The sequence below is a fragment of the Ochotona curzoniae genome, unplaced genomic scaffold (assembly GCF_017591425.1).
Source record: "Ochotona curzoniae isolate NIBS_2020 unplaced genomic scaffold, NIBS_Ocur_1.0 scaffold_3223, whole genome shotgun sequence".
Lineage (NCBI taxonomy): Eukaryota > Metazoa > Chordata > Mammalia > Lagomorpha > Ochotonidae > Ochotona > Ochotona curzoniae.
Window position 1 is genome coordinate 6,233,835 of NW_024467108.1, and position 238,738 is coordinate 6,472,572.

At 49.1% G+C, this 238,738-nt stretch overlaps 4 protein-coding genes across 7 annotated transcripts; 3 read left to right on the forward strand and 1 right to left on the reverse strand.

Annotated features, from left to right (window-relative positions):
• The first annotated feature begins 5,912 nt into the window (after positions 1 to 5,912).
• CAPN5 (calpain 5) lies at positions 5,913 to 60,659 on the forward strand. The gene is made up of 13 exons (XM_040964205.1): positions 5,913 to 5,997; positions 30,557 to 30,756; positions 37,170 to 37,301; positions 50,491 to 50,699; positions 52,691 to 52,883; positions 53,486 to 53,679; positions 54,104 to 54,181; positions 54,327 to 54,522; positions 55,048 to 55,170; positions 55,545 to 55,741; positions 57,068 to 57,183; positions 57,659 to 57,795; positions 58,952 to 60,659. Exons 2-13 carry the CDS (start codon positions 30,592 to 30,594, stop codon positions 59,132 to 59,134), a joined length of 1,923 nt encoding a protein of 640 aa, XP_040820139.1. The 5' UTR covers positions 5,913 to 5,997; positions 30,557 to 30,591; the 3' UTR covers positions 59,135 to 60,659.
• LOC121145399 (olfactory marker protein) lies at positions 40,755 to 41,258 on the forward strand. Its single transcript, XM_040964206.1, has one exon. The coding sequence runs from the start codon at positions 40,767 to 40,769 to the stop codon at positions 41,256 to 41,258; it is 492 nt and encodes a 163-aa protein (XP_040820140.1). The 5' UTR covers positions 40,755 to 40,766.
• A 4,971-nt stretch (positions 60,660 to 65,630) lies between the features above and the next one.
• On the forward strand, positions 65,631 to 125,549 carry MYO7A (myosin VIIA). 4 transcript variants are annotated; one of them, XM_040963973.1, is made up of 48 exons: positions 65,631 to 65,648; positions 74,864 to 74,977; positions 78,856 to 79,008; positions 84,389 to 84,573; positions 84,960 to 85,081; positions 85,162 to 85,304; positions 85,578 to 85,691; positions 86,632 to 86,785; positions 87,647 to 87,723; positions 88,177 to 88,296; positions 88,654 to 88,796; positions 90,129 to 90,339; positions 90,992 to 91,127; positions 94,073 to 94,179; positions 99,205 to 99,342; positions 100,723 to 100,881; positions 101,221 to 101,313; positions 102,666 to 102,760; positions 103,673 to 103,757; positions 104,279 to 104,497; positions 104,669 to 104,776; positions 105,811 to 106,020; positions 106,319 to 106,522; positions 106,798 to 106,974; positions 107,403 to 107,492; positions 108,046 to 108,173; positions 109,881 to 110,007; positions 110,362 to 110,481; positions 111,007 to 111,180; positions 111,971 to 112,198; positions 113,333 to 113,503; positions 113,660 to 113,777; positions 114,401 to 114,527; positions 115,359 to 115,642; positions 116,337 to 116,527; positions 117,011 to 117,135; positions 117,613 to 117,782; positions 118,436 to 118,589; positions 119,168 to 119,323; positions 119,696 to 119,801; positions 120,739 to 120,852; positions 121,510 to 121,597; positions 121,716 to 121,822; positions 121,958 to 122,143; positions 122,518 to 122,634; positions 123,979 to 124,062; positions 124,889 to 125,008; positions 125,460 to 125,549. In XM_040963973.1, the coding sequence occupies exons 1-48, from the start codon at positions 65,631 to 65,633 to the stop codon at positions 125,547 to 125,549; spliced, it is 6,660 nt and encodes a 2,219-aa protein (XP_040819907.1). The 4 variants fall into 4 exon arrangements, with proteins under 4 accessions (XP_040819907.1, XP_040819908.1, XP_040819909.1 ...); XM_040963974.1 differs by having other exon boundaries at positions 115,473 to 115,642; XM_040963975.1 differs by having other exon boundaries at positions 115,473 to 115,642; positions 122,518 to 122,628.
• Positions 125,550 to 141,669: 16,120 nt separating this feature from the next.
• Positions 141,670 to 203,779, reverse strand: GDPD4 (glycerophosphodiester phosphodiesterase domain containing 4). The gene is made up of 16 exons (XM_040964042.1): positions 203,597 to 203,779; positions 201,527 to 201,630; positions 197,711 to 197,804; positions 195,180 to 195,239; positions 190,044 to 190,142; positions 189,877 to 189,970; positions 188,961 to 189,038; positions 188,066 to 188,211; positions 187,614 to 187,696; positions 169,284 to 169,440; positions 165,264 to 165,485; positions 164,323 to 164,477; positions 151,851 to 151,998; positions 150,110 to 150,192; positions 149,322 to 149,374; positions 141,670 to 142,367 (listed from the first exon to the last, which is right to left on the reverse strand). The coding sequence occupies exons 1-16, from the start codon at positions 203,777 to 203,779 to the stop codon at positions 142,330 to 142,332; spliced, it is 1,797 nt and encodes a 598-aa protein (XP_040819976.1). The 3' UTR covers positions 141,670 to 142,329.
• Between the last annotated feature and the right edge of the window lie 34,959 nt (positions 203,780 to 238,738).

Below are 238,738 nucleotides of genomic sequence, written 5' to 3' on the forward strand. Positions count from 1 at the left end.
CTCTTCCTTTCTGCCCTGCTGAGAAACATCGTCTCTATGTTGTACTTTGCCTTGTTTCAATTTCTTGAACTTTCCTCCATGCATTTGATGTGTTCTGTTCTTTCACCTCATGTTATTATTGGATTTTTGGGTTTGTCCCTCAGTTTTTCTTTTTTAAAATGTACTTATTTATTTGAAACACAGAATTATTAGAGAGAGAGAGAGATCTTCCATTTGCTAGTTCATTCCTCAAATGGCTGCAATGGCCGGAACTAAGTCAGTCTGAAACCAAGAGTCAAAAGCTTCTTCTGAGTCTCCCATGTGGGTACAGGGTCCCAGGGCCTTGGCCCAGCCTCTGCTGCCTTCCCAGGCCACAAACAGGGAGCTGGATGGGAAGGGGGGCAGTTGGGACACGAAGCAGCACCCACGTGGGTTGCTAGTGCTGTACCCACTACAGCACCAGTCCTGTCCTTCAATATTTTAAGATTCACTTATAGGTTAGGCATTGTTGGACAGGAGGTTTCCTGGCCCCTCAACTTCATGCTTTGAAATCTAATCCCAAATGTGCTGGTGTTTGCAAATGGGGCTCTGGTGGCTGGCCCCGAGTAATTGCCCCCTTAGCAGCGAGGCCACAGAGCCCCCTTGCCCTCATCCAGCAGATGAGTATAGGGTTAGAAGTCGCCATCTGCAACCTGGAAGGGAACCCTCACCTGAACCCCAACTCGACCCAGGACTTCCAGCCCCTAGAACTGGGAGAAGTGAGGCCTCCTGCTTACGGTACTGTGTCACAGTAGCCTGAACTAAGATACCTGGTCTTAGGTTTTACACTTGGACCCCTAATGCATGCAGTTTGTTTTCTGGGCTGCAACCTGGAGGTCTAGTTTTTTCTTTATCCCAAACAGCTAACCAGTCAGTCGTCCCAGCACCACTGCTGAAAACATCTGTCTTCAGTGGTTAGCAAAGGTGGCGTCTCGAGTCTCTGGGGTAGGGTGGAATGGGGGCCTGATTCTGAGTCTTCTGGGTTATTCCAATTTGTCCTGTCCTGCACCAGTGCTTCCCCCTTTTGAGTTCTACCTTTCTCTGCCGAATTGCCTGCTCAGCCAGCTCCCTCTCCTTGCTTTTCTTACCTATTTTTCCACATAAACCTTAGTATCAACATACATAGTTTCAGAAAACAGCTTGCGGGTTTTTTTTTTTAACTCAGGTTATCTATAATTTAGAAATGAACACACGGAGAACTGACCTATTTATTGGGTTGACATAACCCACCCAGGCACAGGGAGGGGTGGGGCTGTTTCCCATTTGTCTTTCTCTCCTGTCTCTGAAGAATTCTTTTTTTAAGATTTTATTTATTTTTATTGGAAAGTCAGATATACAGAGAGGAGGAGAGACAGAGAGAAAGATCTTCTATCCTATGATTCACTCCCCAAATGACCGCAATGGCTGGTGCTGTGCCGATCCGAAGCGAGGAGCCAGGAACTTCCTCCAGGTCTCCCACACGGGTACAGGATCCCAAGGCTTTGAATTGTCCTCGATTGCTTTCCCAGGCCACAAGCAGGGAGCTGGATGGGGAGTAGAGCTGCTGAGATTAGAACTGGTGCCCATATGGGATCCTGGCGCATTCAAGGCGAGGACTTTAGCCGCTAGGCCACGCCACCGGACCTCTGAAGAATTCTTTTTTAACTGCCTTTTATTGGACTTACATACCTCTCACTACTATTTAATCTTTTTTTGTTCTTGCTGTAAATGGGATTGTCTCTTCCTTTATGACCTGTGGTTATTGCTTATAGATGTAAATGCTATTTAATTTTATCCTGCTGTACCACCGAACTTCTTATCTGAATTAATTCTGGGATTTTTCAGATATAATAGCATTTCCATCTGAAAGTAGTTCTGTATCTCCTGTACCATTCTTTTAATTTTTGTTTAGTTGAAAGAGGTAGTTTCCGTCCGCTGGCCCACCCCCTAAATGCCTGCTATAATTGTCAGGACTTTCCGTGGGGCATAGCAACCTAAGTACTTGCGCCATCACCTGGTGCCCAGCAGGGGGCACACTAACAGGAAGCTGTAGCTGCAAGCAGAACCAGTCTTGGACCCAGGCACTGTGACAGGGGTGGGGGGTCTCAGCCAGCAGTTTACTGGACCTCCAGTTGAATGCCCTTGTCTGATGGCAGTGGCCAAGCCCTCAGCACGCGGTGGAGCAGCAGGGGGAGGGAGTGGCATGCTGCCTTGTCCTTGACCTTGGTGGAAATGCCCCCAGAGCTTCTTGATTGCGTAAGACACTGGCCTTAGCTTGGGCCTTTGTCCTGTTGAGAAAGTTCTGCCAGTCCCTGTTTGGGTTGAAAGTATTGGGATGGTTAGAACTGGACGTGGCTCCCCAAACCCGGGCAAACATCCAAGCCTCCAGGTCTTAGGTTAATGCTTAACAGATTAACAGGCGAAAGGTATAGCGTTGATGTGATCCCGGCAGCAGACAGGGCAGCCCAATGGGAGGTCTTTAGGCCCATGGGAGCCAGCCCCCAGAGGGCAGCCCCAGACGGAGGCTGGTTCTGGAGGCAGAAGTGCTTTCTGCCTAGTTCTCGGATTCTGAGCCTCCACCCTACAAGCCAGAATAGACTTCATTCCTGAATGGCTTCTCGTGGGAGTTTCAGCTAAAGGAATAAAAGGTTGTCTAATACGGTACTGGATTTCTGTAAAGGCGTTACAGGGAGCATTAACTGAAGATGACAGCATCAGTGTGGGCTTTAATTCAGTGTGACTGATACTAAGTGGAGCGGTGGGGGCCCAGTACGGTAGCCTAGTGGCCTTGCATGTGCCAGGATACTATATGGATACCAGTTCATGTCCCGGCTGCTCCACTTTCCTTCCAGCTCCCTGCTTGTGGCATGGGAAAGCAGTCCAGGACGATCCAAAGCTTTGGGACCCTGACCCCACATGGGAGATCCAGAAGAAGCTCCTGGCTCCTGGCTTCCGAGCAGCTCACTTGGGGAGTGAACTAGCGGATGGAAGATCTTTCTCTTTCTCTTTCCTCTCTGTAAATTTGACATTCCAATAAAAATAAATAAATCTTTATATGAAAAAATAAAAAGTGGACTGAGAGACACAGGGACATGGCACGTGAAGAGGAAGGCAGGGACTGGGTGATGCCTTTGTCACCCAGGGGCCCACGGAGGACCGGGAGTCCCCAGAAGCTGGTGGCCAGACACAGATCAGAGGCTGCTGATGCCTGAAGGCCAGGAAGCCTGGGGGGACCTGGTCACGGCAGCGTGGAAGCCAGCAGGGCTGTATTCACGGGCTGCTGAGCCTACGCCAAGCTTGCATGCCTGGAACAAGCCCCACACCACTCCAGCTGGCCTTCCACGCAGTGTGATAACAAACACAAGCAGTGCTGCAGGACAGGGTCGGGCTGAGGGCCACTCCAAGGCCATTTTGTGTCCAAGGCCTCTACCTGGTGCCCAGCGTGATGGCCTTCCCATTGCCCTGCCACTCAAGGCCATGCTCCTGTGTCTGAGGACTCCTCGCCTGCCCCTCCTGTCCCTGCACCGCAGTCTTGACCCCATCTGTGCAGACTGGCAGGGAGGAAGGTGGACGAAGGACCTGGGACAAGGAGATAGATTCTTTAATTATTCCGCCTCCAGGCCTCCAGCTGCCACTCACGGTCACTCCCCATGCCAAGGCACAGCTTCCTGGAGGTTCTCAAACAACAGCTCGCCAGTTAGCTCTGTTGGGGTCTGGGAAGGTACTATTTATTATGAGTGTCCCCTGGGAATCCTGTTAGCCTCAGGAGCAAGGGAATAGGGGGTTTCCGGTGGGAGCCGAGGAAATTCTATCTCCAGGTTCTGGGAGGTATGTGGGGCAGGGGGCAGGTGCAGAGTCCTCCAGCGTCAGAAAGAGAAGGGTGACAAGACTCCCACAAGTGGAGGAGAAAGAGCGTCCAGGGAGCCCAGCCAAGGGCACCAGCAGGGGAGGACCAGGGCAGAGAGGGCGCTGGGGAGGGCACAGAGTGTGGTCAGGGTTGGTCCGGTCTCAGTTCTGTCCTTTGCTGTGTCGCCCGGGGGCATGTCATCTGCAAAATTGGGCTCCCGTGGGCGGGAGGCTAGGAGACCTCCACCACGTCCTGCCCCCTCGTGGCTCCATTAGATGACTCAGCTTGTGAAAGCCAGGCACAAGGTCCTGAGGCCACAATGCTGTCAGGGCCCGTCCCTCCTGCTCCCGCTGGTCTCCCCTGGCCTTTCCGGGCCTCTCAGTGCTCTGCTCCTCCTCTAGGCTGGCTGCTCTAGACTGCTCACTCGTCTCTCCAGGCCTCCTCCTTCTCCTCCATGGAAGAGGCAGAGGAAGCCGCCACAGTCCTACCGTTCTGGAGGGTGGGTGCTGGGCCTCCAGGGAGCCTGGTTCTGTTTCCCAGAATTCACAAGGAAGAGCTCAATGAGAGATGGCAGCTGCTGACACACGCTGAGTACCTGTTCCCAGCTAAGGGGCCCTGCCAGGGCTCCCCCGGGAGGGACCCACCCACAGGAGCTCCGTGCTGGTTGCAGGGGTGAGGGTGCAAGGGCTCAGCGAGGTTGAGTCACTGGCTCAAGGTCACACAAGCCTAGGCAGAAGGCATGCTTGCTGCCACAACACAGGACACCTATCTTGGGGCGGCAGCACTGGGACACAGAAGGGGACCTGAGCATCCTCTACACCCCACCGTTCTGTGGGCTCCACCCCAAGACATGTTGGACTCTCCCAATCCAGCCTGATGGGGCCTTTATGGAGCCCTATCACATACTTCCACTACAAAGCCCATTTTACAGATAGGCAAAACGAGGCTCTGAAAGGCTAGACTTGTCTGGGTCACAGGGCAGCTTCAGGACTTGAGCCCAAATCTTGGCTCTTCAAGTGCTGCCGTCTGCTGCCTCGCTGACCAGGAAGGGGTCAGCATGGAGGGCAGCCTGGAGGAGGGTGGATGCTGAGGATGGGGCCTGCCTGCTGTTGTGCTTTGGGGAGCAGGTGGTGTTCCAGCTGAGGCCAAGCCCTGCCAAGGGGAAGGGAAGAGCCTTACAGGCTGCCAGTGAGCAGTGGAACCCTGCCTGGGAGGGGTGCAGAGCAGCTGGCTGGGATCCTGGCTGGGATCCGGGGTGGGGTAAGGGTACAGTCTTGCTGGGCGGAGTCACTGAGCCTTCCTGGGCCGAGGCCTGCAGCTGCACTGGGTGGACACTTGGGCGGCCTGAGGGAGAGGCTGGACAAGGCAGGGTGACTGAGAGGTCCATGAGCTCACTCTTGGAGACTGGGAGGAGGGGAGGCGTGGGCCCACACGAGCCCTGGATGACACAGGTGCATCTGATGCCTGAGGCCCTACTGTGTGCGAGCATGGCTCATCCCTGAAGCTCCACCCTCCAGAACGCAGGGAGACACAGCCCCCCCGCTGCACAGGATGCCTCAGTGCCTTTCCAGGACGTTCTAGGAGTTGGTCACACAATCCTACAGGAGCCCTCCGTCCAGGTCCCATCACAGCCCAGGGTCACCCACGGTGATAGGAGCCAGCCTTCCCCCCAAGAGTCAGGACCCTGCACCTTGAGGATGGGCGGGCAGGTGGGAGACAGCCTTCCCCCAGCCAACCGCTGCCTGGAGAGCTCAAGGGAGGCTCTCCCAGGACAGAGCTGGAGCTGGGAAGCATGGAGAGCTGGCCGCCACCGGGTGGGGAAGGGACCGCGGCCCCGCGCGGGGCCCTCAGCTGCAACCCCTCCGCCCCAGACCCCATCGGCCGCGCCACGCTGCGGCGCCAATCCGCATGCGCGCCGCCCGGGCCGGCCCGCCCCAGCGAGGCCACGCCCCTGGCCCCAAATGGGCGGAGGCCCCGGGGCGGGGCGGGGCGAGGCGGCGGAACCCGGGGAGTCCGAGCCGGAGCCCCCGCCCCGGGCCGGCCCCGGCGGCATCTCGGCCGGAGCCACGGGCGGCTGCGCGGCCGGTCCAGCCTCCGCTCCCGCGCGCCGTGCACGGCACCCGGGGTCCAGCTCGCCCGCCGCGGCGCGGCAGGTAGGAGGCGCGGCGCGCAGGGAGGCGTGTGCGGGCGCGCGTGCGGCGCGCCTTCCAGGGGTGTGTGCGGGGCGCGCGGCCACGCGGAGCGCGGAGCCGAGAGGGGGCTGCACGTCCCGCGCGCCGGGGGCCAGGGAGGTGAGCGCCGGCCTGGGGTCGCGGGGGTTGGACGCCTGTCGTCCTCACCCCGCCCCCCGCGGCCAGGGTCTCTTCCCACGTGCCCCTGGGGGTTCCGGAGTCGTTTCCCCAGTGTAGACGCCGGGGTAAGCTTGACACCTAGGGCTGGCCTGCTTTCTCCCTCCTTCCCGCAAGCCCCCCTTCCAGTACCCCTGTCCCCTGCATCTGTTCAGTTTCCCAGGCGCGTCTGGAGACCCTCCGGGCAGCAAGGCTTGGGGAAGAGGGTGCAGGCCCAGGCCCCTGCTGTCAGGGCTGGTTCACCTTGTTGGCATTCATTGCAGGCTGCCTAGGGGAAGAGGGGCATTCTCCTCGCAGGGCCTGGGGCCGCACCCCTGTGTGAGGATGAATCTTGGCTGAACCCCTCAAGGGTCCACCTGCGCACCTCAGAGCCAGGGGTCCAAGGCTGCGCCACCAGGGCCCAGAGGTGAAGCGGGTCTGATGGAGGATGGTTAACACTTGCCAGTTCTCTCTTGGCTTGCTTCCCTAGGGTGGGATTCTCCCAGAGAGGGCCCAGGAGCTACCCTCTCAGGGCTCATGCTGAGGCAGACTCTGGAACGAGGCACACCTGGCTGCAGCCAGAGCATACTTCCTGCCGTGGCTGCAGGAGGCAGTGCAGAGGGCATCCCATACCCAGAGAGGTGTGCCAGAGGGACCCCAGGGTGCCCCAGCTTCTGCCCAGAGCAAGGCCAGGGGTGTGGGTGCGAGTGCCTGGCTGCCCAGAGGAATGGGTAGAACAGGGTTGGCCCCTGCCCTCCAGGCTAGCTGTGTGGCCTAAGAAGGGCTTAGGGGGGCTCTGCTTTCCGAGGAGTGAGCCACTCTTCCTGCCACAGACATGCGCACAGGGCCATGGCCGTGACACCTGCAGACACCTCAGTGCAGGGGCTCCACAGGAAGTTCCCCAAGCGGCAAAGCAAGGGTGGCTCCTTGGAATCCAGGGCACAGCCCAGGTGGGCGGCTGAGGCTTGGAGGGGTGACCATTGAGTGTGGGTCCTGCAGTGGGGGATTGCATGGATCAGGAGCAGCTCTGAGAAGGGGGGCGATTGTTGTTGGAGTCGGGGAGCCGTTCTCCAGGCAGTGGCAGAGGAGGCCGCTGTGGGGAGAGATCTCCTTGCCACCCCTCTCCAGTTCCCCACTTGGGGTTTGGCTTAGCAGGAGAGGTGGCATGGGGTTGATGGTGAAGGCTGCCAGGGGCTGCCATGGCTCCTGAGCTGGGCAAGGGTAGCTGGGAATGCCTCTGTGAGATGGGACTGGAGCAGGCCTTGAAGGAAGTTGGACACAGCCTGCAGGCTTTGGGGTGGGTGGGGGGCATCTGGAACCTTGCTCCAGGCTGGGAACTGTTCCAGACTATGCCCCTTCTTTCCCTGTGGGCCCTCAGGATGGCCTGGAAGTCCTGGTCCCCGAAATGAAGGCTCCCTAGGGCACAGTCAGGCCCCTCTCCACCACCCTGCCTCCCTGCAGGACCCAACTTTTTCCTTAGCACTGGCTCCATCCCTCCCTGTACCCTATCACCCTCTATTCCAGACCCCAAGGCGGGGGGACTTCCCTGTTGTCCGAGTTTCCTGGCGTGTGGAATGGAGGATCTGTCTCCAGGCTTTGAGGGACGATGTGGCTAAGTGAGATCTGATGACATCAGATCTTGTCAGCATTTGGCAGTCATTATTAGTGTAATTATTATTGGTGTATGGTGAACCCTGAATACCACCCAGTTCCTGTCCCAGGAATCAGCCAAAGTAGCTAGTTCTGGGAGAAGGACGAATGGAAACGGGCCCTTTCCCCTTGACACGGAAGCCCTGTTGGCTTTGGTGGGTGAATGAACTGCTGACACCGCTGGCCTGGGGGGGTCACCTGGGCAGAGGCAGGACCTCAGCAGAGCTTATGGTCAGCAGCATGCCCTGGCTCCTTCAGCTAGAGGGCAGGCTCTGCAACCCCCTTGTCCTGCTGTCCCGCCCTGTGCCCCTCTGCAACCTCCAGCCTGTGGTGGGCGACTGTCTGCAGCCAGCCTTCTGTCCTCGCTCCCGGCCTGTCTCTGCCCGGGCAGGGCCTCTTCCAGCGTACTTGGCTTGTGGGCCCCGTGGCCTTGGCCGTCAAGGCCCTCAGCCCTGCAGCCTCCTTGCTGGGCTGCCGGTGCTGCCTGCCTGGGGATTGCCTCACCCAATGCCAGCTGAGCTGCTGCCTTACCTTTAGCCTCAGGCTCTGCCTTTTGCTGCTCACTGAAGGCAAAATGGACCAGGTCCCTTTGGGCTCCTACTTCAAGATGCTTTACAAAGCCACCTTGGCTTGCCTGTGAAAGCTGGGGCCACTCCTTGCCCAGCCAGTGTTTCTGAGGCCCCTCACTGGAATGTGGGGTTCCCCGTGGCTGAAGCTTGGCTGGCCTGTGTGGCTTGAGGTTTTCTGCCTTGGGGCATGTGATCAGGGTGGCCCCTAGCCCAGGAATTGGGACCTAGCCACACATCTGCCTGGAAACAGTAGACAAAAGGCTGGGAGTCCCCTGGCCCAATCTGTTTGCATACCTGTGCCTGGCCACTGTGTGCCAGTCTGGGTGTGGTGAAAGCCAGTGGTTGTTGCTGATGACATGGGCTGACATGGGGGTGACCGGCAGAGTGGGGCAGCTCACTGTTGGGGCTTCGTGTCCCTTTCCCAGCACCACTGCCATCCACTTTGCCTACAAGGGTGGTGGTCGCTTCCTGTCACCTCGGTAACAAGCCACGGCATACTCAGTGTTCTGAAACAGCTTGGTGCTTTCTCCGTTCAGCCCTGGAGGTCAGAAGTGCAGCCTGAGTCCCAGGGGCCCGAGCCTGGGCTGCTCCCTTCTGGAGGCTCCAGGGGACAATCGGTTCCTTGTCTGTCCCAGCTCCTGAGCCTGTGCCATCATCCCCTTCCTTCCTCTGCAGCCCATCGCGTACCCCCCTACTCCCTGTCCCCTCTGTCAAGGACTCATGGGATTCCCTTTTGGCCCCTTAGGTCCTCAGCATGATCCCCCATCTCCAGACCCCTACTCCCACCTGCAGAGCTCCCCTGCACAGGACAAGGGACTGTCCACAGCTTCTGAGGGCTTGGCCATGGATCTCTGTGTGGACCATTATTCTGTGCATCACAGGAGCTAGTTGTGAGGACAGTGTGGGCTGCAGGCCAGCCCCTGCCGCTCCCTACGTGCCTGCAGCTGCTGGCTTCCCCATGAGGTCACTCTCAGTGTCGCCCACACCCTCCTCCCCCAGCCGGGGAACCTAGTGGTCAGGGCCTAAGCCTGCTGCCCGCCAGCCCCAGTACACAGCTGGTGCTGCTGGTGGCCAGAGCAGGGCATGTCCCCTGACCCCCCGTGACTATACCTGTCCTGCACGTGACAGTGGACTGGGCCCTCAGAGTGGATCCTAGTTGACCCAGCACCGGGCAGGGTCCCTAAAGCCTCTCTGTTGGGAGGGAGGGTAAGATTGGGCACGGGAGACACTTTGCCCTGTGAGCATACCACAGTCTGTGGAGGCAGGTCCTGTCTGCATGGGGGAACTGGGGAAAGGGGCAGCTTGCACCAGTGGGGGACAAGCTGGGGCTCTGATCAACCCCCTGTTGGGTGTGGGGGGCATTGGAACTCAGGGCCACCATGGCAGGGTCAGGACTGAGAACAGGGCCTGAGAGGGCTGCCAGCATGCCAGCCATTGAGGTGTGATCCATTAGTAGTTGTGGCCTGTGTGTTGTAGGCCTGGCCTGGCCAGGGTCTGCCTGTGTCTCTGTACCAGGGCCCTGCATCCCTGCAGCCTGGCCTCCATGCCTGTCTCTGTACCAGGGCCCTGCGTCCCTGCAGCCTGGCCTCCATGCCTGTCTCTGTACCAGGGCCCTGCGTCCCTGCAGCCTGGCCTCCATGCCTGTCTCTGTATCAGGGTCCTGCGTCCCTGCAGCCTGGCCTCCCCTCCTGTCTCTGTATCAGGGTCCTGCGTCCCTGCAGCCTGGCCTCCCCTCCTGTCTCTGTATCAGGGTCCTGCATCCCTGCAGCCTGGCCTCCCTGCCTGTGTCACCATCTCCATTGCCCTGTGACCTGGACACTCATCACGTCTCCCTGCCCTCAGCATTCATCGCAGGTTCCCAGGCCTGCTAGGCCACGGTGCCCTTCCTGAGCCAGCCCCACTTCCTGCTCCATCTCCCTGGACCCTGACCTTCAGCCTACCCTGAGTGACTCAGTCTCCCCTCGTGTCTTTTCCACCTCTAAACCTTGTACCTCATTCTTACAACCTGGGTCCACCCTCAGATCCTGCCTCAGTGCCATCTACGCCATGCACCCTTCCCAGCCTGGTCCAAAGGTGTCACTCCCTCCTTTTCAGGGCAGATCTCGGCCTGGTGTTGGGGTTCCTGTGTCTCTGGGGCAGAGCCTCACCTCACCTCCTTGCTGCCCCCTTGGCTAGGCATACAGCAATGCAGGTGAGGGGTTGGGGGTGCACTGGGCAGCCTCTTTGGGCCCTTGTGCGAAGGAAGGGCTGGTGGGCCAGGCAGAGCCACTCTTGCCTCTTCCTGTCTGAGTTCCTGTCCCTATGTGTGCAATGACAGCAGCGCAGCTCGTCGCTGAGGCTGTGCAGAAGTGCCAGCCAGAGAATGGAACCTCAGTTTGCCCCTCTGGGAAACAGGTACTATCTCGCCAGGTTTCAAACCTGGAGGTGCCAAGGGTGTGGACTGCAAGTGGGTGTCCCTGGTGAGAGACCACAGGTGCCACTGGCCTCTCCCCATAGCGGGGACTGGAACTGGGCCAGGAGCCCCGCGAGGGTCTCTGCTTCCTCCTGTCCCGGCCCTTGGCCCTCAGGAACCCCCAGCCGGAAAACCCTGCCGAGGCTCCGGTCCTGCTGCCCAGCCTGCTCCGCAGCAGACACCTGGGCCCGATCCAGCTCCCAAATGAGGAGCAGCTGTGGGTCGGGCCCTGTGACTCAGGGCCACCCAGAGGCAGGCCTGGGGGCGGGTCTGTCTTCACACTTGGGCCAACACCAGAGCTCCCCAACCACCATCCCTGCAGACCAGCAGGCAGTCCTGAGTCCCTTGGCCCTGCCCTCAGCCTTCCCTGTCCTCTGTCAAGGCAGCCACCGGATTGGATTGATGTGTTAGTAAGATCTGTCTGGGGCTGGGCGGAGGGCAGACTGGACACCGAAAAGATAAGGGAGGGAAGGGAGAAGAAAGACAGGATTTCCCAGCCCCGGTGCCAGCCTGCCCGGCGTGGGCTCCCGTGACTCACCGGGCTTGGCTGCCTCTGCCCTGGAGTCGGAGCCCAGGAGGCCTGGTGGCCCAGGAGCTGGAGTCAGAGGTGGGACCGAGTCCAACTGTGTCCCAACCTGCCATTCGTCCTCAGCACAGGAATGTGGGGGGTTCAGAGTTCACCCACAGTGGAACCACAGGCTAAGAATGTTAAAGTGGAAGAGAATGGAGCAGGTGCAGTGTGCCTGTGGGGTATGGGATAAAGAAGATAAATAGCGTGACCCTGTGCCCCCAGCAGGGGGGCAGACCCCTGGTACTCCCACCCTGGGCCCTGCCCCTTTCCCTGCCAACCCCAGCCCTTCCCCAGTGTCCTTTGCTTCCCCTGCTCCCTCCCTCCACCTGCCCTGCAGGTGACCTTCTTGCCCTTTGCTGATTAGGAAAGTTGGAGAGCCTAGCTCATGGCTGCATGGCTCAGTGGGTTTTCACAGTGGCCATGCCCCACTTGAGAGCCTCTCTCCTATGCCCCTCTGAACCTGGGACTGCCTGGAGGGTCTGGTGCCCGCCTTGCCAGCTGACTCAGAGCCAATCCACTGTGGTGTCATTGCAGATGTGGGGCTGGCCTGGGCAGGGTCCTCTGAGTGAAGGCATGGCTATCCAGCCCTTACCTCCCCATAGCAAAGGATGACATAGCAGTAGGTGGTTGGTGGAGAACACAGGACAGAGTAGGGGAGGTTGGGGGGGCAGGGCTTTGGTCGCTGAGCTATGAGCCCCTGTAGCTGGTGCTGGGTGATGACCACTCTGCCAGCTCAGGCTGTGTTGGTTGGATCCTGGGGTAGTGGGGCGGGGGGGAGGGGAATGCATTTTCCCTTCTGTCTCCCCTGCCACCATGTGGCGCTGAGCTTTCCTCCCTCAAGGCTCCAGAGCCCACCCCTCTACAGCCACACAAGAGTCTCAAGTTCTGTGGTTGTCCCTGTCACGTCAGTTCTCCATGGCGTGACAGCCAAAGGACGCTTTCCAAGACAGCCAAGACACAGTTCCCCGACCTGCCCTGTGCAGCTGCTGCACCCTGAGGTGCAGGCCCATCTCTGTGCTCTGCTCCCATGGCCTCTTCCTCCATCCTGGCTCCATTCTGGGTCAGCTCCGTGGCTCCTGAGAAGGGGTTCCTGCTCTCTGCACCCTCGGCTGTGTGTTTGTATGCATGTGCATGCTTGCTTGGCATGGGGACACCGCACTTGGGACGGCTCTGGACTTAAGTGCCCCAGGTGTCCCGAGTTAGGGGAGCTGAGAATCTGAGAGACACTCAAGGACTTCACAGGCTGTCCCAAGGCCGGGCCGGGATTGCTGCACCAACCCAGCCTGCAGCCCTTCCCTGCTCAGTGCCTGCCTGTCCTGGGGTGGGGGGCTGGGTCCTGAGCCACAGGCAGCCTCCTCCACAGGGCTCCAGGCTGACTTTTATTGTTTACATTCTTACTGAAGCAAAACTGGTTTGAAAAAAAGCCTAACTCATGCGTGCCCGGTTCAGTGGGTTTTTACGCTGGCCATGCCCAGATTGAAAAAAATGTTGCCAGGGCAGGCCCTGTGGCCCAGCTGTTGCCTGCAACACTGCATCCTATTTGGGCACTAGTTCATGTCCCAGCTGCTCCACTTCTGATCTGGCTCCCTGCTAATACACCTGGAAAAGCAGCAGAGGATGGCCCAAGTGCTTGGGTCCCTGCTGTCCATGTGGGAGATGTAGCAGAAGCTCCTGGCTTCAGCCTGGCCCAGCCCTGGCCGGTGTGGGCATTTGGAGAGTGAACCAGCAAAAGTCCCCTTGTGCCCTCTATTCGCCATGGATGTCTTAGCCCTGCTTCTCTTTCTAAAAACTGCTTTTAATTTACAAATTGTGTTTGTTTGGGCATAGCAGGAAGTTTGGGAATATGTGTACATTGTGGAGTGGCTAAGTTTAGCTACTTAACATGCATTCCCTTGCATGCTTCCCACTTCCTATGGCAAGAACATGCCAAGTCACCAGCCGGCTTCAGGATCACGCTGCGTCACTCTGAACCACAGTCACCATGATGTCTGACAGAGCCCCACCAGCATCTCCCCAGTCAGCCCCCCTTTGCTTCTTAAGTCACATTCTCTTAGGGACCACCTGTGCTGTTGTGCAGTGCTTATCTTTCTGGCCCTGGCTCATCTCACTTAGTGTAATGTCCCTGGGGCTCATCCGTGTTCTCCCGGAGGACAGAAGTCGAGTGGTGTTGCATGGAGTGTGCGCCTCACGTTCCTGGTTCATTCACCCATGGGCACTTGGATGATTCTGCATCTTGGCTGCAGGGACTGCGGGGGTTCTTGCATTTCTCACCGTGCTACTTGCATTCTTTGGGCGTGTCCCCCCGCAGTGGGCTTGCTGGATCACGTGCCAGCTCTGGTGCATCCTGCAGGCAGCGTTGCACAAAACCTGCACTCATTTAGATTCTCATTAGCAGTGTGTGTAGGTTTCCTTCCCCCAACCCCCTTCCAGCCAACACTACCTTGGTAGCAGCCTTGCTAGCAGGTGTAAGATAACCTGTCATTGTGGTTTTCTTTCTTTTTTTTTTAAGACTTATTTTATCTTAAAAAAAGATTTATTTTATTTTCATTACAAAGTAAGATATACAGAGAGGAGGAGAGATATAGAGGAAGCTCTTCCGTCCGATGATTCACTCCCCAAGTGACCATAACGGCTAGTGCTATGCCGATCTGAAGCCAGGAGCCAGGAACTTCTTCCAGGTCTCCCACACAGGTGCAGGGTCTCAAGGCTTTGGGACGTCCTTTACTGCTTTCCCAGGCCACAGGCAGGGAGCTTAATGGGAAGTGGGGCTGCAAGGACATGAACCGGCGCCCATATGGGATCCTAGCACATTTAAGGTGAGGACTTCACCCGCTAGGCTACCGTGCCAGGCCCCATTGTGGTTTTTGTTAGCATTTATCTGATGGTTGCTAATGTCTAGCATCTTTTTTTTTTCAAGTCTATTTTGACCATTTGCATGTCTCCTGAGAAATGTCTGTTGAGTCCCCTTTATTTAAAAAATATATTTTTTTTGGGCCCAGCGCAGTGGCGCAAGTGGTTAGAGGTCCTCGCCTTGCACGCCCGGGATCCCATGTGGGCGCCGGTTCTAGTCCCGGCAGCCCCGCTTCCTCTCTGTCTCTCCTCTCTGTCTCTCCTCTCTGTATATCCGCCTTTCCAATAAAAAAATAATAAAAATAAATCTTTAAAAAATATATATATATATTTTAATTTGAAAAACAGTTACAGAGAGAACTGGGAAGGAGAGAAAGAACATGGAGAATTCTGTCTTCTGGTTCAAGCCATTCCACCCTCTGCCCCACCCTTCCCACAATGGTATCAACAGCCAGGGCGGGGCCAGGCTGAAGCCAGGAGCCTGGAATTTCATCCTAGTCTCTCATTTGAGTGACAAGGACCCAAGCACTTGCTTCATCTTCTCCAAAATCCCCAGGACATGAGCAGGAAACTGGATTGGAAGTAGGGCAGCCAAGAGTTAATGGTGCCCTGTGGAATGCTGGGATTGCAGGTAGTGGCTTTACCCGCTGCACCACAAAGCCACTTCCCCATTCCTGTTCTCTAATTTAATTTGGTTGCTTCGTCGCTGTTGAGTTGTCCTCGTTTGTTTGGATATTAACATCCCTTATCAGATGTATGTTTTGTAAATATTTTCTCCTGTTTGGTCAGTTGTCTCTTTACTGATTAGTCATTGCTTTGGTTGTGCCAAGCTTCTTAGTTTGTCAGAATCCTATTGGGCATTTTTCCCTCTGTTGCCTGCACTCTCACAGAGAGCATAAACAGTGCTGGCCTGGAGCTTTCCCTGTGTTCTCTGCTGCTAGTTGCATAGCTTTGAGTCTCTCTCCTTCCATTTTTGATTAAAATATTTTTTAAAGCATTATTTGAAACTAGAGTGGTATGCATATTGTGTTTCTCTCGCTCACTTGCTCAGACAGATCTGAGAGTGATCTTGTGTTCTTTGATTCACTTCTCAAATGCCTGCCAGCAATCGGGGCCAGGCCAGGCCAAAGCCAGCAGCCAGGAACTCCATCCTGATGTCCCATGTGGGTAGCAGGGGCCCAAGAGGCTGGACCATCTTATGTTGTTTTCGTGGGTGCATTATTGAGAAGCTGGACTGGAAGCCAAGGTAGGTTTCAGTATCAGTCACTTTGAATGGGGTGTAGACATCCCAAGTGGCCATGTAACCTGCCCACTGCACCCCCTTTTGGGCCTTACCTTTGGATCTTTAACTCATTTAGAGTCCATTTTTTAAAAATTATTTTTGGTCCCAGTGCGATAGCCTAATGGCTAAAGTCCTTGCCTTGCATGTGCTGGGATCCCATATGGGTACCGGTTTGTGTCCTGCCTGCTCCACTTCCCTTCCAGCTCCCTGCGTGTGACCTGGGAAAGCAGTCAAGGCCGGCCCAAAGCCTTATGGGACCCTGCACCTGCATGCAAGACCCGGAAGAAGCTCCTGACTTCAGACTGGCTCAGCTCTGGCTGCTGTGGCCACTTCAGGAGTGAACCAGTGGGTGAAAGATCTTTCTCTCCGTTTCTCCTGTAAATATAACTTTCCGATTAAAAAAATAAATAAATTGTAAAAGTAAAGTTTCCATTTATTTGTTTGTCTGTTTGGGTGCTGCGACAGCTCAGCGAGCCCTTTCCCCAGACCCAGACCTCACGTGTGCTGACAGGTTCTGCGGCACTGTCAGGACTGGCCTACCCGCTGCCCTGCTTCTTGTGCTCATCAGCAGTAGGTACAGCCTAGAAAGGGAAGGCCTACAATTCCCCTACCAGACGTGCCACCAGCCCCGGATCTTGTGCCTGCCAGGGGTACTGTGGTCTAACCTGATGTGACTTGCACCTAGTCCTGATCCACCCCCAGTCCTGGATCTCGTGTCCACCAGTGCAAAGAGCGGCCCCACCAGGGGAGTCTCAGAGGCTCACCCACTAGGCCTGCTTCCAGTTCTGGGTCTTGCATGTGCCAGCAGGTGCTGTGCCCTAGTCAGATGCCTCGTCCCTAATCTCAGCATTCAGCAGCAGGTGCCGCAGCCTGGTCCAGCTCCAGATGCCTCCACACCCCCACCTGCCCCCAGTCCAGCTCTCAGCAGCAGTACAGCAGCCTAGCCCAGCCTGGACTCTGAGTCCCTTTTTGAATGTTGCCTGAGATAAGAGCCTTGGTTCGTTCTGCGTGTCGCTGTCCAGTCGTCCGGACATGACTGATGAGAATGTCTTTCTCCATTGCCTGTTCTTGGCAGAAGCTGGCTTTGCATGCATGGATTTCTGGGCTCCCTGTTCTGTTCCACTGCTCTGTATATCTGTTTTTATGCCAATACCATGCTGGTCTTTTGAGAGCAGGAATAAGAAAGAAAAGAAGCTCTAGACAGTATAATTGGCAGGGCTGGTCAGAGGCAAGACCAAGCCCCTGAGGTCTTGTGTCTCAAGTGGTTTTTTTTTTTTTTTAAGATTTATTTATTTTTTTTAATTGGAAAGTCAGATATACAGAGAGGAAGATCTTTTGTCTGCTGATTCACTCCCCAAGTGACTGTAATGGCCAGAGCTGAGCTGATCCAAAGCCAGGAACCAGGAGCTTCCTCCAGGTCTCCCATGTGGGTGCAGGGTTCCAAGGCTTTGGGCCATCCTTGACTGCTTTCCCAGGCCACAAGCAGCGAGCTGGATGGGAAGCGGGGCTGCCAGGACATGAACCAGCGCCCATATGGGATCCCAGTGCATTCAGGGTAAGAACTTTAGCCATGAAGCTACCGTGCCAGGCCCTCAAGTAATTTATGTTTTAACACGATATCACAAAGGGGCAAGGGAAGTGGTTATAAAATAGTTAGGATGTATGTACTGACCAGGAGCTGTGGGAGAGCATTAGTGTGACCCATTTAGAGTCCTGGGCTCACTCAGTCCCCCCTCTGCCTGTGGAAGTCCTGGCTGCTGGCAATGGTAGGGCAATGACTGCTTGGTTTTTTCAGACTGAGTGGAAGTGAAGTAGGGGCAGCGCTCCAGAAGGAGATGGCCTGTCCAGGGGGCCTGGGTACCGACGTACAGGTGCTGTCTGCATCCAAGGTTCCCTCTCCATGACCCTCTAGATTTTTATTACTTGAGTCTGGGAGAGACACATCTAACAATGAATAGATGGTCTGTTTCATGTCTCAAGCCTTAAAGGATTTTGCCTGGTGGGCCAAAGTAGATTGGTCACCTGGCCTACAAATGATACTTACAGATGTTCTTTTGACAGAGAAGAGGAATAGCACCCACCAAAACCAAAGGCAAATGTGGAGAGCATCCCAGTAAAATGACAACAGAAGACTAAATCAAACAATGTACAACCCATTGTCAAAATGACAGGACTAAATTACCTCCTTTCCCTATTAAACGTGAATGTGAATGGCTTAAAGTCATCAATCAAACATCATAGATCAGTGAACTGGATCAAAAAGCAAAACCCATCTATGTATTGCCTGTTGGAGACACATCTTACCAACAAAGATCAGCAGAAACTATCTCTTCGATTTCAATGTTTTTGTTTTTACTTTCATTTCTCCAGAGCAGTTTTTTTTTTTTCTCATATTAAATTCTTCACTGACTCATAGGTCATATGGTTAGTAACATTTTCTTTAAGGAAGTTCTTGATTTTCTTTTTCATTTCTTTAACAACACATTAGTCATTCAGTAGCATGTTATTTAACCTCATGGCATTGTAAATTTCTGTTTTTCTTCCTGTTGTTGATTTTGTTTTGTGGCTTTTCATTTGGGGGATGTATAGTAACTGTGTAACGAGGACTATCATATTTAGATGTGAGGATACAATGCGGTCTGCATCTCTATTCCCAAAAATGGACTCCAATGAAACTGTAACATATATCTGGACACTAGGATGCTGGACTCTGCCATTGTCTATGCCTGCAATATCAAGATACACTTAAATAGCAGAACGATGGGCTTATCACTGTTTATGAAGAACTATAATATTGTTATAATATTGGGGAAATCAGTGGGGGGTGGGAGAGGATTTGGAGAGAGGATAAGGGAAATCCCAGGGCCTATGAATTGTATCATAAAATAATAAAATGAAAAAAGAAAAAGGAAGATAGTTTTGTGGTTTTTTTTTTTTTTGGGAAAGTTAGATATACAGAGAAGAGGAGAGACAGGAAGATCTTCTGTTGGATGGTTCATTCCCCAAGCAGCTGCAACAACCAAAGATGCTCCTATCTGAAGCCAGGAGCCAGGAGCTTCTTCCAGGTCTCCCATGCAGGTAGACAATCCCGAGGCTTTGGGCCGTCCTGCTTTCCCAGGCCATAAGCAGGGAGCTGGATGGGAAGTGGGGCCGCTGGGATTAAGCCCACGCCCATATGGGATCCTGGTGTGTACAAGGCGAGGGTTTTAGCTGCTAGGCCACCGTGCTGGGCCGAGAAGAGAGGTCTATAAGACAAACATGGGCAGGCTGAGCAGTGACAGTCCGACCCACTCTTCCATGGATGCTCCAGACTTCAAATTGATGTCTGTCTCCATTAGGGGGAGTCATGAAGTCTCCCTGCGTGCTGTAAGAACTGTGGTCCTCATTGGACCCAGTGCAGGGATCTCTGATATGATCAAAAAACATTGAGTAAATATTAGATCGTTCCAGACACAGCTTAAAGGTTAGGAGAAATATGTAGCCTAGGTGGCCCCAGAGACAGCCTTTACAGGTTGTTGTATGAGAGGAGGGGGGCCAAGGTTAGAGCCAAGAATAAGGAAGTTGCTCTCCTGTGGGAGGAAGAGCCACTGAAAATGCCTGACCCTGGAGTTCTTGGCCTTTGGGGACAGCAATAGGACGTGGCTGTGGTGTCCTCTCCCACAGTGCCTGGTGATGTGTCCACTGCCTTTGCAAAGAAAGCACTTGGGAGGAGTCTGGCTGGGACTGAGCCGTCACCAGGAGCACAACCCTGCTCTCATGTCCCACAGCAAGTCTATGGAACTTTCTCCTAGTGCCCTGGGGCAGACTAGGTTAAGAATCCAACTTCTTAAATCATGGGCCCTGCTACAGAGTCAGAATCCAATGATGTGCATTTTTAAAAAAATTTTATTTTTATTGCAAAGTCAGATATACAGAGAGGAAGAGAGAGAAAAGATCTTCCATGTTCTGGTTCACTCCTCAAGTGGCCACAACAGCCAGTGCTGTGCCGATCTGCAGCTGGGAGCCAGGAGCTCTTCCAGGTCTCCCACACTTGTACAGGGTCCCAAGGCTTTGGGCCATCCTTGACTGCTTGCCCAGGCCACAAGCAGGGAGCTGGATGGGAAGTGGAGCAGGCCAGGATTAGAACCTGCGGCCATATGGGACCCCGGCGTTTTTAAGGTGAGGACTTTAGCTGTTAGGCCACTGTGCTGGGCCCAAGGTGGCCAGCTTTATTGTCACCGACAAGCACGCAACCCACCCTCCCGCCCAGGCAGGCCGGGGCTCAGCCCTCACTCCACTCTGTAGCTGTCACGTCCTGCCGCGGCTTCCGGCCTGCGGGGAGACTCGGGGAAGTGGTCAGGGCGGCCGTGGCTGCTGCTGTTCCGGCCTGGGTTTCCCGCCCCCGCACCAGGCAGCAGGGCGGCAGAGGGGAGGTTGAGCTGAAGCCCTCGTGGCTGTAGGTGCCAGTCTCACCCGCGGCCGCGGCCAGGGTGGTTTTCAGGCGGCGCAATGATGTGAATTTCTTCAGTCTCCCTTAAATGTCTTAGGAAGACAGAGGGTTTGTTCATTGCCCCCGTCTGTCAGGGATGCTTCACACAGAGAAAGTCAATGTAAGGAACCTCAACGCACTCGGGCCATGTGGGGGTGCAGAACAAGATGAGGCATTTTTCTTTCATCTTGGGGTTCAAAGGAACCCAGAGTCTGTGCTTGTCAGACCAGTAAGCACAGGGAGGGATCTGTTCCTTTTACCAGCAGTGTGCTGGAATTGGGTCTGTGCCTGGTCAGATAAATACTGTAAGTCTGCTCCCTTACACGGAGAAATTATCCCTGGGCACATGGACTACGTGGGAAGGGCCCGACTGAGGTGGACCTGAAAGAGAGGGAGAGTCTAAAAAAAAAAGGAAGAGGACGCCAGTTCTAATCCTGGCAGCTCCACTTCCTATCCGGCTCCCTGCCTGTGGCCTGGGGAAGCAGTCAAGGACAGCCCAAAGCTTTGGGATCCTGCACCTGCATGGGAGACCCGGAAGAGCTCCTGGCTCCTGGCTTCAGATTGGCTCAGCTCCAGTCATTGCAGTCACTTGAGGAGTGAACCAGCACATGAAAGGTCTTTCTCTGACTTTCCTTCTCTCTTTAAAGATGACTTTCCAGTAAAAAAAAAAAAAAAATTTAATGAATAAATTTTTTTTTAAATGGAAGGGGACACTAGAGAACATGCTAGAAGGAGCCTACTGGAAAAGCCACCTGTCAATTAAAATTACCTTTTTCTGATTTTCAATAACCAAAGAGTGTGAGTGTAACTCATTAGGCCCACAAGCGCAGGCACTGACAGATGTTAACAACTCTGATAATATCTTTATTCCTTGAAAAAGCAAGCTTAAAGCAAATCATTGAAGATCCACATAATGCTGGGCATTTGGGTGAATACAGTGTTTCTGGACCAATCCACTGTATCATTCTGCTGTAACAACGCAAAAGCTTATATATACAAAATTGGGTTTGTTTTCAAGGGACAGCTCCAGCTGCAAACAGTGACATATGTGTTTGACACAAAGCATGAAACAGTGACCATCTTAAATCCCAAAGCGAGAAATCACAACAACCTAATATCCAATCGCAGCTGAACAGAGTTGGCCCCACCGGTGCCACTGGGACATTGTCGTGTGTGAGATCCTTACACATCCCAGTTTTAGAGAGGGGGAGATAACACCCTAAACCAACTTGAAAGTAGAGGAAAAAGTTTAGACAGCCACCCTTTCTGAAGGCCGCAGCTGAGGAGGACTCGGGAAGAGGGGTTCAACCTTTTAGGCCCTCATGCTCGCACAGCAGTTCATCTGTGTAGCCGGAGAATAGGCAAAGTATTGGCAGGGCATCTTCCACCATCCACCGCATCCACCAGGACCTCTCCTGGTTCCAGTCCCCTATACCGATGTGGCCCTATTCCTCCCTCCCTGTAGGTACCTGGGGCTTCATGTTTACGGAGTGGCCATACGCCCTTGTGTTTGGAGCATTTTGAAATACATGCCCACCCGCTGCTTCATGGCCGCAGGGGCTGGGCAGCATCTGGACACCGAGGGAGAGTGGCCGCACAGTGCTGCTCTCCGGCCTGTGCAGGGCTCACTCAGTCCCAAGAAGGCCTAAGGCATAAGGTCAGAGACCTGCTGGGCAAAGGCACGGGGAATCTTGCAGGAGCAGGGTGGTAGGAGGCCATGTAGTTCTCAGCAACTCCAGGGAGCCTGGACATTTCACCCTCCCTCCACGGAGGAGGGGTGGCTTGTTTGAAATGGCAGTAAGGGAGGCTGGTCAGCACTCCACCCTGTGGACCAGTTGGTGCCTGAGACCCAGGGGCAAAATTACACAACAGGAGGGGCAATGGTCACCTGATAAAATTCCCTTCCCCCTGGAATTAAAGGCCAGTTAATCAAATACCAGCCACACAGGGACCCTGGTGGCTTGTGAACGAAGAGATAGAGACCCAGGACTTCTGAAAAGAAATGAATGCCTGTCGGAGTGGATGCAGGGAAATGGAGGTGAGAGGCTGTCTGAGACACAGTCCCGAGCCAGCTTTCTCCGGGAGTATAGAGAGGGTCTCCCAAAGATCCATGTGCAAGTCACTTCACAGCAGAAGCCACAAGGATCCTTGAGGGGCCCTGCAATTCAAGCTTCTCCTTCACTGGGGAGAGTAGTTCACTCAGAAATGCAAGGATAGGGAAGTCAGAACTTCAACACCTATGCAGGTGATCAGTGTTAGGAATTTGCCTGGGGAGTTCGGATCACACACAGGAGTAGCCTCAGTCAGAGACCCTTGGTCCTCTACCAGGTGACCTCCGGCCACGCACATCCACGGTGACATTCTGGAAAGGAAAGTGGAGGTGATGGACAAGAATGAGCAGGAACAGCAGGCTATTGGTGGTCTCAGGAAACCCCAGGCAAGCTCCCCATAATGTGGCAGGAAAACTGGTGAGTCTGGCTTGTGTCAAGGTACAAGCCCAGACATGATGGTGTGAGTAGACTGAAGTTGTGGTTAAGTAAGAGAAAGAGAAGCTCCGTACAATATGACAGATTGGAGGGGCTGGTAGGCAGAGACCAAGCCTGTGCCATGCTGTTTTCATAATTGTACCTTTGTAGAATATTTTGCAGTCAGGGAGTAGAATGCTTCCAACCTTTGTTCTTTTGGCTCAAGACTGCTTTGGCTATTTGGGGGTCTTTCCATATGATTTTTTTTCTATTTCTGTAAAAAATGTTATTGGAATTTTGATAGTGACCGAATTAAATTTGTGTATTAGGGATATTTTGTTTTTTAAGAGTTGCTTGAAAACTAGAGAGAAAGAGAGAGAGGGACGGAGAAATATCTTGTGTCTGGTAGATTACTCCCCAAATGGCTACAGTGACTGATACTAGGTCAAACCAAAACCAGGAACTCCATCTTGGTCTCCCACATGGGTGACAGGGGCCCAAGTGCTTGGTTCATCTTTCATTACTTTCCCAGGTGCAACAGCAGGGACTTGAACCCGTCTCCAGTAGAGGATGCTAGCATTGTAAGTGGTAACTTAATGCACTGCGGCACAACCATAGCCTATGGATATCTTAATGTTAATTCTTCTGATGTGTGTGCATGTGGGATAGCTTTTCTTTTTAAAAATTTCTTCCGTCAGTGTTTAATGTTTTCAATGCATAACTCTTTCACCTTCTTGTTCAGATATATTTTTAAATATTTTATTTTATGGTAGCTATTTCAAATAGGGTTGCTTTCTTGTTTTCTCTTTTAGATGGCTGTTAGAGTGTAGAAGTGCTATGATTTGTGCATCTTGAGTTTTGTATCAGATTTGTTAAGAGTATCTTGAAAAGATGCTGAATATCGTCAAAGGCTTTTTCTGCCTCTACTGTGGCGATCGTCTGGTGCTGATATGGCGTGCCACACTGACTGGCATGTGCTGAGCCATCCTTGCGCTTCAGGGTAAATCCATACCCGAGTAGGACAAATGACCCCGTCAGCTTGCTGGTATTCGGTGAAGGATTTCTGTTTCTGTATTCATCAGGGAGACTGACCTGTGGTTTTCTTACGTCTTTGGTACCAAAATAATGCTGACTGTGCTTTTCAGTTCTGTATCAGTGGAATCATAATGTTGTACATTCTTTCTTCTGATTCTCTCATGGGGTTGCATGCAGCAGTAGTAGATTCATTTTCATAATTGTTTGGCATCCCATTATATGCAAACACAGCAGCTTGTTTATAACCTCTGATGCCGGTAGACAGTTGGGTTGTCTTTGATTTTTACCTATAACAAATTCTCCTGTAGCAAACATTCGTGTCTACGTTTTTGGTGATTCTGTGCAAGCATTTCTGTTGAACATAGCCTCAGCAATGAGCTTACTGGGTAGAGTATGTATGTGTTCAGCTTTAGTAGTTGTATCAAAGAATTTTACAAAGTAATTGTACCAGGACTGGCCCTGTGGCACAGCGGGTAATGCTGCCTCCTGCAGTCCACATCCCATAACGGTGCCAGTTTGAGTCCCAGCTATTTCACTTTGCATCCAGCTCCCTGCTAATGTGCCTGAGAAGGCAGCAGAGGATGGCTCATGTTCTCGGGCCCCCACACGCACATGGGAGACCTGGAAGAACTCTTGGCTCCTGGCTTTAGCTCAGCTCAGCTCCAGCTGTTGCAGTCAGTTAGGGAGCAAACTAGCAGATGGGAGATATATCTCTCTCTCTCTAATTTTGCCTTTCAAATAAAAAAAATGAATCCTTTCAGAAGGTGATTGTACCAATGAATGTCCTCAGCGCCTACGCATAGGCGCCCTCTGGGCTGTGTGGTGTGCCTTTGTGTGTTTTCACTGTGGCTGCATCAGCGGGGCATAGTGGCATCTCACTGTGGTTTTGTTTTGTGTTTTGGTTTGTCGCCCATTTGGACCTGCTCCTTTTCTTATTCTAAAGGCCTCATGTGCTTCCTTTGAGTCAGATGTGTGTCTGTCTGGAGTCAGTTGTGTACAGTGGGAGGTAGGGATCGGGACTGGTATTTCCCTGGGAAGAGCCTGGGCCAGCACTGGTTATTGAAAAAGCCACTCCTTTCCCAGGGCTCAGTCATGGCTCAGCTGCCCCTACTCTGGACCTTGTATTTTTAACATTTTTTTTTTTAAAGTTTATTCATTTTACGTTAAAGTCAGTTACAGTGAGAAGGAGAGACACAGAGAGAGGTCTTCCATTTGCTGGCTTACTCCCCCAAATGGCTGCAACAACCAGCCAGAGGTGGGTCAGTCTGAAGCTGAGAGCTGGGAACCAGGCGCTTCTTTTGGGTCAGCCACATAGGTGTAGGGGCCCAAAGGTTTGGGCCATCTTCTGGTGTTTTCCCAGGCCGCAAGTAGGGAGCTGAATGGGAAGTGGAGCAGCCAGGACAGGCAGAGATCTCCCATATGCTGGTTTACTCTCCAGATGCTCACAGTAGCCAGGGCTAGGCCAGGTTGAAGCCAAGAGCCTGGAGCTCAATTTGAATCTCACAAATGGGTGGCAGGGCTCCAGGTACTCGAGCCTGTGCCTGCTGCTTCCCAGGGTGCACGTTAGCAGGGAGTTAGATTGAAAGTGGAAGACCTAGGTCTTGAACCAGGCACTCTGATATGCAATTTAGGGTATCCCATGTGCAATCTTAACTGCTGTGCTGCACACCTGGCCATGGGCTTGGTGTTCTGTCCCGCCGTGCTGTTTGTCTCACTGCACTGCTCACTCCCAGTGACCCATCCTCTGTGCTGGGCCTTGCTTGCTGGCAGCTGTGACCTCTAGCTAGTTCTTTCAGTTGGCCCCAGCAGTCACAGTGTCCTGGCCCTGAGGCCCTGCTGCTGCTCACAGCCTCCAGTCCCTGTGATGCCCCTGGGGTTGGTGCTGAGTCCATTACACCAGCAACCTGATGCTTGGGGAGGCCGAGACCATCCCTGGCCAGGACTGCAGGCTTGGTCCCTGCCTGCTGTGAGGCCATGTCCCCCTCCAACACCACTAGGAACTCAGTATTGTTCTTAAATATGTAGTTATTTGAAATATATAGTTATTAGAGAGAGGGTGAGACATGGATCTTTCGTCCTCTGATTTACTCCCCAAATGGCTACAGGAGCCAGGTCTGGGCCATACAGAAGCCATAAGCCAGGAGTTTTTACCGTGTGTGTCCCACATGGTGCAGGGATCCAGGCACTTGAAATATCCTCTGCTGCGTTCCCAGGCACATTAGCAGGGAGCTGGATCGGAAGTGGACCAGCTGGAGTAGGAACTGGTGCCCATGTGGAATGCGAGTGCCACAGATGGTGGGTATATGTGTGACCTATGTCACAGTACCAGCCCTGACTCAATATTTTTTAAAATCCCTAATACTTCTTGGGTTAAATATTTTACATACTGTAAGTGGGATGTCATTTTGACTTTCCATAAGTGTAAGGTTGAAAAATATCAAGAAAAAGTATTGGGGGGGGTGGTGGAAATACTGTTGCTTAAGAGAACTCTCAGGGCCTGGCACGATGGCCTAGTGGCTAAAGTCCTCACCTTGAATGCACTGGGATCCCATATGGGTGCCAGTTCTAATCCCGGCGGTCCCACTTCCCATCCAGCTCACTGCTTGTGGCCTGGGAAAGCAGTCAAAGATGGCCCAATGCCTTGGGACCCTGCACCTGTTTGGGAGACCTGGAAGAGGCTCTGGGCTCCTGGCTTTGGATTGGATCAGCACTGGCCATTGTGGTCACTTGGGGAGTGAATCACTGGACAGAAGATCTTCCTCTCAGTCTCTCCTTCTCTCTATATATCTGATTTTTCAATAAATAAATAAATCTTTAAAAAGAGAGAGAGAGAGAGAGAGAGCTCTCAGCCTACACCTGCTTGTTTCTTATTAAGTTGGAGGCAGGTAAGGGTTACAAGGGGTCAAAGGCATGGTGGACCTAACTGTGTTCTCCCTGAAAGAGAACAGGATGGAGGAGATGCTTGTACTTACCAACATTTTGCTGGCCGTGTACAGTGCCCCTAACATCAGCACAGATAACCCAGGCCCTGCCTTACCAAGCCCGGGTGGAACATGGGGTCTGGAGGTATGGGGTCCACCTAACAGGCCATGGTGTTTGGATCATTTTCCTTGATGCTCTCATCTACAAAATGGGATGGAAATCCTCCTGGCTTGGTGGCTCTGGCACCTTGGGAAGCTCATGGGTGCCAGCTCCGTCCTCTGCAGCTGCACTGTGTACTCCACTGGCTGGAAGCTGAGGGCTTACAGCGCCCTGGGCTCAGCCAGGCTGCCTCCCCCAACTTGGCCTAACCTCCTTCCCAAGGTCAGAACAGACTGTGTTCCATTAAGGCAACCCCAAGGGCAGAGGCCACAGCAGGGGACACTTGCTAATTGAAAGCTTCCTCTTCAACTTCAAGGCACAACTTCCAGTCAGCCTGATTTGCAAGCTTTCCCAGCCCCCTCACTCTGACTTTGCTTAGCACCTTCACTCTCAGACTACTGGGATCTCCACTGTCAGGCCCCTGGGCCTTTGATCACCTGTCCCTTGGCTTGGAAAGACCTTTCTCATCTAAAGAACAATCGGCCAGCCTTCTGTGGCCAGATTTCTCCTGGTGGGACCCTTCTGCCTCAGAGGGTATGGGGGTGGTGTTTCTGGGGCACAGGAGCCCAGAGCATGGGAACCTGTGTACCTGGTGGGATCTGGAAGCATCATAGCAACCTCCAGGTTGCTGCCTGCCTGGTGGTGTGGGCCCTGGATCACAGAACCAAGATTTTGCAATTCCTGGATTCACAGGTTTCCTGAGCACGCAGAGAGGGGGCGTGAGCTGGTTGAGGTCACACCAACCAGCTTCCTCCAGGCTCTGGTTGCTGCCATGATGGTAGAGATGGAGGATTCTGGTGCTCCCTAGGGTTGGGAGGGCGGTCTGCTGCCCTGTGCCCTCTGTGCAGCTGGTATATTTCCTGGGTCCTGACTGAGGCTCTTCTTCCCAACTCAGAATGGAGCTGCTCAGGTTCTTACCTGTGGAGCAGAAGCTGAGGCCCAGACAGAGGCAGAACAGGACCGGGCTGTCCCCTAGTGCCCAGAGTTTGCAGTGCCCAGATTTTGTGATTCCCAGAAAATCATTAGGAGTCAGAAGTCGATGTAAACAGGAGTCGGAAGTCGAGGTAAAAGGGCGGTTTATTCAAACTAGGCTCCCAGCTGCAGCAGAAGGGGCAGAGAAGCGAGCAAGGTTCAACAGCACAGGCTTTTTATACATTTCAGGCCAATTCCGTATTATTATACTGTCAGTTTATTTGTTACCTTTTAAAAAGAGCAAGTTGGCAGGCTTCTGTTGGTGGGTTTGAAGCAAGCAACTTTCAAATAGTACAAACTGGTGGGCTCTAGGGCAGTAAGCGACTTACCTAACAAGCACACCAGGGGTCTCCTCCCTGAGGACCGCTCTGCCTCAGTGACCTGCCAGGTGTCACATACAGACTGTCAGGCCTGGAGCTCACACAGCCCCCAGCCCAGCAAGCAAGGCAGAAAACACCTAGGTTCTTCACTGGCCCTCTCGGTGGGATGTGGGTGGCAGCTGGCATCCGGGTGTCAGGAGCAGGGAGGGAGCCTGAGGTCTAGCCTCATGGGAGGAAGCGGGCCTGCCTGCAACCGACAGGGTGCTGTGTTGTGGAAAGCTGATCCAGCCCCAGAGGCCCTGACCGGCTTGGCAGGACTTGCTCCTGCACGCACCCTCATTGATGCACTAGGCACCTCTGCCCTCCACTCAGACCCTGGGGTTCCAGAGGGGAGCTGCACAGGGAACCTGCCCTGCAGGGGCGTGGGCTGGGCCAGTGAGGACTGGAGAGTACAGACCGGGCACTGTGTGATGGCCAAGGCAGTGGTACCTTGTAGGAGGATGTTTGTGCAAAGGCCCTGGAGTATGCAGCTTTAGGGAAACTGCCAGGCACTTATAGCCACAGGACCCTGGGCCCAGAGTGGAGGAAGCCAGCTGAGGTTGGCAGGACGGTAGGGAGCTCCATGTCCTGGACACCTCCCAGGGTTTACGCTCAGCCTAAACTTAATAGAGAGGGCCACCGATGGACTGTGCCGGGCCCTGTACTTGCTAGCACATACAAGAATCTGGTTTAAGAACACTTCAGACAAAGTTTCTTTGGAGATCTCCCCAATAGAAATGCCGGACTCAGAACCCTAACCAAGAAAAGAGAGAAGCAGAACAGGTCAACCAGCCATCTCAGCTATGTGTTGGCAGCGAAATACAGGGCAAACAGAGACTCTGTGATGGACTATGTCAATCAGTGGATTCTTCAAAGACCTCATAGTGTTTGGAGTGGCAAAATTGGCAGTGATTCATAACTACTGAAATATCAAAACCACTTGAGCAAGAACCTCAGAGCATGCCCTACATCCGGGACCTGAGGAGGGTGGGAAATTGGGTGGGCCTTCTCCCTTAATATCCCCCTTTAAACATGAAGGAAACAATATGGAAAAAATAATAGTCTTACCCACTTTCCTGTAGCCCTTGAACCTTTTTACCCTAATTAACTATGTAAAGATTGTCAAAATTAAAAAAAAAAAAAATAGAGAGGGCCACACCCAAAACCCCAGCCCACAGAAAGGGGACTCGGTGCTTCTAGAGCAGGCTTGGCTTGCTGTTTCCTGGCCTGTCTGGGGTGCCAGCCTCATGAGCCAGAAGGTGTAGCGGGCTGTGCCTGGGCCAGGGCTGGCCAGTGGCCAGGTGAGGCTTGAGGGATGGCTGGACTGTGTTAGACCTTCCAGCCTCCCTCCCAGCCCCCACACCTCCCCCTTGGATCAGACCCCCCAGGCCATGTTGATCCATGGCAGCAACCAGAGCCTTCCATCTCCTCTAGTCTGGCTGTGTGGTCTCAGCCAGCTTGCTCCCCCTCTCTGGGCCCCGGGGGCTCCGAAATCCTGGAATTGCCAACACTGGCTCCTGCTCTCAGCTTCTCTGATCTAATTCTCACAGCTTAAATTGCTTCCTGAGCTGACCCAGCCAGGACCCAGGCTGCTAATGACTTTTCAGTAAATGTGTACCAGGAACTGGCTCTGCAGCCTTCACCACTTTCTTAGGCCTCCCAGGCTGGGGGTGGGGCGCAGGACTGTTGGCCTCCCTGAGCAGAGGGGCAGCCAGAGAGGTCAAGTGGTCAGCCTGGGGTCATATAGTGGGACACTGGGACTGGGACAGATGATCAGGCCCTGGTGGGTATGGGGGTGGGAGATACAGCGACAGCAGGGGCAGTAGGGACCCAGCCGTGTGGCTGCCCCACCCTGCTACCTGTCCAGATCCAGAGAGGAGGCTCGGCTGAGTGACTGGCCTGGGTCACACAGTGGATAAGAATATAGCTGGGAGTGGCACCTGCATCAGACTTACTCTCAGCTCGCTCTGGAAGTCAGTTTGCTAGGCTCCACTTTTCCTCAGATCCGTACCTGGATGGAACTAGAGTGCCATCCTGGGCAGACCCCTGGGGAGCAGATCTGGGGGTGCTGAACTCCACAGCGGCTCAGGTGGGTGGAATCTGAGGGACTGGGGCGTGGCCAGGGTGTGGTTTGCTCACCAGAGCCATTCCCCGTCTGGGTTGCCTGGTGTGTATGGGCACAGAGTTCAGGGAGCCTGGCTGGGATCCTGTGGATCCCCAGGGAGGAAAGGGAGGCCCAGGAGCTGGGAGCTGCTCCCTTGAACCTGAGGTGTTGGTTGCAGAGGTGTGTGAAGGATGGTAGGGGCCATAAGCTGTGCCCATGCTGGGCCGCCAGGTGGTGCTTGGCCTGGCGCTGCTTTCCTGCCGCCTGGCGCCAGCTGGGAGCAGCAGGAATCGGTCTTTCATCTGATTCAGCCAGGGCTGTCACAGGGGAGCAGGTTGCACAAGGCAGAGAGGCAGATGAGGGGGCTCAGAACCAGGTGATGGGCCGCTCCCTTCCCCACTCTGCCCCAGGGGCAGCTGTGTGACTGAGACACACCATGCCTGCTGGGTGGCAGGGTGGGAGCACACGGGGCTGGTTGTGCCGGGGACCACAGTATGTGATGTCCCCTCCTGCCTCCCTTCCCACAGGTGTCCCTGGGGCCCGGCCCGAGGCAGCAGCCACCATGTTCTCTTGCGTGAAGGCCTACGAGGAGCAGGACTACGCGGCCCTGAAGCGGAGCTGCCAGCGCAAGAAGGTGCTCTTTGAGGACCCCCACTTTCCTGCCACGGATGACTCACTCTACTACAAGGCCACCCCAGGGCCTGCCGTCCGGTGGAAGAGGCCCAAGGTCAGTGCTGGGTTTGGGACTTGGAGGGCGGAGGAGAGACGGGGACACCCAAGGACCATGGGGAAGGACCTCCTCCTCCACGTCCCTGCCACAATCTCTCCTGCCCCGGTTGCTGGCTAAATTGGGCAAGGAGCACCGTGGCCCACACCACCCAGCCAGGCCCACATGCCCGCCACTTTCCCTTGGGTCATTTCTGGGATCAGAATGCGCTGATATGGGTGTGACTTTTTTTTTCTGAGTAAGAAATAGAGTGAAGTTCAAGTGTGTGGGAGCTACTTCCTGATTATTACTGTAATGATTTTGGAGTAGTCACTGGCTGTGTGAATAAGGAGCATTTACGATGCTGATTGGTCAATAATAATTGTAGTAAAAAATAATAATGCCTGCCCTCAAAAGGTTGTTGTGAGGATTAAAAGAGAGGAAGTGCCGAGGAGCTTGGCCTGAGGCCCAGAACCCATCCAAAAGCCATTAGGAGGAATATTGGTGAGGCTGAGCGAGGCGGCCCTGGCCTCGGGCATTGGCCTGGAGTGTGTTGCCTTGCCAGATGAGTTTCTCTTCTCTCTTCCTCGGTAAGTCTGAGAGGCAGACAGAAGCAGAGAGAAATTCCATCAGCTGGTTCACTCCCCAGATCCCATACCTGCTGGCTGGGGCTGGGCTTTAACCGACCTAAAGCCAGCAACTCAATTAAGGTCTTCTATGTGGCTGGCAGGGACTGGGTTTTTTTTTTTTTTAAGATTTATTCATTTTTATTGCAAAGTCAGATATACAGAGAGGAGGAGAGACAGAGAAAGATCTTCCGTCTGATGATTCACTCCCCAAGTGACCACAATGGCCGGTACTGCGCCGATCTGATCCAGGAGCTCAGACCTCTTCCAGGTCTCCCACGGGGGTGCAGGGCCCCAAGGCTTTGGGCCGTCCTGGTCTGCTTTCCCAGGCCACAAGCAGGGAGCTGGATGGGAAGTGGAGCTGCCGGGATTAGAACCAACGACCATATGGGATCCCAGTGTGTGCAAGGCAAGGACCTTAGCTGCTAGGCCAACACACCGGGCCTGGTTGGTTTGTTTTTAACAATTTCTTATTTTTTTTTTTAAAGATTTATTTTATTTTTATTACAAAGTCAGATATACATAGAGGAGGAGAGACAGAGAGAAAGATCTTCCGTCTGATGATTCACTCTCCAAGTGACCACAACAGCCGGTTCTGTGCCGATCCGAAGCTGGGAACCAGGAACCTCTTCCAGGTCTCCCATGCGGGTGCAAGGTCCCAAAGCTTTGGGCCATCCTCGACTGCTTTCCCAGGCCACAAGCAGGGAGCTGGATGGGAAGTGGAGCTGCCGGGATTAGGACTGGCGTCCATATGGGATCCCGGTGAGTTCAAGGCAAGGACTTTAGCTGCTAAGCCACAGCGCCGGGCCCTTAACAATTTATTTTTATATCAAAAAATGACAGAGAAGGGAGACAGACACACACACACACACACACAGAAGAAAGAATTTTTGCTAGTTCATCCCCAAACAGCTTCAACAGCCAGAGTAGGGCCAGGTTAAAGTCAGAAGCCTGGAACTTCATCTCAGTGTCCCACATGGGTGCAGGGGTCCAAGTACTGGGGCCATCTTGCACTGCCTTCCCAGGCTGTTAGCCGGACCGGAAGTAGAGCAGCCAGGACACGAACCAGCACTCCGTCAGGGAATGTTGATGTTGCAGGTGGTAGCTGAAGCTGTTATCCCACAGTGCTGCCCCTTAGGAACCTAATTACTTAAGCTATCCCTCCTGCCTGCCAGCGTCTGCACTGGCAGGAAGCTTAGAGTCAGTGAAGACCCCCAGGCCCAGGCCCCCCTGCGCTCTCAGCAGCAATGCAGCTGGGACCTGGGGCACTCAGCTCCTGTCTGAGGGTAGTGGGGACATTGAAAGACAGGCTGTTAGCCTGTGTGACAGCTTTGGCTTTGCATGGGCCAAAGCTCCCAGCCCCAGGCTTCCTGGAAAAGGCAGTGAGTAGGGACTCGGTAGGGATTCAGCAGGGAGATGCATGCCTGGGATCACTCCATGGACATGCCTGGGATCACCCCACAGGTGACCAGTAGAGACTGGTCCTAGCTGCTTGTACTGACTCCAGGACAGGGGCCTGGATGCCTGTGACCTCAGCCAGCTGAGCCGCAGCCATAGAATCTTTGACCCTAGTGTCACATGTCCGGATCCCCCAGGGAACCTCCAGCCCGACTCCCACGCCTTCCTCCCCCTCCTTTGTCAAGTGGGTGGGGAAGGCAGCCAGCCTCAAAGGGCCCTTTGTGAGGCTGTAGACCTTCAGCTCTAGGCCCCTAGCTAGAACTCAACCTAGCCCTAGCTGCCCTGTCCCACCCTCCTGCCATGCAGCTGTCACCTGGATGTTTCAGATCTGTGGCTCAGGAAGATGGCTAGTGAGGCGGGCCTATTGTTTGTTCCTCCCAGGACAGTAAACATCTTTTGGCTTCCCTCCCAGCCCTGGCAAGGAAGTAAGAGAAGAAAAGGGACAGTCAGCGAGGCCTGGGGGTTCCCAGGGCTTTGGACAGGAGCCACCTGCCTCCTCCCCCTGATCCAGGGGCCCCTTGTCATCCTGTAGGGCCTCACCCCCGTACCTGGACATTGGCCCAAGGAGCTCATGGGGGAACACTGGTTGGGGTCCTGGAGTGGCATCAGTCCTGAGCTGTCCCGAGGCAGTCTGGCGGCTGGCAGCTCTGCCCCAGGGCCTTGTCCTGGTGAAGGTTCTGCTCCTCACCAGGTGCTTGTTACTATGCAGCAGGTGATTGGCTCTGGGGCCTGGCAGCTAGGGGCACACTCAGCCCGTCTGAGCCTCTGTCCTACCTGGGAATGTGCCATGGGGTGAGGGAAGGCCTTGTGGAGGTGGGCTAGCCAGGGGAAGGAGTGTTGCAGGGGACGAGTGTTGCTACCAGTGCAGCAGGGCCCCACTTCCGTTATCTGAGAGTCTAGCAGGAAGGTATGGGGGTAAAGGTGGGCGTCCAGGACAGTGCGGGGCAGGGCCAGCGGACCTCTGCAGGTGGAGCACAGGTGGCTGGCTGCATGCTGCATTCCTGTTTCTACACAGGGGCCGGCACCGGTTTCCTTTTGTGCACAGAGGGTGTGGGTTAGCCTGTGGCCTGCCATCTGGCGGAGCTGGTCTGACGGGCTGGGAGGGTGGGGCCGGGAGAGGAGCTGACTGCAGTTGCAGAAGGCTGTGTCCTAGAGGCGTGTTGACCAGGAGGCTCACCTTCTGAGACCCATTCCTGTGGCCAGTGTGCAGACGGTGGCCCAGGGCAGTAGAATGACGCATGTTGGCCCTGAGCCCAACTCACTGGTCCTGTGCTTGGTAGCAGTGAAGGAGTGTACTTCTCCCGCCCCTTCCTTCAGCTTGCAAGGCAACACGCCCTGGGCTGTTGCTGGGGACAGGTGGAGGAAGGAGGAAGGCTGGTGACATAGAGGGCCTGGAGTGAGGCTGGCCGAGCTTGCGTCTTGGTCGCCTCTTTCTGCATAGCTTGGGCAGGTGACGCGACCTCTCTGTACCTGGATTGTCTCACCTGTGAGGAGGAGATGCTGGCGGCAGTTGTCTTTCAGGGTGATTTTACATGGTGCCCAGTTTGCCACAGGTGCCTGGTCCTCATGAGCCTTTAGAGATGTCCTTCAGGACCTCGGGACTCTGGGGAGGTCCCAGCTGGCACCAAGATGGAGCTGGTGAGCCCCAGCCTCTGTGTGGTGGGAGCCCCAGGCCATACCTCCTCAGCAGCCTGGCATCCCGGCTCCCGGCCCTGCCACAGTGAGTCCACAGTGGACTCTACTAACCTGATTCCCAGGCACGGTCCCTCTTCCCAGGGATAGAGAAGCACCCAGGGCTACAGCTCTGTGCTGGGCACAGGGCCTCACCATGATAGTGGGCTCTGGCCCTGGCTGGGCTGTTCAGTGAGGTATTCTGCTGCCTCGTCTGTCCGGCCACTGCCTTGCCTCTTGACCTTGAATGTCATCACTCCTCCTTCGTAGAGTGGGGCCATTGTGTCTGCATCCCAGGGCAATGGCAATGACTGAAAGGTGAGGGTTCTCTGAAGACAGCTTCCCCCATGTCTACAGAGCTGGGGCTGCCAAGCAGGGGCCTTCTCTTCCATGGCACGGGGTGTCTAGGGTTCTCCACATAGAGGCACGGAAGGCCCCCTGCCACCCCACCTGGCCTGCCTCCCTGGCGTCGCAGGCATATGCTTAGTCCCAGCTGCCGGGGCCCAGAGGCTGGGCTGGGTGTGGCCAGGCCTGGGAGACAAGATAGGCAGCAGACTTGGCCTTGGGACAAGATGTTTCCTGTGATGTCTCCATATCAACGTGCATACCCGTGCCCTGGGGAAGCCACCCTGCAGCCTGGCCCTGGCTCACTCTGCCATCAAAACTGGCAGGAGTGGTCACTTATGCCCTCCACTTGGGCACAGGGATCCCAAACATCTGAGTGGGTACGCAGGGCCCTTCTTCCCATTTCCACTGCTGCATGTCCCATGTCTGTGGTCTATGGAGGAATATTTGCTCAACCCTGAAGGGATAGCAGTCCTGCTGGGGCCATGGAAGCACAGGAGAGGTGGAGCCACAGGTCCGGAGTTACATAGCTTGCAGGTGGGGAGCAGCACTCTGCTGCCCTCTGCTGGCCTCTGCTGACTGCCTGAAATAGGACGTCGCTCTGTCTTGCACTTGAATTGGTCCAGGAGCACCTGCTGAGGTGGAGACAGGCAGAGGCCTGCCTCATCCTTTCCCAGCTGCGTGGCAAGGCGTGTGATGCAACCTCTCACCTGTAGAATTGTGTTACTGCCCCCTCCCGGGCCATAGGGAACCTTTGTAGTGCCTGGCACATGGAAGGCCATACCAAGGAGAGCTCCGTGCAGGGAGGATGCTGAGAGAAGTGGGCCTGTGTGGCCCTGCATGCCCAAGAAGAGCCCTGCTTGCCCAGGGAAAGGGGGAAAATTCTGTTCATCCATGGTTCTACAGAGCCTGGCTGTTGGTCCCACATCAGACAAGTAGAGGCTCAGGGGTCTGTGTTGGTCACCTAGGGCCAGGCTGGGAACCAAGCTGGGTGCTCCTGCAGGGATCTGCCAGCTGCTCAGCTTGGCTTGTGGTGGGATGCTAAGGACCATGAAGGTCACCAGTCCAGATGAAGTCATGGCTTCCAGCATCTGAAAGTGTAAACAGAGGCCCACTGGCTAGGCACTAGGCTAGGTACTTTTCTCCAGGGGGATTGGTCAGTGTGGATGGTGCATGACTCCAGCTGAGGAAGCCAGGCCCAGAGGGGCTGCTGGGCTTCCTCCTCCCCCCGACTGGAGCTGGGGTTTGGTTCCTGGGGGGTGTAAAGGAAGAGCCCCCCCCCCAGCCCCCCCCCCAGCACAAAGAGATGGGAAGCCCAGGCCCCAGCACTGTGGGTGGGATCAGGTCCAGAAAACGGTCAATTCCAGAGCCCGCCATGGCAGGCAGAGCCAAGGCTTTGGGAACTAGGAAGGGCTGGCCTGAGGCCTGTTGGTTGGCATGACTCATTGCCCTGCCCTGACTTCCAGACCATGTCCTGGGCTCGGTGCCTTGGGCCACACCAGTTGATCTCTGTAGAAAACCACAAGAAGGAGTTTGTGGCAGCAGGTCTTGCTGCAGGGGTTAAAGCTTCCTTCGGGGTGCCTGCATCCCTTATCTGAGTCCTCGGCACCAAGTCCTGGCTCCACTGCCAATTCCAGCTAACTGCTCATGCTCAGCCCTGAAGGCAGACGGAGATGGCCTGAGCACTTGGGTCCCTGCTACCCATGTGGGAGGCTCAGACTGAGTTCCCGGCTTCCAGCTCAGCCTAGGGCAGCCCGATCATTGTGAACACTTGGAGAGTGAACCAACAAATGGACAATATCTCTGTCTTTTTCTCTTCTTGGATTTCTTTGCCTGCTGTCAAGCGACTAAATGGAACAATGTTTTTAAATGACTTTCTGCTGCATTTGGGTGTTTACGTACTGCATGGCTTTGTCAATCCTTGTACTCCCTGTGGACAATGGCAGCCCCTCTTCCTGGGATGGCCTGAGACTAGGGGAGACTGCAGGGCAGGGAGTGCCACCCAGGGTCCCAACTCCCAGCTTCCAACTTCCTTCCCTTTATGGTTATCACCTGTCCTCCCGGTACCCCACCCTGCTTTTTCCTGACAGGCTCTGCTGGCTGGCCAGTGGGGAGGGCAGTCTGGCCCCAGATCCAGCATCCTGGCACCCTCCTGCAGTTCCCAGTCACTGGCAGTTCCTCAGCTGCAGAACGTTCTCTGGTTAGCACAGACTCTGCAGTTGGACCAGGGAAAAGTGGGTTTGGGGGAGCGGGTGGGTCACACTGAACACAAGCCTCCTTTCTACCGGGGGTGGCCGGTGTCCCTGACCTCATGGTCTCCCCTCACCACTGTAGGACATCTGTGAGGACCCTCGCCTCTTTGTGGATGGCATCAGCTCCCATGACCTGCACCAGGGCCAGGTGGGCAACTGCTGGTTCGTAGCGGCCTGCTCGTCTCTCGCCTCCCGCGAGTCCCTGTGGCAGAAGGTGAGTCAAGGAGTAGGGGAGGGGAATGCAGGCCAGTGCTGTACAGGTGAGCCTGTCTGAGCATGGCAGGTGTGCAGGAGATGGCTAGGGAAGGACCCCTGGGTCTCCAGTACCAGACAGGTGTCACCGTCTTCCCTTACCCATCAGCCGGACCCAGGTGTAGGTTCCAGGAGTCTGTGTGACCCCTTTTCCCCAACAAGTTGGTTCTATCATGTCCCCCCCACAGGTGAGTAGCCCCAGAGCCCCTTGGCAGGAGACATACCTGTGCAATAGGGATGTTGGCAGTGGGACCCAAGAGCCTCACAGGCTGGGGTTTGAGCCTCAGCTTCCCCCACTTGGTGGCTCTGTTGCTGGCTTCTACTTGCTCAGTCTGCAAAACTCAGGCCTCACAGGCAGGTGCAAGGGAACAATGGATTCCTGTCCATCAGGCACCTTGCACGGCATAAGGCCTAGTGCCCGAGGCTGCCCTGGTTGGTGCTCAGGTCCTAGCACCTATACGCCAGGGACTCTCTGCAAAGCAGGTGTGAGGTTCTGAAGGAGCTTCTCCTGGGTCTCTGAGGTGTCCCTCAGCCATCAGAGGGTGCTGTGCCCTTGGCCCAGGCTGCCTCTAGGTGGTGCCCTGTTCTCTCATCCTGTGCACAGCAGGTGGTACTGCCTCTCAAAGTCCCAGGGAGGAGAGAACATCCACAGAGTTAGGCCCCTGCTGTCCCTGTGCAGGTTGGGCAGCTGCCAGCTTTGGGTCCCAGGCACCTCAGCAGAGACCATGGCTGTGCCTTGGTCGCTGAGCTGGGGGTAAGGAGGATCCTTGGACACATCTGGGATCCTTTCACTTGAGGAGTGCAAGGGCCTGCAGCTGTCTCTGTTGGGGGCTGCCTCCACTCCCCAGCCTTTAGACTCCTCTTGCATGTGGGGCTTGGTCTGGTCCTGAGGGGGGAGGGATTCTATTGGGCCAGCCTGCACTACCCAGCCTAGCTTGTAATCACCTGTTTTCCTGCCTTCTTTCCCCTCGGGGTAAGCTCCCTGCAGGCCAGCCTGGCCCAGCTTGCTCTGTGTGCTGAACCCAGCAGGGCACCAGCATGAGAAGGTTAACCCATGCGGTCAGGGCCAGCAAGAGCAGCAACCCCATAGTGGGCCTGTTAGAGGCCTGCCCCTTGGAGCCCCAACGTGCTGTGGACCCTGCCCTGGCCTGGAGGGAGGCAGTGCAGGCCCAGGGGCAGCCAGAGGCTGATGCTGGGTGACCTTTAGCCAGACTGCTGGTTCCTCCTGCGCGTTGCTGGGGCCCCCAGCCTGGGCCTTCCCCCAGGCGCTGGGGCAGGGCTGGGTGCGGTTAGCTAATTACACTCTACCTCTGGGTGCTGTTGTGGTGAGGGGCCCTGGGGACTGGAGGGAGGCCCTGGGGTGCTCATTACGGAGCCTTTTGCCTCCCGCTGCCCCTGATGACCCACCCTGTTTGTTGTCACCCCTCCCTTCTTGGGCCTGTTGCTCTGCAGGGCCTCCCCTGCCTGGCCTGGTTTCTTCCTGGAGAGGGCGGGGATTGCTCAGCCTGCCCTGCAGCCCTGCTCCCTCACATGGACACACATGTCCCCTTCTCCAGGAAGGTAGAGAGAGGAAGAGAAAGGAAGTTGATCTTCCAGCTACAGTTCACTCCCCAAATGACTGCAACAGCCAGAACTAGGCTAGTCTGAAGTCAGGAACCTAGAGCCTCTTCTGGGTCTCCCACATGGGGGTGGAAGGTTGAGCCATGCTCTGCTGCTTTCCCAGGCCATAAATAGGGAGCTGGATTAGAAGCAGAGCAGCTGGGACTCCAACTAGTGCTCATATGGGATGGTGGTGCCGCAGGTGGCATCTTAGCCCACTGTGCTGCAACACTGCTGCCCCCTTTCTCTGTTATGTGACAGGGGTCTCCCCCTTCTCTGGGCTCCTTGGTGGGGGCCTTCTGTGCTCCCCGAGTCAGAGCAGTGGACTTATGCTGAGCCAGGATGTGAGTGGTTGGTTGAGCATCTGCCATGGGGCCTGGCCTGCCCTGGCTGGCCTGAGCCAGACTGAAGGGCCCTGGGGGCATGCTTGCCCTGGACACACCCAGGACAGGCTCCTGGGTGGAGGGGACTGTCCCTGTCCTTCCATGGCTTCTGGACTCACTGTGAGGCTGAAACACAAAACCGGCGCTCAGATCCGAGGCGAACCTGAACGTAGGCAAGAGTGGGAATAGTTCCCAGGTGAGATCCTTGGCCTGCCCCTCCAGCCCAAGAGCAGATGGTTTGGAGGGTCATGTGGTGCCACATCTCGCTGGGAGTGGGCCCCTCCACCTGGCAGAGGGGCCACATCGGCCCCAGGAGTGCCCCTGGGGCTGCAGGTGTTTTTATGGGCCACAGGCTCTGTCTTGCGAGATCCTGGCAGTCACTTCAACCACATCTAGCCATGCATGGTCTGTGTTTGTGGTCCACTAGAGCCTTCAGATCATTCTCTATTGCTCCACCTGGGCCTGTCTTCAGTTTGTTTGCTGTGTGTGTCTGCCTGGCGTTCCTACGTAGCCAGCCACTCTCACATGTCCTTGCACTGCCTTGCACCTTCACGGAATAGCTGAGCTCCTGACACCGCCTCAGGCTCTGGCAAGATGGCCGTTTTATGGATCTTCGTGGGCCTCCATCCCTAGGGGGTGGGGGCACAGGGTCTCTGCACAGGTGGAGCAAACTGAGGGGTCCAGTCTCGACAGAGCCCACTTGTGTGGCAGCCAGGGGGCAGAACTGAGGCAGGGCCAGCAGCCGAGGTCCTCTGGAAAGGTTGTAAGGAATGAGCGTTCCCAGGCTTGGTCAGAGACCTGTCCATCTGCAGGCTGAGTTTGCAGTTCCGCAGGTGCCTCTGAATGCTCAGGAAAGCCTGAGAGCCACAACCTCCTGGTGGACCGAGGCCTGGCAGAGGGCATGGGAGAGGGTAGTGATAAGCTCAGGGACTGTGTGTGGGGGAGTGACTCCTGGGTGTGGTGTGGCCACCTCAGATCTCAAGTCAGGTGTATCCTCTGGACCCCATCCTGGGGGAAGGGTGTATGTGGCCTGTTTCTCTCTCCCATGCCCTCTGCCCCCACACACTGCCCAGAAGCAAGTTCTCACTTCTGCACAAACAAGCCAGCTCCCAGCCCATCGCGGTAGTCAGGGCTGTTGCCACAGCAGTTGCCAACAGCGGCCTGGTCCCTAAGGAACTGTGGCCCCGCCGCCTGCCTGCAGTGCCTGCTTTGCCACTGCTGGGGCGAGGAGAGCAGGGGCAGATCGGAGGACACCCGCTCTGCGCACGCTGCATTTGTGAGACCTGGAGGTGTGCTGGTCGGGCCAGTGGCAAAGAGGAGTGGGTGGAAGGGGAGGCGGGGCTTCTGGGGCAGGCTGTTCTCCAGGTGGCCCTGGGTGCCCCAGCCCCACTTGGCTGCTTGGTGTTGGCGAGTGAGGGAGCAACAGCAGCAGCCGCGCCTGGGCCATGGCGGAGGACGCGCCACAGCGGCCGCAGCTGGACATGCCGCTGGTCCTGGACAAGGACCTGACCAGGCAGATGCGTCTGCGCGTGGAGAGCCTGAAGCAACGCGGGGAGAAGCGCCAGGACGGCGAGAAGCTGCTGCGGCCTGCCGAGTCCGTGTACCGCCTGGACTTCGTCCAGCAGCACAAGCTGCAGTTCGAGCGCTGGAATGTGGAGCTGGACAAGCCTGGCAAGGTCACCATCACGGGCACCTCGCAGAACTGGACGCCCGACCTCACCAACCTCATGACGCGCCAGCTGCTCGACCCCGCCGCCATCTTCTGGCGCAAGGAGGACTCAGACGCCATGGATTGGAACGAGGCCGATGCCCTGGAGTTCGGCGAGCGCCTGTCGGACCTGGCGAAGATCCGTAAGGTCATGTACTTCCTCATCACGTTCGGCGAGGGGCTCGAGCCCGCCAACCTCAAGGCCTCCGTGGTCTTTAACCAGCTCTGACACCGGCTCCTCACTGCCACCCACCCCTCCTCCTGCCTGCCCGGCTGCCCTCACCCCTGCCGCTGTCTCCTTCCCCCTGGGGTATTTGGGGGTGATGCTCTTCCAGCAGTTGTGCTCATCAGCTGAGCTGAGTTCCCCATCCCCGATGCTCTCTCCTTCATGCAGCTCCCAGGAAGGAGAGTGTGAGGCTGTTAGCTTAGAAGCTGCTGCTATAGCCGGTGGAGGCCTGGGCGGCTTGTGTGGTCAGGGCAGTGGTGACGGCCCCTACTCGATCATGGAGAAGAATGAGAGAGAAAAAGTGGGGGAGATCCATCAGAAGATCTGGAACACCAGCCAGGACCAACGGGACAGGGAAGTGGCTCCGAGGACTCCAGCAAGCAGGGGGTCACCGCTCCCCCCATCCCACATCTGGAGGCCCAAGGACCCAGGAAGGCACTGCTCCTGTCACAGTCTGGTGTGACCCCATGCGGCCCTGGGGATCCTCAGCATGTGCCCAGAAGTGGTGGTGCTTGGTCAGTGGGTGTGGCTAGGCCAGTAGGCCCAGCACTGGTTGTGTGATGGAGTGGGGAGGGCAGCAGGATGGAGCTGTAGATTCAGGCGGACACGTGGGAAGTCATGTGCAGAACTCCTCGTCTTTGCATGCAGCAGCCACGTGGACAGGATCTGGGGGGCTGTGCCCACCGTGCAGGTTTGGCATCAGGGGTCTTCAGAGGGGCTTCTGGAACTGGAGACTTAGTTTCACCTGGTAGGTCAAGGTTCAGAACAAGGTTCATCACCCTCTGGCTGGGTGATGCTGGAGTAGGGCCCAAGACCTCAAATGTCTCCCTTGCTGAGCGAGGCTTTGGTCACTCACTGCTTGGCGCCACTCCGGGTTTCATCCGGCTATCACCTGTGTTGATATTTCTGGAATTTATTGACTGGTGTGGGGGAGAGGAGGTGAAAGGTGTTGGGTGGAGCAGGATGTGTGCAGTAACAGTGACTGGCTGTGGGCAACAGCAGTGCTGGACTCAGACTGCACAGCCCCAAACAGCTGGGGAAACTGAGGCTTGGGGATCGGCAGATTCTGCTCTGGGCCCTGTTTCTGTTCATGTTACATAGGCCCAGAGTGGGAGGCCTGACCTGCTCCCTGGTGGGTGGCAGCCAAGGGCACCCCAGCAAGAACCCCAGTGCCCCGTCCCAAGGGCAGCCCTGTGTGGGTCCCTGACCAGCCAGACACTTGCTGATGCGGCAACTGAGGATCTTGGGAACAGGCACCAAGCACTCTCCCCGTCGGTAGAGCTGCCAGGGGGGCAAGCCCCACCCTCCGCCATCAGAGGGGACACACATTGATTGGGGTCAGGGTCCTATGGGGGAGCTTGCCAAGGTTCCCATTGCTGCCTCTCCTCTGCCACCCTCTGGCTACTGATTGATCCCTCTTTATAGCCACCGGGAGCCTGTTGTCCTGGGCTGTCCGTCCCCTGCCCTGTGCCACCTCCTCTAGTGCCACTGCCATGTCTGCTGCTGCTTGTCCCCAATAAAGCCTGTGTCCTTGTCCTAGAGCTTTGCAGTCTTTAACCGTGAGTGTCCTGTCCTTCAGCAGCAACACCCCCCCGTGCCCAGGGCTCCTCCCTGCTCCCCTCCCTGCTCCCACCATCCCTGCCAACTGGGCTTGGAGGGATACCTGCTACCCTGCGTGGGTGGGGGGAGCAGCCCAAGGCTTCTGCCTCCCCCAGGACAGGTGGGGGAAGGTCTCTGAGCCAGGCTGGCCAGAGTCTCCCTCCCTTGCAGGGTGGGGCTGGCAGAGACAGACGAACAGGGGAGTGACCTAGGGGTAGGGTGGGTGCTTTGGCTGGAGTTGAGTGTCTACTGTTTGCTGTGTGTCCTCACACAGCCCCTGGTCCTTTTCCAGTCTCAGAATTGCCAGAGGTTCTGTCATCTTCTGGATCCCCGCAGCCCTGCCTTATGGGATTATTAAACTCTTGATCCCGTGAAGGACTTGGGGCACTGATGTGGCCACACCTGCCCCACCAGGCCACTTATCATGTCTGTGAGTTGGGACAAAGAGAACTGGGACACAGAGGCCTGGGCTAAGTCTGGGTGTGGATAGACCAGATTTTGGGCTTATGGACCTTGGACCCATTACACTGACTGTCTGGGGTGGGCTGGTGCCAGGGTCCGGGCTCAGGTTTCTAGCTGGGCTTCCTTCCTCCCGTAGATGGAGCTCTGTGCTTATGGATTTGTCTGGGAAGGACCCCACTTCTGCCTGACTGCTGACAGGCTTCACAGGCCCTTGCCTGTTCCACAGCACACCCTTGCTGGGCAGCTCCGACCACTTCCTGTCCTCCCTGCCACAACCAGGGTATCCCAACTGCTCACTCACATAGCGCCCAAGGAGCTGTTCCCTCCCCCATCCTGTATCTCTCTCATCTGCTCAGCTCTCAGGAGTCTCTGACTCCCCTGACCTTGGCCTGCAGGTGCCTCTAGGGGTAGAAGAGACCAGGACGGAGGTGCCTACCTGGCCCTCACAACAGCTGAGGCTCAGGAAGGGTGCTCTGGGGCCACTTTGCAGGACACCTGCTGTGCCCTGAGTGGAGTAGTGAGGGTTCTGTCCCACCTGCCCTGGCATGGGTGAATGACTCTAAGTGGCCACTCGGAGGAGTGATGACCATCCTGTGTTCCTTTGTCTCCATTGCCCCAGGCAGGGTAAGGACCTGGTGTTACTCACTTCATTTACTCTGTAAGGAAGGCAATAGGAAAACCTATTTACTGAGGAGAGTCACAGAGATGTCACAAGGGTCAGATCGTGACACAGGGTGACACCGCAGGATGGCGTGGGGTGGAGTGGAGGGATGGCAGATGCCTGCCTGGGCTGCCCCTGAGGTCTGAGTCAGTCGTCCCTGGCCGAGGGACCCTGTGGCCTGCTCACTATAGCTGGGGCTGTATCTATCCCCTGGGGCTGGGGATTTTGCTCAAGCCTCTTCACCCTCGACCCAATCTCTGGGTGATGGATGCACTCCCTCCACCCCACCCTAGTGCTGCTGCTTCCATTCCCCAGGGAAGCAGGGGGTGGCTATCCGCCTTCCCAGGCCCTGCCTATCATGACATCTACTACAGGGATCAGAAGCTAGAAACCAAGGAATCTCATGTTCAGCTCAGGGATCCATAACGTTTTGAGGACCTAGAAGTGCCCGTACCCACCTCCCCCAAAGCTTGTGCAACAGGAAAGTCTACTGTATCCTTGGCCAGTGGCCCTGGCTGCATCCTCTTCTGGGTCCCAGGCAGACGTGCGCACCTGTATGCCAGGATCTCACACGTATACATACACACACACAGACACATGGTTCCAGCCCCCACCCCCTACCTGCCAGCTCCTGATGGCACCACAGCCAGCTGTGTCGCTTGTGAGGAGCCGGGCCAGGGTCTGCTGCAGAGGCTGGATCTGTTGCTGCCCCAGAAGAAGTTGACCCCAGCCATATGGTTCTAGGAGGGCATCCTCAGGGAAAAACCCAGGGCATTTGTGGGCACTGCCATGCAATGGGTGGCTGAAGAGCTCCCCTCCCCATCATCCTGCATCGTCCTCACTGCACTGCAGGGTCAGACCATGGAGGAGCCGCCCCACACCCCAGTTTCCCATCTACACAGAAAACACGTGTTGAAGTTTGTTTCTTCTTTTGGGGAAGCTTTTGTCCCACTTGCAAGGTCTCCAGGTGGTTGTGTGGATGCACACACATGTAAGTCACCCATGCACCCCAGGAGTGACTCCTGCTGCTTGCCCAGCTGTGCGGTTTAAGAGATACCCCCAGGCTGGCAGCTGTCCTTCTCCCAGTAGTCCTGGAGGTGGCATGGAGGGACAGGGATGCAAAGGTCGCTGCCACCCTCAACGGCTGGTCATTCCATGTGTTGCTCAGGGCCACACTATGACCAGCCCTGGGGCCTGGGAACAGGGCCTGGCCTGGCCCTGCATACCTCCCTCCAGCCAGTTGGGGCACCAGAGGGAGGAGCTGCCTGTGCTGGATGCCCAGCACTCACGGCAAAGCCTTGCAGGGAGCCACAGCTGCAGGGTGAGGCCATGAGGCTCAGCAGAGCGGACCCGCAGGGCGTCTGCTGCCAGGACACGGTGACAATGACCCGCAGGGTATCTGCTGCCAGGACACGGCGACAACGAACGGCAGCTGCACACATCACGAGAGCTGCAGTAAGCATGGCCTGGTGCCTCCTGGCGCCCAACTCTCCTACTCTGGTCTGAAAGCTGATGGCTCATTGCCCAGACTGATAACCTAACCATGTGCAGGCATTAGGCCTAGGCGTGAAGTTGTCTGCATCCCATATTGGACTGTCTGGGTTGGGTTCCTGCCAGTGCAGACACAGGGCAGTGGCAGTGCTAGCCCCATAAAAGGGTTCTGGCCACCCACAGGGAGTCCGGGCTGACTGGGCATCGGTGGAGGGAACCAGTACGTGGGAGTGTTCTCTGCCTTCTCTCTCTGCTTTTCTCTCTTTAATTTTCTCTCTGCCTCTCACAAATAAGTAAATAAATAACCACAATAGCAATATGCAATAAATATTTTCATTTTTTTTAAGATTTGTTTTATTGTTATTGGAAATTCAGATATACAGAGAGGAGGAGAGACAGAGAGGAAGATCTTCCATCTGCTGATTTCCCCCGCAAGCGGCATCAATGGCTAGAGCTGAGCCAATCCAGAGCCAGGAGCCAGGAACTTCTCCCGGGTCTCCCACGCAGGTACCAAAACCCAAGACTTTGAGCTGTCCTCGACTGCCTTCCCAGGCCACAAGCAGGGAGCTGGATGGGCCACCAGGATTAGAACTGGCACCCATATGGGATCCCGGGTGTTCAAGGCGAGGACTTTAGCTGCTAGGCTACCACGCTGGGCCCACAATAAATATTTTTAAAGGAATTCTCTGATATTGTCAAGTCCCCATTTTTTTTAAATTTGTGCCATAGATATGTATTTTTAAAGAATTTTTTGGGCCCAGTATGATGGCCTAGTGGCTAAATCCTTGCCTTGCGTGTGTCAGGATCCCATATGAGCACCCGTTCATGTTCCAGCTGCTCCACTTTCCATCCAGCTCCCTGCCTGTGGCCTGGGAAAGCAGTAGGGAATGGCCCAAAGCCTTGGGAGCCTGCACCTGCATGGGAGACCTGGAAGAAGCTCCTGGCTTTGGATCAACTCAGCTCTGGCCATTGTGGCACCTTGCAGAATAAACCAGTGGATGGAAAATGTTTCTCTCTGTCTCTCCTTCTCTCTGTAAATCTGCCTTTCAATAAAACTAAATAAGTCTTTAAAAAAGAAAGGTATAAAAAGTAAAAAATTAAGAATGAGTCCTTCAAAAAGAAAGATTTATTTTTATTCTGAAGGGTAGAGTTACTTACGGAGAGAAGGGAGAGAGAGAGCTCTTCTATACACTGATTCACCCTCTCGATGGCCTCAGCGGCCGCAGCTGAGCCAGTCCGAAGCCAGGCGCTTCTTCAGGGTCGCTTCTGTGGATGCAGGGGCCTGAGAACTTGAGCCATCTTCCGCTGCTTTCCCAAGCCACAAGCAGGGAGCTGGGTTGGAAGTGGAATAGCCAGGACTTGAACCAAAACCACAGGCACTGTAGGCAGAAGCTTAGCCTGTTAGGTCACAGCTCTATTCCCGACACGCGTGTTACATAGTCTGTTTAATTGAATGGAATCTAAGCAAAAGCCTAGATTTTCAGTTGGTTAATTACTCTTCCACTTTTTTTCCAAGTTGTTTTACAGGAAATGTCATGCATGAGCATGTATCAGAAAAGTTCATGGAACAGGAAATTAAGGAGTTTATTCCATTTTAAAGTTTTATTTATTTGAGAGAGAGAGTTACAGAGAGAGGAGAGAGATTGGGAAAGATCTCTGTCCGTCTCTCCCTCCAACTTTTACTCTGCCTTTCAAATAAATGATTCTTTTAAAACCATGCTTTTTGAACGTGTAGTATGGTGGCTGAGATGCCACTCGGGCTGACTGCATCCCATATCGGAGTCTGATCCAGCGTCCTGCAGATGGACACGCTGGGAGGCGGCAGGACGGCTCCTTGCCACCCAGGTGGGACACCCCTGGGAGTTTCAACACCTGGCATACACACGCTGGGTGTGATCCAGTGATGGAAGAATCTCTGTCCCCCGCTGCCATCATGCAAGTCAAATGGAAATTAATAGCAGAAAAAAACAGCAGCTTTTAAAAATTCCGTGATTATATAGAGATTTTTCAAATACTTCATGGAGGTTTGTGTTATGAAAGACTGCACAGATGTTAAGATTATTTTTTAGACTAAAAGAAACTCATCTCTTTCTTTTTCAAAGATTTACTTATTTTTGTCTGAAAGGCAGATTTGCAGAAAGAAGGAAAAATGGAAAGATCTTTCATCCACTGGTTCACTTCCCAAGTGGCCACAACAGCTGGAGCTGAGCCTATCTAAAGCCAGGAGCTTCTTCTGGGTCTCCTACATGGGTGAAGTGTCCCAAGGCTTTGGGCCATCTTTCCCTGTTTTCCCAACCACAAGCAGAGAGCTAGATGGGAAGTCGAAAAGCTGGGATATGAACCAGCGCCCATATGGGATCTCAGCACTTGCAAGGCAAGGATTTAGCCATTGATCCATCGTGTTGGTCCCAAAGCTCATCTCTTCATTCCATTTTCCATATATTCTCTGAAGCCTGCTTGTCCAACTGGTGGTCTTCTGGTGATGGTAGGAGCTATTGGTCCCCGTCTCGGGCTCCGTTTCCACTTAGTGACCACTGAACAGTGGCAGGCTCTTGCCACTGTCTCTTCTTCTGGTGTCTGCTGCAGCTCTGTGCCCGATGGGGCCATCCCTTCACCAAGTTAGGCTGCCCTGGGGTGAGCCCAGGCTGGTCTCTCTCTTCATGAAAAGCCTGGGCTAGTCCTCTATTCCTCCTCCTGTAGCTGTTATTGTCAGCATCTGGGATCCCTGTGTGTGTGTGTGTGTGTGTGTGTGTGTGTGTGTGTGTGTGTGTGTGTGATGCCCTGTTGTCCCTGTCCATCCCCTGGGATTGGCCCACCCATGACCATCAGAGGTCTTAGTTACTGGATTCTGTGCTGTGGCCCAAGGGACTTGGGTGACTTCTTTTGTCCCCAGTGTGGCTGGATGTGTGTGGAGCAGCGTTCAACGTGCATTCCTGGGATCCCTGCCCCTGCCCAGACCCTCTTCTCTCACCTGCACGGTCCCAGCTGACAGTAGAGGGACTGAGAGACCATCTCGTGCTAGGTCCAGGGGCAGGGAATCCGAGAGGGCAGTGAAGGTCCCGTGGGAATCCCTTGCCCTGGATCTCCAGGTCCTGGGGCATCATTAGCACTGCCTGAGCCACAGAGGGTTCGGGAACAAGCCCTGAGTCAGGCTAATTATCCTCACGGGTGACAGCAGTGCCTGCCAGCAGCCCCCAGGGGTCCTCCTGCTGCTGCCCGTGCAGTCCAGTACACCCACGGCAGGGCCAGAGGGGAGGCAGGCATGGCAGGAGCCATAGGCTGGGCCTGAGTTCTTGGTTTAGTCTCCCCATTTTGCTGTGCCTTTGGGTAGCTCCCTGCTTCTCTAGGGACATCAGTCTTCCCATCTGTGAAAAGGGCGTGGTTACTCACTGCTCAAGAGAACCTTGACAAAGCCAGAGCACGGAGGGCAGAGGCTGGATGGGAGTTTTTATTAGAAAGGACCTGGGGTTGACTGACAAGGGGAACAAGGAACTGGGGAGGGGATGAGGACTGAGCTTCTGCCAGCTTGGAAGCCCCAGGTGGGTGCTGTCTGCCTCACTTGTCCATCTTCAGGGGCAGCCTTCCTCTGGCAACTCCCTGTTGCCCTCAGAGCCTGCAGGTAGGGGTGGCAGCGAGCAGCCTGGCACTCTAGGAGGCGATGTTCATGACAGGGCCACCTCTCGCTGCACTTGGCATATTCCTGTGCTTCCTGCCAGGGAATGCCTCTGTTTGCCACCTCCTGCTGCTGGTGCAGACAGGCAGGGAAGCTCCTGTGGCCTTGGAGTGGGAATGTGGTGACTTGGCACAGACCCTGGCCCATCTTCCCATACTAGGCCTCCTAGGTCAGCTGCTGCTATCCTGCCTGGGAGCTGCTCACCCTGATTTGGCAGAGGGAGGGGTTCTCACTTCCCTGCATCACTTCCCGTGCCCACATTGCCTGTGTCCTCAGCTGCCAGGAGGTGCCCCCTGCCAGGGTGGGGCCTGCTGCTCCCTGCTCCTGCCAATACAGCTAGCCTGGCAGCCTTCTGTGGGCATCTTTGGTGCCTGTCCTGGGGCTGTGCAGAGCTCTTTCTCCTGTGTGAGTAGACTCCTGGGCCAGCCAAAGAACAATGTGTTTCCCAGCTGTGTGATCCTGGAGACTCCCCAAGCCTGGGTTTTCTCATCTGCAAGTGGGGATGGATAGCAGTTTGTCTCCGCTTGGGGCTCTTTGCTTACCAGTTAGCACAGGGCTTGACCTTCCTAAGATAGTATATGGATGGCAGGGAGTTGATTCCTCACCAAGCCTGTGGGTCATTCACTCAGCCAACATCTTCACCAGGCCCACTCTCTGGGCCAGGGGCTGGGTGTGCTGTAGTTGCTTCAGAGAACTGACATTCCAGTGAGAAGGTGAGATGCCATGCCATGACTCAATTATAGAGGTCAGTGTCTCAGAGAAGAAGTACCTGGAACTGTGGAACCTATTGAGGCAGGGAGGGCTTCCTGGAGGAGGCGGATGGAAGTCAGCTGGGCTAGAGGAGGAGGAGAGGAAGAGCAGATGTGGTGCTCCTGAGCAGAGGAAGAGCTGAGCACGAGCTGGGGTGTCGGCGCCCTGGGGTGTGCAGTGTGGCTGCAAAGTGGCGCAGAGTGCAGTATGGGTGTGGGCCCTATTTTCTGGGGGACTAGTCACTGCTGTGTGGGGCGTGGGCAGGTGTAGCTGCGAGGGCTGGTATGGTGTCCCTGGGTGATGCCAGCGTGGTGGCTGCAGGAGCTAAATCCCAGAGGAACGCTGGGGGTTGGGGTGGGCCTGACCCAGTAGAGAAAGGGAGAGGAGGCTTCTGACTTGGGTGGGCCTGGGTGGCTGTTGGGGACAGGGTGCAAGGAGAGGCATGGGGAGGGGGGGGGCAGATGCTGGGAGGAGCTTCAAAGAGGTTCCGCCTCGGTACACAGCTACCCTGGACTGGCTGGGCCAGCATGGCTGCTCCTCCCTGCTGAGACTAGCATGCCTTCCCTCCCTACCCCATCCTGGTCTCTCTCTCCATCCAGGTCATCCCAGACTGGAAGGAGCAGGAATGGGATCCTGAGAAGCCTGAGGCCTACGCGGGAATCTTCCACTTCCACTTCTGGCGCTTCGGCGAGTGGGTGGATGTGGTCATCGATGACCGGCTGCCCACCGTCAACAACCAGCTCATCTACTGCCACTCCAACTCCCGCCGTGAGTTCTGGTGTGCGCTGGTGGAGAAGGCCTATGCCAAGTAAGTGCTGCTGGCGGGGTTGGGGGCGGAAATGGAGGGGTGCTCCAGGCATAGAGTGGGCAGGAGCTGGGGTGAGTCCCAGGGCACAGCCAGCTGGTCCTGCGCTGGGGGGGCGGGTGCTCAGGCCCTGTGACGGGGAGGAATAGCCTCTCCTCTCACAGCAGGTGGCCAGGTGGCCAGGGCAGGCACACTCAGCACCCACACTCAGCTCTTTTGCAAAGGCCCATGCGTGTTGCAAGTGTGAGGCCCCTTGTGAACGTGGCAGGAAGGCCAGCGCCGGCCTTCCCTGCTCTCTGCCCTGTCTCCATCTCTAACCACCACCCCGCCTCTTCTGGCCCAGCATCAGCCTTCCCCATTTAACTTTCTGAGGAACTGCTGCTCTTCCAATGACTGAATCATCTTTTGCTTGCTGGTTTTATTACATTAATTTAAGGTTTTTTTTTTAAATCATGTATTTTCATGCAAAAATTGGAGCTCTTCCTTACTTTGGTTTACTCCTCAAACGCTCGTACCAGCCAGGGCTGGGCCTGGCCCAAACCAGGAGCCCAGGGCTTCATCTGGGACTCCCTCATGTGTGGCAGAGACCCACATGCAGGAGCCATCACCTACTACTGGCTGCCAGGGTTCACATTCATAGGATGGTGAACTTGAAGGGGTGGTGGATTGAACCGGGCCTTCCCATGTGTGATGCAGACATCCCAAGCAGTGTTTTAACTGCTGCATCAAAATACCCACCCCCTCACCGAGAATGCATACCCGTGTGTAGCAAATCCAGCAAGGGAACCTATGATGAAGGCCCAAGTCTCCTGTGCCCCTGGATGTCCTTCCAGCTGCTGCATCCCCATCCCCTGTTGGATGTCCCTGCATCCGCTGCTTCTGGCTCCTCTTTGCTCATACATAACATCCCAGGGGCACCACCATCAGTGCTAGGTCCTTCCCAGCTGCATCTGCACTCACCCTCCTCCGCCGGCCCTGGGTGCTCAGCACTCCCACCCCACCCCCACCGGGAGCTCTGGATGCAAGGGGTGTGTTTGTAGCTGACTTTGGGGAACCTCTGGCTTTTGTGGCACAGATCATCCGTGTTGCCCGCTTGCACTTAGCATGGCAATGTCCTCAGCATCTGTTATGTTGCAGGTAGCAGTATATTCACCATGTACTTTAAAAAGCTTTGTAGGAAGTGGAATGCAACAGTGTTGCTTTTTCCAGCATAACAGGAAACTCCAGCTGGGTCCCTGTGGCAGGAATTCTTTCAGGGCTTTTCTGTCTGTTCCAGGGGTGTGGGTGCAGTGTTAGCATTCAAAGCCAGTTTCCTGTCTGATTAGGTTGTTTCTCTTCATCCATCATGATAAATCACGTTTCCTGTCCAAACCATACAGTGAGCTTCTCCTCCTTGGAAAAGAGTCGCTACATTTTTGCACAAAAAAAAATTTTTAAAGACTTATTTGAAAGGCAAAGTTACCAAGGAAGAGGGAGCGACAACACAGAGCTTCCATTCCCACATGGCCGCAATGGCCATAGCTAGGCCAGTCTGAAGCCAGGAGCCAGGAGCTGATTTTGAGTCTCCCAAGTGGGTACAAGGACCCCAGCACTTGGGCCAGTCTCCTCTGCTTTCCCAGGTACATTAGCAGGGAGCTGGAGCAGGAGTGGAGCAGCTAGGACATGAACTGGCTCCCAGAGGGAATGTTGGCCCTGCAGGTGACAGCTCCACCTGCTATACTGCATTGCTGGGACCCCTGCCCCTCCCTGGCTGACTTTTAAAAGACAGAGTTTGGTGCTGTGGGACAAAGACCTGCCTGGGACAACTCTGGCCTCTAGCCCTGTCCCTGCTATGGCCTCCTGTGTGACCTTTGTAGCTCACATGACCTCTCTGAATTTCAAAACACTCCCCCCTCTCGACCCCCCAAAAAACAACCCTCCCCTCACATGATGAGGGAGTTAGACTGGCCAAGGAGCTTGAGTGGTGGGGGAATTCTTTGCATGTTTTGTCCCAGGCTAGCAGGCTGCTACCAGGCACTGGATGGAGGCAACACGGCCGATGCGCTGGTGGACTTCACCGGCGGCGTCTCCGAGCCCATCGACCTGACGGAGGGTGACTTCGCCAATGACGAGGCCAAGAGGAACCAGCTGTTCGACCGCATGTTGAAGGTGCACTCCCGCGGCGGCCTCATCAGCACCTCCATCAAGGTGAGAGCCCGGCACAGGCTGCAAGGTGCTGGCTGGCCGCTGAGTGCTCCACAGCCTCCGCTTCCCGTGCCGGCGCCAGCACCCCCGTCTGGCCTTCTTGGACATCCTGGTGTCAGGCTGGCTCTCTCAGTTGCTTATGGTGTGGGAGCCCAGGCCGCTGCCCCAGGAAGATCACCTAGTTTCATCCATGGCTTGTGATATGTCTGAGAAAGTGGGGGCGCAGCAGAGGGGAGATTTGAATGCAGGTTTAGCTAGCCTTAAACAGGTTCCAGAAAGGTCACAAGCCCCAGTCGACAGCATCCACTGATGTCCACACTCTGAATTCTCTCCTGTGGTTGGTTTCCAGCTGCCAGTGATTTTAGAAACCCATTCTCCAAAGTCCTAACTGTTTGCTGATCGGCTGAGCCAGTCCTAGCTGGCCCCCACATACCCCAGGCTGACCGCTTGGGATCTAGAAGGCTCTAAGTGGGTGGTTGGGGTGTGTGTGTGTGTGTGTGTGTGTGTGTGTGTGTGTGTGTGTGTTGCAGTTCCCATCCCATTTCAGCTCCAGTGCTGGAGTCTCATCCAGATTCGACCCCTCTGAGTAACCTGTCCTCCCACAGGCCGTTACGGCAGCAGACATGGAAGCACGCCTGGCATGCGGCCTGGTGAAGGGCCATGCATACGCTGTCACTGATGTGCGCAAGGTGCGCCTGGGCCATGGCCTGCTGGCCTTCTTCAAGTCGGAGAAGTTGGACATGATTCGCCTACGCAACCCTTGGGGCGAGCGCGAGTGGAACGGGCCATGGAGCGACACGTGAGGCCTGGGGCAGGGATGGGAAAGGGTTCAAGGATCAGGCTCCTCTGGAGCCATGTGGGGTGACCTATTCCGTGTGGGCAGAGGCCGAATGAGCTGGTCTGCATGGATGCAGAGGCCAGACTGGCAGGTGGGTAGGGAGGAGGACAGGGAGCGGGTGCATAGGGGTGAGAATGTGGCCCGTGGGTCTAGGAGCTGTGCTTGACCACCTGCAGCTGTTCTTGAATGGTCCCTGCCAAAGCATGGTGACAGTACACCATGGGACCTCTGGGAGAGTGGGCAGCAGGGCCCAGCAGGGACCTCAACTGTGGCTCCCCAAGGGAGGCGCGACACTGAGCTGTGGGCACATTGCACCAGCAGGGAGGGTGGTTCAGTGCGACCCCTCCTCTCACACTGCTCCCCTCTCCGCACTGTGTCATCTCAGCTCCGAGGAGTGGCAGAAAGTGAGCAAGAGCGAGCGGGAGAAGATGGGCGTGACCGTGCAGGATGACGGCGAGTTCTGGTCAGTGCCAAGTTCCTGCAGTCCGCTGGCAGGGAACATGGCAGGTGGGAGGCTATGGCTGGGGACCCAGGCCTCCCGAGGAAAGTGTGTCGGATAGGAAGGGGCCCTCCCGTGCCCACGGTCCTATGGCCTGCCCCATGCCCAGGATGACCTTCGAGGACGTGTGCCGCTACTTCACGGACATCATCAAGTGCCGTGTACTCAACACGTCCTACCTGAGCATCCATAAGACGTGGGAGGAGGCCCGGCTGCGAGGCGCCTGGACCCGGCATGAGGACCCGAGGCTGAACCGCAGTGGGGGCTGCATCAACCACAAGGACACCTTCTTTCAGAACCCACAGGTGGGCCCTGGCACCCATCCCTGCCTGTGCCGGCAGCCCCCTCCCCCCGGAACACCTGTGTGACCCCAGGCACATGCCATGCTCCCCCTGGGGCTGCAGCATCGGCTCTCTGGGCAGCCGGGATGAGAGGCCCCTGGGTCCTGCTCAGGCTTGTATAGCCCAGCCTCACCCTCCAACCTGCCAGGGCAAATGTGAGAAAACTGCAGCCCTGAGCAACTATCGGCGAGGCTCACAGGGACATTCAGGACCAGGCTGGAACCTCCCACCACCCCTGTAGCACAGTTCTGCCCCTTCCTGGGGAATTGGGGCCCAGCCTGACTCCTCCACAGGGAGCTCAGTGAGGCAGCTTGATGAGACTTCATTGGGCACCAGCTATGTACATCTGTTTCCTGCAGGGGAGGGATCAGGGCCCATAGTGGTGATGGGGATAGGAGTTCTGGGCCCCACGTGAGCTAGGCGCGGCTGGAGTCCAGCCTCCTACGGACCTCATGGCAGTGTCTTTTCTCTCCTTGGCCACATGTGCAGTACCTTTTTGATGTCAAGAAGCCAGAAGACGAGGTACTCATCTGTATCCAGCAGCGACCCAAGCGGTCCACCCGCCGGGAGGGCAAGGGCGAGAACCTGGCCATCGGCTTCGACATCTACAAGGTGAGGCCTGCTGCTGGGACACCCTTGCTGCCATTGGCTGAGGTCACCAGGCGGGGGACATCCCTAGAGGGATGGCCTCACAGGGGGAGTACTTGGCCTGAGCTCTTGCTGCCTTTGGCTGCGTGGTGGATGAAGAAAGGAAAGGCTGGTAGGCAGCGGGCTGGCCTTGGAGGCCCTGGGTAGCAGTTGGGCCCCAGCTATGTGCCTTGGGCAACTGCTGGGTCTTGCTAGGGCAGAGCCTGGCTGGGTACAGCAGGATTCACCCCTGGCCTGGAAATTGATGCCTTCCCCGAATTAGGATGCCCAGTGTGTGGTGCCCAGCCTTCTGCTGGCACAGGTGCAGTCCACCCCTCCCCCCGCCTGTCTGCCCGCAGGTGGAAGAGAACCGCGAGTACCGCATGCACAGCCTACAGCAAAAGGCCGCCAGCTCCATCTACATCAACTCGCGCAGTGTCTTCTTGCGCACTGAGCAGCCTGAGGGCCGCTACGTCATCATCCCCACCACGTTTGAGCCGGGCCACACCGGCGAGTTCTTGCTCCGTGTCTTCACAGATGTGCCCGCCAACTGCAGGTGTGCAGGGGCTGGCTGGGGCTGGTGGGGTGCAGAGGCTGGGGCTGTGGGATGCAGGGGCTGGCAGGGCTGGGGGCTGTGCCCACTTTGGGCTGACTGGGAGCCTGTGGCCCAAGGTGCTTGGTTTTTGCATGCCCAGGCTTTCTGGCTGCCTGGGATTGCCACCAGGGCCATCTCCTTCCTCTCTAACACCCTGCTCCTCTGGGCCAGCTCTCATGATCACTATTGGGAAGGGCCCCTCCTCAGGCCCCACACTTCCTCCCTTGCAAAAGGGTTTTTGCTCATCTCCTTGGAGCCCCCTCAGTACCCCATTTCATAGAGAACAGGGAGGCAAGGGTAGAGAGCTGTGCAAGGCCAAGTGGGTGATGAGTCAGGTGTAGCAGCTCAGCTTGACTCCAGAGTTGGGGTCCAGTTCCCTGAGGGCTCCCTGTGGACCCAGTGGATGCCTGCAAACCATTTCCATTCCAAAAGGGCCCAGCCCTGTTTGTCCCACACTGCCCTCCCTCTTAGGGTACAGCCCAAACTCAGTGTCCCCAGAAGGGGAGGTGGGCGCTGCCTAAGGCCGGGCTCCGGGAAGCAGTCTGTGGAGAGACAGATGGCCATGGGTCCCACAAGCCCAGCATCTGCCACATCCTGCTGCGTGGGCCAGGCCCCTCCCCCAGGGGTGGGCCCAGAGCTGCCTCCTCTGAGCAGTCACCAGTCTTTCAGGGTTTTATGAGGATCGCCCCAGCAGAGGGCTTGGCACACAGCAGGTGCACAGGCGCTCAGGTCCCAGCTTTTGCCTTGGAAGGAGGCTGGAGCCCCCTTTGGGTAGGACAGCCTCTGGGGGTCACAGATAGGGACTGCCCCATGGCTTTGTCCAGGACTAAAGGAACTAATGGAGCGCCGCCCCCCTCTGCCCACTGTGTTTTGTTTTGTTTGTTTTTAAAGAGAGTTGGCTAGAGGTTTTATTTGCTTGTTTTTATATGAAAGGCAGAGAGAACATACCCAGACATCTCTTCCATCTGCTGGCCTACTCCCCAGATGTCTGCGAGAGACAGCTGGGGCTGGGCCAGGCCAGAGCCGGGAACCAGGATTTCCATCTGGCTCTCCCACATGGGAGGTGTCTGGGACCCCAGTATTCGAGCTGTCACCTGTTGCCTCTCGCGTTAGCCGGAAGCTGGAAGCGAGGGAAGAACCAGGACCCTGATGTGGGATGCAGGCATTGCAGGCAGGATCACCACGGCACACAATGCCCGCCCCGCCTTCCCCACTTCCTGCACCCCCTCTTTTCCTTCTGTCCTCCTGGCTGCTTCCCTTATCCCCTCTTTCCCCGCCCTATATTAGGGAGCTGCGCCTGGATGAGCCTCCCCGCACCTGCTGGAGCTCCCTGTGTGGCTACCCTCAGCAGGTGACCCAGGTGCATGTCCTAGGGGCTACGGACCTCAAGGACTCCCCAACAGGTGAGCTCCCTCAGGGCCAAGCCCCCTGCCCCTCCTGCCCACTACCCCACCAGTGGAGACCCTACCCATCCCCAGGGCTGTCTTGCTGTCACTCAGTAAATCAGTGGCAAACCTTTCCCAGTGCCCCCCTGGGGTTCCGCCATGCCTGGGTGATGCCTGGCAGGAAGAAGGGAATGGGTCTGCCTCGTGCTATCAGGAGCTTCTCGTGTGTGGGAGCGAGGCTCAAGGAAGCCTCCCTAGAGGAGGTGGCCTTGTGTTGGGCCACAGAGCTACTAAAGTGGAAAGCCTGGGAAAAGGGGTAGGGGAGCAGCAAGGGTGAAGGCCTGGAGGCAGGCGTGGGCCTGTCAGCCTGCCCATCTGGAAGCTCTGCAATCGGCCAGGCTCCAGTCTCAACCTTTGCTCAGATTGGAGCACAGGCCGGGCTGTGGCCCTCCCACCGCAGCAGCCTCAGTCCCTGGTCACTCCCTCTCCCCAGGGGCTAACTCCTACGTGATCATCAAGTGCGAGGGGAACGCCGTGCGCTCGGCCGTGCAGAAGAGCACCTCGGCTCCGCAGTATGACGTGAAGGGCATCTTCTATCGCAAGAAACCAGGCCAGCCTGTCACTGTCCAGGTGAGCCTGCCCCCGCAAGGGCCCTGCCTGCAGCTGGAGCCTTTGCCTGGGTCCCAGATGTGCTAGCCCCAGCCCTCGCTGTGGCCTCAGTGCCCCTCTGCAGGTGGACCACTGGACTAGCTGGTGTGACTCTGGTTGGGCACAGAGGGCATCCCCCCACAGCCTCACCCCATGCCTCAGTGGCTGTCCTTCGGTTCCCACCCAGACGGAAGTGGGGACAGCGTTCCTGTGGCACGGGGCAGGGGCTGTTGCCTAGGAGTCTCGGGCAGGGGTGACCTTGGACACGGGCATCTTTTACTTTCATCCAGGGTGGCCAGGGTGCAAGGATGCTGAGCTCATTATTAGCAGGAAGCTGTGTGTCCCCTGGGCCCTGGGCCAGCATTTCCCTGGGTGAGAAGCCAGCTGTAAACAAACAGCCAGCACCCCTGGGAACCGCTGCAGATTTTCCACTTCCTTTTAGCCCTGAGTCCCACTGGATCAAAGCACAGACCCACAGATATCAGGGTTGCAGGGGGCGCTGGCACACTGAAGCTAGGGAAGGGGCTGACATTGGGGCACAGCGGGTTCAGCCACCACTTATGTCTCTACCTTCCATATTGGAATTCGGTTTGAGTCCTGGGTGCTCTGTTCCCTGCTGATGTGGCTGTGAAGGTGACAGAGGAGGACCCAAGTGCTTGGGCCCCTGCCACCTATGTGGCAGAGCCAAGCGGCATTCCTGACTCCTGGCTTTAGCTCGGCCCATCCATCAGGGACTTGTAGGCATCTAGGAAGATCTTGCTCTGTCCCTCTCTCCTTTGAATAAATACATTAAAAAATAATAATGATGAAGATGGAAAACTACAGGGTGGGCTGTGGTATAGCAGGTTAAGTTGCTGCAGGAACTGGACAAGGAAGCACAGTGGCCAGGGACTCAAACCCTTGCTCCAATTTAGGATGCCAGCATCATAGGCTGTGGCTTAACCATGCTCCCTGGCCCCTGGAAGGGATCTAACTGTGGAACCAGAGGCCTCGTGGGGTTCATGGTGAAGCAGACCATCCGGGGGTCTTGCCCGTCAGCCGGGCTCAGGGCCTCACTGATTGTGCCAGCACACCCACCCTCCTGTGATCCCTGTCTTGGCGGAGGCCCCTTCGACACAGTCTCCTGTCTCTTTCCTAGATCTGGAACCACCGAGTCCTGAAGGATGAGTTCCTGGGCCAGGTGCAGCTGAAGACCGAACCGGACAATCTGCAGGCCCTACACACCCTGCACCTCCGAGACCGCAGCAGCCGGCAGCCCAGCGACCTGCCGGGCACCGTGGCTGTGCGTATCCTCAGCAGCACCTCCCTCACTGCTGTCTGATGCCAGCCCACCTGCCTAGCCCCAGCAGCTCTCCCCATCACCTGCACGTCTTTTTTCCAGCCTGGGACCAGCCTGGGGGCCAGACACAAGGAGCCCACTGACTTGCTGTGTGCCCCTGGGACATCTGTGGTCCTCTCTGAGCCTCCTGTCCTCAGGGCCCCTAGCACTCTCCTTTCAGGTGGGAATATTCTTGCCTGAGGTTCCAAGCAGCCCTTCACAGCCCACCTGTTAGCACTACTCAGGCACACCTGTTAGCCTGGCTTCCCCAGGGCCCTGCTGTCTGCCGAGGAATGCTGGGACGACCTCACTTGTTTACACACCAGCTGCCGCATCCTCAAGGCACGAACTTGCCCCACCGGCCCCTTGGCCGCTGCCGGGGTCCTGCTCGGACTAGACTTGAGGAAATGTGCAGGTGGCCCTTGTTACTTCTCTGCTCCCATCCTGCTGCCCATCCACCCACTTGCTTATGCTGGGATTTGCCTGATGGAGGCAGGCTGAGGCCGGGCAGATGGATCACGCCATCATCACCGTCAACAAGATGGGCTGAAAGCTTGGAGCTCCCGTTTCCTTCTGTGACTCCATTCTGGCTCATTCTGGTTTTGCTCGGGCCCCACCCGGCCAGGGCTGGAGGAGCCGTAGCGGAGGGTGAGGAAGAAGAGGTTTTGTGACAGGCATTCCGGGAGCCCTGGCTGAGCTGCAGCACCAGAGCGATCTGAGCTGGCCTGCTTTGGACCTCTGAGTCAAATATAGCTGCCCTACACCCAACCCCTCAACATGGAAAAGCCTTTGAGAAACCTGAACGTCCTGCTCCAGCTCCCAGGGCATCTGGCTAGAGGGGCCCCGCACCAGCCACCTAACTCTGTGGCTGCCTGGCCCCCGGTTCCCTCAGCCACAGCAAAGGCCGGAGATAGAAACGTGGGGGACAAGAGGAGTCTCTCTCGGAAGCCCGGTGTCCCTGTCCCCAAGGAGCCTGGTCCTGGACCTAGGACACAGCAGCAAGCCCCCTTCTGCACACTGAGGCCCATGCTTGCTGCTGCCCAAATGTTCCACTCGTGTCCCAGACACACACACACACACACACACACACTCCCACCCTCTTCCCAGTGTCTGAAATGAGGGGCAGGGAGACAAGCACTGGGCCTGGGCCCCTGTGGCCAGTACCTGCTACTTGCTTGGCCACGCCCCCTGGCATATGTCAGCAGGGGGACGGGGGGATGCCAGATCTGGGTGAGTTTCCACCTGGGGGCTGGCCACTGCCTCCCACCCACTCTTGCTTCCTGCCCCTCCAGGTGGGCCAGGCTGGCTCCTGGCTGTGCAGAGGTCTGTCCCAAGGAGGCCCCAGGGACTGGGTAGGCAAGGATAGAGAGTGGGACAGGGGAGCAGTTGTTTTATGTCCTTGGCGTCCCCATGTGTGGTGGCCATCGCCTGTGGCCTCTGCCACATAGGCCTCAAGCTCCACCACAGGGTGAAGGGACAGGGGAGGAGGCCTGATCGAATCTCACAATAAATGTTAACCACAGTTCCACAAAGGCTTCCTGTGTCTGTCTGTCTGCCGGCCTAGAGGAGGGGACAGGGCAGCTGGCCTCTGGTCACTCCGGTAGGCCCTGTGCCAAACCCTGTGCTTCAGACCAGTGGTCCCAGCCCTGGGCCGCCTGCCCGCTGGTGGGGAGAATCAGTCACACCTGCTCTCCGGGACACACGTGGGGCTCATCCAGGGCCTGTTAGCCTGTCAGAGTCTGGAAGGCTTTCGTCTTAAAGGACCAGAAAAGCAGATGGGCTTGGAGACTGCAAGAGGGTAGGGGGCAACCAGAACAGAGTCGTCAGGGCAAGGCAACCAGGGGTTGTGGTGTGGAGGAATGGGGTCAGACTGAGGGAAAAAAATGATGCTACAGAGAGAAGGGAGAAAGATCTTTCATCCACTGGTCCACTCCCCAAATGAGTCAAGAGCTAGAAGCTTCCTCTGGGTCTCCCAAGTGGATGTAGGGGTGCAAGAACGTGAACCATCCTCTGCTGTCTTCCCAGGTGCGTTAACGGGGAGCTGGATCCGAAGTGGAGCAGCTGGGTCTTGAATAGACACCTATATTGGATACAGGCTTAGCAGGCAAAGGCTTAACTTGTTATGCCCCCAAGTGACCCCAAGTTTCTTTGTTTTAAAAAATTGTGTTTGTTGGAAAGGCAGATTTATAGAGAGGAGAGAGATCTTCATCCACTGATTCACTCCGCTAGTGGCCGCAACAGCCAGAGCTGAGCTGAGCTGAAGCCAGGAGCCAGGAGCTTCTTCCAGGTTTCTCACAGGGGTTTAGGGTCCTAAAGCTTTGGGCCGTGCTCCACTGCTTTCCCAGGTCAGAAGCAAGAAGCTGGATGGGAAGTAGAGCAGCCATGACACAGTCTGCACTGGTCCCTTAAATTTGGTTTCCTTCTGGAGAGGGAAGGGTGAGTACGGTGTGAGTCAAAGTGAACCAGGACTAACTGCTATGACATGGTCATTGTATGTCCCCTTAAGTTTCATGTTCTAGAAGCTCTGTCTCAGTGCAGCAGGATTAAGGGGGTGATAGCCCTTTAAGAGGTGGGATCTGGTGGGCTCGTTGAGGTCACGGGATAAAAGCCTGGGCGAGCAGGCCACTTGGCCTCCAGTGCACAGCATACAGGGCGTCTGCTACTTCTGCCAGCTCTCCGTGTGACACCCGTTACTGTGCCACAACACAGCAGGAGGCTCTCGCTAGATGTGGCTGCCCGAGCTTGTATTTTTCAGCCTCCAGAATTGTAAGCAAAAGATATCTTTTTTTTTTTTTTCCTATAAAGTACTCAACCCTCAGGTGTTTCACTACAGAGCACACAGAGACGCATGTCGTGTCATTTGCTTAGCAAAGCGCCTGGTTGCAGTGGGTGGTGGGGGAAGGGTCGTTGGGGACGTGCCATGCCATCCCTGTCCTTAGCAGTTCCCACCTGTGTCTGCTTTAGCCGTCAGCAAAGGGCCCACGTGCTCCCACCTGGGGCTCATCTCCCCACCTGGGCAGGCTGGGCCTATTGGTCTGGTCGGATCTGGGAGGCCGGAGAGCGGCCGGCCGTTTGAGGAGTGAAGGTGTTGAGAATTGGAAGCAGGAGAGAGCAAGCCCTTTCAAAAATTTAGCAGGGCTGGCACTGCACCACCGTGGGTTAAGCTGTTGCTTGCGATGCCAGCATCCTATATGAGCACTGGTTCAAGTCCTGGCCGCTCCACTTCCAATCCAGCTCCTTGCTAATGCAGTAGGGGGAGCAGAAGATGGACTTGGTCTCCTGCCCTCATGTGGGAAATGCCTTTGAAATTTGAGGCTCCTGTTCAGTCCGCCCAGCCCTGCCTATTGCAACCATTTGGGTAAATAGCAGATGGAGTCACCAGCACCCTCTTTTTGTGTCTACTTTTCAAAAATATATTTATTTTTATATTTAAGTTAGAATGCAACGCTTGCATTTCAAAGAGAGAAAGAAATCACATCCTCTTGTTTGTGCCCCAAATGGCTGCAACAGCTGTGGCTGGGCTAGAGCAGGGAATGTTCCCACGTGGCTGGCAGAAACACAAGAACTTGAACCACCGCCAGCTGCTTCTCAAGGTGTGTATTAGGAAGCAGTAAAGAAGAGCAGAGCGGAACTTGCCCCCAGAAACTCTTGTCAGAGCTGCAGCATAGTTCCCTCCCACCCCCCAGGAACCCCTGAAGTGGCTGCAGCATTCAGGGATGTTTGCCGGGTGGAGAGGGCAAAAAATGGGAGGCTCCGGCTTTCACAGGCTGTGGAGCCTGTGTCCAGCAGGCGGCGCTGCGGAGCCGTGCGTCCTCGTCCACGCTTCCTTTACCCCCTCACCACCCCTACGGGCGGGATTGCTGCAGGCACACCCTAGTTCCAGCGCTGAGGAATTCCAAAGTGCCCCTCCTGCTGTGGGGCCCAGCACTGACCCTGGAGAGGTGCCCCAAGGAGGCAGCTGCCAGGTGTGGCTACAGGCAAAGGGCCAATGGGAGCAAGCACCAGGACTGGGGGAGGATCCCCAGTTGCAGCCAATGCTGACAACATAGGTTTTGTGAGGCATTTGTCCCTGTCTCTTGCAGGATTCCTGGTGATTCTAGAATAATACAAGCTCTAGGGGACGTCTGTGTGTGTGTGATGGCAGGAACCTCTGGAAGTACGCCTGTGTGTGGCAATGGGGAAGCTGTGAGAACATGGTCAGCACCTCCTGCCACGTCCCCTCCTCTCCCTTCCTGGGACCTTTCCAGTCCTGGTCCACAGTGGCTGTGGGTGACAGGTAGGGGCTGGAACTGCAGCCAATCTGGGATCAAACCCAATTTTCCTGGTCAGATGCTAACACTTCAGTTAGCGGTATTGCCAATGGCAGAGCCACTTAAGGCCAGGAAGGGGTGACCCAGACCCTGCCCCAGCGCTGGCCAGCAGCACAGCCAAAGAGAGAGACCAGCCCAGGGAAGTGTCTGGACATCAGCCCGCCTCCTGGCTGATGTCACCACACCGGACCTTGGAGGCCCCCTGTGGCTCCGCCTCCTGGGAGAAGACTGTGGAGTGGGGAGGGCAGGGTGACAGTGCCGGCTGGACAGTTGTCCTAGCTAGGAGAGGACACAGAGACAGCCAGGGTGAGCCACGGAGCAGGAGACACGGGAAGGGGGCGGGCAGCAGCTCTGCAGCCACGGCCGGACCTGTGACCTCAGCTTCCAGAGGCTTCTGTGCAGGGGGAGCTGCAGCCAAGCTGGTGGGTTATGGGGGACCCAGTGGGGATGGGGAGGATGGGCCCCTGGATGCCCTGGGCAGGGGAGAGTTTGCTGGCCTGAGAGAAGCCATGGACGTGGCCCACGTCTGGGACCTCTGTCCCCACAGCTCCCTGCTGTTGGGCTTGGGCTTTCCTGTCACCTGTGGGTGCTCAGCCACGGCAGCCCTTGAGTGACATCGTCCTGAGCCTCGGACGGCGGAGAGAGGAGCCAGTGGCATGGTGCCCTTGGAGCTGTCTCTGAGCTGAGGCTGGATATCCTGAGGCCAGGCAGCAGTCATGTGAGGGCAGACAGAGCAGTCTTTGTTCCTTGGCCTCTTCTGTACTCTCTCCTGAGATAAGTGACTTCCTTCCTCTGTGCCTCCAACTTGCCATCTGTGAAATGGGAGCATGAAGCCTCAACAGCAGGGTTGTGGTAAACATAAGGTGAAATCGGGCATGGGGTTAATGATACAGGTAAAGCATCGGTGTTCTTTGTTGCTGGCTTGAACCGCACGCGCCTGCACAGAGTCTAGCTTTAGTTTCAGGAGTGCAATGTGTATCTCTCAAGTTTTCCTGCTGTTTGGTCCTCGTTGCCTCCCAGCTCCAAAGCCCCAAATCTGCCACAAAGTCCTGGTCTGTCACCAGCTCCTGCAGCTCACGTTGGCATGTGGGATGGCAGCACAGCAACCGGGCATCCACAGTTCCCCAGGGCAGCTGCCTCCTGGCCTGGCTTTATCAAGTCTGCTTCCCCACCAGACAGCCAGGTCCCTGGAGGCGCTGCATGCCTGCCTGTCCACTGTATCCCAGAGTTTGGGGGCAGGGGTCAGGGCTCGGGTATCCAGCAGTGTCATGGGAAGAGGATCAAATGCCCCAGTGCCTCTGAATGAGCCTTATGAAAAATTGATGCTCACACTGGGGGCAGATCTGGGGCCAGAGTGGCCCTGTGCCAGGCCTTATGGCTTGGGTATCCCTTCCATAGCCACACTCAGCAGCACTGGGCCTTCCTGGGTTGTGATTAGGCCTGGCTCCAGGCAGAACTTCAGGCGCAAGTCAGCATATGCACAGGTCCGAGGGTGTTCACAGAGCTGGGGGATTGCAGTAGTGAGCTACTCCCCCACCAATGCTTAGATGGTGCAAATGCAGGGATGAGCAGAGAACAGGCTGACATGGGTGTCACCATCCCCCTGACACACTGCAGGAATTGGGGGTGGGCTGGCAGTGGGGATAAGGGCTTGGTGGTGCAGCAGCCAAGGAGTGCCCAGATCAGGATGTGCTCAGCCCCTGCTTTGCTGTGTAGTCTGGGCTGCCCATTGCCGACTCTCCTGGGCAGCCCTGAGGTAGAAGGCTGGACACACATTCCTAGACCCACCTTTGCTCTGCCATGCTGTGTGATGCTGGGCAAGCCTTGGTCCCTCTCTGGGCCCCTCTGCCTGCATGTTCAGCCTGGGGCTGGACACACGACTCTAGCAACCCTTGGGGAATTTCTAAATGATAGGGGCTGGGAGAAGTGCTCAGCCACTCTGGGCAGCCCAACTGGTGACCATGGCCGAGGCTCAGGTCATGCGGGTTGGGGTTGGGCTGCGGCCAGAGGGAGAAGAGCCAGGGAGGGTTCCCTCCAGGGAGGAGGGGCTTGGGGCCTGGGGAGGAGCCCGGCTGACCCCAGGCAGGAGGCTGCCTGCTAGCACTGTCTGCTGCCAGGCCTGATATGGTCTCTCTCTGCAGAGGTGCACCTGTCTGGGCAGTAACAACAGGAGCGGCTGACGCGGGACCATGGTGATCCTTCAGCAGGTGGGTGTCCCTGTCTCCCGTGAGTCCTCTGCCGCTGCCCTCAGATCCAGGGTGAGCTACTTAGGGGGGTCTGTGCTGTAACCTCTCCTGAGGCTGCCAGCAAGGGCGGGACTCATCCTCCACATCTCTGCCGGGGCTTCCTTCTCCAACTGATCCATCCGCCTGGACAGAAGCACCTGCTTTTCCATATGTCTCTGAATCTGGGTATTCAAGATTGCAAGTGCAAAGGCTCAGGTGTGGGAGGGCCTTGGGGAAAGTGGGGGGGAAGGTGAGACAGAACGAGAGCGTGAGTGGGGGTCCCATGGCCTGAACACAGCTCCTGAGGCTTCATGGGAAGGCACAGAGCTGTGCCCCCTCCCTAGCTGAGTCTTCCACCACCAACCCCCGCTTCCTGGCCAGGGCCACAGTGGCCTCTGATCCTCAGTCCTTCCCCGTGACCAGCTTGAACCCTAATGAGCTCTTCAGAAGAGGAAACAAGGAATGTGGGCACTGGGCCAGGTGGGCCTGGCACGAGGCCCGAGGACCTGCAGGGGTGGGCACTAGGAGAGCTCAGCGAGCAGCTGCCTATCCTCCAGGGTCACTGGAGCCTGGAGCCAAAGGAGCAACCTTGTCCTGCAGCCTGCAGGCCACCTGGAGGGGTGTGTGTGTGTGTGTGTGTGTGTGTGTGTGAGAGAGAGAGAGAGAGAGAGAGAGAGAGAGAGAGAGAGAGAGAGAGAGAGAGAGAAATAATAATCAGGCTTTGGGGCAGCACGGGAACCACCTCTAATGTTAAGGACTGGCATGGGATCTATTCAGACTCTTCGGGGATCTTAAAGGCACAACCTCTGAGTATTTGCTTGGGCCCAGGGCCTGGTGTAGCCCTCAAGGCTGTTATCAGGAAACCCATGGGGCAGCCCTTTCTTCCAGAAAGCCTTCCCTGCTTGACTCACACATGGTCTGCCTCTTGCCTTGGCCCCCCCCCCCCCCAGGCCTCCCACTCAGTTCTACAAGTGATGGGTAGCCTCTGTTCACTCCCCACTGTGTACTTGGCTGCAGGTCCCACCCCTAAGAGATGGAGCTTGGGGTTGAAGGACTGAATTGCTGTCATTTGGTCGAAGGGGTGGAATAGAAGCACTCACTCTGCCAGTAAGTGTCTGTAGGTAAATTGTTGAACTCATTTTTCTCATCTGTAAAGGCTGGCTGTGGTGCCCACCACACAGGGTTGTCTGAGACTCAACAGCAAATGCATATAAAATGCTTTCACCTTGTACTCGACACAGATACAGATGACGGCTGCCAGGGCTGTTGGCAATAAAGGGTTACCCAGTGTGTTCCTGAGGGTGAGATTCCCTGTGCTTTACTGCTGTCCACTTTTTAGAGCTCCCAAAGGATCAGATGATTTTTCTTTATGTGGCGAGGTTCCCCCATGTGGGACATGTCAGTGGGACAGAGATTCCTCCGTCTGTCCTCTCTCCCTCCATCTGTCTATTCTCAATCATCCATCCGTCCAGTCATCGTCCATCTATCCATTCAACCATCATCCGTCTACCCATTAACCATTGTTTATGCAACCATCTGTCCCTCCATCATTCATTTGCTCAAACATCATCCCTCCCATCCATCCCTCATCCCTCCCATCCATCCCTCATCCCTCCCATCCATCCCTCATCCCTCCCATCCATCCCTCATCCCTCCCATTTATCCACCCACCCACCCATCTATCTGCTCTCCCATCTACCCACCCACCCATCCATCCATCTACTCATCCACCTACCTATCCACCCATATACCCACACACACCAATCTACTTATCCACCCACTCCCACCTACCCAACTACCCACTCATCCACCCACCCACCCATCTACCCACTCATCCACCCACCTACCCATCTATCCACCCATTCATCCACCTACCTACCCACCATCCATCCATCCAGTCAGCCATCACCCATACATTTACCCACACACACATTCATCTGTCCATCCAGCATACATCCATCTTTCCAGCTCTTCGGGGCCCCCACAAAATACCAGACACGTGAGGTAGCTTCAGAAGACTGGCCTAAGAACCCATCCCTCTTCATTTATGAAACCAACTTATTCTTGAAGGTTCCAGTTCCCTCATGGTGACCCTCCTCAATGCTAGACACTCGCTGCATGAACTCATCTCATCCCCAAGGCCTAGGAAGCAGGACAGGGGTTAGGTAGGCTGATGGGCTGGGGGTGCCCAGGATACCTTGTGTGTCCTCCAGCCACATGCTCACCCAGAAGAGGGCCACTGGGCTCCCTTCTTTGGCAGGTGGAATACACAGGATGCACAGAGAAAGTGACTGCTCCCTGCCCTGCAGGGGCTCCCCCAGGAGACCTCTGGAAATCTGGCAAGGGTGCTACCAATAGAACTGTGACAGCCAGAGTCCCTCGACAAGATGGAGAAAGGGGGAGGCTTCTGCCCTGGTTGGCAGTGGGATCCCACAAAGGCTGTGAGCTTGGTAAGGGGCCCAATGTCCCTGGGATGCTAGGCCAGTGTTGCCAGGTGGGAACAGGAGTCTGGGAGCTCCATGGCATCATGACTCCATGACCCTCTGAGGCAGGGTCAGCCTTGGGACTGCCTGTACTTGACCCAGATTTGTGGGCACAGGAGGTCAATAGATAACTCTGAGCTGCTGAAGATGCTGGGATAGGCACTTTCAGATAGAATGTTCTTTGTTGTCCCTTGTAACAGTTTCTGACTTAGTCTGTTTTGTCTGACATGAGTACAGACAGCCTGGCTCTCCTTTGCTTGCCATTTGCATGGAATCCTTCTGCTCTGAACCCGTTTGTGTCTTCGGATCCAAAATGGATCTCTTGTAGACAACATACGGTTTTCTTCATTTTAAATGTTTTAAAAGAGTTTTTAATTTGAAAGGCATATTTTACAGAGAGAAGGAGAGAGAGAGAAGGTCTTCCATCCATTGATTCATTCTCCAAATGGTCGCAATGGTTAGAGGTCAACCAATCTGAAGTCAGGAGCCAGAAGCATTTTCTGGGTCTCCCACATGGATGCAGGTGCCCAAGGACTTGGGTCATCTTCCACTGCCTTCCCAGGCCGTAAGCAGGGTGCTGGATTGGAAGTGGAACAGCCAAGGACACAAACTGGCATCCCTGTGGGTGGCGGCTCCACCTACTGCATCACACAGTGCTGCTGGGCCCTCAATCGTTTTTTTTTTTAAATACTGATAAGAAAAAATCCTGTTTTCCTATTGTTTTTCATATGTTTCCCCTTCAATTCCTCTATAACTGTCATCTTTGGGGTGTGTGTATTTTCTGATGTACTGGTTTAATTTCCTCTTCTGTATGCATTTTTCCCTTAATAGGCACTTTGCTTATAATTATTTTAATATTACAATATTATAATTTAAGACAGTTAACTTCAATAGTATTTGAAGATGATGCCACCTGTCCCACTCCTCTCCTTTTATATTATTGTCACAAATTACATCTTTATACATAAAGTAATGAATTATTTTGTGTGTTTGTCTTTCAAATCATTTAGGAAAGAAAAATGAAAACACACAGACATGAACACACTAGCCTTCCTATTCACCTTAGGCTATTTACCTTCATCAGTGTTGCTTTTCTTCTTTGAGTAGTTCAACTACCTTTTTTTTTTTTTTCTTCGTGTTTTTGCTACAAGATGCATATCACAAAATGTCACAGGCCAGGGGCATAGCCTCCATTCTGTTTTGTCTCTCTCTTTTCACCTTGGCAATTCAAAACCCAACCCACTAATCACTCACTGCCCCTGTCCCGGGGCCTTGGCACCCTCCATCCTGCCTGCTGCCCGGGTAACTTGACCCCCTTTGGGTCCCTCCTGGAGTGCAGTCTCAGGGACTTTGTGGTCCTCTGCACAACTCACTATGGCAGCTGATGACAGGATGCACCTCCATTCCATGCAAGCACCTGTTCTTGGTCATGTGATTAGTTTGTGGGCACTTGGGGGCTGAAGGGGATGAACTCGGGCCTCTGAAAGCCCACTTTCCATTCTGTTGGACATTTCCCCAGCATTGGGATTGGCAGATCACATGCCGATGCAGGGTTAGCTTCTCCATGTCGTCCCCAAGGCTTATCTCCTGCAGCCACTGGCTGCTGTGGGTGGGATCACCTTTGCTCTACAGAGCCTGGTATCAGCTCTCAGGACAACATCCTGACAGCCCATCAAGTGAAGGAGCTGGGCAGGAACCTGCTGTGTGAAGGCTGAGCTGGGATTGAACCTAAGCCCTCTGAAGCTGTGTGGCTCCTTCAGGCTCTCAGTACCAGGGCTGGGCTGGTGCTTATCTGGGGCTTCCGCCCTTATCTGCATCTGGGTCTGCCAGCCCCGTGAGCTAGGACTGGGAGGAGGGGGGAGGTTCTGAGGAAGAATGCCCGGAAATCCACTTCAGCAGGTGCTTCCTGGGTGCCAGGCTCTGGACTCCAGGGGATTCCACTGAGCAGTGAAAAGTGAGTTGACTGGGGGGAAGGATCTCTCCTGAGAAGAGGGTCCTCAAGAGTGTGGCAGAGGAAACAGGTGGGAAACACTGCAGCCAGCTCACCCACCCCTGGGGGTCAGGATGAGCAGCTCTGGGGTCTCCTTCCTCCCCCACTCCTCTTTCCTACCCCACTGTTTATTTGCTGGGGGAGGGGGGTTGAGAGGAGACAGCTTCCAGGATCCCAGGACAATGCTGAGGGTCAAGAATGGAGTCCCGAGGCCCTGAAGAGATAAGAAGGGAGGAGGACTCAGATAGCACAGAGAGGCAAACACAGGGGGTGGGAGGAGAGTGGCAGGCCTCGACCTGCCCAGTAGCCTCAGGCTCCCAGACCAGCAGGGACTGGAACCTGGTGCCTGGGCCTCAGCAGGCCTGTGCTGCAGGGTGCTGCCCTGGGGGATCCTCGAGCCTTCTGGCCTCCCCTGCCCGCCAGCCACACATCCCGTGCAGGGGTGGCCGCCTGCCGGCTGTGCAGGCTTTTCCCCCAAAGCAGGGTATCACTGCCCAGCCCGCCCAGCCCATGCTTCCGGCAGCCAGCCAGCAAGATCTCTGGTCCACTTTCCCTTTTGTCTTAAAATTATTTTTTCCCGGTGTGTATTTTCCTCCCATGAAGTATGCTGGCTTTCTTTCAAGCTGCAGGCAAAAGCAGGACCCTGTAATCCTGCGACTTCCATCAGGGTGCCCGTTGTCGGGGGTCCCGCCGGTCGTGCCCCCTCCCCGTCTGCCTGCCCAGCGTCATCTAAGCCGCCGTTGCCATGGGCCCGCAGCAGATGGCCCGGTTTAGGGTTGCCCTGCGGGCGGTGCGCGCACGGATTAGGTGAATTAGGGAGTCCAAGCCTAGAGCCACCGCCAGACCCTTCGAGCGCCATGGAGACCCCCGCCGCATCCGCGGACGCCACCGACCCCAGTGCTACCCCTGCAGCCACAGAGGAGCACGCCCCACAGCCCGGCAAGTGGGCGCTCGTGCGCAGCCTCAACCAGGCCTTCAAGAGCTTTGCAGTGCTGCCGGTGAGGCCTGGATCCCAAGGGGGGCGGGGGTACTGTGGACTTGTCCCTTGCCTCAGTTTTCCTGTTCGTTAGGAGCCACAGAGGGTCCCTCCACCCTGTATGCAGGCCAAACAGGCCCTAAAATGCTGCCTGTGGTCTCTGACCCTGTGCGTGAACTTGGCTTCATGGATGGGAGGGAGGCTTTGCATCCAGGCACTCTGCACTTGGAGGGACCTGCCTGCTTCCAGGAGCTGTCTTTGCATCTGATGCTGAGGTCCTGAGCAAAGAGCCACTGCAGGTGCACAGACAGGGCTGGGCGCTGGGAGGAGGAGAAGGGGGCCAGGACCCCTCCACCATCCACAGGCCAGCAATTACCCACTGCCTCTGGATCAAACGCTTGTCTGGCGGCCACCTGGTCTACCTTCCCCTCCTGGGAAAATAAAGACTAGTGTCCCACAGTGATGAACAGAAGGAAGGTGCCATCCTGCACCTGGCTCCTTTTTGTTCCACCAACAAGGGGTCCCAGGCTAGGTCCCAGAGCAGGCTGGCTGCTGGGAGAAGGGGGCAGACAGCAAGGTGGGCACATGCCCTCACTCCTTTTATAGAGCTATTGAGAACTGCAGTCCAGAGAGACTGAATGACTTGATTGAAGTCACACTGGGACCAGAACCCAGATCACCTTTGCTTTTATTTTTAAGATTTTATTTATTTGAAAATCAGAGATAAAGATTTTTCATTTGTTGATTTGTTCCCCAGGTGGCTACAATGGTCAGGGCTGGACTAGGTTGAAGCCGAGAGCTTCATCCGAGTCTCCCATGTGGGTGACCAGGGTCCCAAGGACTTAGGCTAGGCTTTGTTACTTTCCTAGGTGATTAGCAGGGAGCTGGGTCAAATGTGCAGTGAGGCCGGACTTGAACCAGTGCTCATGTGGGATGGCAGTTACCGCAGTGGTTTAACCTGCCACTGGCCCCAAGAACCCAGGTCTCTGTGTGTGTTTACTGTGTGTGGAGGGCTGGGAGATGGTATCCTCTGGCCACCCACTGGGCAGCCAAGAAACTCACTGTGGCCCTTGCCAGGTGGCTGAAGGGGTGTGCTAGGATACAGGCAGGGCATCATCCCCCAGGGTGTATATGGTACTGTTGCCGAGTCCTCCTGGGTCTTGGTGATTGAAGTACGGCCTGAGGCAGTTGTGGCAGCCTGGGGACTCACCTTGGAGAGTGGGAAGGGAGGGTTTGGAGGATTAAAGCTGGACCCCAGTGCTCCACCCCTCTCCTTGTAGCCCCCAGTGCAGCTGCGGTGTTCACACCTTCTTTCCTCTCTCCCTTCCCTCATCCACCAGTGACTCCTGGACCACCACTCACTTTTGGATTCCAACTTCACCCTCCAGATGCTTGCAGTCGACTTAACCACTGCCTAGGCCAGTGACTGCGGCAAGCACCTTTCTGGCTTTGGGCCTCAGTGTCTTATCTGTGCCAGAAGGACCCTTTACTCCTGGCCTGCACTCTACTCTGCAAGGCCTGGCCCTGGACATTCGCTCAGGGCTTCCCAGGCCCCTGAACGATCCCTGGATCACTCAGCTGCCTGGTGGAATACTCAAAGTGCAACCTGAGGGTGGGGGTAGGTGCTAGGCCCACACCCCTGAGTGACGGCCACTGCTGTTCGCTGGACGTCCCTGCCTCCCAGCCCAGTGTCTAAGCCCGCACACCTGCTCACCAGGACATCTTGATGAGTTGTTATTTGTTCTCCCAGAGACTGCTTGCCTTGCAGGCCTGTGAGCCACGCAGGCCTAGGAACCTCACCGTGCTGCTTGTTTTGCATATTGCACTGTCTTGGGGGCTGAGCCCAGGGCCTCTCAAGAAAGAGACCTGGGCCTGGAGGGTGCAGACCTGGGTGTCAGCCCACGTTTCCCCAAAGCCCTGGCCTCTGGAGTGTGTGTCTGTGTGTGTAAGGGCGTTTCTTTCCTCCCTGCTAAGTTCTGTTCCTGTTCGAGTTAGTCCATCCCCTGTGAAATGACCACAGCCTGGGCCTACTGGCCTGCCTTTGGTTCTCTGCCTTCTAGTATGTTCCACCTTCAGTCAGAGTGGCAGGGCTGTTGCTGGTGCAACACACACAGGGCCAAAGGAAGGAATACATTTTGAGGGGGCGAGGAAGGGGGAGGTTGATGTGTGCTCCAGGTCTGTACTTGGGGCGTTGTCATGATGGAGAGATGGGAGAGAGCAGGTGGTCAGCTGTGCAGGGTGGCCAAGGCATGCTGGACCTGGCCCAGGCTATGGAAGCAGCCCACGAAGCCCAAGGCCACAGGGAAAGTTCAGGAAGCCCCAGTTCTCCCCCTACCCCCCATCAGACCTGCCCAGTGTGTTAGTCACTGGAAGAAGGCATGGGTAGAGCCTGGCTTGTATCTGACAGGCTGACGTGCTGTTTCTGTGAGGTAAGGGCCCAGGGAGGCTGCCAGGGCTCTGCAGGGTTGGGTCTGATGGGAGCCAGAGGCCAGAATAGTGCTGAGTGGGCCTGGGTCTCACTAAGTGCACTGCTCGCCTTGCTGAGGCATGAGGAGACGAGAGTCCAAGAGGTCAGCAAGTCACCGCTGCACACAGGGCCTGGGCCCTGGGCCGCCCCGCAGCTGTACTGCTTGGTGACTCCTTTTTGTCAGCAATTGAGTTTCTCATTATTCCTTGATATGAAATATTAGTATTAGAAAATCTGTGATCTCGCATCCTCCAGGGGAGCTTAGAAAACATCCCAAGGGAAGATTTTTGTAAGACTCAAGGAAGCTTCAGTTGTTTGCCTTAAGGCTGCCAAGGGGTCCGTGTTGGGACCCTGCTCTTCTCTCTGTCGGTTCAGCATGCTGCCCAGCTGACCTGCCCTGCGTTGCTCCTGCCAGACTGGCTGCCCTTACCATTCCAGAGATGTCTTCCAGAGAGCGGCTTTGTTGCCTGCCGAGCCCAAGGTTGGCTGCCTCTGGCTTAGGGTGCCTATTCCCCGTCCCCAGCACTCACTCATGACCTTGAGCATCAGCTGGGGCTGATCTGTCTTCTCCTGCTGGGGTGTAGACTCTGGTCCCACCTCGACTCCCCACAGGAGCTTGCTCTGCCTTGGACCTAGTTGCTGCCCAGTGCCCACTCACAGAGTGTGATCATGCAGAATGGGATTGTTCTGGGGGCCATGTCCTAGATACCAGTGCTGGGAGTCTTGGGTGTGTCATAAAAACCATGCCCTAGGCCTGATGCTGCATGGGCCACATAGGTGATGCTCTGTCCATCGAGGTAGGGGCTCTTGCCACATGCCAGGGGACAGTATGATTCAGCATAGAGTGTGTCACCACGAGGAGCCTATCACTTTGATGATGACACTTGACCCTGGGTGTCCTCTGGTACCGCTGTCTTGAGGGCAGAGAAAACATGGTTTGGGTGGTTCAGGGTTTCTGCCCAAATCCCAGAGTGTTGGAGACATACAGGGTGCAGAGCCAGGCCTTGCATGGGCCTGAGTTTGAGGCTGCCCTGCTCTATGAGCCTCTACTTCCTCATCTGTCAAATAAGGATACAAGTGGCTGCTACAGTGGAGAGATTAGAGATCTATGGAAGTGGCAGGGCTGGCCCTGGGCCTGGCACCAGAAGATTTCCCACAGCTGGGGGTTTGGCACCAGGTTGCTGGAGGGTGTGGGGTGGGCAGAGGCAGACCGAGGGCTGCCTGAGAAGAGAACCGGCTCCCCCTTGCCTCTCACCTGGTCTGGGACTCTCTTGCCCACAGGGGGACTATGTGTGGATGGACCTGAGATCCGGACAGGAGTTTGACGTTCCCATCGGGGCCGTGGTGAAGCTCTGTGACTCGGGGCAGATTCAGGTGGTGGATGACGAAGGCAATGTGAGTAGGCCCCTCCCATGCCCTGTCCCCCCTCCCCCTTGCCACTCCTACCGTGGGGAGAGCCCAAGCTGACAGGTGTTCCAGGCCAGGGCATCCTGTCCCAGTGCCTGTGCCCCCTTCTGCCTCTCAGGCAAATCCCTGCCCTGAAGCTTTCCCCTGTTCCCCACCAAGGCAGAGTCTCCCCTTGTGGCCCAGGCCCTGTGCTCCATTTCTCAGCGCACACACCCCGGCTGGGGGCTGCTCATGCACAGGGGTGCCATGTGGTTACACAGACTGCAGCCTGGTCCCATCCTGCCCTTTTACTGGCTATGCCACCTTGGCCAGATCTCTGTCCCTTCCAAGCCTCAGTTTCCTGTGCTGTAGAATGAAGCCGTTTGTGGCTGTGTTACGGAGCTCTGATCTTCGAGTGACATCACACACATAGAGTACCTCATCAGGGCGGTGGTCTACAGGCTTAAGTTAGTCTTGCTCTATGGGGTTATGATGTCACCTGCGTTCACTGGCCATTGAGACATGGCCCTAGTAGCCGGTCTCAACCCCTACTCTCTCGTGGCCTAGAAGGGAAGGAAGTGCAGATTTGATGGATAGTGATGAGGAAGGGAAGGGAAGAGGGGAGATGGGGAAGGACGGGGAGGAGGGTTCAGAGGAGAAGGCCCAGGGCCTCTGAGCATGCATGCGTGTGGAAGGCTTGGGAGTGAGCATGGATGTGAAGGCACAGTGCAGGCCAATGGGGACACTAAGGTCCCAGCAAGATTTGTGCTCCATCGTGACTTGGCTTGTGCCACTGTTGTGTCGGGGACTAGGGAGCTGGAGATAAAAGGGAGCCCTGTTTTTTCCTCTGAGTGGACAGTGACTTGGAACCACAGGCCCTGCTGGGCCTCAGGGGAGGGCTCAGGACTCCAGAGGCCCGGATGTAGTTGGGGCGTGGCAGGCACATGGAGGGTAGCTCAGTAGCCCTGAGGGCTTGCAAACCTTTTGATCCAGGTTCTGTCTTTGGATCTTCATGGCATCTGTGAGAGGCAGGGAGGATAGTAATTGTTACCCTAAAGGGAAACTGAGGCACACTGGAGTGATCACATGACCTGCCCACAGCTGTTAAATGGAGGAGCTGGAATTGGAACCTCTAGCCTCTTTGCTTGCGTTTCCTTGAATCCCTCTGAGTGGTGACTGTGGGGCCCGGGGTATGCTCAGCCTGCTCTTGTGCCCCAGTGTCTCCTGTGCTTGAAGCTCCAGGGAAGGCCCCTTGGGGCAGCCACCTTGTGGTTACAGTCACAGATGGGGTTGGGCACCCAGAGATACGCATGCACTGGTCCTGGCATCCCCTCCTCCTCCATACGGAAGAGAGCTGGGACTATGCCTGCAGCTTGAGTTTCTCCTGGGTCATGTTGCAGTCAGATGGCGAATTGTAACTCCATGTCACCTGATCCTGAGAGGGCCCTCCCCAGCAACCCCGTCCCAGGCCCTGGGAGTAGGGGCTGCCTGAGCCGAACGGGCCTGGCTGCTGGCGGCTCAGGGCTCCTCTGCTCCACAAGCCATCACCCTTGGCCCCTGCATCCTCCCACAGGCACCTGGCTGCCTGAAAGCAGGCACCATGCCAGTCCTGTTTGGCTGTCCAGAGCTCCATGAGGGGACGTGCTAGCAGAGGCTCTTGAGAAAGGTGTGTGGCATGAATCATAAACGAGGGGCCGTGGCTCTGACCTCCAAGGGCTGCTCAGGCTTTGACTGTACAAGCCGTGACCATCCACAGCCCTCTCCCTTTCTGGACACAATGAGTTGTCCCTGTTCTTCCCAGCTCAGCCCTTTTCCCAACATGTCCCAGGCCCTGGCATAGGCTGTTTGCCCAGGTGACCCCTGGCTGCTTCTCTTTCCCACCATCGCTTCAACTCCACACTTCACCCGTGACCCTGGTTACACCAGGGCCAGTGCCACCTTAACTGAGGGTATGACCTTAGGGAAGTCACTGTGTGCAAGACAGGGTGGCAGTGGCACAGCCCTGCCCCGGGGGCAGACCTCCTCACCCCTCTGGTGTGACCAGCCCCTGTAAATGCATCAGAAATTCTGTTAAACAAAGGAGAACATCTGTCTTCTTTTATTTAAAAAAAATTGTTTAGTTTTTGACAAAGTGATGGGGGTGAGAGATCAATTTTTTTAAAAGTATTTATGTATTTTTATTTGAAAGGCAGATTGACAGAGAGCTGGGGAGAGAGCTCTTCCATTCACTGATTTATTTCCCAAATGGTCACAATAGCTGGAGCTGGGCTGGTCTAAAGCCAGGAGCCAGGAGCTTTCTCCAGGTCTCCCCCATGGGTGCAGGGTCCCAAGAGCTTAGACCATCCTCCACTGCTTTCCCAGGCCACAGGCAGGGAGCTGGATGGGAAGTGGAGCAGCCAGGACATGAACCAGTACCCATATATGATGCTGGCACCACAAGCAGAAGCATAACTTATATACTACAGCACTGACCCCGAATCAATCTTCTTCCTCCTGACTTGGTCCCCGAAAGGCCACAACAGCCAGTACAGGACCAGGCTCACGCCAAGAACTGGAACTGCATCTGGGTCTCCTGCGTGGGTGCCAGGAGCCCAAGTACTTGGGCCATCTTTCACTGCTTTTTCAGATACACTAGCAGGGAATAGAATTGGAAATAAAGTAGACATGATCTGTGGCTTCGTGTGCTGTGCCACAGCACCAGCCCCATATCCATATTTGTGAAACAGAACACAGCAGGATACCAGCCCCAATGTTGGCTGAGCATCTGCTAGTGCAGTGTAGGCCTGGCAGCAGAGAGCTGTAGGCCAAGCTCGACCATTGCATGTGTCAGTACCCGCCAGATTCACTCTCTTATAGACTAGGGCTTGGCGGCTCAGGAAGGGACAGCGACATGCCCTGGGGGTCCAGGGCCCTGTGGTTGCTGGGCTGCAAGAGGAGACACTGGGAAGCAGATGTTAATTTCTGGTAGGGAAGGTAGACAGGCTGCCCAGTGGCCATGGCCTCTCTGACCCACAGGTGGAAGTGCTGGTGGTAAGGGGAGGCTAAGCCTGAGTCAAGGAGGGAATTTTCCAATGGGATCTTTTATCAAGAAGCAGGTAGCCGGGAGGAAGGAATGTTCCATATTTGACTGGAAAGGCCAGGCGGGTTCTCTGACCTTACCACTTAGCACCTTCATGTGTGTGAGGGCCTGACCTGCATGGAAATGCACCCGGGCCAGGAGGTGCTGGAAACTGCCAGGGCCACTGAGTGAAGGGCCTTGGGCCTCAGGCAGCCTGCGCCCCCCACTGCATATCTGTCCTCTCCTGTGAAGTGCAGCCAGAGCCAAGGGTTTGGGACTGTGCTGCTGGCTCAGCCACATGGCTATCTCATCAGTGCTTCCTGGCATGCCAGTGGGGTCTGGCCTTGGAAGAAAAACCTGCTGAAGGAGGTGGGGATAGCCAGGTGGACATGGGTGGGTGGCCTTCATCCCTGGGCGATGTCAGAGCTCAGCCTCTACAACCGAGTAGAGGTAGAGGACAGTGCTTGCAGTCACAGCAGCGTCTGCAGGATGGAGGGTCTTCTCTGACCTGACACTGGGGTCCAGAGGGCCAAGGGGCTGCACGTGGCTTTGGCACTTGGGCTGTGGTGGGGAGGGGCAGCTCCCAGTGTGGGAGAAAACCAAGGTTCTATAAGCTTGTTGAGCCAGTGGCCTTCCCATGTGCTTTCCTGGCTGCAGCCACAACCACAGGCCATGATGCTGGAGGCAGTTGGAGGAGCTGGAAAGGTTGGCAGTCCTGGACTTCCTTTCTGCCTCAGCCTTTGACCACTCCTGCTGTCTCCCATCCTGAGGCCCTGGCAGCCTGGGCCCCAGAGAGAACAAGCTAACTCGAACACCTGACACTTTGCAGGAGCACTGGATCTCCCCGCAGAGTGCCACGCACATTAAGCCCATGCACCCCACATCTGTGCATGGCGTGGAGGACATGATCCGCCTGGGCGACCTCAATGAGGCGGGAATCCTGCGCAACCTGCTCATCCGCTACCGGGACCACCTCATCTATGTGAGTGCAGACCTGGTCCCACCCGCTGATGCAGCCCCGTCCATGACCTCGACATTGACCATGGCTGCAGGCACTACTTCCTGAGGCCTGGTTCTGCCTCCTGAAGCCTGGCCTTTCCTGCAGCTGGCACTAGGGTTTTGGGGTCTCTGTGATGCAGCCACCAGGCCCTGGGGATCATTCCCCATGGTTTTGGGGGTTTGTGCAGAAGAGGGGTGGTCCATGGGATGGGGTTGTGTGCCTTTGTTGGCCCTGAAACCTCCGGGAGACCACAGTGAGAAGCTTAGTGCTTAGGCCAGGAGTGGAGCCACTGTCTCGTGGGTGTTTGCTGGGGTTGAGGCCTGTCAATGGTCCTGAGGGCTCAGGGAGGGCAAATAAGGGCCCAGAGCAGGGAGATGCTCTTGTACAACTCAAGCCACTCACACTGCCCCCTGTGCCTTCCATCCCATCGCACTGAGCTGGGGCAGTGACCCCAGGAGGGTGACTTGGAGAACATCAGAGCCCATGGAGATTACTGACCCTGCAGGTGGTCAAGCCTCAGGTCACAGCAACCCTTTATACTCCTCAGAATTGTTGAGCATCCTAAAGGAGTTTGTGTGGGCTTAATCTACTGATACCCATCATATTAAAAATTAAAACTGAGACCTTTAAAAATGTGCAGATTATGTAAATAACATTTTATGAAAAGCAACCATATTTGCCACAATAAGGAATAGTCAGAGGATGAGCCTTATCTGGCAGGTTCCCATGTCTGCCATGTTGTGTTTCATAGCAGGCAGCCGGCTCGTGGTATCTGCTTCCTGGGCAATGTTGGGTAGAGCGGAGTGAGGAACCCCAGCTCCAGACGTCCCAAGAGGCTCTAGGGCTCCCTCAGGGGTCTCTGGTCCCTATCTGAGAACTGCTGCGGTAGTCCACTAGCTGCATGGTTCTGACCCGGCCCTACCCCTCAGCAGCCCAGAGTGGGGAGGAAGGCAAGGACATGCAAGGAGTTGGGAACAGGAAGGCAGGAAGGAGCTCCGTATGGCAGCCAGGGCTGGGCTGTCTGACCAAAGCAGGCCTGTGTGGGGCCATTCCGAGGGAGGTGAGGAAGGTGTGGGATGTGTCAGTGAGAGACATGCAGAGTGGGCTCCGGGACTTGGGAGTTTGAAGAGGCATGGGATGAGTGGGAGGCAGGTCTCTGGAGCTGGGAGAGGCAGGGTGACTGAGATGGTATTCGAGTGGGCAAGAGGCCAGACCTGGCCAGGGCGGTGAGCCTCACGGTGTCACTCGGGTTGTCAGAGCCTCGAAGCAGCACTTGACACGTGGGGCTGGAAGAGCCAGGAGCTCTTGTGTCCCTGAGACATGGTGGGGTGTCCCTGCCCATGTTACGGTTGTGGCTACAAGTCACTGGCTGGAGGTGCCACCTGTGCCCCACCTCCTCTCAACAAGGAGTAGGGAATAAGGTAGTGCAGAGGGGGTGTGCTGATGGGCCCCCTGGAGAACCCCTTGTTGTGCTTACACTGTGGACAGCATGGGCCGGGCACACCTCTCCTTGGGAGCCCCACGCTACAGGGTGGGGAGCGTGGCAGATGACCCCTCCAGGAGGCAGTGGGGTCCTGGCTCCAGGGCTCTGGGGAAGACTGACTCTCAGTGTTCCTGGCTGTGATTGCTTAGGGGCACACAGCACCGGAATGGACACTTTAAACTTTATTCGTTTAGCTATTTATTTAGAAGGCAGAGAGAAAGAGAGGTCTCCCCTGAACTGGTTCACTCCCCAAATGCCCACAATGACCATGTCTGGGCCAAACCGAGCTGGGAGCTGGGATCTCAATCAAGGTCTCTTGTAGGAATGACAGGAACCTGAGTGCTTGGGCTGTCACTGCTCCCTGGGGTCTACATTAGCAAGAAGCTGGCATCAGGTTCTTCCATATATGACATGGCCATTTCTTTTTATTTGTTTATTTTCCATGATACGGTTTTATAAATGGGGGCTCTCCTCTCTTCCTCCCCATTTTCCTCTCCCATTATTTGTCCCTATTTCATTGTGACTGTATAGTAACTCAGTTCATGGTTACAAGCCTAGCTTTCTGATATTTAAATGCATCAGAGGTAGAGAAAAAGGTAAAAGACATAGCATCATAGTATAAAGTCCTATTTATAAGTATCAATCGGAGCCCTACTATTATTCGAGAGTAGACACACATGCTGTATAATACCTTTACTTGCAAGTATGGTAATCTCCATAATTTGCATATTAGCTGTCTTAGGATATATGGTATTTATCCTTCTGGAACTGTTGATTCCAGCTGTGATCATTTTGTTGTAAACAGTAAGATTTTATTTTTTATGGCTAAGTAGTGTTCTTTGTAGTAAATGTATCACCGTTTATTCCTCTGTTGTTGGGCATCTGGGTTGTTTTAACTGAGTTGTGCTTTGCTCTAGTAACCTAATGGCCCTGGGTGCAGATTTAGGTCCTTGGCCCATTTAAAGCTGATTTTTGTATAAGATGAAGGTGGTGGTCTTGTGTTTTTTTTCTGCAAGCATATATCCTTTTTTTTTTTCCAGCACCATTTGTTAAAGAGATTATCCTTTCACCCGAGGTTGATCTCCATTTGCTTGTCAAAAATTAGCTGGCTGTAGATGTGTGGGTTCACTTCTGGGATTTCTATTCTGTTTCATTGATTCTCTGGCTTTGTGACAATATCAGAACATCTTAATTGCCACTGCCCTGTAGTGCGTCTTGAAGTCTGGCGCTGTGATGCCTCCGGCTTCAGGGTTTCTTGTCTTTCCGTATGAGCTTTGGAGGGACATGGCCATTGCACATCTGCTAAGCTGGATGCCTATCTTTATGCTTATTTTTTAATTTCATTTTTCCACACACTCTTTGAAGTTCCTTCACAGGTGAGCATGGAGGCTGTCATCCATGCTGATGCCCTGTCATTGTCCCTGTGCCTGAACTCAAAGCCCACTCTTTTGTTGGAAGAGCTGAGGGTCCCCTTCACAGGGAAGACACTGGAGTTGGGAGTTCCTGCACTGGGGACCTTGCAGCTGTTGTCTGCGAGCCCGCAGGAGGTGGGGGCGGGGCTCAGCAGTTCTGCAGGCAGTGGTTCCTTGTCTGGAGTGTTTCTGGGCTTATCAAGACTCAGAGACACATGCAGATTGAAAGGGGGAGGGAAATGATTTTCATAAGGCGATAAGGCTGTGTAGTGCTGGTCAGCTGTGGTGAGCTGGGATCGCCCTTTCTTTGGAGTTGGGGACCAAAGACCCAGAGCTTTGGGGGACCAAACCCAGAACCTTCTGGGTTCTCTGAAAGCCATCAAATCTGCACTGTGGTGTGCCTTGCCTGCTCACCTGGAGCCCTTCTTGTGGGGATAGAGTGTGGGGTGAGCCCATGTGAGCTGTTGGCTTCTCAGGGCTTCTTGCTGGGAACCATGCCAACGGCACAGATGCACAATCCACCCTCACAGGCTCAAAGAGGTGCCCGGGGCCTGCTGAGCCCAGGATGCTGTCACTTGCTGATGGTGGATGAGGTAGGATGAGAGCAAGGCTTTGAAGGAGTCCCAGGCTGCTGTCAGCCCCACCCCAAGAAACCAGCCCATCCCTCACCATGGCAGCCCTTGTCACTCCATGGGTCAGGTTTCCTTGGGCACAGCCTCAAGTGCCCACGATGTCTTCACGTTACCAGGGCTGCCCGCAGCCAGAGACAGTGTCCACCTAGAAGGTTTCTCCCGGCACCTCTCAGGAATAGCTCCGCCTCACTCTGACCCCTCCTGTGGGCTGACACAGTGCCCTGCCTCCAGCCTCTGGGACACTGCCCTTTCTCCTCCCCACACTGTCGGGTGACCTTTCCCTGGCAGACCTCCCAAATGCCGTGCCCTTTCATGTCTCCGTGCTCTCTGCTGCCACCCCCAGCTCGAGCTGAACTCTCAGCCCCCTGTATTGAGGCAGGGTCACAGGTGCCTCTGTGGTCTCAACCACTTGCAAATGCTCCTTACAGGCTGCATGGCTAAGCCTTGCCCTCTGGGTGGAGGGTGCTACTGCTGCCCCTCCATAGGGGCATAGGCTAGGTGTGTGTCCTTTAATTCTGCAACAGCCATGGGTGGTGAAAGTCAATCATCCCCATGACAGACAGACAGCACTCCTGTGGTTGATTCCCCAGCTGGTGTGAGTTCCTTCTTTCTCAGGGACTGTCGTGCAGCTGGCTCCCATCCAGGCAGGGGCCAGGGAGAAACAAGTCCTTAGCTGTGAGTTGGGGGCCTTGGGTGACGTGGGGCTGTGGTGGTGGACTGGTGCTGCCTCTCCCCGATCCACTCCCAGACTCCCTTTCCTCTTGCCAACCTCTGACACCCCAGACCTACTGTGGAGGGCGGGTGAGTGTGCTGTGGGCAGTACCTGCTTGTTGGCTTGGCCTGGCTGCTCCCCTGCAGCCCCCATCCCACCCTAGCACTTCCTGCTTAGATTTAGGTGACACCAGCAGTCACGGGCCCAGGCAGTGTCAGCTGCTACTGGCTGTCGTCACTTGGAGGAGGAGGTTTGTGGGAGCCTGACGTCTTCCTGGGCCCAGAGAGGGGAGGGACTGGCCAGATCTCTGGCTAAAGACCGAGCTGCAAAGCTGCAGGCCCAGGATGGCTGTCTCTTAGAATGTAGCCCCTGTAGCCTCGCTTTCCCTGCATGGCTGTCCTGGGCTCAGGCTGCTGGAGCACAGCTGTGGCTTGGGAGGGATGTGGTGCATGGAGCCCCAAGTGGGAGGGAACAGAACCCCGATCGTCTCCCCCATGTGGACACATTTTTCTCCCACGTGTCAGTGCATCCATGCCGATTACAGACAGGGTCTGACTTTTTCAAGCTTAGGCTGCAGCGGGGCAGAGGGGACAGGAAGGGAAGAGAAGCCCTTGAGTGCCTCAGCCTGCCCTGGTGGCATAGGGCCCAGCCTTGGGGTTGCTGTGTGTGCAGGCCCCAGGCCCCCCTCAGGTCTCTCCCTGCATAGCCCCTCTGCGCTCTGATGGAGAAGCGCAAGGGAAGAACCCCAGGAAGCTTAATGAGGGTGTCTGGCACTGTTGCTGCCAGCTTGTCCTCCCTGGCAGTCCATTAAGCTCCTTAGGGCTCAACTCACACCAACTCCCCCATCAGCCCAACCTGCTGGGTCTGTATTTTCTTCCATAATTTGGGGTGCATGGTTTAGAGGCAGAGGTTAGCACCAAGGTCGGGATCCCTGGTGTGCTGTGGCTTTTGTGGTATATTGCCTCCCCTGATCTCTGGATAGAGTTCTGTTTGCGCCCATCTTCCTGGCAAAGGAATGGAGGCGAGGCTTGGAAAGCCTGTCTCCCAGTCTCTGCTGGAGGGGTGCCATCAGGCCTGGCCTCCGGTGTGCAAATGATGAGTTTGCCTTCCGTGTGGCCTGCAGACATACACAGGCTCCATCCTGGTGGCGGTGAACCCCTACCAGCTGCTGTCCATCTACTCGCCAGAGCACATCCGCCAGTACACCAACAAGAAGATCGGTGAGATGCCCCCACACATCTTTGCCATCGCTGACAACTGCTACTTCAACATGCAGCGCAATAGCCGTGACCAGTGCTGCATCATCAGGTGGGCCACTCGGGTGGGCTGTGCTGCCAGGAGAATCCTGGAGGGCCCATGTGTCATATGCTGTCATGATGTGGAGAGTCACTTCCTGTTCCCGGGGTCTCTGATCTCATTCCCTGCCGGCTGCTTCTAAGTCATGGTTCATCCACGTCTTGGGCACCTGTTTCCTTGTGGGCAGAGGGTTGGCTGAGTACTGGTGAAGGAGTGCAGGAGTGCATGTTCGGAAGCTGGGGACAGAGTAACCTCTGCATGTGGGTGTAGCAGCACTCGGGGTTCCTTGAATCCTCCCCTCAACCCCAAAGGCCCAGATTGACAGCCCAGCTAGAGACGGGAGTGGGCTACGGGTGCATGGTGGGCTGTGACAGCCCCGGGGCTCCCTCCCTCCGCAGTGGAGAGTCCGGTGCGGGGAAGACAGAGAGTACCAAGCTGATGCTGCAGTTCCTGGCGGCCATCAGTGGGCAGCATTCATGGATTGAGCAGCAAGTGCTGGAGGCCACTCCGATCCTGGAGGGTAAGGGCCGCCGAGGGCAGGGCTGGGCAGCTGGGGGAGGGGGACCATGCTTGCCTCTGACCTTCTCTGTGCACCTGCAGCATTTGGGAACGCCAAGACCATTCGCAATGACAACTCGAGCCGCTTTGGAAAGTACATCGACATCCACTTTAACAAGCGGGGGGCCATCGAGGGTGCCAAGATCGAGCAGTACCTGCTGGAGAAGTCCCGCGTCTGTCGCCAGGTGGGCCTGAGCACCAGGTGCATGGTGGGAGCAAATGTGACCCTTCCCTTGGGGCAGAGCTGCAACCATTCCAGCCCCAGCCTTGAGGTGAACTCACACCAGTTTCGTGGCCCTGCTGCTGGCCGCTGGCTTCCACACCTAAAGTCTCACCATGCAGGCTGCCCTTGGGCTTCTGGGAGACAGTTGTAAGACTGAGCCATGCTCAATCTTCTTTGCCGTGTGGACCTTTCCTGATGACCTCTCTCCTTCCCCCGTCCCTTCCTCTGCTCCCAGGCCCCCGATGAACGCAACTATCACGTGTTCTACTGCATGTTGGAGGGCATGAGTGAGGCTCAGAAGAAGAAGCTGGGGCTGGGCCAGGCTGCCGACTACAACTACCTGGCCATGGTGAGGCTCCAGGAGGGCAGTGGACAGCTGTCCCTGGTGGGCTGTGGGCACATCCAGGTCACATGGCTTTAGTGGGAACATGGCTGTGGGATTTGTCCTGTCCACCACCTGCCCAGCCCACCCTGGGCTTGCTGGGCCCTAAGAGCTGTTCTTGCATTTGGCCACTTGCACATGCATCTAGATGGATCTTTGTCAAAGACGCACATGGTCTAAACATGTAGAGATAAACATATACACAGACCTGGTCCACATGTGCTGTATGGGTTTAAGTCTTTGAAGGCTTGAAGACTAGGACTTCCACCAGACAATGTAGGATAGGGCTGTGGTGCCGGCCTCCTGCTGATGTTTGGGCATCCAGAAGTGGGCCCTGGGCCCCTGCTACTACCACCAAGTACCATCATCTCTCTGGCCCTGGAAAGAGCTGTTGCATGGGGCAGGGCTGGACCAGGCCACATGGACACAGGTATAGGCTAGGATACCTAAGGTGTGTGTGTGTGTGTGTGTGTGTGTGTGTGCATGTAAAGAGTGATTGCCCTTCTGGTTGCTGCCTGATGGCACACTTGGGCATACACACACATGTATACACACACACACACAGGTCTCAGACACATGCAGGGCAGACCCTCATCATTGCTCTGCCTGTCTGCAGCTGCTCCTCCTCCATCCCCACAAGGCTGCCCCTGATTGTGGGTACCTGGAGGAATGAGGGAGACATGAAGGCCTGTGAACTGTGTGACTGCCAGGCAGGTGGCCAGGGCACAGTGACCTGGTTCCTGTCACTCATGGATATGGGCAGTGTGCTCCCAGGAAGCCCGGGCAGGAACCCTCTGGAGGAAGCATTGCTTTTTCCTGGTGAGACCAGTCCCTGAGCACTGCCCCTTCCCTTGTGCCCATGTTCCCCTCCCACCCTCCTGTTTCCCATCTCCTGCCCTGCCCACAGGGTAACTGCATAACCTGTGAGGGCCGGGTGGACAGCCAGGAGTATGCCAACATCCGCTCGGCCATGAAGGTGCTCATGTTCACCGACACTGAGAACTGGGAGATCTCAAAGCTGCTCGCTGCCATCCTGCACCTGGGCAACCTGCAGTATGAGGGTGAGGCCATGCAGCATGTGCTCTGGCGGGGACAGGGGCTGGTGGCAGCACAGTTCCTGCCCTGCTACATGTACCTTCTTTGGGAGGGAAGCTCAGGGGAAGCTTGCTTTGGGTAGATTTGTGGAGGTCTGCTGGTCTGACTCAGCCCGGGGCGACCTCACTGGGCTGCAGTGCCATCCATTGCTGGGAGTTGGCTAAGGGGCTCAGAAGACCTCTAGATTTGATTTCCTCTTGTTAGTCAGGCATTGTAGAGTGAGGGTGTACCTTTGAACTTCGCTCCAAGATGGGATTGACTGAGGTGGGAGAGGCCGAGGAAGGGCATATATGTGCTCATCTGGCAGCCTGCTGACATAGACTGTGTGCCAGGCCCAGAGGGACCCCTCTGGTCATACGTGAGCCCTGGGCAGTGGTGGAGTGAACTCCATGGGTTAATGAGTCATGAAAGACAAGGATGGAGAAAAAAGGCAGAGGGAAGGATTGTGCCAAGGTCCTGTGGTCTGCGAGAAGAGGCTCAGGCTGGCGGAGGGCAGGTGCGCCTGGTCTGTCTCATGGGAGTGTGTGGAAGGTTGGTGCATGGAGGGGCTGCTGCTGCCACCCAGGGCTCTGAGAGTGTGGACTGGAGAAGGAGGGAGAGACAGGTGTGGCTGCCAGTGGAAGCTTGCATGCAGCACGCAGCTCCCGATCCTCACGGTTGCTGTGGACGCCCGGTGAGAACGGCAGTTCTGTGGAGCCAAAAGAGCAGTTAGTCATAATGCACATGTGCTGTGTGGACAAGGTGGGTTCCAAGAGCGGCCAGAGTTCCTGGCCCTCCTAGGACTGGCCCCGGGCCCACCATGACACCGTGTCCCTCACTGCCTACAGCCCGCACGTTTGAAAACCTGGATGCCTGTGAGGTCCTCTTCTCCCCATCACTGGCCACAGCTGCATCCTTGCTGGAGGTCAGTGCCCTGCCCACTGCCCCTCAGCGAGCTCAGTGGGGCTGGGAAGCACCTGCGGAGGACCCCTGCCCGGGAGGGCTCTGCGCAGGGCTGCAGGGGCAGGCTTTGCTGGGCACAGCTCCCTGAGCATTAGGGCCCAGGACTGGGAGCCTCGGAGGTCTGTCCTGCCATGGGGTTTAGGGGTCCTGGGTCAGTCATTCCTTCCTACACTCTGGGCCTCTGTCTCCTCAGTTGAGGAAAGGATACATGGTGTCCATGTGTCAGACACCTGAGCCTGCCAGCCTTTCAGCCAATGCTTACCCTGGTTTGGTGGATGGATAGAGTCAGAGCTGACCCTGGCTGGGAGAGGCAGCCTGCTGGGGGAGACAAGGAGCTGTTGGCTGGGGCAGCACCTGTGCACTACGTTGGGAGTGGGTCCTGGGGGTGGGCTGCAGTGTGCTGTCCCCCTACCAGGTGAACCCCCCGGACTTAATGAGCTGCCTGACAAGCCGTACCCTCATCACCCGTGGGGAGACTGTGTCCACCCCGCTGAGCAGGGAGCAGGCGCTGGATGTGCGCGATGCCTTCGTCAAGGTAGGCTGGCCAGGGATGGACAGGTACCATGGAGAGTGCAGGCCTGAGTGGGCCATCTGGGCATCATATCCCGCCTGCCTGGGACCTGTGCTGGCTCTGGGTGCCCATGCGTCTCCCTGGGAGCCTCAGGGGACACTGTGCCCCTCCCAGGGACCTTGCCAGCCCTGTCCTCACAAGCCCTCACCCCTCAGCCTGTCTCCATTAGGCAGCAGTGAGAGGGCATCATCAGGCAGGAGAGGGGCACATGTGGGCCAAGGCGTGGGCAGTTGTGAGCAGCTCGTGGCTCCCGGGATGGGGCTGCAGTGGGGCCACCAGGGGTCTGGTGCTTGGGCCCGTGACTCTGGCGGCCACTTTCAGGGAATCTACGGGCGGTTGTTCGTGTGGATCGTGGACAAGATCAATGCGGCCATTCACAAGCCAGCCTCCCAGGAGACGAAGAGTTCACGCCGGTCCATTGGCCTCCTGGACATCTTTGGGTTCGAGAACTTTGCCGTGAACAGGTACCGCGTGGGGCTGTGCCCTGTGGGATGGCTCTTCCTCATCAGGACATCATATCCTTGCCTTAGGCCACGTGGAGTTGGCCCAGGCAGGTCCTTCAGTCATTCAGAGTGGGCAAGGCTTTGGCACTGTCCCGGACACTTGAGGAGGCCACCTCTGGTCTCCAGGCTGCACAGGCTTCTGCCGCCCACCCAGAGGTGAGGCCAGGCCTGAGTCATGCCTGAGCATGCTGGCCATGGCTACTCCTGATAGATGGAGCAGGCGTGCTGGGTCCTGGCCCCCATGTCTGTCTAGGAGACTCCTGCAGGTCACTTCCATCTTGTCCTGATTGGCTGTCATGGAGCCTGCTCCCATGGAAACACATTGAGTGTGCAAGGCTTGGTCTGTGCAGCCAGGCTACAGTCCAGACCCCACTTGCCAAAGTCCTGTGCTACAATAGGGCTTAGGGCATCTGCCTCCCAGCACGCCAGCTCTGCCTGCAGACCTGGTCATGCAAGGGCAGGCAGGGCTCTGAACTGGGGGTCCTAAGTTCTCACTTCAAGCCTCAATTCCCGTTTTAAATGTTTTTTTTTTTTTTTTTATTTATCATGCCTGATGCTGTAGCCTAGTGGTATGCGCCAGGGTCCCATGTGGGCTCCAGTTTGTATCCCAGATGTTGTACTTCCTTTCCAGTTCCCTGTTTGTGGCCTGGGAAAGCAGTTGAGGATCATCCAAAGCCTTGGGATCCTGCACCCATGTGGGAGACCTGGAAAGAAGCTCCAGGCTCCTGCTTTGGATCAGCTCAGCCATTGCAATCACTTGGGTAGTGAACCAGCAGATGGAAGATCTTTCTCTCTCCTTCTCTCTGTAAATCTGACTTTCCAATAAAAATAAATCTTTAAAAAAAAACTGTTAATTTATCTGATGGAAAGGCAGAGAGAGACAGACAAACAGAAGCTTCCATCTGCTGCTTGACTCTCCCTAATGTCTGTCACAGCTAAGGCTGCTTCAGGCTGAAGCCAGGGGCCAGGAGTGCCTCCCTGGTCTCCCACGTGGGTGGCAGGGACCCAAGCACTTGAGCCATTTTCTGCCACCTCCCAAGATGTGCCCCAGCAGGAAGCTGGAATCTGAACTTGAACCCAGGCACTCCAGCATGGGACACAGGTGTCCTGAGCAGTACATGGCCCTGGCTGGGTCTCTGTGCGTGGAGGGGTTGGACATGATGGTCCCACCTCACGGCAGAGGCAGGAGGGTCCTTGACGGGGGAGCAACCTGCGGGACGAGGCGGAGCTGGCCCCTGAGGGCAGCCAAGGGGCCTCACCAGCTGCTTCCCTCACCCTGTGCTGCCCCTCCAGCTTTGAGCAGCTCTGCATCAACTTCGCCAACGAGCACCTGCAGCAGTTCTTTGTGCGGCACGTGTTCAAGCTGGAGCAGGAGGAGTACGACCTGGAGAGCATCGACTGGCTGCACATCGAGTTCACCGACAACCAGGACGCGCTGGACATGATCGCCAACAAGCCCATGAACATCATCTCCCTCATCGACGAGGAGAGCAAGTTCCCCAAGGTGAAGGCTCAGCGGGCCGCCCGCAGGCTGGGGAGTGGGCAGCCCCCTCCCTGCTGCAAGCCGCAGCTTTCCTCTTTGCCAAATGGAAATAACAGCACCTGCCTCTCGGTGGGCAGGGGTCGGGGGTTGGCAGTGCATCTCGGTGTGCCTCTCCCACGTGTGGCAGTCACATGCAGGCCACGGGGCTTGCACCTGCAGGTCTCAGCATGCAGTCAGAGGCGAATTAGATGCTCAAGGGTCAGAACATGACTGGGAAATAGAGGAGACACTTCCAAGATTTTAATCGTGGGAAATTGGTTTTTCTAGATGAAAATGGATTTTCAAGGTTGTATGTCCAATTCATATACTTAGTCAATGAGGAAATTGCTTCTGTGTGGGTTATAAAGGGATTAGGTTCTTTTTTTTTAAGATTTTTTTTTTATTACAAAGTTAGTTATATAGAGAGGTGGAGAGACAGAGAGGAAGATCTTCTGTCCGATGATTCACTCCCCAAGTGACTGCAGTGGTCGGAGCTGAGCTGATCTGGAGCCAGGAGCCAGGAACTTAGGGGTTGAGTTCTTGAAGGGGCTGGAGGGCAGAATGTAAAGACAAACAGGAAAGGCTGGGGGCCTGCGCAGGAATGAGGGTGACAGTGGCTGCTGGGTCCCCACAGGGCACGGATGCCACCATGCTGCATAAACTGAACTCACAGCACAAGCTCAACGCCAACTACATTCCACCCAAGAATGCCCACGAGACCCAGTTTGGCATCAACCACTTTGCGGGCGTGGTTTACTACGAGACTCAAGGTACAGGAGGGGCTCCTGGGGCTGTGTTCTCTGTCCCCCCACTTCCTCCTACCCAGCCCGGGAGGGAGAGCTCAGGGCCTGGGATACAAGGAGAGGGGAGCAGAGAACACACGGGACTCAAGCTCTTTGCTGATTTTCAAGATGATGTAAATGGCATAAGGTCTACCATTCAGACCCTTTTAAAGGGACATATTTGTTTAAAAGGTAGAGACAGAGGGCTCTTGCAGCTGTTTGGCCCATTCTCCAAATGCCCACACAAGCAAGGGCTGGGCCAGGCTGAAGCTGGGATCTGGGAACTCCATCCACGTCTCCGCATGCGCCCCTGAAACCCAAGTCTGGCCGTAACCTCCTGCCTCCCCGGAGCACCAGCTGGAAGCTGGATCAGAAGCAGAGGCAGGACTTGAACTCAGGCCGTCTGATACGGGATGAGAGCATTCCAAGCAGTGACATAACCCACTGTGTCACCTGACCGCACCCACTGTAACACCTTTTTTTAAAAATTTAAAAAGATTATTTTATTGGGCCCAGCAGCATGGCCTAGTGGCTAAAGTCCTCTCCTTGAACGCCCCGGGATCCCACATGGGTGCTGGTTCTAATCCCGGCAGCTCCACTTCCCATCCAGCTCCCTGCTTGTGGCCTGGGAAAGCAGTTTGAGGACGGCCCAAAGCTTTGGGACCCTGCACCTGTGTGGGAGACCTGGAGGAAGTTCCTGGATCCTGGCTTCGGATCGGCATAGCATTGGCCATTGCGGTCACTTGGGGAGTGAATCATTGGACGGAAGATCATCTTCTCTGTCTCTCCTCCTCTCTGTATATCTGACTTTCCAATAAATAAATAAATAAATAAATTTTTTTAAAAAATATTATTTTATTTATTTGAAAGTCAAAGTTACAGAGCGAGGAGAGATAGAAAGAGGTCTCCCGTTCTCTGGTTCACTTCCTAGATGGTTATAATGGTTGGGACTGGGCCAGGCCAAATCTAGAAACCAGGAGTTTCATCCATGTCTCTCATGTGGGTGCAGGGGCCCAAGCTCTTGGACTGTTCTCTTCTGCTTTTCCCAGGCCATATGGAGAGAGCTGGATGGGAAGTGGAGTAGCCAGTACTCAAACCAACCCCCCAAATGGGATATTGGGATTGCAGGCAGCATGTTAACCTAGTACACCACAGCACTGGCCCCAATTTTAACCCTTGCTAAGGGAACAATTTATGGTCATTAGGGACAGGCATGTGGCAAGCCTTCACCACCAGCCACTCGCATAGCCTCTTCTTGTTGGCAATGCCTGCATTGCCACGTACCCCGAGCCGAGCGGAGGGACGAGGGTTATGAGACAGACAAGACAGACAACACACACAATACACAGAGACTTGTTCTTGTGAAGTGAAGCCTTTATTCAAAGTCGAACTCTCTTATATAGTCTGCTTGGCCCCTCCCAGGATCTTCCCAATGGTTAAGCAACACCTAAGCTCCCCCAAGGACGTGCAAAAAGGGGAAGCAGGAAGGAGGGAAATTGCAGTCAAGCCGTGGGCTAAATGTATCAGGCCATGATTGCCCTTCCTGTTACACCTTGGAGAAACAAGCTGTGCTGTGGAGTTAACCCTTGGGAGACCGGGGCCTACATCTTCTCACCCTGGACAAAGGCTCCAGACCCACCCAGTAATGCCTCCTTGTCCCTCCCCGCTCCTCAAAGCTTCCATCCTACCTTCTAACTCTATGAATGTGACCGTTCCAGGTACCTGATCTCTGCAGATGCGTGCAGCGTTTGACCTTTTATGTCTAACATGGCCAGACCTTAGCAGCAGGTCTTTGGGGCCCAATCCTGCCCAGGCCCCTGCCTTCCCTCTTCCTCTCGTGGCTGAGGTCTGTTCCTGTATGTGGTCTCTCCCCGTATTGTTGCCCTGGCCCTGCTGCCAGGCTAACCCTGCCTGACCGTGTGGGCAGGACTGTGCAGGTGTGCCTCTGAGTCCCTGCTTTCCATTCTTTTGAGCCCCGCCCGTGGGACCTTTCCATTTTTTTTTGAATTGGATCACTGTTTGGCACCTGTGGGGAAAGTGAGGATTTGGTGTTTGCGGTCCTTACAAGGCATGATATTGCCTGCTGGGCAAAACCAGGTATAGAAGCAGCCCTGTTACCCACTGCCACGCTCAACGGTAAGGCCAAGGCTGAGCCATGCAGAGGAAGGTTTGTGTCTCCCCAGGAACTCCATGGTCAGGTTCACTATGAAGCTGGAAGGAGGGGGTCCAAGGCCAGGTCTACACCACTCGGAATCCCCACGGGGTCTATGCCGATGCCCCAAGCCCTCTCTCCCTGCAGTGTGAAGAGCTGGCCTGACCTTGGCCTTGGCCATGAGGATATCTGGACTGATCTCCTACCTGCTGGCCTTCCAGGGACCCACCTTAGTACAAAGCCGATGACATTCCCAGCAAGCCTGGAGCCATCTGCACATCACAATTCTGTCGAACTGGCTTGGAAGTTGGCAGTGCCGGGAGGGAGGCCATTGTCGTCCCATCCCACAGATGTGCAGGGGAATGGGGTATTGGGTGCGTTGTGGAACATGGAGGCCTGGGATTGAGTGAGCTCCTGGGGCTTAGCTGGCTTCCGTGGTCACGGTCCTGTGCCGGGCAACGCCCTGACTCAGCAAGGTGACTCCCTGCACCTGTTTGAAAGGTGCGTGGTGGCTTGGGCAGGCCCAGGAAGGTGGCCTTGCTGCCTGCAGGAGCACTCCTGGCTTCCTGCAGTCAGGGTGGGGAGCTGTGCACACCGGGGAGTCTGCTGCTCTCCACCGCCCTCCCCACACGTGGTGTTCCCTGCTCTGAACTGGATGAGGCTGCAGTGGGGGAGTCTGGGGGAAGGAAGGTTGCTTCCTCCCAGCTGAGACGTGGCTGATGTGGGAAGGTCTGGAGCTGCCAGGTGGGGTGACGGGAGACCCCCTTTGGCTATTGCCTAGGCTTTCTGGAAAAGAACCGGGACACCCTGCATGGCGACATCATCCAGCTGGTCCACTCCTCCAGGAACAAGTTCATCAAACAGATCTTCCAGGCCGATGTTGCCATGGTGAGGCTGGTGTGCATGTGGCAGTAGAGAAGGAGGATGGTCCATGGAAAGTCAGGGTGGGCAGGGACCCTGCCTTGGTCCAGCAGCTTCCGGCAGCCCCAGGAGGGGCCTGTAGTTGGCCCTGTCTGGGCTTCCTGCTGTGTTGTCATGGTAGGGTGCTGTGGGCTGAGAGCAGGCAGTCATGGAGAGGAGCCCCAGCAGGCCTCTGTTTACCATGCAGGTCCATGCCCAGAAGCTCCAGCAAAGGGGGTATAAGATGGGTGTGACTTTGAGGCCCTGGCACAAGGGGCCGTGTGCCCACCCTGTGCCCCATACAGATGGTGGTGGGAGCCGTGTGCCCCTCTGCCTGCCCGCTAGTCCCAGGAGGTTGCTCCAGGGGTCTGATTCCTGCTGTTCTAGTTCAGGTTTGATCCCCGTCCCTGTGGCCTCCTGGCCACCCCCTGGGGAGGACAGAGCCCCACCCGTGGGGTCTTCCCCAGGGGCTCCAGCTGCCCCCGTTTGATTGATGTCTCACCTGCGCTGTGGTTCCCCTCGTAGTTTCTCTGTGGGTACTCATCGGGCACTCTCCGCCAGCCAGCAGCTTCGGCCAAGGTAAAGGACCCAGGGCCCACGCGAGGCCTCTGTGGTCCCCCTCCTGGGAGGGCAGGGCCTTGCGCTTGGCCGCTGCCCCCACCGCCACGCTGAGGCCTGGGGCAGGGCCTGTGCGTTTTTGGCTTTCTTGGAGTGTCTCTGTGTTTCTGTGGAGTGTCTTCTGGAGTGGTGCTCAGTTTGGAATTTTGAGTTGTGTGTGCCGTCAGTGTCTCAGTTTCTCACATGGGGAAACTGAGTTCTGAAGAAGGGTGAGGCTGGCCCAGGCTGTACCAGGGCATGTCCCCAGGGCAGAACAGGGCCCTAGGTGGGCTCGTCTGCACCTGCTGCTAAAGAGGTGATGCTGTCCCAGGGTGTGCTGTGGCCGGGTGCAGAGCGGGGCCCTAGGCGGGCTTGTCTGCGCTTGTTGCTGAGGGGCTAAGGCTCTGCAGGGATGTGTAGAGCTGGGCCTGCCGGGGCCTGGAGCAACAGAACCACGTCCAGACCTCCCCTCACCCTACTGCTCCCAACTGTGGCTCCAAAGGTGACTCCCACCTCAGCGACAGCCCGGCACTGCTGTCTCCACGGGCTCTCTTGTCCCTCCACAGCCTTGGTTTCCTCTCTACCTAATGCTGTCAGCACAGCTGTCCCACATCTGGCCTCCTGCTGGGCACGCCCGCCCCTCCCCCACTCCCCATTCCCTGCAGCTGGTGGCTCACAGAGCAAGGAAGTTTGTCCTGAGGCTGGGCCCCAGTGTCTGTATTGCCACCAAATGCACATGCAGGCCAGCGCCGAGGCCTGGCAGGGTGATAGGTGCATGTAGGCCACCCTCAGAGAGAGAGGAGGGTAGGGGTCCCAGGCACTCGAGGTTCCTGCACCCAAGGAGGCCAGCAGAGCTGAGGCAGGTGCGTTCCACCCTTCCTTCTTGTTTCGCCACCCAGCAACCCTGCCCATCACTGGCTGCAGCATTGTGCTCCAGCCCTTCCTTCTGCTCCCTGCCTCACTCCTCTCTCCCGGGACCTCCTGGAGGCCTCCACAGCCTCCCCATAGGGTGCCTTGGTCTAAGAGCCCTTGCCCTGATGTGGAGGGGTCCAAGTGCAGGAGCCCGGGGTCTCTGGACGTGATTGATCCATGTGGGAGGGAGTTTTAGCGCAGAGACTGGGACTGCAACTTGGATCTGTCTCCAGGACATCCTGGCAGCTGTCCAAGATCCTCCACAAATGATGGCTTAAGCCAACTGTTCCAATACCTGGCAGTGGGTGTTTAAAGCCTGGGCTATTACTGTAGGCATCATGTTAGGAGACACCTGCTCACTTTGTTAATGGAGCAGGAAGTCCACTTGATTGACAGTGAAACATTGGGGGGTGGCCACTGGGGGGCAGTGTTCTGGCTGCAAAGGGAAGCCCACCTTGCCACCTTGAGACTCCTCCCACTCCATGCAGGTGTTCAACCCCTCCGTGTTTCTTTCTCTCACTCTCCTTTTTCATGTATTCATTTGAAAGGCACCGTTACAGCAGAGAGGGAGAGGCACAGAGAAATCTTTCATCCGCTGATTCACTGCCCAAATGGCTGCATTGGCTGGAGCTGGGCTGTTCTGAAGCCAGAAGCCAAGAGCTTCTTCCAGGTCTCTGACTTGGGCCACCCTCTGCTGCCTTAGGCCATCAGCAGGCAACTGGATTCAAAGTAGAGTAGCCAGGACTCGAACTGCCCATGTGGGATGCCAGTGCCATAGGCACGTGTGGCTTTGTCAGCTCCACCACTGCATCAGTCCCTCTTCTTACACTCTTGTGTCTGCCTCCTGGGGCAGCCCTGATGAAGGGGCTGCGGATCCGTGAGCAGGACAGCTCTCCCTGGCAGCCAGAAGCCCCGGGCTCACTTTTGCCCCAGCCACGCATCCAGCCCCAGGCTCTCACAGGAAGTCTCCTCTCCATGCTGGTGGCCTGCTCCCACCCACGCTCCCCAGGGTCTCCCCTTTGATCCTCGCAGAGTCATTTAACCTCCCTTAGCCTTTGGAGTTCCCACCTGGCTGTTGGGAAAGACACCTGCCCTCCAAGAGCGAGTCAGAGACTGGAGGGCTGGGAGTGGGAGAACAGACTGTGTCTACAGCTCTGTGGGTCCATTCACGTGTACACTCCCTCTGCAAAGCCTTGCCTATGCCTGCTCTGAGCTGACGCTGCTCTAGGTTCCTGGCAGCAGCAGTGACTAGACAGGAAAACCTCTCTCCTTGTGGAATTTGTGTTCTAGCAGACGGGAAGTCCATCAGCACTCCCTCCATCGTGTTACATGTTGGCAGGAGGTGGCGGGAAAGATCAGGGAGGAGGATGGAGGGGACGGGGCAGGGGTATGATTTCGAGGAGAAGTCAGGAGAGGTCTTGTCAAGGTGCTGGTGAGGAGGGAGGGACGAGCGCCTGCCTTCTGGAGGAAGGACTTTTGCAAGGCCAAGGGCAGCATGTGCAAAGGGCCTGTGGCATGATGGCCCAAGTCAGCCTGATGCATCCTAGGCAGGGTTGAGAGGCTGCAGAGGCTGTGGGGAAGTGGGGGACAGGTAGAGGGCGCTGCAGGGAGCCTGAAGTGGGCCATTGCTGAGGGAACTGCACAGGAGTGGGAATGGGGGAAGGCCTCACCAGGCTGCTGTGTTGGTGTGGTGTGCTGTGGAAGTGGGAGAGTAGATTGGAGAGAGCAAGGATGGGTGGTTGGCCAGGGTCAGGTGCGTGGAGGGAGAGCCAGTGGGATGTGCGGGTACAGCTGTGTGAAGGAGAGGGCAGCATCCAGACTTTGGAGCAGAGTATCTGTGAGCCCCCAGCTGACGCCAAGGAGCGGGGGGGTCTGGGTGCTGTCACTGCTGCCTGCCGCAGGCCCTGGCAGCCTGGCTAGCAATAAGGCTTAACGGGATAGGCTGGGCAGAGATGGGCGGGAGCACAAAACCACAGGAAGGGAGGAGTGTGCTCAGGTGTATGGTATGTATAAGCTGCAGTATGTGCATGCTTTGCCACATGTGATGTATGTGGTGTGTGTCCTGTGTGTAGACAGGGGTGTGAGTGATCTGAGTACATGTGTAGTATGTGTGTGCTGTGGTGTGTGCTCTGTGTGTGAGCATGGGTATAATTGATTGCGTGTACATGTTGTGTTATGTATGATGCATGTTGTGTGTGTAGTATATGTGTGCTGTAGTGTTTCATTTGGAGTGTGTATGTTTGATGTGCAGGTTGGGTGTGTTTTATGCAGTGTTGTGTGTGTGTGTGGTGTGTAGCCTGAGTGTGTTATGTGTGATGTGTATGGTATGAGTTGCATGTGTAAAGGAGTGTGTGTGTTTTGTGTGTGTGTGTACTATATGTGTGCTGTGGTGTGTGTTATCTGCAGTGTGTGGATTGTTACATGTAATGTGTGTGGCAAAGGGTCCCCCAGGGCTGCCTTGGGATCAGGTGTAGGGGCAACCTTGGGAACCACACATCTGGCCATTATCCCCGTCCTACTGAAAATATCCCTGGCCTGGACAGGATCCTAGAATGCACTCCATATGCAGTGACGAGAGAAACCACGCCTCCTCCTGGCGAGCCGGCATTGGCTGCCTCCAAGCAGGTCCCACTCCCATTGGGTGGCAGATTGAACTTGGTATGAGTAAAGCACTTGTGTTCCTGGCCACCTGTCCACCGACATCCCTGGCGTTTGTTGCTGTAAGATATTGGGTGAAATTGTGACTCTCAAAATCCCAAATCTTGTAATAATCATCTAATTCACTGAGAAAAAAATTCTCATGTGAGAATGCCCAGGAAGACAGGGACCTGAGTAGACACTGAAGCAGAAGCAGCGCCCTTTCCCGGGCTCATCCCTTCCTGTGCGGGGGCTCATAGGGCTTCCCCAGGAGCAGGACTCTGCAGGGAGGAACCTGGGCCAGCGCTGGACCCTTGGGAGCCAGGGCAGTCAGCTCCTGTGTGTAAGGAGGAGTATCTGTCCCAGCCGCGGTTCAGCTCTTCGGCTCATCGCACAGGTGGGGCAGAGGACAGGCCCAGTCAGCTGCTGTTCACGGACACTTCTCCTGACCTCGGCTCTGGTCACTGGGGAAAATAAGGTTCAGGCCAGCTCTGCTTCATGGCCTGAGCGATCCTATGACACAGGGAGGTGGGTGGGGCTCAGAGAGGGGCTGTGCCTTGCCGGGGATCCTCCCAAGCAGGCAAGAACCAGGCTCTGGACAGCCCTCCTGCCTAGCTCATTTCCTCCTGGATTGGCGATCTCAGCAGGTCCTGGGAGGCTTCCTGGAGGGGGCATCCAGAGGCCACAAACTGCAGCCCAAGCTCAGAGGGATTACCGGAAAGCTCTGAGTGCCTGGCCTGTCTGTCAGGCCCTCGCCCTGCTGCCCTCCCCTCCACTTCCCTCTGGGGCAGCTGCTGGAGATGGGGGGGGTGTGAGGGTGGGGGGCAGCATAGCCCCTCCCACCTCAGCTGCCTGCTGTGCTCCCAGGGCGCCGAGACCAGGAAGCGCTCGCCCACACTCAGCAGCCAGTTCAAGCGCTCGCTGGAGCTGCTGATGCGCACGCTGGGCGCCTGCCAGCCCTTCTTCGTGCGCTGCATCAAGCCCAATGAGTTTAAGAAGCCCATGGTGAGTGGCTGTCTGGGGCCAGAGGTGCCAGGCCCAGGCTGGGATGGGGGGTGATGGGAGACTGGCAGGCCCTAAATGGGCGTATGATACAAAGTGTGCAATTGGCAGTAGGGTGGGAGGAGCAGCAGGTGCATCAAAAAGATCCGCAACTCTGCAGGGGGCCTTGTGCAGGTTCAAGTCCCAGCCAGGTAACAGTGCCCTGCCTCCCTGGGATGTGTTGTGTAACCACACCCACAGGCTGCCCAACACCTCAGGGATGCTCAGTACAAGGCTGTCCAGGCTGTCGTGGTTCTGGCTGAGGCGCTCCAATCACTGCCTCCTCCGGGGAGCCGCCTCTGATTGCTCTGACTGCTCAGGGCATACCCTGGTTTGTTGAGCCTTTCCTGTATTATTGGTCCTGTCTAGATTGTCCACACCCCACCTGCAACAGAGGGAGCATGGTTAGGGCCACAGTTTGGAGAGCCTACATGGGGTGGGGCGTGGACTGGGGTCCCGAGAGGACTGAAGGGACCCTTCTGGTTCCTGTGTTCTGAGCTCAGGCTCTCAGAGGCCAGCGGGGTGCCCTGGGGCGGGTGGTGGGGAGGGAAGGAAGGAAGACAGGCAGGCTGGGGAAAGTGGAGCACAGGGAGAGGAAGCGAGGACTGCGGAAGCCAGGCGGCCATACGTGCCTCCCCGCTCGCTGTCCCCTGCCAGGAAAACCTTCCCCAGAGTGGGGGAGGCTGGCCTGCCTCTGCCTCAGAGCCCTCTGTCCTATTGGACGGATGTGGGCTGAGGCTAGGGTTCTGGGAGCCTACTGCCCAGCCCTGGAATTGCTCTGGAACTCTCTTTAGGCCCAGACCTCTGGGCCTTGGGGGTGGGATCTTCTCCAGCCTCCAGTTGCCCAGCCCCTCCAAGCCCCGCCCTCTTCTCCACAGGGGTGACATCCTTTTCAGCTGTGACTGACCTGGTCCCTTCCTGACCCACACCGTGTCCTGAGCCTGTCCTCCCTCAGCTGTAGCTCCTTACCTGTCCCCCAAAGCACCCACAGCCTGGCACCTGCACCCCAACCCCTACATGCACCGTGGAAGCTGGCTCTGATCTGCAAAAAGTCCCCTCATGCATCTTGCACTGTCAGGCTCCTGCTCCTTGCTGCAGGCTTGCCCCTGTCTACCTGGAAGGTGCCTATCTTCAGGTTCAGGGCAAGATGCCTCCTCCATGAAGCCCTTCAGGGTATGCCCAAAGGAGGGGAGCTGACCTGCGGCACCGCTGAGCCCCTAACACAGCTCTGCCACATGTCGCCATGCTGCGGTGTGGCTTTGGCCTCTTTGGACGTGTGGGGCCGCACCAGTGCAGGGCAGGTGGGAGCTAGGGCTCTGATGTGCTGGCCTCTGGGTCCCGCAGCTCTTTGACAGGCACCTGTGCGTGCGCCAGCTGCGCTACTCGGGCATGATGGAGACCATCCGCATCCGCCGGGCCGGCTACCCCATCCGCTACAGCTTTGTGGAGTTCGTGGAGCGCTACCGGGTGCTGCTGCCTGGCGTAAAGCCAGCCTACAAGCAGGTACCTGCTGGGTGTGCTGATGGCATCAGGGCAGGGAGGCAACCAGCCCCGGCTTACTGGGTAGTGAAGTGGGCAAAGATACCTCTCTGCCTCTCAGGCACAGCCTGGGAGACTGAGGGCCATGCAGCTGGGTGGCTCCTATTGGCAGGGGGGTTGGTGAGGAGGGGGAGGACTCGGCTGGATGAACCAAGGACAGAGCTGGGGCTCAGCAGGGGAGGACTCACCACGGCCACTCAGTGAGGCAAGAGCAGAGCTGGAGGGAGGTCCCACCTCAGCTCTGGAGGGACACTTAGGGGGGCTTCCTATGGATGAGGTTGCCTGTACTCTGTGTCCCTGTAGGGTGACCTCCGGGGGACATGCCAGCGCATGGCTGAGGCTGTGCTGGGCACACATGATGACTGGCAGATTGGCAAGACCAAGATCTTCCTGAAGGTGAGCGCAGCCCCTGTCCCCACCTGCCAGGGCCGTGGCACATGGCTGCAGTGGGTGCTGGTGTAGCAAAGAGCTAGGGCTGGACCTTCAGACCCTTCCTGCCAGGTCTCTGGGTGAGACCGCCTCCGGGGGAGGGAAAGTGGGCATTGGAACATTGGAAATCATCTTGACCCAGGGAGGGGGCACAGCATTGACAGTGGGTTGGAGATGGAAGGTCAGGGTAGCTGGCTTTGCAGGGAGGCCTGATTGAAAGCCTGGAGCTCCTGCCCTGTGTGATGGGCAGGCTGCCAGCCCTTTCTGGGTCTGGGACAACGTCGAGTCCGTCCACTCCCTTCCTGGGACTTCTTGCCAGGCAGTGATCAGCAGGGTCCCGGCCAGCCTGAGCCACCACGCGGAGTCCCGGCGTTTGGAGTTTACTGGAATCTGGGCGGGCCAGGCAGCTGCACTGGGGACACCGTGGACTTCCCGTTTCCATTTCTGTTGTGCTAGATTTCTGGCTGTGGGATGGGGGTAGGACAGGGTTCCTGCCTGTGGTGTGTGTGTGGCGCAGGGGTGGGGGCACGGCTGGAAAGTGGAGGACCCAGGCCCCCAGCTGGATGGTGTCTGGGGTCCGGGATCCAGCCTGTCTCCTCTCAGCCTCTCAGCCAGTCTCCATGAGCCCTGCTTTCTCTGGAGAAAGAGCTGAGCTTGGCCTGTCTGTGCATATGCGGCTGCCATGAGCACCACTCCCCCACTCCAACCCCTGGCTTGAGGTTGTAAGTGCTATGTGTCCCCTGCCCGGGCTGTGGGTGAGGGCACTGAAGCAGAGCAGAGCTTTGAGTCCGGGCAGGAGGCAGGAAGGCAGTGAGTGTCAGGATGCTTAGGTGGCACTTTATCTGTGTCCTCCCTGTCTGGGCTCTTCAGAAATGGACGCTGGTTTCAAGGTGCAAAAGGTCCCACGTCCAATTGCTCACTCTTCATTCATTTGTTCATTCATTCAAGGGACTCGAGTGGAGTCTGGGGCTCCTTGGTCAGCAGGCTCCTTGTGAGGCTCTGGAGAGAAATGACAGTGGCCTGGCTCAGGTCGTGGCTGATGGGACACGGGCCTGGGTAGAGCCAGTGGGTGCAGCTAGGATTTCCCACACAGGGCTGGAGTTAAACTCCTCCACTTGCTCCATCCAGGTGCAAGTGGGAACAGCTGCACCCACCCTCCTCACCCGGGTCTGTCCTGGTGGCTGGGGGAGAATGGTCCCTGGGACCTCCCTTATGCCTGGACACAGGAGGAGAGGCTCGGGCTGGGCTGAGTGAGGTTGGGTGTGGGAGCCTGGGTGGAGAACCCCTGGGGGACACTGCTCAGGAGCTCCGCCTTCCAGGACCACCACGACATGCTGCTGGAGGTGGAGAGGGACAAGGCCATCACCGACAGAGTCATCCTCCTCCAGAAGGTGATCCGGGGCTTCAAGGACAGGTAGGATGCCTGGGCAGCCCCGCCCACCTGTACCCATGGGGTATGTGAGCATGTGCGCACTGGGTGCCCCTCTGTCCCACAAGGAGAGCACAGGAGAACAGGCATCCTTGACTGACTCGGATGCACACAGGGACCCCCACTGCATCTCAGCATGGTGGGTTTCCTGGAGAAGAAACGGAAGGCCTTGCTATCCTGGTTGGTTCTGTACTGTATGGAAGGGGTCTGTGTATACCTGTGATGATTCATCAATAGGAAGACCCCAGAGTGTGATGCAGGCATCAGTGCCAGCCCCATGGGCAGCTCATATGGTACCCTCCACCTCTTCACCATGCCCGTGGCTAAGGTGTGCATGCCTGGTAGCCATTGGCGTCTCACCCACATCCCAGAGTGTCCAACCTTCACATCCACCTTACTCTGCCTTGCTAGCAACAGATCCCAGCTGTGTGATATGTGGTCTGCTCTATGTAGTGTAGAAGGCACCTGGGACCCCAAGAAGCAGCCTACTGTGTGCAGAGACATGGCACTGACCTCACTGTGCACTCATCAAGGCTCCCAAGCCAACATCAGCAAGTCTTCTTTTCCTGCCCCATAAAATGAGGAAGTTGGCAGTGCGCAGATTTCCGCTGTTACGTCACCAATGTCCCTGCACACATGTGTGTGCCTTCGCCAGGCGCCTTTTGAATGTGTCCCTTGATGGGCTCCATGGCATAGCTGAACATCGGGAATTTGTCTGCCCATCTTACAGATGGAGAAACTGGGGTACAGGCAGGTTGTGTACCTTTCAAAGCCAGGACAGGCAGTCTGGCCATCGAGAGTTGAGACTTAGCATGCTTGTTTGGCCCCAAGCCTGCCCGCACCCATGATGGCACCGGTCTGCTCCACATCCCCTCTGCATCCCCACCACTATTTCAGGTCCAACTTCCTGAAGCTCAAGAGTGCAGCCACGGTCATCCAGAGGCACTGGAGGGGGCACACCTGCAGGAGGAACTACGGGCTGGTGAGCCGTGTCCTAGGAGGCCCTTCCACACACCAGGCCTTTGGACCCCGTCTCGTTGTCATAACAGCAGCCATCCCTGACCCCAGGAGCAGCATGGCCTGGGGCCTGGTTGGCCTCCTGCCGCTGCCCTAGCCAGTCCCTACCTGCCTGTCTTCCTCCCGCCCAAAGTCCAACTTCTGTGGCTTGCAAGGCTGCTTGTTGTGCTACGGGGATATTAGGGTGGGTCCCAAGGGAGTTCAGAGAGGGCGTGAGTAGCTGGCTCCTCTGGGCCTCTGTGGAGCAACTGGGCTACCTAAACAGGAGGTGGCGAGAGGTGGCACAGGAGACCAGTTGATTGTGGCTCCTGGTCATGCCTGGAAATGTTCTACCCTTGAGAAGACAGAGCTGAACTGCAGGGTGTGTGTGAGCAGAGTATTGAAGGGAGATTGCGGTACGCGTTGGGAGATGCCAGCACTGGAGACCCTGCTGCTGGGATGTGTCTGCTGGGCGGGGGCTCTGAGCGTGGGCTGCTGTCCCCGCAGATGCGCCTGGGCTTCCTGCGGCTGCAGGCCCTGCACCGCTCCCGGAAGCTGCAGCAGCAGTACCGCCTGGCCCGCCGGCGCATCATCCAGTTCCAGGCCCGCTGTCGTGCCTACCTTGTGCGCAAGGCTTTCCGCCACCGGCTCTGGGCCGTGCTCACTGTGCAGGCCTATGCCAGAGGAATGATCGCCCGCAGGCTACACCGGCGTCTTCGGGCCGAGGTGAGGGAGCCAAGCTCGGAAGGGCAGAGGTGCTTCACTTCAGGTGCTGCCTACCATGCTCCCAGCCACCCTTTGGGATCATGTCTAGCCGACTGTGCCACCAGGAGGGCTCTAGAACATGGGGTGGAGTATGGGGAAGCCCTGTGACAACCATGACACCCCCTGCCTTAGTACCTGCGGCGGCTCGAGGCTGAGAAGATGCGGCTGGCTGAGGAGGAAAAGCTCCGGAAAGAGATGAGTGCCAAGAAGGCCAAGGAGGAGGCAGAACGGAAGCACCAGGTTAGTGGGGAGCCTCTGCCTGCACCTCCTTGGCCCACACAGTGGGCCAGGCCCTGTGGCCCCCAGCTGGAGCACCCAGACCCTCCTGGACAGCGCCTTCTCTCCCTTGGAGGGGATGCCCAGGTCAAAAGCCTAAGCTGGGCAGGAGGACCCAGGGGCTGCACTGCGCCGGCTACCAAATACTCAAAATGTGGCTTGTCTACGCAGCGGACGCAGTGCTCCAAGCATGAAATGCACACTGGATCTTGAAGACTCAGTGGGCAAAAGAGTATCAAAAATTTTAGTATTTTAATAGTGCTAATTATATGCTAAAATGATGTCAGGGAAAGTAGCTGAAATTTATCATTTGCTCTGCCAGTTAGGGTGCCCATTGAGATGCCTCCATTGCACTTTGCAATGCCTGGGTTTGGGGCTGGGCCAGGTCCTGACTCCAGCTTCCTTCTAAAGCCCCCTCTGCGAGGCAGCAGAGATGGTTCAAGCACTTGGGTCCCTTGCACCCAGAGAGAGAGTCCTAGGATCTTGGCTTTGGCCTCGGCTTGGGGCTGTTGTGAATAGATGGGATCGATGTCTCTTCCTCTCAAACAACTAGTGTTCACAAAGCCCATTGCTTAGGTGAACCTCATCTGTTTCTTTTTGCTTTTTAATACGTGGTTTGCATTGTTCTCCTGGGCAGAGCTGGTCTAGTGCAGCTCACAACTATATGATTCGTAGGTTAGGAAGTCCCTTGGGGCCTGGACAGGGCTTAGGGTAGGCTGCATAGAGGTGAGCCCTAAAGGGCAGGCAGGCAGGGTCCCTGTCTGGGCTTGTCTGGAGGCCTCGCTGTGGCCCACTGAAGCTGGACACCAGGACTGGGTCACTGGACTGTGCAGGCCCAGCTGGGCGTGGCTCAAGGTGAAGGAGTCAAGAAGTCTGGCTGCTGTAGCAGGGGCATTCCTGGGCTGACTACGAGGGCCCAGCACTCCTCCCCACCCCACCCCTGGCACTGTCACACCACCTACTGCCAAGCCCCTCTGCATGCCCGCCTGCCCACCCAGGAGCGCCTAGCCCAGCTGGCTCGGGAGGACGCAGAGCGTGAGCTGAAAGAGAAGGAGGAGGCCCGGCGGAAGAAGGAGCTCCTGGAACAGATGGAGAGGGCCCGGCACGAGCCCATCAACCACTCGGACATGGTGGACAAGATGTTCGGCTTTCTGGGGACTTCGGGTGGCCTGCCAGGCCAGGAGGGCCAGGCGCCCAGTGGCTTTGAGGTACCGGGCTGCTTCCCTGGCTTCCCTGTGCATTCCTGTGTGACAAGCCCCCCGCCCCCTCAGCCATTCCATGACCTTGGGCCTTCACTCTTCGTCCCAAGCCTACAGTGAAGCTTATACCCGAGCATGGCAACGTTCTGGTCGTTAGAGGACAGGACAGTGTCCTGGGGAAAGGGCTGCTCATGCTGGACCTGGGCTGTGGGGTGGGGAGGCAGCCCAGTCTGGAGTTTGCCCCAGGCCCTTCCTCCTGCCTGCTGGGCCTGGAGCCTGGGTGGCAAACTGCCCTGTGTGCTTTCAGGACCTGGAGCGTGGGCGGAGGGAGATGGTGGAGGAGGATGTGGACGCAGCCCTGCCGCTGCCGGATGAAGATGAGGAGGACCTCTCGGAGTATAAGTTTGCCAAGTTCGCTGCCACCTATTTCCAGGGCACCACCACACACACCTATACCCGGCGGCCGCTGAAGCAGCCGCTGCTCTTCCATGATGATGAGGGCGACCAGCTGGTGAGGCCCTGCTGGGTCACTGCTGCCAGGAGCTGGGCTAGGGGTGGCGGTGGTGGGCACCTGGGCAGGCAGGCGCCAGGGTGAGCGGGTAGTTGCTTGGGTGGACGGCCACTACTTCTCGCTCTGATCGTCACCCCAACACCCAGTTTTGACCGTGACCTGCCAGATCGTGCAGGGGATGTCTCTCTAGCTGCTCCCCCACACCCCAGGGTATTTATTGTGAGGGCTGTGGCATCTCTCTATCTGGCCCCCTGACCAGTGCACCCTGTCTGCAGGCAGCCCTGGCAGTCTGGGTCACGGTGCTGCGCTTCATGGGGGACCTCCCTGAGCCCAAGTATCACACGGCCATGAGCGATGGCAGCGAGAAGATTCCCGTGATGACCAAGATCTACGAGACCCTGGGCAGGAAGACATACAAGCGGGAGCTGCAGGCCCTGCAGGGTGAGGGCGAGGTGAGGCCACCTGTCCCCAGCCAGCACCCCCAGGCTGTGGGGGAGGGGGAGGACTCAGTCGGAACGGGTGCTGTGACACAGCCCTGCCTCCATACCCTGCCCGCCCTCGACCCTCCTCCACCCACTCCTAGGAACCAGCCACTGGATATTTTGCAAGCTGTCAAACGCTCACCCACATTTTGGGCCATGTGGCTCGGGAGGCAGGGAGGGACCTTGCAGTCGGAGGCAGCTGCCACCCAGCCTAGATTGTTGAGAGGTTTGGGGCAGTGTGCTGTGCTTCTCAGAGCCAGTAACTGCCAGCCAGCTGTGAGAGGTGTGGGTGAGGGCAACAGTGGCTCGTCAGGACTTTGCGTGGACGTGTGGTGGCCCCGGGCTCCTGCCGCTGCCGTTCTGCCCAGGCACGTGCCCTGAATGTGTTGGTCCTGCAGACCCAGCTCCCAGAGGGCCAGAAGAAGAGCACTGTGAGACACAAGCTGGTGCACTTGACCCTGAAGAAGAAGTCGAAGCTCACAGAAGAGGTGAGGGCATAGGCTGGGACTGGCAGCCCAGGGGAAGTGCCTCGTGTCACCAAGCCAGGGCTTAGATGATGAGCTGTGGACTCGGGGGTCCCTGCTGGCTGGGGACATGACAGCAGTGAGGGTGGGGACAGGGGCTGGCAGACAGGTGTGTGTGAAGAAGCTGGTGAGCTCAGGTCAGGGATGGGTTCAGGGTGGGCTTCCTGGAGGAGGGAGCCAAGAACTGGGGAGGTTCACTGTGAATGGGGTGGTGTGGGTGGAAATTGGGGGATCTCATGCAAAGAGACCAGCGCATTTACAGCTCTGGGGGCTGCTCCCCAGGGACCCCACACATGTGCACACCAGCCCCACTGCCTGAACTCCTGCCTTCCTACTCCTCTGCCCAGGCGTCCCCTCCTCTTCCCTTTATGGCAGTGTCATGCTTAGCATCCTGCCTGTTCCTGGGCATCCACACTCAGTGGAACAGGCTGACCCAAGTCCACAGGCCCTGGCTGCAGAGGTGGCATCCTTTACTGTGCCTGGTTAAGCCCCCCCCACTGCCATCTCTGTGGTGCAGGTGACTAAGAGGCTGCACGATGGGGAGCCCACGGTGCGGGGCAACAGCATGCTGGAGGACCGGCCCACCTCCAACCTGGAGAAGCTGCACTTCATCATCGGCAATGGTATCCTGCGGCCAGCACTCCGGTTAGTACCAGGATGGATGCAGGGAGGGTCACGGCAAGGGGGCTCCTTGGGGCAGTGGGTGATGCCAATCACCTAGCAGTGTGAGTCTAGCTCTGTGGACAACTGGCTAAGTGAGCTTGGCTGAGCCATTTCCCATGCCGAAGCCTCTGTTTCCTTGTCTGAATGGGGTGACTTTCATAGTGTCCGCCTCTTAGGCCTGAGGAAAGGTAAAACCGTGAGACATGCCTAACACATGATTGGCACCTGTCTTAGGTCAGATCTGTTCTGTCCCTGTCATTGCCAGCTTGCTGGAGTAGCCCAGTGTTTGATACTGTGAGCACTTGCCCACGGCTGGGCAAGTTCATTAAAGGCTTCCAGAGCGTGGTGGTGGCCTTGCTGCAGATGACCTCCCTTGTAGTGGTGCCAGGCGGTGGGAGCAGGGAGGAAAAATTCACATCTCAGGACCCAAAGCTTGAGATTCAGGATCAGGTTGGCTCAGCAGGACTCACTCAGGGACAGCACTGACCCCAGCCAGTGCCCTGGGAGGCTAGGAAGGCAGTGCAGCCGAGACAGCAATGGCGGAATCATTGCTGGGTCGCAGGGTGGAGTGAGGCTACTGGGACTCAGCTGAGCACATCTGTCCTAGACACTTGCCCAGGGACTCGTGTGCTGCTGGAAGGAGGACACGAGGGGAAGATGGGCCTTGGGGTGTTAGGTCCCCCACACCCCTGGTCTTCTGCTGCCCCTCCCCTCATCCCCACACAGGGGCCACTTCTAGAGAGTAAGAGGCAGAGTGCTGGGGTGTCAGGTCTCTGAGGGACCACAGCCAGTCCCTGCTTTCTCCCAGCTTCCCGGCAGCCACCTCTGGTCAGGAAGCTTGCCAAGCTGAGTTCCTTTTATGCAGGAAAAGCTACCCTGTGGCTTCCTGGATATGAGAATTACTTTAGGTTTACAAAATGGTGGAGAGAGCGGGCAGGGTACCATAAGATGTTGAAACTTCCAGATTGGCTTTGATGTTGTCCTGGTTCACAAACTCTCAAAACTGGGAGCCGGTGGTGACAGTTACGCCTTCCCATGGAGGAGAGGGCACAGGATTGCCCCCTGGTGCTCCCTGGCTCCTTGTGGGGCCCACACTTGGTGATTCCTGCCGCCAGTGTACTTGAAGGTTGACTGCTGAGTGATTCCTAGGCCCTTGGCTCCTTTTTCTTTCATGGCAATGTGGTAAAGAGCCCTTTAAAATTACAAAATCTCAACTTCCTTCCTTCCGTCTTGTGGTGAATGTAATTCTGTCATTGAAGCCTTCCAAGAAGCAGGCTTTCTGCTGCTCCCAGCCAGAGCCGCTCCTGGATGCTGTCTCATTCCTGTGACTGCAACTGCCGTCAGTAGACACCACACCTGCTGGCCTTTCTGTGGGCCCGGGTCATAGATGTAGACTCACCTGGGCCACTCAGCCGGTCAAGGGTGATGCACGAGCAAGTCTAGGGTTATCAGTGTGGGTACCGGTGGCTGCAGCCACGCCTGCCACCCTCTGCATGATGGGGCCATGGCCACTGCATCTGCATTGGAGTTGGGAGGGTGCTTCATCTCTAAATAAAGCTGCTCTTCCACGACTCAGCCTACCTGCCGCCTTCCCACCTCCTGGGTGAGCTCGGGCAAGCTGTACAGCCCAGTTATGCCCTGCCACACCACTCTAAGTACTGCCCCTTTCTTGCCTGCCCCGCTGCCCAGGGACGAGATTTACTGCCAGCTCAGCAAGCAGCTTACCCACAACCCCTCCAAGAGCAGCTATGCCCGTGGCTGGATCCTCGTGTCCCTCTGTGTTGGCTGCTTTGCCCCCTCGGAGAAGTTCGTGAAGGTAGGGGAGGCACCTGAGGGCAGGGTGGCAGCACAAGGCAGAGATGTAAGAGCGCCCTCTAGTGGGGCGTCTCTGGGGCATGGGACTGGCTTCTGAGTGCTGAGGAAGAGAGTTCAAGCAGGGCCGACCTGACAGGAGGGTGCTGGTGGAGGGACAGTTAAGCCGGGGGGCAGGGGAAATACCACTGTGGGAGGAGGCAGGGGGTGCTGCTGAGAACAGGGAGGCTGGATTGTGGGGATCTGACCCCTAAACCAGTGGGTGCCCCAGAGAGTGAGGGCGGGCTGTGGGCAGTCTGTCTCCTGGAGCAGGGTGAGGGACTGCGGGTAGGGCTGCCTCACAGGGCCCTGTTTGCAGTATCTGCGGAACTTCATCCACGGGGGGCCGCCCGGCTATGCACCATACTGCGAGGAGCGCCTGAGGAGGACCTTCGTCAACGGGACGCGGACACAGCCACCCAGCTGGCTGGAGCTACAGGTGCACCCCCTGGCCTCTGTGTGTGTGCCTGCATGCACCCTAGAAACATATTCTGCCTTAGGACTCCAGGATTCCTCTAGTGCCCATCCTCTGGTTCTGGAATCCCAGGCCCATCCCCCAAAGCACAGTTGATTACTCGGCTCTGTGTCAGCGGGACCTGGGTAGGGGGTGTCCTTTGTGGCTCAGTGACCTTCTGCCACTTGGTGGCTGAGCTGGAAAGTGCTGTTGCCACTTGTCTCATAGGCCCTTTATCATGTGAAGTGAAGGCACAGCCCCTAGGCCATGGCATTGCCTGACTGCCCAACCCAAGAACTCTGGCTTGTGGACCCTATAGGTCCCTTTGGGATCAGCCACATGGTGAGGCCTCCTAGATACCCGTGACAGGCACTTTCCCAGTTTGAAGCTAGGGGCCTGGGTTCAGGGATAGCTGTGCAGACCCTCAGGAACAAGAGAGCTGGGAACTGTTCCCAGGAAGCTGACCTCAGTGGAGGGACCGCCCAACACACCCTCTTTGGTCACTCTTAGGCCACCAAATCCAAGAAGCCCATCATGCTGCCCGTGACATTCATGGACGGGACCACCAAGACCCTGCTGACTGACTCTGCGACCACCGCCCGGGAGCTGTGCAATGCGCTGGCCGACAAGATTTCGCTCAAGGACCGCTTCGGGTTCTCCCTCTACATCGCCCTTTTTGATAAGGTGTGGCAGCCCCACAGCGCCTCCTGCTGGTCACACGCAGATCAGGCCTGCCAGCGACCATCCTGATCCTAGCAGCTCCCATCCCTGGGGTGACCTTGGGGTAGGGGAGTGACTTATCTCCCAGGGCCTTGGTGCCTCTGTGGGTTGAGGGTGAACCTAACATCTGGTCAGATGTGGCAGCAGGCACTGAAGGAGCCTCAGAACCACATGGAGAGCAGAAACCAGAGCACTCGTCTGTGCTGTGTGTCCCAGGACCTGAGAAGGAACACAGTGAACAGTTGCTTGGTCCTGGGCCAGGGGGCTCTTGCTGCTTGCTGGGGTACTGTGCAGGTGGAGGGCTGCTCCTTTCCTGTGTCCTTATCCACGTGCGTGTCCACTGTGCACACAGGAGACTAGGAGCTTTCCCTCCTCAGCTGAGCTGGGGTACCTGGGTATCTCCTGCCTCCCACACCAGTGTGTCTGCCCAAGGACAGAGTCATATTGTTGGGCACTCTTGGCTTGCCTTTTTCCTCCTGCAGAAACTCCCTGTGTTTTCAGTGACAATCTGCCCAGTAGTTTCACAAAAGGCTTGCACTTGGAAACGAGAGTTCCCACAAAACTGCCCTCAATCTGAGACACATCAGTGTGCCAGCTCAGAGCCTGTGGTTGCGACCAAAGGGGCCCCCTCTTGTCTGTGTCCTGAGGGCCTCCCACAGCCTCAGTCTCTATATGCTGAGAACAGGTGGCATGGCAGTTGCCTCTTTGCAGTCCCTTCCCTCCCCTCCACTGGGCTTGCTCTGCTTGTCCACAGGTGTCCTCCCTGGGCAGCGGCAGTGACCATGTCATGGATGCTATCTCCCAGTGTGAGCAGTACGCCAAAGAGCAAGGCGCCCAGGAGCGCAATGCCCCCTGGAGGCTCTTCTTCCGCAAAGAGGTCTTCACGCCTTGGCACAACCCCGCGGAAGACAACGTGGCCACGAACCTCATCTACCAGCAGGTGGTGCGAGGGGTCAAGTTTGGCGAGTACAGGTGTGAGAAGGTGAGTGCTTGCTTGCTTTCTGAAGGTGGGCTCAGGGCCTTCTGCAGGACTGGACGATGCCTAACCTGATGAGCTCTGCAGGACGCCTTGAATTCTGCCAGTGTCGGCTGTCTCTGCAGTGCCACAGGGACTGTTGTGGCACGGGCTGGAGCTTCAGGACGTACACTGTTGTTCTGAGTTAGCCCCGAGAACTGTGCTTGAATGAGAAAGAGACCCATTGCTTTGGACCAAAGTTTGTAAATGCAGATCCTTCTATCACCTCCTAAGAATAGAAACAAGAACAGCGTTATTGTTCTGGTTCTGATAATAAGCTTGGGGGGCCTGTTGGTGAGGATGGGGATGATGGAAATGAGGATGGTTGCTGCTGGTGCTGACGGGGGTGGGAGGGATGTGTGCTGAGTGTGGTGGTGATAACGGTGTGGGTGGTGGGAGGATGCTGGTAAGCTTATACTCCATCAGAATGCATTACTGCATTCCCCCCTCCCTGCCCCACTTGCTACATTTCTATAACACTTCAGACCTGGACCATACCTGCTGCCTTTAGCCTCTCTTCCCACCCGTGCCTCTTTATAGCCTCAGGCAGGTAGCTGTGGGGCTGCCATGTGCCAGCCTGCAGGGAGGAGGACTACATGCCAGGCCCACCAGGCTCCCAGAATCTCTGCAGCAGCAACTGCTAGTGGGTCAGCGCTGTGGCTGCCCCCTTGGTGATGTCACAGCCATGCAACAGAGATGGCTGTGGGGTGGTGGGGCACTTCCACCATGCCACCCGTCTGTATCCCTCCCACATCTCCATTCTCCAGGAATGGATCTTTCCTCTTTCCTCTTCTCTAGCTTGTCAATTCTGGGCCTTGTCCCACAAAGCTGAAGGAGATGGGTCACTGTGAGTCAGCTGGTCTGCCTGGCATGCTCCAGTCCAGTTGCTTGGCAGTGCTGAGAGTGTCCCGGAGGAACAGAAGCATATGTGGCCCTGTCCTTAGGGAGCTTGCCATGCAACTGATCAGACAAGAATTCTGTGGAATGTCAGTAAAAATGTGGCATCCTCAAGGCCAGGGGAAGGTTGGGGTGGGCTTTCATGGTCTGCAAGGGCTCCCCACAGGGTCTGGGTGGTATGCATGACAGAGCCCTTCCCCGTAGGAGGATGACCTGGCCGAGCTGGCTTCCCAGCAGTACTTCGTGGACTACGGCTCCGAGATGATCCTGGAGCGCCTCTTGAGCCTTGTGCCCACCTACATCCCCGATCGTGAGATCACGCCACTCAAGACATTGGAGAAGTGGGCCCAGCTGGCCATTGCTGCCCACAAGAAGGTAGGAGGCTGCAGGGACCTTGGAAGGCAGCCAAGGATCTGCGTGGCCATGGTTGCGGCCTCAGGCTCATACCTGTGTCCGCCGAGCTCTCAGGTGGCTTCTGAACAGAGCTCGTTCATTGTCTTTTTCACCTATATTCCTCCCTGTCCCCGCCAGGGCATTTATGCCCAGAGGAGAACTGATGCCCAGAAGGTCAAGGAGGATGTGGTCAATTACGCTCGCTTCAAGTGGCCCCTGCTCTTCTCCAGGTTTTATGAAGCCTACAAGTTCTCAGGTAATGCCCAGCCTGCAAGTCTCCCTGCCTCTCCATCTCCAGCCCTGGCAGCACTCCAGTGGAACTCTTGCCTGGGGGGCACTGCTTGCTCCATTCAGGTCAATGCCACTTGGCAGGTGCCTGCCTCCACAGCATGCAGCAGAACTCAAGGGTGAACTGAGTTGAGTGAATACTGGAAGCAATAAAGCACCTCATGCATATAGAAGATCCATCGCAGGATCTGCTTTACTTCAGTGAAGCGAGAGTGGTGTGGCCAATGCAAAGCCCTGGATAGGCCACTTGCTCAGTGTCCTTGGGCCACAATCACCAGGCCCATGCTGGTGCTTGAATTCACACAGTTGTTACACAGCTTGGCCACAAGGAGGCTGGGGCTCACTTGTCCAGTGCTCCCCATAACCCTCTTAGTGCAGGGCTGCACCAAGAGCTGTAGCAAAAAGGGACTCAGACCCCACATCCCACTCAGTACTCTGCTCACTGAGGCTCAAGTTTTAGTGTGTGGGGCAGTTGTGTGCTCTGAGTGATGGAAATGGGTGTTCCACAGTAGCCCTGTCCCTGCAGGCACATGGACTGGGAAGGGCTGGGGGCAGGGAGGCCTCACTGTGAATGTCCCATCCCTGTCCCAGGCCCCAGTCTTCCCAAGAACGATGTCATCGTAGCCGTCAACTGGACAGGTGTCTACTTCGTGGATGAGCAGGAGCAGGTGCTTCTGGAGCTGTCCTTCCCAGAGATCATGGCCGTGTCCAGCAGCAGGTGGGCAGAAGTCCGGGGAGGCACAGAGATGGGAGGAGAGGGCACAGGGGTGCTGAGGCAGCACGTGGCTTGTCCTGGTTCCTGGGGTAGAGCCATTTGTGATGCACTGCATGGGCCCCCTGGGCACATCTTCCTGGTTGGGCAGGGGGTTCTCCAGCATGTGCTGGTTGTTTTGAGATGAGCTGCACAGCTAGAGGACTGTCAGGGGCAGGCAGTGTAAACAAAATGAGTTGCACTTGGGTTGGATTGCCATCATCCCTAAAACCTGGGTCTTTGCTCAGTTTGCTCACATAAGTGAGGACTAGATGCAGTAAGGGGTGGGAGAATTTTCTGTAAACTCCACTGTGTGATGCAGCTCATGGAGGAGAGTGGTGGGTTCTAAGAATCTGCTGGCTTTCCCAGCAGTGCAGTGGCTCCACTCCTCACCCAAGGCTTGTAGGGCTGTCTGGGCTCATCCACCAGGGGTGGGGACTGGACAGTGTCCAGCTCTGACAAGCTGTGCACTATGAAGTGGTCACGGGATCACTTAGAGCTTTAGTCGAGAGGGGACAGACACGGAACAGGCCATGTTACAGCAGGCCTGTGTGGGTGGCTAGGGGGAAGACTTCCTGGAGGAATGTGTTTCTAAGCGAAGGTGTAAAGTTGGTGTAGGAATTAGAGAAGTAGAGAAGTGGGCTGGGCCTGTGTGGGCCACCCTCTGTACCACACCAGACTGCTCGGCCGTGTCCGAGTCGGGACTGTGTCCCACCTGGGCCACCTCTCACCTGATAGATGGGTCGTGTTTCCCCCAAGCTGGCCATACCTAACGCGGCTGGCCTTGGTGTCCTTCAGGGAGTGCCGCGTCTTGCTTTCCCTGGGCGGCTCTGATCTCTGCTGTGCTGCACCTCACGTGGGTCAGGCAGGACTGATCCTGGCTGGGCCCTGTTCCCCGTGTTGGTCCTGCAGGGGAGCGAAGCTGACGGCTCCAAGCTTCACCCTGGCCACCATCAAGGGCGATGAGTACACCTTCACCTCCAGCAATGCCGAGGACATCCGTGACCTGGTGGTCACCTTCCTGGAAGGGCTTCGCAGGAGATCCAAGTATGTGGTGGCCCTGCAGGACAACCCCAACCCTGGTGAGTGACTGCTGGCAGGGGCTGCATACATTCCTGGGGGTCAAGGGCGCTAGGCTGACCACGTGCTCAGGTCTGCTTTTGCCACAGTTCCATCCTCACCTGGGTGCTTGGTCAAGGGGCAGAACTGTGTGCCTTCACCATGTGCTCTGTGGGGAAACAGCTTCCTACTCTCCCTTGGTCCAGGTGATTCTCCATACTGCTCCCTACCCTGCCCACCTGCAGATGGCAGCAACTGGAGGGGCCCCCAGTTGCCCTGAGTTCATTAAATTTGGGGTCCAACACGGGAAAGACCAAGATAAATTGGCAGCCACTCTGCCATGAGGGACTGTGGAAGGGTTGAGCAGGAGGCAGCAACTCGCTTGTCACAGCACAGCAGCAGGAGAGCCCAGAGTTCACAGGCGCTTGGCATAGGCCCTTCTGGAGTCAGGGCCCGGGAAAGAGATGTATGGGCAGAGGGTGAGGAGAAAGACAAAATGGACTAGGCGGAGAGGCAGGAGGGCGCCACCAAGTGCTGGCAGTGCATAGCTTGCACTGGCTGAGGGAGGAGTCAGGTGAAGGCAGGGTGGCAGGTGGTCACCCCTGAGTGAGACGGGGCCTCACTTCTTCAGTGGGGAGTAACCGCTTATAGGTGAACTAAGTGCACTACAGCCTGGCTGTCCTGTCCTCATGTGACCCCATCACCTCTGCTTGGCAGCGGGGGAGGAGTCAGGCTTCCTCAGCTTCGCCAAGGGAGACCTCATCATCCTGGACCACGACACCGGGGAGCAGGTCATGAATGCGGGCTGGGCCAGCGGCATCAATGAGAGAACCAAGCAGCGCGGGGACTTCCCCATGGACTGTGTGTATGTCATGCCCACAGTCACCATGCCACCGCGGGAGATTGTGGTGCGTACGCGTTCCCAGGCCCCCTTGTCCTCTTTCTCTACCTGTAAGGTGGAGTGAGGGACTGGAACAGATGACTGATGTGCAGATTCTGGGACTCTAGGGAGCACAGACTCCAAGTTAAGGTAGCCACCAAGCTTGTCTCAGGTGCACAGAAGCCTAGAGGTTACATTAGGGGAAGGACAGCTGGGGGTGGGGCTGGGATGGGAGGAATGGGGCCTGGGGAGGGGAACAGCATCCTTCACTGTCTGGAAGGGCACAGCCCTGGGCCTTCTGGAGACCCTGTAAGCACAGCTCTGGGACAGGCTTGGTGTGAGGGGTATGGCAGTGACGTCAAAGCTCCTAGGGGACAAAGAGGCATCCAGGGTCAGGACAGGGTGCCAGCCTCCACCCTGAGGGCAGTCTGCAAGGCTCTGGGCCTCACCGTACTGATCCCAGTGGGTCCAGGTGGGGAGCTGATCTGACCCTCTGTTGTTCGGCCTCTAGGCCCTGGTCACTATGACCCCCGACCAGAGGCAGGACGTTATCCGGCTCATGCAGCTGCGCACGGCAGAGCCCGAGGTGCGCACCAAGCCCTACACGCTGGAGGAGTTCTCCTACGACTACTTCAGGTGACAGGGGAGAGCGCTGGGGCAGTGAGCTGAAGTCTGTTGTTTTATGGTTGGGTGCTGGGCGGCTTTGTAGGGCCTGGCCAGAGAGCACTGGGGAGGGTGCCTTTAAGTACACCTCCCTAAGTTGTCTCAGCTTGCCTGCTTTCATGCGAGAGTTGAAGACCATGCCCACCCCAGGCAGGGCCTGGGTACTCAGGACTAACTCCTCTGCCTGCCGCACCATCTCACAGTGCTGGCGGGAATCCAGGCAGGAAAACAGGCAGCTGCCATGTCACACGCTCAGTGTGGCAGGGAGAGGGGCAGAGCAGAGGCACACTGGTGGAGGTGGCATGTCCACGTCCAGCAAGGCAGTGGCTCTTCTCTGACATCACCTGCAGGCACAGGGCTGGGCAGGGCCGGGCATCTCACAAGCTGGGGGTCTCTCCCCCAGGGCTGCCTGCAGTTGGGCCAGTGCTGACTGTCCCTGTGCCGTGGCAGGCCCCCACCCAAGCACACGCTGAGTCGGGTCATGGTGTCCAAGGCCCGCGGCAAGGATCGGCTGTGGAGCCACACGCGGGAGCCACTCAAGCAGGCGCTGCTCAAGAAGCTGCTGGGCAGTGAGGAGCTCTCGCAGGAGGCTTGCATGGCCTTCATCGATATCCACGCTGGTGACCCAGGGGACCGGGGTTGGGGGTCTTCATGTTCAGACACCTCTGTCTTTTGGAGGGGCCTGTCCGGTCAGGGTCCATGTGTGTTGTGGCTGCCTTGCCCACTATCTCCCTGTCATTTGAATGACATACATCCCGTGCCCTGTGCTGGGCCAGGCATGGTGACACAGCTAATACCAGCCCCAGCCCCTGGGCTCAGGGAGTGACTTACAGATTAAGATCAGTGCCGGCAAGGACCTGGAATTCACAAAGACCTGGAGGAGGCAGCAAGGCCTCCTGGGAAGCAGCTGAGACCAGAGGCCGCAAAGTGTGTCACCAGGCAAGATGGGGGGAGAGGATTCAAGGGGAGAACAGCATATACTAACGCCTGCAGGTGAAACACAGCCGAGTGGGTTCCAGGGCACATCGCTGGTGAGCAGGTGTGCATACAGGATCCTCAAGTTCCACCGGCAGAGGTGGCATGGTCAGACAAAGCCATGTGTCTGTTCTGCAGACTGGAGTTGTGAGGAAAGTGGGTGGGTAGGCTGAACCCATTTCCTAAGTGAGTAGCCTGAGACTTGGGGACCTCCACAGGAGTCCATGAGGGAGTGGGACCTCCACTGTTCAGGCCAGGACTCCCACTCATCATAGGCCTTTCCTTAACAAGCCCTCAGCTGTGCTCAAGTACATGGGGGACTACCCATCCAAGCGGACACGCTCTGTCAACGAGCTCACTGACCAGATCTTTGAGGGGGCCCTGAAAGCGGAGCCCCTCAAGGATGAAGCGTATGTGCAGATCCTCAAACAGCTGACCGACAACCACATCAGGTTAGCAGGCGAGGGATGCGGGTGGGCACTGTGTGCCAGCTGTGCCTCCCAGGCCTTCCCCACACAGCAGGGAGCTGGCAACCCCTGCTCCCCTGGCTGGTCCTCCTGCCATCCTGCCTGGCTCAGTCCTTGCTGCCCACTTGATGGCCATCCCTGGAGTGTCCCTTCTCAGCCCAGGGTGGAAACCCCTGGATGGGCCGTTGGCCCTTGAGTGTCTCCTCTTCTCCAGGGGCCAGCCTGAGGCAGGTGTGGGAAGGCAAGCCATGCTCATTTCGGAGCCAAAGAGAAGCTGCACCCTCTCCTGACACTGAACTCCCCACCTTCCTGCCCCCTATAGCCCTAGCTTTGTCACTCTGTACAGACCCACTGTGGCTTACCATAATGCAAAACCCTGGCACCCACTGGGTCCACAGCCAGGATACATTATGTTTTTCTGCAGAACAGACTTGACTCCATCTTTCAAAAACCTAGGACTGTTACCTCCTCTTAGAAGCCCTCCAACGTCCCTCCTGTCAGGACCCCTGGGAGCCCTAGGCCCGGTGGTCACTGACCCGAGACCACTGGGGCTTGTCTTTCAGGTACAGCGAAGAGCGGGGCTGGGAGCTGCTCTGGCTGTGCACGGGCCTTTTCCCACCCAGCAACATCCTCCTGCCCCACGTGCAGCGGTTCCTGCAGTCCCGCAAGCACTGCCCTCTTGCTGTGGACTGCCTGCAGCGACTCCAGAAGGCTCTGAGGTACAGTGGTTACTGGGGTGGGGTGGGCACCGCTGTGGGCTCATAGCCACAACAGGCTGTGGGACAAGCCCCTACTGGGGTTGAGTTCAGGGCCCCTCCCTCAGGTATCCAGCTGTCTACAGGACAGAGTGGTGAAGTGCCCGCTCTGCACGGGTTAGGGGCACAAACCCCTGAGTTGCTCTTAATATTCTGTGAAGTCCACCGTTCACCACCCACCCCCCATGCAACCCTTGGTGTGGGCATCGTCATTGTCAGGTTGTGTGGACTTGACACTAGCCAGGAGGTGGGGCATGGGGAGCAGATCCAGGGTTTGCCTGCCTCCAGGTCTCCACACCCACCCCCTCCTGACCCTGTCCTCACCTTCATTTTCAGAAATGGCTCCCGGAAGTACCCTCCTCACCTGGTAGAGGTGGAGGCCATTCAGCACAAAACCACCCAGATTTTCCACAAGGTCTACTTTCCTGATGACACCGACGAGGTGAGGGTCACTGGGTCTCCGTCCACAGACACATGTCCAGACTGGGCTTGCTGAGGCCTCCCGTGCAGGTGCGCCCTGGCAGCCTTGTCCTCCTGCCCCTTACAGGAGGCAGAGCTGTTGGGAGACCAGGAAGTTTCCTCATTCCGAGGGGGCCTGGCACCAGGCCAAACCCCTGCCTCCTAGTGGTCTTCCTTCAGAGGGCCTTCCCTCTCCCCCTCCCTGGGAGGCGGCTCTGCCTTGGAGAGAAGCACTCATTTCCTTCCGAGTCGGGATCTGCATGGGGGTCTCCTTTCACCCCTGCCCTTTTCTGGCCTCAGTTCACTTTTTATAGGTGGAACCTCTGACACTTGGCCTTCCTCCACACCCCTTCTTCCCTCCAAACTTCCTGTTGGTATTTCTCTCAAATCCACAGTCCAGCTGCCCTCAGAACCCCACCCCACCCCGTCTTAGCAGACCATCTCATTCAGCTGAACTTGAGTCCACCACCTAAACTTGAATGTTATAAAGACTCAAAATGCTGATAGGATTCCGATCATAAGGACAGGAGATGTTGCTCTAGTTCTTGTCCACAAATCTCTTTCCTCCATCTAAACCACCAGACCCTAAAATGCTCACCCTGCTCTGGGATCCTTTCTCCCCATCTCTCTCCTTCCCATCCCCTGTCCCCACCGTGCATTGCTGACCTCATGCTGTACAGCTACATGCAGGATCCTGGAGGCCAAAATCAGGTCTTGCTTGGTGGGTCACGGGTATGAGATTTGGGAAGACCCACACAGGAGTTGCTTTGCCCTGTTTCATTAATGCTTAGTCTGGCTCTGGACCCCCCACTGCCCAGCGAAGACACCGCAAAGAGAAGGTGTCTTGTAGGGGAGGGCACATGGGAGGGACATACCTCAGGAGTAGCCATGCAGAAGCTGAAGGAGCTCCTCCCTGCCAGGCCTTTGAAGTGGAATCCAGCACCAAGGCCAAAGACTTCTGCCAGAACATCGCCAGCCGGCTGCTCCTCAAGTCCTCTGAGGGATTCAGCCTCTTTGTCAAAATCGCAGACAAGGTGAGTCAGCTGACTGCTGTCAGTCCGGCTCATCTGCTGGGACCATCCGAGCTTCCGGGCAGGGAAGATGACAGGCGGGCCTTGCATGGAACCCAACTGTGTCCCCTCCTGCTCATAACCTTTACAGGGGACCCTGATTATCCTCATAGAAGTTGCATATCCAAGTTTGCCCAGCAGGCATCGCCATACCACATACATGCCACCATGGAAATGCTGAAGAGCCAGCTTTCAGCCCCACTGCTGGGGAGCTTCCCTGCAGTAGCGGCCAGGAGCAGGTGCTCTCCTACCGAGCACCGGCTTTCCTTGGACACCCACATCTGTCCCTACACCAGGGATGCAGAGGTGATCCTCCTGAGATCCTAGACCAGGGCAGCCCAGAGTCCACAACAGGATGTCCAAGGCAGGATCTAGCCTCACTCTGGGTTCTCATCCCCTGGGCCCAGGGTTCCCTGGGTGCTGAGAACACCACTGGCCTGACAGGAAGGGGTTTTCTGCTGGAAATGTTCAGCAGGCATGGGACCTGCTACACGGAAACCCCTTGTGGCCCAGAGTGGACTCTGCAGAGCAGGAGCCGCCAGGAATGCTTTTGGTAGGTAAGTCAGAAAGCCCAGAGCTGCTTGAACTTAAACAAGCGTACCACAACAATCACACCTCCAGGTCATCAGTGTCCCTGAGAATGACTTCTTCTTCGATTTTGTTCGACACCTGACGGACTGGATAAAGAAAGCACGTCCCATCAAGGATGGTAATGAGGCTCGGGCCTGGGGACATCTGTGGCCCAGAGTGGGGCAGGAATTGGCTCAGGGCCGTGGTGCAAGGCCTACCTGGATGAGGCCCAAATGGGGGCATCCTCTATGCTACAGGAATTGTGCCATCACTCACCTACCAAGTGTTCTTCATGAAGAAACTGTGGACCACGACAGTGCCAGGGAAGGACCCTATGGCTGACTCCATCTTCCACTATTATCAGGTGAGCCTCCAGGGAGCGGCCCACTCTCCTTGGTCTCTTAGAGCGTGACGGTTCTTTCTCTGAGCTCTGAATCCCCACCCGGCCAGGGCTCTCCCTCAGCGCCCAGCTGCCCACTGACTGCTCTGTCTCTGGCAGGAGTTGCCCAAGTACCTCCGAGGCTACCATAAGTGTACGCGGGAGGAGGTCCTGCAGCTAGGGGCGCTGATCTACAGGGTCAAGTTTGAAGAGGACAAGTCTTACTTTCCCAGTATTCCCAAGCTGCTACGGGAGCTGGTTCCCCAAGACCTCATCCGGCAGATCTCACCTGATGACTGGAAACGGGTGAGCAGGTCTTGGGCACTGCAGGGTCAAAGCGACAGAGGTTGGCTAGCAGTGCAGGGGAAGTCCCTCATATGGCTCTTACGTAGTAAAACCTCCCTCCCTCTACCTGCCTGATTCCCCAGTCCTCCATGCGAAGGACTTGTGTGAACACTTGGCAGTGATTTCTCCCTGTCCTGGTTACCATGGTGACCTAATTTTACTTGCTATCCATTGGCCTTTCCACCTGTGACAGGAAGGGAGCTCAGAAAACCATTAGCTGGGATGAGGAAAGAGCCTCTCTCCTGCTCTTAGTCTGTGCCTGGCCCTGATAGAGCAGATGGGCAAAAGTGGTAGACGACTTTGTGTGGTATGCTCTGACACACTTCTTCCTGCAGTCCATTGTCGCCTACTTCAACAAGCATGCAGGGAAGTCCAAAGAGGAGGCCAAGCTGGCCTTCCTGAAGGTCATCTTCAAGTGGCCCACCTTTGGCTCTGCCTTCTTTGAAGTAAAGGTAAACTGGGTGGGAAGGGAGGGGGGGTCCTCGGGTAGAAGGTGATGAGAAAGGAGGTGAGATGACACAGACACTGCCCAGGGCTCAGGGAAGATGATGATAGCCTTGGATGTCAACCATGGTAAGAGGAGGAGGGAAGCAGGCTTAATCTTGTTACAGCTGCCTTGGCTAAGGACTCAGCCCTGGAGATGGATGCACCAGAGGCTCAGCGAGGCAGGGCAGGCAGACAGGTGCACAGGCCAGAGGAATGGAAGGTGGTTTGTGATGTACCAGTGAAGAATCCTCACAAAAGTGGCAGAGCCCATGATGTCCAGCCTGGACTAAGCAGAAGAACTGTAAGGCTTCCTGGAGGAGGTGACAAATGATTTTTCCCTGGGGGCCCTAGCAGAGACAGCCCCCGAAAGGTGGGTGTGTGAGTAACAGCCTAGCGGCATGACAGCTGAGATCTGGATGGGTGGATGTGTGGGTGAGTAAATGGGAAAGCAGATTTTTTTGTGACTGACTCAGGGCTCTGACCGGCAGTGTGTCCTTAGCTCAGCCCTGTTTCCCTGCCATGCAGATGGTAGATAAGATGGTCCAAAGGCTCCAGGGGACTATGGGCAGGTCTGGCACTTCAGAGGTTTCATCTCTGGCTTTGGTCTACCCCCATCCTCACTGCCCTGGTTTGGGGCCTGGAAGTTCAATGAGGTGGGGACCCTGAACTGACCACTGAGCAGAGGTTGTGCTGAGGGATCATTCCAAGGGAGCACAGACCCAGGGGAAGGGATGTAGAACAGTCTCAAGTTCAGCCTGACGCAGGTGACTGTTTATGAGGCCAAGTGTGGCATGTGAGAAAGGGAGGCCTGGAAGCAGAATGTGGTTGGGTCTCCACTGTGTGAGGTGTGCAGCCTTGGGGGTTTTTAAATGGGGATGATGAGGTAGCCAGAACACCAGCCTGGTTGCAGGGTGATGGGTGGAGCAGAGGCACACAAACAGGCAGGAGGAACGTGAAGAAGTGGGTTTAGAGGATGAAGGCAGGCCTTTGAGAAGGAAGCCTGGCTGTGTAAAGAGGAGTTAGCTGGAAGCAGGTATAGGGTTCAAGGAGAACTTTTTAATGATGGGAGCTTCATGGGCTGAGAGAAACAGAGACTCCCAGCAAAGTGGGAGAGAAGAGCTGGAGATGCAGTTGGGGACCCAGGAAAGGTGTGTGGTAGCACTGAGGGTCCTGCAGAGGTGGCAGCCTGAGCCAGGGCCAGAAGTATCTCTCCACTCCTAGTACCAGAGGCAGCAGGTGGCTCCATTGCACTCCCCAAATGCTTCTGCTCTGCCCCATTCGTCTGATAGTTTCCCATTTCTCTTTGCCAGCAAACCACAGAGCCAAACTTCCCAGAGATCCTCCTAATTGCCATCAATAAGTATGGGGTCAGCCTCATTGATCCCAGAACCAAGGTAAGCAGGGACAAGAAGGCAGATGGGGACATCTTACCTGCACCACTATCCAAGCCCCATAAGCCCACTCACTGAGACCATCCCCACCATTAGCTGTGTCCTCCCACATCTTGAAATGGACCTGTTTGCTGGGAATGCCCTGACCTCCCACAAAATCAACACAATCACTCTCCCAGAGTTACTAACAAACTTCTTGCTCCCAATCCCATGAATGCCTTTCAGTACCTGATTTTCAGCACCAGTGGCAGCACTCCCTCCTTCCTGAATGTTCTCTGCCCTACTGTCAGGGTAACAGCCTGTGCTAGATAACTACAGGTCACTACTGCTTGTTGAGCTGTGCTGAGCAGCAAGGCCAGGAAGTACAGCCCTGGCAGATCCCCAGTTGAAGAGCACCAATGGCTGCCATCTTCTGCATGGCCTCATAGGCCACACATTCCTGGTTTCATCTCTGTAATCATTCCTTCTCAGACACCTCAGTGTCAGGGTTCTTCTCCATCCATCCCCAAGTCCCTGTCCTGTTTCCTCTAACTTTGCTTGGACACCTCACGCAGTCCTGCAGTGTCAATTCCTTCAGGCTCTCAAATGCCAATTCCAGACCCCAACAACCTGCTGGGTGGCCCGTGGTGTCTCCCCCACTGCTCCCAACCAGCACCTGCAGGGGGAGGGCAGCTGGTTCCCACTGCAGCTCCATGCAGAGCAGGCTGCCTCCTCTTACTCTTCTCCTCAACTGAGGCCTCCCACACTGGAGGTTCTGAGGGCCGCAGCTGGGGGCCACAAGGCCAGTGACTCTAGGCTGTGCACCTTCTCACCCCTTCTGCTCCCCCAGGACATCTTGACCACTCACCCCTTCACCAAGATCTCCAACTGGAGCAGTGGCAATACCTACTTCCACATCACCATTGGGAACCTGGTGCGCGGGAGCAAATTGCTCTGTGAGACATCACTGGTGAGCGCTTCCTTCTAAGTGGCAGGTGGTTTTGCTTTGCGTGCAGCTTCAGCTGGAACACAGGAGTGTGCAGGTTGGCCTGGGGGCAGGGGCAGGGGCAGGTCTGTGTGAGGTGCAGCTTTGGATGGGAACAGGGGCTTCTTCTGGGGCTGAGAAACAGGTCATTCAATCAGCAGCCATTGAGTGTGAGCACTGTGTCTGTGGCTGTAGCTCTCTCTTCAGAGCTAAACAGCTAAAGCACTAGCACTGAACCTTAATGGGCTATGCTCAAACTTCCAAGTTGTAGCTCAACTGGTGCCCTTTGAAGTTTGTTCTGATGAGACACAGGATTTGAGGGACCCATAAGCTAGGTCCTGAATGGGACAGTGTTGGCCACTTCTGGGGAGCTGTATGTGACCATGAGAGGCCAGCTTGATCCCCTCTGTGTTCTACTTACCTTTCCTGCTCCCAGGGCTACAAGATGGATGACCTCCTGACTTCATACATCAGCCAGATGCTTACAGCCATGAGTAAACAGCGGGGCTCAAGGAGCAGCAAGTGAACAGTGGGGAGGAGCTGCTGGCTCCTGGGGAGCAGCCCACAGGACAACTCTGCCGCCGAGGAAGACCTCTGCCACACAGACAGGGGCAGGACCTGGCAGCCACCAGCACCACCACCAAGTGCAAGGCCGCCACCCCTCTCCCACCCCTGCGGTACCTGGGTCAGTTGGAGTCCAGCTTGCTGTGTGGACTTCCCACTTGTGATACGAGTCTGTGCTCCATGGATGCTTCTTTTTGTCAGACCAGACCCACCATGCGACCCCTTTGAATTCTATGCAGTGTTGGGACCATGAACTAAGAGGACGGCCCCACTCTCAGTGCTAGGAACCAACCATCCAGACAGGGGCTGGACAGCAAACTCCGAGGCCCCAGGATGGGGTTAATCTCCCTGAGTCCAGCATTCTGGGCTGGGCAGAGTGAAGCAGTCTACTCTCATATATTGTAACCTGACTGCTGGGCCCTCCCTGAGTCTCTGAGCACCTTGGGGCATAAAGCATATGCCTCACCCTTGGACATTTCCATGTCTTTTTTGGTGGAGGGAGAAAACAGGGTCCTGGGTTAGGGCAGTACCCTATGTTAACTGCTGCTTCCTTGGTCTGCCCTCCCAGGCCAATCTTATGGTCTGAGTTTGGGGTTATGGGTGATTGAGCCAAAGTTATATTTGAAACTGTCTTTAAGGGCCCATTTGGGAGCAGGGCAGGTTAGGGGCACATGTCTGTTAGTCACCAGCTGGGAGGCAGGGACTGAAGAGTGCTTGGACTGGGATCTGTGAGGGCTGGGAACAGGAAATCAGCTTCTGGGCCTTGCCTGGGGCCAATGGAGCCAGAGTGGCCCTCGTATTCTTCCAGAAACTTCTTGGCTCATCAAGACATGTCCAAGACTACCGACATCTTGAGTTAAGTCCTTGTTAGTGTTGCTCTGTGACCAGGATGGGACAACCAAGGTCTGGGATGGGGCTTCAGGCAGGGCAGCTGTGACATGGCAGGGTGGGGGCTCCTCCTGTGCTGTGACTGCCTTGAGCACCTGGAGAAATGATAGAGGAGAACCCTCTGGAGTGGAGGGAGTGTTTGTGATCTGTGCTGAAGGGTCTCCTTGATATTTCTTGAGTGGAGCCAGTGCTTGCCTTCACATAAATGCCTGTGCCATTCACACCTGTGTGGCCAGCCACCTTAAGGGAGTTGTTCTCCCCATCTTCCCAGCTGCCAGTGTAGGTGAGGGAGGGACTGGTGTTTAAGTGAAGCCTCGGACCGGATAGCCCCACTTTCTGCAATGATAATGCGACACCCTGAGACCAGTGCTTACATGGCTCCATGTTCAGCCCAGGTGAAGTTGGAGCAAGAAGCAAGGTGGTCTGCCTTTTTACCATCTTCTCACAGATGTGGGTGGGGTCACACAGTGGAACTCCACTCACTGCTTTGATCCCTGTGTTTGTTTCCCTATGGACCACAGGCTGTTGGGTGAGTCTGGGATTTTTCTCAACCATCACACTGGGGAGTGAGCAAACCATGCGGTATTAGGGAGCATTCCCCTGAACATCAGATCAGAGACTATGTGAGTGAAATGAAATCTCTGTTCCTGACTCATGCCCATGACACTTGATATCCTTTACTTCGGAGGGCATAACTACTCACCTATTTCCTTGTCTTTTCTGCCAGAGTAGTCACAGATGGCAGGGGACAACAGAAAGATTAAAATCTAAAAAACCCTGTAGTACCCAGACAGCAGTCAGCTTGAGCTACAAGACCATATGGAGCCATTTTCCCTTCTTATTGCTTTGAAATGCATTCTTACCGTAGGCTGGATTACGTGGTTCCTCTAAGGGCTTCAGCGGCCCTTCTGTCTGCCTTTCTTGACCACTCCACAGTGTCACTATCCTTGGACACAGTGCTAGAGGATGAGGATTCTAATTAAATTTTCCATAAAGTTATCCTGTAAGAGAAAGAGGCATGTGCAATATAGAAGTATTCTTGCAAGCTTATTCATTATAGGATCCCAGGGACATCATAGTGAGGGGGGTCAATCTGGTTCAGTGAGTTCTATTTGGTGACTCCTGCAGGCTGGTAATCTGGTGGTCTGACATTCCCCTTGGGAGACACTGCTGGTATAATGCCCCTTGGTGGACAATATTGGTTTAACAGTCTCTTAGGGATACTGGTTTGATGTGCTTAGCAAGCTTTGGCAAAATGATATTCTCCTTTTCTTTTTCGACAATCCCTGTTTGAATGATGTTCTCCAAGATGGAGGCATTATCAGTTTAGACTTCAAGACATACTATAGGACAGCAATAATCATAACAGCCTGGTTCTGGCACTAAAGCAGACCTGAAGATCAAATCTACAAAATAGATATCCCAGAAACGAACCCACACACTTGCAACCAGCTAAGTTTTTGACAAGTTTTCAGGAAACTGAAATCAATTCAGTGAGAAAGGACAGTCTCTTCAACAAACGGTGCTGGGAAAACTGGATCTAAGTATATAAGTATGAAATAAGCCCCTATCTTACATCTTACACAAAAGGCAACCCTAAGTGGATCAAGAATCTAAATCTACAACCTGATAACCTCAAGTTACTGGAAGAAACCATCAGGAACACTCTGCAAGACACAGGAATGAGAAAACTCATTGGAAAAATCCCTAGACTAGCAATTTAAGTAAAAATAAACCAATGAGATCAGATGAAGCTAAAGTTCTACATGGCAAAGGAAAAGGTCAACGAAGAGGCAGCTAGTGGGCCCAGTGTGACAGTGTAATGGTTAAGGTCCTTTCTTTGCACCGGGATCCCATATGGGCACTGGTTCTAATCCCGGCAGCTCCACTTCCCACCCAGCTCCCTGCTTGTGGCCTGGGAAAGCAGTCGAGGATGGCCCAAAACTTTGGGACCCTGCACCCGTGTGGGATACCTAGAAGAAGTTCCTGGCTCCTGGCTTCAGATTGGCGCAGCACTGGCCATTGCAGCCACGTGGGGAGTGAATCATTGGACGGAAGATCTTCCTCTCTGTCTCTCCTCCTCTCAGTATATTTCCCTTTCCAATGAAATAAATAAATCTTAAAAAAAAGGCAGCTAAAAGAATGGAAGAAAATTATGTAAAGTACGCAACTGACAGAGGATTAATATTTGGAATCTTTACGGAGTTCAAGAAACTCGATAACAAAACAGGTCAGTGAAGAAATGGACAAAGGACATGAAAAGGCAATTTTCAAAAGCAGAAATTTAACTGCCAATAGACATTTGAAAAATGATCAGGTTCACTAGCCATCAGAGAAATGCAAATAAAAGCCACAATGAGGTTTCACTTCACCCTAGTTAAGAAGGCTGTAACACAGAAAACAATAAATGCTGGCGAGGAGGTGGAGGGAAAGGGTATTCCAATTCACTGTTGGTGGGAATGTTAACTTGCTCAATGATTATGGAAGACAGAGTGGAGATTCCTTAGATATCTAAAAACAGATGTATAAATTGACCTAGCCATCCCTTTCCTGTAATCCATCCAAGCAAAATGAAATCAGCATGACAGCTGTATATTCTCAAATGTATAACAGCTCAATTCACAATAGCTAAGATATTCCTTCAACCCAGATTCCTATGAACTGATTAATGAATAAAGATAATGTGGTATATATACACTATGGAACACTACTCAGCCATCAAAAAGAATGAAATCTTGCCTTTTGCAACTAAACAAGTCCTTCTGGAAACCAGTACTCTTAGTGAAATAATTCAGTCACCAAAAGACAAATATCACTAGTTTTCCTTGACCTGCGGTAAACAATACACAGAGTATATAAGAAAATCTAATCTATATGAATGAGATTGACATTCTGGGATTGACCATTGTTTACAGTCTTTGTACATACTCCTGAGGAATAGTAGGTTTTTTCCCTGCATGCTGATATTTTTACCTAATAGAGTATGTTAAGCCCATGATTGTGAAGTGAAATGAAAATTTGTTATAAAAACTGGGGGGGGGGGAGCGGTACTAAAGAAGGAGGGGGTGGGTAAGAAATGTGGGTAGGAGAGGGGGAATGGTGGGAAGTATCATTATGCTTCTAAATCTGTATGATGAAATATGTAAAATTTATTCACTTTACATATGAAATAGAATAATGTCCCCCCTCAGGGGAATCTTGGAGGTTTGAGGGGCTCCTCTTTGGGGGTTGCTGTGAAGGTTCCTGAGTCTAGATGGCTGGAAGTTACACTGAGTCTAAGGGTTTTCCCTGACTCTTTCTCTGTCGTAGTTACTGTTTTCTGAATGTGTGTGAGGATTCAGATTCCTCAAGTGTCACTTCTGAAATTTTTGTAGACTGTGGTGATTTCACAGCCATTTCTTAAATACAATGTCATTCTTCCACACTTCAACTCCTAAGATCTTGTGCAAACCAATAGATAATCCTCTAGTTTTGCCTGGGGCAAAAAGTCCATTGTGCTTAGGCTAAGGTTTATCAAGGAAGTTCTCAAAAGGTAAAGTTCAGGGTTGGCATTTTAGAGACATGACTTTAGCCGTTGCCTGCAATTTTAGCAACCCATATTTGAGTGCTGGTTCAAATCCTGGGTGCTCCATACCAGCTCTCTGCGAATGCACTAGATCATTGCCCAGGTACTTGGGCCCTGCCACCAACATGGGAGATCTAGATGGATTTCCAGGCCTGGCTCAGCCTGGCCCAGCAATGGGTATTGTAGCCATCTGGGGAGTGGACCAGTGTATCAAAGCTATCTCTCTGATACTTCAAATAAAAATGATCTTTTTAAAGCAAAAGGAAGGGATGAACAATTGCTGTAAGGTTATATAGTTTATAAAACTTGCCTCTAAATCATCCTACATAGAAAAATGAACATTTACTCTCTCTAGTATGTGAGCTGCTTGAGAACAAGGACTTAAATTTGCTTATCATTATATTTTCACTGCCTAGATAAGTATATCTCATGTCGTAGATGATTATAAATATGATCGTACCTCAGAAAGTTAATGGAAATTAGAATTGATCATGCAAAATTGATCATTTTGAAGGCCTTTCAAAAAATCTTGTAAATGTGTAAAGAAATGCATATATTCATAAATCATTGCACCAAACTAGTATTTTAATTACATTTTCCTTTAACTTTTGAAGTACTTTCATATTTCAGTACAGTGATTTACTGAAGGAAGAACTGGTAACAGAGGGCTAGAGAATTCACACCTACCATCTTGCTCAAGATGAAACTTTAAAAGCAGACAGAATACAAAGAAAATACTGAATAAGTGTTAAAAATATATAAACAATAAAACATACAATGAATTGTGGGATTCAAATAAAGAATGTGAGGATGCAGAGTCCAGACCCAACTATTTGCTGCCTCTAACAAACTCATTTTACATATAGATGCAAGTATTTTAAAAGGATAGAAAAATGATTAATATTAATACTTAAGAAATCCAGAGTAGTTGTTTATACCAAGTAGATTTCAGAGTAATAATAGTACTAAGATTAAAGAAGATGGTTCCATGATAATGAGGTAATTTCATTAAGACAGAACAGCTCTATGTTTACACACCTGTCAACAGAATTGCAAATCACATGAAGCAAATACAGATAATATGGCAAAGCGAAATTTCTAAATCTACAATTTTGCTTTAGGATTTAAATATTTCATTCTTTGTATTTAACAAAATAAGTGGGCAGAAAATCAGTAAAATATAGAAAATTTGATAAATAACTTTAAACAACATGAGCAAATGACAGAATATTCTACCCAGCAATTGCAGACACATTGCTTACAAATGCACATGGAAAACTTACTGAGATAAACCACACTGATGGCATGAAAATAGTGACAGTAAAAGAGTTTAAGTCACACACATAACATGGGATTAAATTAGAAATCAAAGGTATTTGGAAATTTCTCTAATACTTGGAATTAATATAATTCCAAATAATCCATGCAACAAAGGAAAAAAACTATTAGGATTAAAGGTTTTTTATTTGCTTATAGGAGGTGAAATGTCATGTATTTCATATATATAGGTTTTAAGAGCATAAGGATACTTTCCACTCTACCTTCCCTCTTCTTTCCTTAAATTTTTAATGACATACTTTGTATATATATATTTTTATCACAAGCTTAATCTTTCACCAAATAAAGAATTCAACAAGTAGAAAAGCCACTAGATGAACATACAGTTGTGTATATCCCTTCCTGCTACTATAACAAATTGTCTTAGACTGGGAAATTTACAAATAGCATAAACGCATTCCTTACAGTTCTGAAGGCTATGACGTTCATGATTGAGGTGCCAGTAGACTCAGGTTCTGGAGAACACCGTTTCAAATATGGTGCCTCTTGCTGAGCATGGCCCTGATAACAAAACCAATGAAATTACAAGAAAATTCCAGAACAGTGTTTCACAAAAGTACGTAGAAACTCAAACAAAAATGTTGGAAAATCCAGCTATATAAGACAAATTACATCATAACCTAGTAGGGTCTATTCCAGGGATGTAAAGCCAGTTCAACATCTGAAAATCGATGCAATTCATCAAAAATATAAATATTAAACTAAAAAGCAAAGTCCTTATTTCAGTAGATAGAGAAAAAGTATTTGACAAAGTCCATCAACAGCTCATCTTGGCAAATTAGGAGAAGGATTTTTTTTTTCAATTTGATAAGGCTATTTACAGAAAATCTCTAGTAACATTCCATAAAATGCTTTCCTCATTAGATGAGTAAGAAAGCAAGGATATCTATTCTCACCACTTTAATTTAATGTACTTGTAATTCTAGCCAATGTGATATGGAAAGAAGAAATCAAGGGAATCCAGATAGAAGAGGAAAAATTAAGAGTATTAATCACAGATGGAATGATCTGCAGAAAACTGAACTAACAATAAAGTGGGTAGAACCAATACATGAATTTAACAAGGCTGCAGAAGATAAGATCAATAGATAAAAATCACCTATTTCTATATATTTGCAATGAATGGAAATTGAAAATTTTTAATACCATTTATAATGGTAGAAAATGTAGTGGCAAGCCTGGTAAAAGTTTTGTGAAATACATGTATACATGTTGCTACAAAGAACCAAGAAAAGACCTAAGTAACCAAAGGGATATAATAACTCCATAGTTGCGGGTTTTGAGCCTGCAGATTCAACCAGCTGCAGTATAAATTTAACGTGTATTTTAAAAATTTATCTCTGGGCCTGGTGAGGTGGCCTGGTGAGGTAGCCTGGTGGGCTAAAGTCCTCGCCTTGCACGCACTGGGATCCCATATGGGTGCTGAATCATATCCTGGATGCTTTACTTCCCATCCAGCTCCCTGCTTGTTGCCTGGGAAAGCAGTTGAGGATGGCTCAAAGCCTTGGGACTCTGCACCTGTGTGGGAGACTCAGAGGAAGCTTCTGGCTCCTGGCCTCTGACAGGCTTAGCTCTGGCCATTGTGGCCACTTGGGGAGTGAACCAGTGGAAGGAAGATTTTTCTGTCTACATTTCCTTCTCTGTTTATATCTGTCTTTCCAATAAAAAATTCTTTTAAAATATTGCTTCTGTACGAAACATGTATAGACTTGTCCCGATCATTAATCCCTAAATACTAGTAAAATAATTATGTGCATAACATATTTACATATCACTTAATTATACTAGGTGTTATAAGTGATTGAATGATGTAAGGTAGATAAATTAGGCAGTATATTACAAAAATACTATTGTCATTTTACATAAGCAGCTTGAACAGCTACGGATTTTAGTATCTGCGGCAGCTCTAGGAATGAGACTTCCACAATAGAAGGCACCAGCGTATTGTACTCACGCACTGGGGACTAAATGCTAAGATGATGTATAGATTCAATGCAATCATGAACAGAACCTAAGGATGCTTAAATACGAATGACACACCAATTCTAAAACTCATATGGAAATGCAGTGAGCCTAGAAATATCAAAATAAGAACCAACTTATAGAACTAACACTGTCATTGAGGCAACATGATACTGTCATAAAAATCACCTAAGCAGATCAATGGAACAAAAATGTGAAAGAGAGTCATATATATATAAGAGAGGTAATTTTAAAATAAAGGCACAAAGGCAATTCAGTGGAGTTAGGATAATCTTTAACATAAACTGCTAGAACAATTGCATATATGGCAAAAAGTTTCTAGAAATTAAAATCACACTTTACACAAAAATGAACTCAAAGTGGATCATACAAACCTGTAGGCAAATATTTCAGAAATGACATCACAAATTATGAGTTATAAAAGGAAATAATTGCATTTTATCTAAATTTTAAAATTTCACTTTTCAAAAGGTATCCTTAGAGAAATTGAAAGCTACATAAAAAGTATTTTCAATGCATATGTCTAGCTTAGCTAACTTTCTGGTAATAACATGATAACACAGACTAGGTAAGTTAGAAAGAATAGGGTTTTTATGAGACTCACGGTTCCAGAGGTCCAAGGTCAAGGGCTGCGCCTGGTGATGGCTTTCCTGTTGGCAGAGTCTTGAAGCAAGGCAGCGCAAGGCAGCGCAAGGCATTGCAGGTGGGAAACTGGAGCACATGCACTTTCTCTGGCCTCTTGTTTACAGCCATCAGGATTCAATCTACCCTGATGGCCTTCTGCAATCTGAATCATTTCCCAAAGTCCCTGCCATTTGACCCCACAGTTAGTTCAAAGGTACCAACCTCTTCTTGGTGCATCATAATGTGGAATCAATATGAGTTTCAGAGATGATAGGGAAGTCATGGCACTGATAAGAGTGCTCAAATGTAAATACATCAGTATCTAGAAAAAAACTCAGTAAGACTCACTATAAAGTGAACAGAATATCTGAAGAGAGATTTTGCTAAAAAATTTCTGCAGATAGCAAATATGAACAGAAACAAATGCTTTACCAAATAGTAGGGAAATGCATTTTAAAAGGACATACTAATCTTCATACACTAGCATGGTTAAAACTTAAAAAGGCTGACAAACCAAGTGTTAGGAAAAGCGATCAAAGCATAATTATACTGCTGGTAGGAAGATTAAGTGGTGTACTCTGTTTTGAAATTGGTCTGATATTTCAGTATTTTATTTCTAGGCATGAAGCAAAAACACAAAAGCATTTTCACAAGAGAGAAATGTGTAATATACACACAGGTTCCCAGTTATTATAACATCCCCAAATTGGAACTAGCCCAAATGTCCGCCACCGTGTAGTTAGGTCAATCACTGTGGATCCACACAGTATGTTTTACTCTGTTCTCTGTGGCTAACAAAGGGTTTGAGGCCAGGTATTTTTTTTTTTTAGGGAAAAAAAGTTTATTTAGCTCATAGTTTGGAAGGCTGAAAACTCAATTTCAAACAGCCCCACCTTTGACCTCTGGTGGACAGTATTATGATGGTGGGAATAGGTGCAGATCACAGTAAGAACTCCAGAAAGAGTTGGAAGTCATAGTTGCTATTTTTGCAACACTCACTCTTACAAGAACTGGAATCCCAAGAGAGCCATATTAAGTCCTTCAGAGGGCAGTACCCACAATGACCCAACCACCTTCTGCTGGGTCCCTCCCACCCCTTAAATTGTCACTACCTTCCAAAACCACCACAATGAGAATCAACCTTCCTACACATCAAATAGTACCAAAATCAAACATCACTGAGTCATAAAAATTTCTGATGCAAACAACATGGAATAATCTCAAAACCACTGTCTAGTGAAAGAAGCCAGATTAAAACTAGCATTCACTGTTGAATCCAGGTACATAAAGTTCCAGGAAGTACAAACTAATCTGCAAAAGGGAAGCAGGTCAGTGATGCTGAGGGATATGTAGTCCTCACATGGCAATGAATCTATTCATCTATTCATTTTCTTGGTTGTGGTAATGGTTTCATAACCTAACAAGACTTATTGCTACGCTTCAGTTATCCGTAGTTTACTGCACATTAATTATTCCTCAATAGCTATTTTAATCGAATAACTCATTAAAATATTTATTGAATTTTAAATGCATGCTAGGCATTATTTTAGATGTTGACAATACAAGAATGAACAACATAATGTCTTTCTTCTTGGTGCTTACTGTCTTAGGCCCCTGACAATCTTGTAGGAGACCCAGAGGAAGCTCCTGGCTCCTGGCTCCAGCCTTGCCTAGTCTAGCTCTTGTAGCCTTCTTGGGGTAAGAACTAGGAAAGACCTCTCTTTCTCCTTTTTTTCTGTAACTCTTTCAAATACATACATACATATACATGCACCTTAAGAAAAAAGGCATTACAGACCAATGCTAAAACTCTGGCTTTTAACTGCAAGTGAACTTGGCAGGCATTAGAAATCATTAGGCACAAGGAGTGAGACATGATATAATTTGACTTAGAATCCAAGTCAGGGAAGGAAAATTTTTTCTGCTGAGGGCCACTTGTATACTTATAAAAATCATTTTCAGGAGATACTAAAATAACAACTTAAAAATTAGTCTGCTATAAGTTTATAGTTTATATTGAATTACTAGTCCTGCCTGTAAATTGCCATGATAGGGCTAGATGAAATGATTTTATTCATCTTCTATGACCCATGGCCAGAAGTCTCCCACCCGTTTTAAGTAAATCACTTTGGCTGTTATGCTGAAAACAGTCAGATTGGAGGAGTGAAGAGATGATACCTCGGTCCAAGCGGCAGCAGGGGATACGGTGAAAAGCAGCTGAACGTGCACACAATGTAAATAAAGGTGTATAAGATAGGACTCAAGGAAGAGTGTAAGATTTTTGTTCAGAAGAACAAATAAAATTGCCACTGACTAAAAAAAGATAAGGCAAGTTTGCAGAGTCAAAGATCAGGAATTCAGACGCCTTGGCATGACATATTTGAGATTTCAATTAGACATAGAAGTAGAACACAAGAGGATGTGAATCTAGAGACTGTAAAGGTGCACTGAACATAGGAAAAATAGTGAAGTTCAACTTGTTACTGTGTTTCAAGTAACAGCCAAACATCCGAATGCTAAGAACTAGGGTGCATTGTTTGCATAAGTACTTCTTAAAGGGGGCATAAAATGATGAGTATTAGCCAAGAGAAAGTAGAGGAGTGAGTGTTTGACTCAGTAGTTATGATGCTGCTTAGGACACCTGTATTCCATATTGAGGTGCTGTGTTTAAGTTCAAATTCTACTCTGAATTTCAGTTTCCTGGTAATAAGCACTTTGGGCCTCAGCAACGTATGGCTCAAGTAGCTGGAGTCTTAACAACTAATGGAAGGCCTACACTGAGTTCCTGGCTCCTGGATTTGACCTTATTTTATTTGTTTTTATTAGAGAGTCAGATTTATAGAGAGAAGGAGATACAGACAGAAAGAGCTTTCATCCACTGGTTCACTTCCCAAGTGGCTGAAACTAAGCTGATCAGGAGCCAGGAGCTTCCTCCAGGTCTCCCAGGTGGGTGCAGGGTCTCAAGGTTGGGCTATATTCCACTGCTTTCCCAGGCCACAAGCAGGGAGCTAGAAGAGAAGTAGAGCAGCTGGGACATGAACCGGCACCCATATGGGATGTGGCACATTCAAGGTGCAGATTTAGCCTGTAGGCTATTGCACTGGGCTGCCCAAGCCCCTTTTTAAAAAGCAGATTACAGAGGGAGGTAAAGTTTGAGAAAGAGAGACAGGGAGGTAGGAAAGCAAAGAGGGAGGGAGAGAAATAGAGGGAGAGAGAATAAGAATCTTGCACCTGTTCATTCAAATGCCCAGTGGCTGTAATGGCTCAGACTGGGACAAACTGAAGTCAGAAGTACAGAACTCCAAACTTGGCCTCCTACATAGGTGGCAAGGGTCCATGTTCCAGGTCTATCTTCTGATGCTTTACTAGGTGTTATCTGCAGGGAGTTGATCAGAAGAAGAGCAGACAAGATTTAAACAAGTTGGGCCTGGTGTGGTGGCGCAAGTGGTTAAGGTCCTCACCTTGCATGCCCAGGATCCCATATGGGCGCCAGTTCTATCCCAGCAGCCCCGCTTCCCATCCAGCTCCCTGCTTGTGGCCTGGCAAAGCAGTCGAGGACGGCCCAAAGCTTTGGGCCCCTGCACCTGCATGGGAGACCCGGAAGAGTCTCCTGGCTTCAGATCGGCATAGCATCGGCCGTTGTGTTCACTTGGGGAGTGAATCATCAGACGGAAGATCTTCCTCTCTGCCTCTCCTCTCTGTATATCTGCCTTTCCAATAAAAAAATAAATAAATAAATCTTTAAAAAAAAAGATTTAAACAAGTACTCCAAAATTGGATTCCATCATCATGTGCAGTGGCTGTGTCACATCGGCATGCAGCCCTAGTTCTTGTGGACATCTGGGGAGTCAACCACTGGATTGGAGCTATCTATATTTCAAATATTTTCCAAAGGATTTATTTATTTTTATCAGAAAGGCAGATCAGATTTACGGAGAAAAGGAGAGACACAGAGAAAGATCTTCTATCTGCTGGTTCACTCCCCAAATAGCCTCAGTGGCTGAAGCTGAGCTGATCTAAGCTAGCAGCTACGAGCTTCTTCCGGGTCTCCCATATGGGTGCAGGGTCTTAAGGCTTGGGTCATCCCTGACTGCTTTTCCAGTCAGAAGCTAGAAGCTGGATGGGAGGTGGAGCAGCTGGGTCATTAACCAGCACCCATATAGGATCCCAGTACTTGCAATATGAGAACTTTAGTCATTGAACCATCTTGTTGGCCCCAAAGAATTTTTTAAAGAGAGTAAGAAAACGATGGTCTTTGTGGAATATAAGCTGCCCAACAAAGGATGGTCTCAGCAGCACAAAGGTTGCATATTCCAACACCCTAGATAAACCATCAAAAGACAGGTAGAAAATCCACAAAGAAACAGAGCTGGTATCTAGATGAACCAAATGGACTTAACCAACATCTATGGATATTTCACCCCACTTTCTTCGTATCAGTTGATAGAACTTTTTCTAGGACAGAACCATACGTCAGACCATAACTCAAACCTCAACAAGTAAAAAAAAAACCTGAAATTATGCCATGTATCTTTTCTGATCATAATGCAATGAAGCAGCATACTATCAACATAAGAAATTAGAGAAACTAATCAAATATGAGACTGAACAACACACTCATGAATGAACAGAGGATCACAAAAGAAATAAAAAAAGGAAAACTAAAAATTCCTATAAATGAAGATGACAACATATCAAACTATACAAAATGCAGCAGAAGCAATGTTAAAAGAAAATGTTTACAGCAATTAGTATCTACATCTAGAAATTGGAAATGCATAAAACTAATGATCCCACAATAGATCCCAAAGATCTAGAAAAACAAGAACAAGCCAAACACAAAATTGGCAAGGGGAAATATTAAAAATCAGAGAGGAAATAAAATTCAAAAGATCAGTGAAACTGAGAGCTGATTTTTAAAGAAAAAAAGAGTTGATACATCATTGGCCCAACAAGGGTAAGGATAAGACCCAAATCAATAAAACCAGAGATAAAAAGGTAATGTAATAATGATTACCATAGAAATAAACAGAATCATCAGAAATTATTACAAATTATTATATGTCAGCAAGTGGGAAAAGCTGGAAGAATTGATAGATTCCTGAAAGAAATTAAAGATGTCATAAACAAAATGGAAGCACATCCCATATCAATAGATTTGAACACTCAATATTGTAAATATCAAAATGATCTACAGATGCGTTACAGTTACTCTATCTCGGTAAATTTATCTCAATAAATTATGTTCTAAATTTACACAGAATATCAAGGAATTTAATAGCCCAAATCATCTTGAAAAAGAACAAAGTTGGAGGATTTACAAATTTCTTGTTGCCAAAACTTACTGCAAAATCAGAATAATCAAAATAGTATGATGTTAGCTTTAAAAACAGAAATAGAGAGCAATGGGACAGGACACTAGAAATAAAATCTCATATTTACATTGAATTTATAAACAAGGATATCAAAACCATTTGAAGGAGAAAAAGACAATCTTTTTAAGAAACGGGGCCAAGAAGAAAATTGCTTATACACATTCTCAGAAATGAAGTCTGAGTCTTATACCACATATAAATACAAGTTCCAAATAGGGGTAGCACTGTGGCACAAAGGCCTAGACCACCACTCGGGAATCTCACACTGCATATCAGAGTACCTGGTTCAAGACCTGGCTAAGATATCTTGTATTTCCAATCTAGCTTCTTGATAATGCACATCTTGGGAGACAGTGGACAACAGCCCAAACACTCAGATTCTGCCAAGTGAGAAATGCCAATGGATTTCCTAGTTTCTGGCTTCAGCATGGACTAGCACTGGCTGCAGTCGGCATCGGAAGATGGACCAGCAGATGGAATCTCTGTCACTCTGCATTTCAAATAAATAAGTTAATCCTTAAAAAAAATCAAAGACCTAAATTAAAGAAAATTATAAAATTCTAAGATGAAAACAGGTTAAAATTTTCATGACCCAGCATGTGGCAATGATTTATTAAAATATGATACATTTAAATGCAGAGGACAACAAAAGTGGAAAAAAATGGACTCAATCAAATTAACAGCTTATATTCAAAGCACACTACCAATCAAGCAAAAGGGCAAACACAGGTTAGAAGGAAATATTTGTAAACCACTAATATGAAAAGGGACTAATATTCAGAAGATACTTATAAAACTGAATAAAACAAGTCACCAGATTCTCCAGAGAAAAGATAAAAATTGACAAGATGCTTATGAAGAAATGCTCAATGTCACTAATAACTAGGGGAATGCAAATCAAAACTACAAGGAGATAACACTTCAAATCTGTTAAGAAAGTAAGTACTGGCAAAGACATGGAGAAATTGGAACCTCTGAGTTACTGGTAGGAATGTAAAACAGCAAAGCCATGATGTATGGGCTTTCTTTAAAAATTTTAAATTACTATAGTTAAAAATTTCATTTCTCAGTTAATGCCCCAAAGATGTAAAATACTAAGGTATACAAAGAGGTATTTGCACACCCATGTTTAAGGCAGCACTACTCACAATAGCAAAAGACAAAAGTGACTCAAGTGACCAGTGATGAGAAAATGATTAAAAAATAGAGTACACAAATGCATACATTATTACTCAGGAAGCAAATTCTGATTCGTACTACAACATGAATGAACTTGGAGGATATTATGCTAAATAAGCCAGTTGAAAAAGAGCAAATACTGCCTAGGTTTACTAATATTAAACACTGAAGAGTAGTCAAAATCATAGAATGATGGTTTCTAGGGCTCAAGAGGGAAATGAAGAGTTCTTTAATGGGAATCTTGACAATATCTCAGTTCTACTGAAGTATAGTTGAAAGTAGAACTGTTTAAGTTGTCCAGTTTGGACTTTTTCCATATACCATGCATTGGGAAATCATCACCAGCATCAAGCAGTTAAGACACATCCATCATACCACACACTTAGTGTGTTTGGGGGGATGTGAACACTTAACAATTATGGTTTACCTTCAGTCAGAATCCTGCGCAGGTTTTTAAAACTCATTCATTTGTAGAGCTAAAACTCTGTACCCTTCAGCCAGCAGCTTTCCAATTTCCTCCTGTCTAGACTTGGGTGACTGTATTCTTCACTTCTCAGTTCTGAGTACTGCAGATTTTACAAGTAATGAGATTATACAATATACATCTCTTTATGTCTAGCTCGTTTAATACAATCTCCTCTAGAATCAATCATTTAATCATGTTCTGTTTAATTCCTTGCAAAGTTAAACACTTTCATTGGTAAATATAACATCCTCTTCTTAGTGTCAATCAAATGGACAGGCTAGAGCTTCTGCCTGTATTGGACTAATGGCATAGTTAAAAATATTTCATTTTTATTTAATTCCACTAATTTTTTCACTAGTTAAATCTCAAGTCTTCTTTGGAATCCTTCAGATTAATAGGGATCCAGACATGTGCTATGAGTCCTGTTTTCTTTCAGAGCCAAGGACCACTGAGAGGCATGGCACTGTGTCCACTAGGGAATCAGCAAACCACAAGGTGTTAGGAAGCATTCCACTTCACAGAAAGTTTGTGTGTGGAATAAAATCTTTGCTCCTGACTTCTGCCCTGATACCTCATTTCCTGATACATGACAGCATCACTATTGTACCCATCCCAAGTGGTCACGGCAGGCGCTTAAAACACCACCATTTACCTTCAAATTCCCAAGAGGTTGTCTTTATTGATATACTGATGTAGTCCAGTCACTCTTTCAGCAGGAGACACCATGGAAGTGTTAGGATCAAACAAATCTTTGTACCCACAGAGCAACCTATTCCAGATCCAAGACTACATGTAACTATATTTATCTTATCTATCTTTTTAAAACACATTTTTTTACAGAAAAGTCAGAGGTTCTCCTGAAAGCCTCAATGGCTCTTCTGTATGCTTGTTTTGATCACCTTCTACCTGGAAACTGAAAGAGGAGGAAGGGGAAGAGATGTGACTAATTTATCTGAAAATATCCTTTGGGGAGGGGGGAAGATAAGTTAACAGGATACAGTATTACAGAGGATTCACTGCAAGATTTCTGTCATGGGAGCCTCTACAGGGTACAGTGTACCCTGGAGGGTGGTACTACAGGTGATCTCCCAAGTGGATGCCTGGCTGAGTTCAGAGACCTGGCTAGGCATCAATGACTTAACATTGGACTTGGCAGGCACTGGTGGAGTGACAGTGCTTTTGACAGGCATCAGTTTCTTCCTGGGTGTTAACGGACAATGACAAATGTCTAGATGTTGATGTGTGTCCTTGGTTAAAGCTGGGTAGAGGCTGAGGGAGCCTCAGGGCTTCAGCAAAGAGGCTCTGCCGATCAGTGTGAAGCTCCTCAGACTTCAACTTCTCTCTCTGCACGGTTCACGCTGTCTGTGGGACAAAAAACAAACACAAAGTCCTTAAGCATCACTATCGGCCAATCATGCCTGAAATCCAAGTCACCTTTTCATTCGCCATGATAGGTTCTCTCCTTCAAGCTCGCCCCTCTATCCTCAGTTTTTGTGCAAACATTATTAAGACCTATCAATTAAGCCTGGGGCTTGGGCTATGGCTTACCATGCAAAACCTCAAACAGCAAGTTTTGATATTTCTTGAAATTTATATATTTCACAACTATTTGTTGGTTACAAATAAATTTCAACAGAAAACAGAATGAGAAGACTTTCTAAGGACAGACTGTCTTGCTTGTCACTGTAGACAACCCTCAGAAGTGTTAAGTGAATAAACGATTTTTGTCTCCAAATGCCCATAATGGCCAGAGCTGTGCCACTCTGAACCTGGAGCTAGGAGCACAATGCAGTATCCTACCTGGGTGGTTGGTATCTAGTTACTAGTCAACATCTGCTTTCTCTCACCATGCACATTTGCTGTGGTAGAATCGGCAGTGAAATCAGATCTCTATCTCAGATACTTCAATATGATACACAAGCATTTCAACCAATGGTTTCAGTTCTAGGCCAAATATTTTCCCTTATACTTTCCACCATTATTTGGAGTGCATTATTTTTATTATATAAAAAAGACAAGTTTGGAGAGGCAAGATGGCAGTATAGGGTGCAGACAGGTTTAAGCTGATGGAGAATCATCAGCCAGGGTGAAGCAAAGAGAGCACATTCCAGGAAATAGGAGAGGACAGGCCAATGGCAGAGAGGTACATGGAGACCTGTGGACACAGGGAAGCAGCAGAAATAACAGAGCAGTGTTGCAGTGACCAGATAACCCAACAGCTGTCAGTGAGCAGTGATCTAAGCTCGACCAGCACTCAGAGTTCCATCGGCAGCCAGATGGGAAGAGGAGTTCAGTGGGGGCTCAGGAGATGAACACAGGCAAAGAATTCCCCATGCTGTTGATTTGGTTGATTTAACCACAAACAGAGAGCAGCAGACCCCAAGTGGGTGGTATAAAAACAGTGTGGATTTCACAGCTCAGACCCTCACCAAAGCCACATCAGGTACCATTTTGGGTAGTGAGGCAAAGACTGCAGGACTGGATGGACAACAATGGGCTACACATGCACTAAGCTGTGAGTGAACTTATACACGGAAAACAATACTGACATGGCATCCTACTTGGTTCCACCCAAAATAGGTCTGAAATGCCCTCAGACCTAACAGCCAGGAGGTTCTGACAAGATCAGCACCACCTATAATCCAGTCATTTAGCACAGTTGTTGTCTTCCTAATCCTAGGCAACTGCTTGAACTGGAAGGAGGAGAAAGGTTGTACAGGCAATGGTGGGCCCCAACATAGGACCACAGAAGGTGGAGCGTGGTGAGACAGAAGTTTGGGCAATGGAGGGAGACCATGGTGGAAACCTAGCACAAGAACCTAGGCCTGAAACTCACTGAAGGGAGTGGCACAACTGACTACAAATGAAGAACCAGGTTCCAAAATCAATCAGTAAAATTTACCTGTAGACCTGTGAGTGATACAGCTTAGAAACCAGCCATAAGAGGAGGAATCTGCTAACCAGAAATGCGATGACCAAAAATAAAACAAAGAGACAGAGGCACAATGAATATTAGTGAAGACTCCACCACAAAGGAGTAAAAGTCTGCCAATCTCAGGTAACTGAGGAATACTTCAAGAAAATGGGGGATAAAGACTTTGAAAAACTTGTATAAAAACTTGTTATACAGCTTCTTATCAATAAAGAGGAACACATATAGGAGTTCAAGGAATTTAAGGAATATGTCACATAGAAAATAGCAATACTGAAACAAAAATCAAGCCAAATTATTAGACATTAAGGACACAATGGAGCAAATTTAAAATGCAGTGGAAAGCTCACTAATAGTCTGAATGAAGCAGAAGAAAGAACCTCAGAATTGGAAGATATTTTTTTTGCCACAATGGTGAAAGAAAAAGCTAGAAGGGAGCTGGGTCAAGCTTAAAAAAATATTTAAGAATTGAGACACTATTAAAAGTTCAAATATAAGAGTTATGGGAGTTCCAGAAAGTGCAGAAAGAGAATCCAGGTTTAAAGCTGCAGTCAATGAAATAATAATAACAATAAATTTTCCCTAACATGGAGAAAAAAATTGGGAAATGACACACAGGAGGCATATAAAACTCCCAAAAGAGTTAACCAAAGGCAATGTTCACCACAACACATGTTAATGAAGCTTTCTTCAGCTGAACATAATAAAAAGATCTTTAAATGTGCATGAGACAAAAATAAATTGACATATAGAGGCCCTAATCAACTCACAGCTGACCTCTCAGAGAAAACTCCACTGGCCAGAAAAGAATGAATGACATATTCCAGATACTAAAAGGAAAAAATTGTCAGCCCAGAATAATGTACCCAGCGAAACTTTCCTTTGTCTTTGAAAATGAAATAAAATTCTTCCACAGCAAAGAAAAGCTCAAATAATACACCTCTTCCAGACCTGCCCTACAAATAGTTAGAGATGTTCTCAGGACAAAAAAAAAATAATACCTACCAAAACCAAAGGTAAATGTGGAGAATATCCCAACAAATGACAACAGACTAAATCAAACAACGGGAAAATCAATACTAAAATGAGAGTTCCAGATTACATCTATCCATATTACCCTTGAATGTAAATGGCTTAAATGCATCAATCAAATGTCATATTAGCAGACTTGATCAAAAAACAAAACCCATCTAGCTGTTGCCTAGAGGACACACATCTCACCAGCAAAGATAAGTGGAAACTGAAACTGGAAGGATAGAAAAAGATATCCCAGGTTAATGGAAAGAGAAAAAGAGCTGGCGTAGCCATTCTTATGTCAGATAATACAGAATTTGACATGAAAAACATTAAAAGAGATGAGGGACACCACATAATGATCAAAGGATCCATCCAGCAACAAGGGATCTCCATAATAAAAGTATATGCACCAAATGCCAGGGCATCTAGCCATGTGAGACAAATACTAATGGATTTAAGGGAAGAAACAGACTCCAATACAATAATAGTGAGGAACCTCAAAATGCCATTAACATCAATGGACAGATCGTCAAGACAGAAACTCAACAAGGAAACAACAGAGCTCACCCAACTAGAGCAAACGGACTTAACTTGTATCTACAAAACCTTTCATCCTACAGAAAATATACTTTTTTTTCATCAGCACATGGAACTTTCTCCAGGATTGAACATGTTATAGGCCATAAAATAGACCTCAGCAAATTAAAAAAAGTCAAAATTATACCATGCATCTTTTCAGACCATGATGGAGTGAAACTGGAGACCAACACATCAAAATATTCTAGAGTCATGCAAATACATGGAGACTGAATAGTATGCTATTAAATGTGCATGAGTTAGAGAGGAAATCAAAGGGGAAATAAAAAAATTCTTGAAATGAATGAAGGCATCAACACAATATATCAAAACCTATGGGACACGACCAAAGCAGTGTTAAGAGTAAAGTTCCTTTCCATCAATGCTTATGTTAGAAATTAGAAAACCACCAAGTAAATGAGCTAACCTTATTGCTGGAGGAGCTAGAAAAACAGCATCAAAGTAATCCCAAGATTAGCAGGAAAAAATAACCAAAATAAGTAAGGAAATAAACCAAATAGAAACCAAAAGTACAAAACATAAGGCCAATGATTCAAAGAGCTGATTCTTGAAGAAAATCAGCAAGACAGATTTTCCACTAGCCCAAGTAACCAAGAAAAGGGGGAAGAAGTATGAATAAATAGCATGAGATGAAAAAGAAAATATAACAACAGATACCTCAGAATACATAGAATTACTAGGAACGACTACAAGCAACTACATGCCAACAAATCAGAAGACCTAGAAGAAATGGATGGATTTTTGGACACATAAAATGTACCAAAATTGAATTATGAAGCAATTAATAATCTAAATAGACCTATAACAGGGACTGAGATTAAATCAGTAATTAAATCCCTCCCAACAAAAAAAGCCCTGAACCAGGTGTTCACTGCAGAATTCTACCAAATGTTCAGGAACAACTTATTCCAATTCTCATAAGCTATTCCAAACAGAAAGGGAGGTAATCTTCTCAAACTCTTTCTATGAAGCCGATGTCACCTTAACACCAAAGCCAGATAGACACACAACAGAAAAAGAGAAACACAGACCAACATCCCTGATGAACACAGACACAAAAATCCTCAACAAAATATTAGCCAACAGAATCCAATAGTACATCAGGCGAATCATTCATCCAGCCCAGGTGGGATTCATCCCTGGTGTGCAGTGATGGTTTAACATTTGCATTTCAAAAAATGTGATTCATCATGTCAACAAACTGAAAAATTAAAACTACATGATCATCACAATAGATGCAGAGAAAACATTTGATAAAATCCAACACCACTTCATGTAAAAACTCCAAGCAAGACAGACATACCAGGAACATTCTACTATATAATCAAAACAATTTATAATTTATAAAAAATCCAATTCCAGCATTATACTAAATGGGGAAAAACTGGAAGCTTTTCCACTAAGATCTGAAACTAGACAAGGACGACCACTTTCACCACTGCTATTCAATACAGTACTGGAAGTTCTTGCCAGCACTATTCAACAAGAAAAAAAAAAAAAAACGAATCCAAATTGGAAATGAGGAATTAAAGTTATCCCTGTTTGCAGATGACATGATTTTTTTTTGCAAAGCAAAGCCAAAAGACTCAGTCAAGAGACTACTCAAATGCATGAGAATTAGGCAGAGTAGCAGGATGCAAAGCAATGAACACATATCAATGACACTAATATACACACATAATCTCATGGTGGAGAAAGAAATTCTAAGTGCATTCCCCTTTAAAATAGTGGGGGGAAATCTTAAATACCGTGGAATTAATCTAACCAAAGATGTGGAAGACCTCTATGATAAAAATTATAAAACATCAAAAAAAAAAAGAAGAAGAAGACAATACAAGATGGAGAACTCACCATGTTCCTGGATCATCAGGATCAACATCATCAAAATGTCCATATTATCAAAATTAATACACAGATTCAACATGATCCCAACCAAAATCCTAACAACATTCTCAGAATAGAAAAGAAGACACTAAAGTTCATCTGGATAGCTAAAGTTATCCTGAAGAGTAAAACTCAAGCTGGAGAAATCATAATTTCAGACTTCAAGACAAAGTACAGAGCAGTGGTCATCAAGACAGTCTAGTACTGTTACAGTAACAGAGAAGATCAATGGAACAGAATAGAAACCCCAGAAGGGAACCCACACATGTATAGCCAACCAATCTTTGACAAGAAAACTGAAAACATCCAGGGGAAAAGCCTGGTCTATTAAACAAATGCTGTTGGGACAATTGGGTAGCAGCTTGCAGAATTAAGAAGCAAGACCCCCACCTGTCACATTATACAAAAATCAGCTCTCAATGGATCAAGGACCTAAAGCTGCACCTAGAAATCATCAAACTATTAGAGGAAAACACTACACAATCGATAAGGGAATAATATCCAGGATTTACAAAGAGCTTCAGAAACCCAGTGACAGCAAAACAAACAACCCTGTGAAGAAATGGACAAAGGAAATGAACATTTTTCAAAAGAACAAATTCAAGTGGCTAATAGACATATGGAAACGTGCTCAGGCTCCCTAGTCTCAGAGATACAATTGAAAACCACATTGTGGATCCATCTAACTCCAGTGAGACTGACCTACATTCAGAAGTCCACTAACACCACCTACTGGTGTGGATGTGAGAAGAAAGATGGGAGTGTAGGCTAGTACAACCACTGTGGAATTCAGTATGGAGAGTGATAAGAGAACTGAAAATTGACCTGTCTTATGACCCAGCATTCCCACTTCTGGGAGTATATCCAAAGGAAATGAAACCTGCATATGAGAAAGGTATTCATAAGCGTTTAAGGCGAGGACTTTAGCTGCTAGGTCACATTTAAGCAGCAGAATGATGGACATGTGACTGTTTATGAAGGACTATACTATTGTAATAATATAGGGGAAATCAATGGCAGGAAAGTTAGGGGACTTGTGGAGGGGGCAAGGGAAATTCCAGGGCCTACGGAACTGTATCATAAAATAATAAAGAAAATTGTAAAAATAAATTTACTGGAAAGCAGTGTGATATGTTAGACTAGCAGTAACTTATAATCTTGTATTTAATAATTTCTTCTGAAGGGCAGAAAAATGGGTAGGGAGACAGAGAGGACTAAGTGTGGGAAATAGAGGGCGAGAGAGACACACACACAGAGGGAGATAGCAAGTAGATGGTCCATCTACTGATTCATTCCTCAAGTGCCCACAGCAGTCAGGGCTGCACCAGGTAAAAACCAGGAGCCGCATTCCATCTAGTTCTCCCATTTGAGTGGTAGTAATTCAGGTACTTGAACCATTATCTATTACCTTCTCAGGAGGTACATTAACTAGATCAGAAGCAAAGCAAGCAAGACTTTAAACCAGGAATTTGGATATGGCATGCTAACACTCACAGTCTTGATTGCATTATGTCCATAAGAGCAATAGGTTATACTCTACATATACACACACAGACCACAGATATGTAGACTGTATCACCTTGCTTTGTATAAGTATACTCTATGATGTTCACACAACAAGAAAAATTACCTAATGATGCATTTCTCAGAAAGCATCCCTACTGTTACAACTGATGGTAAGAACATCAGTCTGTACATGTTTGGTAGACATAACCATTGGAAGCCTAACTGTATAACATGTACATCTGTACATCCCTGGTCTTCATCCTCCCCAACTTCCCAGACATTCTCAGCTCATCCCAGACATGACATGCAGGCACCACCCTGACTCCTAGAAGCACATGAGTAGGGATGGATAGATAGCAGCAGGTCATACTTTAAATTACCTGTTTGAGTTCTAGCTTTTTCAAGCAATTTTTCTTCTTTCATATCTCTTTGCCTGCAAAGAAGCAGACCATCTATGAATTCACAAACTTCTTCTACAAAAGGCAATAACTCAAAGAAGAAGCCAGAAAGGAAGCACTACCCAGTCAGGTTTTCACTTGAGGAGAGGACCTTTGCTTCTCCTGTTTAAAAGTCACAAGCCTGAAAATGATGGAGCCTCAACACGCATGCTTTCACTGGCCATTCTTTTCCTAGGACGCTCCCTCCCTCTCCTACCTTGAAACTTGAAACCCCATAGTATTTGTTCTGTAAGGATTCTCAAATGTCACCTTCTTAGACAGGTAAAAAGACTATGGTTTGGAAAGTGGCAATGACTTTCCGAGGGTCGCTCAGCAAGTAAGGGGCAAAGCAGGGACCAAACCCCTGGTTTCTATACTTGCTCTTTGTATAGTACCTTCACCAGTTCATGATACAAGGATGGAACCACATGTATGGGACAAACTTCAGGTCCTGCCCTTTTCACATTAACAGATCACAGTGAACCCATAGAAACAGATTTGAATAAATTTTTATGAAAGTCTTCTCCTAAAAATACAATTTTGTGTTGGAAAGTTAAAAGGGGCATAAGGATTTATAGGCAGCGTGAGAAGAAGAGGTTTCAATCATAAACCCCACCTTCCAGTGCGGGATTACGGGAGGAGCACTACTGTTCTTTCTCAATATTCCGTAAGAGCCCATTTGTTACTCTAATTTTGGGAAAAACCACTTAAAATTACAAATATCTACTTACCAGATAAAATAAATTATGGTACCAATGGAAACTGCAGAAATAATATCCATGAAAAGCCATATGAACATATAGTACCTTGGTGTCTGCAAAACATAAAATCAGCAAACATGAGGGATAAATTTGAAAAGTGTGCATGTATGAAGTGTGTGTGTATGGAAGCTTTGCCCCTTCTGCTGCAAAACATGTTCCAACTAGCCTCTTGAATGGTGTGTAACCACGTCAAACTCAAGCCATGCCAGCTGACTCTGGATGAACGACTGAAGCCATCCTAGACCGTTGGTGCAGCCAAAGCAGACCAGGCCAGAGGAACCACCTAGGCATCATATAGAACATGAGGCATATTTGTTTAAGATATTAAGCTTTAAATGGGTTTCATTAAGTATTAAAATCTAGGTTGCAGAGTATAAATTTATGATTTCTTCTCTGATGCCTTATTTCTTTCTCCCTCCCAACTTTTCCACTAACAGACCAATGCTCAGGCAAATTGTACTGGATAAAAACACTTCTACACTATTATTACTCATAACCTAGGAAAGACAAAATGAAACAGAGGCATAGGCAGGTTAACTGATATTTCCACATTCACACAGGTTACATGGTAAAACCAAGATCTAAGTTGCATAAACTCCACATTGTGGACTGCGTGGAAAAGCCAACAAAATGAGGCATGACAGGCTAGGAATAATATATTGAGGCCCAGAAAAACCACCCAGGTCTTGCATAGAATTTTTTATCCTTTCACATTTTTTGAAGTTTGAATTCCATTAAATGCCATGAATTCAAAGATTAAAATAATAAATGCTTGAAGAAATAATAGCATCATTTAATTAAATGTGTACCTCCCAAAGGGACTTGAGACTTATCTGAAAGATAAAATTATGGAGTAATATGTTGCACCTCCAAATTATCCATTTTTCAAATGACTGAACTATGCACAAGCTTACTTTTGTTATTAACTTAGAAAAAAATGTATACACATGAAGGGGAGTTGTATGTGAAAGGAAGATGTATCTTAAAGGATGGATTCCTGAACCGAGGGGCCTGGCATGTCAAGTTCCCCTCAGAATCAACTCCATCAAGCTGCCCAAGTCACCAGAAAAAGAAGGGTTACTTGATTCTATATTTTCAACAGAAAACCGTAATAGAGTATTTGTTCTGCAATCCTGACCTTTCTCAGCTCCCGACACTGGTCAGAATCAGAGGTCAGTGAGGGCGGAGATGTGAAATGGGAACCTGAGACCTCTTCCCACTCATGGTTCTGTCTAAAGGTTTAATGTGCAAAGAGGTTCAGAATTTGGGTGACTGTTCTTGACCAGATATTTTAATACTAAAGTGAGGCTTTAAGATGACTAGTAGTTAACAAGAGTGACTGGAAGAATTATGGGATTTGAATGGGGCTGCAATAATCAACATCTGAATCCCTGCATCATCAGACTTCATGGAGTTTCAGTTTGCACACATGGTAAGAGTAGCATAATAGTGGCTCATTTAGAGAGTTAAAGACTGCATGTCGAGAACATTTTAAAGGTTCAGTCAATTAAAATAATACCCATGTCTCCCCCAAATCCACAGGAGTATCTGGGTGAAGGAATGGAGAGGGCCTCATCTCTAACATTCATAGAAATCCCTGCTCTCAAGAAGCTCCCCAGAGGACTACCAGGTTGAAAACACAAGAATGGGATAGGAGACACAAACTGCTTCCATGCCAGGCTTGCAAGAACTCACTGGACAAGCAGCTCACCATGAAGAAGTGAGGAGAATCAAGCTGACTCAGAAGTGGGATGTCGTCTGTGGTCACCGAGTCAATCCTGGAGCACCAGGCCAATGAGAAGAGCCAAGGCTCATTGACCAAGTATAGGTTGATATTGATGTTAGCTGCTTTATAATCTCTGGAAAAAATACAAACCCCACAGAGAATTTAGACTTAGTCTTGTCCTCAGTATTTGAAAGTTAGATTAGTTACCGTATTTGTGAAAAACTACTGCCTGAGTCACCAGAAGCAGATAGTCCAATGACAACTTATGACACCAATGACAGAGTGGGCTCATGCTACCATGAAATAAAGAAATGAACTTAATCTTTCTGCTCCTGTACCAACAGTGTGTGCCGGTAAACTACATGTCCTAAAAAGAGTTAGGACAAAAAAATAAAAAATTAACAAGAGGAAAAAATAGCAGTCAGCCAGCCTTATTTTTAGCACCTGCAAATTCCCATGGTGTAAACATTCTTACTATAGACAATTTCAGGCTTTTACTGATAAAAATAAAAATTTAATAACTGGTTTTTGTAAGGATGTGTGAGTCAGCGCTGGCACACTACTTGTCTTTTCACACCTATACTCATTTTTGCTCCGTAACACCTGATACTTCCATTATTTGCTCATCTCAGTGTTCTCTGCTCTACCTCAAGCAAGTTAAAGCAGATAATGTATCCTGCTCATCTCTGTCAACATAGAATCTGACTCCACAGATACTAATTGAAGGAATAAACAGATATTATATGTACCTAGTGAACATTTTAAATTTAAATCCTTCTTGTAAGCATCAAGGAAGCGGAAGAATAAACAAAAGTTTCCCAAGGCAGAATATGTCAGGTGACACTTGTGAGAAGGAATGCTTAGTTATTACAGTCCAGATGTCATTATGATTCGGTTTCTCAAAAAACAGACCATGTAAGTGCCTTCAATCTTTTTAAAAATACATAAACATGGCACAGCATAGAGAAAACTGTTCTACAAAAGCCCGGGGATTTGAACCCCAACTTTACTATATACTGACTTAGTACATATTTGTTCTCAATGTGCAAACTGTAAAATAACAATACTATCACCTTTGCAAGAAGTGCTGGCAATTAATTACCCAATATGTCAGAACTCTCTCTTCAACAACTACAGATCATTTAAAGAGAAGTTTGAAAAACAGAAATTAGGTATAGTATTAAAACATTACTTTAAAAAAAACTCAAACCAATCACTGAACGGGAGTTCAGCATAGCTAAGATACCAGTTGGACCATGTTTCATATTAGAGTATCTGGATTCAAGTCCCAGCTTTGCAGTCAAATCCATCTTCTCGCTAATTTATATATATCTCATGAGACAGCAAGTGAGGACTCCATTAGTTGGGATCTTGTAACCAATGAAGAATTGGATTGAGACCCTGGATTCCAGCTTTGGCCCGGCTTTGTTGTTGTTATTGTTTTTTTTGTTTTGGTTTTTTTGCATCCTGGCAATTGCAGGTGTGTATGGAGTGAACCAGGGCATGGAAGAACTTTCTTTCTCCAAGAAATAAAATATCTCCTAAAAATTAAAGCTCTACAAAATTATGCTTCAACACTATAAACTGCTAAATACTAAAATGAAAATAGAGACAGCTGAATAGTACCCTACAGCCACTTTAAGGTGAATAGCAGCTGGTTCGGTGTATAAACAAAAATGAAATGTCAATGAAGTAGTCACAGGATGTGGTTAAGAACTTGCATGGTTTTAACATACTGATTACTCAATACCATGTCAATTAACTCCATAATGTTGTAAATTGTTGTTGATGTTGTGCTGGAGCTTTCAATTGATTCGGGATGATATTCTGCAAGCTCTACCTATAGACCAGAGATGGTCTCCCCAAGAAACTGTTGAATTTATCTGGACAATAAGATGCTGGACTCTATGCCCGATATATGTTTGCAAAGAAAGAATCTTGACTTAATTTGATCTGTAATACTACAACAAGGTGGAGGAATCCACCATGGGGGGAGGGCATGGGGAGGGGTTGGGGGAATCCCAGAGCCTATGAAACTGTGTCACATACTGCAGTGTAATTAATAAAATAAATAAATAAAGCTCTGGTGCTGGTATTGTGGCAATGTGGTTAAAGTTGCACTGGCAATACCAGTATCCCATATGGGCAGTGATTCATGTCCCAGTTTTTTCACTTTCAATCCAGTGACTTGTTAATGGCCTCAGGAAAGCAGCAGCAAATGGGCAACTGTCATTCACATGGAAGACCTGGAGGAAGCTCCTGGCTTCAGCCTAAACAGTCCTGGTCATTGTGGTCATTTGGTGGGGGTGAGGGTGGGTAAACCAGCAAGATCTTTCTTTCTCTCTCAACTTTGACTTTTCAAATAAATACTTTCTTAAAAATTACAAAGTCCTGATGAAAAAAAAAATCCAAGATGACTTAAGTAAATGGCAGATATGTTTATAGACTGAAAATTCAACACAGTAAAACTGTCAATTGCCCTGAAAATGATTTTTAAGTTTAACTCAACTCTTATAAAAATTCAAGGAAGTTTTTGTTTTGGAAAAATTAGTCCAGTAAATTCTAACATTTAGATGGGAGTGAGTATTTAGCCTTGTGTTTGAGACATTGGTTATGACTGCAGTTAAGATTTCCATGTGTTATACTGGAATGCCATGATTCGATGTCTACTTCCAGTAATTGATTTCATCTTCCTGCAAATGTAAACCTTGAGATGCACTGATCATGAACCAGGTAACAGGGATTCTATCACTGAAGTAAGAGATCTGGATTGGGTTCCTGGATCCTGGCTTCAGCAGGTCACATCCCTGACTATTGTGGGGGCGTCTGAAGAGTGAGCCAACAGATGGGAGTTCTTTCACTATCATTCTTGTTCTCTTGTTCTCTCTCTCTCTCTTTTTACATATAGTTACATAATTTATATGGGAAGGCACAACTCCAGAATGATCACAACAATCTTGAAAAACATTAAAGGAAAAGGGAATTACCCTACTTGATTTTAAGGCTTACCATATAGTTATGATAATCAGCAGAATGTGAAATTAGAGGAGGGATGATCACAATAATCAATGGAACAGAAACAGAAAATCCAGAGATGGGCTTGTCTGCAGACTGGTTTCTCCCATGGCTGCATCAGTGACCTATTAATGGGGTATTACTCTTTTTTTGAGTACTTTCCACTTGCTGAAAAAATCAAGGATTCTGTTGATCCATCTACATTTCTTGCTGTTGCCGAAGCCTTAGCCAAGACTGAGGCCAAAGACAAGCTGGAGGAGTTGGATGAGGCTATAGGATTTGGTCCTTGCCAAAAAGTAATCAACTTGGCCAGCTTTATTTACAAACCAAGGATATAAAGGTTTGCTTCTTCACAAACTGAAAATCTACCAATTGGCAAAGATGTAAAAACTTTGTAGAAACCAGTGTCTAAATGGGCTGCTGCTGCCATTAGTAGCAGCTTTACTTACTGCAGCACTGTGCCAGTCTCCAGATGTCCTTAAGTTGATAAATGATTAAACAAAACTCTGGTATTTTCAAACCATGTACTGTTACTTAGCAACAAAGCTACTTATTGTTACTTAGGAACAAACTATTGCTAAATTAAATACAATGTGCATGTATGCCAAAGAAATTGTGCTACGGGAAATGGGCTGCATACTGTTAAGACCATTTATTTTTGAAATGACAAAATTATAGAAATGAAGAACAAACCAATCATTTTCAGTATTTACAGTTTGAGATACAGGCAAAGGGGAAGAAACACAGTGAATGTCATTATCAAAAGACAACACAAGGAATATCTATGGTGGTGGAAATTGTATGTGCTATTTAGATTCACAAACATACATATGTAGCAAAATTGTACAGAACTATATACTTGCATACACATACACACAAATTTATGAGTAAACCTGGGAAAATCTCAACAACATCAGATTAAATGTCTTGAGATACTGTACTATAATTTTATAAGTATAACTACTGGAGGTACACAGAATCTTTATATGTGGTTCCTATAATGGTCTATACCTTTTAAGAAGTTTAACTTTCCTAATAATTTATTTAACTTTATGTAAATGGCAGATTTACAGAGAGAAGGACAAATATATATTTAAAGAGTTCTTCCATCTGCTGGTTCACTCCCTAAATAGCCACTACTGGGGGACCTAAGCTGACCCAAGGCCAGGTGTTAGGAGCTTCCTCGGGGTCTCCTACTTGGGTGCAGGAGTCCAAGGACTTGAGCCATTCTCTGCTGCCTCTCCAGGCCACAAGCAGGGAGCTGGGTTGGGAAGTAGAGTACCCAGGGCATGGACTGGTGCCTATCTGGACTGACAGGTGGAAGATCAGCCTGTTGAGTCACTGAGCTAACCCTGAGAAGTTTAATTTTTAAAAATACTATTGACCTGGGTACAGTGCCATGGCATAGCAGGCTAAGCCACTACTTGTGGTAACAGCATCCCATATGGGTGCTGGTTTGGGTCCTGGCTGCTCCACTTCCCAATCCAGCTCCCTGCTAATGGCCAGGAAAAGCAGCAGAGAATGGCCAAGTCCTTAGGCCCCTGTACACATGTGGAAGATCCAGAAGAAGCCCTTGGTTTCCAGCTTCAGACCAGTACACCTCTGGCCGTTGCAGCCATGTGGGGAGTGAACCAGCGGACAGAAGATCTCTCTGTGTAATTTTCCCTTCAAATAAAAACAATCAAATATCTTCAAAAGCCACTATTGCTTTTAAAACAAATATTCTGTGGAGCTTATGACAAGTAGAAGTATATGACAACAAAGGATAACAGATGTATGTGGAATTACACTGTCCTAAAGTTTGAATATCCTTTATTTTGTATTGTAGAACAGTATTACATCAAGGCCAAACTATAATAAGTTAAGGATACTTTTCATAATCCTTTGAGAATAACACTAAAAATAATTTGAAGGCATAAAATCCAGTGTTGGGCCAGTAATTTTCTATTTTATAAAGGGACATATTTCAAATATAAAGATGCAAAGTATCTTCAAATGCAAAGTAATGTCAAGATAAAGGATAAAAGAGAAATATACTAAAATAAATAGTAAGAAATATGCTATGCCAATAATATGAGAAAATATTCACATAGGAACCTTCAAAGAAATTTTTGTGAGATAATTCGCCAAGAAGACACAATCACCCTAAATGAAAACCTACCTATAAGAGTTTCATAATCTAAGAAGCCAAGAAAACGAATCCAAAGTAATTAAAGGATAAATACACAACACTCATATTTGAAGATACTAAACACTCCTTTCCTGGTAACTGACACATGGACAAAAAGAACAATTCATTTCCAACTGGAGAAGCTGTTCCCAGAAGAAAGACAACACGAGGTTTGGACTATTCTCTTTTGTCAACAGGATAGCTATAGTTTTTATAAATAATGAAAAAGAAAGGCTTTTTACATGTAATGCACATAGAAGAATATTCTTTTTAAGAGATTCATTTTATTATTATTTTTATTGGAAGGGCAAATACACACAGAGAAGGAGATACAGAAAGATCTTCCATCTATTGGTTCACTCCCCAAGTGGCTGCAACGGCTGGAGCTGAGCCAACCCAAAGCCAGGAGTGAAGAGCTTCTTCCAGGTCTCCCACATGGATGCAGGGTCCCAAGGCCATCCTTGACTGCTTTCCCAAGTTTCAAGCAGGGAGATGGAAGGGAAGTGGAATAGCCAGAACATGAAGCGGCACCCACATGGAATCCTGGCAGTTGCAAGGTGAGGATTTAGCTCCTAGGCTATTGTGATATACCCCAAAAGGATATTATTTACTATCTATTTTGCAAATAAACACAATAGATTTATGAAGCACAAGTCTCTGGAGAATGACAAATAAATTAGAAAACTCTCTGGGGAATAACTGGTATTACTTCCTAACTCAAATGTGCAGTAACCCTGATAAACTCACTTGGAAGCTTCATGTATTTCCCTAGACCTACAAAATATGATCCATAAAAGAAGACACCTGGAGACCTGGAACAACGTCTCTAGCCTTTCCATGTTTTGTCTGACACTCTTAACTGTCTTCTGTATCTGAAATTGATAATAAACAATAAGTTCTAGGATGTGTGTGAACCATCTGAAGCCTCACCCTTTGTGTTAGCTCAAAAGAAATTTTAGCTAAAAAGAAAAAAAGATATTTTGAAAAACACAATAAACCAACTTGAACTAAGTACTATTAATAGAATATTACACCCACCAACTGAATCAGCAGGGATCTAGAAAGTAGAGCAATCAGGCTTAAACTGGTGCCCACATGGGATGCTGGTTTTGAGAGAGCTAACTCATTATGCCACAGTGCCCTACTGCCCCTGATCATCAAATATGTAAGAAGTTGGAAACACACTTCTACTAACCCATAAATCATACAAAAAATATTTTCAATATGTTAAATAGCCTATACTACACTACATACAAATCCTTTGTGGAATAAAATTAAAGCAACATTAACACTAGAAAACAAACACGAAAACCAATTATCTGATTTTCTATCTAAAAAAGCTAATAGAAGAATGAAAATTTAAAAATCAAAAAGTAATGACACAGGAAAATAAAACTGCAATAGGAAAAGTTAACTAAAGTCAAAAATGAGCATTGTAAGGAAATAACAAAATTCATAAGCCTGTTGCATGATTATAAAAAGGAAAATAAAATTTCCATGACCAAAATGCATTATCCCTAAAGGTAGTAGGTGTACAAAATTTTCAATGCAATAAATATCCATTGAATTGTTTACTTTAAAATGGTTAATTTTATATTATTAGAGTTGCATTCAATAATTTGTTAAAAATATTAAAAATATTCAAATTAGGTCAGTTATGAATGAGAGGACTGAATCAGTAATAAAGTCTTCCATAAAAGAAAAGCCTAAGATCTGATCTGATAGATTCATTCTGAATGCTATCAAACACCTAGAGAAGTAATATCAACCTTTTTCAAATTCATCTAAAAAACTGAAGTGGAGAGAATTGGCTTTAAAAACATCTTTCTGACATCAAATCTAGACAAAGACACAAGAAAAGAAAATGGCAGGTGAATATCCTCGATGAACATAGTAAGTATCATCAATAAAATATTAAACTAAATTCAGTGGCACGTTAAAAGGCTCATTCACTGGGCCCGGCGTGATAGTGAAATGGTTAAAGTCCTCGCCTTGAATGCATCGGGATCCCATATGGACACCGGTTCTAATCCCAGCAGCTCCACTTCCCATCCAGCTCCTTGCTTGTGTCCTGGGAACGTAGTTGAGGATGGCCCAAAGCCTTGGGACGTTGTACCCATGTGGGAGACCTGAAAAGAAGTTTCTGGTTCCTGGTTTTGGATCAGCGAAGCTCTGGCCATTGCGGTCACCTGGGGAATGAATCGACAGATGGAAGATCTTTCTCACTGTCTCTGCTCCTCTCTGTACATCTGCCTTTTCAATAAAAATAAATAAATATTTCAAAATTAAAGGTTCAATGATCAGATGGAATTTATCCCTTGGTGGCTAGTGTGGTTCAATAAATCAATAAACATGACAACATGACATTAATAGAATGAAGAACAAAAACTGTATGATCTGAACAGATGCAAAAAAGTATTTAAAAACCCCCATCCTTCCATGACTAAAAAAAAATCAAAAGCTCTCACAGATCATGTATAGAAAGAACATTCCTCCCTCACCTAGGACTAGCACTACAGGCATCAAGGATTATATCCCAACTGCCAAGGAGATCACTGGGAATCAGAGTGCCCTCTTAGGCTAAGAACTCTGAGGTCATCCACTCCCTTTCGGATCTCCCACATGGGATGGAAGAAGTCCAGATCCTTCCTCACAGGATCTAATGTCATCAGAACAACAGCCAGGAGCCGTGAGTGGTCCTCAGAAACAGAAGAAGAGTAAACTTCCTTTGGTACTCAGGGTAGGAGCTTTCTCTGGTTCTTACTCAGTTCCAACATTGGATCCATATCCTGTCTTGCAATGACCATCAGGGTCACTCCAGAGGGCACCCCCCCCAAAAAAATTATATTAGGTAGATAGAGGCCAATAAGGAAAGCCTAGGACAGAAAGGAAAAAGTTAGCTTGGGTTCACATATACCTTACTAGGTAGAACACAAAGATTAGTTACTCCTCACTAAGGTAGTGAAAATTTCTCTGCACTCCCCTCCTAAAACTATTCTGCATCTCAATTGTTAACATATGCCTTATTAGAGTTATAAGTTTGTTTGGACTATCCTAAAATTCACCAAGTTCAGTAAAAAACATGCTTCAATACTATAAACTGCTAAATATAAAAATGAAAATAGACACAAGACAGCTGAATAGTACCCTACAGCCATTTTAAGGTATATAAACTAAAACTGAAATGTCAATGTAGTCGTCACAGGATGTGGTTAAGAATTTGCATTTTCTAACATATTGGTCACTCAATGCCATGTCAATTAACTCCATAATGTTGTAAATTGTTGTTGATGTTGTGCTGGGGCTTTCAATTGATTGGGATGATATTCTGCCAGCTCTACTTTCAGACCAGGGATGGTCTCCCAAGGAAACTGTTGAATTTATCTGGACAATAAGAGGCTGAACTCTCTGCATGGTACATGCTTGCAATGAAGGAATCATGACTGGTTATGAACTCACTACTGCAACAATGTGGAGGAATCCAACATGGGGGGAGGACTTGGGGAGGGTTTGGGGGAAATCCAGAGCCCATGAAACTGTGTCATAAAACGAAATTAAAAAAAAAAAAAGAACACGCCTCAAAACAATAAAGCCCATATATAATGAGCCCACAGCTAACATTATTTGATGATAAGCTGAAGGCAATTCCTTTAAGATTAGGAACACCAAAAGGATATTTTCTCTCATTCTGCTATTTAAAGTTTTTTAAAGATATATTTATTTTTATCAGAAAGGCAGATATACAGAAGGGGGAGACAGAGAAAAAGATCTTCAACCTGCTGGTTCCCTCCCCAAGTGGCTGCAATGGCCAGAGCTGAGCCCATCTGAAATCAGGAGCCAGGAGCTTCCTCGGGGTTTCCCGCAGGGGTTCAGGGTCCCAAGGCTTTGGGCCATTATCTACTGAGTAACCCAGGGCTCAAGTACGGAGCTGGATGGGAAGTGAAGCATCCAAGATACAAAGCAGCACCAAGAAGGGATCCCGGCTCATGAAAGGTGAAGATTTAGCCCCCAGGCTATCACTCTGGACCAGCACTTCTTTTTAGCATAGTACTAGAAGTCCCCGCCGGAACAATAGGCAAAAGCAAGCAGATAAGGAAATATATAAAACATCTAAATAGGAAAGGAAGAAGTGAGATGCTATTTATAGATGACATTACCTTTTATACATAAAATCCTAAAAGACTCCATCAAAAATCTAATAAAAGAAATAAAATCAGCAAAGCTTCAAGCTACAAAATCCATGCATAAAGATGCACAGTATTTTTTTCTAGTAATACTTATTAATTTGAAAGTCAGAATTACAGAGTGACAAGAAGAGATGGAGAGAGACATCTGTCATTTTCTGGTTCACTCCCTAAATGGCTGCAATGATTAGGGGTAGACGGTGCAGAAGCCAGGTCTCCCACCTGGATGCAGGGGCCCACGCACTTGGATCATCTTCTGCTGCTCTCCCAGACAATCAGCAGGGAGGTAGATTGCAAATAAAACAGCCAGGACTTGAACCAACACTCACATGCAACGTCGGAGTTACAGCAGCTGTATCCAGTATGGCACAGCACCAGCAAGTGTACAGTATTTCTATATACTAACAATGAAATCTAGCCACAAAAATAAATTAGTAGATTTAATCAAGATTGGAGATCCATACACTCTATAAAACAGTGCAGAAGGAATTTCCTGAAGAAGTAAGTACATCCCATGTTTAAGATTGGATATTGTTAAAATGGTGATACTAGCCTATGTAATCTAGAGACAATGCAATCCATATCAAAATTTGTGTAATTTTAAAAAACAGAAATACTAAAACAATCTTTAGATTAGTATGTAACCAAAAAACCTCCAAGTAGATTAAGAGCTTGAGCTGTTGCATCCATGTGGGAGACTTGGAAGAAACTCGTGTTCCAGCTGTGACTGTTGCAGTCATCGTGGGAAGAAATCCGAGGAAGGAAGCTCTACATAGTCCCCTCTCTCCATAACTCTTCCAAATAAAATCTTTAAAAAAATGGGGCATCTCTACATTCACTTTTTATTTAGACAAAAGATATTTAAAACATTATGGGCCAAAATGTCAAGTTTATCATATCTCATGATGGGTCTGATGGGCTAGAAAGGGAACATGAATCACAGAAACTTTACTGGAAATATGATTGTAATCATGAATTTTTTTAAAGATTTATTTTGTCATTACTGGAAAGTCAGATATACAGAGGAGGAAAGACTGAGAGGAAGATCTTCTATTCGATGATTCACTCCCCAAGTGGCTGCAACGGCCAGAGCTGAGCCGATCCAAAGCCTGGAACCAGGAACTTCCTCCAGGTCTCGCACATTGGTGCAGGGTTCCAAGGCACTGGGCCATCTTTGACTGCTTTCCCAGGCCACAAGCAGGGAGCTGGATGGGAAGCGGGGCCATCATTATCATAACTGATGCCCATATGGGATCCTGGCATATTCAAGATAAGGATTTTAGCCACTAGGCCACCGTGCCAGGTCATGAATATTTTTGTTACAGAAATATCTAAGGTATAGCTGCTCACTTTTGCAACTAGATGTTTCTGAAGTTAATGATTTAGAATAAAGTGCTGCCTGTGATCTTACCATAATAAGTTCTGCAGTACCGCTATATGGAAAACATTCTACCCTCCTTACTACAGCCTACATATTCCTTGTAGAGAAGGATGATGTTTTAGTTTATACTGACGTTTCACGTAAAAAATGTCATGATATATTATGTACAGTCTGACCCAGTATTTGTTGAGCTGATCTGTTTGAAGTAATAGTATTCCTGTTAAATCAGATGCCAGATGCGACTATCCCTGTGTAACTATGAACAGTGAGGAACTCTGAAGGTGTAGTGGTAGAGACTTTGGACTCTGGAGTCTCTGAGACCTGTATTAGATCCAAGTGTACCATTGGCCTACTGTACCAAGTTAAATATCTAACTTTGGTCATTGGAAATAAATGCACAGCACAACACAGAAGAATGATGGTGGCAAAAGCAGCTAGCATTTATCATCATCTTAACATTTGCTAGTATTTTGTTGTGTACATAACAATGATCGTGTTTAATCCTTTAACATTTCCAACAGGCACTATTATTAAATCAATTTACAAAGGAGAAAAAGAAAATAAACGTGTCCAAGGTCATACCTGTAGCTCATGTAGAGGCCAGGATCTGAAACACAGTCTGTGATTTAATAAGCACAGACTGCAGCATGTAATAAAGCTCAGGGCCCTGGTGTGGTAGCCTAGGGGCCAAAGCCGTCACCTTTCAAGAGCCGGGATCCTATATGAGTGCCAGTTCATATCCCGGCTGCTCCATTTCCCATTTAGCTTCCTGCTTGTGGCCTGGGAAAGCAGCACATAATGATCCAAAGCCTTGGGACCCTGCACCTACATGGGAGACCTGGTGGAAGTTCACGGTTGGGTTTGGATCAGCCCAGCTCAAGCTGCTATTGCCAACTGGGGAGTGAACCAGTAGACCGGAGATCTTTCTGTTTCCTTCTCTCTGTAAATCTGACTTTTCAATAAAATAAATCAATCTTTATTTTTTTTTTTTTAAAAAAAAGGCTCAGTGAATGGAAGCTATTATAGTTCTTTTCTGGTTAATAGGTCAACCTAAGCTATCTTAAGAGAATGAACCCATCTTTATGTCATTTTCTATTTTTAAAAAAGTAAAAGAAAATGGAAGTATGTTCAAAAGAATGCTGAGAAATCTTCCTTAAAGGAAACAAAGTAAAACATACATAATTTTCCATCATTGTAAGATCAACCATGCCATAACCAGAAAAACAGGAAAGCAAGAATGTGAACACACATGCATGGCATAGCCTGGCTCATACCTTGGTGTGCAAAAAGATATACAGGAAGAATTTTTATGATATCTGATACATATGGACTGTGTACGTATATCCAAATATGAATTTTCTCTCTGAAGCACTTAGAATTATCTAAGTGCAGGGTATATGGATTAAGTTGAGCAATGGTTAATAACAGATAAGTCTGGAAAACTTAACCAGGCTATTTTCAAGTGCCTACAAAAAGTGTGTTAAGTGATGATATTGTAGTACAAAGAAGGGCTTGAAGTCTTTGTTCCAAGGGCATATTCCATATTTGACAAATATTTATTTGCAGAAGGAGGGAGGGATAACACATAGGATACCAAGAAGATAACCACAGAAAGAAATGCTAAGATTGGAAGGGGAGGTTTAGCTCAGTTGGAACACATTTTTTGTACTGTAAGGTAAACTTGCCAAGAGACCTGTGATCACTTACTTAAGGCCCCTGTAAAACAAATTCTTGTAGTCAACATTTATTGTCCTGATACCTTCTTTTTCAAGTTCTTTTAAGCTATATAAACGGCCCACCAGTCGAAAACCAGGAGCCCTCCTCTTGACGTACCCCCTTTTGTAGCTTGACAACCAATAAATCTGTAATGAGAAACAAGAAGTCCTTTAGTGAATAATCACCTGCCCAGACACAACAGGTCATATATAGATTTAAGGAATGTCATTCTGGCACTGATAGTAGTCTGTAGCAAGAAGAAAGAAATCCCAGCCTTTGACAAGAGTCCACCTTACCTAACTCTTATAATGGCAATATGGGATGAAAGATAATAAAAAAAATCTGTGGTTTATGGTATTAAAAATCATCTTGAAAGGAGCCATTTTCTATTAACAGGACACTATTATGATTCATTTGTGGGAACACTCCCATTTATGATAAGAAAGATACTTGCTTCACTCATAGAGCTCCCATATTCTATGAATTTAAGTGATTTGGAACAATTAACTACTCAAATGCACTTATGAAAAATGTGCACAGCAAATCTAAGTTCATCTAAGTGCCAGATGTCTTTCCATACCATTCATGAAGTTCAAGTCCTCAAAGCCTTAGGGTTACCCAGGCTCTTTCAAATATGTTGGTGATGGTGCAGGCTACATCACGTAGTTTTTACATACAGTACCCTTTAATACTGTTGCTGATATTTCATGTTATTCAGAATAGCAAATAGCCTCAGAATGTGTTCCTACTGACATAAATTTATCTAGTTCATTTGTAGATTATCCCATGTATAAGCAACAATCTCCATTTCCACAGCAAGGTACTTCAGGCACTCACAGAGATCTCCAAGGTAGGTCAAGTCCAACGACTGTGCTCCTAAAGACACAGTACTCACTTCCCAACCTCCACCATAAATACTGAGATAGACATACCAGATGTGGCTCGATATTAGAGTTAAGGATCACTTCTGTTACACGCTCGATAAATGTGTTTCTGAGAGGATGTTTCGGTGGAGGGCCATAAAGATCAAATATCACAAATTTATGTTCCTTCTTTGCAAGTTGCAACAGATCATGTAGTCTTGGAATTGATTGATTTCTTGCTTTGCGTTTATCAGCCTCTGATAGATATTTCATATTGAAATATGGTTTGCGCTAAAAGTAGATACAACAAAGAATATATTTGATCCCATCTAAAACATATTCTAGTTCTTTGGATATATATTTTCACACCCAGCTCCTTATTGTTCCATTACCACTCAATCCTCCAGGCCCACTGAAATACCAGTCAGATGATAAAAGGTGCCAAAGAGAAAAAACTAAAATCTAATCTTCACCAGTGATTATGGTGTTTTGAATGATTTCTTCTGCATTCTAGAACTGTAATATCTGCACTGAAAGTCTATTCTGTTCTTGACCTTCCTTCTTTCCTGCTGCTTCTCCCATAACTCAGGGTAATATATTTCCTTTAGTCACATAAGCTTCCTGGACATGCTCTCCCTGTCCTATTTATGTGTACTACAAAGAATATTTGCTTTGTCTTCAAACTGAATTGGATTCCATCCCATTTCTATCCCCTACTTCATTTCCTTATCATATCCACATGCTAAAACTCTATTCTCAATCTGTTCAAACAAAACCTTCTGCATGAAGCTTTCCTTAATTATTCCTGAACTAAAGATACTTCAACAGCTTTAAACCCCCCAGACTCATTTTCATGCCTCTGTGTGTTTTATTCGCCCTCTCTAGTTACTTGTACATGTCTTAGGTAGATCCAGGCTCAAATCTTAGCTTTATACACCTTCTTGTTGTCCACCCTTGGTAAAACCATTTAATTATGATTTTAAAATTCATTCCACTAAGACAGTGAGAATAAAAGAACTAAAGAAAAAAATATCTCCCCCCTACTGATTCACTTCCCCAAATGTCCTGAATGACAGGAACTAGACCAGGTAGAAGCTGGAAGCCAGAAACTAGGAATGCAATCAGGTTTCCCACATGGATAATAGGGACCCAATCTCTTGAGCCATCATTTGCTACTTCGCAAGGTGAGCATTATGAGGAAGCTGCAATTGGGAGCAGAAACAGGACTCTAATTCAAGCACAGAAAAATAGGATTTAGATATAACAACTCGCATCTTAAACCCTAGGCCAAAGGCTTACTCAGGTGAAAGCATTTAAATGCTCAGTCTTCTAACTGCCCGAACTATAAAATGGGGAAAGGGAAGGGAATCTATGTATTATCTTCAGAGTTAATTTGAACATTAAGTATGATATTTATATCTTCTGGGAACATGCCTGGTACACAATAAAAGCTCAAACTTCACATGAGTTCCCTCATTGTCTATTGATTCTGCTGAGTACAGATCTTTCATGGGGGGAAGTGTCAAATACTCTTTCACACAGAGCATTTCACATTACACTGCAGTTGCAGTTTTGAGTCCAAGTGGTACAGTTGGGGGTATTCCCAAAGAAACCTCATCTGAGGTGACCCCAGATCTGACTACTGTGTGTGCCAGCTAACACAGGGTCTGGCTCAGTCCATCATCTAAATCAGCCTACACACACTTGTGTGTGAGAGCCAGTATATGCAGCAGACTGGTCTGGTCAATCCTGCATCTGTTTCAGTTCTTATAAACACCGATGGGTGCTGCAGCCTAGCTCAGCCTGACCAGCCCCACTATCCAACCTACACTTATGCTGATAGGTACTATTGCTTGTCTGTCCAGGCAGCCCCCAGCCAGGATCTTGCACTTTTCAGGTGGTACTGTGGTCTAGCCTGAGAGGACTTGCCCCCAATCCTGGCACTTGTCAGCTGATGCTGTCGCAAAGCCTGACCAGCCTGCACTTACTCTAGCTTGTGTATACACCAATGGATACAGTTGCTTAGCCCAGCCTGGTTCTCCCCCAATCTAGCTCACATGCAGGTCAATGGACTGTGACAGCCCTGCCCAGCCTGGTCCACCCGAAGTCCCAGTTTTCATGTTCACCAGAGGGAACACTGGCCTAGCAGGGGAGACCCACAGACCCCCTACTGGGTTCCCTGCAACATCACCACCCTCTCCCACAGGCTTACATGTATTTGTGGGTGCTGCAGCCAAGACTGGCATGGCTTGCCTTATTTTGGCATTCACTGGTGGATACTGCAGCCCGATCTGGCCCAGGCTGCCTCTAGTTCCAGTTCATGCTGGTGGGCACCACAGCCTGGCCTAGCCCAACCAGCCAGCCAACCCCCAGCTCTGGCCCTAATGTGAACTGGCTGGTATTGTAGACCAACCAAGTTTGTCCCACACCCTGTCCTGGTGCTCAGGTTGGCCTGTAGTTGCTATAAACTGGTCCAGTCTGGCCTGCCCCCATCCTGACCCACATATGACGGTAGTTACTGCAACCTAGCCTGGTTTGGTTTGCTCCCAGCCTTGGTGCTTGCACTCACCAGCAGGGACTACATTCTGACAGAAGAGCTCCCTAAGCTCCTCCAAGGGGCATATCTCACATACACAAGTGGGTCCACTTAGGATTCTACTCCGTCACCCACCCAGGACCCAAGCATGTGCATGTGTTCCCTGGCCCATCCCAGCTTACCAGCCAGGGACCCTACCCACCCACCTGCCCAAGACCCAAGCAAAATATGTAATTAACCTCAGCATCTATTTCTAAAAAAATTAAATGTTCATCAGTTGGAGACATGTACTTTCATAAAAAGATACAATAAGGTTGCACAGGAATGTCCATGGAGGTACCATGGAGTATTGTGTTTCAGTGGCTTAAGCCACCACCTATGATGCTGGCATAGCAGGTAAATACAGGTTCTAGGCCCAGCTGTGTACTTCCAATCCAGCTCCCTGCTAATGTGCCTTGGAGGACAATGTTAAGATGGCCTAGGTTCTCAGGTGCCTGTAGGCCACATGGGAAGCTAAGATTGAGTTCATGGCTCCTGGCTTTAGCCTGGTGCACCCCTAGCCTTTGTGGTCATTGGGGAGTGAAAACACAGGTGGAAGATCTCTCTTACTCTCACTTTCCCACTATCTGTAACTCTCTCAGGTAAATTTTTTAAAGGTAAAAAAAATGTCACTTGGGCTTCAGAAACAAGAATTCAGATGAACTTCCAGAATTTCTCTACCAATTCTCATTAAAGCACAAGCTAATACCATTTCAACCACCTTCTGACTACATAATATGCAAGCAAAGAAGTCCTTAAAATTATACCTAAAAATAAAAATCCATTAGAAAATTATATCTGCATCTCAGTTTTTGGGATACTCTTCTGCCAACATAATAAAAGTATAATTAAACAGAATAAGGATACCATGCGTACATGCCAATTTAAACATTTTGATGTCAAAAGTTACACACCAAAATTTATTACAATAATATGTCCAACCCTCCCAATGACAACTAAGACAACACAGTCACAACAGGAGATGGTTTTGAAATAAAAAAATCTCCCCTCAATGAGTTTTTCATATTCTTCTCTCAATCTACATCCTGCATATACTCTGCCCACCTCTCCCTAACCTGCATCTCACTCTTCTTCCTTCAAATCAGAAGACTAATCTTTTCCTCATTCTGCCTTTTGCACAAGTATATGTCTTTTTAAAAGGAATAGACATTTTTCCTAGTTGCTTCACCTATATACAAAACATTCAGGGAAGTATTATATACATGTGGACACACTTTAAAGTGTGAAATATTTGAGTAAAAGGAATTACATAAAAAGAGGAAGTTGACATGTTTGTCTTCAGACACTTTGGCAAATGTAGGAAGCAGAAATTAGATTGATTGCATTACCAGATAAGACATTCTGCCAATTCCATAGTCCTGTTATGAGACTGGGAAGAAACTGTGTGTATACTTGCCTGTCTTCACTTACGGCCTTGATTTCCAGAAGCAGCACACAACCCGCATATAAGAATGATTCAGTGCAGGTGTCTGGGACTGGGGAATACTTCTTACCCATGGATCTAGAAACCATTTTCCCGCATTCAGACTTGACAGGACTGTCCAATTGAAGAAGGCAGAATGAGTCCACGCGACTTCTGGCTTGACTTCCCTGATATTGGTTGTTCTTGTCAGGTCATGATCATGCATAAGGAAAGGCACTTGATCAAAACTGCAAGCAGAGGGGAAAAAGGCTGAACTTAGCCACCTTGACAAGATCCCCAGAAAGTCTCTCAAAGTTGTAGGTCCTTCAAGGGTCTCTTACTCCCTCTCTAAACTCAGCAAGGGATGATTTGTTGTCAGCATTTTTCTGGTCTAGGGATCAACTTTTCGTGACATATAATCACATTAGTGTTGGTGAAAAAAGTTTATTTGGGGTTTTTCTGGCATCAGGGAAGCAGCTGTCCTAGTAATGGCAAAAGAATCAGAAAACGGAGCTGAGGATGAGGCAGGGTCCTGAGCATCAGGAAGCAAACCATGTAAGAATCCATATGCCCTGCTTGTGGTTCAAAATAAAATGTATATTCAGTTAAGTGTTTTAAAAGTTTTCTTCCTGAGTTTTCTCTCACAGGAACTCTGCACACCCAGTGAGTGATCTTAGACATTTCTCAGAGTACGTGCTTGAATTCCTAACCAGCAGGCTTTTTGTCTGGCAAGCACAAAGCAACCAAACACCTACAAGATACCATTGCTGCTGACTCCATACGCAGGAGTCAATACCAGGATACATCAGCATGCAAGCCCCTCAGAGCTGCTGCTGCTTCTTGAGCTCCAGTTCCCTGGGGCTGCAATTTCTTAGAGCACAGCCTTTCCTCTGTGACGCCAAACCCTGTTTCATATCTTCTTTTTCCTCTAGTGTCTCTAGGACTGTTCTTTTTAAAAGAAAATCAATATTTTCTATTGGAAAACAATACATTGTCAATAAACCATTGCCAAACAAATCTTGGTTGCCCCAGGCATCTGCCCTGAATCATTTTTGTCATTGACTCTTCACAGTAACAAGTTTCTGGTTCTGCTATTTCCTCTAGAGACTCTCTTTCTCTCACACTCTCCCTTTCTGTCTTCCTCCTTTGATCATCTTCTTTGCAAAACAAAACTTTCTCTTCTCTTTTCACTAATATACCTAAAAGACAGTATCCATAACAGCCATGACCAAGATGACTCAGTACTTAGTCTCTGCCATAAACAGCTGGCAAAATTGACATACTGAACCTCTGTCTAAATTCTTGAGGATCTTTTTTTTCCTACTTGTTATTTGTTGAATTATTTACTCAGTGGAGGGTTAATTCTTTAATTATGAAGTTAACTGGTGTTGTTATTATTTTTTAAAGTAGAGAGGAGGAAGATTAGGAACGTGGGCAGGAGGAAGTGTAACATAGAAAGTACCACTTTAGAGAGAATCAAGATGGCAGAATAGGGTAAGGACACATTTAAATGAACGGAAAAACATTTAATCAGGATGAAGCAGAGAGGACACATTCCAGAAACAAAAAAGGGCAGAACAACAGCAGAGGGGTACCTGGAGACTGACAGACACAGGAAAGCAGCATACACAACGGTGTGGTATTGTAGTGACTGATACTCTAGCAGCATTCAACTAACAGCAATCTGAACTCCACCAGCAGCCAAAACATCACCAGTGACCAGGTGGGAAGGGACTTTCACTGGGAACTTGTGAGGTGAACCCAGACAAAGAACTGTCTGTCCTGCTGGTCCGTTTGATTTGACCAGGAGCAGAGACAGAGCAGCAGGTCCCAGATGGACAGTATGAGAACAAGGTGGATTTTACAGCCCTGTAAGCCCCCTAGAGTTGAATTGGGCGCCATTTTGTGTAAGGAGGCAAGGGAAAGGACTGAGCATAGTCTGAGCTGGGAGTGAACTCATTTCTGACTCAGTGAACTGAATTGACGTAGCATTCTACGGGTTTCACCCAGGGCAGGTCTGGGTAGCCCTCAGATATGATGGCCAGCAGATCAAGAATTCTAGTAGTGGTATGTAAGGCACCATTTTGCGTACAGTGGCAATAGCTTTGGGACTGCAGGGGACAACAATGAACTGTGCATGTGCTGAGCTTGCAAGAACTCGCTGAGTTCAGCAAATGGCACTGGTCCCACAGGAAAATAATACCAACTGTGGCATCATACTGGTCAAAATAGGTCCGTGTAGCATCCAGACCTAACGTCCAACAGGCTCTGGCAAGATCAGTGCCACCAACAACCTAACTAGATAGGACACCTGGTGTCTCCCTAATCCTGGGACCTACTCTGATTGGAAGTGGGAGAAAGGTTGCAGAGACAACGGTGGAGCCTCAGCACGGTATCACAGGAGGTAGAGAGTGGTGATTCAGGAGCTGGCGCTGTGGAGAACATGGTGGAAACATAAGAACCCAGACCTGGAACTCGCTGGAGGTTGTGGCACAAGTGGCTGCAAGCAAAAAGTTGTGTACCAACTACAATCAGTAAAATCGCATTGTAGACCTGTGGGTGACACAGCTTAGAAACCTGCCCTAAGGAGAAGACTCTGCTAACCAGAAGTGCAATGACCAGAGCAAAAAAAGAGACAAAGGCTCAGTGAATATCACTGAAAATTCACCTGCAAAGGAGCAAAACCCTGTGCCAACCTCAGAGTTAACTGAGGAAAACATCAAGAAAATGGGGCATACAGAATTCATAAAATTCATTTTAAAGCTTCTGATAAAAAATGAGAAACACATACAAGAGTTCAAAGAATTTAAGGAAGCAATAAAGCAAATCAAGGCTGATATATCAGAAATTAGGAACACAGCAAATTAAAAGTATAATGAAGAGTCTCCAAAATAGAATGAAGCAAGCAGATTTGGAAGATATTTCCTGTCGTCAGGGGAAAACAAACAAAAAGCTGGAAGCAGAGCTGGATCAGGCCAAAAAAAGTATTCAAAAATTGAAAGACACTATTAAGAGGCCAAGTATAAGAGTTATGGAAGTCCCAGAAGGTGCAGAAAGAGAAGCTGAGTTTGCAAATGTATTTAATGAAATAATAAGGGAAAATTTCCCTCATCTAGAGAAAGAATTGGGAAACAAGATTCAGGAGGGGCACAGAACTCCCAACAGGCTTGATCTTCACCAAGACACATGATATTCAAGCTCTCTTCAAATGAACATAAGAAAAAGATCTTTAAATGTGAAACTCTACAGGCAAGAAGAGAATAGAGTGACATATTCCAGATTCTAAAAGAAAAAAATTGTCGGCCTAGGATAACATACACTGCAAAGCTTTCTTTCATCTTTGAAAATGAAATAAAATTCTTCCAGAGTAAAGAAAAGCTAAAAGAATTTGCCTCTTCCAAACCTACTCTACAAATGATACTTCACGATGTTCTCTTGAAAGAGAAGAGGAATAGCACCTACCAAAACCAAAGGCAAATGGGAAGAACATCCCAGTAAAATGACAACAGAAGACTAAATCAATGAACAACCCATTCCTAAAATGACAGAACCAAAGTACCATCCATACATATTAACTCTGAATGTAAATGGCTTAAGCTCAATCAAACGTCATAGATTAGTAGACTGGATTAAAAAACAAAACCCATCTGTTTATTGTCGGGAGGAGACACACTTCAACAAAAATCAGCGGAAACTGTATCACATGGGTTTTGTTGTTTTCTGTTAGTTTCATCTCTTCAAAACACTTTCTCCTGATTAAATCATTCAATGATTGGTAGATTATACAGCAGCATCATTTTCTTCAAGAAGGCTCTTGATTTTCATCTCTTCACCTACACGTTAGTCATTTAGTAGCATGTTATTTAACTTCATGGTGGTGTTAATTTTTTCTCCCTGATGTTGATTTTGTTTTGTGGCTTTTCATTGAAGGGGATGTATAGTAACTGTGTAATGGAGACTGTCATGTCTAGTAACACGTTATTTAACTTCATGGCATTGTAAATTTCCTTTTTTTTTAATTGTTGATTTTGTATTATGACTTTTCATTTAAGGGGATGTACAGTAGCTGTGAAACAGAGACTAACATATCCAGATGTGAGGATACAACATAGTGTGCATTTCTACTTCCAGACAAAGATGGACTTGCAATGAAACTGTTTACTATATCTTGACAATAGGATGCTGGTCTCTCTGCCATTGTCATGAATGCAATGATGGACATATGACTGTGTATGAAGAACTACATTTTAGTAATGATATAGAGGAACTAGGTGGGGGGGAAGGGAATTGAGGAGGGATAAGGGAAATGGCAGGAGCCTCTGGAACTGTATCATAAAATGATAATAATAATAATAATAATAATAATAATAATAATAATAATAATATGTTAAAAAGAAGAAAGTACCACTTTGCTCCTAAATCTGTGAAATACATGAAATCTGTTCACCTGAAATAAATAATGAATAAATTTTAAAAAGGTCAAAATAAAGAAAATACATGTAACTGTCTTCAGTCAATCGGCAACAGGGAGTATTATGATCTCTACAATAAATGAAACGAATATTTTACTATGTAGGCTTTCTTCCTATGAATACCAAGTTGTGGTACAGGTACCAAAGGGTGAAACTTAAAACGGACCAAACTATCTTTCTGAAATGAAGAAAAAAAGGAATAAAGGAAAGTCAAGATATCAGAATCTGTGGGCTAGAATTCCATGGAGAACAGAGCATGTATGTTCTCTGTTTTACTTTGTTTTTAAAAGAAACATTCCAGGAAAATAGGTGGTGAGATCCTTGGAGTCTATAATTGAATATCAATAATGGGGCCAGTATTATGGCATAACACATAAAACTGCTGTCTGCAGTGCATACCATATGGGCACTGGCTGCAGCCCAGCTGTTCCATTTTCAATTCAACTCCGTGATAACATGCCTGGGAAAACAGTAGAAGATGGCCAAAATGTGTGTGTCTCTACACCCACATGGGAGACCTGAAAAAAGCTCTTGGTTCTTGGCTTTGAATGAGCCCAGCTCTGGCCGTTGCAGCCACTGCAGCCATTTGGGGAGTGAACCAGTGGGTAGAAAATTTTCGTTTCTCCCTCTCTTTCTTTGTAATTGCCTTTCAAGTAAATATATAAAAAATGTAAAAATTATCAATTTTGAACCTTCTTTTGTCCTTATGAATTTGTCTATTCTCAATACTTCACATAAACAATCATACATTTTTTATTCCTCTGTGTCCGGCTTGTTGCTCTTCCTGTGATGTTTTCAATTTATCTGTCATATTCTAATATCCATGTAGTAGCAGATTTCATTCATATTTATAGTTGGGTAATATTTAATTGCATACACACAGCACATGTTGTTAATAATTGTGGACAATCAGATTGTTCTGATCCTTTTTGGCTATTGTGCATACTGCTATTGCTTCTCAGCTTTTTGGCTAAGGTCAAATGTAATATCTCTGTTTATTAGCTATTGTGAATATTGCTATAGTAAATACTACATCCTGTTCTCAATTATTTGGAGCATATCCCTAAGCATGAAATTAGTAATTCAACACTATGTTAAACTTTATAACACACCCATAATTGTTTTTCACTATGGCTACACCAGTACATGATCCCAAATCTACAGAAGTCTCACCTTGAATGAGAAGATAAGTAGTAGATGTTAATATCAAGACAGACAGGTATTGAAATCGTATTGGAAATGTTCAAAATTCATAAAACAACTCCAAAAAGCAATTATGAGTGTTCATGAACTAAATAAAAATGAGAAAATCTTGAGATGACAAAATGGCTATTCTGGGTAGGCAGGTGTAGCCTGAGAGAAGACAGGGCAGCAGAAAAAAGTGGGAGCTGTGTAGAGGAAGAGGAGGAGAGGTTAAGAGCTTTCAGGAGGCCTGTGGGGGGGAAGTTGGAGCTATACAGATATGGAAAATCTGCTGATAACACTTGCAGTTGAAGCTAGCAGACCAAAAGGAGGGTGGGTGTAGAGGGAGCTATAGGAAGGCAGTCCAATCCATGCACACAAGTTATGTAGATGGAGCCCACACAAAGGGACTAAGTGGGTGAACTTCCACAGGAGTCCCCCAGAGAAGGACTGTGTGGCTAGAAGCTACATGAGCAACATGTGGTCCCCAACACCAATGAGGGGAGGCATACTTGAGTCAAAAACCACAGGTTGCTGAGAGCCCCAAGATCGCTAGAGCATCACCATTTGGGAATGAACCAGCTGAGGGAGACACCCAGGAGATAAAAACAGAGTCCACTCTGATCCAGGAGGTCTGCACGCTAACTCCCTCCAAGAGATGCCAGGGCCCAGACAACAACCTTGACTGAGTAAAGATGGGGACAGAATGGGAACAGTAAAATTTGCTCACAAACCTGGGAATGACACAACACAAAGTCTACCTGAAGAGAAAACCTGCAGATCAAAAAAATAATGGATAAGGGTTACAGAAGAACCAAAAGCAGCACAAACGAGAAAGCCAATGTTTCCCACAAAAACAAGCAAAATACCTTCTCAATCTTAAGAGTTGCAGGGTAAAGACATAGAGCGTCTCCCTAACAGGGAATTTTAAAAAATCATGATTAAAACTCTTCAGACACTGAAGAGGAAGCAGATAACTTATAGAGGAACACCAATCAGAGTCCCTGATGACTTCTCAAACACCATTTAGCCAGAAAATGGAGTGACTTATTTCAGATCCTAAAACAAACAAGAAAACCTGTCAGCCCTGAATAACATATCAAGCAAAGCTTTCATTGGTGTATGAAAACAAAATAAAATACTTTCATAGCAAAAAGAACCTAAAAGACTGCCACTACCAAATCAGTCCTACAAATGTTACTCAAAAATGTGTGGAAGACAGGAAAAACAAAGCTAGCTAAACCCAACGACAGCAAAGGGGGAGAACTATGAAATTGTATCATTAAGAATTTTTTTTAAAATGAGAAAAAAAGCACAAGCAGATGAGCTGGGACTCAAACCAGGGACTCTGATATGGGATGCAGGCTTCCAAAGCGGCCAAAAGACTGCATCTGTATTTACTGTGTTTGAATGATCTGTTTATCTGTCTACTGTTGCTTTGTCATCAGTGTTTAACTGTTTATAATTTCTGTGTTCTTGAAGAATTGCATTTTTGATTTGATGGTCTGAGAACACTCCCAAAAGTTCATGAAAAAATTGGACCAGGGTCTGGCACAATGGTTCAACTAGCTAATCCCTACCTTTTAAGTGCAGGGATTCCATATAAGTGCCAGTTTGTATCCAAGCTGCTCCACTTCCCATCCAGTTCCTTGCTTATGTCCTGTGAAGACAGTGGATGGCCCAAAGCAGTGGGACTCTGCACCCACATGAGAGGTCAGGAAGGGGGCTTCTGGCTCCAGATCAGCTCAGCTCTGGCCATTGTAGCCACGTGGGGATTGGACCAAGGATGGAGGATCTTTCTGTCTCTCCATTCTGTAAATCTGCCTTTCCAATAGAAATGAATGGATCTTAGGGAAAAAGCACACAAAAGAAACCTAATTCAAACAGGGAGAAGCCCATTGCTAAAACAATGTGACCAAATCACAGGTTGATATTAACCTTGAATGCAAATAGATTAAATGCATCAAAGGACAAAGATTAGAAGATCTCATTAAAAAGGACCAATCTATCTATTGCTTACAGGAGACACATCTCACCATCAATGGCATGGAAACTGAAATGTATGGAAAAGGATATATTACAAAAACAAAAAGGAAAAAGGAATTACCATAGCCAACTTAATATCAAATAATCTAGATTTAAATGTGAAAAGCAGTGAAAGAGATGAAGGAAACCATATAATGGTAAAGAGATCTATCCAGCAAGAAGAAATAATAATAAATTATACATACTAAATGCGAGGGCAACTACCTATACAAAACAACTCTTGAAGGACCTAATGTGAGATACAGACTCCAAAACATAGTGGGGGACCTTAATACCTCACTAACCTCAATGGACAGAGCAACAAGACAGAAACTCAGTAAGGAAGCACCAGATCTCAGCCAGACAACAGAACAAATAGATGTAATTGATATCTACAGAAGCTTTCCCTGTATAGATACTGAATATAATTTTTCATCAGTTCATTGAAACCATGTTAAGAGGTAAGTTGATTTCAATAAATGTGTATGTCAAGAAACTAGAAAGGCAACAGGTAAATGGGCTAACCATACATCTTAAGGAGCTAGAAAAACAGCAGCAACATAATCCCAAGCTAAACAGAAAAAAAGGAAATAATCAAGATAAGGAAGAAATAGGCCAGAGACCAAAAGAACAATACATATAATCAAAGAGCTGGTTCTTTGTGAAAATATACAAAATATATACCTCAACTGAATAACAAAGAGGGAAAAATGCATGAATCAGTTGAATCAGAGACAAAAAAGGAAACATAACAATGGACACCTTGGACATACATGGAATAATCATGAACTATTACAAGCAACCATATGCCAAAAATCAGAAATGGATACAAGAAATGGATAAATTTCTGGACACATCATTTACCAAAACTGAATCATGAGATTACAGAAAATTAAAACAGACCTATAACCAGGACAGATATCAAATTATTAAATTATTTCCAATGAAGAAAATCCCAGAACCAGACAGCTCCACTTCTGAATTCTACCATTCATTCCAAGAAGAACTGACCCAAATCTTCCATGATCTATTCAAAATAAAGAAATCCTTCCAAACTCCCTCTATGAAGCCAATATCACCTTAATACCAAACCCAGATAGACACAACAGAGAAAGAGAACTACAGACTGATATCCCTGATAAATAGACATAAAAATCCTCAATAAAATACTAGCCAACAGAATCCAGCAATGCATCAAATAGATCATTCATCCAGACTGGCGGGATTTATTCCAGACATTCAGGGATGTTACAACATAGAAACACCAACAAATGTATATACCACATCAACAAAATGAAGAGTAAAAACAGCATGATCATCTCAATAGATGCAGAGAAAAGCATTTGATAAAATACAACACCATTTTATGCTAAAAACACTAAGCAAGACAGACATAAAACAAACATTCTATAACACAATCAAAATAATATACAAAAACTGCAATGCCAGCATCATATTGAATGAGGAAAGACTGGAAACTTTTCCACTATTCTGGAACCAGACAGGGATGTCCATTTTTTTAAAAAAAAAGATTTATTTATTTTTTATTGAAAAGTCAGATATACAGAGAGGAGGAAAGACAGAGAGGAATATCTTCCGATTCCCCAAGTGATCATAAGGACCGGTGCTGTGCCGATCTGAAGTCAGGAACTAGGAACCTCTTTCCGGGTCTCCCATGTGGGTGCAGGGTCCCAAAGTCTTGGGCCGTCCTCAACTGCCTTCCCAGGCCACAAGCAGGGAGCTGGATCGGAAGCGGAGCTGCCAGGATTAGAGCCAGCACCCATATGGAATCCCAGCATGTTCAAGGCCAGGACTTTAGCAGCTCAGCCATGCCGCCAGGCCCAGGAATGTCCATTTTTACCACTGCTATTCAACATTGTATTAGAAACCCTCACTAGAGTGATTAAGCAAGAGAATAAAGGAAATTAAATTGGAAATGAGGAAGTCAAACTATCCCTATTACAGATGACATGATCCTATACATAAGCAAACCAAAAGACTCTAAATAGACTATTAGAACTCATAAGAGTCTTTGACAAGGTAGCAAGGTACAAAATCAATGAACATAAAATGATAGCCCTAACATACACAAACAACTCCATACTAAGAATGAACTAGTAAGAACATCCCTCTTTAAAACAGTTGAGAAGATTAAATTCCTTGGAATAAGCCTACCCAAAGATAAGGAAGACCTCTATGAGGAAACCACAAAGCTCTGAAGGATAGAAGAAGACAGTAAAAAATGTAGACATTTACCATGTTCCTGGGTCAGTAGAATCCACATCATTGAAATGTCTGCATTACCAAAAGTAATATACAGAATCAATATGATTCTAATAAAAATCCCAACAACACTGTTACAGAGCTAAAATAAATGTTACAAAAATTCAGCTGGAAACACAAGAGGCCACAAATAGCCAAAGCTATTGTGAAGAATAAAAACCAAGCTGGGGCCCGGCGTGCCTCCGCAGTGGTTAAGGTCCTTGCCTTGCACACCCGGGATCCCATACGGGCGCCAGTTCTATCCCGGAAGCCCCGCTTCCCTTCCAGCTCCCTGCCTGTGGCCCGGGAAAGCAGTCAAGGATGGCCCAAAGCTTTGGGACTCTGCACCCACGTGGGAGACCCGGAAGAGGCTCCTGGCTTTGGATCGGCATAGTATCGACCAGTTGCTCTCACTTGGGGAGTGAATCATCAGACGGAAGATCTTCCTCTCTGTCTCTCCTCTCTGTATATCCGCCTTTCCAATAAAAAAATAATAAAAATAAAACTTTAAAAAAAAAAAACCAAGCTGGAGGAATCACAATCCCAAGCCTCAAGACATAATACAGAAGAATGTTAATCAAAATAGTCTGGTTGGTCCGGCACAATGGCCTAGTGCTAAAGTCCCTGCCTTGAACGTGCTGGGATCCCATATGGGCACTGGTTCATATCCCGGCGGCCCTGCTCCATCCAGTTCCCTGCCTGTGGCCTGGGAAAGCAGTCAAGCATGACCCAAAGCCTTGGAACCCTGCACCCGTGTGGGAGACCTGGAAGAGGTCCCTGGCTCTTGGCTTTGGATCAGCGCAACTCTGGCCATTGCAGTTACCTGGGGAGTGAATCATAGGACAGAAGATCTTCCTCTCTGTCTCTCCTTCTCTCTGTATATCTGACTTTGCAATGAAAATAAATAAATAAATCTTTTTTAAAAAGTCTGGCACTTGTACAAAAACAGAAGTGGTCAACAGATTAGAATAGAAACCCCAAGAATGAGTCCACACATGTACAGCCAATTAGTCTTCAACAGGAGAGCTGAAAATAATCCAACAATAATTCCACAAATGCCACTAATTGGATAGCCCATGTTGAAGCAAGAAACAAGACCCCCCCACCTTTCACTGTATACAAAAATCAAACCTAAAAATGGATCAAGCACCTAAACCTGCACCAAGAAACCATCAAACTATTAGAGGAAAATACAGAAAGTACTCTCCAAGATACCAAGATACAGGAATAGGGAAGACTTCATAGAAAAGCCACCAAAAGCACAGGCAGTCAAAGCCAAAATAAACCAATGGTCTGCACCAAACTAAGAAGCTCTATACAGCAAAGGAAATGATCAACAAAGTGAAGAAGCAACCAACAGAATTGGAGAAAATCTTTACACGAGACAGCAGACAAATATCCAGGATTACTGAGAAACTCAGAAACACAACAGCAAAAACAAATCAGTTAAGAAATGAGTAGACATTTTTCAAAACAACAAATTCAAATGGCTTACAGACATATTAAAAATTGTTCACCTCCCTATCAATAAGGCAAATTCAAATAAAAACACACTGAGGTTGCACTTAACTCTAACATTCTGCTGGCTAGGGTGTGGGGAAAAAGAAACCCCAACTGCACTACTGGTGAAAATGTTAAATAGTGTCACCACTATGAAAGTCTACATGAAGAGTACTGAGACAATTGAAAATTGATCTACCATTTGACCCAGCAATGCCACTCCAGGGCATACAACCAAAAGAAGTGAAACATACATACCAGAAAACAAACTGCATTCCTGTATTCCTAGCAGCAAATCCACAATGGCAAAGACATGAAAACAACCCAGACATCTGTCAAAAGAGGAATAATAAAGAAACTATAGTACATCTACTCTGGAATACTATACAACCACTGAAAAGAATGAAATTTTGTCATTTGCAACTAAGTGGTCTTAACTGAAGGCCATGAAGCTTAGGAAAATAAGCTGGTCCCAAAAGGAAAATACCATATGTTCTCTCTGATATAAGCCAAACTGCAGGCAAAATACAAGAGAAAAAGTTACACACAGCAACAACTATACACACACACTCTCAAAAACAGAAAATATAATGGAGCCTAGATTACGAAGACACAAAGAAGTGCTTTAGTAAATACCTCTATTCATGAATAAAACAAGGACCCCAACAAAATTGTTCAATATTCCTTGACAACAAGATAGTAGATTCCCTACCATTGCGTATAACAGCAATGTCATAATGCACAGTAAATAACAGAATGTTGGAGCTGTGACTGTAGATATAGGACTGTACCACCGTAAAATACAGAGGGAAGTGGTTGGGGGAGAAGAGGAGGAGAAAAGGAAGGTTTGGGAGGAAGCCCTCTACCTACAAAACGTATAATTAAAAACAAAAAAATTAGTCAAAGAAATTCAACAAATTTTTAAAAAGAATCTCAATGAAAAAATAGAGAAATGGAAATTCTTCAGAAAAATATTATAAAAGTAAATTTTATACATCAGAAATAAATTTTATCACTTTTTGCTTTTTTACTTATTTTTATAAACTTTACATAGTTTATTAGGGTACAAAGGGTCAAGGGCTACAGGAAAAGGGATTGTTTCCACATTCTCTTTTTTCTGTATTTGAGGTAAGAGGGGAGATAAAGGGAGAGGCCCCACCAAGCCTCCCGACCATCCCAGGGTCCCTGACATGAGGCATGCTCAGAGAGCACTGCTCAAGTGGCTTTGATAGTTCAACAGTTCTGAATTACTGCCAACCTCGCCATTCCAAACACAATGAAATCTCTCCAGAATCCACTGCCTGACATAATCCACCTTAGAATCTCCATTTGCCCAGATTTTCAGTGAAAACACATGACTGGGGTATTTGATCGATTTGTTTTGTCCTCTGTCATGGTACCATGTGTCCTCTGCAAGTTTTGATGGACTACCATATCCTCCATGTGCACCTGGATATGCTGTCCACTGCTCTGTTTGAGCCTCTGAGATGGCTCAGCATTGACACTTGCACTCCATGGCAGACCATGAAACCTGTACTTCGCTTCATGGTTGGGGTTCTGAGATCAACAGTTCATTTGGAGCGATCCTCAAAGAAACCTCATCTGAGGTGAACCCAGACCAGATTTTTGTGTGTGCATGTCAGTACAGAATCTGGCACAGTCCATCACCCCAATCAGCTTATGCATATGCTGGGTCAGTTCTGTTTCCAGCCCTGTCTTCTGCACAAACCAATGGGTGTTACAGTCCCGCCTGATCCTGCCTACCACACACTCAGCCCTAACACAAATCAGTGGGAGCTGCAGCCTAGTCAGAGTGACCCACAGTAACACTCCCACGAGTCCTGCCCCTGCCCTGGTTCCTGTGCTTGCCAGTATGTACAGCAGATTGGTCCAGTCTGTCACACATCTCATTCAGCCTTCGTACATATCAATGGGCATTGAAGCCTAGTTCAACCCAACCAGCCCCACTATCCAGTCCACATACATGCTGGTAGGTGCCTTTCTATCCAGCCAGGTCTGCCCCAGTCCTAGTTTTCATGTTCTCCAGTGGGAGTGATAACCCAAGAGGGAGATGCCCACTATTTCCCTAATCGGCCCACTCCCACTCCTGGATCATGTAATCTCCAAGTGGTTTTGCAGTTTAACTTGACAGAATTAGCCCCCAGTGCCAGCATCTATCAGCAGATGATGCAGCAAAGCCCAACCAACCCTCACCTGCTCTAATTTATGCTTGAATCAATAGGAACAGTTAGCCTAGGTGGCTTTTCTTTATCTAGCTCACATGAGGCCCACAGGTGTTGTAACCCTGCCTGATCTGGTCTGCTCTCATCCCAACTCACACTCTCCAGTGGGAGTGGTGGCCCAACAGGGAAGCCCTCAACATTCCCCCTACCAACTTTGCCCTCTACACCCAGGTTTTCACATGTGCTGGTTGGGTGCTGCGGCCCAGTCTGGCATGGTCCACCTCCCCCTGGCATTTGACCATGGGTGCTGTAGCCTGGCTCAGCCTGGTCCCCTCCATTCCAGCTCAGGCTGGTGGGGGGTTACAGCCTAGCCAGCCCAGCCAGCACCCAGTACTTGCCGTAATACATGTACTGGTATGTGTTGCAACTGAACCCGGCCCAACCCAAACTCTGTCCTGGTGCTTGGATTCATCAGTGGGTGAATGAACTGGTTCAGCCTGGTCTGCCCCCGACCTGTGCCAAATGTATGCCAGTGGGTGCCACTCCCTAGCCTGTTCTGGACTGCTCCCTATCGTGGTTCTTGTACTCACCCGCAGGGACTGAGATCTGCCAGAGGAGTTGCCCAAGCTCCCAATGTCAGAGCTTGTGCATGTCTGTGGGTCCATGGGCCAGCCCTACTTAGTCCAGCTCCTGTCCTGGCAGGAACAATGGCCTTTGCTGACTGGTCTTCAACCCATTCTGCTTCTTACTGTTGGATGTTACAGCCCAGCCAAGGCTTCTCTGTACCCAGACACAGCTCACACATGGCTCAGTAGGGGCAGAGACCTAGCCTAGTCTGTCCTACACCTACCCTGGTCCTCCAGAGCACCAATTAGTGCTGGAGTCTAGCCCAGTTTAGTGCACCCAGCCCCAGTCCACACTTGTGCCAAGGGAGACTGCAGCCATATCCAGACTGGAATGCAGCTCCCACTCTGGCCCCCACACTCACCAGTGGGAACCCAACCCAGCCTGGGTGTCAGCTTAGCTCCCCAACCAGGCCTGTTCCCAGCCATTGATCGTGCACATTTCAGAAGTTGCTCTGATCCAGCTTGACATAGCCCCTCACCTGTGCTGAGCTTTGCCTTAGATGCTGCATCCTGGCCTCACCTAGACTGCCCCTGTGCTGATTCTCACTGGCAGGTGATGGAAACTTACCCTGCTCAGTCTATTCCCATCTCTGGCTCATGCAAACCAGTAGGTGTAAGAGTCTAGCTCAGCATAACTTGTGCTCAAGCCTGATTTCTGTTCTTGCTGTTGAGCTAAGGTATGCCCGGTCCACCCCCTTTCATCGCCAACCCACACATTAGCCAACAGTTGGAGCTACTTTGCCCAGTTTGCCCGAACCCCATGCCTGGACCATGTGATCATCAGCAAAAGTTATGACTCACAAGGGGAGTTTCCCAAGCTCCCCTACTTGGCCCACTCCCAAACCCAGATCTCATAGATGCCAGCAGGTGTTGGCCCTTGCCCTGCATAATCTGCCCTTCCATCTTGGCCTTGTTTAAGCTGGTGAGCATTGCAGCCCGGTTCTCCCCACACCCTGTTTTAGGATGCACATGCAGATGCTGCAGCCTGGAGCTGGTCAGACTGTTTTCAGTCCCTTTACCCGTGAGTGATGGTGGGTTCCATGGTCACATATAGCTCAGCCCATCACCACCCCATCTCTTGAACCAACCTGCAGGACTTGCATTTCCACAGGGTTGGGCCCTCACACCCCTCACAGAATCTACCCCCAGACCTGATTCTGTGCCGTTTAGTGTCATGGCCCTGCCTAATGTGACCCATCCCCTGTTATGACATTCTGTCAGGTACTAGGATCTAGCCCTGCTAGACAGGCCCCCAGCCCTAATTTCACATGGACTGGCATGTGGTGGTCAGTACTGTTTGGTGACAAATTTTCCTTTTCTTTCTTTTTTTTACTGAATTCCAAGTTTATTTGGCAAGGTTATAGATGTGAGCAGCAGCACAGAGCTAGATGAACAGACATTGGTCGGCAGAGTGGTGATAAGTTCTTTACAGGACTTGCATGTAGGCTGCTGTATCAATCTGATCCATACAGACTGTCTGGTTTCTCCCCTCCAAACCACCAGGTCTCAGTCTCCTCACTTAGCTTCAAGTGTAGTGACCCTGTAGTTGGGATTCCCTCAGGATTGATTCCTCACCAATACGCACAGTGGCTCATTCTTGGGCGTACCTAAGCAACAATTCCATACCCCTAAGACCCCAGAGTTTACCACCAGGCTGTCAGCAGGCAGAACCTGTCACCAATTGATGCACTGGCTGCCCAATACCCAGGACTCACTGCATGGCAGCAGTGGCTGTGGCCAGGGCCTCAACATTGAGTCTGACCTGGCTTGGGTACTCCCAGCAGTTGCCATGTTGTTGGACACTTTCTTCACCCAGGCCCTGAGGTCAAACTCCCTTACATCCCTCCTGCCACATGATGGTGGCAGCAGAACCTGTCTTTGCTCCCAAGAGATCCCCTCACAGTATACGCACAACAAAGGGAGAAACCTCTTGGGCCCAGGCAAGCCCAGGACTCACTCACCGCATGGCAGCAGTGGCTGTGGCCAGGGCCCCAAGCATTGAGTCTGACCTAGCTTGGGTATACCCAGCTGACAATTCTTAAAATTTTAAAAACTGATCCTTAAAAGCAAAAATTTTGACATTTCTGATATGTCTCAATATATTTTGAGGTGAGTAAGGTGAAAGTATCTGAAAATGTTTAGATTTTTACATTCATCTTGCATTGGTAAAATATTCACATTGGTAGGCTGTGAAAAATTTGTGTGTGGATGCGTTGTGCACATGAGGTCTTCAAGAAAATTCATGGGGAGAAATGTAATTAAGAGATCATGTGCATTTTCTATGAAGTCCCTTTGTATTCAGTCATTTCTAGGGCAATTATGCAAAAATTAAAAAGTATATTAAAAATTGCTACTTTTTAAGAAAAGTTTACAAACACTAACAAAAAGCCCAGAAAGGAAACACAAACAACATTAGAAGGAAAAAAAAATAAAACTAATATTAAAATGGTGCACTTAAATCAATCTACTACCTGAATGATGTTTGAAGGCAATGATCAAGTGTATCCCTTTGGTAGTTTTCACTGGCCTCATAAGTACAAGATTCAAAAGTCTGCCTAGGACTGAATATGCAGGTTTTAAAATTCCCTTACTCCATAATGGCTATTCCTCAGGTTATAGAAATTTATCATATTATTCAGCATATCCAGTTCTGAGTATATACCCAAAACACCTGAAAGCAGGGTCTCGCCAAAAGCACAGCTAAAAAAAGCAAAAATAACTATACCAAACTTAAGAGAAACTTATGAATTGGAAATTCAAGTCACAGAAACAACAGAAAAGGACATTGAGTGCATGAGCATATCCCATAAATCCCACACACTCCCATGAAAAAATACCCAGGAGTTCTACCAGAACAATACAAAGTTTCAATCCCAATTCAAAATATTCCCCTGTTATTGTTGGGCAATGTCCAAAATCCCAATCTGGGGTCAAGAAACAGAGCTCCAGTCAACACGTTAACCTGATCTGATTCATTCATTTTCCTGCCTTGAACTCAGATTCAAACCAGACACTTCTATTAAGTAGAACATTTTCTTTTCTATTTGTTTTCCAGAATGAGAGCAAAAGGACATTCATATATCACAATCACTAATACAACTAACACAGAAATGAAGCATTTCTGCCTCCTCAACCACACACAGATGCTACAGCAGTGTATCTTTTTGTGCCTGTCTGCTCTGACCCAAGTCTTTTCAGTCTGCTGCCAATTTCCCTAAAAATTCATCATGGACTGCCAGATGAGTCTAAAGCATATCTATCTATCTCTCTCTCTCTCTCTATCTATCTATCTATCTACCTACCTACCTACCTACCTACCTATCACTTCCTTTATTCCTTTCCTTCCTTCTTCCTTCTTTCCCTTCCTTCTCTGTCCTCTCATTGTCTACCTTTTCTTTTTCACTCATACATTTATGTATCTCCATGGTAGAGCCTCAATTAGCCATACATCCATGCCTCTTCCTCACATAGCCATCTCCTAACCCTAGAGCATTTTACTTTTGGCATTCAAACAGGATGTTCTATAAACCTGCCATTTCTCATTTAAATATAAATGAACAAGTTACTGACAAGTTTGTCTCTGCTTGGAATGCATTCTTTCCATTTGTACTTCACAAAATAATATTTTCTTTTAATGTTCAATCCAGACATACAACTTTAAACATGAGTTTATGAGTTTTCTTTTTTTTTTTTTTTTGCATAGTAGGAGGTGACTGTTTCCTTCACTGAGGTTACACTGCACCTGACTTCATCTTCTCTGAGAGACTTATATTGCGTTATTTGTAAAGTCCCCTTCTTTAGCTGGGGATTTCTCCTAGGCATGACTATTTCCTACTTGTGTACATCTCCCCAGAATTTAGAAGGCCTAGAATATAGTAGTTGTTCAGGAAATGGTAGCTATATAAACAGTTAAGGCTGTACACAGGGCGAGTTGTAGCATGACTTGCAGTGGAGAGAAATGAAAATTATGCCGTGAAGACTGTGCAGTGTGTCTGCTTTGAATCTGTAACTGAGAATCTAGAAGTTATAAGGAGGATATAGTTCATGTAAGTGGTATAGAGAGACAGATGAAATTCTTCAGGGTTTGCCCTCCCCACACTCTGTCCCAAGGTGATCATTTTCCATGGACTTTATTCTTTCCTTCCCCTTACCCAAGTTTCTGTTTTCCTACCTTAGCTGTACATCAGTCTCTAGTCCATAAGCCCCAAATTCAACAGCTTTCTCAAAGGCCATCATGGTATTCTCTGGTCCATGCTGAGGAAGACAAAGATGTTAGCCCCTAGGTTTTACAGTCTCTCATCCCAACATTACTTTTAAAGAGGGCCAGAATCAAGAAATAACAGGGTTTGGGGGACAGATACTGGCTATCTTAACTTTCTTGCTATGGAGCCTGTTTACATCCCCCTTTGCTCAAATTCTGGAACCACTCACTTGAGATAACGTCACTGGGCATAGTAAACAGTGATGTTGAGTTCAAGTCCATACTCTACAGTTAACTCCTTATTTTTGTAAAAACACTTTTTTTTTCCTTCCAGGGGCTCCTGTTACTTTAAGAATTCCCTTTCTTATTCACACATCCTGTATATATCTATACTCACTCGCATTCATCATGCTCAGACCTACCATGGGTGCACCTCTATGTGCAAAGAAGACTGGTTTGGGGCCCAAATTCTCCTTTTCTTGAATGCAAGGAGATTGAATACCCAGTGGCATCAAATAAAGAAATATGAGGATAAGAAGAAAAGGCAATGCAATAGCCACCTGTATAGCTGAAAAACAAAGCGCAGGGTTGGGATTAAAACAAAGAACAGGGATGGAGAAACATTCCAAACAACTAATTATTCCAAACAAGCACAGTAAATCCCATTATATGGGTTTCACTGACTCTGTGGACTCTTACTTTCTATTGCTGTCACATTCTCACTTAAACTCAGGGATTTGAATTTAAAAACACAGAACTGTCCAACCAGAAGACATTATTATGCAAGATTATTAGAAATAGAAAGAAAGGAAAAGCAGGGAATGGAAAGGGCAGGGCCATCTCTCAGGAGTAAGAACATGACTGTTCTGAGAAAGCCTACAAAATCACCCTAACACCCCCTTCTAAAGAGAGTGAACAAATCTGGGTTCAGAGTCAGGCTCTGCTATTTCCTAATTATAATCACAAGGATGTGATTTAACCCCTCTGGGTCTTCAATTTCATCTGTAAAACGAGGTTATCTTATTGTTAACACTAACTTCACAGGGTTGTTATAACTTTTATGTCACAGTGACTTATTTATGTTGCATATGTTGACATATTAAGCCATAAGGCTTATAAGTATTGACTTATTAATGACCTCTTCCCTTCTCTGTCCCTGCATCCCACCACCCCTAAGCTTTATCATACCACGCCTGTGCCTTACTATGCATAAACAACATTCACTACTTTAGACTTCTGTGCATTTTATCCATTTATCCAATTTAAAGTTACCACTTATGCTTCAGTGACTTTAAAATCTAGGACTCCAGCTCTAACCTCTTAACCTTGTGAATATATTACATCTCTTGAGGCTTTCTTCCTTGTAGTATGCTGTCCTGTATCTTCTTATTCTAACTAAAAGTTAGAATGTGAAGAAGAAAAGAGTTTATTATTGCCCTATTTGAACTTTTGATCCAGAAATATATTCTAAAATTTACCATCCACACCGACACATACGTATCAAAATTTACCCTTCACACACAAACTCATACATATCAAAAAGAAACTGGCACCACTATCTACCCAGCCTCAGCTTTGCCTACATTCTCCCATTAATTGACAAATATCTCCTATTAAACCATGGGTAAAAATGGGAAGCCTAGAGGAAAGTAGCCCCTATTGATTTCTCAGAAAGTGTGGTGAGAAATAACTATTTCAGAGAAGTTTAATATACATAAATGATTCTCTTTTGTTCCCATTATATCAGGATAAGGCATGCAGAAACCAATGGTGGAGTCAGATATTTCTGCCTCCGTGAATCCCCAGCTACGACAAGGACTGACAGGAGACTGCTCTGAGTTCAACAGGATGTAAACAGGGATCTTTGGACATGGTACAGTGGAGACTGAGTGAAAACTGAAAGAACGATAACTTATACCAGCTCTCTATCAAACAAAAATAGCTTCTTTTTCTCCACACACCACCCCTCCGCCCCAACTACTGCTAGTTAGGAAATATGTAATACCACAGAGAAAGATCCAATTTTTCCTAAATAACTGCTCTTAAGAGAAGGCCTGTTTAGTTACAGAAATACCATGACAGGCCACACGTGGTGGTGAGCACCCAAGGAGCGTGCCTGAGTAACAAGCTAAGCAAAGGCCAAAGAGTTTGGGAGGACAGCTACTAAATGCCTTTTTTCTGAGTGTGGTACGCAAGCCAAAGAAAAAACAAGGTTGTCTCCCACATGACATACCTTCTGTTTCCAAATAGATCACACAGTAGGCCACAGGCCAGGTAAAGAGAACCATCAGAGTTATACTGCACAAGTGTATGTAGGGAGCAAAGATCTGAAGAGAAAGCCAAAAGTCAGACTGGGTGCATCTGGACAGTTGGTGCCAAGAGCTACAGGAGCATGCTTACCTGCAGTGATAACCCAACTGTCAGCCACTTGTCATTCCAGAATTTAAATAAAACATACAGTAAACCGACATACAGCAGAATCGACAGCACAATCACAACCTGGGAAACAAAAAAGATCTTCTGACTTCAGGCACTAGCTTTACATCAGAACTGGAATTGCATGTGTTCTTACTATCTCAGGGGCCTCACTTAAACCTTGCAATATATTCATTTTTCCAAATCCTCAGTATTGGATGGGTTCAATCATGGCCCTTCTGTACTCATAACTGCTGTACAGCATAGCTGGAAAAATAACCCAGCTGCATGTTTTAATGTCATTAATAATTTACCACTTCTAAGGGCAAGTGCAATAGCTCAGCCAGTTAATCCTCTGTCTGCAGGGCTAACATCCCATATGGGTGCCAGTTTGAGTCCTGGATGTTCCACTTCTTGACCCAGCTCCCTTATCTATGGCCTGGGAAAGCAACAGAGGATGACTCAGATCCTTGGTCCTGAAATGTACATGAGAGACCTGGAAGAAGCTCTAGCTTCTGGCTTTAGATCAGCTCAGCTCTGGTTGTGGCAGCCATTAGGACCAATAGATGAAAGACAGCTCTCCTTTTACCAGTAAACTCACCTCTGAAATAAAAACAAAACCAAAATTTTACAAAAGTATCACCTCTAGGTACACCTAAGCTTTCACATGGCCTAGTATCTCTCAAGTGATTTCAACAATGCCCAGTAGAAACCGTCATTCCTTCTTTTTACCTCATTATACACTCAAAACAGTAAGTACGTAATGTGTCAGAGTTTGATGTGATGTTTCCTACAACAGATTGTAAAGTCACAAGATCTAACACAACTGTACTATTTATGATTATATCATTTTCTTGCAGAACATTTGGCACACAGTAATTTTTAAATATTTGTTGAACAAAGCAATAAAGTCTGTCACAACACTGTTTACTTCCTAGAAAAAGGACATCGAGATCAAGAAGGTGTTACTTTCCATCCTCCCCTTTAGATGTTTAGTTTTTCTGCATCTGTACTTCCTTTTGGTCAATTCAGTCCTTTACATAAAGAAAATGAATCCACAATGAGACTTCTCACAAAATCACTCCTTGCCAACCTCAGTGGCAAATGATGCCAAATATTGAAAGGACAACTACTACAATATTTCATCAAGCACTTCCAGAGAGCAAGAGAATTCTTTCTAACTCACCTGATAAAGTAAATGAAACATTGTTCACCAAATTTAACAAGGACATAAAAACAACAAAGCACATATCAATTTCTTCCAAATTAGGAGGAAGAAAAAACCAAAAAGAATCTATTAGTAAGCTAAATGCAACACAACACAAAAGTTGAATTAACAAATCAGCTCAGGGATCACTAATCCTACTCAATACCAAACTGCGAATGACTTAAAGGATAAGTGAATAGGGCCCGGCATGATGGCCTGGTGGCTAAAGTCCTTGCCTTGCATGTGCCAGGATCCCCTATGGTACCAGTTCATGTCCCAGAGGCCCTGGTTCCCATCAGCCCCCTGCTTGTGTCCTGGGAAACCAGAAGGATAACCAGAAGCCTTGGGATTCTGCATCTGTGTGGGAGACTCGAAAGAAGTTGCTGGCTCCTGACTTCATACTGGCTTAGCTCTAGCCGTTGTGGTCACTTAGAGAGTGAATCAGTGGACAGAAGATCTTCTTATCTGATCCTCTTCCTCTAATTTTTCTGACTTTCCCACACATTTTTTTTAAAAAGGGTAAATGGATAAAAATAATATCCTCTTAGAGAAACTTGATGTCAAATGTAGCAATTCATGGAAGCTTTTCTTCTGTTTTGCATTTTGAGAAAACAGAAACATTGCTTCAAAATGCTTTCTTCAGAACTTTTTTTAAAAAAGATTTTATTTTTATTGGAAAGGTGGATATACAGAGGGGAGGAGAGACAGAGAGGAAGATCTTCCGTCTGATGGTTCACTCCCCAAGTGGCCGCAACAGCTGGAGTCGAGCCAATCAAAAGCCAGGAGCTTCTTCCAGGTCTTCCACACGGGTGCAGCGTCCCAAAGCTTTGGGTCATCTTAGACTGCATTCCCAAGCCACAGGCAGGGAGCTGAATGGGAAGTGGGGCTGCGGGAACTACAACTGGTGCCCATAAGGGATCCCAGCACTTTCAAGACGAAGACTTTAACCACTACGCTATTGTGCTGGGCCCTCTTTAGAAAGTTAATTTTTTTTAGTGTTTATTAATATAAGAGAACAGATTTAATGAATTTCATATACACAATTTTAAGAGGATAATCATATTCCCCTCCTCCACCCTCACTTCCTCAAACTCCCACACCTTTCCTTCTTTTTGAATTTTTCCAAAACTGTAATTTTAATGCACTATATAATCACAGGCTTAATGCACCACTGACCATAAAACTGAACACTAAAAAGTAGAAATACCATAGTTCTGCAAGTGTAAAAGCAATTAAATCATAACATTTGCATTTCATTCCTACACATTTTTTGGTATTCTATATTAACTACCACATATCAGAGAAAACACATGATGTTTGCCTTTTGGGGACTGGTTTATTTCATGAAACATAATGGCTTCCAGTTGCATCCATTTTGCTATAAAAAAAGATTTTAATTTTCTTTTTTTATGGCTGAGTATATTCCATAGTGTGTTTAACATTTTTAAAAGGTTTAATATTTACTTGAAAGGCAGAGTTATAGTAAGAATGATCTTCCATCCACTGGTTCACTCCCCAAATGGCTACAATGGCCACAGGTGTGCTGATCCGAAGCCAGGAGCTTCTCCTAGGTTGCTCACTTTGCTGCAGGGGCCCAAGAACTTGCTTTCCTAGGCCATAAGTATGGAGCTGGATCAGGAATGCAGCAGTTAGGACTCCAACTGGCACTCATATGGATGCCAGCACTATAGGTAGAAGCTTAGCCTACTATACCATGGTGCTGGCCCCTATCCTATATCACATTTTCTTTATCCGGTCATCAGTGATAGATATCTGGGTTATCCCATATCTTAACCATTGTGAGATGAACTATAATAAAAATGGATGTACAAATTTCACATGCTGACTACATTTCATTTGGTAAATTCCCAGGAATGGGATCATCACGTCCATATAGGAGACATATTTTCAGATTTCTGAGGAATCTCCTTACTGTTCCAAAATGGTTGTGCCACTTTACATTCCCAGCAAGAGCGGATTAGGAGACCTTTTCCCTCACCTCCTCCTCCTTGTTTACATTTTTGCCCAGGCACTTAATGTTATACTCCATCAGTTGTATCCTGCTATGTCTGCCACCACTCATACATGTTTACAATGAAACAACCTAGCTATACCAGGTATATCCTGCTAGAAACCGTTACACAAGAGGATTCCATAATCTTTAGACTATTAAATACTTATCTATCATATTATTAATTATTATATTATCTGTGTTTATAAGAAGATCAGTGGATACAGTCATACCATTTTGGACATTTGCAGATAAAAAGGAAAGCAATTATAGGCTTACTTCTGAAGTTTCTCTTTCTGGATTTACTCTGAATGAAATAAATTCTAAACTCCCTTGTCAATTTCTCCTCCCAAACCTAATTATCCTGGTCCTTACTGGTTTGAAGGCCCATTTCAACAAAATGTCAATTCTTCTAATATTCTGCATCACTTATCATTGCCTATAGACTTGTAACTGGAATTATATCCCAAATGGCTCAGAAGACACAAGCTTGGAGAACTGATATCAGTGAGGCTGGCATTCTACTTCCTGTAATACTGGAATTCTATGAGCAGCAGTTTTACCCCTGCTTGCTTTATTTCCACTTCATCTCCTTGCTAACACTCAAGGAAGGCAGTAGATGATAATCCAAGTATTTGGGCCCCTGCCAGCCATGAGCAAGACCTGGATGGGGGTCATGTCTCCTGGCTTTGGCCTGGCCCAACCCCTAAACATGGCAGCCTTTTGGGGAGTTAAACAGTGAATGGAAGATTTCTCTCTGTAGCACTTCCTTTTAAATAAATAATTTTCTTCTATAAAGAATTAATATCAGGAAAGATTCCATAAAGTATGTATGGGGATGAATACTAAGGGAATGAGACAAGGATATAAGAAGATAATTTTCTTTTAGGAAAAATTTATACAGGTATTCATGCTAAGAATTTTGGCTTTTATATATCAGAATTCAGGCAGAAATTAGTATTTAGCCGAAACATTGGCTCAGAAGTAGCCCAAGCTTAATGAAACTGGGATGACAGTAATATACTGGCATCAGATAGAAGAAACAATCTACAGGCTTATTGGAAAAAAGCTGCCAGAATGGTTATCACCCCTGAGAAGCAAACCTTCCCTCTTTGGGAAGGCTCAGAGCTTTGAAAAACACACTGGTGGCAAAAGTGCTGGCATCATTTACACACGCTCAACGGTGGAAAGATGGAGCTATTAAAATGGGCTTAATGATTTCTGAAGGAATGATGAGATTCTGCTATGGAGGAGGACAAGCAGTGCTAACCGGGGATTCCAACGAGAGCTGTCCGGAGAGCACAGGAAGACAGGCAGGGATGTCACTGATAGTTGAAATCAAGATGCTCAGCAGGAGGATTTCAGATAAACTCAAGTAGGGATAGGAACTACAGCTTATTTACCTGGAACCAAATCCACAGGACACTTTTACCCCATGTTGTAAAACCGTGCTCTTCTCTTACCCTTTCCTCCCAGGAACCTGCTGAGGAGGAGCAGAGCTAAGAGGAACACTGTGCTTGCACCACATCTGCAGGATTCTAGTCTCAGACTGCACCCAATACAGCAGAAAATTTAAAGATTAATAGGGAGTGGTTTATCTCATTATAGTGAACTGAAACAGAACATTCTTGTATTCCATAAGGCTTTGAAAAAGAAAAAAAAAATCCTAAGATTTAATTGAGATGGAAAAAAATGGGCTCACAGAGTTACATAGTAAGAAAGAATAAAAAAAATTTATGGTTTAGCTGTTTATGTCCTTCAGTCTATGAGGTATAACTGTTAAAAGTGCAACTGAGTCAGCTACAATCATATCAGTATGTATCTTCTCTCTTTAACAACACTGGAAAGTGAAGTGACTGTGTGTCAAACTGAGTGCCAAGGGCTCCTACGGGCATGCTCCTACCTTATGACACCAGTACATCTCGAGTTTGATTTGCTCCCGAATCAGCAAAATTCCAACTAACTGCAAGAGGAAAGAAGAAAGACAAGGCTGTTTTGAAATCACCAAGCTGCTGCCCAAATCACTATTCTGCAGCTCTAACTCTTTCACAGTCAGCACTACATTCACTTTTCAGCCTCTGGGAGTTCACCATGCTGTTCCTCCACCTTGCTAACCCTTCAGAGCCACTTTAAACATGACCTCCTGTTAGGAACTCCCACCAGCACCCCAGGAACATTATGAGATTTCATAATAATTCACCACAGTGATGGCCTTCTTCAGTTCCTGTCTACCTCATTCCCCCAGGATGGTCTTTACACCTGCTTTTACTTGGAGTTTTAGACAACAGAGGTCATGGGATATCCTTCCCAAGTCACTGAAAAGCTTTTCCTTGAGAATCCAATGTTGATGCTGCAATTGCTGTCAACACTGGTAAATAGTCAATCTCTGAGATCCACATCTGAATCCCACTGGTAAATATTCAGTCTATCTGAGATATGCATCTGAATCTAGCCAGTCACCGAGTCAACCTGGAGCTGGAAACTGATAACAGGAGTCCTCAAATAGCAATATAAATGATATATGTACAAGTGTTTCTAACAAAATTATTCCACTTTTTCTTTATTCAGCCTGCTGGTTGGTGCCACAGCCTAGCCTTGTCCAGTCAGTCCACTATCCCATTTCCAGTGTGAATTGGCGGGTGTTGCAACTCAACCTGGCCTCTCCTGGTTCTCAGATCTGCATGTGGATGTTATGAACCTGCCTGGCCTAGTCCACTCCCAGACCTGACCCACATGTATGCCAGTGAGTACTATAACCTGGGCTGTTCTTTGCCTTGATTCTTGCATTAACCTGCAAGGACTGCAACCTGACAAAGGAGTGTACCAAGGTCCTCTATCTGGTCTCCTCCGAGTGGCAGGTTTCAAGTACCAGTTGGTCCTTAACCCAGGTTGACTTTGTCTACCTCTTGTCCTGGCAGGAACGGTGTCCCTGCCCAACTGGTCCATATACTTTCTGATTATTATTGGTTGTTGCATCCCAGCCACACCTGGTCCATGCCCAGACACAGCTCTCACATGGTTCAGTGGGAGCTGACACCTAGCCCAGCCTGTTCTACACCCACCCTGACTCTCACAAGTACCAGTGAGTGCTACTGTCTAGTTCAGTCTGGCATTCCCCAGACCCAGGGAGATTGGGGCCATGTCCAGCCCAACCCAATGCCCCAAATCTGGCCCTCTCACTCACCAGATGGAACATTCAAAATGATATTTCTAAAACAAAGTTACTTTTTGTCAAATGTTTCACCCTTGTTTTCTGGCATTCTAATATATTCCACATATTTTCTCAGCAATCATTTCCCCATTTCTCTTTATTATGCTGTACATCCTAATAGAATTGATCTTCCCCTTTTTATAGAATGTTCATTTTTCTTCTGTCTAGTAGATTTTTTTCCTGGTGTTCCTTTAGTCCAGAATGTTCTCTACAAATCCCATATCTGTATCTAGTAACTCTTTCAGACAACCATTCTAATAAAAAGCCTTATTTGATTATTTTGGCTGGCAGTCATGTCTTTCTTTTCACATCTTTTCAAGAACTTTATTTAGGACTTTGTGATGATAATTGTAACATCCCATCTGTGTCAGAACTAGTTGCCCTACTAGATTCTAAACACTGAAGGAACAGTTATAAGCTTCTATTTCATATCTATCTCTGTGAAATATCCTGAATGAAAACAAAACCTGAATGTTTTATGGATTTCCACATACTTAGTACTTTATTAATCCAATATTATACTTTTATAATAATTAATATATTTTATTGAAGGCAAAATGATACAAATGCCAGATTGAGGGTTTCTTCTGTATCAAGCTGGGTATCAGTTGGGACAGGAAATAGTGAAGTTGGAGAAAGATTTTTTTTTTTCTCTAAATATAAGCAAAATTGGAACTGAAAAACTACGTTCAACATTATTTTCCTATCATGACTTTTATTTCCATTCTTTTAACACTGCACAACTTTCTAACAGTATGTAAGGCAACAAAGGAAGGGACATACTAATGAATAAAGACTTTGGCTAAAAAGTCATTTGCATCTGACCTAGGGACTAGCATTTGCACATAGAATGTATTAAACAAACTAATTTATAGGGCTCATAAAGACTGCTTATTTGAATCCATGGGCATCTAAAATGGCAATTCTGACTGAATCATAGGCTAGATCATGAAGCAGAGGAATGGAGAAAGAATGTGTTGCCAACCTTTCAACAGGCAAAGTTGGTAAGACACATTCTCTAAGCACTAGTCCAACTTTCAATTCCTTGTGCCTAAAATCCAAGTAGCTAATGTAAACCCCAACTCAACTTAGACACAAGTAATATGAACTTGTAGAACTACTGGATACTATATTGCATACAGAATATATGAACTACTGGATACTATATTGCATACAGAAGACTTCCTAAGGCTACTCAAAGACAAATGGGAAGCATTACTCACCAACAGCAATGAAGTATAGACAGTCAGGATCCAAAATAAACTCAGAAAAATTACGGAAGCGAAGACCCAGACTCCTGTTCCTAGAAAAATGACCCTGAAAAATGTTTTTCAATGCTTAAAATAGAGCAGAAATCAGCAGCATTTCCATCTATGATGGGGACAAGCAGACCAATTGAGGCATAAAAAAAATGGAGGGAGATAAGGAGAGAGATAGTTTGCAAACAGAGCTGTGGAAGTTTTGAAAATATTTACTTGGAGTTTTAAGTTTGTCCCATGGACAGATGAGAACATTAACTGGATTTTATTTTAATTGGAAGGATTTTTTAAAAAATGTTTAGAAAAAGTATATCTTACTAAAAATCCATGTAATACAGAAATTCTGCAACATCAAGAGAAAAAAAAGATAAATCCCATAATTTCTACATTTTACTCAAACTACTATTTTTAATTTTGGTAGGCTTCTCATCTATGTTCATTTTTAGTCTTACAGAACTGTAATCACAGCCACCAGCTTAACTGCTGTCTTAACTGACTATTCTGTTCCTAAAGTATAAGACAGGATTTAAGAAATATATATTTAATTCACCTGTGATTTGCAGGGGCCTCATTACTCTAACCAACTATGCTGCTTTCATAAACAGATTATCAGGGACCTAGACTGGAAGCAAAGCAGTTGACCCAACACTAAATTAATTCCAGGCAGCAGCAGGAATTACTAATGATTTCTTAAAGAGAAACAATGGTATAATCAGTTTAGGAATTATGTGTCAAATAGTTTACATTTTTCATTTTAAGATAACAGAACTTAGCCACTTTCTCTATAAAAGATGAATAAATTCAATTTATAAAACTATAGATTCAGGGGTCCTGGTATGGTAGTCTAGTGGCTAAAGTCCTTGCCTTGCCCACCCTGGGATCCCATATGGTTGCTGGTTCATGCCAGCTGCTCTTATTCCTACTGAACTCCCTGCTTGTGGCCTTAATCAAGAGACCATTCTTAAACATCTGTTTCTCTAGAACTGCCACAGATACCAAATTCCATACCTGTGAGGTATAGAGAAGCAGAACCACTATGAGTGATAAACAATAAAACACATACGATATGAATTACACAATTATCAGAATTACAGAGAAATCTGGGAAGGAGGTTGTTGCTTCTACATATGGTGCTCAGAATAGAAGTAGGTATGTATGTATGTTTTTATTAGAAAGGAAGAGTATAAAAGGAGGGAAAGGAGAAGGTGATGTTCTCTCTGCTGGTTTATGCCTCAATGACTGCAACAGGTAGGGCTGGGCCAGAACGAATTCAGGAGCCCCAAATTCCACCCCAATCATGCACATAAGTGACAGGAATCCAATTAATTTGGCTTTCATTTGCTACCTTCTATGTACATTGTTAACAGGAATCTGGATGGGGTAGTATTTGATTTTAAGTCCCTATACAAGAGTATTTCAAAAAATTCATGGAAAAGATAAAAGATTTATTTTGTGCAGAAACTTTCAGAACGCATACATATGGGGTCTTCAAAAATGTATACATATTAATTTTTTCACACCATAATGAGTTCATCTTCTAATTCCACTTTCCACACTCTTGTTAAAGTATTCTTGTCTGTCAAGCAGATTCACAGTAAGGAAGAAAAAAGTTAGCTATCAACTGGAGAGAGCAAACACAAATTAAAACCTCTATCTTGAAGGATGACTTGAAACTCATAAGGACAAATTCAACCCTGTAACTGACTTTCATCACCTTTCACCTCTAATGACAATGGAAAACTATACAACCTAACACTCTGTTATGAAGTTAAATGACAACCTGGTTAAAGGCTCAAAAAGCCAAATAAGAGATGTGAGCAAAGGTGGAGCTGCAGATCCAGGTGCTTCCCTCACCAATAAGGTGATGCTGTCGGTCAGAAAGCATGCATGCACGTAAAGCGCTTGTTATCTTTCACTACTTTTTGGAGCATAAAATGCAGCTGCTGTGTCATCTCTTTTTAAGATTTATTTATTTTTATTGGAAAGGCAGATATATATAGAGGAGGAGAGACAGAGAGGAAGATCTTCTGTCCAATGGTTCACTCGCCAAGTGGCTGCACAGCTAGAGCTGAGCCAATCCAAAGCCAGGAGGTTCTTCCAGGTCTCCCACGCAGGTGCGGCATCCCAAAGCTTTGGCCCGTCTTTGACTGCTTTCCCAGGCCACAAGCAGGGAGCTGGATGGGAGGTGGGGCTGCCGGGATTAGAACCGGTGCCCATATGGGATCCCCGCGTGTTCAAGGCGAGGGGTTAACCATTACACTATCACGCCAGGCCCCACCTCTGCTTTCTAAATCTTATGTCAATTTCTCTTGAAACAAACTGCATAGGGCAGAAAATAAGTTCCAGCCTGGCTAAGTTATCAATGCAAATCACCAACGCCATTAAACAGAAGATAGATGAAGCCCAAGAGGAGCTGGTATTGCAGTGTAGTGGTTAAGGCCCCCACTTGCAACACCAGCATCCCATATGGACACTGGCTGCTCCACCTCTGCTTCTACTCACTACTTTTCCCAGGCCATTAGCAGTGAGTGAAAGATTAATGATGAAGAGTAGTAAAAAGGAAATAATAAATTCAAATGAGTGTTAACTATACAAAAGCCAATAATGTCACTTTTTATTGAAAATACACTTTGGATTAAAACATAAGATGATAATAGCATACAGTTTAAGAGGAGGTAAATAAAGTTAAGGTGTTCCAAGTTCCTTGAGAAAGGTTAAATACTGACATTAAACTTTGATTGATGAGTAAAGATTATTATTTGCAACTTTCAGGGTAAGTAGAAAAGAAACAAAAGTGGGCAGGACTTTATACCATTGAGATCCTCTGTACAGTTCACCCACTAGCATGAGTGAGGACTGTAGCAACAGTGGCCTCATCCCAGTTGATCAACGTGGAGGGCAGGAGGTGAGGCAGTGGCTTCACTAACGGTCATGATCATCCCCCTTCACAAGGAGGCCTACCACACTCAACTCGTGGATCATTCTAGGACTCTCACCCCACACTTGAGCGCTGGCCAGAGAACCCTGGCCTGACCCGAACGTTTTACTGGACTTCCACTGAAGGAGTGGTCACTCTACCAAACCACAGGGGCATAATTTAAAATGAAAAAAACCATCAAGAAGAAAATTGTTTCACAGATGCCCAAAAGTAAATGCAGAAACACTGAGAAACAAGGACAACTTTATGACCCTCCAAAAGGAACAAAACAACTCTTCAGTATTAGCATGTGAACATGCAGAGACTGATAAAATGTTTGAACTGAATGAAGTAAGATAATCACAGGATTACTCAAAAGCACAAAGAAACAAACAGAGCTAAAGAAATCCATATGATATGGATGATAGATTCTTCAAAGATAGTGAGATTCTAGAGAAATCAAATAGAAACATTATAAATGAATAATTCAAAACTCCAAACACAGAAAGTACAGTGGCAAGCCTCAACAAGAGGCTTGAAACAGAAAAAACCAAAACAGTCTTTTCAATAACTGGTGCTGGGAAAATTGCATTTGTTTCTACACCTACATTTTACTGAGTGTCACTATTGTATTCTTCTAATAATCTAATGGCATCCCATCAGATTTAGCTTCTTCAGGTATAAGGTAGGGCTCGTTTCATATCTTTGCCTCTGATTCAGGCCACTCCCCCACAAGCTATAGAAAACTGTCATTTTGATCCATTTCCCTACTATGCCACACGGTTTCAGTCTGAGGTAAAATTCACATGACTATCAAACCAAAGAGCTCTAACAGAAATGAATATACAAAAGCAGCAGCTTACCAATTAAAGCCGAAGTATTCATTTGAGATTTCTATCCACACAAACAGCAAAAGCACAGATAAGAGAAATGAAATCACCAGGACTACAAAACAGAATTGCTCTCTCTGGAAAGAAAAAGAACTCAATGTTAGCTCCACTGTTGTCCATTGAGGTAGCACTGAACTCAATGTTACCCCAGTAATGTCTGCATTCCTGTCCAAACTCAGGACACATGAGCTGCCCAACATCACCATCTGCAGGCTGGAGGGACCACTGCTCCCTCTGCACCCCAACTGAATTCTACATGCTCATTTGCTAAATCACATTGAGCCATGATTATGCACTTACGTGCTTATGTCTGATGTTATGGCCTTTTTACCTTGAGGAAGAGAAACTTGTATAACCAGTCCCTATACTTAACAACATGTATAGCCGGAGATTTGAGTGTAGTTTACTCTCAACAATCATCATCTGAATCATCTAGGTTTCACCTATCCAATGTTTGGTGTTCCATTCATGAATTTATTTCTCCATTATTCATCAGCTCATTCAGTCATTCATCTATCCACTGAGTAGTGGAAAGAGAAACCAGACTAAGGGAACAAGCATTTTAAATAGCTGTTTTGTTCTACTACAATGCTAGGGACTTCCCAAGACTCTCTCTTTTCTATATTTTTAATTTTATTTTACGATTCAGTTCGATAGGCTCTCCCACCTCCCCAAGTTCCCTTCCCCCACTTATTTCCCCTTATTACTGCAATGTCTAGTCTTTCATCAACAGTTGTAAATCTATCATTCTGCCATTTACATATATCCTAATATTGTACGTATAGACAATGGCAGTGCTATATACTTTTATTTATATAAACAGAACAAATTTATTTCACATATATAGATATAAGAGCATAATGATACTTCTTACAAGTCATTTTTGTTAAATTTACTTCTCAAAAGAACCATATGAGTTAGGTATCATTAGCCTCATTTTGCAGAAAAAAACACCCAAGATGTAAAGTAATTGACTTAGGATGACCCAGCCAAGACATGGCAGGGACGGGAGTGGAACCCAGAACTATGTAAGCTCAGAGCCAGGAAGCTTGGTCTCTTTGCGGAGGAAGGAGTAAACTGAACCTTCTGAGCTATCCCAATCACCGAAAACCACAGTCAAGCCACAGCGTGCCACTCTCCAGGAAGATCAGATTTGGGTTGCCATCTGATCGTAAACTTAAATGATTCTGACATACATAAGAAATTATATTTGTTTGGGACAATTTTCAACTTGTTAAAAATAAAGAATCTATCCTGCCCTGAATAAACTCCAAAGTTACTGTGATAAGAATTTTTTAAAAGGGATAACACTGAAATAGAGTAAATAGGATAGAAGCATCTTGGCAGAAAAAATATGGGGACTAAAATTTCTGCCCACCCTGGGGCAGTCTCCCATTTCTCATCTCTTATATTTCCCAACTCAGACACAGGAGATCAGAGATCAAACTGGTCAGGTTCTTGGTGCAAGCAAGTGAATGCACATCTGGATTTCAGTGTGCTCATCATCCGATCTCATATACCAAACAGCCCAACACAGGGTCCCCACCTCCGACTTAGAAAAGAAAAAGGCCTCCAAAAGGGTTGGATTATATACCTCCTCCAGCCTTATTAGAAATTTTACCAGGAAAAATCAGTCACTAGCTTCATCAGTAATAAAGACATATTATTTCCCACTTGCCTTTTTGTTTGTTTCTTACAAAAATAGGTAGCTCAATTGAAAAACTCACCAAGAAGAGTGAATTAGAGATTAAAACATGCAGGCATTCCTGTAAAAATATCTAACTGCACACAAATTTCACTTCTTCAAGGTTCACTGAATGCATAAATGCAAAATAAAGAAAAAAAAGAATAGAAGTGAAAGAAAATAAATACATCAATTACATTTCAGGAAGCCTAACTCTGGCTCTAGAATTGGTGCAGTACTTTCTTGGAAGAACTTGAGTCCCCAGACCTATAGTCCTGGAAACTAATAAGCCTTCACTGAGTGAAGGACCAGTCCCCTGTTCCCCACATCAGAAAACAGTACATCCCCCATCTCTGTACCCGAGAACAGCAACATGATCCAAGTTTGGCCTTCTCCCACTGTTTGTATTTCCAGTGACAACTGTAGCAGCCTGTAAGCAGGATGATATAGCATTTCTGGCTGAAGGATTTTTGAACCCATGAACTGTCCTTTTTCGATTCTCTTCTCTCTGAGGACTCAATCTTGTTGTCACTCTTACGCATGATGTACCCTTTTGCTGAAAGGACAAATAAAATAATCAGGATCCACTATAGTTCCTATTACTGTGTTATTGTATTATTCTAAGTCAGTCTATAGAGAATCAATTAAGTACTTTTAAAATATATATATATATATATATTTTTATATATTTATATATAGAAAGGTTGAGTGACAAAAGCAAGGAGAGTGGGAGGGATCTTCCCATCCACTATTTCACTCCCCAAAGTGCTTCAACAGCCAAAGCTGAGTCAGACTGAAGCCAAAAGCCAGGAACTCCATCTGGATCTCCCACGGAGGTGGCAGGGATCCAAAACAAATCTCTTGGGCCATCATCCATTGACTTTCTAGGCAAGCTGGATTGGCAGAACAGCCAGTACTGGAATCAACACTTCAATACATGATGCCAATAGCACAAGTGGTGGTCCAATACACTATGTCACAACATTGATCCACGTAAAGAAAATTCTATCAGAGACAGATGGACTTTTAAAAAATACAATCAAGAATAATATATTGGATTTGGGGAACAACAATGGAGCTTTATCATACCTTCCTACTAACTTGTTGACTATTTGCTGTAGCCACCATACCATTTGGGGTTTACTTCTCTCACCTCTGAAACAGGACCATACCCCCCATTCCAGATAACAAATGCTAAAAGCACTGATTATATTTATATATGTATGTGTGTATGTATGTGCACACATATGCTCTTAAGATTTTTTTTATTTGAAAGGAAGACTTTTATATAGAGAGAATTCTTCAACCCAAATGGCTGCAATGGACAGAGCTGAACTGACTCAAAGCTGAGAGTCAGGAGCTTCTTCCTAGCCTCACAAGTGAGTACAGAGGCTAAGGTCTTGGGCCATCCTCTACTGTTTTCCCTGGCCATGAGCAGGGAGCTGGATCAGAAGTGGGATCCTGATGCTGACAGACTGAGTATTTGCCTGCTCTACCACCATGCCAACCCTATACATTCAAGTTAAAAACTGATGTTTCTGAAATGATTTGAAAAGTTAGAAGCATAGATGAGGTATTTGAGAAATAAAATTCACAACATGGATGCCTGCCATTTCCTTTATTTTCCCTTCCAATTAGAATCAGTTAGGGTTAGCTTCAGCTATGATAATGATGTAGCACTGAAAACAGCAATGGCTAAAACAAGGCAAGTTTATTTTCCTCCTGCTAGCAACAAAAAGTTTCAGAGGTAGGAAGAATAAAATATGTGGTATGTGTTTTCATCAAGGCATCAAGAACTCAGGTATTACCCACCTTGCTGTTTCATCATTCTCAGCACAAGGCTGAAATCTAGTTCTCAAAATATAACCATCACAAGGAATCAAGATGGTGGAATAGGCACTCTGGCTCTTGGCCTCCCCAGTACCTGCTTATTCGCTGCTTTCCCATGGAAAGACTCTGAGGACAGGTATTCCATAGCATAGCCCCTGTATATCTGTATTCCTCACCCTCTGTTCACTGCAGGCGGGACAGTGAAGTTAGCAATGCTAAGATGCTTTGTATTTCTAATTTGTGTACCATCGGAAGTTCCAGGAGAGGTGGGGCCTAGCAGTAGTGGAATATGGGCAGAGAAGCCAGGGAAAGGTGAATGTCTGCAGCTTTGTAAGTGTGTCCAGGTTATTCGTTGCATGTTTTTTAGGATAACTTATATTGTTGGGGAAGCTGGGACATAGGCCTTCAGCTTAATGGATGGACTTCAGGGTTATGACCATTTGTTTCTCTTGGGGATTGGTTGAATTGCCACATGGACTTATGATTTGCCATTTCTAGTGGGCCCTGTTATCACCAAGCTTGGTTAATAAAGACTCCTTAATAAGCCTTAAAATATAAATATATATAAATTTATATATAAATACATATTAAGGTTTATTAAGGTTTTTACATATTTTTTAAAGGTTTATATATATATATTTTAAGGTTTAATACATATATATTCATCAGCCCAAAGTCTAGCAGGTAGAAAGAGAAACAAAGCTGGGTAAACTTCCTTACACTAATGATATTTACAGGGGTTGAACATGACATTTGACTAATAAGAAAAAGATTTTTGAAAGCGGATAGGACACAAATTAGGGGGCATGTAGCAGTCATTACTGTATTGCTCATGCTATTAGGAAAGAAAAGGTTCTCATATCAAAGGAAAATCCAGATAATGTATGAAATCAGAGAAGGACAACAAATTACTTAAGAACAAACAAACAAGAACACTCTGAAAGGGACTGGTCCCAGGCAAGAAGAGTTTCTGTTCTTGAAGACTGTCTATACTCCACTTTGCTTCTTGTGAAGGGCATCTGATGGTTGTAGGTAACAGTGAGTGGTGAACAGTCACAATAAACCCAACAGGGTAACGAGGATTGTAGCTATCCTATCACCTTAAATGAGTGAGGAACTGGAAAAACACAAAATAACAGTAACTGACAACAGCAGTGCAGATTACCAATACTTAAGAGTAGAAACAGAAGTTGCTGTATGATTAATAACCCACTGATGATCTAAACAGAATATTCACGTTAAAGTACCATGAAGGAGAATCAAAGCGCAGCATGGTAGTCAGAAATGAGGTTTCAGGAGAATCAAGATGGCGGAATAGGGTAAGGACACGTTTAAACAGACGGAGAAGCATCTAACCAGAATGAAGCAGAGAGGACATATTTCAGGAAATACGAAAGGACAGAACAACAGCAGAGGGGTACCTGGAGACTGACAGACACAGAAAAGCAGCAGGCACAGCAGTGTGGTGTTGCAGTGAATGATATTCCAGCACAGCAATCTAAACTCCACCAGCAACCAGGTGGGAAGGGACTTTCACTGGGAGCTTGGGAGGTGAATCCAGACAAAGAACTGTCTGTCTTGCTGGTCCGTTTGATTTGACCAGGAGCAGAGACAGAGAGAGCAGCAGATCCCAGGCGGGCAGTGCGAGAACAGCGAGGATTTCATAGCCCAGTCAGCCCACAAGAGCTGAATTGTTCGCCATTTTGCCTAAGGAGGAAAGGGCAAGGGAAAGGACTGAGCATGCTCTGAGTAGAGAGTGAGCTCATTTCTGACTCGGTGAGCTGCAACGACGTGGCATTCTACGGGTTCCATCTGGGGCAGGTCTGGGTAACCCTCGGATCTGACAGCCAGCAGATCAAGAACTGTTGTGGTAGCACGTCGGGCGCCATTTTGCGCACTGTGGCAATAGCATTGGGACTGCAGGGGACAACAGTGAAGTGCACATGTGATGAGCTCGGGAGAACTCGCTGAAGTCCCGCAGGAAAATAATACCGACTGTGGCATCATATTGGTCAAACCAGGTCCGTGTGGCACCCAGACCTAACATCCAACAGGCTCTGGCAAGATCAGTGCCACCAACAACCTAACTAGATAGGACACCTGGGGTCTCTTTAATCCTGGAACCCACTCCAACCGGAAGAGGGAGAAAGGTTGCAGAGACAAAGGTGCAGCCTCAGCACGGTATCACAGGAGGTGGAACGTGGTGAGCCAAGAGCTCGGGCTGTGGAGAACACGGTGGATATCTGACATAAGAAGCCAGACCTGGAACTCGCTGGAGGTTGTGGCACAAGTGGCTGCAAGCAAAAAGTTGTGTACCAATTACAATCAGTAAAATCGCATTGTAGACCTGTGGGTGACACAGCTTAGAAACCTGCCCCAAGGAGAAGACGACTCTGCTAACCAGAAGTGCAATGACCAAGAGCAAAAGAAGAGACAAAGGCACAATGAATATTACTGAAAACTCCCCTGCAAAGGAGCAAAACCCTATGCCAACCTCAGAGTTAACTGAGGAAGACACTGAGAAAATGGGGGATACAGAATCCATAAGACTCATTTTAAAGATTCTGGTCAAAAATGAGAAGTTAATGCAAGAGTTCAAAGAATTTAAGGAAGCAATAAAGCAAATCAAGGCTGATATATCAGAAATTAAGAACACAGTAGAGCAAATTACAAGTACAGTGGAGAGTCTCCAAAATAGAATGAAGCAAGCAGAAGAAAAAATCTCAGAATTGGCAGATATTGTTGCCAGCCATATCTGTATGTACTGGCTACATGCCGTACCCAAAATGGCGCCGGCCAGAAAAGCCACATCTTGGTGTTTGGTGCAGTCACGTAGCATTCACTGTACTGCGCAGGCGCCTAGCGCATGCGCAGTGAGCTGCGGCGCGGCAGGCACGTAAACACTGGGACTGACGAATCCAGTCGCCCAGAACCCTGCGTAATCATGACGCCGACCTATCATCGGTGGAGGCGGGGCCAGAAAGCACATAAGAGTAGAAAGCCTGCCGGGATCCAAGCCCCTTTCCGCTTCAGGTTGTGTGCACAATAAATTTTACCGCAGGAGGCTTCACTCGCGTCTGCGTCTTATTGCTGGGCGGTAAGACACGTGGGCGCGACAAGATATCTCCTGTCACCAGGGGGAAGCAAACAAAAAGCTGGAAGCAGAGCTGGATCAGATAAAAAAAAGTATTCAAAAATTGAAAGACACTATTAAGAGGGCAAATATAAGAGTTATGGGAGTCCCGGAAGGTGCAGAAAGAGAAGCTGAGTTTGCAAATGTATTTAAGGAAATAATCAAGGAAAATTTCCCTAATCTGGAGAAAGAATTGGGAAACAAGATCCAGGAGGGACACAGAACTCCCAACAGGCTTGATCAAAAGCGATCTTCACCAAGACATATGATTATCAAGCTCTCTTCAATTGAACATAAGGAAAAGATCCTTAAATGTGCACGTGAAAAACATCAATTGACATATAAAGGAAGGCCAATTAAGCTCACAGGAGATCTCTCACAGGAAACTCTACAGGCAAGAAGAGAATGGAGTGACATATTCCAGATTCTAAAAGAAAAAAATTGTCGGCCTAGGATAACATATCCAGCAAAGCTTTCTTTCATCTTTGAAAATGAAATACAATTCTTCCAGAGTAAAGAAAAGCTAAAAGAATTTGCCTCTTCCAAACCTACTCTACAAATGATACTTCAAGATGTTCTCTTGAAAGAGAAGAGGAATAGCACCTACCAAAACCAAAGGCAAATGGGAAGAACATCCCAGTAAAATGACAACAGAAGACTAAATCAATGAACAACCCATTCCTAAAATGACAGGACCAAAGTACCACCTATGTATATTTAACTCTGATTGTAAATGGCTTAAGCTCAATCAAACATCATAGATTAGTAGACTGGATTAAAAAACAAAACCCATCTGTTTATTGTCGGGAGGAGACACACTTCAACAAAAATCAGCAGAAACTGTATCACATGGGTTTTGTTGTTTTCTGTTAGTTTCATCTCTTCAAAACACTTTCTCCTGATTAAATCATTCAATGACTCATAGATCATACAGCAGCATCATTTTCTTCAAGAAGATTCTTGATTTTCACTTCTTCAGCTACACGTTTATACATTTATACATTTTTATACATTTATATGTTTATACATTTAATAGCCTGTTGTTTAACTTCTTGGTGTTGTTAATTTCTTTTTTCTCCTGGAAGTTGATTTTGTTTTGTGGCTCTTCATTTAAGGGAAGGTATAGTAGTTGTGTAATGGAGACTGTCATATCTAGTAACATGTCATTTAACTTCATGGCATTGTAAATTTCTATTTTTCTTTCTATTGATTTTGTATCATGACTTTTCATTTAAGGGAATGTACAGTAGTTATGTAATGGAGACTAACAACCAGATGTGAGGATGCAGTGTGGACGGCAACTCTGTTTCCAGACAAAGATGGACTTACAGTGAAACTGTTTATATTATATTTTGACAATAGGATTCTGGACTCTCTGCCATTGTCCATGCCCGCAATGATGAACATATGACTGAGTATGAAGAACTATATGTTAGTAATGATATAAAGGAACTGGGGGGGGGGGGAGGGAATTGGAGAGAGGCTAAGGGAATATGGAACTGTATCGTAAAATGATAGCAATAATAATAAAATGTGGAAAAAAAAATGAGGTTTCAGGGAGCAAAGGTTTCCCCTGCATCCCCCCGAGTTTCTGGTTGAGCATATAATAGCATATGCATGCAAAACTGTCAAAAGGAGATAAGGAAAGCATCTTCAAGGCCTGGATAAGGCTAAGAACAGGTGGTATGTCCACCAACCAGAGGAAAATACCTTACAGCACATAGGGCATTAGGCAGCATAAGAAGGCTCACACTAATGGTTTAGTCCAGAGAAGCTTACGGATGAGCACTGAAAGAATTGAGTTGTTTCTGGGTATCTTGACTCTGTTCTGGAACAAAGCTCAAGAGTACGTTTTCAAATATAAGCAGAAGCCTATAAACTTCACAATGCCTACTATCCAGTTTTAAAGGTACCAGGTATAGTATGGACTTGTTCTGTGCAATGCCAGTAACCCCACATGAGTACTGGTTCATGACCTAGACGTACCATTTCCAATACAGTTCACAGGAAATCAGCAGAAGATAGTACCATGCACATGGTCCTGCACCCATGTGGTGGGAGACAGAATCAAACTCCTGGTTGCAACATGACCCAAGTATCTGGGGAGTGATGGAAGACTTCATTCTTTGTATATAATTCTACCTTTCAAATAAGTAAATCTTTTTTTTCCTTAAAAAAGGATTTCTTCATTTTTCTTGGAAAGGCAGATCAGATTTATGGAGAGGAAAGGTAGAGAGAAAGTTCTTCCATCTGCTGGTTCACTCCCCACATGGCTGCAAAAGCCAGAGCTGAGCCGCAAAAAAAGCCAGGAGCTTCTTCTGGGTTTCTCTTGTGGGTACAGGGTTCCAAGGCTTTGGGACATCCTCTACTGCTTTTGCAGGAAGCAAAGCAGGAAGCTGGATGTGAAGTAGAGCAACCAGGATACAAACCAATGCCCATATGGGATCCTGGTGCATTGCAAGGTGAACATTTAGCCACTGAGTTATCATATCAGGCCCAAATAAATAAATCCTAAACAGAAAAAGTGCCAGTTATCAAAAAAGGCAGGAAAGCACAAACTACATGAAAGAAGAAAAAGTCAATCAAGTAACAGCAATCTAGCAATGTCTCAGATGGCAGAATCAGTAGGTGAAAACATTAAAATGTTATATATATTTTTTTCTATACATGTATATTCTCTACTTTCTTAAACCTATGGAATATATATATATGTGTGTGTATGTGTATAAACACAAATATTTTAGATTGCATACCTATATAAACATTTAATATATATACCAATTTATTATATATATAACAAATTTATATTCCATAGGTTTAAGAAAGTAGAGAATAATAACCATATTAAGGAGAAACAAAAATAGCTTTAAATTTAAAAACTGGGGCCCGGCAGCGTGGCCTAGCGACTAAAGTCCTCACCTTGAACGTCCAGGATCCCATATGGGCACCGGTTCTAATCCCAGCAGCTCCACTTTCCATCCAGCTCCCTGCTTGTGGCCAGGGAAAGCAGTCAAGGATGGCCCAAAGCCTTGGGACTCTGCACCCGCATGAGAGACCTGGAAGAGGTTCCTGGATCCCAGCTTTGGATCGGCGCAGCACCAGCCGTTGCGGTCACTTGGGGAGTAAATCATCAGATGGAAGCTCTTCCTCTCTGTTTCTCCTCCTCTCTGTATATCTGACTTTGTAATAAAAATAAATAAATCTTTTAAAAAAATAAATAAATTTAAAAACTGAATTTCTCAAGACAGTATCAGAGATAAAGAATCCACTTCGGGGGTTATAAGCAGAATAGATACTGTAGAAAAAAAAAGATTACAGACGTAATTTTGAAATTTGAAGGGAGTAACCTGTAGAACAACTATAAGTCCTCTACAATAAATATAGAGATAATGAATCAGTGGGAAAAAAAGAGATGAAAACAAAATTTGAAGAAATAATGGTTGAAAAAATTTCCTAATTTGATAAAAAATGTAAACCTATGGACCTACGAAGCACAAAAAACCCCAAGGAAAAAACAATGCAGTGACTAGGAGATACATCGTAATCAAAACAAATAAAGGGGAAAAAAATCTTAAAACTAGACAGGAAAAAAAAGTTACATGTAGAGAAAGAATGATGATTCCACAGTTTTTAGCAAAATATCTTATCGAAAACAACAAAAGCAACAACTTTAGACTATACAGCAACAACTTTAAAGAACTAAAAAAGGGAAAAAAATAGTTGTTAATCTAGAATTTGACACTTGGTTAAAAAAAAAAAAAACTAAAATAACCCAAGTGAGACCAGCCTTGCGATACAACAGGTAGAATTACAAGCTACAACCCACAACCTAGCTATCTCCTGTGGTGGCTGGCTGGAGTTCCTACTGCTCCACTCACCCACCAGCTCCCTCCTAAGGCAACTGGGAAAGCAACAGAGGATGGCTCAAGTGTTTAGAACCCTGTACCCACATGGGAGATCCAGATAAACTCCAGGCTCCTGGCTTTGGCCTGGCCCATGCACAGCTGGTACAGCCATTTGGGGAATGAATCAGTGAATAGAAGAACCTGCTTTTTTTCCCCCCTTCCTGTCTGTCTGTCTGTCCTCTCTCTCTTACCTCCCTCCCTTCCTTGAAACTCCATACTTCAAACAAATGAATTTTTAAAAATTCCTTCAATGATTTGGAAAGACAAATTTTTTCAGGGAGAAGGAGTGATATAGAGCAAGATCTCCCATCCACTGATTCACTATCCAAGTGGCTGCAACAGCTGAAGCTGAGCCAATCCAAAGCCAGAATCCAGGAGCTTCCTCTGGGAAGATGTGGATGTAGGTCCCAAAGCTTTGGGCAACCCTCTACTGCTTTCCCAGGCCACAATCAGGGAGCTGCATGGGAAGTCATGCAGCCAGACATGATTGATGCCCATATGTTATTCTGTACTGCAAGGCAAGCATTTAGCCACTGAGCCATTGCAATTGGCCCTGGGTGTATCTTCTCTAAACTGGTTACTTCTACTTCCAATCCAACTTACTGCTACTGTGCCTGGGAAACAGTGGCCGACAGCTCCAGTCCTTGTGTTCCTGCCACCCTGATGGGAAACTCCAATGAAGTAACTGTCTTCTGGCTTTCACTTGGCCCAGCCCTGTGGCTGTTGTGTGCATCTTTTGGAAGGAACAAGCATACAGAAATGTCTCTCTCTGCCATTAAAATAAATAAAGTTACAACAGGAGAGGGATAATAAGTTTCCTTATCCAGTGTTTCACTCCCTAAATGGCTACAAATGACCACAGCTGGCCCAAGCCAAAACCAGGAGCTTCCTCTGGGTCTCCCACAAAGGTGCAGGGACCAAAGGACTTGGGTACCTGCTACTTTCCCATGGCATCAGCAAGGAGCTCATGGATACATCATAAGGAGTACTAAGAGAAGCATTTATGAATAGAGCAATAAATACTTAGGATATTAAAATTTTTTCAATAAAAAAAGTTTCAAGTGAACAACCTAACAATGCATTTCAAGGATCTAGAAAAAAAAAAAAGCAAACAAGCCAAATCAAAAATTAGTAAAAGGGAAGAAATAATGAAAAGCAGCACAGAAATGAAAAATTTTAACCAAAAATACAAAAGAACAATGAAACAAAAATTGGTTATTTAAAAACATTGTAATTAGCAACCCTTTAATTAGGCTAACAAGAAGATAAAACAACAACAATAACAACAAAACCCTCGAAGACACTAGACTACTGCACCAGGCCCAAATTTCAATTTTTCTCAAGCTATTCTAAAACTTAAAAAGTAGGAAACTCTGTATAACTCATTCCATAAAGTCAGCATTACCCTGATAGCAAAACTAGACAAATACATATTTAAAAAAATATATATCCCTGATGAACACAGACACAAAAATCCTCAACAAATTATAAATGCAACAGCACATAAAAAACATTACACATCATGATCAAGCAGGATAAATAGAATTTATCCCACAGATACAAGAATGGTTCAATACACACAAATTAAGAAACAGTATATTTGGGGCTGGTATTGTGGCACAGCCAATTAAGCTGTTACATGTGGCACTGATTTGTGTCCTGGTTGCTCCACTTCTGATCTAGCTCCCTATAATGGCATTGGAAAAGCAGCAGAAGATGGCCTAAGTGGTTGGGCCCCTGTCACCTACACAGGAGACCTGAAAGGCCCTCTAGGCTCCTCGCTTTTGTCTACCCCAGCCCAAGCAGCTATGTGAAGTGAACGGGTGAATTGGAGGTTGGAGGATCTCTCTCCCCCTCCCTGTTTTTCTGACTTTCAAATAAACAGAAAAAGTAAACAGTACTTCAATAAAATGAAGAAAAAAGCAGTATGATCTTCTACTGATGATCTGCATCAATAAATGCAGAAAAAATATAAAATTCCATATCACTTTCATGATATAAACACCCAAATAGAGAAGGAACACGCTTCAATACATAAAGATGATATGTGACAAACCCACAGATAATTTTTCGCTTAACAGAAAAAAAAAACTAAAAGCATTTCTTCTAAGCTGTTACTCATCATATTATTGGAGGTCACAGAGACTTTAGGCTACAGAAAGAAATAAAGAATATCCAACTCATAAAGCAAGAGGTCAAATTACCCTTATTTATGCAGACTTGATTTTACATACAGGAACTCAGACAAACGGTTTATACTGATAAGCTAATGCAGTGAAGCTGAAGTTTACAAAAATCAACATAATACCAATAACTTTATTATATATCAATAATAAACTTGCTAAAAAAAAGAAATAAAAAAGCAATCTCATGACAGCTACATAAATACCTACATAGAAATGTAATGAAGTGAAATATCTTTACAATAACAATTATTAAACAGTATGAAAGAAATTAGAGAACAAATATGGAAAGACATTCTATGTTTGCAGATTGAAAGGATATTGTTGAAATATCCTTAATGCCTTAAACAATCTTATTGCTTGAAACAATGTATTTCCCATCAAAATAGCAACGACATTCATCATAGAGAAAAAAATCATAAAATCCACTTGTGGCACAAAAGACCCAAAATAACCAAAACAATCCAGAAGAAAAAGAACAATGATAGAGTATCACAATCCCTGACTTCAAAGCAACAGCAGCCAAAAGAACACAATCCTAGCATAAAAAGCAACACAGACTAAGGAACAATAAAGAATCCAGATATTAACCTATGCACATAAAACCAAGTTTCAACAAAGGCATCAAGAAAGGACAAGTTCATCTATAAATTTTGCTGGAAAAACTGACATACCTGTTCAGAGTAATGAAATTAGACTTATACTTCTCACAACATACAAAAACAACCCAAAATGTATGTAAAACCTAAACATAAGATTAGAAACTGTGAAACTAGAAGAAAAGGTAGGGAAAACACTTCAAGGTATGGCAAAGATTGTGGAGCAAGTCCTCCAAAGAGTAAACAAGCAAATTAAGATAGACAAACGGAAGCGTATCAAACTAATACAAAACAATGAATCAAAAGAATGAAGAGATCATCTATAACTGGGGGAAAATATTTGTAAAACTACTCACCAAGTGATTAACATCCTCAATATATAAAGAATCAGCAAAAGAATACAAAACAAACACTCCAACTAAAAGCAGGTAACAGATATGAATAACATTCTCAAAGATGTCAAATAGGGCCTGGTGCAAAATCCTAGAGGTAAATCTTCTCCTTGCATCTGCCTGGATCCAAGATGTGGCTGCTGGTTCATGTCCTAACTGTTCCACTTCCCATCCAGCTCCCTGCTTGTGGTCTGGGAAAGCAGTCAAGGACGGCCCAAAGCCTTGGGACCCTGCACCCATGTGGGAGACCCAGAGGCTCCTGGCTTCATATCAGATTTGCTCCAGCTGTTGCAGCCACTTGCAGAGTGAACTAATGGATGGAAGATCTTTCGGTCTCTCCTCTCTATAAATCTGCTTTTTCATTAAAAATAAATCTTTTTAAAAAAAAGATGATAAATAGCCAACACATATATTAAAAATGCTTAATATTACTAACCACCAGGGAACTATAAATCAAAACTACAATGTGGCATATCAGGGAGGGGATTCAAGATGGCCATGTAGAGAAGTCCAGAGTTTGCCTCCACACAAAATAAGATACTCCAAGGCAACTACAGCTCCAGGTGAGTGCCTGAGTAAGAGCACCAGAGGCAGCAGAAGAAAAACGGGAAAACAACAGGACATCAATGAGGGACACAGCAGCTCAGAAAAGGACAAAGAGGAACAAAGATGATCTGGGTTGAATCTGAGACTCCAACAATGGAGCTCTCCATTGGAGAGCTCCCTGTTTGTGGGCAGAGGGTGGCATTGTTAGGAAATAACACGAAACTGAAGTACCAAACACAGTGAGTCAGACACACACACACGAGGCCTTTATTTCAGTGGGAAAGGTGGCTACAGGGAAAGGCTTCATTCCAGCGGGAGAGGTGGCCATGGGGAAGGGAGAGACAGCAGGGCAGAGGAAAATGGCTGTGGGAGGGGAGAAAAGAGAGAGCAGAGAAAGAGAAGAAGAGAGCTTTTCTGTCATTCCTTCAGGAGGAGGTTCTGAAAGTGGCCAGTGGGAAACAGAGGGCTGAGAACTGGGAACGGGGATAGCTGAGGAAACAGACAAGTGAGAGCTGGGAGAGCAACAGCCAGAAAAGCAGAATGCCGGGAGCCAGGAGAGCAGAAAGCTGGAAGTGAGAGAGAGGAAGGAAGGGAGTGTGGTTTTATAGCACAGGGGTGGGTACTGGGAATGCAGAGTCGCAGGGGATTGGTAATTACATCAGTAGGCGGGGTCCAGGCTGCAAGGGATTGGTGGATAGGGCTGTCAGAGAACAAAACTGGGCATAGAACTAAACAGCCAGAAACCGAAACCAAAACTGAAACTTAAGCGAGCTGAAGTCTAAGGGAAACAGCTAAATGAAGTGGTGGGGGGTCTAAAATGGTGGGGTCTGACATCATTCTTCAGGGCTGATGTTTCAGTCACTCCTCACAAGCATGGCTTAGGCAGAACCCATCTGCACACACTTTTCCAAGTTATCCAGCTGCCCCATATCAGCAGTTCAATAAGAAGCAGTCCATGGAAGACTTGGGGAACAAACAGGATTCCTACCTCCACTCTTTAGAGCAGAGATTGCAGCATGGATGTACCATCTTGAGAGGAGAGTCACTAACAAGAAGTTCCTGTTTTCTTTCTAGGGCACCTAGAGACACCTCGGCATTCTAGCAAGACAGAATGAGCCCTAGGGGAGCAGCTTAGCTTAGTAGGGCAGTGGTAGCCCTGAAATCCAAGTTCACAAAAAACTCCAATCTGTGGCAGACAGACAGTCCTCAGGAGTCTGGAAACAAGGAAGCTCACACTGTCAGAACTGAAAGCCACCTTCTTTCCCACCTCTCTCCAGACCACTTGAAAAACTGCACATTGCAGCTGGGTTCCCACATACCTGTCCAGTCTGTGGAAGCTGCAAGCCCCCTGCACACTGGGGACAGTTCTCACAGTGGGGTAAGAGGGTGTAGCATAGAATAAGCCAATACTCTAGACTGTGCACACACATGGGTGGGTTAAACTGCTGACACCATGAGCTCAATTTGGCACATGGAAAAGGTCAGGACTCTGAACATACCAGTGAGTGCTAACGTGCCCTCACCCCACTGACTGCAGCCAGAGACACTCCACCACACCCATCCCTTGCCCTGCCTACAGAGTGTGACCAGATCTCTCTAGCTCTGCCCAGCACACATTCCTGGAGCGCAGGCATAAGCTCTGGGTTTTCCACCTCGCACAGCAATACCTCACAAACCACTACTAACAGAATTCTTTCTGTTAAGCCTAACATACTACAATACCACGGTTTACTGTGATCTCTGGGCTAGAAAATCTGCTTTTGGCCTGAACTTAGCATAGGGCTCAGGGGTTCAGGCTGCAGTCCCTCTCACGGAAGTTGTCAGTTTCAGTACTGTTGTTCAGTTAATGCTTGCCTGGGCCCAAAGAAACAACAACCAACCCAAACCAGCGGGCAGCACACAGAAGAGTGGTTTCAAATAGCTTGTCATGCTAAGCCAAAATCCTTTTCAAATAATCAGCCTTTCCCGCAGACAACAGCTGCCAGTTTCACCTTTCCCATGCAGTACTAAGTGCAACTCTTAGAGCCCTGGATCTGCACAGTATCTAGCAGTCTAAATCCACTCAGCTGCTAGAGTCAGCACTGGCTTTCTAACACTGGTGCTGACTAGGATACTGGCTGAAAATCCTCAGGCATAACCACAACACCGACAAGGCCACCACACTGAGAAGTTCATCTCACCAAGAGAGTGCAGACAATCTATGTAACAGGAATCACAGTGCCCACACAGAGCCACAGGAACAGCACAATTCCAACACACCCTCCATTGATCATCGAAAATAAAGACATAGGGACACTATACCACAAAATGTAACAGGAACTGAAAACAGTATCAAATCAATACTCAAGAGGCACATCTCCAGGAGTAAAGCCTCCAATCAACAAAATCATCCCCCAAATGCACAAAAATCAGCACAGAAACACAAGAAACATGAACAAGGAAAGCAACATGACTCCCCAAAAGGAACACAATAATGCACTGATACAGAACTGTAAAGAAAGGGAGACTGACAAAATGACTCAAAAAGAATTTTTTAAAATGATTGTAAGGTTACTAAAAATACAGAAGAACAGTAGAATAAAACGGCAATTTATACATGACAAGGCTGAGAAATTCAGTGAAGATACTGAAAAGAAATATTAAAATATTCAATAAATCAAATAAAATACTTGGAAAACCTTCACAGCATCCTAGATAAGGCAGGGGAAAGCATCTGCTCTAGAACACAAGTCCTCTGAAGTATCTCAGTAAGGAAGAAGGGAAGGAAAGGAGGAAGAGGAAGACATGAAAGAAGGAAAAAGAAATAGCATGAAAACATGTTTGTTATCTATGGGATAAATAACCAATAACCACATACACAAGTCTTAGGAATTACTGAAGGAATGAAAAAATAGGATTTGGAAAACCTATTCATTAAAATAGAAAATTTTCCTAATTTTGAGAAAGAGTCCAACATATCTACACTCTGTCTACAGAATTTGAATTCATAATTGCAAAGATATGGAATCAAGAGATACACCGAGCAACTGATAAAAATGTGACATATATATGCAAAAAAATGAAATATTGACATTTGCAAAATAGATAGAACTAGACATTATTATTAAAGTGGAATAAGAGAGACTCAAAAAGACAAATGTTTTATTTGTGGAAATTCATGCTGAGCATGAAAATTGTGTGGCTGTTGTATCCTTTGATGTATAAGTCACTGAGTCAACAAAATGGCGACTAACAGTCAAAGTCACTGGGTTACACGTGGTGAGCAAGATAGCGGCCAAGGACAGAGCCCTGGGCATGAACCAGGGCGGGGGTCAAGTCGTTCCAAAGAGAGACTGATTGGCCAGGACCATTTCGCTCACCTGCACCTGACCTATGGGACATGGCTTCTGCAGTTGAGCTCCTAGTAGTAATTGGCTACTAGTTCTCCCCTCCTGGAATTCCTGGGATTCCTGGCCTGAGGCTATTCTTTACCCTATATATAAGTATTTGTACTTCCCAAATAAATCAGAACTGCTTAGATGGAACCCCTGTCATGCCAGTTTGTCTTTCATGTGCCGGGAGACTGGATGGCCGGCAGCACTCACTCCCTCCAGCAATGGGGTACTGGAGGAATTTGTGGGGGAAACCCCGCATATAAGTATTCTGTTATTGAATCATATAATCTAAATGACAATATATACTTCTTTCCCCATCTCATGATTGTTGCCATGAATCCCTCGCTTTATTATAATATCACTGTTTAAATGCACATGTGTGTTTATAATGTCTACAGTTGAAGTGAATGTAGCAAAATGTTTAAGACTGCCATATTTTGAAACCAAACAAAAGCTTATAACTAAGAACAAAACAAAACAAAAAAAATCATCTCACCCCATTTATGGCTGCTGTTAACCAAAAAGTTTAGGGCCAGTGTTGTGGCAGAGTGGGTTAAGCAAATGTCTGCAACATTATCCCACAGCAGTGTGCAGGTTTGAGAACAAGCTGCTCATTTCCAATTGATCTGTTCATGATCCTGGCAAAGTAGTGGACAGTGGCCCAAGTACCTGGTTCCCTGCCAACCACTTGGGAAATCCAATCGGATTTCTAGAGTTATAGCCTTGGCCTGGCCCCAGCTCAGCCATTGTGGCCACTTGGGGATGGAATCAACAGATGAGAGATACATCTATCTCTTCTATTTTCCTCTTTGCCACTCTGTTTTCCAAATCAATCACTTAATCCCTAAAAAGAAAAAAGATAAAGGCAGATGCTGGCGAGAATGCACAGAGGAGGAACTCTCACAGAAGGGATCACAAAAACACACAAGAAAACTAAATACTGATTTCCCCTCCCCAAATTTAAAGATTTATTTGCTTTGAAAGTAAGAGTTACAGAAAGAAACGGAAACACGGAGGAAGAGAATCCCCCATTCCCTGGTTCACTCTGTAGATGGCCACAATGAACAGGGCTAGGCCAAGCTGAAGCCAGGAGCTATTTTCAGTTTTCCCATTTGGGTAAATGGGAAGCATTTACCAAACATTTGGACCATCCTCTGCTGTTTTTCCCAGGACATCAGCATGGAGGTGGCTTGGAAGTAGAGCAACCCAGACACAAACTAGCAACCATATGGGATTCTGGCGTCATATTTGCTATGCTGCAATGCAGGCCGTCAATTTCAAAAAATGCTTGCCCAAATATATTCTAACTTGTATTAACATGTATGAACATGATCCAATTTGAGGAATTAATAAGGGTAATACCTTAGTTTGAAAAACTCCCTTACCAGAACAACATGAGTTTCATCAAAAGAAAGAGCATACATCAAATGTATGATTAGCCTCTTCCACCTTTATGGTAGAAGAATGATAAACTCACTAATGTTATACAAAAAAGTTCCTAAATAGATAACTCATTTTAAGAAGGGATAAAACAATATTGAAGAGAAAACCTACAACGGATCATCCATGTAAATTTAAGATCATCCACATAAATTTAAGAAAAAATTCATGCTATGCATAATGACAGATGCTGACAAAGATGCTAGAGACATACGTAATAACAGAAAAGATAGCAATACCATAGTCATTTTGATTCACTTCAATCAAACAATTTAGATGAAAAATTAAACTTTCTGTTCAATGGGTGATAAAACTGTTACATCCAGATCAGCTTAAAACAAGAGCAGATAAATAGCAGAATCGTGGACTTATGACTATTTACAAAGGACCTTACTACTATAAAAATACAGGGGAAATGGTGGAGGGAGAACATTTGGGGAGGCTAAAGGAAAATCCAGGATTCTATGGAATTGTATCAAAAAATAAAAAATAATGTATTTTTAAGAGTGGGGAAAAAGCAGAACTTTCAACTGAAATTTTTAACTAGCATTGAGATGTTGCAATATTTCTTTAAAGAACTATGACTGGAGATGAAATACAGCTTTACCAATACTGAAGACAAAGCACAAAATGATGGCTACCTTGGGTTCAAATGGTCCAGTCAAAGTAAAAGTACAGAAACCAAGTGCAAAGGCCATGGCAAGATGATTTACAGGGATGCACAAAGCATTTTGCTTGATGCCCTTCTAGAGACTAAAAAAAAGCCAGTATCTTACTCTGACGAGTTTTGAGAAAGTCACCCAAAGTTTTAGCACAGAAACACCTTGGGAAGCTCTACCAGGGCATGCTTCTCTAACAACACTGACGCACTCCTCTCATCCGACAAAGGCCATTTGGTGAGAGAATCAATATGGAATCACTAGGCATCCATCTTTCAGTTCTGCTTTGGCTCCTTTGACTTTTTGTTGCCCAATCTTGAAAAATCTTTAAGAGGAACTAATTTTTCCTCAGTTAATAGTATGAAAAAGATTACACTCAATGTTTAAATTCTCAGGATCATCTTTAGTGCATTTATAGATAAACTAAACAGTTAATACCATGACTTTCACCAGTATCCTAAATTTACTGGGGCACTGAGAAATAATTTTATCCACAGGTACTTTTTCAAATCCCTCACACAGTGTTGGTGGGAATATAAATTAGCACAGACACTACAGAAAACAACATGGCAATTCCTTTAAAAGCCAAAGCAGAACTAACCATATGATCCTGGATTCTCACTACTGGGTGTATATCCAAAGATGAGAATATCATTGTATTAGAGCAATATAATACATTTCCATTTTGTTACAGCATTATAAGTATAATCAAGATTAAAAAAATCATTCAAGGTATCCACCAATGGATGAATAAACAAACATGACAGGAGAGCAAGATGTGAGAACATGTTAAATGGACAGAGAAGGATTAACAGAGGAGAAGCAGGGAGGGTGCAATCCTGAGAAACAGGAGAGGACAGGCTGTCAGTAGAGCGATACCTGGAGGCTAGCAGATGTGTGGAAGCAGCAGAGACAGTGGAACCCTGCTGCAGCAAACAGGCACCCAGTAGCAATCAAAGCACCACCAGCACTCATGTGGGGAGCAGAGATCAACAGGAACTCAGGAGGTGAATCCAACCAAGGAATTGTGAGTCCCACTAATTTTTAAAATCTGATCACATCAGAAGCAGAGTGATGGAGTCCTAGAGGGTATGTGTGGGAACAGAGTGGATTTCATGGCCCAGACCAGTACCAGAACAACAGGGAGCTGTGCATGCACTAAGCCAGGAGAGAACTCACTTGTAGCTGAACTTCTCACATTGTTCCACTGGGAAAATAATGCCATTTCGGCATCCCACAGGTTCCATCCAAACCTTTACCCCAAACCCTAACAGCCAGCAGGTTTTGACAAGTTAAACGAACAAACAACAACAAAATCCATGCAACAGATGCCACTGCCCTGTGATCTAGTTAAAGTCACAGCTGGTGTTTCCCTAATCCTGGGTACTGCTGGAACCAGAAGAGGGAGAAAGATAACAGTGGACAGATAACAGTGATCACAACAAAGGAGAGTGGCTGAGAGGCTATGGCAGAAGTGTAGCATAGGAGCCTGGGACTGAAACTCACCGGAAGGAGAGGTACGAGTGATAGCAAAAGAGAATTAGGCACCAAGTGGGATCGGTAAAGTTGACCTGTAGACCTGTGGATGACGCAGCTTGAAAACCAGTCCTAGGCCCAACACAGTAATCTGCTGGCTAAAGTCCTTGCCTTGCACGCATCAGGATCCCATATGGGCACCAGTTAGTGTCCTGGTGGCCCCATTTCCCATCCAGCTCCTTGCTTGTGGCCTGGGAAAGCAGTCAAGGATGACCCAAAACCTTAGGACCCTGCATCTGTGTGGGATACCCAGAGGTTATAGGCTCCTGGCTTCGGATTGGTGAAGCTCCGGCCATTGTGGCCACTTGGGGAGTGAATCAGAGGATGGAAGATCTTCCTTTCAGTATCTCCTCTCTCTACACCGAACTTTCCAATACATAAAAAAAAAAAAAAAAAAAAAAAAAAAAAAAAACAGTTTCAAGGAGAGGAATTCACTGAGTCGCAATAGCCAACAGCAAAAGAGGAGCCACACACACATTGAATTAGGTTACCAGTGCCTCCCCCAAAAAGAAACAAGACAATCTCAAAGTTAACTGAGAAAGACATTGAGGAATTGTGGATAAAGAATTCTGGGGGGCCCGGTGATGTGGCATAGCAGTTAAAGTCCTTGCCTTGAACGAGCCAGGATCCCATATGGGCACCAGTTCTAATCCCAGCTGCTCAACTTCCCATCCATCTCACTGATTGTGGCCTGGGAACAGTCAAGGACAGCCAAAAGCTTTGGGACGCTGCACCTGCATTGGAGGCCTGGAGGAGGTTCCTGGCTCCTGGCTTTGGATTGGCACAGCACTGACTGTTGTCACTTGGGGAGTGAATCAGTGGATGGAAGATCTGCCTCTCTGTCTCTCCTCCTCTCTGTATATCAGACTTGGCAATAAAAAATAAATAAATCTTAAAAAAATTTTTTTTTAATTGTAACACTCAAAAAAATGAGAAGCATTTACAGTTCAAGGAATTTAAGGAATAAATATGTTGTACAGGTAATACCAACACAGAAACAAAATTAAACTGAATTATTAGAAATGAACAATATAATACAGCAAATTAAAAATTTAAGAAAGCCTCGATAAAATGAGCGAGGCAAAAGAATGAATCTCAGAATTAGTGGACTGAGTAGGGCTGGCTCATGGACCCACTGGTAAGTGTGGTACCTGGCATTGGGAGAGGTTCTGATAGAGGAGCCTGGGCAACTCCTCTGGCAGGACACAGACCCGCCAGGTAAACGCAAGAAACATGATAGGAAAAAGCCCAGAAAAGGCCATGGAAAGCTACCCACTGGCATAAAATTGGCAGACGTGGGGGCAAGACCAGGCTGAATCTGTCCACGTCATCCACTGGCAAATCCAGGCACCAGTGTGGGTCGAACCAGGTTCGGTCGCAACAAAGACTAGTGCACAATATGGAATGCCGAGGTGAGGTTGCCTGTACCGGAAGGGACCACAGCGTCCAACCAACCTGAGAACAAGAAAGGAAGTGGGCAGAGCCAGCAGGGGAATAAGGGAGGGTTCCTTTGCAGGACAGCTACTTCCGCAGGAGAGCATGGGCTGGGATGGGGGCAGACCAGACTAGGCAGAGCTACCACACCTGTGCGCCTCATGTGGACTAGATCAGGGAAAAGCCGGGCTGGGCTCGGCGGATTATTCCTACTGGTGCAAACAAAATTAAAGTGGGCGAGGTTTGTTTGGGCAGCATCAACTGGAATCTGGGAATGGGAGAGGCCTGGGAGGGAAATAGTGGGCTCATCCCTCTTGGGTTATCACTTCCATGGGAGGGCACGAAAACCAGGACAGGGGCTGGGGTGGAATGGGGTGTGGGACAGACTGGATTACTGCTACACTTACTGGCAAACCAGGTTAGGGGGCAGGCCTGGTGGGGGTTATTGTGGGTCGCTCCAACTAGGCTGCAGCTCCCACTGGTTTATGTGAGGGCCAAGTAAGTGCGGGGCAGAACCAGGCTGGACTGCAACACCCATTGGTTCCAGTGGAAGTCGGGAGTGAAAACAGAACCAACCCAGCAATTACAACCACCAGCTGATTGGAGCGATGGATGGTGCCAGGCCCTGTACTTGTTAGCACATACAAGAAGTTTCTTTGGAGATCTTCCTAATTTAAATGCTGGACTCAGAACCCTAACGAAGAAAAGAGAGAAGACAGAATGGGTCAACCAACCATCTCAGCTATGATGGACTATGTCAATCAGTGGATTTTTCAAAGACCTCATAGTGCTTGGAGTGGCAAGATTGACAGCGATTCATAACTGTGGCAATATGAAAACCACTTGAGCAAGAACCTCAGAGCATGCCCTACACCTGGGACTTGGGGAGGGTGGGAAATTGGGTGGGTCTTCTCCCTTAATACCCCCCTTTAAACATGAAGGTAACAATATGGAAAACATACTAGTATTATCCACTTTCCTGTAGCCCTTGAACCTTCTTACTCTAACTAACTATGTAAAGAATGTCAAAATAAATTTTATTAAAAAAAAAAAAGAATTAGAAGACACCTCCTACAGCAAAGCTGGAACAGAAACTGAATAGAGCTATGAAATCATCCAAGAATTAAGTGGCACCGTCCAAAGGCCAAACATGAGTTATGGGTATTTCTGAAGGCAGAGAGAGAGAGAAGTTGGGTTTAAGAAAAGTATATTTAATGAAACAACTGAGAACTTTCCTAACACAGAGAAAGATTTAGGAAATAAAATACAGGAAGAGTCCAGTTGGCGCAGTACTAGCTGTTGTAGTCACTTGGGGAGTGAATCAGTGGATGGAAGATCTGCCTCTCTGTCTCTCCTCCTCTCTGTATATCAGACTTGGCAATAAAAAATAAATAAATCTTAAAAAAAAAGTAAAGGGCCAGAAAAACAATAGCAAAATAATCCCAAGAACAGCAGAAAAAAATTAAAATAAGGGAGGAAATAAACCAAATAAAAACCAAAATACATCAGATCGATGAATCAAAGAGCCAGTTCTTTGAGAAAATCAACAGAACAGATTCTCCACTAGCACAAATCATAAAAAGGAGGGAAAAGACATGAATCAGCAGAATTAGATGAAAAAGGAAATGTAACAATGGATAATTCAGACACTCATAGAATAATGGAGAACTATTACAAGCAACTATATACAACAAATTGAAAGATCCAGAATGGATTCCTAAACACATGCAATTTATCAAAATTGAATCATTTCATTAAAAATCTAAATAGACCTATAACCAAGACAGAGATTGAATCAGTAACTAAACGCCTTTCAACAAAGAAAAGTTCAGGACCAGATGGCTTCAATGCTGAATTCTACTGAATATTCCAAGAAGAACTGACCCCAATTCTCCAGAATCTATACAAATGAACAGAAACTGAGGCAATCCTTCCAAACTCCTTCTACAAAGCAAACACCATCTTAATACCACAGCTAGACACAGACACAACACTGAAAGCGAACTACAGACCAAGATTCCTGATAAACATAGATGCAAAAATCCTCAACAGAATACTAGTTAAGATGGTGGTGGACCCTGGGCAGCATGCACTACATAAGGCCAAGAGACTAAGCCTGAGACAGCTGCCAACGTGGCCATGGATGTGGTGGCTGTGAATTGTCTTGGGAGGAGCCTAGGTATGTGTGGTTTGGGCGACCACTGAGCAAGCACACTACAGGTGAGTAATGACTTCTGGGGGTACTTCCATGGCCTAAGCCTCTGTAACTGCACGTAAAAGAGGGCTGAAACCAGGTGGTTTGGAGGAGAACGTCTGGGTCAGACCAGGACACCTGCCCACATGAAAGACCTGGGCTGGCCTAGCTGGCATTGATCACAGCTCACTGGCTCATACGAAAAATAGGGCTGGGGAGCCTGCCTGGCAGAACTAGGCCACAGCACCCCACCAGTATCAGGTCGGGGTGGGCCACGACATTAGCTGGCATCCGAGAGAACCAAGTCTGGAGACAGATTCTGAAAAGGATTTGTGGGCTCTTCTCTGTGGGAACTGCAACACCTGCTGGTTTGCACAAGAGCTAGGGGTGGTAAAGGACGAGCTAGGCATGTCAATGGAAATCACAAATACACATGGGGTTGGGAGCAGGCCAGGTTGGGTCAAGCAGCAGCACCCACAGGCAAGAATTGGGTGAGGCGATGGGCTGTGATGCAACATCTATCAGCACTCAGAAAAGGTAAGACTGGGGACTATGCTAGACAGGACCCTAGCACCACTGACATGAATGAGATGTGGGTCTGTGAGTGGGCCTGGTGGAAGAACTGGGGGAACTCCCCTACCAGACTGTATCTCCCACTAGTAAACACAGGAGTTGGGATTTGAGTGTGGACTCAGGTAGGGCAGTTCCACTTATCAGCAGGTGTGTAGGCTGGCGACTGGGACAGACTAGGCAAAGTCAGACCAGGCAAGGCCAGACCAATTCATAACACACACTAGCATGGATGGGAGCCAGGATGGGTTATAGGCCATACTGGATCAGGCTACCATACCCACCTGTTTTCATGAGATTTGGGGATGGGGGCAGACTGGGCAGGGCTAGGCTGAGCATTGATACAGGGGCAGGCTGGGCCAGGCCAGGTCAAGCTGGGTATGAACAACCAGCAGCATGCTCAAGATCTGTGGCTGGGAGAAGACCTAGTCATGGAGCCAGCAGATGCCTCTGGGGAGCTATGGTTTCCACAGATGAGTACAGTAACTGGAATAGGGGGCAGCTAACAGCTGCAGCATCCCTCAGCATGGGTGTGCCAGATTGGGTTAGGCTCCAGAACCTACTGGTACTTATGAGGGCCAGAGAGGGTATAGAACAGCCTGGTCTAGGTCTTGGCACCCTGAACCATGTGAGAGCTGGCTCTGGGCTGTAGCACCCAATGGTAAGAGCTGAAATGTGTGTGGGCCAGGTGAGTGAGGCTGCTGCACCTACCAGTGAAGATAAAAGGACAGGAGATGAGTCAAGTCAGCCCAAATCAGGCCATGTTACAGTACCTGTCAACATATATATGTGTGGCTCAGATCTGGGAGCAGGCCAGGTCTGGGTCAGTTCATAGCACCCACAGGCAGACATGAGAACTAGGATGTGATGCAGACAGGCAGGGTTGGGCCACAATACCAGCTAGTTCTTATTAGGGCTGTGACTGGGGGCTGGCCAGGCAGACTAGGCTATAGCATCTATTAGTCTGAGCTAGAGCTGGGGGTAGATTGGGCAGAGCCAGGCTACAGCACCTGCTGGCAAATGCCAAGGTGAGATGGACCATGCCAGACTGGGTTGAAATACAATATCCAGGGCCCGGCACGATGGTGCAGTGGTTAAGGTCCTCGCCTTGCACATCTGGGATCCCATATGGGCGCCGGTTCTAGTCCCGGCAGCCCTGCTTCCCATCCAGCTCCCTGCCTGTGGGACAGGAAAGCAGTCGAGGATGGCCCAAGGCTTTGGGACCCTGCACCCGCCTGGGAGACCTAGAAGAGGCTCCTGGCTTCGGATTGGCTTGGCTCCAGCCGTTGCGGCCACCTGGGGAGTGAATCATGGGACGGAAGATCTTCCTCTCTGTCTCTCCTCTCTGTATATCCGCCTTTCCAATAAAAAATAAAAATAAATCTTTAAAAAAAAAAAAGAAAGAAATACCATATCCATTGGTACATACACAAGCCAGAGTATGTATAGACAGGTTGACTGGGCTTTGTCGCAGCATTAGCTGGCAAGTGCTGGGACTGGGGTCAAATCCTGTCAAGCTAGACTGCACTACCACCTGCAAAGTACAAGATCAGGGGCTGAGAGTGGGCCTAGTACAGAAACTGTGGGCACCCCTCTGATGGGCTCTAGCTCCCACAGGTGAGCACGAGAACCACAGCTGAGGCAGGCCTGAATGGACATGGATTAGCACCCAGCCACATATGAGTAGGCTGGACAGTAGGTTGGTCAGGCTGAGCTAGGCTGCAGCACTCAGTGGTGTATACGAGAGATGTAGGATGGACCAGTCCAATTTGTTCCAATATTGACAGGAACAGGAACAGGGGTTGAGGTGGACTTGGAAAGGGTCATTAGGGGTCACTCTGATTAGGCTGCTGTTCCTGTTGTTACGTGTGAGGGGAGGGTATGCGGTGTGCAGGGTTAGGCTAGGCTGCAGCATCCATTGGTTTTTGTCTGAGCTTGGGCTGGGGACAGAACTGACTGTGCCACTGCAACCACCTGAATGTGTATAGACTGCTGCAGGTGTGGAGTGCATCAGACCTCACACTGGCTGAAGCATACAGGAGTCAAGTCTGCAGTCACCCCAGGTGATGTTTCTTTAGGGAATCCCACAATTGGACCACTGGACTTGAAACTGTAGCCACTGAGGAAAATCACAGGATCTGCGGTCTGACTGTAGAGTGCTTGTGTCAGAACTAGGCCTCCTCAGTTGTTGAAGCCTGTGCAGTGGATGGCTTGCCCAGAAGCGCATGGAGGACATAACAGCTCATCAAGGCCTGCAGAGGACATCTAGAACTGTGGCAGAGGATGGGAGACCAGAACAAATTGGACAACATTCCCAACTAAGCTTCGACATCGTTATCTGTGGAGACTCTAAAGTGGAGTATGTGTTAAAGGCATAACCCACTCTTAAGGAATATCTATACTTCCTAAAAAGGGTAGGACCAAGTATACAGAAATTTGCAATTTAATAAACGAAACAATTAAAAAACACAGCTTTTTAAAAAAGGGGGTGGGGGACACTTTTCAATATACATTCTCCTACGAAGAGATAAAAATGGCAAAGATGTTCAATCTCACTGGTCATTAGAACAATACAAATCAAAACCATAATGAGCTATGGCCCATCATAGCATGTCTTAAGGGAATAATAATTATTACTGAGGATGTAATAAAACCAGATTTAATTTAATTTAACTAGTATAGCCAATGTGGGAGCAGCTTGCTTGTTCCTCAAAAAGTTGAACATTAGGATTATCAGGATCCAGCTGTTCTACTCCTAGGTACCTACTTAAAAGAAGTGAAAAACAGTACTCATATAAAAATTCATACAATGGGTCCAGCACAATAGCCTAGTGGCTATTGTGCAAGTCCTCGCCTTGAACACGCCGAGATTCCATATGGGTGCCGGTTCTAATCCCGACTGCTCCAGTTCCCATCCAGCTCCCTGCTTGTGGCCTGGGAAAGCAGTCAAGGATGGCCCAAAGCTTTGGGACCCTGTACCTGCACAGGAGACTCAGAAGAAGCTCCTGGCTCCTGCCTTCAGATGGGAGCTCAGCTCCGGCCATTGGAGCCATTTGGAGAGTGAATCAATGGATGGAATATCTTCCTCTCTCTCTCTCCTCTCTTCTCTGTATATCTGACTTTCTAACAATAAAAAAGAAAGTCACACAAGCATACTCCTAGGAACAATATTCAATGTAGCAAAAAGGGTATTAATAACCTAAATACCCATCAAGTAATAGATGAATAAACAATATGTGGTATACCCACAATGAAAAATATTCTTCAGTCAAAAAAAGTAACAAAAGGCTTGAAGACATCATGGTAAGTTAAAGAAGCCAGCCACAAAAGGTCGGGCAGTACTGTAAACCCATGGAAACAGAGAGCAGAGGAGTAGTCAGTAGGAGCTGAGGGAGGGAAGAGCAGGGAATGGCTGTGTAAGAGATACGCAGTTTCCCTCTGCAGTGATGGAGATGCCCTGCACCTGGATATCGGGGAGGGCTGCATATGCTTGTGAACACACTAAACGCCACAAAAAGGGATTTAATTTAATGAATTTTGTCATAATTATAAAACATAATAGATATATTATCCACATTTAGCTTTGCTCAATAGCTTTTTAAAAATCTGAGATTAAAGAAGAGAGGGAAGGAAAGAGGTAACACAGGGAACAGAGGGAGCTTCTGTAATCACTGGAAGACTTGGCAGCATTGTGTAATGATACACGCAGCCTGGAGGACTGGCAAGGTTAGAAAGGAGCAGGTGCCTTCAGAGTGGGGGGCCATGGCACACAGAAATGGGGTCCCAGGAACAACTAAAGCACCTTGCTATTGGTCTTGTATCTTGCCCTCAGGTAAGACGAAAGAATAGGAAAAGGAAAAGGGGAACAAAGGAGAAAGAAAGAAAAAGGAATACAATTAAGAGGAAAAAGAAGTTAGAACAAAAAGAAAAGCAGAGAAGCATATCATTTCTGCTAGTCCAATTAGGATAAATGGGAAAATGAGAGAGATGAGAACTATACGAATAAGGAAATTTTTAAAAATGGGAAAAGAAGAAACAAGGAACAGCAAAGGAGAAAAACATCTTCAAGACACAAACCATGGAACAGACTGTGTAGGTGTTTCAAACAGTACCTTGTGTAATCCTCACAATTACGTAAGGTAATTGTAATTTTCCCTATGGGAAAGGCGACAAGATGATTCATAAAAAGCCTGAATAACACGAAAGTCGCTAATACAGTTCAATTCTCAACCTGAGGTCTGCTAACTCCAAAGTTTATATTCTGTTCCCAGTATCACAATGTCTACCCTGTGATCCTCTCACAGTTGCTAAAACTGACTCTTCAGCTTTCTAGAACAAGACACACTGCCAAGGGGACACACAGTCACAGCATTTGCTAATGTCACCCACACTTTTGCTCATTAACTGCTCATCACCTCCTCCCAACTGAAACATCTGAAACCTTGAAGTTCTCCATCCTCATCATTACATCTTTTGTCGTTTAAAGATTTATTTATTTATTATTGTAAAGACAACTTTAGAGAAAGGAGACAGATCTTCCATCCACTGGCTCACTCCCCAAGTGGCCACAATAGCCGGAGCTAAACCAATCTGAAATCAGGAGCCAGGAATGTCCTCTAGGACTTTCAGGTAGGTGCAGGGTCTTGGGCCATCCTCTACTGCTCTCCTGGGCCACAAGCAGGGAGCTGAATGCGAAGAGGAACAGCCAGGACATGAACCAGTGTCTATATGGGATCCCGGTGGTTGTAACACAAGGATTTAGAAACCAGGCCACTGCTCCAGACCTCTCACCATTACACCTTACACATACTGTACTATATTCCCTTAGTATACTCTCCCTGCTATTACCGCATATAAAGTCAGACATTTAGAGTGGGCATTCAGCATAGATGCAACGTCTGAGTTTGGAACATTCACAAGCCATGAGAGTGTCTGGCTACTCCATATATGATCCATCATCCGGCTACGTGTATCACAGGAGGCAGATGATGGCCTAAGTGCCCATGTAAGAGAACCAGACTGAATTTCTGGCTCCTGGCTCTGAGTTAGCTTAGCTTCAGCTGTTGCTGGCACTTGGGGGACAGAACCAGCAAAAGAAAGATTCTCTGTCTTTCAAGTAACAATTGTTAAAAACCTTTTTAATAAATTATAAAAAGAAGCCATGTCATCTGTCGCAAGAAGAAATCCTCTAGGAGTATTCATTTATTCATTCAACTAACTGATGTTTAATCAGCATTTACTACATGCAACACAACTGGACTAGATGCTGAAAATAAAACATGGGTTTTACAAACATGACAATTATACTTGGGAAGCTAGACAATTAGATGCGCAATCATAAAAACTATAATTTCCAATGATAGAGGAACACTCAGGGGTTACGGAAGACTCAGGTCTATCACAATTGGGTAATTTCAGGCTCTTTCAGGTGGAGGAAGAAAAGGCCGCCTCACTGCCCCTGAACACCTGCTGCCCATTCAGCTGAACCTGTCTGAGCCTGATGGAGTACAGGTGCCATCCATTATGGAAAACTCCAGGAGCAAATGGTCTGGTACTCTTTCAGAAAGCAACAGGGGCCATTTATTGAAAAAGGTTGACTCACACAACTAATTTTAACAAATTTTAAAGACCTGACAGTGCAATTTAGTCAGAAATCCTTAAGGATAAGCAAATCCCATATTTGGCAATCAACCATATTCACAAAAACTCATGGGTCAAAGGAAAAAGCAAAATAATAAATAAATATTTGAATTTGCTGACAACGAAGCCACACATCTAGAAGCTGATGCGACTAAGGGCACACGCCTGGAGGCCAAGCAACAGGCAGTTTTTTAGCTAGCATCATCACCGCCACCACGTCCCACACGGCCACAGCCCCCGCCCTCGTGTCTGTGTCTACGACCCAGCCAGCGTCCACAAGGCCCCTGGGAAACCCAGTAACCTGCACAGACTTTCACAGAAACAGTTGCCTTCCAAGCCTCTTCTGCTTTCCACACTTGCACTTCCAGGAGTCACAACTCTCTCTCCTGCTGCTGCTCTCGCAGGTTCCTCCACCTTGTGGGTGCAAACCACACTGCTGCCCAGCTGACCCCGCACAGACACGGGGGTGGCGGTGGCCACGGCCCCCAAGAGGCACTGGACGCTCCTCCAGCCACGGGCAGCAGGCGGGGCGGCGCCTGGAAAGCGAGGCCCATGAGCCCCACCAGGCCTTGGCCATGAGGCGCCTGCAGGGAAGCCTGTCCTGCCGGCCTCTGCCCGGGCCCAGTGCCTCACCCCACCAGCCGGCCTCTGCCCGGGCCCAGAGGCTTCACCCCACCAGCGTCGGGTGAGGCGGTGGCCCCTGGGGTTCGGCTCCTCCCTGAGCTGGAGAAAATGGCAGCTCCGGCCCAACGGACAGCCAGGGAGCGGGCAGAGTACCTCGGGTTTGGCTGCCAGCTGCCAGCACTAAGGGACCAGTGGGCTGTGGTGATTCAGAGGGAGGCAGGGGACCGGCCACACTACTTACAGCGACTTCACAGTCCCAAACGCAACTGGGGGTTTCAGTGTGAGGAGACCACCGTCTCTCAAGATGGAGGCCCGACTGGAGCAGAAGGCCTGAGGGCGAGTGGGTGTGGCCTGGCTCATGGGGCGTGGCCTGGCTCATGGGGCGTGGCCATGGACGTAGGAGAGCAACATTGAATTTATGTCTGAGCCCCTGACTTGATCAGAGCACTACGTTTTAAATGTTTTTTAAGGGATGCTCTGTTTTGTTTTGGCTTGGTTCTCATAAAAATGAATTAGGTTTAAATTTAGGTCTTGTCAAGCATTTAGTTCAAGCATTAGCTCATTTTTAGCGTGTTTGTTCTAGATGGTTTCACTTTCTACTATTTTTGTTGGCTGTTTCATTTTAAAGCATTTGTTTCTTCAAAGAGAGACGGGGCAGTCTTGTGATCACAGTGCCAGTACAAGTCCCAGCTGCACTGCCTGCAGCCTAGTTTCTTGATAATTTAATGCACCTGGAAAATCAATGGATGATGGCCCAGAGTGTTCAGCCCTTTGTCACTCATGTGGGAGACAAAGAGGAAGCTGGCTTCAGCCTGGCCTAACCCTGGCTGTTGCAGCCACTTGGCTGTCCTCGTGTTGTAAAAATTCGTCCCAAAGTTATAGTTGCATCTCAAATGGAATCTTCACTCCAGCTTCATCTCCACCCTACTCTGCACTTCCACTTAATTTGAAACTCCTGCAAAACTACAGCTGTTACACTGCTCCCTGTATCATCATGGGTCTTTATTCTTGCTGCCTTGACAAGGCTCACCCACTTCCCAATGTTTAGGTAGCTAACTCATTTTCTTAGTGCTAGACTCAGGTCAAGAAATCTCCTTTGGCACTGGAGCCAGTTAAGTGCCTCCTTCTGTGTCCTACATCTCTGTCCAAATACATTTCTTATTGTGGGTTAGCCACTTGTGTTAACTTACATTAGCCACTTTGATTAGCATTCCCTATTATGTCTTGCTGGCTTTTTTCCTTTACCACTCCTTCCCACCCCTGCTCCCCACCACACACACACACAAACACAAAGTTGTAATCTACTTGGAAGCTAGACCATATCTAATCCATCTCTTTATTCCTCTTGCCTTTTACAATGATTAGCACGTATCAACTAATTGCTTAAGTAAGCACCCAGAAGCTACAGATCCTTAAGCTGAATCAGGCAGTTTGACCCAGCTGAGTTCTGTAGAGTGTGCTTTGCAATAATCAGTTGGGAAGATATGAGAGTATCTAGGAGAAAGAATGATAGCTTCCACGGAGATGTGATAATGTGGAGGAAGAAAGGTAGGTTGAGCCTTGATTGAGTTACCTCTCCCTCCTAGCTTCCATCATAGAACCAAGGCTTAATCCTTGTCTTAGTGAAATCAAGCTGCTGACAAGCTTTATTGCAATGAAGACTTTCTGGAACTCCATTCTTACTGCTCCTTGAGAGAGTTTTCTCTTATCACTTATCAACAGAAAATGAAGCCCTAGCCATTAGACCCAAGGTTGAACAAATACTATTCCTGGATGGATTTTAAAAATCCACCAAGAAACAAATAAAGCTAATACATGGAAAGTAGAATAGGAAAAATATCTAAAAGTTTATCAAACATGTTTCATTATAACATTCATACTCCAAGGAACATAGCATTCAATAAAGAGTACTTAAATTCGCTGGTAAAAATATGTAACAAAAGCAGACTTGGGGATTTGCTGTGGTTTCTTGGAACCACAGATTCCCATTGATCTGGGAGAGATCTAACCCTCCCATCCTCCAGGTCTTATTGTTCCAAAAGAACTGACACAATTTGTAGACTCATTCATTTAATTAAAGTGTGCTTTTGGAGGGAAGACTGTTGAAATTCTGGTGAGTCCTTTCTAATCACAAGAAGAACAAGTAGTTGGAAGAGCTACTTTGTTTTCATGTATGTATATAAACCGAAAGTAGTTTATTCAGAGCTCCAGCTTCCTTTGGAAGAATAGAGCTCCAGCCCAGTTTACACAAGACAAAAAAATTCAGATAAAATTGTTTATCTAGTGATCAGTGTTAAACTGTCCTCTTAGAGGATGGAGAAGAACCCTGACACTGAGGTGTCTGAGAAGGGATGATTACGGAGATAAAACCAGGAATGTGTGGCCTATAAGGCCATGCAGAAGATGGCAGCCATTGGTGCTCTTCAACTGGGGATCTACCAGGGCTGTACTTCCTGGCCCTGTCAGGGTTCTTCTCCATCCATCCCCAAGTCCCTGTCCTGTTTCCTCTAACTTTGCTTGGACACCTCACACAGTCCTGCAGTGTCAACTCCTTCAGGCTCTCAAATGCCAATTCCAGACCCCAACAACCTGCTGGGTGGCCCGTGGTGTCTCTCCCACTGCTCCCAACTAGCACCTGCAGGGGGAGGGCAGCTGGTTCCCACTGCAGCTCCATGCAGAGCAGGCTGCCTCCTCTTACTATTCTCCTCAACTGAAGCCTTCCACACTGGAGGTTCTGAGGGCCGCAGCTGGGGGCCACAAGGCCAGTGACTCTAGGCTGTACACCTTCTCACCCCTTCTGCTCCCCCAGGACATCTTGACCACTCACCCCTTCACCAAGATCTCCAACTGGAGCAGTGGCAAAACCTACTTCCACATCACCATTGGGAACCTGGTGCGCGGGAGCAAATTGCTCTGTGAGACATCACTGGTGAGGGCTTCCTTCTAAGTGGCAGGTGGTTTTGCTTTGCGTGCAGCTTCAGCTGGAACACAGGAGTGTGCAGGTTGGCCTGGGGGCAGGGGCAGGGGCAGGTCTGTGTGAGGTGCAGCTTTGGATGGGAACAGGGGCTTCTTCTGGGGCTGAGAAACAGGTCACTCAATCAGCAGCCATTGAGTGTGAGCACTGTGTCTGTGGCTATAGCTCTCTCTTCCAAGTCCAACCAAACTAGCACTGAGCCATAATGGGCTATGCTCAAACTTCCAAGTTGTAGCTCAACTGGTGCCCTTTGAAGTTTGTTCTGATGAGACACAGGATTTGAGGGACCCATAAGCTAGGTCCTGAATGGGACAGTGTTGGCCACTTCTGGGGAGCTGTAAGTGACCATGAGAGGCCAGCTTGATCCCCTCTGTGTTCTACTTACCTTTCCTGCTCCCAGGGCTACAAGATGGATGACCTCCTGACTTCATACATCAGCCAGATGCTCACAGCCATGAGTAAACAGCGGGGCTCAAGGAGCAGCAAGTGAACAGTGGGGAGGAGCTGCTGGCTCCTGGGGAGCAGTCCACAGGACAACTCTGCCGCCAAGGAAGACCTCTGCCACACAGACAGGGGCAGGACCTGGCAGCCACCACCACCGCCACCAAGTGCAAGGCCACCACCCCTCTCCCACCCCTGCGGTACCTGGGTCAGTTGGAGTCCAGCTTGCTTGTGGACTTCCCACTTGTGATACGAGTCTGTGCTCCATGGATGCTTCTTTTTGTCAGACCAGACCCACCATGTGACCCCTTTGAATTCTATGCAGTGTTGGGACCATGAACTGAGAGGACGGCCCCACTCTCAATGCTAGGAACCAACCATCCAAACAGGGGCTGGACAGCAAACTCCGAGGCCCCAGGATGGGGTTAATCTCCCTGAGTCCAGCATTCTGGGCTGGGCAGAGTGAAGCAGTCTACTCTCATATATTGTAACCTGACTGCTGGGCCCTCCCTGAGTCTCTGAGCACCTTGGAGCATAAAGCATGTGCCTCACTCTTGGACATTTCCATGTCTTTTCTGGTGGAGGGAGAAAACAGGGTCCTGGGTTAGGGCAGTACCCTATGTAACTGCTGCTTCCTTGGTCTGCCCTCCCAGGCCAATCTTATGGTCTGAGTTTGGGGTTATGGGTGATTGAGCCAAAGTTATACTTGAAACTGTCTTTAAGGGCCCATTTGGGAGCAGGGCAGGTTAGGGGCACATGTCTGTTAGTCACCAGCTGGGAGGCAAGGATTGAAGAGTGCTTGGACTGGGATCTGTGAGGGCTGGGAACAGGAAATCAGCTTCTGGGCCTTACCTTGGGCCAATGCAGCCAGAGTGGCCCTCGTATTCTTCGAGAAACTTCTTGGCTCATCAAGACATGTCCAAGACTACCGACATCTTGAGTTAAGTCCTTGTTAGTGTTGCTCTGTGACCAGGATGGGACAACCAAGGTCTGGGGTAGGGGCTTCAGGCAGGGCAGCTGTGACATGGCAGGGTGGGGGCTCCTCCTGTGCTGTGACTGCCTTGAGCACCTGGAGAAATGACAGAGGAGAACCCTCTGGAGTAGAGGGAGTGTTTGTGATCTGTGCTGAAGGTCTCCTTGATATTTCTTGAGTGGAGCCAGTGCTTGCCTTCACACAAATGCCTGTGTCATTCACACCTGTGTGGCCAACCACCTTAAGGGAGTTGTTCTCCCCATCTTCCCAGCTGCCAGTGTAGGTGAGGGAGGGACTGGTGTTTAAGTGAAGCCTCGGACCGGATAGCCCCACTTTCTGGAATGATAATGCGACACCCTGAGACCAGTGCTTACATGGCTCCATGTTCAGCCCAGGCGAAGTTGGAGCAAGAAGCAAGGTGGTCTGCCTTTTTACCATCTTCTCACAGATGTGGGTGGGGTCACACAGTGGAACTCCACTCACTGCTTTGATCCCTGTGTTTGTTTCCCTGTGGACCACAGGCTGTTGGGTGAGTCTGGGATTTTTCTCAACCATCACACTGGGGAGTGAGCAAACCATGTGGTATTAGGGAGCATTCCCCTGAACATCAGGTCAGAGACTACTTGAGTAGAAATAGATCTCCCTTCCTGACTCATGCCCATGACACTTGATATCCTTGTACTTAAGAGGTTTTACTATTCACCCATCCCCTTTTCTTTTTTTTTTTATTAATTTATTTATTGGAAAGTCAGAGTTACAGAGAGAGCAGGAGAGATGGAAATCTTTCAACCTCTGGTTCATTTCCTTGATGGCCACAATTGCTGAAGCTAGACTAGAGTGAAATACATGGGTGATAGGGGTCCAGCAGTTGGGCCATCCTCTGGTGCTTTTCCTAGGCCATTAGCAGGAAGCTGTGTTGGAAGAGGAGCAGCTACTACACAAACCGACTCGCACATGGGAGTGGCAGCCTCACCTACTATGCCACAACACCAACCCCAATCCCCATATCTTTTTCAGCCTGAGTGATTTCATATATGGCAGGAGATAATGCAAG

What these genes read in the sequence shown, in the direction of transcription:
- CAPN5 (XM_040964205.1), top strand. Translation starts at nt 30,592, where the DNA reads ATGTTCTCTTGCGTGAAGGCCTACGAGGAGCAGGACTACGCGGCCCTG. An exon ending in GCGAGTCCCTGTGGCAGAAG is followed by an intron (nt 37,302 to 50,490) that starts GTGAGTCAAGGA and finishes CTCTCCATCCAG; the next exon opens with GTCATCCCAGACTGGAAGGA. An exon ending in TCGGCTTCGACATCTACAAG is followed by an intron (nt 55,171 to 55,544) that starts GTGAGGCCTGCT and finishes GTCTGCCCGCAG; the next exon opens with GTGGAAGAGAACCGCGAGTA.
- LOC121145399 (XM_040964206.1), top strand. Translation starts at nt 40,767, where the DNA reads ATGGCGGAGGACGCGCCACAGCGGCCGCAGCTGGACATGCCGCTGGTC.
- MYO7A (XM_040963973.1), top strand. An exon ending in AGGCGCCCAGTGGCTTTGAG is followed by an intron (nt 106,021 to 106,318) that starts GTACCGGGCTGC and finishes GTGTGCTTTCAG; the next exon opens with GACCTGGAGCGTGGGCGGAG. An exon ending in ATGGCCGTGTCCAGCAGCAG is followed by an intron (nt 114,528 to 115,358) that starts GTGGGCAGAAGT and finishes GGTGTCCTTCAG; the next exon opens with GGAGTGCCGCGTCTTGCTTT.
- GDPD4 (XM_040964042.1), bottom strand. Translation starts at nt 203,779, where the DNA reads ATGCGTAAGAGTGACAACAAGATTGAGTCCTCAGAGAGAAGAGAATCG. An exon ending in CACATAGAGGTGCACCCATG is followed by an intron (nt 187,697 to 188,065) that starts GTAGGTCTGAGC and finishes TGTCTTCCTCAG; the next exon opens with CATGGACCAGAGAATACCAT. An exon ending in ATTCTCCTCACTTCTTCATG is followed by an intron (nt 150,193 to 151,850) that starts GTGAGCTGCTTG and finishes TATGTTTTGCAG; the next exon opens with ACACCAAGGTACTATATGTT.